Raw genomic sequence first — 288,358 nt, forward strand, 5'->3', positions numbered from 1 at the left:
ACCAAAAATTGTCTAATTCGAACCAAAACTGTTCAAGTCCCTAAGTACTGAATATGTGGACCCCAGTGCCTATAGTTGACCTTCTACCGAAAATATCAGCCAATCCACAAAAAAATCTCAAACGAGTATACCATTTGACTTTGCGAGAGTATAAAATGTTCGGTTACATCCGAACTTAGCCCTTCCTTACTTGTTTTCTTTGATTTTTGTACATTTACTTTTTTTTCTGTTGTCATTTCTTTTTTTACAATTTTTTATATGAATATAATCTTTTTTGCATTTTGCAATTTCTTTGCCAATTACTAATTTACCGTCTTCTTGTGTGATTGCTCTTACTTCATAGTATTTGCAATCATTTATAATTTTTGGATACTTAATATATATAACAATTACATCTTTATTTTGTAATATCTTAAAGTTAAAAATGTCCATTAAATCAGTTAGAGTCAATCGTTCGTGTTCATTTTGTATTATATATTTCTCATCTAAATGTAAAATTGCAGGGTTTAAAATTCCTATTTTTGCCATAGCTATCGTCTGAATCATATTTTGTAGTTCAATTATTAAAAATTGATATTTCCTTTTCATTAAAATTTTTAATTGTTTCTGTTAATTGACTGATCATTTTAAAAATTTCCGAGTTTGTTGTATATTGTTTATTGTTATTTTCAATTAGTTCGTTTAACTTATTATTTATTAACACTAAATCGTTATGATCTGGTGTCCCTGCTATCCACTTCCATAGTGTCCCTAATTCATTTATCCCTCTTTTATATCTTGTATCTTTATTTTGTATTTTGTATTTGTTCTAATAAAGTTTCGATAATTTCAATTTCAGGTTCTGTATCTAAATCATTAATATATGCTACCTCATTTTTATTATTCCCATGTAAATTATTATATCTGTATTTTTTATTACTATAACTTTTGTGTGAATTTATAAGTTCTCTAAACTAAGTTAAATTAGTAATGTGAAAAATGTCGCCATAGTCATTATATAAAGCTACGTCTGCGTCTTCTAATAAGACATAATCTTCTCTTGTATAGTCCACAATGTCCATCATTGTTTGAACAATTAATATTAAAAATATTAAGGGTATTATTTTCTGAAAATATATATTCACGATTTAATATTATCTTTATGTACTATTCTATTTATGTAGTTAATTGTAACCTTATTCCCTAAATATTCTTTTATTACTTCTTTCTTGTATCTAGGCTTCAGCTTATTTCTCTCCCTTATTATTTTTTTTAAGTATATTACATACTCATATATTCTGTCTTTGATTTCATATCTAGCGAAAAGGATATGGGTATTGTTTATTGTTATTTTCAATTATTGTCGTGATTTCTTTATTCACAAAAGCATTTGATGCTAAAGGATACTGATACTGTCTACTCCGAATTGGAGTATTTACCGAGGTTCTTATTTCCGCACGAATATCCGTTCGAAACGGTAAATTCATGTTTATTGAAGAATGTATTTCATTTATTTTATTTTTTTTTTTTCCTCAAATATTCAATTTTTTCTTTATTTATGCCGGCAGTTTCTTCGGCTGGTGCTTCAGATAATTCTTTCTCCAAAGTAATTTTGTTTAAATAATCTTCTTTATTGTCGGTAAGTACATCGACTGGCGTTGTAGAACTTTTTTGTTCCACATAATATTTTTATACTCTCGCAACCTGTTGCTACAGAGTATAATAGTTTTGTTCACCTAACGGTTGTTTGTATCACCTAAAATTAATCGAGTTAGATATAGGGTCATATATATATAAATGATCAGGATGAAGAGACGAGTTGAAATCCGGGTGACTGTCTGTCCGTCCGTCCGTCTGTCCGTCCGTCCGTGCAAGCTCTAACTTGAGTAAAAATTGAGATATCTTTATGAAACTTGGTAGACATGTTTCATGGTACCGTGAGACGGTTGGTATTGCAGATGGGCGTAATCGGACCACTGCCACGCCCACAAAACGCCATTGATCAAAAACAAATAACTTGCCATAACTAAGCTCCGCAATAAGATACAAGACTCTTATTTGGTACACAGGATCACATTAGGGAGGGGCATCTGCAGTTAAAAATTTTTTTTTAAAAGTGGGCGTGGTCCCGCCTCTAATAGGTTTAATGTGCATATCTCCTAAACCGCTAATGCTATAATAACAAAATTCACTGGAAGCAAATGTTTTTAGCACTTCTATTGACGGTGTGAAAATAGTTGAAATCAGGTGTCAACTCCGCCCACTCCCCATATAACGGTACTGTTAAAAACTACTAAAAGCGCGATAAATCAAGCACTAAACACGCCAGAGACATTAAATTTTATCTCTGAGATGGTATAAGATGAGTTTATAGGAACCGCGTTCAAAATTAGACAGTGGGCGTGGCACAGCCCACTTTTAGGTGAAAACCCATATCTTGAGATCTGCTCAACCGCTTTCAACCAAATTCGGTGCATAACGTTCTTTTCATGTTTCTATGTCATATTGCGAAAATGGGCGAAATCGGACTACAACCACGCTTACTTCCCATGTAACACCATTTTCAATTCCATCTGATTCTTTCACATTCCACTATGCAAATCAGGTAAAAATGATTATATCGGCGTAAAACTTTGCGTGAATAATACGTTTAAAGTATGCCACCTTGCGGCCAAAAATTGTCTAAATCGAACCAAAACTGTTCAAACCCCTAAGTACTAAATATGTGGACCCCAGTGCCTATAGTTGACCTTCTACCGAAAATATCAGTCAATCCACAAAGAAATCTCAAACGAGTATACCAATTGACTTTGCGAGAGTATAAAATGTTCGGTTACATCCGAACTTAGCCCTTCCTTACTTGTTTATTTTTAATATAATATATTCATTGTGCTGGTATAAATCTTCAGCTGGCGCTTTAGGAGTTTCTGCTCCCAAAGTAATTATATTTCTTTTATTGTTTTCATCTTTTAAATTTCCTTTAATCTCTTGTTGCTCAGATTCATTTCCTAAGCTAAATATGTCTTCTTCCTTTTCATTATTTATTATCAACTTACTTTTTCAAGTTGATCACTGCATTAATTTCTTTCAGAAATGTGTATCCAATTAAAAGGTCTTCTTCTAAATTTTCGATTTCGTAAAAAATTCGTCTTTTACCAAATAGAATAATTAAATGATAATAATGTATTATCGAAAATCCATTAATTGTTTTTACTCTTTTATTCATATTTAATTCGTTTTTATTCTTATAAATTCCTGATTTTCCTGTTGCTCCCGTATCTACTAGTATTTTAAAGTTTTGGCCATTCACCCTGTCATGAAAGAAAAAATATTTGGCCGAGTTAGTTTCGATCTAAAAAATTATCCTCTTTAATATCCTTTCTGTTTTATTTGGTGATTGATTACTTATTTGTGCGCTGGTCATTTATCTGTAGTATGTATTCTGTACATTACTTGTATTATTTACATTATAATGTGGTCGATTTTGGAATCGAGTACTTGGATCGACATCCATTGGGATAGGTCTTGCCTGAATGTTTTGTTGTAAGGGCCTTTGGTTGTAGCCTCTTTGAAGTTGGTTTTGTGGAAACCGTAAATTATTATTGAAATTTCCGTTATTGATGTTAGTACGTTGTCTGTAATAATTCGGATTTTTCCCGAATTGTGATGCGAAAATTGCTCGCATATTATTCGATTCTAATTCTTTTGCTTTTGCCAACGCCTTTGGCAAATCACTTGGTGGTAGTGAAAAGAATATATTGGCTAAATTTCCATTTAGACCTGTTATAAATATACGCAACGCATCCCGCCTATTTTTTGCGTTTAATTCTTTAGTTACGGCACTATCCGATCCGTAAGTCATTATCGTTTTATTAATTAGTAAAGTTTATTTTTTAGTTTAGTTTGTTTTCCATTAAATTCTGGTAGTGACTTGACCACCTCAAGTGACTTATCACAATTGATATGTGGATCGATCACTTCCTATGGTTGCTCTTGCAATGAGCTCAGGCCACCAAGGGCTACAGCTTGGCGAACTGTAGACGGCCTACAATCTTATTTTAGCTGTGAATATCCAATAAGCAGCCCCTGACCAAAAGCGACAGGAGAGGAGGGTTCGGCTTAAAAGACCAGAAACATCCTACGAATATCCGGTGACGAGGCGAATAGATGCCGCCTCGGTATAAGCATCCACAGCCCCGAAGGGGCTGCCTCGAGAGAATGCCTACCCATGATAGTGATATTCTACCACATTAGCGTCCGGCTGGCTCTGAACACAATATCCCATGCAGACTTGTGTCAACCCTCGCGTGACCTACCGTAAGTGTAGACAACCACGGGCTCTTTGTCAGGGCGACTGTACAACGTGCGGCGATAGCGGCTTGAAGCGGACACCCAATTGAACATGAACACTCAAAACCAAAATCAAAACAATCAAAACGACAACAGACCTACATTTGTCTGAGTCAGTTGGTAAGGCGTCTGTCATTTTTGTCAAAGTTTTGGAAATACATTTTTTATTTTATTTTCTTATATATATATACATATTTTATTTTTTGCCGTTATCCCTTCGGCTCGATTTTTGGAAACTTCCTGTTCCTTGTTTTTAATATATTTCCTATTTTTAATATTTTTTATTTTTGCCGTTATTACTTTCGGCTGGATTTGTGGAATCCCTCTGTTCCTTTTTTTAACAATAATTTTTTGATCCTTTCTAGGAAAAGAAACTCTTTTATTCTGGAGGGTATGGAGTTCAGAATTGCAGAAATGAGTTTATGTTATAAACCGGAGGGTCCCCCTTGCGGTGGTGAATCGCGGTTTTTAAATATTTTGTTATATGGCTGGTCGAGCCTTCATTTATAAAATGCTTTTTTATAAATTTGAGTACATGTAAAATAAAATATTTTATATTACTAGGATTTTTATACAATTTTGTTGTTATAAATTAAATATATCATAAATATAATATATTAAAGTATTAACTTACAACGTTTCGTCCTTTTCTAAGGGTTTGTTGATTGCTGTTTTAACTTCCCATTGTATAGTATCACGTTTTGGGTTTGTCCTTTTTCCTTGTGGTACTGGGGTCCCTTGACGTTTATAAATCCGTTGGTCGTTTTGTTTTTAATCAATTGTGTCCTCCGTTGGCGACGCTTCGGCTTAGCGTGCTATGCCTTATTAGTAAGAATAAATTGATTTCTTACTTCACGCGAAAATATTTTCCACAATTCTTACTCTTCAAACTTTAAAAATCTTTAGTATTAGGACTTTTTGTTTTTTTTGTATTTGAATCGGTTTTTGTGTTTTTTTATTTGTGCACTCGCGTAGCCGTACTTTTTGATTTTCGGGTCTTTTATTCGCGTAGCCGTACTTTTTTTTTGTTTTTTCTTTTCTCCTCTCGAGAGGATACTTGATTGTGAATTTTGTGGTTTCGACACGCGTCACTATGATTGTCCTTTCAGCTAGGGATACTTGTTTTTTCTCCCTTTTTTTGTCAAGGATATCACTAACACATGCCAATCGCGTTGGGCGCCAATTAACTTCCTTCGTTTAAGAAGTGTTAAAAAAATATTGTTTTCCGCAAACGCGCGGAAGAAATGCATTACTTATTTTGCAATGTCATACGCATATTTGTACATACATACTTACATATAGAGCAGTGCGCGCATATGTATTTATTGATAAGTGATAATATATTATTATATTATTGTATATACAATAATATAACATATTGATGTACATATGTCCATACATAAATTATTAATTCTGTAACAATTGAAATAAGAAAATTATGAAAATAGTAAAATATCATTTTTTGCATAATCTTTCACATTTTATCAATGTAGCATTTGTGCAAAAAAATCATATTTTATCAATTTTTCATTATAAAAATCGTTTTTATGGCAAAAAATTATCATGCATGTGTGAAGTGGCATTTGTATTTTTTATTCAAAGTATTTAATTTTTCTCTTTATGTTGGTAGATACGTATTATGTCAGAGAACGTTGTTATAAATTCTCATTTCTGTTGAATAACACCAAATACTACAGAAAATGGTGAACTCCTTGATCTCAATTTTTCATTTGTAAAATTTGATCAAATAGTTCACCTCACACGCAGGAGAAACAAATAACATTTCTCGCTTTTATAACAGCGATGAATTTGTACACATACGCTCTCTTAACATAACCAACCGGCGAATATTGAAGAGAATATTGACTGAGTCACAAAAGTACAGAATTGTGTTTTGCCGTCGGCATTTCACATTCATGCTTTAATTTTTCTTTTCAAATGCAAGTGTAAAAGTAATTATGTACGTAAATATGTACTTCTTTTTCGTTTTGGCCCATTTTACATTTTTATTAAAGCAAGTGTCAATAATTGCGCCAAAATCAAAGAAATGCACGTTTACATATCACATACATACCATAGAGAACTTGTAACAATTTTCTTCTTGTATGTTCTATGTAAATATGTATTGAAAGTGACTAGCTTTCTTTGTTCTGCATAGATGAATTTGTGAAGTGTCGATAATTGCGTCAAAATCAAATACATTATGTATTCATTTACATATGTTTTAAGCTTATATAAAATTGAGAAGTGTCAATAATTCCGCCAAAATCCATAGTTTGTGATTTTGTGCCGTTCGGGTCGGTTTTTTATTTACACGTCCCCTCGTTAATTGTTTTAATAAGTGCATTATTAAAAAATGCCTAAAATTAGGAAGTGTCCCGTTCGCGGGTGTCAAAGTACCAGCGGTGGGGTACTTCGGTTATTTAGTTTCCCAAATGAAAGGGAGCTGGCTGAAAAGTGGAAGGAGAATTTGAAAATTGCTCTTTCTGACCACTTTTCAACCACCTTCTCATTCATTTGTGAGAAACACTTCGTAAAAGAGGCAAGGCTACTTTCTATGTACATATTGCGTCGAAAATTCTCACAAACTGACAGCAATTGTGACGAAGACGACGATATTGACCTGGAATGGAATATGGGCCAAGAAGACGACCTGGGAGATAATTTAAAGCCAGCTGAGCAACTTGCCGTGGAACAAATAGATATTCCAGATGAGCACTTTGCGAATACTGAGAAAACAGCTGAGAGATACAGGTACGTCGATACTATACTGGATATGCCACATACCTTGTGCCAAAAGTCTTGTGTAGATTGAAGTGCCAAAAATGTGTGAGTGTAATGAAGAAGAGTGATAACTCTCTAGAAGAATCATCGGAAGACCTAATACGATTTAAAAATTATAAAAGTCCCGATGATCTAAGGCTGGTCAATCCCGAGGATAGAGTATTTCAAATAAGCCGCCTTCAAAAGAGCTATTACAAAGGGCTCTTTCTGAAGAATGCATGCAGAGTGCGTATAAAAACATTTATAATAACCCAGATTACTGCGAAAACACAGGAAGAATACCCTGGGTGGTTATACAAAAATTCAAAGGGGCTGGCTCAGCAACAAATGGAAGAGCTTCATCAAAAAGTAATCAAGGCGGGATATTTTATAAATAAAGAAAAAACAAGTAAGGAAGGGCTAAGTTCGGATTTAAATGAACATTTTATACTCTCGCAAAGTCAAATAGTATACTCGTTTGAGATTTCTTTGTGGATTGACTGATATTTTCGGTAGAAGGTCAACTATAGGCACTGGGGTCCACATATTTAGTACTTAGGGGCTTAAACAGTTTTGGTTTTTGGTTAGACAAATTTTTGGCCACAAGGTGGCATACTTTAATCGCATTATTCACGCAAAGTTTTATCCCGATACAGTTACTGTTGCCTGATTTGCATAGTGGAAAGTGAAAGAATCAGATGGAATTTAAAATGGTGTTATATGGGAAGTAGGCGTGGTTGTAGTCCGATTTCGCCCATTTTCGCACTATGACATAAAAACATGAAAAGAACGTTGCCACGCCCACTGTCTAATTTTGAACGCGGTTCCTATAAAGTCATCTCATACCATCCCGTCTGTCCGTCCGTCCGTCCCTGCAAGCTCTAACTTGATTAAAAATTGAGATATCTTTATGAAACTTGGTAGACATGTTTCTTGGTACCGTGAGACGGTTGGTATTGCCGATAGGCGTAATCGGACAACTGCCACGCCCACAAAACGCAATTATTCTAAAACAAATAAATTGTCATAACTAAGCTCCACAACAAGATGCAAGACTCTTATTTGGTATACAGGAGCACAATAGGGAGGGGCATCTGCAGTTAAAATTCGTTTTTTTAAAGTGGGCGTGGTCCCGCCCCTAATAGGTTTAATGTGCATATCTCCTAAACCGCTAACGCTATAATAACAAAATCCACTGGAATTCACACTGCGTTTAGAGCCTCTACCTGCAGTGTGAAAATAGTTGAAATCGGGTGGCAACTCCGCCCTTTCCCCATATAACGGTACTGTTAAAGACTACTAAAAGCGCGATAAGTCAAGCACGAAACACGCCAGAGACATTAAATTTTATCTCTGGGATGGTATGAGATGACTTTAGAGGAACCGCGTTCAAATTAGACAGTGGGCGTGGCACCGCCCACTTTTAGGTGAAAACCCATATCTTGAGATCTGCTCAACCGATTTCAACCAAATTCGGTGCATAACGTTCTTTTCATGTTTCTATGTCATAGTGCGAAAATGGGCGAAATCGGACTACAACCTCGCCTATTTCCCATATAACACCATTTTCAATTCCATCTGATTCTGTCACTTTCCACTATGCATATCAAGCAAAAATGATTGTATCGGGGTAAAACTTTGCGTGAATAATGCGTTTGAAGTATGCCACCTTGTGATCAAAAATTGTCTAAATCGATTCAAAACTGTTCAAACCCCTAGGTAATGAATATGTGGACCCCAGTGCCTATAGCTGACTTATTACCGAAAATATCGGTCGACATAGAACAAGGCTGCAAGATCCACAAAGAAATCTAAACGAGTATACCATTTGACTTTGCGATAATATAAAATGTTCGGTTACATCCGAACTTATCCCTTCCTTACTTGTTTTTATTTCAGATACTTCAAAAACTACAATAATAGCGCTTTTTTATTTCTTTCAGGGTAGAATTAAGTTGTAAATAATTAGTTTAATAGTTTGTAGTAGTCTTAGTATTTGTTATTTTTAGTTAGTTATAGTAGTTTATAGTATTAGTATTTATTTAATAATGTACTTTGTAGTTAATACACGGGAGCCAAGCTCTGCAAAAAGCTGGTGAAAGAGATCTAATCTTCAATGATTAGGTTGTGTAAGAATTTGCTGTATGTTGGTAGGCAAATTCTGAAAGTCGTGTTTTATTTTAATTATATACTATTAATAAATGTATATATTTTTCTAATGCACAACATTTTCTTTTTTTTTCATTCCAGATCTTTTATAAATTTACATGTATTAAATTTATGTATATATAAACATGTATTCTTTCTATATTATTTTTAATAAAATTTTAAAAAATATATTGTTGCTCAAAAGTCTATTTTATTTCAATATTAATTTCAGTTGATTTTCCTATAGAAATGTAACTGGCGTAGAAGCGAATTTGCAACAGGACATACATATATTATGTCATTTGCACATTTGTATGTATGTTTGTGAAAGCAAATGTTCTACAAAAGCATATTTCTGCGGTCATAAAAAATTTGTCTATAGAAATATTTAAGCTTGTGTGTTGGTAGAAAATACGAGATGAGGCGAAAAAATAAACGAACGCTCGCCGATTGTCATCGCTGCCCTTGCCGCTCTAGCAGCTTTGCCTACAAATCATTGTAAATATGTACATATGTTTAAATATGAGCATGCATACATTTTGACGCAGATTTTTGCGTGTCACGGAAAAATATTTTAGAATTATAAAATACTATTTTAGAACTATAAAATATTTTAAATTGACAAAAGCTTTGTTGCCACTTTTTTCTGTGTCTTATGGGCTTGCAGGGTTGTGACTTTTCCCTTCTAGAGTGAACATAAAAAAGTTGTTCAATTTATGATTTCTAGCTTTTGCCATCGCCGCGAAAAGACACTTATAGGCAAACGCATGCTCGGGGAGATGTGTAAGGCGTTTGCTTTTATGAATAAAACGCCTTAGCTTATTGCATGTCTGCCAGCGTTCATGAATGAAAATGTTGTTGTTGTGTGATTTACTACAAATTTAGGATTTATTAATTTCGCTGCCATATTTGTTTCTGACGCTACTCATGCTATTTGAGACAATTGTTGTTTTTGTATAACAACGTTTGTATATTTTCTATTGGCTCATATACTTACATTTGTATTCATATATATGTAGATTTGCATTACTTATTTTGCAATGCCATACGCATATTTGTACATACATACTTACATATAGAGCGCACATGTATTAATTGATAAGTGATAATATACTATTATATTATGTAATACAACATATTGATGTGCATATGTACATACATAAATTATTTATTCTGTAACAATTGAAGTTAGAAAATTATGAAAATAGTAAAATATCATTTTTTGCATAACCTTTCACATTTTATCAATGTAGCATTTGTGAAAAAAAATCATATTTTATAAATTTTTCATCATAAAAATCGTTTATATGGCTGTTCATGCGACTTCTAATCCCGCGACATTTTTACAACTAAGCTCACAACCACCGTAAAACATCATACCATACAACATAATACAATGCAACATCATACACCACCTACAACACACCATATCACTCACCAACACAACAATATACAATTAACCAACCACACTATACACCCACACTGCAACCACCGTTTTTTCCACCACCCGAATGATCAAAAAGGACCAGTCAGACCGTGATGGGCACTCTTTTCGATTTCATCCGTGACCTATAAGGTTCTACATTAAAAACGTTCCCGCAGAGTGATTTTCGTCGCATAAAATAAAAGTGAAATTATAAATTGGAAGTGTATTATAAATTATTTAAAACCACAAATATAGGAAAGTGAACTTCTTATATTCTAAAGTATTATCAAAAATATATTATATAATACTAACGTTTAAAAAATTAATTAAAGAGTTTTTCACTAAAAGTAGTGCAATAGTAAAAGTGAGTATAACACCGCACCCAAGGTGAAAAATAAGTGAAGTCAACAAATGGTCCTTCGACCCTCTTTGAAAGGCACCTAAAAAAAAAAAAAGAAAAAACGTAAAAATTAAAGTGAAAAGTACAAAAAAAAGTTCGAAAACGAAAAGTACAAAAGTACTAATATATGTACATATATGCATACCTAAATACATACTAACAGTGGTTTAACAAAATTACTACAACGGGCGCGAAATCAATTGATATACAAAACTAACACAAAAAATCACCAAAAATTAAAAACGGGCGCGATTTAACCAAAACTAAGAGAAGAAATCAACAAAAAGCACGGGAATTAAATCCACCAAGCACGCAGAGAGGAGGACAGTAACGCACAGGAAAAACGCCGGAGACAAGACCAAAATTAAAACAGAGAAAAACGAGAAGAAGCATACACATTCATAAGTATTACTCCCAAAAACCCTTGGCGGAAAAAAAGTGAGTCCATTCCAATTACATTTTAAAATAGAGGCATTTTATGCACATATGTATGTTGATTTACAGTTTTATCGGTATTTCGTTAGAAATAAATAACCGAACAAAATAACTAAAAAAGAAAACAATATCCGGTATCTGCATCAGCTTATTTTGTGTCTCCAAGCACACCGTTATATTCTTTGAGAAAAAAAAAAAATTTTGCAAAGTCAAGTATTCCTACTTGCAATATTTCCAGCGATATCCCTTGGGCTAATCAAGCAACAAGCAGGATCGCCTAGAGCTTTTGGGCTTTAAAACTTTGCCTTTTGCTATTAATCGCAAGTAACATCTTTTCTAACATGCCTACATAATCATATGGTACATACATAAATTAGCTAATTGTAAAAGTTCCAAAAAATATTACTGTTGTTCAAATACCTGCCTGCTTAATTCGTGTCTCCAAACACACCACAAGACAAAATAAAAGTCAAGTTCATCGACTTGCAAACTTTCCAGCGATACCCCTTGGTCCCATAAAGCAACAAGCAGGATCGCTCAGAACATATAAGCAAAAGCAGAGAGAAAAAAAAACAACAATAACATTATCGGCATTTATGTAAGTACACATATTTTCTTTTCTTTTACTCTTCTCATTTCTCTTATATATTCTCTTAAAAAATATACATAAAAATTAATATATTTACAACTATATATACATATAAATAACTTTACAAAAACGCGTTACATGTATGCATGTACATATATGTATATGTACACATGCCAATATAACTAAAAAGTATACGGTCAAAACGGATTAGCATAACCAAACATATGAAAATTAAAATTAACATACATAGGTATGCACATATATATACATTTGTTGTTAAGAACAATTTTATTTTCGCGTTCCTTTTAAACAAATGTATATAGATACATATAATAAAAACGAATATACATACATACAAAATATACAAATTATTCGCGAGTGAAACGAATACCCAGTAAGCAATTTCGGCAATTTATAAGATAATAATAATACGGACATAAATTTTAATAAAATCTAAATTGACTTGTCTGATAAAAAACAAAAAAAAAAAACAAAATTATAACAAACTATTTTACAATCATTTTCAACAAAAAATTTTTTTTACTACAGCTTTGGGCAGCAAACTAAACTTTTTTACTACAACCGTATTATAGCAAATATTTAATACAAAACTATTTTAATAGCTAGCTAATAGCTTTCAATTTAATTCAAAGAGTTAAATGCAATCTGATAAATCAAAAGAGGTTAAGCCACCAACATCTCTATCATTAGAAATTCCAAAAATGGCTGATGATGATAAAGCACAAGGCACACCCGCGGAAGCTACATGCTCAAAGCAGGATGCAAAACAAAAAAGAACCAAAGACAATTCACTGTCAAGGTTCATAACTGAAAGTGACAGTTTTATTAGATACTGCACACGGTTTTCGGCTTCGCCTATTAACGACAATACGACGAATCAGTCTTAAATTTAAAAATTCAAAGCATAGATAATATATGGGCACGCGTTCTGACAGCGTACGATACAATATTAGATACTGACGACGCTGAACTCCCAGAAAACATTAAAGCTTCGGCGTCAGCCAAATATGAAAACTGCCTCGATCAAATAAATACGATACTGAAGTTTTTCATGGAGGTTATGATCAATGGCCGTCCTTCCGGGACATGTTCACTGCCGTGTATATCAACCATCCTAAACTTTCACGAGCACAAAAGCTGTACCATCTCAGGTACAAAACAAAAGGGGAAGCAGGCAGTATTGTTAAGCGTTTCGCTTTGAATGATGAAAATTTTAATCTGGCTTGGGATGCACTGGTCTAAAGATACGAGAACGAAAGAGTATCGGTAGATAACCAAATAACTATTTTAATGAATTTACCAAAAATTCAACAAGAAACCAGCCAAGAATTTCAAAAACTATACTCGACAGTGACTAATTGCTTATCTGTGTTAGAAACACAAAATGTATCCACAGAATCGTGGGACCCTATCCTAGTAAATATTTGCGCAGCGACACTACCTGATGCTGCTTTGCTACGATGGGAGCAATCACTAGTGGTAAGAAAGAAATCGCCAAAATGGCATCAAATGAAAGAATTTTTAACAACTCAGTACAAAATAGCTGAGCGAGTAGAAGGTAGTTAAGCCAAAAGGTCATCAAATTAATGCAAAAAAAATCTATAAAGGAGGACATAATATAATATAAGATCTTTCGAGAAATTTAAAAAAATGTCCGTTTCAGATAGAAACAATCTTGTCCGACAACATAAACTTTGCACCAACAGTCTGTCCAATTCTTACGGGACAAAATACTGTGAAAGCAAATTCAGTTGTGTATAAAATTAACTCCTTCACAACTCAAGTTGAAAATATTTCAAACGAATATTTAAATAATCAACTCAAAAAATTCTGGGAAGTAGAAGAATTACCCCAAATCACAAAACCTTCAGAAGAAGACCTGGCATGCGAAGCCTAATACCAGTCCACAACAACAAGAAACCATCATGGTCAATTCCTGAGCTTGGAAAAAAGCTTGATAGAGAAAAGCGAGCTTAAATCAGCATATGATGACGTGATGGATGAATATCTTGACCTCAATCATATGGAAGAAGCTGTACCATATGAAAAAATATCTAAAGGTAGATATTTATCTTTTTATCTTCCGCATCACGGGGTAATAAGGCCAGATAAAATCACAACAAAAGTACGAGTAGTTTTTAATGCTCCAAAGTTTACGAGCTCAGGCAAATCACTCAATGATGTACTATACACAGGGCCAACATTACAACCTGATCTCATGCTGCTAATACTAAATTGGCGCATGTTTAAATATGTTTTCAATGGAGATGTAGAGTAAATGTATAGGCAAATTTTAGTACATAACGATGGCCAAGATTTCCAGCGGATAGTCTTCCGAAAATCAAGTAATAGTCATATCAGCGACTACAAACTTAAAACAGTCACCTTTGGCATCAATTGTGCACCCTATTTAGCCATTAGGACATTACATGAAGTGGCAAAAACCTGTCAAACAAATTTGCCTTTAGCAACTTCTCTGCTACAAAAACGAACATACGTTGATGATATTCTATCAGGTAGCCACAGTCTCTCATTAGCTTGCGAATCACTAACTCAAGTGATCAAAGCACTAAATTCAGCCGGGTTCCCCCTAAAGAAAATTACATCAAATCACCCGGAGATAATAAAACACATAAATGGGGAAGACTTATTAGATACTAACTTCCTTAAATTTGAAAAGGCCAATACTACAAAAACTCTCGGGATTCAATGGAATGCGATAACAGATCATTTCTCATATACAATTGAAACTTTCGACAAGAAGTCTGGCCAAAGTCTCCTGCTCGCAATATAACAGCTCCTGAAATTCGGAGAATTGAAAACTTTCATATCACTCCTGATGAAGATGATATATTACATCGATTTTCATCATTCCCAAAAGCACTAAGAGTAGTCGCTTACATGTTTAAATTTATCCAAAGACTCAAACAAAAGGTTAAAGGAATAACAAACTATCCTTCCATACAACTAACGCATTCCGACCTGCAACATGCCAAGGTCAGCCTTATTACATGTACACAAACTTGCTATTTCATTCGGGAGAAATCAAAGTTAGTCGAAAGACGACCCCTCGATAAGGGAAGCTCACATCTCGTTTTAAATCCTTTTTTGGACACTAAAGGATTAATCCGGGCACATGGAAAACTAGTGCACTCCAGCCTTGGTTATAACGAACGACATCCCATTATAATTCCCGAGAAATCCCGTTTTACTTATTTATTTCAGCTTTGCCACCTGAACGCTGCAATTTTGCTCTTCCCTTTACCATTACTGGGGTCGATTTTGCTGGACCTTTCCAGATAAAGGCCTCTATGTTAAGGTCTTCCTCATTCAGAAAAGGGTATGTGGCTGTCTTTGTATGTTTCACGACAAAGGCAGTACACTTCGAGCTATGTTCGGATCTGTCTACTGCGGCTTTTCTCGCAGCATTTGCACGCTTTGTCGGACGACGTGGATTTCCATCAAAAATTATGAGCGACAATGGGAAAAACTTTATCGGAGCTCAAAGAGCCACAGAGAAAGAGTTTACCGAAAAAGGCTCCCCAGAAATTGTTAAAAAATATGCACCACAAGGAATCGATTGGCAGTTTATACCCCCTTGTTCTCCCCACATGAGCGGACTCTGGGAATCAGCTGTAAAAAGCTTTAAGTCCCATTTAAAGAAAACGGCAGGTAATCATAAATTCAATTATGAGGAATTTACCACACTACTCGCTTGTATAGAAGCCGTACTAAATTCAAGACCCATCTCACCACTCTCGCAAGATCCCTCTGATTTCACAGCTCTTACACCTGGACATCTCCTCAGAGGAGCTCCACTTCTCGCCATACCTGAGGCAGTAGGAGACTCACTCAACTTAATAGACCGATGGGAAAAAATTAAGATACTTCATCATGAATTCAGCCATAGATGGAAGGAAGATTACCTTAAAGATCTCCATAAGAGCCATCGGTGGAAAACGATCCAGAAGGAACCAAATACGGGCGAATGCGTCATCATCAATGACGAATGCCTTCCTCCAACAGAATGACGACTAGGCCGCATTGAAAAGGTCCATCGGGGGCGAGATGGTCACATAAGAATAGTAGACGTACGAACACAAACTGGTATACTAACTCGACCATTAGTAAAATTGTGTTTTCTTCCGAATACCGAAGAACCGATTACACAAACCCCGCCAAGACAAGCGCATAAATAAAATCAAACCCGACAATTAATTCGTTTAACTCGAAATTCTATCGTTTTATAATCCGTACATGTAAATCTAACACCAACAAACGCGATTAAAAATTAACCACAACATATATAGTTACATATACATATGTATATATATACATATATATATATCTATTTTTCAAACCAAGCAACAAATATCATAATTCAAAATTATGAGCCAAACCATATTTTAATATATTCCTATTCCAATAGAAATGGACGTAGAAGATATCCACAGCGCTCCCAAGACTGTGAGGTCCGTAATTGCTGCGCCTAGAGCATCAGGTCCACCCATCGCAGCACCAAGGATGCAAAGCGCCACGGCTTCGGTGGGTGATATGGTGTGTTGTAGGTGGTGTATGATGTTGCATTGTAATATGTTGTGTTGTATGATGTTGTGCGGTGGTTGTGAGCTTAGTTGTAAAAATGTCGCGGGATTAGAAGTCGCATGAACATCCCGGCCCCCCTAGGCGAATTAATTGCCTAGAAGTCTTTGCAACTGTTGCAGAGTGCTCACTACGGCGTTCAATCCGGTTGATCTTTGCCGCTGGTTACGATGACCATAGGGTGGTGGAGGTGGCCGTGAGCGTGCCCCTCTGGATGGCTTCGGGGATGTACTCTTTGGCGCTGGACGGGATTCCCTTGTTGTCTGTGCCGGTGACTGGTCTGTGGTGTGGACGGATTTGCTCGTCGAGGGAATCGATGAAACAAAGTATGATGCGGTCGTTGGCAATATTGACACGATCCGTCGGTCATACAGTCAAAGGTGGAGTGACTATCTGCCAAGCAAGTCATACAGGATCCGTGGGCTCTGGCGATCTGTTGGCGTTGAGCGGACTTCGTGCTCTTGAAGATAGTGCACCTCTTCAGGACGTGAGGTTGACGACATAGACTGCATCGTGGAGGCAGATGCTCATCAAACTGCTTCTCGTTTGCATCTCTGACTGCTGCTGCAGATGATTGGCTGTGCGAAGCCATGGCGCTTTGCATCCTTGGTGCTGCGATGGGTGGACCAGATGCTCTAGGCGCAGCAATTACGGACCTCACAGTCTTGGGAGCGCTGTGGATATCTTCTACGTCCATTTCTATTGGAATAGGAAGATATTAAAATACGGTTTGGCTCATATTTTGAATTAAGATATTTGTTGCTTGGTTTGAAAAATAGATATATATATATATATACATATGCATATGTAACTATATATGTTGTGGTTAATTTTTAATCGCGTTAATTAGTGTTAGATTTACATGTACGGATTATAAAACGGTAGTATTTCGAGTTAAACGAATTAATTGTCGGTTTTGATTTTATTTATGCGCTTGTCTTGGCGGGATTTGTGTAATCGGTTCTTCCGTGTTCGGAAGAAAACACAATTTTACTAATGGTCGAATGTACACCAGTTTGTGTTCGTACGTCTACTATTCTTATGTGACCATCTCGTCCCCGATGGACCTTTTCAATGGAATGCAGGTCGGAATGCGTTAGTTGTATGGAAGGATCATTTGTTATTCCTTTAACTTTTTGTTTGAGTCTTTGGATAAATTTAAACATGTAAGCGACTACTCTTAGTGCTTTTGGGAATGATGAAAATCGATGTAATATATCATCTTCATCAGGAGTGTTATGAAAGGTTTCAATTCTCCGAATTTCAGGAGCTATTATATTGCGAGCGGGAGACTTTGGCCAGAATTCTTGTGATTCTGTTAACCACGTAGGACCGTTCCACCAGAGTGTAGTGCTGGTGATATGAAGTGGTTTGCAGCCTCTTGTCCCAAGATCCGCTGGATTATCTGCACTTGCAACATGTTGCCATTGTGCTGAGCCAACTAAGTCTAGTATTTGAGATAAACGGTTAGAGACATAAGTCTTCCAGGTATATGGTGGTTTTTCTAGCCATGCTAAAACTATTTCTGAATCTGACCAAAGGTACATTTTGTGATTGGTTAATTTCAGATAGGTTTGGACAATTAAGACTAGTTTTGCTAACAGAAGTGCACCATTCAGTTCGAGCGGTGGCAGGCTTAGTGTCTTCAGGGGAGCAACTTTGGCTTCGGCTACCAAAAGACGTGAAGATATTTTGTTATCATATTCAGTGCGTACGTAAACTGTTGCACAATAGGCCTTTTCAGAGGCATCACAGAAGCCATGTAATTCTACATTATAGTCAGGTGCGAAATTTACCCATCGAGGAATTCGAATTTCCGAGATGGTATGTAGATTGTTTGCAAATTGAACCCACTTTGTTAAACGTATGGGTTTTACTTGCTCATCCCATTCAGTGCCGTCTTGCCACAGTTCTTGAATGAGGATTTTTGCTTGAATCATTATTGGCGAAAGCCATCCTGCGGGGTCGAAAAGTTTTGCCACCAAGGAAAGTATTTGACGTTTGGTTATGGCGGATATTGCAGATATTGACTCAATTGTATATGAGAATTGATCTGTTATCGCTTCCATTGAACCCCGAGAGTTTTTGTACAACTGGCCATTTCAAATTTAAGGAAGTTAGTATCTAATAAGTCTTCCCCTTTTATGTGTTTTATTATCTCCGGGTGATTTGATGTAATTTTCTTTAGGGGGAGCCCGGCTGAATTTAGTGCTTTGATCACTTGAGTTAGTGATTCGCAAGCTAATGCGAGACTGTGGCTACCTGATAGAATATCATCAACGTATGTTCGTTTTTGTAGCACAGAAGTTGCTAAAGGCAAAATTGTTTGACAGGTTTTTGCCACTTCATGTAATGTCCTAATGGCTAAATAGGGTGCACAATTGATGCCAAATGTGACTGTTTTAAGTTTGTAGTCGCTGATATGACTATTACTTGATTTTCGGAAGACTATCCGCTGGAAATCTTGGCCATCGTTATGTACTAAAATTTGCCTATACATTTACTCTACATCTCCATTGAAAACATATTTAAACATGCGCCAATTTAGTATTAGCAGCATGAGATCAGGTTGTAATGTTGGCCCTGTGTATAGTACATCATTGAGTGGTTTGCTTGAGCTCGTACACTTTGAAGCATTAAAAACAACTCGTACTTTTGTTGTGATTTTATCTGGTCTTATTACCCCGTGATGCAGAAGATAAAAAGATAAATATCTACCTTTATATATTTTTTCATATGGTACAGCTTCTTCCATATGATTGAGGTCAAGATATTCATCCATCACGTCATCATATGCTGATTTAAGCTCGCTTTTCTTTATCAAGCTTTTTTCCAAGCTTAGGAATTGCTGGACTGCTGATATTCTCGAGTGGCCTAGAGCTATCGTTTCTAGAAAGGTGGGCTTGAATGGGAGTCGCACAACATAACGACCATGTTCGTTTATTGTTGTTGTGGACTGGTAATAGGCTTCGCATGCCAGGTCTTCTTCTGAAGGTTTTGTGATTTGGGGTAGTTCTTCTACTTCCCAGAATTTTTTGAGTTGATTATTTAAATATTCGTTTGAAATATGTTCAACTTGAGTTGTGAAGGAGTTAATTTTTTCTGTGACTTGGCCACTTAATATCCATCCAAAGATTGTGTTTTGGGCTAACAATTTATTAGATATTTTCTCTATACCTTCAAGAATTGTTTGAGGTATTAAGTCGCTGCCCAATAATATGTCGATTTGTGATGGGGTATGTCAGTTGGGATCTGCTAATTTGGATATGAGCATTTTTCCCACTGTTTTTTATTTACTTCATAGCTTGGAAGCAAATTAGTGAGCTGCGGTAGAACAATGGCTTGTGCATCTATTCGTATATCCGCGTTTGGAGAGACTATGGTGATTGGGCAAACTTTATTTGAATTTTGTATAATTCTTCCGCCCATTCCCGAAATTTGAAAATTAGAATTTTTGACTGGCAATTTTAGCCGATTCTGAGCTTTTGTTGATATAAAGGATCTTTGAGAGCCTTGATCTATTAATGCTCTTAATTTGAATAAATATCCTTTATGTTCTATAGCAATGACCGCTGTGGGTAAAAGAATTTTGCTTTCATTCTCTGAATGAAGCGCTTGAACTTTTGTTGCTTTTGAGCAACATGGGTGTTCCTCTTTATTTTCGGGATTCGGGATTTCGGGATTACCTGATTTGGTTGTCGCGACTAGGCCCGTGGTTTTATGTATATGATTTTGCTTCTTATTTGTAAAATTGGTTATGTGAAGCAATGGTGATGTCGTCGTTGACAGTACACACAACTGAATTTGCTTTCACAGTCTTTTGTCCCGTGAGAATTGGACAGACAGTTGATGCAAAGTTTATGTTGTCGGACAAGATTATTTCTATCTGAAACGGACATTTTTTTAAATTTCTCGCAAGATCTTATATTATGTCCTCCTTTACAGATTTCACATAATGATTGCCAATGGTTTGTTTGATTTGACACGAATGTTTGGTTTCTATTAACGTGTCTATTATATTGTGTGTTATTACTGACTTGGGGTTTAAAAAAGTTTTTATTTGAGTCGTTTTGATGACCTTTTGGCTTAACTACCTTTTTATCTACTCGCTCAGCTATTTCGTACTGAGTTGTTAAAAATTCTTTCATTTGATGCCATTTTGGCGATTTCTTTCTTGCCACTAGTGATTGCTCCCATCGTAGCAAAGCAGCATCAGGTAGTGTCGCTGCGCAAATATTTACTAGGATAGGGTCCCACGATTCTGTGGATACATTTTGTGTTTCTAACACAGATAAGCAATTAGTCACTGTCGAGTATAGTTTTTAAAATTCTTGGCTGGTTTCTTGTTGAATTTTGGGTAAATTCATTAAAATAGTTATTTGGTTATCTACCAATACTCTTTCGTTTTCGTATCTTTCGACCAGTGCATCCCAAGCCAGATTAAAATTTTCGTCATTCAAAGCGAAACGCTTGACAATACTGCCTGCTTCCCCTTTTGTTTTGTACCTGAGATGGTACAGCTTTTGTGCTCGTAAAAGTTTAGGATGGTTGATATACACGGCAGTGAACATGTCCCGGAAGGACGGCCATTGATCATAACCTCCATGAAAAACTTCAGTATCACAAGCTGATACTTTTAAAAATATACCTGTATCTAGGTTTTTTTTTGGATTTGTAACTACTCTCGGAGGAGGAGTAGTGGCTCTACATGGCCTTAATAAATTTATTTGGTCTAATATCATTGCCTTCGTAGTTTCGTACTGATCGAGGCAGTTTCATATTTGGCTGATTCCGAAGCTTTAATGTTTTCTGGGAGATCAGCGTCGTCAGTATCTAATATTGTATCGTACGCTGTCAGAACGCGTGCCCATATATTATCTATGCTTTGAATTTTTAAATTTAGGACTGATTCTGTATTGTCGTTAATAGGCGAAGCCGAAAACCGTGTGCAGTATCTAATAAAACTGTCACTTTCAGTTATGAACTTTGACAGTGAATTGCCTTTGGTTCTTTTTTGTTTTGCACCCAGCTTTGAGCGTGTAGCTTCTGCGGGTGTGCCTTGTGCTTTATCATCATCAGCCATTTTTGGAATTTCTAATGATAGAGGTGTTCGTGGTTTAACCTCTTTTGATTTATCAGATTGCATTTTTAACTCTCTGAATTAAATTGAAAGCTATTAGCTAGCTATTAAAATAGTTTTGTATTAAATATTTGCTATAATACGGTTGTAGTAAAAAAGTTTAGTTTGCTGCCCAAAGCTGTAGTTAAAAAATTTTTTTTTTGTTGAAACTGATTGTAAAATTAGTCTGTTATAATTTTTTTTTTTCGTTTTTTATCGGACAAGTCAATTTAGATTTTATTAAAATGTATGTCCGTATTATTATTATCTTAAAAATTGCCGAAATTGCTTACTGGGTATTCGTTTCACTCGCGAATAATTTGTATATTTTGTATGTATGTATATTCGTTTTTATTATATGTATCTTTATACATTTGTTTAAAAGGAACGCGAAAATAAAATTGTTCTTAACAACAAATGTATATATATGTGCATACCTATGTATGTTAATTTTAATTTTCATATGTTTGGTTATGCTAATCCGTTTTGACCGTATACTTTTTAGTTATATTGGCATGTGTACATATACATATATGTACATGCATACATGTAACGCGTTTTTGTATAGTTATTTATATGTATATATAGTTGTAAATATATTAATTTTTATGTATATTTTTTAAGAGAATATATAAGAGAAATGAGAAGAGCAAAAGAAAAGAAAATATGTGTACATACATAAATGCCGATAATGTTATTGTTGTTTTTTTTTCTCTCTGCCTTTGCTTATATGTTCTGAGCGATCCTGCTTATTGCTTTATTGGACCAAGGGATATCGCTGGAAAGTTTGCAAGTCGATGAACTTGACTTTTATTTTGTCTTGTGGTGTGTTTGGAGACACGAATTAAGCAGGCAGGTATTTGAACAACAGTAATTTTTTGGAACTTTTACAATTAGCTAATTTATGTATGTACCATATGATTATGTAGGCATGTTAGAAAATATGTTACTTGCGATTAATAGCAAAAGGCAAAGTTTTAAAGCCCAAAAAATTTTGTTTTTAAATTATAGGTATATGCACATATGTATGTATGTATTTCTGTAATACATTTGAGTTTTTGATAGCCTTTGCTTATGCGTTATAAGCGACCCTGCTTGTTGCTTTATTAGCCCAAGGGGTACCGCTGAAAATATCGCAAGTAGGAATACTTGACTTTGAAATTTTTTTTTTTTTTTAAGAATATAACGGTGTGTTTGGAGGCACGAAATAAGCTGAGGCAGATACCGTATATTATATATATTTATTTTTTCTTTTTCAGTTATATCGTTCGGTTATTTATTTCCACCGATATACAGATAAAACTGTAACTGACATACATATGTACATATGCGCATAAAATGTCTCTATTTGCAAATTAAATCGGAATGGACTCACTTTTTTTTCCCCCAAGGGTTTATGGGTAGCAATACTTCCTTTCTCTTCTCTTTTTATTATGGGTTTTTTGTTCTTATCTACGGCGTTTATCCTGTGCGTTACAGTCCTCCTCTCTCGTGCTTGTTAGGGTACTCTCCGGTGGCTTATTTAGAGATTTTTTTTTTTGTCTTAAGTAATTGTAAGTTTAGTTGTTTCACTTATGTGGTATTGTATCGCGCCCGCTTTTTATACTCTCGCAACCTGTTGCTGCAGAGTATAATAGTTTTGTTCACCTAACGGTTGTTTGTATCACCTAAAACTAATCGAGTTAGATATAGGGTTATATATATATAAATGATCAGGATGAAGAGACGAGTTGAAATCCGGGTGACTGTCTGTCCGTCCGTCCGTCCGTCCGTGCAAGCTCTAACTTGAGTACAAATTGAGATATCTTTATGAAACTTGGTAGACATGTTTCTTGGTACCGTGAGACGGTTGGTATTGCAGATGGGCGTAATCGGACTACTGCCACGCCCACAAAACGCCATTAATCAAAAACAAATAACTTGCCATAACTAAGCTCCGCAATAAGATACAAGACTGTTATGTGGTACACAGGATCACATTAGGGAGGGGCATCTGCAGTTAAAAAAGTGGGCGTGGTCCAGCCTCTAATAGGTTTAATGTGCATATCTCTTAAGCCGCTAATGCTATAATAACAAAATTCACTAGAAGCAAATGCTTTCAGCACTTCTATTGACGGTGTGAAAATAGTTGAAATCGGGTGGCAACTCCGCCCACTCCCCATATAACGGTACTGTTAAAAACTACTAAAAGCGCGATAAATCAAGCACTAAACACGCCAGAGACATTAAATTTTATCTCTGAGATGGTATAAGATGACTTTATAGGAACCGCGTTCAAAATAAGACAGTGGGCGTGGCACAGCCCACTTTTAGGTGAAAACCCATATCTTGAGATCTGCTCCACCGATGTCAACCAAATTCGGTGCATTACGTTCTTTTCATGTTTCTATGTCATAGTGCGAAAATGGGCGAAATCGGACTACAACCACGCTTACTTCCCATGTAACACCATTTTCAATTCCATCTGATTCTTTCACTTTGCACTATGCAAATCAGGTAACAATGATTATATCGGGGTAAAACTTTGCGTGAAAAATGCAATTAAAGTATGCCACCTTGCGGCCAAAAATTGTCTAAATCGAACCAAAACTGTTCAAACCCCTAAGTACTAAATATGTGGACCCCAGTGCCTATAGTTGACCTTCTACCGAAAATATCAGTCAATCCACAAAGAAATCTCAAACGAGTATACCATTTGACTTTGCGAGAGTATAAAATGTTCGGTTACATCCGAACTTAGCCCTTCCTTACTTGTTATTTTTAGGTTTGTTGTTTTTTTTTTTTGTGGTTTATAGTTTAGTTGGTTTCGCGCCCGTTTGTTGTAATTTAACTTAACCACTTTGTATAGTATGTATATCAGTACTTATGTTTTGAAAAGATTTCACTTTATTATTTCATTTTTTTTTCTTGATAGGTGCCTTTCAAGGAGGCTCGAAGGACCATTACAAAATTATCATGCATATGTGAAGTGGCATTTGTATTTTTTGTTCAAAGTATTTAATATTTCACTTTATGTTGGTAGATACGTATTTTGTCAGAGAACGTTGCATAAATTCTCATTTCTGTTAAATAACAGCAAATACTACAGAAAATGGTGAACTCCTTGATCTCAACTTCTCAGCTCTGTTGGCCGTCCAATCGAGCATCATACAAAATTCAATTTGCACTTTCTCGTTCTTCTAAGTTCTCTGGCTTAACCCGTCAATTGTTGCAGAATTAATAATTTATGTGTGTACATATGTACATCAATATGTTATATTATATATTATCACTTATCAATAAATAAATATGCGCGCACTGCTCTATATGTAAGTATGTATGTACAAATATGCGTATGACATTGCAAAATAAGTAATGCATACGCAAGTCTACATATATACATATATGTTTTTTTTTGGTTTTTTTTTTTTTTTATATAGTAGGGGGAAGTATCGAAAGCCGAAGTGCGGAACTTTAATCCGCTAAACCTAACCTACTCCCAACCCAAATCTCACCCACGGAACCACTGGACAAAGTATTACTTCATGGGAGAGAAGAAGACATTTAAGTCTCCTCTACGGTACGGACTGACTGACTCCTAATCTGTTGTAAGTGGCTCAATCTTGTCATTATCAAAGCTGACGCTTCGCAGACTGCTTTCCATTTAAAGGAGGACTCACACATAAGTGCTGTCAAATTTTCCACCGAGAAACTACCGCCAAGTGTGGTTTTCAGATTTGCTTTTATACTTGAGAACCGAGGGCAATGGTAAAAAACATGTTCAGAGTCTTCTATACACTCTGTACACGTCAGATAGTACGGACTATAGTCATGACGAAATTTGTAAAGGTAGCTTCTAAAGCACCCATGACCACTTAGCATTTGGGTCAGGTGGAAATCCAGGTCCCCATGCTGTCTATCTATCCACGGTCTGATGTCTGGTATCAGTGTGTGAGTCCACCGTCCTTTGGATGAGGTTTGCCATCGTTGCTGCCACAGCGTAATGCTCTTGGTTCTTTCTTCTCTTTTTGTTGCTGTAGAGGGTTCCGATAGCTGGTATAAGCGCGCGAATTCATTTCCCTGGATGTCAATGGGCACCATACTGGCTAATACTTCCGCATCGTCGCTTGATACGGTGCGGGAAGCACTTATCACGAGTATTGCAGAAAGCCTATGCACTGTGATTATTGGTTTAGCATATGATTTTGTGTCTAGCGCCTGGATCCAAATTGGAGCCGCATACAGTATAACTGATCTCATTGCCTTAGCTATTAAAACACGTCGGCTGGAACGCACACAGCCTTTATTTGCCATCATTCTAGATAAAGAATTATAGATTTTATTTGCTTTACCCGTCGTGTTTTCCAAATGCTCTTTAAATTTTAGCCTTGAGTCCAATATTACACCAAGTTACTTCAGCTGTGTCTGTGAAGTTATCTGACATTCTCCTATGGTGAGCGATAGTTTTTCTTCAATTTTCCTGGAGCTAATGAGAAAGACCTCTGTATTCTGCTCAGCCAACTCTAGACTCATGGTTGCGAACCACCGTCGTATACCATTTATGTAATCATTGCATTTGGCCCGGAGGTCGTCTAGATGTTTAGCTACTGCTACCACTATGAGGTCATCCGCATAGGCGATTAGTTTCACGGATTGTTGTTGATGTAGTCTTAGCACCCCGGCGTACATCAGGTTCCAAAGAAGGGGGCCTAAAACCGAGCCTTGTGGTACTCCACTCGAAATAGAGTAGCTCCTGGTACCCTCATCTGTGTCGAATAGTAGCCTTCAGTTCTCAAAATAACTCATAATAATATTTATGAGGTATTGGGGAACGCGTATTTCGTACAGGGCCTTGATGATATTTGCCCATTTCGCAGAATTGAATGCATTCTTCCCATCCAGGGTAATAAGCGCACAATATTCTTTGGTGCCACCTTTCCATCTTTTGCCACTTATTGCACATTTCGCAGTATCAACGACTTCACTTAGTGCGTCAATAGTGGACCTCTTTTTTATAAAGCCATATTGTCTCTCTGATAATCCGCCGTCTTTTTGGATTGCTAACTCCAAGCGGTTTCTTACTATGCTTTCGTACACTTTACCAATCGTGTCGAGCATGCACAGAGGTCGATATGATGAAGGTTCTTCAGGCCGCTTTTTCGGTTTTGGGAGTAGAACCAAACGCTGCACCTTCCACGGGTCGGGAAACATGCCTTGCAGTATACACGCATTGTACATTTTAACGAACAAACTGGGTCTCAGGGTTAGGGCTTCTTTTAGGGCTCTATTTGGTATACCATCTATTCCAGGCGCTTTGGAGTTTTTAATTTTTTTCACAATGACCAGTAGTTCTTCTTGGGTAACTAATAGAGGGGACTCTGTAACATCGTTACGCATAGCATAGGAAATGGTCTCATGTGTTGTAAATAATGCGTCGACGACTTTCCTCATAAATGATGCGTTCTTAGGTTGCTTTTGACATACATATATGACCTCTTTTGCTACGAGTGATTGCTGACTTCAGGAGCTTTTTTTTGGCGTTTAAATGCTTCTCTGAGGCGATTTCCATTCTCGCCTCCCTGGTTACGCCAGAAGCGTTCCACTAGTACAATGGTTTTCGCTTGTTATTGTATCTCGTCCTGCGCATAGTTGCGTCGCATGCTGCAACTAGTTCCTTTTGCACAGCAGATACCCAGTCCCTTTGCCGCACTCCAGACGATCTCGAAAACGTCGGTATCGAACTCCTTTTGTCTCCAATTTCGTTTTCGAGAGGTATTTCTGCTGAAGGGTTCAGTTTCTCGGGAGAACAAAACTTCAGCAATTATGGCCAAGTGGTCACTATTTTTGTACATGTCTGACACCTCCCACTTGATGTGCCTGCTAAGCGCGTCGTTAGCAAACATTAGGTCTATTACGGAACCTTTATTGCCCTGTTGAAAGGTATTTTTCGTGCCACTGTTTATTATTGTAAGGTTCGTTTGACTCAAGAATTCTAGGACAAGACGTCCACGATCTAAAATCTCCCGCTATTATAATCGGGGACTTGCTTCTTGTCATTAGAGACAGCTGCAGGAGAAAGTATTCGAACTCATTTATTGACGCGCTAGGGCGCGCATAGCAACTTACAAGATATATTCCTTGTATGTTCGCCCATGTGAAGCCGTTTTGGGCTTCTCTGGAGCACGATGTGAAGGCTTGTCCTTTGCAAGACCATATTGCTGCCTCGGCACTTATATCTTTAATTCAAGTGCTTTCCGAACGCTGAGTATATTGCACGCTTAGCAGGGCGACATCTATCTATCTTTTAGCAGGTCTTTTAGCTGCAGCACAATGGTTAAGATTTAATTGTAATATCTTCATTTTTCCATTGACTTTTTCATTCCTAGATACTTAGGACAGGCCGTACTCAACACAGAGTGTTTCCCTTTGCAAAGCATATAGCTCGGGGCATTAGTGCATACTTTTGTTACGTGTCCTGAGGTTCCGCAGCGTGTACAGAGGGAAGACCTGTCAATGGGGTTGCGACATTTATGCGCCATATGCCCCACTTCGAAACACCTAAAGCAGCGAGCGATAGATGAAAATAAGCGCTATTTGTGTGCCGCTTCTGGTTTTTCGCATACTTTTATTTCTTTAGATTTTAAGTCCCACACTCCTTTTGTAATGCGTCGCAGATTTCTTCGGGAGTGGTTATCGCGTCTAGGTCCTTGCACATAATGGTAACATGATGTGTTTTTGGTTGTATAACCGCCATCTCAACAATCACTCCTTCTAGGGCACTCTCGAACATGTCGGCTCTTTTGTCTGCTTAGTTTTTTAATTCTATAAGCAGATCTCCTTTGAGGGTTTTTCCTAATGTACCTTACGGTTGAGCCCAATTCTTCAAGGCCGCTATCGCATTTAATTTTTCTTAGAATATCCGCATACGATGCTCCCTCTTTTTTTTTAGAATAATAGCGTCAGGTTTCGATCTGACTCTGTTTTCGATCGGCTTCCTTTTTTTAACTACGTCCACCCATTTTTGCCTGCGGGCTTATCTTCTGAGCTGTCTTTCTGCATTACTTTTGTAACCTCACTATATGAAGTCTGCGCTTTATCATCAGCGTTTTCAGGCTTTTTTGTTGGAGGTAAATATCCTGATATCTCACGTAGTCCTTTTGGCGTGTTTCTATCTTTATGAATAGGGGATACTTGCGACGCTTTCCCTACTATAACTCTTTTCGCTGGATTTTCTCACATATATGTATATGCGTACAAAAAATACAAACATTGTTATACAAAAACAACATTTCTCTCAAATAGCATGAGCAGCGTCAAAAATCAGTATGGTAGCCAAATGCCATGCAATAAGCTAAGTCGTTTCATTCATAAAAGCCTTACACATCTCTCCGAGCATCCGTTTGCCTACAAGCTCCTACATTATAAATTGAACTTTTTTTTTATGTTCACTCTAGAAGGGAAAAGTGACAACCCTGCAAGCCCACAAAACACAGAAAAAAGTGACAAGAGTGGCAACAAAGCTTTTGTAAATTTAAAATATTTTACAATTCTAAAATACTTTTCAGTGACTCGCAAAATTTGCGTCAAAATGTATGCATGCTCATATATAAACATACATATCTACAATGATTTGTGGGCAAAGCTGTTAGAGCGGCAAGGGAAGTGATGACATACGGCGAGCGTTCGTTTATTTTTCAGCACATCTCGGACACAATGCTGTGACGCTTTGTCGTCGCGTCAGTCCTTCGACAGATTGACTCTGTGCCATAAAAGCAAAAAACGTGAGCTTCGATCATTGGTTGACCGTGTCAACGGAGATTTCACATGAAGTAATGAGTGTTCATATCTACATACATATGTTGTTTGGAGACGAATTTACAAATATTTAAATAAAGTTGGAATTAAACTACTTTCAAAAAATAAATAAAACATAAATAAATTTATTCTTCTAAAAGTTAAAATTAAAAATACTAATCAAATTAAAACATTAAAAATAAATAAATTTTTGTAATTACTATATATATTAACAGATTCACTGGCCGTAATCATAAGGGCACAAATACAAAATCTCAATAAAATCAGCCCTTAAGATATAACATCAAATCCTAAAAAATAAGAAATTCTTACAAAATAATTCGTACAATAATTTAAAGTAATAAAAATAAAAGTTACAATAAATAATAAATTTTGAACCATTCAAAATAGACCATTTATAAAACAAATAGGTCTAATATATAATATAATATAATATAATTATTAATTTTAACATTGCAAAACATTAAACGATTGAAATTAATAATTTCCATGTGTACGAATTGTAGAAACTAAAATAGAAAGACCTAAAGCACCCTCACAAACTCTAAAAGTTAAAAATATTATGCTAAAAAATCTTCTATAATCTATTAAATTTAAATAAATAAACAAAAGAAAAAATAAATTCAACACAATATATTCTAATCTCAAAAGCATTGATAATAAATGTTTACGATTAGAGACAAAAACAAAAATTCCTATTAAAAATAAGAAACAAGGTAATCCTCAATATACCGGGTGCGTTCCAAAGTAAACATGACAAAAGTAACAAAGTAAATTTTAGCGGCGCCATCTATATGTCGACTAGTGGCACCGCCCACATTTACACGACCGATTTTAACCTACTTCGGTAGGCAACATTATTTTGATTTCTTATTTTCCAGTGTGAAAATGGGCGAAATCGGCTAACAACCACGCCTACTTCCCATATAACACAATTTTAAATTCCTTCTGATTTTTTCACTTTTCATTATACACATCAAGCACCAATGCATATAACGGATAAAACTTTCCACGAATAATGCCCTTAAAGTGTGCCACCTTATGACCAAAAATTGTCCAAATTGAACCAAACCTGTTCAAGCTACTATGTACCGTACATTTGGACCCCAGTCCCTATTGCGAACATTTTATCAAAAATATCACTCAATCTGTGAGATATGTTATGGAAATTCAAAGAGAATCCCTTTCTGATAATATTATGCCTGTGAAGCAAAATTTAAGTGACTTCGATCAATAATTCCCTTAGTCCCCATATAGCTAATAGAAAAATTTATATGTGAGTTTTCTTATTAAAATTGAGTGACCGTGTTTTTCTAATAACAATGTGTAATAAAATGTGTGCTTAAAATGGATAATATCAGGTCAAAACTTGCTTAGCACCCATATACTTGAAACTAATATTAAATTTCAAACATCCGGTTGACTTTACTCCTTATTTATTTTTAATGGTATCTGAGATACCTTAATGAAATTAAGAGAGCTTCAGTTTCTGTTAATAATATACAAGTATAGTAGTGGAAAAATCGGGTCAATGCATTATACCGTATACATATATCAGTGAATATAAAGTAACCGTAAATAAACAAAGTAAACAGTAAAAAAGTAACAAAATAAACTCTAGTAGCGCCATCTATATGTCGACTAGTGCGTTAGAATCTGCCATCCTTTATCGACTTCCAGTAAAAATTTCATTTATTGCGTTTTGAGCTTCGAACAAAGAGCCAACATTAAATTTTGTTTTAAAATTGGTAAAATCTTTACCGAAACGTTTCAATTGATGAAACAAGTTTATGGCGATGATTGCCTATCCCGTGGCAGAGTGCATGAGTGGTTTCAACGTTTTCAAAGTGATCGTGAGGACATAAATGAGAAATGAGCCGAAACCCAAAAAATCGCGCCTGGAGAAGTCAAAAGTGAAGACAATGCTGATTTGTTTTTATGATTCCGAAGGTATTGTCAAAATGGAATCCACCGGCCAAAACGTTATTGCGGTATTCTACCTTGGAGTTTTGAAGCGTTTGGTGCGCCGTATTCGACGTGTTCGGCCCGAATATCGCGAAGATAGAAGTTGGCGTTTGTTGCACGATAATGCGCCGTCTCATCGATCGACGCTTGTGGCCGATTATTTGACCAAAAACCACATTTTAACAATTAACCACTCCGGGTATTCACCTGATATGGCACCGTGCGACTTCTACCTTTTCGGAAAAATGCATTTGCCGATGAAAGGAAAGCGTTATGCAGACGTGGAGGTAATTCAAAAGGCTTGCACCGGCATATTGGCGGCCATACCGGGCAACGAGCTAAAACACTCGTTCGACATGCTTTTGGACCGTGAAAAAAGCTGTATTAAAGCAGAAGGAGACTATTTTGAATAAAATTAATTGATTTTGCCGATAAAACCATTTGTTCTGTCTTTTTTTTAAAAGTTCTGTTTACTATGGAACGCACCTTGTAATATCATTAACATTAGTTTTAATAGTTTAACAAAAAACTTGGTCTTGTAAACCAAAAATAAGACTTAGTCTTTTAAAACTTCAAGAGAAAAAAAATTACTTTATCATTAATCCGCAAAATTAATATTTTAACTAAACTACCTCCTGAGTTGTATAATACTTTTATTATATTCTTCCACATTAATCTCAAGATTCATTTTCATTCAAATAAATCACCCATTAGCTATTATTAATCCAAACTATTCAAATTTACTGATTAACCGGATTAAATGCAAAAACATTTTGATTTTCGTATATTTTATTTTTTATTAGCCTAGGAGGAATATTAGTATTATTTATTTATGTAACTTCATTGGCTTTAAATGAAATATTTTACCTATCAATAAAATTATGTTCTCTGCGTCCTCTGCGTCGGCAGCTATGCGCGTGTCAATCAACGAGTTTGTGTGGTGGAATTTTTCCACTTCGCTCGTGACGTTGTGATTGTGGAATTGTATCGCCACATATATATGTAAATGTATATATTCTTAATCTGGAGAACCTCTCTATACATATACCCATTTTATCCCCCAATGTGATGCTATTCTAAAATTTCGGTCTTAGATCGCATTATACAACAGGACTTTATGGATAAGTTAAGAATATTTATTTAAAAGTCCCCAAGATAGTAGCTTTGCCGATGACATTGCCTTAACTAAATAACGGAAAGGTGTTTACACACCATCAGAAATATTGCGATCATCACTCTCAATATTTTTCAGAATTGGGCATGGCGAGCTGATCTGGGGTTGACTGCGGAGAAAACTTGTTCGCTAGTTTTCGCTAGGAAGAAAAAATATCTCCGTGAAAGCTCCTATCTATAGATGGGACAGAACTCTCACTTAAGCATAGCACCAAGTACCTTGGTTGTCTTGGACAGCAAACTGCTATAGAAGCACAATATGGAAGAAAGAGTAAGAAGGGCCCGTAATAGCTTTTATTTGCTCCCTCTCTCATGCACTGGTCCTTTTGCATAACAAGAGCTCTAAGAACCATCCCAACATTGGCATTGGAATACGGGCGCCTTAAGGTAAGCACCGATTACATGATCCCACTTTTAAACCGGGAAAGAAGATCCAGAGTACACTTAGAAAAAGATAGTTGGCGTAAAAATATGGTAGATGCACGTAATACTTTAAAAATTTATATGGAGGTGATCGAAAATAGAGGAATAGAGGATGGAGTTGATGCGGAAGTATACTTTCCCGGGTTAGGTATGAGGCAGCCATTTAAACTGCAATATATTTCAAGCAGGACTTTTGCAATTGCCTATACAATGATATAAACAAAAAAGCATGGTAAGTAAGGTTAAAGTGGAATGAAATTATCTACTGGATGGCAATACCTACAAGCGCTCTAAAGAAGGGACTTTAGGAACATTGTTGGACTACTCACTAGTCACAGTCAGATCGAGATAATTGCTGGAATGAAAGAGCAAGACATCAGGGAATCAATGGATAATCTCCTGTGCACTTGTCCTGCATTGGTAAGGCATCGCTTGGAGCGTTTGAGGGCCATTTAAAACTCGCGTCAAGCACTGGCAACCCAACGCATGACTACTCCTCATGGATATAGATGTCACTCCATCTGATATCGCTAAGGACGAAAACTGGTTTATGCGTGGCTTAATAGCCTACCAGACTAACATAACTTTACCTAATGCTTAACTATGTTTTGGTTAAAGAAACTTCTTCACTTAATTTCATTAAAATACCACACTATTTGGTATATATAAAGTCAATTGCAAGGTCGAAAATCCTTATATAGGGTGTGACTTTTAGTGTGCCGCACACTTTTACAGGGTGTAACAATAAGCAATATTATGCACAGTAGCTTTCAATTGCAGCTGAGCGAAAGGGGAACGATCATGCCAATCCTCTTTTAGATCGCCTTCTTCCACTTACAACATTTTCTGTTTCATCATTTGTAATTCTTCTGAGGCCGGGCTAATTGTTATACCCTGAACAAGGTATATTAAGTTTGCCACGAACAGTACAAATGTTGTAACACCCAGAAGGAAACATCGAATACCCTATTAAATATATACAAATAGCCAATAAAGTCTGCGTTCACCCGACACATTCTTTTAAGTGAAGTAAAAACACAATATAAATAGGTAATTCAGTTCAAATTTTCTGCATGTATTTCTTCTTTATATTCTTAAGTTCAAAATGCAAAAACAAAAATGAATATTCCTATTTTAATTTTTGTGATAACGGGATTTTAGTGTAAGAACAAGTAAACATAGGCACCATCAAGTCTGCGTTGCAAATACCGTTACTTCTCATGAATTTGTTCGTTCTTTTTGCGTAGATTCTATTGTGTTTTAATATAATTAGTCGTTTAAAGAGCTCGTGACGCGTTTTAATAATATTTAAAAAAAAATTAAAACCAAAGGAAAAGAAATTAGTCTGTCGGAAAGAAAAATTATTATTAAGTTGTGGAAAGATGGCGAAAGTTTCAGAAAAATTGGGCAAACTATTGGAAGAACGTATTCTTCTGTCCAGCGCGTCGTAAACAATTTAAAAAAGAACCGGAATTTTAACGTCAAAACCGCAATCTGGCCGTCCGAAAATATTAAATATGGTGCAAGTTAACCCTCGAATTACACCACAAAGATTATTAAAAACGTAAATATAACCTTAAAAAAACAATTTGGTCCGAAACTGCTAGAAAAATTTTACGAAAAGCTGGATATTATGGTAGAGTCGCTCGAAAGAAACCATATATTTCACTTTTAAACAGGCAAAAGCGCATTGAATTTGCTCATATTTATATAAATAAGTCGCCGGAATTCTGGAAACAAGTAATATTTTTGGATGAAAGTAAATTTTGCATTTTTGACATTAAAGGTCGACAAATTGTGTGGCGCAAGTCAGGAACTGCCGTTGAAAAGCAAAATCTTGTTGGTACAGTTAAACACGGAGGTGGCGGAATTATGGTGTGGAGTTGCATGACAGCTGGTGGTGTGGGTCAGCTTGAATTTATTGAATCCACAATGGATAAACGGGGTTATTTGAACATTTTAAAAAACAATTTGAAACAAAGTGCAGAGAATCTTGGATTATCTGTGACGTTTTGATTCCAACAAGATAATGACCCGAAGCATACTACGGAAATAGTTAGATATTGGCTCTTGTACAATGCTCCTAGACAACTTAAAACGCCCCCTCAATCACCTGACCTCAATCCTATTGAGCATCTATGGGATCTGTTAAAAAAAAGAATTCGTCAGTATACAATAATGCTTATGTTTTCTTCTCCCGTTATCACAAAAATACAAATAGGAATATACATTTTTGTTTTTGCATTTTGAACTTAAAAATATAAAAAAGAAATAAGTACATGTATAAAATTTGAACTGAATTACCTATGTATTAACATTGGGTTTTTACTTCACTTAAAAAATAATGTCGGATGAACGCAAACTTTATTGGCCATGCGTATATAAATGATCACCATGATGACCTGAGTCGATTTAAACATGTCCGTCTGTCTGCATATGCGAACTAGTACCTCAGTTTTTAAGATATCGATATGAGATTTTGCACTCATCCTCTTCTCCCCACGAAGCTGCTCATTTGTCGGAACCGCCAATATCGGATCAATTACCGATCAAAAATAAATTTGATTAATTATGCTACAATGTTAGCACTCACGAAAGACATGTTATTTCCCTTTTTAAATAAAACGCTCTTTTTAGGTTTAAATTAAAAATGTTTAGTTTTTTTATTAAATGTTATTTTCACAACCTTTGAACTAAAAGTTAATACCACGATTTTAAAACGGGCGGTAGTGGAGATAGCGATTATACGGTGACGTTGCGCAAAAGAGATCGGAATTATTTCGAAAGTTTAAGGTTGATGTGGCGCTCAGGCCCGTAGCCGAAAACGAATGTAAAGATAGTATGTTGTGTTGTCCTGTGTGGTGTCATCTGGTGTGGTGTATTGATGAGTATGTGGTGGGCATTATTAGGGGGCGCCAGTTTTTCCCGAGTAGAGTGGTGTACTTGGAGGAGGGAGTTTAACTCATTTAAACATCCTGGGCCCCCTAGGCGAATATTTAGCCTAGTATTACACGTATAGATAATGAATACATCTGTGCTGTTGAATGTATTTCGGCGTACTGTTGATGCAGTAGCCGAGGGCGCGAATATTACTTAACAAGAACAAGTGGTTTTGCTTGCGATTTGTATTTTGGTATAGACTTGAGATACGCAACTATATTCTGACAATTTTTATACTCTCGCAACCTGTTGCTACAGAGTATAATAGTTTTGTTCACCTAACGGTTGTTTGTATCACCTAAAACTAATCGAGTTAGATATAGGGTTATATATATATAAATGATCAGGATGAAGAGACGAGTTGAAATCCGGGTGACTGTCTGTCCGTCCGTCCGTCCGTCCGTCCGTGCAAGCTCTAACTTGAGTGAAAATTGAGATATCTTTATGAAACTTGGTAGACATGTTTCTTGGTACCGTGAGACGGTTGGTATTGCAGATGGGCGTAATCGGACCACTGCCACGCCCACAAAACGCCATTAATCAAAAACAAATAACTTGCCATAACTAAGCACCGCAATAAGATACAAGACTGTTATTTGGTACACAGGATCACATTAGGGAGGGGCATCTGCACTTAAAACTTTGCTTTAAAAAAGTGGGCGTGGTCCCGCCTCTAATAGGTTTAATGTGCATATCTCCTAAACCGCTAATGCTATAATAACAAAATTCACTAGAAGCAAATTTTTTTAGCACTTCTATTGACGGTGTGAAAATAGTTGAAATCGGGTGGCAACTCCGCCCACTCCCCATATAACGCTACTGTTAAAAACTACTAAAAGCGCGATAAATCAAGCACTAAACACGCCAGAGACATTAAATTTTATCTCTGAGATGGTATAAATTGGCTTTATAGGAACCGCGTTCAAAATTAGTCAGTGGGCGTGGCACAGCCCACTTTTAGGTGAAACCCTATATCTTGAGATCTGCTGAACCGATTTTAACCAAATTCGGTGCATAACGTCCTTTTCATAGTGCGAAAATGGGCGAAATCGGACTACAACCACGCTTACTTCCCATGTAACACCATTTTAAATTCCATGTGATTCTTTCACTTTCCACTATGCAAATCAGGTAACAATGATTATATCGGGGTAAAACTTTGCGTGAATAATGAAATTAAAGGACCTTGCGGCCAAAAATTGTCTAAATCGAACCAAAACTGTTCAAACCCCTAAGTACTAAATATGTGGACCCCAGTGCCTATAGTTGACCTTCTACCGAAAATATCAGTCAATCCACAAAGAAATCTCAAACGAGTATACCATTTGACTTTGCGGGAGTATAAAATGTTCGGTTACATCCGAACTTAGCCCTTCCTTACTTGTTTGGTTTTATAGTTGGCAATACAATAAGTAGTGATTGTATTTACGTTTTTTTTTTTCTTTTATCGATTTTTTATGCGAATTGTTTATGATTTGCCTTTTCTGTATTATCAGCAATTATTTGCAATCTCTTTATTATCGGCTTATGAGGATAGCGACTCCACGCCTGGCTCAGATATGACCAGAATGGGTGCTCCTTTCAAACCTTTGAAGAGGGATCTTGCGAGAGTGAGATTTTCGCTCACTTTTTTGAAGTGAGACTTACAACTTTAACAAGTGTTTCCCATAAACTACCCGTTTGATGAGGCTTAGATAGTTGCGATAGGTGCGACCTGTACTTTTTGTAAGTCTGGGTGCGTCACTGTATCACATTGTAAGTATGATGATCCCTTAACTTTATTTTTGAAGTTTTATACGTTATGAAAATGTTGACAACCATGAGGTACTCTAGTAAGAGAGGTGTCGATTTTTATATGTTATATGTTATGTTAAGTGCGATTTTGGCAAGTAGTAGCGCGCCACATAACTCAAGATTTTTGAAGCAGGATTTTTGTATCATTATTGGCAAGAGCCATCCTGCGGGGTCGAAAAGTTACATATTTGTATTTTTAAACCTGATCTTGTCAGAAGGGACTCTGACTTGGTGTTTTCTGTCAATTCGTGGAGTGTTGGAACATTGGGAATTTAGTGGTAGTCGTATGACGTACCGGCCATTATTTGATCGAGTAGTTGTGGCTTTGTGAAAGTCTTCACAATACTGATCTTTTGGGGTTGTAATTGATATGAGGGGGAGTTCTTCTAACTCCCAAAATTTTTTCAATTGTGAATTGAGGTATTCGTTTGAGATTTCCTCAACTTGAGTTGTCATTGTTGTAACTGGTTCCGTAACTAGACCACTTAGGATCCAACCGAAAATAGTATTTTGTGCCAATAGTGTGCTTGAAATTTTGTCAACACCTTCGAGTATTATCTGTGGTATGAGATCGCTGCCTAATAGAAGGTCTATTTGAGCGGGAGTGTTGCAGTTGGGATCTGCTAGCTTTAGGTGTGAAACCTTTTGCCAATGCTTGCTATTTATGTGATAGCTTGGAAGCATATTTGAAAGTTGCGGTAAGACTATAGCTTCTGCTTGTATGTGCTTATCCGCTTGGGGGGAAATTAGGGTAATGGGGCAGATTTTATTTGAGTTTTGGACTACTCTTCCGCCCATTCCCGTGATTTCAAAATTGGCTAGTTTTGTTGGCAGTTGTAGCCTATTTTGAGCCCTAGACGCTATGAAAGATCGTTAAGGCTCTAAGTTTAAACAGCTCTCCTCGGTGTTCGATGGAGACGACTGCTGTGGGTAGTAATACCCTATTTTGTATTTCGCTGTGTAGCGTTTGAGTGTTTTGTGCCTTTGAGCAGCATGATGTCATTTGTCAATTTTCGGTATTATGGTTTTCGGGATGTGTAGTTGAAACTAAACCCGTGGTTCTTTTAATACTAATATATGCGCTCTTTTGGGGTGAGCTGGGAAATGTGCTGTAGTGAAGCATTGTGTGATGTCTTTTGTGACAATATAAGCAATTGAATTTGCTTTTGCAATTTTTATACTTATGCGCATGTGACAAGCAATTTGTACATAATTTTTTTGATCTCACGAAATAATTTCTTTCTTTAATTTTTAATTTTTTGAATTTCTCGCAACATTTTAGTTTATGCCCTCTCGTGCATAGTTCGCATGACGCATGATTGTTCTGTTTAGATGTGAACGATTGCGTTTTGTACAAGCTTCTGTTTAATTTGCTTTTGCTACTAGCTTGGGGTCTATTGAAGCTTCTTTTTAGGTCGTGTTGTACAATTTTTGTTTTAATTAGCTTTTTGTCTACCCTTTCAGCGATTTCGTACTGGGTAGTAAGAAAGTCTTTCATTTGTTGCCACGTGGGGCATTTCTTTCGTGATGAGAGCGATTGCTCCCATAAAAGCAACGATTTTTTTTGGTAATTCGGCGGTGCATATGTTTACCAGTATAGGGTCCTAGCTGTGGGTGGGAATATTTTGTGTCGATAGAACCGACAAACAATTAGAAACAGTGGATTGTAGTCTAACAAATTCTTCACTTGTTTCTTTTTGAATTTTAGGCAAGTTTATTAGTGTCGTTACTTGTTTATCGACCAATATTCTTTCGTTTTCAATCTTGATTTAAGAGCTTCGCAAGCCAAATTGAAATTGTCGTCATTTAGTGCGAACTGTTTGACTATGACGCCTGCTTGACCTTTTGTTTTGTATCGGAGGTGATACAATTTCTGCGCTTTTGATAATTTTGGATGGTTGATATATACGGCAGTGAACATGTCCCGGAAGGACGGCCATTCTTCATAACCTCCATAAAATATTTCTGTGTCACATGCGGGCACCTCGAGATGGATGCCTGAACTTGCCTCTTGACTTAGAATTTGTGGCAGCTCTACTCTCGGATGTGGAGTAGGTGCAATCGCTTTTATTAGCTTTAATTGATCAGAAATCATAGCTTTTGTTTCTTCGTACTGGTCTAAGCAGTTTTCGTATAGTGCGTAAGCCGATGATTTAAAATCGTGTGGTAGATCTGAATTGTCATAATCTACTATGGCGTCATGAGCCGTTTGGAGACGAGTCCAAAAATTGTCAATATTTGGTTTTGTTATTTCCAATAACGATTCAGAGATGTCTTGAATCGGCGAAGATGAAAATCGAGTGCAGTATCGTGTTAATCTGTCACTCTCAGAAATGAATTTGGCAACCTGTTTTGGGGGTGTAGCTCCTATAGGTGTAGTTTGACTTTTGTCGTCATTAACCATTTTTGTTATGTTATTTATATAATGTTTCAATGAATTATTAATATATAACCTTTTATTTATTTTTTCAGTATAAACTGAATTTACTTTTTGAATATATTGCTTTATTTAATTTAATTGATAAAAATCGCACTTTTAATTCAATAATATTTTTTATGTCCTTATGTTGATGTATTTAGGTACACCCTAATACACGGACTTGTTAGTATATATTTATGTGCTCGTAAAATTGAGAGCTCGTTGAAGAGATCAATACACTTTGTGCATGAGTATGCACGGATTGTTTTCGCGTATGTATGTATATTTTCTAATGCAATTGAGAGCTCGTTGAAGAGATCAATATGCTTTTAGTATTTTTTTTTTCTACGCAATCCTGCTTGATTGTTACAAGGGGTATTGCCGGATAATTGCCTATGAGGACTTTGAAAATATTATAAAATTGTATATACCAATATATGTATACATATGTATGTATGTAAGTATGTTGTTGGTAATATATTTTTTTTGTGTATTGTGTTTTTAATAATTTATTTCTTTTCTATTTATTTCTGAAATAATATGTAATTTTTTCAATAATTTTATAAAATTTCCATATCGAATTGACCCAATGTATATAGGGTATATGTATAAGCATAGGCAGATTGTGTGCCGTATGTATGTATATGGTGAATATGCGTATTATTTTCGCGGTACAAATAAAGCAAGAACAGAGAATTGATAATGAGCAGGTAGTTTACCGTCTGCACTTGGCTATAGGTAAATATTTTAATGTGCAAATCTGTATTTGTCACGTATGTACCATATAGTTTGCAGTTTCTAAATTTCAATTTTTAATATATATGAAATAAATATACAATATATGGTATATATAGCTCTTAGCAATTATATGTATAAAGAATATGTGTATACGAATATATGTACGTAATATGAATGTATATGTATGAAAGCATATATATTTTTGCACAAAGGTATGCATATATGTTTGTATGTTTTGTTTTATTTATTTATTAATTTTTTTGTTGAATTTTGTATATTTAAATATACGATGGTAAGCATATATAAGCAAAAAATGTTATATACAATATATGTATGTAGATACATATATAATTTAAAGTTTATTTAAAGATAAACTGTATTTTCCGAACAAACATATGTATGTGCTCAAATAAATAAAAGTGAAATAAATACGCTCACTTTGCTTCTGTAGGGTATTTTTTGGAGGGTGTATGTGTGTATGTTGCCTTTGTGCCTTTTGCGTTTTGTTCCTATTCCTGTGCTCCAGCTGGCTACCTCCTTGTGCTGTTTGTTTATCCGCGCTTTCTGTTAAAAAAATTCGCGCCCGTTTGTTTTGTTTTTATTTATGTTATTATGTAAACTGTGTTTTTAAGTTTCGCGCCCGTTTATTGCTTTTGTCTTTTGGTTTCGCGCGTGTTTTTGTTTTTTGGGTCACTGCACTGTTAATTATGCACCAAAAGCATATGTATATATATATATTTATACTCTCGCAACCTGTTGCTACAGAGTATAATAGTTTTGTTCACCTAACGGTTGTTAGTATCACCTAAAACTAATCGAGTTAGATATAGGGTTATATATATATAAATGATCAGGATGAAGAGACGAGTTGAAATCCAGGTGACTGTCTGTCCGTCCGTCCGTCCGTGCAAGCTCTAACTTGAGTAAAAATTGAGATATTTTTATGAAACTTGGTAGACATGTTTCTTGGTACCGTGAGACGGTTGGTATTGCAGATGGGCGTAATCGGACCACTGCCACGCCCACAAAACGCCATTAATCAAAAACAAATAACTTGCCATAACTAAGCTCCGCAATAAGATACAAGACTGTTATTTGGTACACAGGAACACATTAGGGAGGGGCATCTGCAGTTAAAATTTTTTTTTGGGCGTGGTCCCGCCTCTAATAGGTTTAATGTGCATATCTCCTAAACCGCTAATGCTATAATAACAAAATTCACTGGAAGCAAATGTTTTTAGAACCTCTACCTACAGTGTGAAAATAGTTGAAATCGGGTGGCAACTCCGCCCACTCCCCATATAACGGTACTGTTAAAGACTAATAAAGGCGCGATAAATCAAGCACTAAACACGCCAGAGACATTAAATTTTATCTCTGGGATGGTATGAGATGACTTTAGAGGAACCGCGTTCAAATTAGACAGTGGGCGTGGCACCGCCCACTTTTAGGTGAAAACCCATATCTTGAGATCTGCTCAACCGATTTCAACCAAATTCGGTGCATAACGTTCTTTTCATGTTTCTATGTCATAGTGCGAAATCGGACTACAACCACGCTTACTTCCCATGTAACACCATTTTCAATTCCATCTGATTCTTTCACTTTCCACTATGCAAATCAGGTAACAATGATTATATCGGGGTAAAACTTTGCGTGAATAATGCAATTAAAGTATGCCACCTTGCGGCCAAAAATTGTCTAAATCGAACCAAAACTGTTCAAACCCCTAAGTACTAAATATGTGGACCCCAGTGCCTATAGTTGACCTTCTGCCGAAAATATCAGTCAATCCACAAAGAAATCTCAAACGAGTATACCATTTGACTTTGCGAGAGTATAAAATGTTCGGTTACATCCGAACTTAGCCCTTCCTTACTTGTTTTATTTTATTTTTTGTTGTTGTGGTCACTGCACCAAAAGCATGTGTATATATATATTTTTTTTTGTTTTTGTTTACTTTGTCACTGCACTTTTTTTTTTTTTTTGTCAATAAATGCACTTTATTTCACTGTTTGTTCAGTTTTTTTTTTTTTTTTTTAATCCAGAGTGCCGCTCACTATGGCTCGAAGGACCATGGTTAATTATGCTACAATGTTAGCACTCACGAAAGACATGTTATTTCCCTTTTTTAATAAAACGCTCTTTTTAGGTTTAAATTAAACATTTTTATTTTTTTTATTAAATGCTATTTTCACAACCTTTGAACTAAAAGTTAATACCACGATTTTAAAATTGGCGGTAGCGGAGATAGCGATTATACGGTGACGTTGCGCAAAAGAGATCGGAATTATTTCGAAAGTTTAAGGTTGATGTGGCGCTCAGGCCCGTAGACGAAAACGAATGTAAAGATAGTATGTTGTGTTGTCCTGTGTGGTGTCATCTGGTGTGGTGTATTGATGAGTATGTGGTGGGCATTATTAGGGGGCGCTAGTTTTTCCCGAGTAGAGTGGTGTACTTGGAGGAGGGAGCTTAACTCATTTAAACAAAATTCTTGTAAAGATTGTTTTGTATTTGTGAACGGTATTAAAGATAAAAATTGCGGCATACATTTTGTGTGGTTTAAAATCATTCTCTAAACTCTTTCACTTAGTTGGTTTTGGGGCAATTGCATTCGTACAGTGTTTCCTTGCATAAATTCCTTGCACATCGTTTTTCTTAACATTGGTAGGTTTTGGACTCAGCGATTTTGATAATTTTGCTACGAGGAATATTTAGCACTTGGTAGCGACGTATTTAAGTTCCGGCAATTTCAAGTCTATATACAGAGCAACACCTGTAATTAGCAGTGTGTTTCGTCCACAATTCCTACATAGTTATATCCTATTTCTTAAGAGTACATTTAGAAGCAGAATCTAAGGCGTAGGGCGCAATATAAATTGGGGTGTCTATCCACATCAGTTAAAATAGAATATAAAGTTATTGAGGTAAGCACCGCGACGTCCTGGATAGCCTCCGATAAGTGTGTGAGAAAGCGGGCTCGTGCTCTATCATCTGCGGTCTTACTTCTGGCCAGGACTTTATGGAGCCTTGCCTCCATTGGAGTAGAGAGGACGGCCTCACAAACCTAAACTCCTTATTATAGGTAGCTTTTGTATTCTACTTTCAATGCAAACGTTTTGATCCAGTGATCTAGCATGGGCCCTACGCTGCGAGGTCAATCCAATCACTAGGTCGTTAATTAGGGTAATGTCAAATACTTCTTTCCCCGTGTGGTGTGCGTTGGCATTGCACCCAAGAATCAAAAAATGAACGTTTTAGTGCAGTATTCGATTTTTGGATGAGGTTTGCTCCTCCTTCGTCTCTGGCCTGCGCGATGAACAAGTTCTTCTATTTACAAACTCTGAAAGACAAAAGTAGTAAATTTGTTCCGCAAGACTACACAAGCTCTTAGTCTCTCTAGAGAAGTCTCGGAATTCCGTCTTGCTGGTGGCTTTGAGTCCTCTAACCTCTCCTCTATAGGCACATGGTTACTGGATATGTACGATGTCCAGATTATCCGATGTAAATGTACTCACGATAACTTTCGAGGCTGACCCAGGTCACTGACGTACTTGTTAAGATCACAAAATGGGCTTAATGAGGAACATGTCAAAGCCCTTACTGCTCCCCTCACTTTCGGCTTCCTAGAGTTGCGTCCCCTCAAGGATCTCTTGTAGGGATGGTATCCATCCTACGCTCCCACTTGTCGGCCATTTGAGCACTCTAACTTCAGCAACAGTGATAATCTGCTCGACCGAATCTTTGCTGGGACGAATAACCACCTTACCGACTTACATATTCTCGCTCCTACCTTTTTTCCCATTGTAGTCTTTTCCTTTAAGGCAAAAATCCAAAACGGTACTTCTCAAGGCGGGGAAGGCTCCGGCCGAAATTACTTCATGGTTTGAAATCATCCAATGCTCGGTGGTACGTACTAGTTTGACTTATTTTCGTCACCGTTTCACTCTTTGTTTTTACATAATTATAAAAGCTGGGGTGGGGACCTTAAATTTGAAGTACTTATCTCACAAACTATAAGTAAAATCTTAAAAATAGTGTAATCAACTACTGAAACGTACTAAAAGTGAGTTTACTCGCTGAAGCATTATTGGATAAGGGATGTAGCACTGCCCACTTTTAGGTGAAATACCACATCTCAGAAAATTTAGTGTATACCTTGACATCTTTACATTGAAATACAACTTTGCACAAATTGTATATTCAAGGTATGGCACCACTGATTTAAATATAGTAATCGAATTATAACTTTTCAAGGCCCCTTATACCGAGTATGAAGACCTCAGTACCTATGGCCATATGTCAGAAATGTCGAGTTAATTCGCTTATAACTTTTTTTTTTTAGAAAATTAAAGCATTTTCAATTGCGATCTCTAACGCGTACCATTTCGGTCAGTTAATGTGTCACGTCGGGCGGGGAAATAATAAAAATGGACTTTTGAAAAAACTGCAAAGTATTTATATGATAGCATAAACACAATACGGGCGACGGCAAATATTCGTCGTACTCGGCGATGCCGTTGGTAATTCGAACAAAAACGGCATCACCATATCAAAGAAAGATTATTTTCAGTAAAAATATTAAGGATTTTCAAAAAAAATTTAAGAAAATGTTTGCGTTGGCAATATTAAGATTGTTTATGTTTAACACTCGGCGAAAATCCGTCCGAATATTCATCGTCGCCCATATTGTGTTTAAGCTATGAATTGTACATTTTTGAAGCGGTGGTCTGACTATTATGGAGATATTGCAAAAGTTTAGTATATAAAGTATACATCTTTACATTGAAATAAAACTTCGCACAAATTGTATATTTAAGGTAAGGCACCAATCATGTAAAAATACAAGGCCCCATATACCGAATATGGGGACCTAATTTTAAACCGTAATTCTAAATTTATAAATTCGCTGTACAGAATTTTCAATCATATTCCATCTTAATTCCAGTTGGTTCCAACAGATGATGCTATTATAAAAATTATGTGTGATAAACATGCGTGTGTGTTATCGCTGTAGTAGATCTTCAATTAAATTCCCTATTAATTCTAGTTTGTCCCAACAGATGGTGCTGAGGTCAAATTCTTTTTGTGCATTTATTCATTCAATGCACTGAACTTTTTTGTACACTGTGGATTGATAATATATGCATCGCAATTTCGTAAATTTTGAACTATTATATTCACATATAAGTTAAGTGCATAGGATTTCGCATATCTTTCGACGTTTAAATTTGAGTGTAATATATTAAGGACCGTTTTTTCAATGTCTGGTTAAGCGCTCAACCAGATATTCATCAGCAAAATGTAAAAAAATGGTTTGCTCAATATCTGGTTAGCAACTATCTGTCAGTTCTGTTAAACTTCACCGAAAGAAGCAGTCTTGGTACTAACCAGAACATGAAATAACAGCTGACAGCTGCAAAATCTATAAGCATAGACGGAGATATTTTTGTCGCTCATTAGCGTTATTTATTAAGCATATTTGCATTCATATATGCATATTACATACAAAACAAGGTAATAACATTTAAATATCCGAACATAAGGTAAATATTCCTTTGCATTGCGTAAAAGCGAGCTGTTACGAAAATTACACAAAGCGTGCGACCAAAGCGCGAGATGCATGGTCCCTTGGTCTTTCCTCGTCGTCCCCTCGCCTTCGAAAACCGGTTTGGGCGGCAAAAAGAGTTCTCGTCTAAGCATGCACATATGTACATGGCCCATGACGTTTACACAATTTTGCGTGTTTACAATGCAAGTTTTGTGAATTGTTTTCCAGACGCATTCACAATAATCGAACTAACTTTAGGTCAGCAAACCACAACTTAGTGAAAACCCTATCATCCAGTTAAGCTATCAGCGGTTAAGAATAATATTAACCAGACATTGAGAAAATGGCCCTAAGTGTGTTTCGCTACTTTGACATTTTAATTATTTTGTACGGGGTCTGTATACGATATGTGAGGTGACGCATTTTAGTAAATATTAATTGAATTATATTCACATATAAGTTACGTACAAAAAATATGAGCGAGGAAGAAATATTAGTAGACGGACCCGGAATTCACAATTAATCCAGAACCGTCGGTTAAATAGATCGGCATTCATATTACCGATATAAAATGTCTGTGAACCGACTTCATGGGTAATGAGGAGCAGCAAATAAACACACGCTGCCAGTACACCCATATCGAGCAGATGGAGAAGCGAGGAATTGTGGGTATTTTAGAACCGTTTTTACTAAATCTCAACCCGTTTATTCAGTTGTCAAAAACAGTTGTTTTGATTGGCGACGTATTTCAACGTCGAAATGCCAGACAATTTCTGCCACATGGTAAATACAAAGATGTTTTGATTGATAGCATATTTCCAGATTTACAAGCTAATTATTTTAATCACGTGTGGCTTCGTGAACGAGCTATTTTAGCTCCAAAAGATATCGATATTGACGCTATAAACTTCACAATACAACAGTCATTGCGCGATCCTGACGAAGCGGCCAACTATTCTGTTAAATTTTTGAAATCGCTGTATTTACCACGAATACCACCACATTGCAATTAAAATATGGCTCACCTATCATTTTGCTTCGGAACTTAAATGTAACTAAGCTATGCAATGGTACAAGAGTAGTCATAAACAAGTAAGGAAGGGATGTAACCGAACATTTTATACTATCGCAAAGTCAAATGGTATACTCGTTTTAGATTTATTTGTGGATCTTGCCGCCTTGTTCTATGTTGACCGATATTTTCGGTAAAAAGTCAGCTATAGGCACTGGGGTCCACATATTCATTACCTAGGCGTGGTTGTAGTCCGATTTCGCCCATTTTCGCACTATGACATAGAAACATGAAAAGAACGTTATGCACCGAATTTGGTTGAAATCGATTGAGCAGATCTCAAGATATGGGATACTTTAAATTGTTCAACGTAAAAACTTGAGTTTGGGGCACTTCCGGACAACTGCGCTGCTACGGGTTTTTTTCTTTTCGAACGGGTGTAGAGAAACAAAAGGAGACCATTCTGGTCTGTACAATCCTTTTTGTTTCTTTGGGTGGTGAAAAAGATGTTGCTGGAAGTGTCGGTGTATAGTGTGGTTGGTTAGTTGTAGAAGTATATGGTTGTGTTGGTGGGTGATATGGTGTGTTGTAGGTGGTGTATGATGTTGCATTGTATTATGTTGTGTTGTATGATGTTGTGCGGTGGTTGGGAGCTTAGTTGTAAAAATATCGCGGGATTAGAAGTCGCATGAACATCCCGGCCCCCCTAGGCGAATTAATTGCCTAGAAGTCTTTGCAACTGTTGCAGAGTGCTCACTACGGCGTTCAATCCGGTTGCCCTTTGCCGCTGGTTGCGATGACCATAGGGTGGTGCAGGTGGCCGTGAGCGTGCCCCTCTGGATGGCTTCGGACGATGTACTCTTTGGCGCTGGGCGGGATTCCCTTGTTGTCTGTGCCGCTGACTGGTCTGCGTTGTGGACGGAGGGAATCGATGGAGCAAAGTATGATGCGGTGGAGTGACTATCTGCCAAGCAAGTCATACAGTGTCCGTGGGCTCTGGCGCTCTGTTGGCGTTGAGCGGGTTTCATGCTCTTGAAGATGGTGCACCACTTCAGGACGTGAGGTCGACGGTCGAGGACGCTCACGAAACTGCTCCTCGTTTGCATCACTGACTGCTGCTGCAGATGATTGGCTGTGCGAAGCCATGGCGCTTTGCATCCTTGGTGCTGCGATGGGTGGACCAGATGCTCTAGGTGCAGCAATTACGGACCTCACAGTCTTGGGAGCGCTGTGGATATCTTCTACGTCCATTTCTATTGGAATAGGAATATATTAATATATGGTTTGGCTCATAATTTTGAATTATGATATTTGTTGCTTGGTTTGAAAAATAGATATATATATATATATATATATATTTATTTATTTATTTATTTATCCCAGGATACAAAGTACATATTACATACAAAGTATGCACCTATAGAAGTGTTACAAAACCCCTGTACATAGGCCTGGTAATATTAGTTTATTATAATTAAGTACTAAATATATTAATAACAAATGTCATTTATAATTGAAAAACAAAAGAAAACATAGTATTTTTAAATATCAGTGTCTACAATCCACTCAGTTATTTTCTTTTTGCTTGCTTTATTTTCAATATTTAACAACTTTAGACTCAGCGGTAACATATTGTAGTATTTAATTGCTATATATTTCGAGTCTTTGTAAGATATATTTTTATTAATCTTTGGTAACTGTAACGGTTTAGCTCTAGCCTTACCTTTATATTCATTAAAAACCTCTCTACCATCAGAATAATGATAACATAGTGACTCAGAAATAAACTTCTTTTTAATACCCAGTACGGGTGTTCTCTCGTTTTTATCACATAAATGATTAATTAATTTATCTTGATTTTTTATTAAAAATTTTGTAACATTCTTATAACTACCTCCCCAGGCAATAATTCCATAGTTGACTATACTATCGAATAATGCGTAATAAATTGTTTTTAGTGCTTTCTTGTTCATTATATTTTTAAACTTTGAGAATATAAATAGATATATAATATGACTTCTTTGATATGAATATCCCATCTCATGTGACTATCAAAATATATACCTAAGTATTTACTATTATTAGTTCTTTTAATGGTCTTATCATAAATTTTTAACTCAAAACTTTCTGGAATACTGTCTTTATATGAACCGAAAGTTATATAATTAGTTTTTCCAACATTTAGAGTTAAGTAATTATTACACATCCAATTCCCTATTAAACTTAACTGCACATTCATTTGTGATTCAGCTTCCGCCCAAGATTTACCTATACATTTAACTATTGTATCATCTGCATAAGCTGCCAAACAGTTTTCAGGTAGTTCCTTAAAGATATCATTTACATATAGAAGAAAAAGCAGTGGTCCCAAGATTGTGCCTTGCGGCACCCCTATTTGAACTTTACATGATTTGCTTTTTACCCCGTTAACTTTAACAACTTGATATCTGTTTTTAAGGTAGTCACGAATTAAATCAACAGCGATTCCTCTGATCCATATCTATATAATTTATCCAGCAATAAAGCATGATCTACTGTATCAAAAGCTTTTGCTAAATCCAGGAAAGCTATCACTGTTGAATTATTTTTATCAATATTAGTGTATATAAAACTGGTAATTGCTACAATTGCATCCTTAGTGCCTTTATATTTTAAGAAGCCATATTGGTTTTTCGCAATAATTTTTGAGTCTGTTATGAAGTTATAAATTCGTTTATGAATAATTTTTTCAAAAACTTTTGCTATATTAGAAATTAAGGATATTGGACGATAGTTATTAGTTTTATATTTATCTCCTGATTTATGGATTGGTAGGATTTCTGCACATTTTAATCCATTTGGCCATATTCCTATAGTCATACAGTTATTAAAGATAAATTCCAATGGTTTACTAATAAATTTACTTATTATTTTTAAGACTTTAGTGTTGATTCCATCAACTCCCCCAGCTTTGTCTTTTAGGTTTCTAATTACTATTTCAATTTCTTGTTCATCAGTTGGCTTAAAGAAAATTGACTTAGCATTATTTTCTATATTATAAACCGTACTGTTATCTGTTTTTTCATTTTATCAGCTAAATCTATACCCACATTACTAAAAAAATTTACAAAAGTATCAGCAATTTCCGCGGAGTTAGTGATCTTCACATCATGTTCGATTAAGTAGTCTATATCTTTAGATGCCTTTACATTTTTGCCTAATTTATGATTTACATAATTCCATAAGTCTTTACTACAATTAGATTTACTATTTATCGAATTACTCTCATAATTACACTTAGCAATTTTTATAACTTTGTCCAGTTTTTTACAGTAAGTATTGTATTTTGTTTTTAGTTCTATATTATCTTTATTTCTTTTCTAATCTATGATTTTTCATCTTAGAATTAGTATCCATGTATATTTTTAAATTGTTAATAAATTCATCCTTAGGGATGTCACGACATCTGTACATTCCAGTTACCTTTAAATTTAAATTATTGTTAATACTTATACATGTAGAGAGAAAATTGCAACGCCCGGTAGTATCTACGGATGTGGAGTGTTTTAGAGCATTTGAGACATATTGTACACTAGCTTTTGCCCGCGACTTCGTCCGCGTGGAATAGTGACTTCCGGCAGATTTTTGGTTCTTCCCATATAGTTCCCGTTCTTGCGAGATTTTCGGAATGGTCGAGTTCCCGCAGAATTTTCAGGATAAAACCTATGTTTTTTTTTCGAGTTCCAAACTATATCTGTACAATTTTTAAAGTAAATTTAATTATTTTAAAGAACTTCTGCATATACTACATTTTTTGTTTTATTATCTTGTGGCAGAAAAACATATTGATTTTCGCCACAACCCGATCTTGAGAACGCGACATACCTATAACTGGCCGTGCGAAAAACAGTCTTGGCGTAAATCGATCCCCACGTGTTTGAATGTTTGCCCCTGTGATTTATTTATTGTGACTGCGAAAGATAATTTAAGCAACTGCTGGACCAGTCAAAACTATTGCAACGATGACGTTATTGCGCAGAAATTTTACTTGAAGTCGGGTCCCGTTGCATAAATTTGGTGGTTTGAGATTTCTTAGTAAAATTATTGGGGCACCTATTTTTAACTTAAGAGAATGTGGGGGAAGGCCGCTTGGGTTCAAGGAATTGAGGAACTCCTGTGGGTAATGAACTACATCTTCTTGATCCATCACGGTATCAATGGATGTGTAGGTTACAATATCTCCTGGGAGTTTACTCAAAATTATATCATTTATTTCGTCAACGCTACTATTTCTTGCCGCCAATATTGCTCTTTGACACATCCATTGATGGTCCTTGTTTTCTATTTGGCTGATGTCAGGGTATACCTTAGTTACTAATTCCTCGATGTTGCCCGCTTTTACTCCTAAATCTCAATCAATTTAAATTTTATTATTAGAATGAGGTATTTTCCCGTCTCCTACAGAAAGTAATTTTGAAGGGAAAGTTATACCACCTTCCCCCAAATGTGCTCTCATATTTGTCGATAATTTTAAAATATTTGCAAATTTCCATAATGGAGAACTTTTAAGGCAAGCCTTCACAATGTCTGCTCTAGTTCCCCTTACTATTACCGGTAAAGTTTGGCGAAAGTCCCCAGCAAACATAACAGTAATCCCACCCATGATTTTATCAGAGCTTCTAAGATCTCTAAGAGTTCTGTCTAGAGCTTCTTCGTGAGCTCTATGTATCATGGTACATTCGTCCCAGATTATTAGACTGACGTCTTGTAAAATTTTCCCCAAAGGGCCATTTTTGCGTATAGAGCACACGCTATCTTTCTCTAAAGACACAGTTAGGGGCAGTTTAAAAGTGGAATGAGCTGTGCGTCCTCCTGCTAATAAGGTTGCAGCAATACCTGACGACGCTACTGCCAAGGCTAGCTTTCCTAGAGACCTTACTTTTGCTAATATAATATAAGATTAGTGATAAACGTCTTGGCGGTCCCACCGGGAGCATCCAAAAAGAAAATTCTTCCTTCATTAAAACGAACACTTTTCATGACACAATTATACGTTGTCACCTGGTCATTAACTAATCTTGGTTCATTTTGTGTGATATACTCATTTAATTCATTTATGTTATATGGTTTTCGCAACGCTACTTCTAACGGGTCCAGAAGCGAATTATTTCTTTTTGCTGCAGGAAGCCCAAAGTCGGTTAGGGATTTATCTGAAATCTCATGAATTTTATCTTCAATTATGATTAGTCCATCATTGTATGTATCATCATTATATGCTAATGTCATATCCTGATTCTCATTACGCATTCTGTTTAATATATCTTCACATAAAGCATCACGAAATTTATTCCATAACTCTAAGGGGTCAGATGGTTGCCAAAATATAAGGATAGTGGTAAATAATTCTCTTAATTTTGCAGCTGGCTCGGATATGATAGCATCGGACATGGTATTTTGCCAATGTTCATCTCCCTCCAGTAAACCTAATTCCTTGCAAGCGCCTTGGTACGTTTGGAAAATAACACCATTCACGGTTCTTAGATGTTGAAATGACATTGGATCGCGAACATATTGCAATAACATTCTTAAATAAAAACATACAGTTTGAGTTGGATGAATGTTATAAACACGGCCTAAAGTTGTGTCTTTTTTTACACCGGGATATCCCTCAACATCTTGCCCGCGTCTTCTTCTAGAAAATGAATTTTTTTGCCAAACGTAATACTGGGGAACTTCGTGATATAAAAGGGTTTTTGCAAAATCGTCGCTTTTGCAGAGATCAAAGAACGCTGTCAGTGTCGATGATGAAGGATTGTTCACACGATCTTGGAGATTTTCATTATTATAAAAATATACTCTTTGTCCATTTTCCAAATGAACGGCTAAATGAACTACTGCCGGAAAACGTTCATGAATAGAAAATTGGAAAATTCTCCAAAACGCCTCCGAGGAACTTATTGTATATAGCGACCATTTAGATATTTTTCTACTTCATCGTTATTACTTTGTAACGAAAATGTGGCTTGATCAGAACCTTTATGAATATACTTACAGATGTATTTAATAGCTTTGACTGATTGACAAAACTCTACGTTAATGTGTGCATTGAAAATTCGTGATAGCAGTGGATTATAGGGAACCACCCAACGATTATCCACGCTCATTTCTGTACCTTTTACACGAATTATAGCTGCGTTTCCACCATTATCTGGAGACCTGCGTCTGTAGGTTGGATAACCGTCATCCCGCGTTTGTGTTTCCGAAATAAAATGCCTAGGGAACTTTTTAGAACAAACGTTTTCTTTCATACATGGTGATGTAGGATTATGAAATCCGCAAGGACCATGTATCATATTTTTTATGACAATATTATGAAGAATCGGATCTTGTTGTATGTCAGGTATTTCAGCCGATATTATTGCATCTATAGAATCTGGTTGAACTTTGTTAGCCAGCCACAATAAAATGTGGGCGTGAGGTAAACCTCTTTTTTGCCATTCTACACTGTAAACAAAGGCTTTCGATGGGCCAAAAATATTTTTCTTCGTTAATAGGTCTATCATTTTCTTGAGTTTTAAATGAAATACCCTAGAAATTAAATCATGTCTATCATAAGAATGTTGATTGGGCAATAACTCACTTTTTATTTCTGGCCATTCGGGGTTACATGTAAATGTAATGAAGAGGTCAGGTCTTCCAAATTTCCTGACATATGTCATGGCATCTTGACTTTTTTTATTCATGAATCTGGGGGATCCTGTAAATGACGACGGCAATAGAACGTGCTGGCCAATATTAGAAGCGTTTATATGTCCATCATTTACGACGGCATCTCTTAAATGAATGTACTCTTCTGCCCTCAATTTTTTTTGATTTTTTTTGATGAAGTCTAGCCTCTCAGAGATCATTTTTGCCGCCATATCAACACAATATTGGTTGAATAATCCTTTGAAATAATGTATACTGTTAAAGTCATTTATTCTCACCATGAATCTAAATGCATAAAACTGCATACATGAAACAGTTTTAGATGTAGCCATAGCATTCTGCTGTGGAATATTAATACAGTATCCGTCGTTTCCAAAGGGAAACAGTAAGGGATATTGAAGTGGGTCATAAGATCTATGAATTTCAGAAACTCGTTGAAGTCGACCATCTCTCGCAGTCAATACAATATCACGGGGACCTTTGTCTTCATCTATCATAAGAACAGCTACTTCATCTACTACCGGCGCATTATACCGACCTCTATGCTCATTAGGAGGTTTTACATCAGCATGAATGATAAGTTTTAAATCATTCGGTGGTCTATTTTCTAGATTATACTTAAAACTTTGAATATACGTATTATGATCATGAAGATATGTTTGGAGAACGTCGATAAGATCGATTTGCAAGTTTGGGTTTAAATTTGAGCGCAAGGATACCTGATCTGCATGGGAAACAAAATATATTTGCAGGAATTCGGGTTGTGCCCCTACAGCTGGAAGTAAGTCACCGATTAAATGATAAACTTGCCCTTGGACTTTAAAAGTGGGCATAAAGTTTCCCTCCCGAATTTCTTTGGCACCAAATGAAGTCATCTGAAATAATGTATTATATTGTCTTGAGTGATTTAAGAAATGATTAGATGATGGATGTGAGCCGGATATCAGTTCCTTTAAAACGGATGTTGGTTCCGGAATTATAGGTACAACACAGTCCAGGAGTTTCAGCTGCCCATTTTTTTGCTTGGCATAAGTTGCATATTTTATCCATTCTACCAATATCAATATCATTTAGCTCAGAATAGTCAACGGTACAATCATAAGCAAAAGCAGCATTTAATAAATTATGTTGTCTGCGAGTTCTATTCCTAGTTGATCGGGCATTTTGCTGTGCTAATCGATGGGAGCGTTCAGCGCTTGATTCCCGATCGCGGTTAGCCAATGTTCGGGCATTCTGTGAGGGCAAACGTTGAGAACGTTCAGCACTCGATTCCCGATCGCGGTTAGCCAATGTTCGGGCATTCTGTGAAGCCAAACGTTGAGAACGATCAGCACTCGATTCCCGTTGCCGGTTCGCCAAAGGTCGGAAATTTTGTGAGTCTAAACGCTGCGAACGTTCAACGCTTGATTCCCTTGCACGGTTTTGTTCAGTAATTGCTCGTTGTGTAGCCAACCTGTGCATATTTTCAACCTCAGTTTCATTGCTGCGCAAAACTCGCAGCCGCTTTGCAGTAGCAGTCTGCCGAGAAAGCTGAGTTCTTTTTCTCGGCATTATAGTGATGAAGAAAAAATGTATCTCGTAATAAAAAAAAAAAACGTAAGAATAAGAAGATTAATAATTACGAACCTAATTACTTTTATTTTTAACGATTATGTCAAAAGAACAACCGTAAAATGAAAATAAGGTAAACTAAGTTTATGCTTAAACTTAACCCTAATCTAATGAGAATAAATAGGTAGACCACACCTATTTACAGGTTTTATCTAAAGCAAAAAAAAATTAGAAACTAAATACGTTAAACTAAACCCTAATCTAATAAGAATAATTAAGTAGGCGACACCTATTTAGGTACCTACAGGTATTATGTACCACAAAAAAAAAAAATATTAGAAACTAAATACTATTTTTGAAACAAACAATACTATACTTATAGAAAACACATACTTATAAATTAATAATCTACATGAAAACAAAAGAGTGTTATTATTGTGTAACTAAATACTATCCTAAAACAAATAAAGTACCTACTATATAGAAAACAACTACAAAATGAAACTGTGTTTAAAAAGTAATATTACGATAATAATTATATCGCATAAACAAATTAGCGCTGTATTCAACCGTTCAGTAGGGAGCCGACCGCGCGAGTGAGCCGCGCGGCATGGTATCTCGTTGAGCTACACCCCCCTCCCGGCTTGCCCGCAAGTACCGCCCCTCTCCCGCCGCGCCGGACAGCGCAGAGAGCGAGTTGGTTTTGTTTCGGAGTTATTTATCATTGTAATCTTTAAAGTTTTTTGTTGAAATTAAGTTATGTCAAAGACAATTTTATTCACAATGAAGTACTCTTAACCAACAACATATTTATTTGAATAAAGATTAATATTATTATGTTGATACAACTTAAACAAATTATTTCGAGTTGTTAATCTTCGAGTGAGTTAATCTTAAAAGATAGACATATACTATCGCGGACTGTTTTTTAGATCATTAAAAGAGCTATTATTCTTTAATACATATTTTTTGTGTATCTTGAACCGTTTTCACGGCGCACGCAACGGAAGGCTTCAAAGATGAAATAATTTCTCCCGTTTTTTACACATTTACCACTATATCTTTGTTCCTATTAGATCAGTAGCCTATAGCCTTCCTCGATAACTGGACTATCCAACACAAAAAGAATTATTTAATTCGAACCAGTAGTTTCGGAGATTGGCGCGTTCAAACAAACAAACAAACTCTTCAACTTTATAATATTAGTATAGATTATTACTCCATCTGCCTTATTTATACTGCTTTGATTATAATGTATGCTATAACCATTTAATGAATATAATTTATGTTCAATTAAATTCCACGTTTCACTACAAACTATAACATGTGGTTTACATATTAGACTTTTTAGCAAAAGTTCCAGTTTTTCAAAATTCGCATTGAGACTTCTGATGTTGATATGAAGTATGATAATGTCACTGACAGCGAACTTCTTGTTTAAATATTCTAGATTATCTACAGAATCCTCAATAATACAATTCAAATCTTGATTACTATTATTCTTCATTTTTGGTGAGAAAATTATGTTATATGTTCTAAGTTGATGCTCTCTTTGGTTCAAGGACTTTACCAAAGTGAGTCGGAATCTGAGGCATTGTAGGATAGTCTGTTGATTTCACAATGTTGTTGATGATGTGTGGGGATGATCAGTGGGGTTGTTTTTATTAAAATGTTTATTGTAATAAACACAGTTTATACATGATTTTATGGTGCTGGTGCATTCTCTAGTGTCATGCTTTCCAGCACAAATTAGACAAGCTGGTTCATTTTTACATTTTTTGCGGCTATGATTGGTCCGGCCACATTGAAAGCACATACTCAAGTCAAAAACATCAAATACACGACAGCTCTTATGGCCAACATAGGTAACTTTATTGGACATCGCACTGCGATAAATGTTAGAAGACACTTCAAGAATTAAGCTACGTTTGTTCTTACTATTAGTAAAGTCAGCTATAATTTTAAAGTCACCATCGAAATAGGCACTGTTTCTATTACAAATATCATCAATTAGTTCTTCCTTGCTCATGTCACTTTCTATATCAAAAATTTTGATTTTGGGAGCATTCATTTTCTCCTGTACCACTTCAAAATCTTCACCTAGTTTTTCAGTCAGTAGGTCATTGGTTCTTGAGACATCTTGCTTGCTTTTACACTTAACTATCACTGCACCCGATTTTGTTGTCATTAAATTTTTTATTTGAGCACTTGTATTAGTAGAAATATTTTTTTTAACTAGTTGCGCATAGTTTTTATCCGTTTCTTTATTCTTGGTCTTAACTACAATCGCTGGAACTTTTTCAAACACTCTTTCTTTCTTATCCTCTTTTAAGATTTCCGCGTACGACTTACATTTGTTTACTTCTGCTTTATTTATTTCCAGTAATTCAGTTAATAATTTGTTTTTAGATTTCAATTCTTGATTTAAATCACGTAGCAATTCAATTTCAACCTTGGCATTCAGGAGCTGTTCATCCTCATTGTTACTCACTGTTTTATTGAGAAAATCTTGTGAGCTTGATGTATGTAACATTACACTGCTGCTCAAACATAACTTAAGATCTTCTTTTTCGTGCTGTTTTATATATGCTATTATTTTTCTTGAGTTTTCATCCAGCGTGGCGCGGTCGGATGAGGTTATGTTTACATCACCATGATCCGGACACACAATCAATCGCTTACCCACGTAAAAACCTTTTTTAAATCTGTTGAAGTCACCTTCGTGATAAACACATTCACATATAATGCAAATTACAATTTTTGGAAGTTTCATATTTGAATGACACTTAAAAGTTTCGTCACACTTATCACCAAGCTGCGCAGCTTCGTCCCTGTTCTTGCTTGCACTTTTGCATTTTGCTGCAGAAATTTTCACCGCACTTTGCTCTATGCCGTCTCTTCCAATCACCCCTTCTTCGTTCTTTTTTGCTGCTTTCATTATTATTCTCCGCTTTTTTGTTTTTGTTTTTCTTGTGCACATCCATCTAGTTGAGTCTATTAATTGCGCTACGTATTGTTTTCAGACCATATTTTTTGTTTTTTATGCTATTTCACACTTTTATTTTCATTAAAATAATTAATTTAAACCGTTTCAATAACGCAGTAAGTTTTCTCTCCAGATTTAAAATTTTTTAGAACAATATTGTTAACACCACAAAAATCACCACATCTGAACACGTGTCCGAGTCGGTCGGTTCACTAATCTGTAATGTATATGTAACTATATATGTTGTGGTTAATTTTTAATCGCGTTTGTTAGTGTTAGATTTGCATGTTCGGATTATAAAACGGTAGTATTTCGAGTTAAACGAATTAATTGTTGCTTTTGATTTTATTTATGCGCTTGTCTTGGCGGAGTTTGTGTAATCGGTTCTTCGGTGTTCGGAAGAAAACACAATTTTACTAATGTTCGGGTTAGTATACCAGTTTGTGTTCGTACGTCTACTATTCTTATGTGACCATCTCGTCCCCGATGGACCTTTTCAATGCGGCCTAGTCGCCGTTCTGTTGGAGGAAGGCATTCATCATGTATGATGACGCATTCGCCCGTATTTGGTTCCTTCTGAATCGTTTTCCACCGATGTCTCTTATGGAGATCTTTAAGGTAATCTTCCTTCCATCTATGGCTGAATTCATGATGAAGTATCTTCATTTTTTCCCTTCGGTCTATTAAATTAAGTGAGTCTCCTTCTGCCTCAGGTATGGCGAGAAGTGGAGCTTCTCTGAGGAAATGTTCAGATGTAAGAGCTGTGAAATCGGAGGGATTTGCGAGAGTGGTGAGATGGGTCTTGAATTTAGTACGGCTTCTATACAAACGAGTAGTGTGGTAAATTCCTCATAATTGAATTTATGATTACCTGCCGTTTTCTTTAAATGGGACATAAAGCTTTTTACAGCTGATTCCCAGATTCCGCCCATGTGGGGAGAACAAGGGGGTATAAACTGCCAATCGATTCCTTGTGGTGCATATTTTTTAACAATTTCTGGGGAGACTTCTTTGGTAAATTTTACAAACTCTTTCTCTGTGGCTCTTTGAGCTCCGATAAAGTTTTTCCCATTGTCGCTCATAATTTTTGATGGAAATCCGCGTCGTCCGACAAAGCGTGCAAATGCTGCGAGAAAAGCCGCAGTAGACAGATCCGAACATAGCTCGAGGTGTACTGCCTTTGTCGTGAAACATACAAAGACAGCCACATACCCTTTTCTGAATGAGGAAGACCTTAACATAGAGGCCTTTATCTGGAAAGGTCCAGCAAAATCGACCCCAGTAATGGTAAAGGGAAGAGCAAAATTGCAGCGTTCAGGTGGCAAAGCTGCCATGATCTGCGTGCGTATTTTGTGCTTGTACAATGTGCATTGTTTACACATAAAAATCGTACTTTTAATTTGTGGCTTTAGGCGCGGTATATAAAATTCTAGTCGGACCATTTGTTGCATCAAGCGATGCTCACCATGTAATGTAAGTTGGTGAAGATGTATTAAAAATAAATAAGTAAAACGGGATTTCTCGGGAATTATAATGGGATGTCGTTCGTTATAACCAAGGCTGGAATGCACTAGTTTTCCATGTGCCCGGATTAATCCTTTAGTGTCCAAAAAAGGATTTAAAACGAGAAGTGAGCTTCCTTTATCGAGGGGTCGTCTTTCGACTAACTTTGATTTCTCCCGAATGAAATAGCGAGTTTGTGTACATGTAATAAAGCTGACCTTGGCATGTTGCAGGTCGGAATGCGTTAGTTGTACAGAAGGATAGTTTGTTATTCCTTTAACCTTTTGTTTGAGTCTTTGGATAAATTTAAACATGTAAGCGACTACTCTTAGTGCTTTTGGGAATGATGAAAATCGATGTAATATATCATCTTCATCAGGAGTGATATGAAAGTTTTCAATTCTCCGAATTTCAGGAGCTGTTATATTGCGAGCAGGAGACTTTGGCCAGACTTCTTGTGATTCTGTTAACCACGTAGGACCGTTCCACCAGAGTGTAGTGCTGGTGAGATGAAGTGGTTTGCAGCCTCTTGTCCCAAGATCCGCTGGATTATCTGCACTTGCAACATGTTGCCATTGTGCTGAGCCAACTAAGTCTAATATTTGAGATATATTGCTACATACATAAGTCTTCCAGGTATATGGTGGTTTTTCTAGCCATGCTAAAACTATTTCTGAATCTGACCAAAGGTACATTTTGTGATTGGTTATTTTCAGATGGGTTTGGACAATTGAGACTAGTTTTGCTAACAAAAGTGCACCATTCAGTTCGAGCCGTCGCAGGCTTGGTGCCTTCAGGGGAGCAACTTTGGCTTTGACTACCAAGAGACGTGAAGATCTTTTGTTATCATATTCAGTGAGTACGTAAACTGTTGCACAATAGGCCTTTTCAGAGGCATCACAAAAGCCATGTAATTCTACATTATAGTCAGGTGCGAAATTTACCCATCGAGGAATTCGAATTTCCGAGATGGTATGTAGATTGTTTGCAAATTGAACCCACTTTGTTAAACGTATGCGTTTTACTTGCTCATCCCATTCAGTGCCGTCTTGCCACAGTTCTTGAATGAGGATTTTTGCTTGAATCATTATAGGCGAAAGCCATCCTGCGGGATCAAAAAGTTTTTCCACCGAGGAAAGTATTTGACGTTTGGTTATGGCGGATATTGCAGATATTGACTCAATTGTATATGAGAATTGATCTGTTATCGCTTCCATTGAATCCCGAGAGTTTTTGTAGTACTGGTCATTTCAAATTTAAGGAAGTTAGTATCTAATAAGTCTTCCCCTTTTATGTGTTTTATTATCTCCGGGTGATTTGATGTAATTTTCTTTAGGGGGAACCCGGCTGAATTTAGTGCTTTGATCACTTGAGTTAGTGATTCGCAAGCTAATGAGAGACTGTGGCTACCATGGCTAATTGATGCCAAAGGTGACTGTTTTAAGTTTGTAGTCGCTGATATGACTATTACTTGATTTTCGGAAGACTATCCGCTGGAAATCTTGGCCATCGTTATGTACTAAAATTTGCCTATACATTTACTCTACATCTCCATTGAAAACATATTTAAACATGCGCCAATTTAGTATTAGCAGCATGAGATCAGGTTGTAATGTTGGCCCTGTGTATAGTACATCATTGAGTGATTTGCCTGAGCTCGTAAACTTTGGAGCATTAAAAACTACTCGTACTTTTGTTGTGATTTTATCTGGTCTTATTACCCTGTGATGCGGAAGATAAAAAGATAAATATCTACCTTTATATATTTTTTCATATGGTACAGCTTCTTCCATATGATTGAGGTCAAGATATTCATCCATCACGTCATCATATGCTGATTTAAGCTCGCTTTTCTTTATCAAGCTTTTTTCCAAGCTTAGGAATTGCTGGACTGCTGATATTCTCGAGTGGCCTAGAGCTATCGTTTCTAGAAAGGTGGGCTTGAATGGGAGTCGCACAACATAACGACCATGTTCGTTTATTGTTGTTGTGGACTGGTAATAGGCTTCGCATGCCAGGTCTTCTTCTGAAGGTTTTGTGATTTGGGGTAGTTCTTCTACTTCCCAGAATTTTTTGAGTTGATTATTTAAATATTCGTTTGAAATATGTTCAACTTGAGTTGTGAAGGAGTTAATTTTTTCTGTGACTTGGCCACTTAATATCCATCCAAAGATTGTGTTTTGGGCTAACAATTTATTAGATATTTTCTCTATACCTTCAAGAATTGTTTGAGGTATTAAGTCGCTGCCCAATAATATGTCGATTTATGATGGGGTATGTCAGTTGGGATCTGCTAATTTGGATATGAGCATTTTTCCCACTGTTTTTTATTTACTTCATAGCTTGGAAGCAAATTAGTGAGCTGCGGTAGAACAATGGCTTGTGCATCTATTCGTATATCCGCGTTTGGAGAGACTATGGTGATTGGGCAAACTTTATTTGAATTTTGTATAATTCTTCCGCCCATTCCCGAAATTTGAAAATTAGAATTTTTGACTGGCAATTTTAGCCGATTCTGAGCTTTTGTTGATATAAAGGATCTTTGATAGCCTTGATCTATTAATTCTCTTAATTTGAATAAATATCCTTTATGTTCTATAGCAATGACCGCTGTGGGTAAAAGAATTTTGCTTTCATTCTCTGAATGAAGCGCTTGAACTTTTGTTGCTTTTGAGCAACATGGGTGTTCCTCTTTATTTTCGGGATTCGGGATTTCGGGATTACCTGATTTGGTTCTCGCGACTAGGCCCATGGTTTTATGTATATGATTTTGCTTCATATTTGTAAAATTGGTTATGTGAAGCAATGAGTGATGTCGTCGTTGACAGTACACACAACTGAATTTGCTTTAACAGTCTTTTGTCCCGTAAGAATTGGACAGACAGTTGATGCAAAGTTTATGTTGTCGGACAAGATTGTTTCTATCTGAAACGGACATTTTTTTTAAATTTCTCGAAAGATCTTATATTATATTATGTCCTCCTTTATAGATTTTTGAGTCATTTTGATGACCTTTTGGCTTAACTACCTTTTTATCTACTCGCTCAGCTATTTTGTACTGAGTTGTTAAAAATTCTTTCATTTGATGCCATTTTGGCGATTTCTTTCTTACCACTAGTGATTGCTCCCATCGTAGCAAAGCAGCATCAGGTAGTGTCGCTGCGCAAATATTATATTTACTAGGATAGGGTCCCACGATTCTGTGGATACATTTTGTGTTTCTAACACAGATAAGCAATTAGTCACTGTCGAGTATAGTTTTTGCAATTCTTGGCTGGTTTCTTGTTGAATTTTTGGTAAATTCATTAACATAGTTATTTAGTTATCTACCAATACTCTTTCGTTTTCGTATCTTTAGACCAGTGCATCCCAAGCCAGATTAAAATTTTCATCATTCAAAGCGAAACGCTTAACAATACTGCCTGCTTCCCCTTTTGTTTTGTACCTGAGATGGTACAGCTTTTGTGCTCGTGAAAGTTTAGGATGGTTGATATACACGGCAGTGAACATGTCCCGGAAGGACGGCCATTGATCATAACCTCCATGAAAAACTTCAGTATCGTATTTATTTGATCGAGGCAGTTTTCATATTTGGCTGACGCCGAAGCTTTAATGTTTTCTGGGAGTTCAGCGTCGTCAGTATCTAATATTGTATCGTACGCTGTCAGAACGCGTGCCTATATATTATCTATGCTTTGAATTTTTAAATTTAGGACTGATTCGTCGTATTGTCGTTAATAGGCGAAGCCGAAAACCGTGTGCAGTATCTAATAAAACTGTCACTTTCAGTTATGAACCTTGACAGTGAATTGTCTTTGGTTCTTTTTTGTTTTGCACCCTGCTTTGAGCGTGTAGCTTCCGCGGGTGTGCCTTGTGCTTTGGAATTTCTAATGATAGAGATGTTAGTGGTTTAACCTCTTTTGATTTATCAGATTGCATTTAACTTTTTGAATTAAATTGAAAGCTATTAGCTAGCTATTAAAATAGTTTTGTATTAAATATTTGCTATAATACGGTTGTAGTAAAAAAGTTTAGATTGCTGCCCAAAGCTGTAGTAAAAAAAATTTTTTTTTTGTTGAAAATGATTGTAAAATAGTCTGTTATAATTTTGTTTTTTTTTTGTTTTTTATCAGACAAGTCAATTTAGATTTTATTAAAATTTATGTCCGTATTATTATTATCTTAAAAATTGCCGAAATTGCTTACTGGGTATTCGTTTCACTCGCGAATAATTTGTATATTTTGTATGTATGTATATTCGTTTTTATTATATGTATCTATATACATTTGTTTAAAAGGAACGCGAAAATAAAATTGTTCTTAACAACAAATGTATATATATGTGCATACCTATGTATGTTAATTTTAATTTTCATATGTTTGGTTATGCTAATCCGTTTTGACCGTATACTTTTTGTTATATTGGCACGTGTACATATACATATATGTACATGCATACATGTAACGCGTTTTTGTAAAGTTTTGATGAGTGCCTATATTTATATATATATATTTGTAAATATATTACTTTTTATGTATATTTTTTATAAAAATATATATGAGAAATGAGAAGAGCAAAACGGTTGGGTTGCGGTATATATGTAGCGCGGGATATATGTCAATGTTTAAGAAAATATGTGTACATACATAAATGCCGATAATGTTATTGTTGTTTTTTTTTTTCCTTTCTGCCTTTGCTTATATGTTCTAAGCGATCCTGCTTGTTGCTTTATTGGCCCAAGAGGTATCGCTGGAAAGTGTGCAAGTCGATGAACTTGACTTATAAAATTTTTTTTGTATTTTTTCTTGTAGTGTGTTTGGAGACACGAATTAAGCAGGCAGGATTTGAACAACAGTAATTTTTTTTTATTTTTTATTTGAACTTTTAGAAATAGTTAATTTATGTATGTACCATATGATTATGTATGCATATATGTATGTTGTTAAAAGGACGTTACTTGCGGTTAATATTTTTCGCGGCAAAGTTTTAAAGCCCAAAAATTTTGTATTTAAGTTATAGGTATTTGCACATATGTTTGTATGTATTTCTGTAATATATATAAGTTTTTGTTAGCCTTTGCTTATGTGTTATAAGCGATCCTGCTTGTTGCTTTATTAGCCCAAGGGGTACCGCTGAAAATATCGCAAATAGGAAGACTTGACTTTGAAAAAAATTTCTTTTTTTTTTAAAGAATATAACGGTGTATTTGGAGGCACGAATAAGCTGAGGCAGGTACCGTATAATATATATATAATTTTTTTTTTCTTTTTCAGTTATATCGTTCGGTTATTTATTTCCACCGAAATACCGATAAAACTGTAAACTAACATACATATGTACATATGCGCATAAAATGTCTCTATTTGCAAATTTAATTGGAGTGGACTCACTTTTTTTCCGCCAAGGGTTTATGGGTAGCAAAACTTTCTTTCTCTTCTCTTTTTATTATGGGTTTTTAGTTCTTGTCTACGGCGTTTTCCTGTGCGTTACAGTCCTCCTCTCTGCGTGCTTGTTAGGGTACACTCCGCTGGCTTATGTAGATTTTTTTGTTTGTGTTAAGTAATTGTAAGTTTGGTTGTTTCACTTATGTGGTATTGTATCGCGACCGCTTTTTATTTTTAGGTCTGTGTTTTTTTTTTTGCTTTATATTTTAGTTGGTTAAGTTAGTTAAGTATATATATAAGTGGGTGATATGGTGTGTTGTAGGTGGTGTATGATGTTGCATTGTATTATGTTGTGTTGTATGATGTTGTGCGGTGGTTGTGAGCTTAGTTGTAAAAATATCGCGGGATTAGAAGTGACATGAACAGTTCTTGTGACTTTATTTGTATGTGTGTTAATTAATGTTGCAGTTAGGCATATAAGGAAAATTGAAATGCTCATCTAAGATTACTTTTATGAACTTTGTTTCCGCCTATTAAAGACGTAGTACCTAAATCTCCTTCGATCGTTTTTCAACAAAAATTTTACTAAATTTATTTCCCAATCTTTTGTTTCTTTTCAAGAAAACCTTCTCTTCACGCTCATAAGTTTTCATTCCTTTATTTTGATTATACCGCTCTAGGGTCTTTTCCTGTGTTTTAACCAATCTTTCGTAGACTTCGAATAGCTTTTCAGGGGAACAGTTATAATAAATATCAATGGGCATGGCATGTGTTGTAGAGTTTATGGTATGGTTGTATTTATGTGTCGCTAAAAGAAGGAGATCTACAGGCTCATTCAGCTATTGCTGTTCTTTACTGCAACGGGCTATCTCCATAAGAGTTGAGTGAAACCCTTCAATTTGCCCGTTGGTTTCACTATGCAGTATTGGGACAAAAAATTGCGTAATTGAAAAATTATCTCTTAAGATGGTTTTTATTAAATTTGATTAAAAAGCTTTTTCATTATCTGAAACAATTAACTTTGTGTTTTGGAATATAAACAGCATGTCGAGTAGTGTATCCTTAATATCTAATGAAAATCGGGACGAAATAGGTTTCTCAATGCAATATTTTGGAAACTTTTCGATGCATGTTAGAAAATGGTGTTTATCTGTTATAGAAATATCGAGATACAAAATTTCACCAGGATAATGGGAATTGGTCTCTTTTCTTTTGCTAAATTGATTTGTTTACGCTGATACTTCTTCTCCAAGCATATTTTACAATTAACAATTACAGATTTTAAAAGATTTTTAATGTGGGGAAATTTGCTTGAAATTCTCTTGCAAGCAACGATGAGCGCGGTTATGCTCAGTGGCAACCATTTCTAGTTGATCGTTTTTGTTTGTTAAATCTATTAACAGTGATTCCGTATATGAAAATTTAACTCCAGGATAAAACGATACTAAAGGATTTTGAATTTTGCTAATGTTTCGAGATCACAATGTATTGCGTTAGTCGTATTTGTGTTTATCACATCTTTTAAACATAATAACAATTTTCTATAGTGTTGAAACTAATTTTGTGGCGGAAAAATTTTTGGAAAAGAATTTGTGTACGTTTGTTTACAGTTGCGCCTTTTGACAAAATCAGCTGGGTTTTGAATTGATTTACTGGGAACTTTATTGTTTTAATTATGTAACTGAGAGTTTGTTCGCTATGTATTGTTTCGCTCAATTCGCTATAATTATTAATGAATTGCCTAGAAACAGCATCAGCCACTATGTTTTCCCTTCCTGGCTTATAATGGAAGGTTGGTGAAAATTCCTCAACAAAGGCACGCCATCTCTTCATTTTAGTATTTGGATTATTTTCGGAAATTGAAAAAATAAGTGGTTGATGATCGGAAAAATGCATATATTATTAATACGATATAGATAGTGACGAAGAGTTTTTAAAGCCCAAACTATAGCTAGTATTTCGCGTTCATTTGTAGCAAAATTTTGTTTTCTAGTTTGTCCCAACAGATGGTGCTGAGGTCAAACTCTTTTTGTGTATGTATTCATTCAATGCATTGAACTTTTTTGTACACTGTGGATTTATAATATATGCATCGCAATTTCGTAAATTTTGAACTATTATATTCACATATAAGTTAAGTGCATAGGATTTCGCATATCTTTCGACGTTTAAATTTGAGTGTATTATATTAAGGACCGTTTTTTCAATGTCTGGTTAAGCGCTCAACCAGATATTTATGAGCAAAATGTTAAAAAATGGTTTTCTCAATATCTGGTTAGCAACTATCTGTCAGTTCTGTTAAACTTCACCGAAAGAAGCAGTCTTGGTACTAACCAGAACATGAAATAACAGCTGACAGCTGTGTAATATCCGAACATAAGGTAAATATTCCTTTGCATTGCGTAAAAGCGAGCTGTTACGAAAATTACACAAAGCGTTCGACCAAAGCGCGAGATGCATGGTCCCTTGGTCTTTCCTCGTCGTCCCCTCGCCTACGAAAACCGGTTTAGGCGGCAAAAAGAGTTCTTGTCTAAACATGCACATACATGGCCCATGACGTTTACACAATTTTGCGTCTGTACAATGCAAGTTTTGTGAATTGTTTTCCAGACGCATTCACAATAATCGAATTATCTTTAGGTTAGCAAACCACAACTTAGTGAAAACCCTATCATCCAGTTAAGCTATCAGCGGTTAAGAATAATATTAACCAGACATTGAGAAAATGGCCCTAAGTGTGATTCGCTACTTTGACATTTTAATTATTTTGTACGGGGTCTGTATACGATATGTGAGGTGACGCATTTTAGTAAATATTAATTGAATTATATTCACATATAAGTTACGTACAAAAAATATGAGCGAGGAAGAAATATTAGTAGACGGACCCGGAATTCACAATTAATCCAGAACCGTCGGTTAAATAGATCGACATTCATATTACCGATATAAAATGTCTGTGAACCGACTTCATGGGTAATGAGGAGCAGCAAATAAACACACGCTGCCAGTACACCCATATCGAGCAGATGGAGAAGCGAGGAATTGTGGGTATTTTAGAACCATTTTTACTGAATTACAACCCGTTTATTCAGTTGTCAAAAACAGTTGTTTTGATTGGCGACGTATTTCAACGTCAAAATGCCAGACAATTTCTGCCACATGGTAAATACAAAGATGTTTTGATTGATAGCATATTTCCAGACTTGCAAGCTAATTATTTTAATCACGCGTGGCTTCGTGAACGAGCTATTTTAGCTGCAAAAGATATCGATATTGACGCTATAAACTTCACAATACAACAGTCATTGTGCGGCAGTGAGATATTGTTTAAATCGATCGACACTGTTGCCGATCCTGACGAAGCAGCCAACTATTCTGTTAAATTTTTGAAATCGCTGTATTTACCACGAATACCACCACATTGCGATTAAAATATGGCTCACCTATCATTTTGCTTCGGAACTTAAATGTAACTAAGCTATGCAATGGTACAAGAGTAGTCATAAACAAGTAAGGAAGGGATGTAACCGAACATTTTATACTATCGCAAAGTCAAATGGTATACTCGTTTTAGATTTATTTGTGGATCTTGCCGCCTTGTTCTATGTTGACCGATATTTTCGGTAAAAAGTCAGCTATAGGCACTGGGGTCCACATATTCATTACCTAGGGGTTTGAACAGTTTTGACTCGATTCAGACAATTTTTGGTCACAAGGTGGCATACTTCAAACGCATTATTCACGCAAGGTTTTACCCCGACAGAATCATTTTTGCTTGATATGCTTAGTGGAAAGTGACAGAATCAGATGAAATTGAAAATGGTGTTATATGGGAAATAGGCGTGGTTGTAGTCCGATTTCGCCCATTTTCGCACTATGACATAGAAATATGAAAAGAACGGTATGCACCGAAGTTGGTTGAAATCGGTTAAGCAGATCTCAAGATATGGGTTTTCACCTAAAAGTGGGCGGTGCCACGCCCACTGTCTAATTTGAACGCGGTTCCTATAAAGTCATCTCATACCATCCCAGAGATAAAATTTAATGTCTCTGGCGTGTTTAGTGCTTGATTTATCGCGCTTTTAGTAGTCTTTAACAGTACCGTTATATTTGGAGTGGGCGGAGTTGCCACCCGATTTCAACTATTTTCACACTGTAGGTAGAGGTTCTAAAAACATTTGCTTCCAGTGAATTTTGTTATTATAGCATTAGCGGTTTAGGAGATATGCACATTAAACCTATGAGGGGCGGAACCACGCCCACTTTAAAAAAACAAATTTTAACTGCCGATGCCCCTCCCTATTTTGATCCTGTGTACCAAATAAGAGTCCTGCATCTTGTTGTGGAGCTTAGTTATGGCAATTTATTTGTTTTGGAATAATGGCGTTTTGTGGGCGTGGCAGACGAACGGACAGACAGTCACTTGGATTTCAACTCGTCTCTTCATCCTGATCATTTATATATATATAACCCTATATCTAACTCGATTAGTTTTAGGTGATACAAGCAACCGTTAGGTGAACAAAACTATTATACTCTCTAGCAACATGTTGCAAGAGTATAAAAAGGAAAATCTTAACAATTTTTGGACACGTTTCCAAGCTTTATATGACACAATTATAAAATCTGACGACTCAGATCTACGGAAAAATTTAAAGTCCTCGGCGTACGCCAAATATAAAAACTGCTAAGACCAGTTTGAAGAAACAAAGGCAAAGATTTTTGGTCAATTAAAACTCATTAAAGCAAATGCACCTACTCCACATCCGAGAGTAGAGTTGCAATAAGTACAAAGTCAAGAGGCAAGTTCAAGCATCCATCTCAAGGTACCCGCATGTATCCCCTTCGATACCAAACAAAAGGTCAAACTGTCGTAATAGTCAAAGAGTTGACACTTAATGGCGACATTTTCAATTTGGCTGGGGAAGCTCTAAAATCTAGATATGAAAATGAAATAACATTGGTTGGTAAGCAAATAACGATGTAATGAACTTGCCAAAAATTCAAAAGGAACAAAGGGAAGAATTTATCAAACTTCAATCCACTGTTTTCAACTGTTTGCCGGTTTATCGACACAAAACATTCCCACAGACAGCTGGAACCATATACTTTTATAAAGTTGCCAATTTCCCAATTTTTATAACGCCTCTATTATCTTCATATGAATGTTTATGGTAAGTGTTTGTAACTTTTTTCAGTGGTACTAAAACGCCAAAATATATTTGAGCTAAAAAGCATCAACTATGCTTCATAAAAAACAATATTTCATAGCAAATAAAACTGAAAAAGGAACAAGTAAGGAAGGGCTAAGTTCGGATGTAACCGAACATTTTATACTCTCGCAAAGTCAAATGGTATACTCGTTTTAGATTTATTTGTGGATCTTGCCGCCTTGTTCTATGTTGACCGATATTTTCGGTAAAAAGTCAGCTATAGGCACTGGGGTCCACATATTCATTACCTAGGGGTTTGAACAGTTTTGACTCGATTCAGACAATTTTTGGTCACAAGGTGGCATACTTCAAACGCATTATTCACGCAAGGTTTTACCCCGACAGAATCATTTTTGCTTGATATGCTTAGTGGAAAGTGACAGAATCAGATGAAATTGAAAATGGTGTTATATGGGAAATAGGCGTGGTTGTAGTCCGATTTCGCCCATTTTCGCACTATGACATAGAAACATGAAAAGAACGTTATGCACCGAATTTGGTTGAAATCGGTTAAGCAGATCTCAAGATATGGGTTTTCACTTAAAAGTGGGCTGTGCCACGCCCACTGTCTAATTTTGAACGCGGTTCCTATAAAGTCATCTTATACCATCTCAGAGATAAAATTTAATGTCTCTGGCGTGTTTAGTGCTTGATTTATCGCGCTTTTAGTAGTTTTTAACAGTACCGTTATATGGGGAGTGGGCGGAGTTGCCACCCGATTTCAACTATTTTCACACCGTCAATAGAAGTGCTAAAAACATTTGCTTCCAGTGAATTTTGTTATTATAGCATTAGCGGTTTAGGAGATATGCACATTAAACCTATTAGAGGCGGGACCACGCCCACTTTTAAAAAAAAGATTTTAACTGCAGATGCCCCTCCCTAATGTGATCCTGTGTACCAAATAACAGTCTTGTATCTTATTGCGGAGCTTAGTTATGGCAAGTTATTTGTTTTTGATTAATGGCGTTTTGTGGGCGTGGCAGTGGTCCGATTACGCCCATCTGCAATACCAACCGTCTCACGGTACCATGAAACATGTCTACCAAGTTTCATAAAGATATCTCAATTTTTACTCAAGTTAGAGCTTGCACGGACGGACGGACAGACGGACAGACGGACGGACAGACGGACGGACGGACAGACAGTCACCCGGATTTCAACTCGTCTCTTCATCCTGATCATTTATATATATATAACCCTATATCTAACTCGATTAATTTTAGGTGATACAAACAACCGTTAGGTGAACAAAACTATTATACTCTGTAGCAACAGGTTGCGAGAGTATAAAAATAATTCTTCATATAGCTGAGGTTAACAAACAACAAAAAATGATTGTAGTATTGTAAGCATGGTATGCTCGATTTACTCGTACATACGTGAGTTTCGTTTTGTGCTAAGCTCTATTTCAATATTTACATTGGTACTTCATGTATATATCGTAAAGAGAAAGAGTCTGGTACAGTTTAATGAAATGCGAATAAAATTGATGTGATTTCGATCTTACAAACCGAATGATTATTTTGAATAATTTTAATTTTTGAACAAATTGATATACAATTTAGTTGGGAGCACACACAACTGATTCAATATTTGCACTCATTTAATGTAATAGAAAAGACGTATCTCAGTGTATAAATAATTTTGATTTATTTCGTAATACTTGTATATCAGTGAAACTGTAATGTAACGAAATTAAATAAATGACTGGGCTTTAGTATAGCATCCCGTGGATTCAGGGATAAAATGGGTATGGGCGGATAGAGGATGTTCTCCAGATTAAGAATATATATGTATATGTACATATAGCCGCAGGAGACTTATAATTCACAATTAAAACTTTATGTAAACAAATTGAAGACGCACAAAAAAGCAACAAATAAATAGGTTGACATACTAACAACGACACTAATTACACAACATATACACATCAGTTAAGTCTTAATTAATTTCATAAGATAAAATACTTACCTTATCTATTAAAAATAGTTTAATTTGTTAACCTGAAGAATTACCAGACCAATTTAAAGTGCGCTCTTGTTTCGAAATATTTCAACAAAGCTCAGATGCGCTTTAAAAATGAACAACTTTTAATTCTATTTTTAGAAAGTACTGTTAGATTTTCAACGAAACCCGGTTTGCAAATAAGAAGATTTGACAATTTAGAAATTTAGAGGCAATTTGGATGCATTCTGAGATGGATTTTTTGATCTTTGGCCCATAGACGGAACCACTGTGCGAAGGTCGCCAATGTAGACAGTAGTGCAACGCGAAGGAACTCTGAACATCCCGGTGTTGGATCGACCCTCGACTAATAATGTCATAAATGATATAACTCTCTTTATAACATAACATAACATATATACAATTCTCGAACTATTTATTTTCTGTATTTGTAGTTTCATCTTTTCTATTTTATTTATTTTTGTTCATTTGCAAAATATGGGTATGGTAACACTTATTATTTGTTTGTATGCAAACGCTTTTTTATTGTGAAAATAAATATGGTTTAAGAAAACTTTAAATACGATACGATAAAATAAACGTGTAAAAACTATTTAGTAATGTGATGAGTTAGTGGATATAATATTGAATAATATAATACATAAAAATTAAGATATCTTTATAAAACTTGATACAAACATTTTTGGTACCGTAAGACTGTTGCTATTGCGGATGGGTGAAATCGGACCACTGCCACGCCCACAAAACAACATTAATCAAAAACGAATAAATTGCCATAACTAAGCTCCACAATAAGATACAAGACTGTTATTTGGTATACAGGATCACATTTGGGGAGGGGCATCTGCAGTTGAAATTTTGTTTAAAAAGTGGGCGTGGTCCCGCCCCCTTATAGGTTTGATGTGCATATCTCCTAAACCGCTCAAGCTATAATAACTAAATTCACTAAGAACAAATTTTTTAAGCACCTCTATCGACCGTGTGAAAATGGTTGACAACCCCGCCTACTAACCATATAACGGTACTGTTAAAAACTACGAAAAGCGCGATAAATCAAGCACTAAACACGGTACATAACATTTTTCTCATATTTCTATGTTACAACCACGCCTATTTTCCATATAACATCATTTTAAATCCATCTGATTTTTTCACTTACCAGTATGCAAATCAAGCAACAATGATTATATCGGCGTAAAACTTGGCGTGAATAATACGTTTAAAATATGCCACCTTGTGACCAAAAATAACCTAAATTAAACCAAAACTGTTCAAGCCCCTAGGTACTGAATATGTGGACTCCAGTGCCTATAGTTGCCTTTTTAGTGAAAATATCGGTCAACATAGGACAAGACGGCAAGATCCACAAAGAAATCTAAACCGAGTATACCAGTTGACTTTGCGAGAGTATAAAATGTTCGGTTACATCCGAACTTGGCCCTTCCTTACTTGTTTTATATTCTGCTCCTTATGCTCATCAAGCTCAGCTTCATTGTTAATGAGTGAATCGATTTCCAAAAGTCGGCATTACGGTTGACACCAGTGGGAGAGGTAAAAATCGGTCAGTGGCTCAATGTTACACCACAGTGTTGTTGCTGTGTAACTCACTCTAACTGCGCTATTGTTGTTGTGGCGGCGCTGAATGATAACTTTATTTCATTAAGCGCAAAGTAAGGCACTCAAAGAGAATTTCGCATATCACCATAACTACCCTCCTTGTTAAGTCCGGAACGTACCTCCTTCGGGAGTCTATTTATCTACTTTTAAGTTCGGAAACTGATGGTATTGGGTAGAATTTAATTATCATAATTGTTTGCAACTTTAGCGGCTTTTTTAGCATGATTGAGCATAATTAACATGGTTTTACAATTTAAATATCTTAACTATATAACAATTCATTTTAAATCTATGTGTAATTCGAATAGCTTAGTACAAAGCGTTTATTACAATTTCTACTTTAGGTTTATATGTGTAAATTTTCGAATGTAATGAAAAATAATTTATAATTTGTGTCAAAGACATTTTAGATTGCTTTACAGTTTGAATACTTAACCTACAATAATACATTTTGGTTTTGGTTTATTTTATATGTAACTCGAATAGCTTAGGACAAAGCGTTTCTTAATTTAGTACAGATTTTATTTATTGTTGTTGTTGTAAATATTTGAAATTGATGAAGAGAAAAAAAAATTATTGATTGTTCTTAGCTACTCATTTTGCTTTTAGTTTTGCTTTTATTCTTTCCGAAATAAAATTTCACTCATATATAATATAATTCATTTAGTTTCTCCCTTTGATTTTATTTTTTTTCGAAATACAATTTCACTTATATAATATATAATATAATATTTGAATTTTTTAATGTTAAATACACTTTATCCCGATTAGATATAGAATCCTACTTTTTTACACTTTAAATTGTTCAACGTTAAAAACTTGAGTTTGGGGCACTTCCGGACAACTGCGCTGCTACGGTTTTTTTTCTTTTCGAACGGGTGTCGAGAAACAAAAGGAGACCATTCTGGTCTGTACAATCCTTTTTGTTTCTTTGGGTGGTGAAAAAGATGTTGCTTGAAGTGTCGGTGTATAGTGTGGTTGGTTAGTTGTACAAGTATATGGTTGTGTTGGTGGGTGATATGGGGTGTTGTAGGTAGTGTATGATGTTGCATTCTATTATGTTGTGCGGTGGTTGTGAGCTTAGTTGTAAAAATATCGCGGGATTAGAAGTCGCATAAACATCCCGGTCCCCCTAGGCGAATTAATTGCCGGAGCCGTCGCGCTTTGCATCCTTGGTGCTGCGATGGGTAGACCAGATGCTCTAGGCGCAGCAATTACGGACTTCGCAGTCTTGGGAGCGCTGTGGATATCTTCTACGTCCATTTCTATTGGAATAGGAATATATTAAAATATGGTTTGGCTCATAATTTTGAATTATGATATTTGTTGCTTGGTTTGAAAAATAGATATATATATATGTATATATATACATATGTATATGTAACTATATATGTTGTGGTTAATTTTTAATCGCGTTTGTTAGTGTTAGATTTACATGTACGGATTATAAAACGGTAGTATTTCGAGTTAAAAGAATTAATTGTCGCTTTTGATTTTATTTATGCGCTTATCTTGGCGGGGTTTGTGTAATCGGTTCTTCGGTGTTCGGAAGAAAACACAATTTTACTAATGGTCGAGTTAGTACACCAGTTTGTGTTCGTACGTCTACTATTCTTATGTGACCATCTCGTCCCCGATGGACCTTTTCAATGCGGCCTAGTCGCCATTCTGTTGGAAGAAGGCATTCATCATGTATGATGACGCATTCGCCTGTATTTGGTTCCTTCTGAATCGTTTTCCACCGATTTCTCTTATGGAGATCTTTAAGGTAATCTTCCTTCCATCTATGGCTGAATTCATGATGAAGTATCTTCATTTTTTCCCTTCGGTCTATTAAATTAAGTGAGTCTCCTTCTGCCTCAGGTATGGCGAGAAGTGGAGCTTCTCTGAGGAAATGTTCAGATGTAAGAGCTGTGAAATCGGAGGGATTTGCGAGACTGGTGAGATGGGCCTTGAATTTAGTACGGCTTCTATACAAACGAGTAGTATGGTAAATTCCTCATATTTGAATTTATGATTACCTGAGGTTTTCTTTAAATGGGACTTAAAGCTTTTTACAGCTGATTCCCAGAGTCCGCCCATGTGGGGAGAACAAGGGGGTATAAACTGCCAATCGATTCCTTGTGGTGCATATTTTTTAACAATTTCTGGGGAGACTTCTTTGGTAAATTTTACAAACTCTTTCTCTGTGGCTCTTTGAGCTCCGATAAAGTTTTTCCCATTGTCGCTCATAATTTTTGATGGAAATCCGCGTCGTCCGACAAAGCGTGCAAATGCTGCGAGAAAAGCCGCACTAGACAGATCCAAACATAGCTCGAGGTGTACTGCCTTTGTCGTGAAACATACAAAGACAGCCACATACCCTTTTCTGAATGAGGAAGTCCTTAACATAGAGGCCTTTATCTGGAAAGGTCCAGCAAAATCGACCCCAGTAATGGTAAAGGGAAGAGCAAAATTGCAGCGTTCAGGTGGCAAAGCTGCCATGATCTGCGTGCGTATTTTGTGCTTGTACAATGTGCATTGTTTACACATAAAAATCGTACTTTTAATTTGTGGCTTTAGGCGCGGTATATAAAATTCTAGTCGGACCATTTGTTGCATCAAGCGATGCTCACCATGTAATGTAAGTTGGTGAAGATGTATTAAAAATAAATAAGTAAAACGGGATTTCTCGGGAATTATAATGGGATGTCGTTCGTTATGACCAAGGCTGGAATGTACTAGTCTTCCATGTGCCCGGATTAATCCTTTAGTGTCCAAAAAAGGATTTAAAACGAGAAGTGAGCTACCCTTATCGAAGGGTCGTCTTTCGACTAACTTTGATTTCTCCCGAATGAAATAGCGAGTTTGTGTATATGTAATAAGGCTGACCTTGGCATGTTGCAGGTCGGAATGCGTTAGTTGTACAGAAGGATAGTTTGTTATTCCTTTAACCTTTTGTTTGAGTCTTTGGATAAATTTAAACACGTAAGCCACTACTCTTAGTGCTTTTGGGAATGATGAAAATCGATGTAATATATCATCTTCATCAGGAGTGATATGAAAGTTTTCAATTCTCCGAATTTCAGGAGCTGTTATATTGCGAGCAGGAGACTTTGGTCAGACTTCTTGTGATTCTGTTAACCACGTAGGACCGTTCCACCAGAGTGTAGTGCTGGTGAGATGAAGTGGTTTGCAGCCTCTTGTCCCAAGATCCGCTGGATTATCTGCACTTGCAACATGTTGCCATTGTGCTGAGCCAACTAAGTCTAATATTTGAGATATATTGCTACATACATAAGTCTTCCAGGTATATGGTGGTTTTTCTAGCCATGCTAAAACTATTTCTGAATCTGACCAAAGGTACATTTTGTGATTGGTTATTTTCAGATGGGTTTGGACAATTGAGACTAGTTTTGCTAACAAAAGTGCACCATTCAGTTCGAGCCGTGACAGGCTTAGTGTCTTCAGGGGAGCAACTTTGGCTTTGGCTACGAAAAGACGTGAAGATCTTTTGTTATCATATTCAGTGCGTACGTAAACTGTTGCACAATAGGCCTTTTCAGAGGCATCACAAAAGCCATGTAATTCTACATTATAGTCAGGTGCGAAATTTACCCATCGAGAAATTCGAATTTCCGAGATGGTATGTAGATTGTTTGCAAATTGAACCCACTTTGTTAAACGTATGCGTTTTACTTGCTCATCCCATTCAGTGCCGTCTTGCCACAGTTCTTGAATGAGGATTTTTGCTTGAATCATTATTGGCGAAAGCCATCCTGCGGGGTCGAAAAGTTTTGCCACCGAGGCGAGTATTTGACGTTTGGTTATGGCGGATATTGCAGATATTGACTCAATTGTATATGAGAATTGATCTGTTATCGCATTCCATTGAATCCCGAGAGTTTTTGTAGTACTGGCCTTTTCAAATTTAAGGAAGTTCGTATCTAATAAGTCTTCCCCTTTTATGTGTTTTATTATCTCAGGCTGATTTGATGTAATTTTCTTTAGGGGGAACCCGGCTGAATTTAGTGCTTTGATCACTTGAGATAGTGCAAAGCTAATGCGAGACTGTTGCTACCTGATAGAATATCATCAACGTATGTTTGTTTTTGTAGCACAGAAGTTCCTAAAGGAAAATTTGTTTGACAGGTTTTTGCCACTTCATGTAATGTCCTAATGGCTAAATAGGGTGCACAATTGATGCCAAAGGTGACTGTTTTAAGTTTGTAGTCGCTGATATGACTATTACTTGATTTTCGGAAGACTATCCGCTGGAAATCTTGGCCATCGTTATGTACTAAAATTTGCCTATACATTTACTCTACATCTCCATTGAAAACATATTTAAACATGCGCCAATTTAGTATTAGCAGCATGAGATCAGGTTGTAATGTTGGCCCTGTGTATAGTACATCATTGAGTGATTTGCCTGAGCTCGTAAACTTTGGAGCATTAAAAACTACTCGTACTTTTGTTGTGATTTTATCTGGTCTTATTACCCCGTGATGCGGAAGATAAAAAGATAAATATCTACCTTTAGATATTTTTTCATATGGTACAGCTTCTTCCATATGATTGAGGTCAAGATATTCATCCATCACGTCATCATATGCTGATTTAAGCTCGCTTTTCTCTATCAAGCTTTTTTCCAAGCTCAGGAATTGACCATGATGGTTTCTTGTTGTTGTGGACTGGTAATAGGCTTCGCATGCCAGGTCTTCTTCTGAAGGTTTTGTGATTTGGGGTAATTCTTCTACTTCCCAGAATTTTTTGAGTTGATTATTTAAATATTCGTTTGAAATATTTTCAACTTGAGTTGTGAAGGAGTTAATTTTATACACAACTGAATTTGCTTTCACAGTATTTTGTCCCGTAAGAATTGGACAGACTGTTGGTGCAAAGTTTATGTTGTCGGACAAGATTGTTTCTATCTGAAACGGACATTTTTTTAAATTTCTCGAAAGATCTTATATTATATTATGTCCTCTTTTATAGATTTTTTTTGCATTAATTTGATGACCTTTTGGCTTAACTACCTTCTACTCGCTCAGCTATTTTGTACTGAGTTGTTAAAAATTCTTTCATTTGATGCCATTTTGGCGATTTCTTTCTTACCACTAGTGATTGCTCCCATCGTAGCAAAGCAGCATCAGGTAGTGTCGCTGCGCAAATATTTACTAGGATAGGGTCCCACGATTCTGTGGATACATTTTGTGTTTCTAACACAGATAAGCAATTAGTCACTGTCGAGTATAGTTTTTAAAATTCTTGGCTGGTTTCTTGTTGAATTTTTGGTAAATTCATTAAAATAGTTATTTGGTTATCTACCGATACTCTTTCGTTCTCGTATCTTTAGACCAGTGCATCCCAAGCCAGATTAAAATTTTCATCATTCAAAGCGAAACGCTTAACAATACTGCCTGCTTCCCCTTTTGTTTTGTACCTGAGATGGTACAGCTTTTGTGCTCGTGAAAGTTTAGGATGGTTGATATACACGGCAGTGAACATGTCCCGGAAGGACGGCCATTGATCATAACCTCCATGAAAAACTTCAGTATCGTATTTATTTGATCGAGGCAGTTTTCATATTTGGCTGACGCCGAAGCTTTAATGTTTTCTGGGAGTTCAGCGTCGTCAGTATCTAATATTGTATCGTACGCTGTCAGAACCCGTGCCCATATATTATCTATGCTTTGAATTTTTAAATTTAGGACTGATTCGTCGTATTGTCGTTAATAGGCGAAGCCGAAAACCGTGTGCAGTATCTAATAAAACTGTCACTTTCAGTTATGAACCTTGACAGTGAATTGTCTTTGGTTCTTTTTTGTTTTGCATCCTGCTTTGAGCGTGTAGCTTCCGCGGGTGTGCCTTGTGCTTTATCATCATCAGCCATTTTTGGAATTTCTAATGATAGAGATGTTGGTGGCTTAACCTCTTTTGATTTATCAGATTGCATTTAACTCTTTGAATTAAATTGAAAGCTATTAAAATAGTTTTGTATTAAATATATGCTATAATACGGTTGTAGTAAAAAAGTTTAGTTTGCTGCCCAAAGCTGTAGTAAAAAAATTTTTTTTTTTTTGTTGAAAATGATTGTAAAATAGTCTGTTATAATTTTTTTTTTTTTTTTTGTTTTTTATCAGACAAGTCAATTTAGATTTTATTAAAATTTATGTCCGTATTATTATTATCTTAAAAATTGCCGAAATTGCTTACTGGGTATTCGTTTCACTCGCGAATAATTTGTATATTTTGTATGTATGTATATTCGTTTTTATTATATGTATCTATATACATTTGTTTAAAAGGAACGCGAAAATAAAATTGTTCTTAACAACAAATGTATATATATGTGCATACCTATGTATGTTAATTTTAATTTTCATATGTTTGGTTATGCTAATCCGTTTTGACCGTATACTTTTTAGTTATATTGGCATGTGTACAGAGAAGGTTCATGGTGTGCCGATTGTCAAAATGTTCCTCTTGACGGAGGGTTACTCGCCAACATTAGTGCATTTCACCACAAACAAATTATAAGCTGATTTCACCAGAATTTTACCCCTGCGGAGAGCAAAATAGCAGAATTGAGCATTTTAAATGTTAAATGAGAAAAATAATGCTAATAAATGAAAAATATATGTGAGAGACAGACAATGAAGGGAAAAGCTAATATATATATATATATGTATTACCATATATGCAAGTGCTTTTGTCTAACTTTTTCTAATATATGTTTTAGTGGGGAAATCCCGCCAAAATGAATGAAAAGGAGGAAGGGTCAACGGAATTTTAGTTTTAAAAGATTTTCGACGCGAGTAGATCAATTCGTACCGTTTTTCCGTTGTGGGTTTACTATTTTTATTAATTGTATAAATTGAAAATGTCAGTGAGAAGGAAGTGTCGCGTTCGCGAGTGTATTGAAGAGTCGGAAAGATTGTTTTCGTTTCCCAAAAACGAGGAGGACCTCCAAAAGTGGGTGGAAAACCGCCCACAATGCATTCGTTTGCATTATACACTTCGAGCGAAGTGCAGTGGGCGTGAGAAAATTGAAGGCACATGCTGTGCCCACCCTCAACCTTGGTAAGTTTTTCTTCTTTTAATAATATAAAATTATATAGAGTAGTTTATATAAATATACATTTGATAACTTTATTAGGATTAGAAAAACTTCAAAACTTTATTTTAATTAGAAACATGTGTATAATTTATAATATATTATTAGTATGGTAGCAATATAATATATTACATCCATACAGTTGTATGTGTATGTAGGCATGTATGTATATTAAGAGTATAATTTTGGTAGCAAATATACTAATGTTTATATACATACATACATATATTAACATGTGTACATATATAAACATTAGTATATTTGCTGATACTTCTAATATAAGTATATACAGTGATGTGCGATGATGGTGAAACAATAATATTTATTATTGGTGTTACATTAACATTTAGTGAAGTATCCATGGTTTTTTAAAACTGCTGTGCAAAGTCTAACGATTGTTTGTATGACATAAAAATAATTGATTAAGATATAGGAAGATATATATACATAAATAATCAGGATGAAGAGACGAGTTGAAATCCGGGTGACTGTCTGTCCGTCTATGTATGGTATACTTTGCGAGAGTATAAAATGTTCGGTTACAGCCGAACTTAACTCTTCCTTACTTGTTAGTTTTACTGATATATTTTAGTTCGAGTCAGCTAAAATTATATAAAATAAATACAATAATAATATATTATAATATTTATATTTTAATGTAATTATACACGTTTATACATACAACATGAACAGGTGTTGAATATAAATTTTTTATACATATAATTAGGTTACGACGAAGCACCTAGGCATTTGTGGACGGGTCCACTGAACCGAAGAAGATGCTGCATTAGCAGCTGCGTTTCAAGGCAGGCGACGCTGTTTGAGTTCCCTAAAAAGGTCGATGTTCGTCAAAGTTGGGCAGAGGCTTGCAACATAGTCGTGTCGCCTTCCGATACCCTATTTATTTGTCGTAACCATTTTGACCCAGAGTACGTCTCTAGATTCAAACTTTTGCCTGGGGCTATTCCATGTTTCAGATTAGAGTCAGAACTAAATCGTAGCTCTTCTAGTAATGACTCTGATTGGGTGTGCCCGCCCGTCACTAACACTTATGAACGTCCTAAGGTAGCTGTAGGAGATAGGGAGGACGATATAACCTTGAGGGAATTCGAAGAATATTCCATTTTAGAAGAAGAAAGATTAGGATTAGGGACACAAAATAACGACGTAGGCTCTGCATTAGACAGCCGCGAACGATTTGCTCGATCCGCACGGTTTTATCAAAATAATGCGCTCAAACTTAATAAAAAGATTGAAGAGTTAGAGGGGGTTATACAACAGTTAGAAACAGAGTATAAAGATCTTAAAGATCGTGCAATAGTTGCGGATGAAACTTCAAGCTCTGATGCTGTAACATTCGCTAGGATGATCGTTACAAAACGCACTTTCTTTAGTGACAATGAAAAGACATTGGCACAAAATATTAACTATATGTCCACCAAATCTTACAGTTTCATGCGTGACGATTTAGGTTTCGCTTTACCAAGCAAGAGCTCTCTTTTGAGATGGCGCCCCATTAGGTATGTTGTCCCTGGCGTCGATGCCAATGTCTTGGGAAATTTAGGCAAAATTGCCAAAAATATGTCCGTTCTAGAACGTAATTGCGTTCTCTTATTTGATGAAATCATCATAAAGTCCGATATAACTTATAATCGAGTTAGAGATATCATTGATGGGTTTGTAGATTACGGGGAAGGCCATCGCGAAATGAAAATAGGTAGTAAATGTTGTTTTTTTATGGTAAAAGGGTTGAGTTCAAGTTGGAAATATGTGTTTTCTTAATATATTTCCAAAGGTGGACTTCTAAGTCAAAATTTATTTGAAATTTTGAATAAAAATATCGCAGCACTGAAGTCGATTGGCCTTAGCGTAAAGGCTTTAGTCTGCGATCAGGGGGGACCAAACTCTTCAATTTTCAATTTAATGCAAATTACTGAAGAAAACCCCTTTTACATGCACGAAGGTTCTAAAGTGTATTGCTTATATGATTATTGCCACCTATTTAAGTCTGCCCGCAATACGTTAATGAAATATGACATTTCAAGTCCCGATGGAATAGTCAGTTTCAATATTATTAAAAAACTATACTCTATCGATCAGAGCAATACACATTTTAAGATTTGTCCAAAACTAACAGAGTCCCACATATATCCCAGCGTCTTTGAAAAAATGTCTGTAAAACGTGCAACTCAAGTTCTGAGTATTTCGGTCGCGGCTGGCATAGAAATGGCCTATAGCCAAAATCTATTCGGCTTTACTTTGTAGTACATAAGCGATTGTGGTACTTAAAAGACTGATACCAAAAAAATAATTTCTATGTATTTTAAAAAAGGTACCGTTTTCCTTTAAAAATTAAGAAAAAAAACACGTGAGATGCAGCAAGACACAGGCAGATAAGAGGGATTGGAGGAGTGATACTTAACCGGGGCTTACTGTATACATAAATCAGAGGAATATTGAATATTTTCTTTAAAAAGTTTCTTGAATTGTAAATCGACAAATATACTATGTTGTCACTTTTATTCTAAAACATTTTAATACTCATATTTGAGGGGTTGTCACTTTTCGCTTCTAGAGGGAATATCAGAAATTTGTTCAATTTATGATTTTTAGCTTTTGCCATCGTCGTGAAAAGACGCTTGTCGGCAAAAGCATGCTCGGGGGGATGTGAGGGTATCTGTTTTTATGAATGAAGCGAGGTTGCTTGTTAAAAGTACGCCTGCGTTCATGAATGAAAATGTTGTTGTTGTGCAATTTACTATAAATTTGGGCTTCGCCTATTTGGTTGACATATTGACTTGTGACGATTGTTGTTTTTGTAAAACAATGTTTGTAGTTTTTGCAGGTGACATATTTACATGTGTACGCATATACATATGTATGTATGTTGGTTTGTGTATGCATTATTTGTTCGGCAATTTTATGTCTACATACATATATGCGTGTACATATATATCAATGCGCGCACATATATTGTATTGATATATGATAAAATTATGATTTGAATTTCTGAATCCGTACATTCAAATGCGCTTGTGCAGATATACATATGATTATATAAAAGATTAATATGATAAAAGATGTACATATGTACATATACATATAGTGTAATAAATTTAATCTCTATTAGGAAAGTATATTATGTAAAAACTAAATAAAATCATTAAATTCCCTATTCTATATATAATATGTTAAAAATTACATAATTTAATTAGAGTCTTATCAGTTTTGCATGCATTCATAAAAATTCGCAAAATGATATTCATATCAATAAATATGATTGCATATAAACGTATAAAAATATAAGCCAAAAGGCTAACATGCAGCTGTAATATCAAAGCAAGTCTCTGAGCATAATTTTCATTGAATTCTCAGCTCTGTTCACTCTCCACTGTTAAAATTTCTCCTTCCGAGGCAGATTTGGTGAAATTCACTAATAAAATCTTGTTAGGTTTTGACAATTCACACGCTGGTCCGCAATTGAACCTTCTCTATGATATACGTTCTCTGATGTGTACATATACATATATGTACATGCATACATGTAACGCGTTTTTGTAAAGTTTTGATGAGTGCCTATATTTATATATATATATTTGTAAATATATTACTTTTTATGTATATTTTTTATGAAAATATATATGAGAAATGAGAAGAGCAAAACGGTTGGGTTGCGGTATATATGTAGCGCGGGATATATGCCAATGTTTAAGAAAATATGTGTACATACATAAATGCCGATAATGTTATTGTTGTTTTTTTTTCCTTTCTGCCTTTGCTTATATGTTCTAAGCGATCCTGCTTGTTGCTTTATTGGCCCAAGAGGTATCGCTGGAAAGTGTGCAAGTCGATAAACTTGACTTATAAAATTTTTTTTGTATTTTTTCTTGTGGTGTGTTTGGAGACACGAATTAAGCAGGCAGGTATTTGAACAACAGTAATTTTTTTTATTTTTTTTTTGAACTTTTAGAAGTAGTTAACTTATGTATGTACCATATGATTATGTATGCATATATGTATGTTGTTAAAAGGATGTTACTTGCGGTTAATATTTTTCGCGGCAAAGTTTTAAAGCCCAAAAATTTTGTATTTAAGTTATAGGTATTTGCACATATGTTTGTATGTATTTCTGTAATATATATAAGTTTTTGTTAGCCTTTGCTTATGTGTTATAAGCGATCCTGCTTGTTGCTTTATTAGCCCAAGGGGTACCGCTGAAAATATCGCAAATAGGAATACTTGACTTTGAAAAAAAATTTTTTTTTTTTTTTTGAAAGAATATAACGGTGTATTTGGAGGCACGAATAAGCTGAGGCAGGTACCGTATAATATATATATAATTTTTTTTTTCTTTTTCAGTTATATCGTTCGGTTATTTATTTCCACCGAAATACCGATAAAACTGTAAACTAACATACATATGTACATATGCGCATAAAATGTCTCTATTTGCAAAATTAATTGGAGTGGACTCACTTTATTTCCGCCAAGGGTTTATGGGTAGTAATACTTTCTTTCTCTTCTCTTTTTATTATGGGTTTTTAGTTCTTGTCTACGACGTTTTTCCTGTGCGTTACAGTCCTCCTCTCTGCGTGCTTATTAGGGTACTCTCCGCTGGCTTATGTAGATTTTTTTTTTTGTGTTAAGTAATTGTAAGTTTGGTTGTTTCACTTATGTGGTATTGTATCGCGACCGCTTTTTATTTTTAGGTCTGTGTTTTTTTTTTTGCTTTATATTTTAGTTGGTTAAGTTAGTTAAGTATATATATAAGTGGGTGATATGGTGTGTTGTAGGTGGTGTATGATGTTGCATTGTATTATGTTGTGTTGTATGATGTTGTGCGGTGGTTGTGAGCTTAGTTGTAAAAATATCGCGGGATTAGAAGTGACATGAACAGTTCTTGTGACTTTTTTTGTATGTGTGTTAATTAATGTTGCAGTTAAGCATATAAGGAAAATTGAAATGCTCATCTAAGATTACTTTTATGAACTTTGTTTCCGCCTATTAAAGACGTAGTACCTAAATCTCCTTCGATCGTTTTTCAACAAAAATTTTACTAAATTTATTTCCCAATCTTTTGTTTCTTTTCAAGAAAACCTTCTCTTCACGCTCATAAGTTTTCATTCCTTTATTTTGATTATACCGCTCTAGGGTCTTTTCCTGTGTTTTAACCAATCTTTCGTAGACTTCGAATAGCTTTTCAGGGGAACAGTTATAATAAATATCAATGGGCCTGGCATGTGTTGTAGAGTTTATGGTATGGTTGTATTTATGTGTCGCTAAAAGAAGGAGATCTACAGGCTCATTCAGCTATTGCTGTTCTTTACTGCAACGGGCTATCTCCATAAGAGTTGAGTGAAACCCTTCAAATTGCCCGTTGGTTTCACTATGCAGTATTGGGACAAAAAATTGCGATATTGAAAAATTATCTCCTAAGATGGTTTTTATTAAATTGGATTGAAAAGCTTTTTCATTATCTGAAACAATTAACTTTGTGTTTTGGAATATTTTGGAAACTTTTCGATGCATGTTAGAAAATGGTGTTTATCTGTTATAGAAATATCGAGATACAAAATTTCACCAGGATAATGGGAATTGGTCTCTTTTCTTTTGCTAAATTGATTTGTTTACGCTGATACTTGTTCTCCAAGCATATTTTACAATTAACAATTACAGATTTTAAAAGATTTTTAATGTGGGGAAAGTAATACCCGCTAGAAATTGGCTTGAAATTCTCTTGCAAGCAACGATGAGCGCGATTATGCTCAGTGGCAACCATTTCTAGTTGATCGTTTTTGTTTGTTAAATCTATTAACAGTGATTCCGTATATAAAAATTTAACTCCAGGATAAAACGATACTAAAGGATTTTGAATTTTGCTAATGTTTCGAGATCACAATGTATTGCGTTAGTCGTATTTGTGTTTATCACATCTTTTAAACATAATAACAATTTTCTATAGCGTTGAAACTAATTGTGTGGTGGAAAAATTTTTGGAAAAGAATTTGTGTACGTTTGTTTACAGTTGCGCCTTTTGACAAAATCAGCTGGGTTTTGAATTGATTTACTGGGAACTTTATTGTTTTAATTATGTAACTGAGAGCTTGTTCGCTATGTATTGTTTCGCTCAATTCGCTATGATTATTAATGAATTGCCTAGAAACAGCATCAGCCACTATGTTTTCCCTTCCTGGCTTATAATGGAAGGTTGGTGAAAACTCCTCAACAAAGGCACGCCATCTCTTCATATTAGTATTTGGATTATTTTCGGAAATTGAGAATATAAGTGGTTGATGATCGGAAAAATGTGTATGTTTTTAATGCCATATAGATAGTGACGAAGAGTTTTTAAAGCCCAAACTATAGCTAGTATTTCGCGTTCATTTGTAGCAAAATTTTGTTGAGTTACGGAAAGAGTACGCGAAATCATTGTTATGGGCCGATTATTTTGGGATAACACTGCACCCAAAGCGTTAGACGAAGCGTTGGTCGTTAATTTAAATGACTGATTATAGTCAAGATATTGTAAAAGGACATCTTCCGATGAAAGGATTTTCTTGATTTTAACAAATGCAGACAAAGCTTCTAGATCTAGAGTGATTTTAATTTTTTTTTTTGTGTTGTATTTGTTCCGACGTGACCATTTTCCCCTCGTAAATATTTAGTTAAAGGCTTAACAATCGCGGTATCATTCTTGACGAACCTACAATAGTAGCCTGCAAGGCCGAGGAAAGAGCGCAAGCCGCGTAACGTCTCTGGTGTTTTGTAATTAATAATATCCCTAATCTTACTAGGCCAAGTCTTTATCCCATTTTGCGAGACTAAAAATCCCAAAAACTCGAGTTTCAGACGACACCCTCATTCCTGACGCTTCTAGTTTTTTTAAATGGTATTGACATGGACTAAATGTGATTCCGCATCGGATGAAAAAATAATGATGTCATCGATATAAAAATTACATGTTTTGCCAATATTTTCTCGTAGAACATCATCTATTGCGCGTTGAAAGATACTTGGCGCATTCTTTAAGCTGAATGGCAAGCGACAACATTCGTATTTGCCATTATTTACATTGAATACTGTCTTTTGCCTATCTCTTTCGTGCATGTTAATTTGATGAAAGCCCGATTTCAAGTCTAGGGTAGTGAAGTAACGTGACTTGCCTGAATTTCCTAGTAGTCACGACATGAATGGGTGAGTTGTATAGAGAGCAGGACTTGCGAATTATTCCATCCTTTAGGAGGGCACCGATTTCATTGTTAATAAATTCAGAAGCAAACATTGGGTAGGGATAGCTTTTGCTATAAAAATGGTTCCTCTATGAGAGTGCGAATAGTACCTTCCACGATTGTATTATAAGGTAAAGCTCAGTTCGGATTCGCGAACGCATTTATGTTATTATTTATCATTTGTCGAAATCGGGTACGGATATTTACGGGAACAAACTTTTCTGCAATTGTTATCAAATTAACTTGATTGCATTTTACCATTCGATGATATAGATATCCTGATTCTATGTCGATACTGTCTGCGTTTATGGAAGTCATACCCGATTATACCATCGAACGAGTTTAAAGTTTTTAGCAAATAAAATGTTGAGGTACAATCAAGAATATTGATTAAACACTTTTTATTAATGGTGTTAATTCCGTTAATTGATTTTAAAATAAATGGGTTTTCTATTAACAGAATTCCCTGTAAGAAAGGAATATCTTTAATGTAATTTTTAGAAGTTGCGGTATCAATTAGTATTTGCAGCTCCTGACCATTTGTTGTTGTTTTTGTTATGAATGATAGGAGCGAATTCAATCTAAAAAATTGATCTCGTCCTTCAAATTACCACCGTCATATTCGAGCTCATTATGGTGCCCATTATTAGCGTACGAAAGGCTTAAATGATCATTATGTCCCTCGTAACTGGACTCCTCATACACCGTAGCCATCGCTTCGGGCATATCATTAACTCGTTGTGTTTTTAACTAGGTCTCTGGAAGGATCCAGATGGTTCGCGAAGACGTTTGGAAGCTATCTTCTGCTGTTGTTGGTTGTTACCATAGGCTGGATTAACTTTGTGACTTTGCATTTAGTTTGGGATTCTGTTTAAATGAGGTAGGGGATGGCGATGAATCGCAGTATTGCGATCGATTTCCATCGGAATCGGGTGTGAATTTGGAGCAGCTAACTGCCTGCGATACGGCATAATTGGCGTAGTTCTAGATGGGTTTATTGAGTTTCCCATGGCAAATGTATGTGCGAAATTATACCGTTTGTTATTTGTTTCCAACTCTTGGTCGTGACGAAAAAAGGACATTACAGGATGGCGACGGAAACCAGAGAAAAAAATACGAAGTGCATATTCTTTTGCTCGTTCGTTAGAAGCTTCAATTATCTCGTTATTTTCTCCATGAGAGAGCAAGAATACCTATTGCCACATAATATTCTCATTATAATAACTAATGGCAAAATTAGCTGCAGAGTGCCATGCTGGATAAGAGGAAGCTTCACCACTAAACTCAGGTAAGGACTTACCTGGTGAGATCGCAGGGTTAATCGAAACTGACAAATAGGGTACTAGATTTGCAAACGTCCAAGAGCCAACGTAATTGTTGCAATTCTGTGAACCAATTCTAGCGTTGTTCCTTCGTTGATTGTTCTAACTATATCTAATAACTGTTCCCTAGTAACAATCATTTTACTTGCAGAGGACGGAAAAGTACAGTGTAAGTACGAGATATTTAATTAAAATTTTTTTTCAACAATTTTAATTTGCTTGTAAATTTGGTACAAGCATATACATACACTTTCACTACATACAAGCACATGTGAACTTAGTTATTAAAAAAGTTCTGAGTTAAATGCGGTAATTTATTCAAAAAATTCTTTTTTAAAAAATGCAAAATTTGTTAATTTTGGTACCCCTTATATCAGGCGCACAAAAAAAATAAATATATGAAATTTCGAAATGTTTTACGTAACGTAATATTTTAACTGTGATACTTATGAGCACATGGGAGCCACCAAAGGAAAATTCTCCATACCATTTTCAGGTTACAAAATTTTCAGAAAATTTTGTGTTTTTAATTAGTGAATTTTAATCAGGATAAAGGATAAATAAATGCAAAAATTTGATTGAAAAAAAGGTTCGAAATTAGTTTAAGGTTGCGCGATTTTTGCCATAATAATCGTATGAGCATATGTTCCAAAAGAATTATCGCGTGTTAAATTTACACAGTAAAAATATTAATTGATTGCGTTTTTATTGATAAAGTTTAATCAAAAATGTGTCCAAAGGACGAGATATGTAAAAATTAGATTGAATTAGAGGTTTGAAATAATTTTAGATTACGCGATTTTCGTCACAATAATCTTAAGAGAACGTTAAGTTTCCACAATTATGTAATAAATAATAATTGATTGATGTTTTTTTTTTTTACTTTTCGAAATTTTAAGGACCAACTTACAAAAATTCTTAATTGAATGTTAAATAAATATCCTCGTTCGTTTTACTTAATTTTATAATACTTCGTCAGTTCGCCAAACACACGTACAGTGTTGACTTGATTGTTGCTCGAATTTTCCTTTGCCCCAAGTTGGGCGCCAGTTAATATTAATTATATTATGATAATACTCCAGCCATAACAGGTTTTTTGCTATGATTGCATTCACTATTGTTGTTGTGGCGGCGCTGAATGATAACTACAAGTATATCTTATTAAGCGCAAAGTAAGCCACTCATAGTAAAAAAAGAATTTCGCATATCACCATAACTTATATGTACATATGTATAACGGGAAGAGACTTATAATTCACAATTACAACTTTATATAAACAAATTGAAGACGCACAAAATGCAACAAATAAATTGGTTGACATAACACCCTAATTTTACAAAATATACACATCGGTTTAGTCTTAATTAGTTTCAAAGGATAAAATAAATACCTTATCTATTAAAGATAATTTAATTTGTTAACCTGAAGAATTACCAGACCAATTTAAAGTGCGCTCTTGATTTGAAATATTTCAACAAAACTCTGATGCGCTTTGAAAATGAACAACTTTTAATTCTATTTTTAGAAAGTACCGTTAGATTTTCAACGAAAACTGGTTTGCAAATAAGAAGATTCGAAAATTTAGAAATTTAGGATCATAGATGATATAACTCTCTTTATACTTACTTTACAATTCTCGAACTATTTGTTTATTGTATTTCCAATTTCATCTTTTCTATTTTATTTATTTTTGTTCATTTGCAAAATATGGGTATGGTAACACTTATTACTTGTATTTGTTTACATGCAAACGCTTTCTTACTACCCGACTTTGAATTTCGCTGTGTAGAGTTTGAGAGTTTTTAATGCCTTTCAGCAACATGTTGCTTCTTGACAATTTTTGAGATTTGCTGTTGCAACTAAACCGATAGCTCTTTTTCATTCGCATTACGTTTGTTTATATTGTTTGGATGTCAACGATTGTCTTATGTAAAAATTTCCCTTTAATTTGTTTTTGCTACTAGCTTGGGATCTATTGAAGCTTCGATTTGGTCGTATTAAAAGTTTATAGTTTTGACTATTTTTTTTCTCTACCCTTTCCGCTATTTCATATTGGGTAGTCAAAGAGACTTTCATTTGTTGCCTCGTTGGTCTCTTCTTTCGTAATGGGAGCGATTGCTCCCATAGAAGTAACGATTTGTTTAGTAATGAGGCGGATATGTTTACCAGTATAAGGTCCCAGCGGTCTGTGTATTATATTAGGTCAAGTAAAAAGTTCGTTCGGTTTTTATTTAAGAGATGGCGTTATTGTCCATAGTACTATTGGGATTGACTCAGTACGTTGTGAGCGCTCGTAAAAGATGGACACCAGCAAAGAGAAAATTCGCTATATATTACCATTTTTCTTCGATCAAGGCGAAAAAGCAGCCAAAGCGGCTGAAAAAATTAATTTAGTTTATGGGCCCGATACTGTAAACGAACGTGTAGCACAAAAATGATTTGCTAGGTTCCGTTCCGGTAATTTCGATGTCAAAGATGCACCACCCGTCGGGAGGTCTGTCGTCGAAAATTGCGATAAAATCATGAAACTAGTGGAAACAGACCGTCACATGAGCACTTATTTAATTATTGAGGAACTAAAGATAAGCCAGAAAACCGTTTGGAACCATTTGCATAACCTTGAATTCAAAAAGAAGCTCGATGTTTGGGTGCCACACGAACTAACGCAAAAAACATGATGGACCGAATTTCCATCTGCGAATCGCTGCTGAATCGCAACAAAATCGACCCGTTTCTGAAGCGGATTGTGACTGGCGATGAAAAATGGGTCACTTACGACAATATCGAGCGCAAACGGTCGTGATCAAAGCTCGGGGAAGCGGCCCAGACGGTGGCCAAGACCGGATTGACGGCCAGGAAGGTTTTACTGCGTGTTTGGTGGGATTCGCAAGAAATCATTTACTACGAGCTGCTCCCCTATGGCCAAACGCTCTATTGAGCCCTCTACTGCCAACAACTAGACCGCTTGAAGGCAGCATTCATCAAGAAGAGGCCATCTATGATCAACCGCGGCCGAATTGTGTTCCATCAGAACAATGCCAGGCCACACACGTCTTTGATAACGCGCCCGAAGCTCCGCGGGCTCGGATGGGGGGTCCTAAGGCATCCACCTTATAGTCCGGACCTGGCACCAAGTGACTACCATATTTTCCTGTCCATGGCAAACGCGCTTAATGGTGAGAAGTTGGAATCAAGAGAGTTTACGAACAAAACGGCGCATATTTGACTTAAATCGTACAAATGTACACAAAAATATCATCTTTTGAAAAATCAATAAAAAACCGAACGAACTTTTTACTTTACCTAATATTATATATTATATATTTTGTGCGGATAGTTCCGACAAACTAAAGTAGTTTAATTAATTACTCACTTGTTTCTTTTTGCATTTTATGCAAGTTTATTAAAATCAATATTTACTTGTCGACAAATATTCTTTCATTTTCGTATCATACTTTTAGAGCTTCGCAAACCAAATTGAAACTGTCGTCATTTAGTGCAACAGTTCGCATTTACTATTACTCCTCTTTGACCTTTAGTTTTGTATCGGAGGTGATACAATTTGCGCTAATTTGCGATAATTTAGGATTGTTGATGTAAACGGTCATAAAAAATGTTTCGGATTTTAATAGCTTTAGTTGATATCATACCTTTTGTATCTTCATACTGGTCTCAACAGTTTTAACCGAGGATTTAAAATTTTCTAGTAGATCTGTCGTGTCCAAACATTTTCGAAATTTTTCTGTTCAATTTCTTACCCCAATTCAGAGTTCAAAAGATACCTATTATTATCTATATAAAATAATATACATACATATATGCACATGCACCACAATACTATGCACACCTACACACACATTTAAGTAGATCATATATATCTTAAAAATACAAGGTACAATTCAAAAGTTCCAGACTTTTTAAACAACGCGGCTTCTAGTGGCGCCATCTGTCTGAAATTGTTATCCCTCAATTGTGTATTCTTCAGTGTTGTCGTATAAAATGTATATAAAAGCTGACTTGTATAACAGCTGAGATATCGCGCTACATGTGACATTACATTTGTAGTGTCGGTCGGAAAATGAGCATCGAACAAAGAGCCAACATTAAGTTTTGTTTTAAACTTGGTAAAACTTTTACCAAAACTCATCAAATGATGAAACAAGTTTATGGCGATGATTGTCTATCCCGTAGCCGTATTCACGAGTGGTTTAAACGTTTTCAAGAGGGACGGGAGGACTTGGAAGACGACGAACGTTCGGGCCGGCCAAAAGATGTTGTGAAAGAAAAAAACACGGAAATTGTGCGTGAATTCATTAAAAAAGAGCCGAAATCATCGCTTAAATATATGAAATCGGAATTATCAATATCCGCAGCGTCGATTTATCGTATTTTGACAGAAAATTTGGGCCTCAGAAAGGTTTGTGCTCGATTTGTCCCGCACACTTTGAAACAACACGAAAAATACCTCAGAATCAGACAGATTTTTTGACCAAAAATCGCATTCATATCATCAACCATTCACCCTATTCGCCTGATATGGCCCCCTGAGATTTTTATTTGTTCAGAAAACTACATTTGGCCATGAAAGGAAACCGCTATGCTGACGTTGATGCCATCCAAAAGGCGACGACCGCCATCCTCAACGCTATACCGACAAATGACCTAAAAAAGTCATTCGATAACCTTCTTGAACGTGCAAAACGTTGTATTCAGGCGGAAGGAGACTATTTTGAAGGCGACCAATAAATTTTTCAAAAAAAACAAATAATATTCGTTTTTTAATAAAAGTCCTGAAACTTTTGAATTGCACCTTGTAGTATATAAGCGATGAAAATTGTAAAATTAAATAAGAATGAAATAGATTTCACTAGATGACGGTGTCTGTCAATTTTAGTCCCCCACCACAGGTAAGATAATATTCATCAGCTCGTTCATTCATTTTAAACTTATTTAAATGAAACGTTAATGTATAATTTTAAACCGAATTCTCTTTTAGTTATTTAGTATTTTGTTTTATTAATTCGGTTTTGTATTTACTTGCAATTAAAATATTTTATTTAAATTTTTTCTTGAAAATATGTTTTGATTTTTTTATTTAAGACGCACTTTTAATTTATTAATATATTTTATGCCCTTATTAAGCGTTATATAGGTGCACCCTAATATTATATAATAACCCAACGATTACCCTCCTCCCGCCCAACCGAGGCGAGGGGCGCAATCCGCATACGTGCGGAATTAGCCGAGTCAGAAAAGGCAAGAGAGTTTTTTAAGTGTTGAGATCTAAAACTGCTCAGCTACAGAAACAAAAATTTCAACAGCTAAGATCTAAAGTTACAATATAATAAATTGTTACATTTTCATTTATTAAGAGAAAACAATAAAGTCTTTTTAATTTTGAAAAGTGAGTCAGATAAGTCAAATGTGCTGGAATGAGAATTAAAATCATGACATCTACGGCGGAATGGCTCGTTTAGTTCAAAATTTGATCTACAGGATTTTAGCAGTAAAGGTCTAAACTGCCTCGAAAGGCGAACCGGGATATTAAATTTAATTTCAGACAGGAGAAAAGATCTGCAAACAGTTCCATTCAAAAGTTTCACTAAGAATGTTATGTCAAGCATTTCCCTACGACTAGAAAGTGTAGGTAGATTAATAAGTTTTAAACGACTAGTGTATGGAGGTAGACTAACCCTAGCATCCCAGCGGAAATGCGCTAAGGCGAAAAGTAAAAATTGTTTTTGAACCGACTCTAACTTGTCAGAATGGATTTGGTAGCTAGGATTCCATACCACAGAGCCATATTCCAATATAGGTCGAACCAAAGTTGTATAAAGTGTTTTAGTAATATACGGATCTCTAAATTCTTTAGACCAACGTTTAACAAAACTGAGGACAGCTTTTGCTTTCAAGACCATGGTATCAATATGAAGACTGAAATTAAGCTTAGGGTCCATATTCACTCCCAAATCAACATAGTTTAAAACTTGCTCTAGAATATGGTGTTTTATTACATAAGAAGAGGGGTGCACAGATCTACGGGAAAAGCACATCGTCTTACATTTATTGAGATTCAATGGCAAATCATTTCTATCACACCATGCAACCAAATTGTTTAAGTCTGTTTGCAACAGACACCTTTCCTCAGTTGAAGTGTATGATTTAAAAAGCTTTACATCGTCAGCGTATAATAAAATTTTTGAGAATTCTATTACTGAAGAGATATCGTTAATAAACAACAAGAACAGAATCGGGCCAAGATGACTACCTTGCGGAACACCAGAAGAAACATTAATTGTATCTGAAGGTGTATCCTCAAATATCACTTGTTGTGTTCTATTATAAAGACAGGAAGATACCCATTGAAGGAATCTTGGCTGAAAGCCCAGCAGATCAAGTTTATGTATGAGAATCGAGATATTTACTTTATCGAAAGCTTTGCTGAAGTCTGTGTATATAACATTCGTATGCTTATGTTCCCTAAAACCCAATGATACATGGTTTACAAATTCAAGTAAGTTTGTTATAGTCGAGTTCCCTTTACGAAATCCATGCTGAGATGAGGAAATTAACGGAGAAATCGAAAATGTTATATGGTCAGTGATGATAGTTTCAAAAAGTTTAGGTATAACTGATAGTTTTGCGATACCTCTATAGTTTTCAATGTTGGATCTAAATCCACTTTTATGCAAAGGGATTATAAATGACTGTTTCCATATTGAAGGAAATATACCGTGTTTAAGAGAGGAATTAAATATCCTTGTCAAAGGCAAGTAAATATATTTGGCACTATTTTTTACGAAGCATGAGGGTATCATGTCTGGGCCCTAACTAAAAGATGGTTTTAACTTATTTAAATTAAAAAGGACGTCTTCTTCAGAAATAACTGGAGCGTTAATTAAAGTATTCGAACACAGCACTTGCTGATAAGAAAAAGTTTTGGAAGAATTATTACAGTAGTTGGACTTGAAAAATTCTGCAAACATATTCGATATAATATCATTGTCACTTGAAATGATAGATTTGTATTTCATTGCGGACGGAAATTTGGAAATCCTGCGTTTGGAGTTGACGAAATCATAAAACGATTTTGGATTATTTACAATATTTTTTTTTACTTTATTTAAGTAATTATTATAACATTTTTTGTTTAGGTCAAAATATTGTCGACGCAATAGAGAATATTTAGAATAGTCGACAAGTGAACCGGTTTTTTTAAAATGTTTAAAGGCTCGAGTTTTTCTGTTTTTCAATTTATATAACTCTTTCGAAAACCACGGACTTATAATTTTGCTTTTATTAACAATTACTATTGGAACATACTTTTCAAATAATTTCATAATAATGTTATTAAAATGAGAGACACTCAATTCAATGCCACCATTATAATTAGGCCATGTTATTGTAGAAAGTAATACATGGACTTGTATGTACAATTGAGAGCTCGTTGACGAGATCAATAGGTACATTGGTATGCACAAATTGTTTGTGCGTATGTATGTTTAAAAGTATATACATACAATTATTATATTTACTTTTAAACACTTGTACACAATCCTATTTATTTTTGGTTTTTGGTTGATAAAGAACAAGAGGTATTGCCAGAAAAAATTTTAAAATATTTAACGCAGGATATTAAATATCCAAACGCAGGATCTCCAGATTCCCGTCCGCGATAAAGTACAAATCTATCATGTCATGTGACAATCACATTATATCCAATATGCTTGCAGAATTTTTGAAGTCAAACTACTGTAATAATTCTCTTCAGACTTTTTTCTATCAGCAGGTGCTGTGCCCGAATACTTTAATTAACTCTTCAACTATTTCTGAAAAAGACGTCCTACTTAACTTAAATAAGTTATGCGATGAGATGCCAGTCTTCTTTTCAGCAACCGTGTAGGGAATGTAATTATAATTGAAAGACGAATAAAGAGTTATAGACAATTAAAGTATTCTATATTTAAGCTAATGCATTATTTTTTATTAAAGTAACAAATATATATTAAATTATAATTATTGATAGCAATCTAAACATTGCAAATATTACATATTTCATATTTATACTACTAATGAAAGATAAAATAAATTAAACACAGACAACGTTTGACCTTGTGAGTTATTCATCGCCAATACAAGTGTCAATCTAATTGGAAATTGAGGGCGTTTAAATTTTATTGGGACATCTATAAGAATCATAGGCATTCGTGTTTTTAATAATTTTTAATAACTAATCTTGTGCCGTTACAAAGCCATGGTTGGTTCAAAATACGAAGCAAAATTACTGGAGATACAATCTTCAGTTGCAAATGATGCGGTGGCATTCCAGGCATTTCCAATAATATCCGGGAAACAGTCGTTGCCAATTTGACAGTATCATATGTCATTTCACAATTTATATCTGTGTTGATTAAATCAAATTCCATTCGATTTGGTAAACTCATACTGCAATGATTTATTAGTAAATTCACAATGCCAATGCAATAATCCTCAATATCAATCAATGCTTTATTTTATATTGCATTACTGAATGATCTAACCGTTGCACATTGTATAATGTCGAGACAATATATCATCAGTCATTGGATATTTGTGATTATCCCAAAACATTTGGGATCGGGCCGGAAAACATATCTTCAGTACTAGACAAATAGCCGAATTTGTCTTGTCTTACAGTGTCTGTGCGAATGCCACAAAAGCATCTGCACGATTAAACAATTAAAAAAAAATTAGTGAGCGTAGTTTTTGGTGGAGTTATAGAACGATCAAGCGCTGTTTCGTTCGTGAAAAACACATGTTAGCTGTTTTCGAGCTGCAAAAGAAATAATTTTAAATTAACTGTGAGAATGAAATTAACTTGACTTGATGAGAATAAAATAAGATAATTATAATTAATAAAATAAAAAAATTTCATCAAAATCGGTCCAGCCGTTTCGGTGGAGTTTGTCAACAAACACCGTGACCTGAAAATTTTATATTAGGACAAGTAAAAGGTTCGTTCTGTTTTTTTTATTGATTTTTCAAAAAAAATTTTGCACATTTGTCCGATTTAAGTCAAATATGCGCCGTTTTATTCGTAAGCTTGTTGCGAACGAGAAGCCAACTACATTATATCCCTCTCGTAGAAGGCTGCGTCCCTATTGGCAAAAAACTCGGAGATCCAATTTTCACAGGCCTCTCTTGAGGCCAACTTCTCACCATTAAGCGCGTTCGCCATGGGCAGGAAAAGATGGTAATCACTTGGTGCCAGATCCGGACTATAAGGTGGGTGCATTAGGACCTCCCATCCGAGCCGACGAAGACGTGTGTGTAGTGGCGTTGTCCTGGTGGAACACAATTCGGCCTCTGTTTATCAAAGATGGCCTCTTCTGGATGAGTGCCGCATTCAAGCGGTCCAGTTGTTGGCAGTAGAGGGCCGAATTGAGCGTTTGGCCATAGGGCAGCAGCTTGTAGTAGATTATTCCTTGACAATCCCACAAACACGCAACAAAACCTTCCTGGCCGTCAATCCGCTCTTGACCACCGTCTGGGCCGTTTCCCCGAGCTTTGATCACGACCGTTTGCGCTCGATGGTGTCGTAAGTGACCCATTTTCCATCGCCAGTTACAATCCGCTTCAGAAACGGGTCGATTTTGTTGCGATTCAGCAGCGATTCGCAGATGGAAATTCGGTCCATCATGTTTTTTTGCGTTAGTTCGTGTGGAACCCAAACATCAAGCTACTTTTTGAATCCAAAGTTATGTAATGGGTTCCAAACGGTTTTCTAGCTTATCTTTAGTTCCGCAGCAATTAAATAAGTGCTCACGTGACGGTCTGTTTCCATTATTTCCATGATTTTATCGCAATTTTCGACGACAGGCCTCCCGACGCGTGGTGCATCTTTGACATCGAAATTACCGGAACGGAACCTAGCAAACCACTTTTGCGCTACACGTTCGTTTACAGTACCGGGCCCATAAACTAAATTAATTTTTTCAACCGCTTTGGCTGCTTTTTCGCCTTGACCGAAGAAAAATTGTAAAATATAGCAAATTTTCTCTTTGCTGGTGTCCATCTTTGACGAGCGCTCACAATCAATCGAAAAACTGTCAAAGACAAGCTTTTAGCGCGAATAAACACGTTTTCAGCGCCGTATAGTATGACATGATGCGACACGTAACACTAGTACTATGGAAAATAACTCTAAGAGATGGATAAAAACCGAACGTTAAATATAATATAAATTAAGCATTCGTTAAAACTTTCAATGGATTTTAATCAATGCCTGCAGTAGTTTAGTGGATATTATTGGAAAACATATTATGTCCTTCATGTTATTGTCATTATTCCTATGTTGTCCCTTGATGTTTGTGTTCCTCCTCCCCGTGCAGTCGCCCTGCATGGAGAATAAGGCCCTTTCTTACGTCTGTGTTCTGGGCCCCATGTCACAGAACCGACAGTTTGTACAAGAGGCCAGAACCATTTATGTAAGTGCTTCTTGATCTGACAATGGCCGGTGTAGAGCGCGACATGTAGCCGAACTTATTTTTTGGGAGATTGATTACGATTTTAAGCCCGCTGAGGTTGTAACCACCAATTACCAACCTAGCATGGCGCATGTCTTGAAGTTGTGGCCAATGTCCCTCCCTGCTTACTCTCTTCTTATTATACAGCAGATCTTTTATTATGGTATGGGGACCAAGCGGAACGTACGGTTCCGGTCCTACCATTATTGTGAAGCAGGCAAGCTCGTCAGCTACGATCTGGTAGGGTGTTAGCCTTACTATACACTTTTCCCACGGTAGTTAAACGTTAAAAGAGCCAGTGGTATTTCATCACTTAGGGCTTTCATCTACTAGGACGAGATTATCTTCCCTCTGTTGTCACTTGATGCATTGATTGATTTGCTGCTTGATTGATTACTATGTGTAGCGGGGTGAGAACCAGCATCACGTCCAGTAAGTCGTTGGAGCTTCAGTAGCTGAAGTCCTGCTGACGTCTGCGATGTTTTTGAAGCCCAGGTTACCGGCTCATATGTAATAATCGGTCTCACGATCTTGGTGTGCATCCACCTGATAATCATTGGGTTGCAGGCCCAAAATTTCCCGGCAAGTCGATTGCACAGCATGATTGCTTTTGTAGTATTGGCTATGGTCAGGTCCACATGCTACTTCCATCGAAGAGGGGAATCCAGCATGAGGCCCAGGTATTTGACAATATTAATCATCTTCAACTCTCTGCCTCACAAAGATAAATTTCTGAGGCCTGGCAGAGACCTTCGTCCCGTGAACGTAACGATGGTGGTTTTCGAGGGGTTGATGTTTAATCCAACCGCACCGCACCACCCCTTTGCCAGACCTAGTCACCTTTGTATGATGTCACAAATAGTGTCTACAAATTTGCTCCTGGCTAAAATCCATCTGCATCCGGTGCAGCCACATTCCTTTTTTCCAGTACTCTTGCCACGCTATCGCGAGACGTATTGTCAAAAACACCTTCGATGTTTAACATCGTCTCACTTCCATCCAACAAACTTTGAATCTCTGAGGTTAACTAATACAGAGCAGGATTAGTTGATTTGCCTGCTCTGTATGCATGCTGATTCGCATGTAGCAAAGCAGCTGTCAGCGCTTTCGATTTTATTTCGTAATCTATGATATTTTCCAAACTCTGTAGTAAGAAGGCCTAAAGAACTTCGCCAATGAATAGTCTTTCCTTCATACTTTGGCTATAAAGATCACCTTTGCAGTGCGCCACGGTTCCGGGATATACGCCAGCGCTAGGCTATCTCTCATTACCTGCCCCCCCCCTATAGCAGAAGTGCTGGAAAGATGTCATCCACCCTGGAAGAATTTCCCGAATTTCGCCATAGCCCACTTGATCGAGTCCGCAGTAAATAGCTGTCTTGCGACACTCCAATCAAAGCGAGATGGCTTGTATTCGATCACCGTTGAAACAGGTCTAATTGTCTCTGAAAAATGCGCAAGCAGAAGTGCCGTAGCTCTTTCTTCTGCACTGGTCGTATATGTCCCGTCACATCTTTTTCACAAAAGTTTCTAAAACATTTCTGTTGCAAACCTTATTTCCTTATTGTAAGAAGTTAGGTTGAATTTATATTGCTCTCAGTTCCTCGTACGTTTGGCCTTGTTGAAGAGCTTTCTTACTCTTTTCCAAAGATCTGAGAGTTTGCTTGACCACCAAGGACAGCACCTCCCTCTTACTTATTGCAACGAAAATGGGTTCACAACCAACATTTTCTGCACTTAAATTACTACTAATGATAGACTTACCTCGTGTGTTGCAGTGCGTACTGCCCCAGTCCATGCGATGGGCGTTTGCGTCGCATCCCAAAATCAGGGGCATCTTGTTTCTCCTGCAAAAGTCCCCTAGGCAATCCTCAGCCTCTGGGGGTGCTGGCAGGAACTCTGAAATACAAAAGAAATCAAGATTATTCCTCAATACTATACAAGTTCTAGGTTGAGACTATTATACAGTTCTCGCTGGAGAACTCCCAGATTACCTTGTTAGCGTCTGTTTTGAGTCCCTAGACCTCCCCTTTATGGGCCCATGGTTCTTGGTTATCCGATATGAACACGCTCGCGGTGACAGCCGAGGCTGACACCGTGTAGTACAGGTTTCCCTGGGTAACTTCCTCGTTGACGACCACTATAGGATCCACTAGGTCATTTAGCCCCTCCAAAAGCTCCTGCGAGGACAAGATACTAAGGCCCTCGTTTTGGTTCTTTATGAGCCCGAGAACAAACTCATACGGCTTTCTTGCATATCTGGAGAGGAACACCGCCAACGGACACGGTATTGCCACCTTTACCCTCCTTAGGTGCAGGGAAGACACTGCCGCATCTGACCCAGTCTCGTGCGAGTTTTTCGGCTACCTTAGGAGTTTTTCCCTCTTGGAGATGCGTCAGGTACTACTTGAGGCTTGCACCGCTCATATCCCCCCTACGAGGGTCGTCGTGTCTACCTGCGTAACCAGCTGGTGCTCCAGATTGCCCTCTGCCTCCCTCTTTTTCTTCTTCTTGTGAGCACCCCCGGTACATGTCCGCTGAGACTGAGGTGAAGTAGATGTCACCTACTGAGCGCCGCTACATGGGGCATGTCATTGCCATCACCTTTGGCATGCTCCTTAAACTGCGCACGCTGCTCACGCGATAGGGAGAACAGAACACCTGCACCGTTGCTATCATTGTAGCTATGTTTTATAGTCGTTTGCCGTGGTTGTGGAGTTGTCGTAGATGATGTTGTTGTTGTGGTCGTTTAGTTTAAATTTTTGCTGTTCATCTTGGTCTTACGACTCTTGGTTCAACGCAGTGAGCCGTTGGGTCAACGATAGTGAAGGGGAATGCAAAGGTCCGCCGCGCCAGAACTCCATGATGCGATAAGGCCTCCGTCACTTCGCAATGCGGCCCGTTGTTGGAAAGGCTTCGTTAGAATACAGTCAAAATAATATCCTGTCTGCAAATCATCCAATGGGCATTGGAGTCGCATAATACCCTGGATTAGGCAGTGGCAGTTCTTGGTTCTGACAACCCGTGTGAGCAGTGCCAGGTGACACCTTTCACATTGGTTGAGAGATACCGAGTGTGCTTTACGACTTAAGCCTCTGCACCATGGCAAGGTGCCTGCCATTGGTAGAGGACACGGCGGGCTTCGTGTAAGAAAGCCTTCAGAGTAAGACCCCTGTGTTTTTTTAATCAAGTATATTATATATATACACATATGTACATTTAAAAAAAAGTAATACTTCAATGTGTATTTCAACCAACTCCGAACCGGTACTAATTTTATTAAAATCAACTGCGCATTCTTTATTTGTGTGAAAATTTTGAGAACCATATGTTATGATTCTTTTGTTATTTGTATGACTATACAATGACATAAACCTGTTAAAGAAATGCCCAATTTTCCTGTTACTTGATATTATTAGCGTAAATTACCGCTATTGCTTGACTGGATCGGGTAGAATTAATGTTTAATTCCAACGACTGGAACGTCCAGATTGAAATTATGCCTTAAATATATATATGGATAAGAAGAGATTGGTTGCCGCCGTTAAAGATCACTAACAAAAAATGTTAAACAATCAAAAATGAGTAAAACACGAAATTTAAATGAATTTAATTAAAAAATTTGTGATGTGATGCTTCACAGTATTAATTTTCAATTGAAAATGATAAAAACTCTTTTATTAATTGAGAGCTAACAAGTATAATTCCCTTTATTAAGTGTTGAAAGTTCAAAAGTCAGCTGTTTAAGGTATATTAAAATCATAAAAAAAAATTAAAATAATCCTTATATTAAACGGTTTATACATATATAATAATTTTTAATCTTTGTTGTGTGTTTTAATTTAAATGCCAAAAAAAAATTTTTTTTTCTCATTTGACCACTGTTGGGTCACCGATTGATAACCACTGCATTATACGGTCATATGTTCCATTTTTTTTTTGCTATTTCTTGTTCTCTACTTATTTGCCTAATAATCAAGGGCAAGCATTAGAAGTCATTCACCTCAATGCAGTTAATAATTGTATTTGCATTGTGTACATACTTACATATTTATTGCTTGCGCTTGCTTTGTACACTTATGCTACCGCTATGTTTTCGTCCACGCAATTATATGAATATTTGTTTGTGCACATTACCATTCCCATTAACCATGTACTAAGCTTAATATGTAAGCACCCTCTTGCAATGCTGCGTTCCCATTTTTTTATATTTCTCTTATGTTAATAACTACATTATATACGAAGGAGCAATAGAGTAAAGTATGTACTTGGGTTATTCTCTTTTTATGAACTGTTTTTATATAACTTACATACTTATGTATATATGCACTAATAGATAACGAAACTATGTACTTAGCGGAAATTATGTATTGAACGGTATTGCAATATTGCTTAGAATATTATTTAAGGAGAAGAATTTTACAAATAAAGTTAGTCTAATAACTGACCACACATAGCATCATTACTCGGCCCTTTGTATTTTATCGCTGTTACAACTTCGCTTAAATATTTCGCTTTTTCGATATTTGCGCGGCTACAAAAAAAGCTTTGTAGCCCTACAACCACAATACAAAATATTAAAAAAAAAATCCAATCCTAGTAATAAATACACATTTAATTATAGTTGCCGACGTTTGTATTTCAGAAAGCAAAAAAACTATATAAAATAAATAAAAGTAAAAATAAGCTTACATTGAATGCGCATATCATAAAATTTAATAAAAGAAAAACTTTTTCACTCATAACTCTTGAGTTGCCTTTAATTATGAATCATCTATGATTCTAAAAATGACAACTGATCATCAACCAATTATTACCAATTTACTGTTTTACTACTATAATATAACAAAGTTAATTCATTCAAACAAATCTGTATAAAAATTAGCTTCTACACGTTTAAAATAATTATCATATATTTGTTTCAATGTCATAGCTGAACTCAGGCCACCAAGGGCTACAGCTTTGCGAACTGTTGACGGCCAAAGTTTTTAGGATAGCAGGGAATACCCAATAAGCAGCCGCTGATCTCCGGAGACTAAATTCCGCCTCGAAATAAGCATTCACAACTCCTAAGGGGCTGCCTCAATTTAACACCTCCTCATGAAAGGAAGGCAACAGAGCGCTACAGCCGAATCCGTTGTACAACAAACCCCAATTGCTAAGCTCAGTCATCCCCAGGGGTCACAGACCGCAGATAGTGCACGGCCTGCAAGACGTAGGTTAGTTGTGAATAACAAATAAGCAGCTCCCAACCAAGATCACAGCACAGACGACAAACTGAGAAAGTAAGCAACAAAGTAGAATTACAGTTTTGACAGTTTTTGGGAATGTTGAGCTAGGGATGACGGCTGTGGCATTCTGTTAGCTCAGAATACAAGATTGACAATTTGTAGGAATAGCTTTTAGGGTAATGTCATAGGCGCACCGCCCCGTTAAGAATATGGCAGGTTTTCAAGTATGTTCAATGCTACGTCGCCATTAGATTGGCAGAGCAGGCTCAATTGATTTGAGTCCTAACTAGTGGTATGGTCACGGCTCTGCAAATGAATTGACATAAGGTGTCGTGTCAACCCTTGTGTGGTTTCCCGGCAATGCACAAATAACTACAGGGACTAAAAATGAAACTGTACTATCGACCGGAGATAGCGGCGTGAAGCTTACAGCGTAAAAAAGGAAAACAACAAACAAGTACAAACGCCGCCGCACAACTTTTTAAGACAGGAGTTTATTCTGAAAATGAGAGCAGTAGAGGATTAGGCGCTCCTTAAGTTTCGCACTACCCTCAAACAGTTAAAGCCACGTTAAGGCAGAAAAATATATGTACAGATATAGAATATATGTACAAATATAGAAATAGTACATCTGAGCTAAGCGAGCTCTTCGAAATCGGTTTGTTGAATCAAATCTGAATGAAGGCAGAAAGCGACACAAGACACGCAAACGCAACTAAATCCTTAGACGCATGCTTCAAACATACTAATGTTTCAACGCCAGTAACAACTCTTCCTTAACGGACTACACCCAACTCAGCAGAGCATGAGCATGAGAAAAATGGGCGAGGACCCGGAAAAAAACGCAGAGCAAACCCCAGACAATACCAGGTGGGCAAAAAAACTACAAGCTTCGGAAGCAAAAATTGGCCAGCAGAACCAAGGACGGCCAGACGAAGTTCTAGGGACCAAGACAAGGTGGAATTTTGATTAATACAGAAAATAAAAACACGCGCCCTGCTCTTCGAATTGAAGAATGGAGAAATTCTAAAATCAGATCTCCCGAAAGCGCTTAATCTACACGGCTTAGTTTCTGTAAGTGAGCTTATGCAGAAAGTCACAATAGAGATTCGAGTCCTCAATTCATTAACCATTGACGTAGAAGTCGCGACCTAGAGCTAGATAAAACGCGTGCGTGCTAGAGAAAGCAGATGAAGAAACCACTGTGAGGACCAGCGCTTCAAATACCCGCAAACAAATATACGCATATGTGATGTTTGCAGCCGGTAGCGTATACAGAGTCCTTAAAAAAAATTGGATGGCTCAGCTACAGATGAAGCTTGTGAAGGAAATGAAAAAATGCTATAAATGATTTTACTTCGGCCACACGATGTTGAAAACCCAGGTACAAGCAGAAATACTGCAAAAACCCATCGAGTCAAAAATATCATAGGCCTGGGTCTCGGGGTCAGAAGTGAAACTGCTTACTAACTTCTACCACTGCTCATATTGGAACTCGCAACCGATGTAGGAATCATTAGCGAGCAATATAAGATAGCACAAGGTTTAACATTCCTGGAAGACATCAGTGGCAATATGGCTAACGGAAAGAAGCAATTTCAAAAAAACAAACAGCGGGAGAGGAAATGGGCTTGTCAGAATAAGCAATGAAAACATTAGCTGTTACCTGACCCCGATCCTATCATATCAAAGGCTTTCAAGAAAAGCTCGAGGCCAGATAAAAGCCTAATAACAGCTAAAAGAAGGGGAACACGTAAATGGAACGCTTCCTAGCTAAACTCAGAAAAGCTTCTTGTGCCATAGTCCAAAATCCACCAGCACTTTAAAGAACAGAAAAGCCCTTTACGCTGATAATGCATGTTATATATTTTATTAAAACACATTTTTAACGTACTTATACATATGTATATATATTTTATTAATAATTACAACAGCTTTCATATTTCAAAAAACTTTTCCCTTATGCATATGTCTATGTCACAAGAATAAGAAAAGGACAAATTAAAATATGCAACGGTAAGAAGAATACAAATGAGAGTACTTAATTTCTAGATGTTATTTGAAAGTTACTGTAGAGAAAAGAAGTTAATGATCAAAAATAAGAGAGAAAAGTTATGTACAAAAGAAAAGCAATGTTTCAAAATATATATGGTGAATTCTCATTATATGTAATTCCTCCATCGTTAGAATTGAAGATACATCTTCAACTCTAATTGTGTTTTCGAATTTCAATTTCCTCTTTGTATTAGAGCTATGAATGTTTTCTAATTAAGAATTAGTTGTCCTTTATGTCCTACAGATTTATAATTTTTTATGTATCCATCAGAACTTTGTTCTTTATAAAATTTTCTCTTTACATTTCTTTTATTTATTCATTTATAATTTTTTTTAATATTTTCTTAATTTTGTAAAAGAATTTCTTTTCTTATAGAATAATATGAATTATTATAATATTATTGTTTAAGATTATTTTCTATTTTTATTTTAAATCACACGATGCACCCTGTGCAAAGTATTTCTCTAGAACTTAGAAGAACGAGAAAGTGCAGGTTCGACAGGGAACATTTGTAAAATTTTATCAAGGAGTTCAACCGGCGAATATTCAAGAGAATATAATATGTATGCCAAACTGGGAATATTGATATGCCATTTGAAATATATTCCTATTTATTGAACTATTATTTATTAATTTTTAAATTATTTTATGTTAATTCATTTTTACTTTATTATGAGAAATATATTAAAATACTTTTAAATTATTACTAATAAAGTATTTTGATATATTTCCTAAAATAATTCATGTACTTGACACCATTATGGAGTCATAAAAGTACAGAATTGTGTTTTGCCGTCGACATTTAAATATGAAAGAAACATATTATATATGTAAATTTGGCTACAAACAACGTATGTATGTAGATATGAACACTCATTACTTCATGTGAAATCTCCGTTGACACGGTCAACCAATGATCGAAGCTCACGTTTTTTGCTTTTATGGCAAAGAGTCAATCTGTCGAAGGACTGACGCGACGACAAAGCGTCACAACATTGTGTTGTTGGTTGAAAATCCGAGATGTGCTTTTTACGACTTAGCTTTTTGCGTGAGTGTCAGCGTTCATGAATGAAAATGTTGTTGTTTTGTGATTTACTACAAATTTAGGATTTTTCAATTTGGCTGCCATATTGATTTCTAACGCTGCTCATGCTATTTGAGAGAATTGTTGTTTTTGTATAACAATGTTTGTATTTTTTTACGCATAGATGTACAATATATATGTAGACTTGCATTACTTACTTTGCAATGTCATACGGATATTTTTTCGTACATGCTTACATATATATACAATTATATATACAATTGAAATTAGAAAATTATGAAAATAGTAAAATATTATTTTTTGCATAACTTTTCACATTTTATCAATGTAGCATTTGTGAAAAAAAATCATATTTTATAAATTTTTCATCATAAAAATCGTTTATATGGCAAAAAATTATCATGCATATGTGAAGTGGCATTTGTATTTTTTGTTCAAAGTATTTAATTTTTCCCGTTGTTATAAATTCTCATTTCTGTTAAATAACAGCAAATACTTCAGAAAATGCTGAACTCCTTGCTCTCAATTTTTCAGCTCTGTTAGCCGTCCAATCGAGCATCATACAAAATTCAATTTGGACCTTCTCGTTCTTCTAAGTTCTCTGATTGTACTATTCCTGTAAGTTCTTTCTTTTCCTTTGGATCGCCGCAATAAACGGACGTGTTTTAAGTTTAGTCCTGCCTATTATTTTACATAATTTTTGGTGCCTCCTGTGAGGACTAAGAACATTGCTAACTTTGAGATTTTTAATTGGTGACTCTCATAAATAAATTATTGTTTAAATGAGCTAAGCCTCAGTACCACCACTCTCTCCGGTAACAACTGGCGCACCCTAATGCAACACACCACACCAGAGAACAATCACAGGTTCTCACCACTCGATGAAAACACACCATAACACGGCACCTGTACATCTAACAAAAGGGACGGGATCATCGCTCTCACATCAACATTCGCTTATCGTCCACAGGGCTGAGCGCCACATCATAACATTCGCAAAATCACATCCGTCTCGTCAACAGGCCTAAGCGAGTTGCTTCCTTTTTTTCGTTGATACGAAACCTCCTGCGCGCAACTGCATTCGATCGACACCGCTCCGGATTCTTCTGCGATACTTCAACGGTCCTGCATGACACGTGTTGGAAGCCGGTTGTTTCATCGCATCCCCAGTCATTTCACCCACCATCGAATCTTCACGAGCGGCTACGCTTAAATTAATTAAATAAGTGTCACCTTCATTGGTTAGTTTAATACAATAAAACTTAACTCGTTTTAACCAAAGAAAAAAAAATACATTTTGTTCGGGAGTTCACACGATTCAAAGTAAGGTGTTTAGAGGTCCAAATATCTCGGTGGGGTTCCCCAGTATTAGATACAAATTATTCATGGTCCTTCGAGCCGGATCGAAAGGCACTATAATTTTACGTCCTAGGAAAAAATTAAAACAGTTTTGTGAAAAAAAAAAACCCAAAAGAGTGCAGTGGAGTTAAAAACAAAAAAAAGTGCAGTGACTCGAAAAATATAATATTATATATTCACACATACATACATGTAGGCAAAGTTACCAAAAATATGTAAAAACTAAAAAAGAGCAAAAGCACTAAAGAAGAGCTTGAACAAAAAGTTTAAATTGTGAAAAGAAATACAAAATATTACAAACCTACCATTATATGTATATATGTATATTATTTAATAAAAACAAGCAAAAACCCACAAAAGCGGGCGCGGAACCTAAAAAAAAAAAAAAAACAATAAACTAAAAGCATACATAAATTGAGCGCGAAACTAAAGCACCATACAACAAAACCTAAACAAATACACATATTCGGGCGCGAACAAATTTATCCACAAAAATACAAACAGCAAAAACTACAGGCATATCAGCTGGACACATTGAAGAGAGAAGCACAGGAATTTTACCATTCGCACATACATATATACAAATAAAACAGAGTGAGCGTATTGATTTCACCTTTTATTTATTATATGTAAATATGTATGCCTACTGACCAAAAGAACTCTTAACAAAAAGCTGTTTTAACCAGAGAACTTAAAACAATGAAAAGGTGCAAATTGAATCTTCTATGATGCTCGATTGGTTGGCTGAAAATTTGAGATCAAAAAGTTCACCACTTTCTGTATAGTTTTGCTGTTATTTAACAGAAATGAGAATTTTTAACAACGTTCTCTGACAAAATACGTATCTACCAATATAAAGAGAAAAATGAAATGAAATGAATGAAAAAAACAAGAAATACAAATGCCACTTCACATATGCATGATTATTTTTTGCCATATAAACGATTTTTATGATGAAAAATTGATAAATTATTATTTTTTTGCACAAATGCTACATTGATAAAATGTGAAAGATTATACAAAAAATGATATTTTACTATTTTCATAATTTTCTTATTTCAATTTTTACAGAATTAATAATTTATGTATGTACATCAATATGTTATATTATATAATATAATAATATAATATCAATTATCAATAAATACATGTGAGCGCACTGCTCTATATGTAAGTATGTATGTACAAATATGCATATGACCGCGCAAAATAAGTAATGCATACACAAATCTACATACATTTAAGCGTACAAATGTAAGTACGTCAGCCAATAGGAAAAATACAAACATTGTTGTACAAAAACAACAATTGTCTCAAATAGCATCAGCACCAGAAATCAATATGGCAGCCAAATTGACAAATCCTAAATTTGTAGTAAATCACACACCAACAACATTTTCATTCATGAACGCTGGCGGACAAGCAATAAGCTAAGTCGTTTCATTCATAAAAGCAAACGCCTTACACATCTCCCCGAGCATGCGTTTGCCTACAAGCGTCTTTTCGCGACGATGGCAAAAGCTAAAAATCATAAATTGTACAAATTTCTGATATTCACTCTAGAAGGGAAAAGTGACAACCCCTCAAATATGAGTATTAAAATATTTTAGAATAAAAGTGACAACATAGTAAATTTGTCGATTTACAATTCAAGAAACTTTTTAAAGAAAATATTCAATACTCCTCTGATTTATGTATACAGTAAACCCCGGTTAAGTATCACTCCTCCAATCCCTCTTATCTGCCGGTGTCTTGCTGCATCTCACTTTTTTTTTCTTAATTTTTTAAAGAAAACGGCATAATATATGTATGTCCTGTTACATATGTTTACACATGCATTTGAAAAGAAAAATTGAAGCATGAATGTGAAATACCGACGGCAAAACACAATTCTGTACTTTTATGACTCCATAATGGTGTCAAGTACAATTGGCTAGATGAGTTACGCCTCCCCCCTCCATACGCGCCACTGAGCGCCAACACACCACATCAACACGATCCACAAGAAGACTCCACCCATTAACACACACCACCCCTGCAGACATCACACCACGCAGATATCACACCACACAGACCACCCACACATACACATCACATCCTACCACAACTCTACCTACCCAACACTCAAAAGGGAGTAACAATAGACCAGAAACCTTCTTTCTCACCAGCGAATCGCCCCGATCAGACGTCCGCAAGTTTCCGCCCGTGTTCCTTTTTTATACGCCGTATTATTTTTCTTTTAAGTGCAAAAAGGTGAGTGTCTAAATCACAAAAAAAAAAAAAGAGGTTCTACATAGATAGAAGTGCAGTGCAGTGGAGTGACATATACACATAGAAAACAAAAAAAAAAAAAACAAGAAGAACAGAAGAAGGTGAGTGAAGTGAAGTGGCACAAGCATATATACATAACAAAAAAAAAAATCAAGAAAAACCAACAACGTGCGGGAAATAATCAAAAAGACAGAACGAGCGCGAATTTCAACAAAAAACAACAAAAATACATACATAAAAATACAGAACGGGCGCGAACTAAATAAATAAAAAAACCGTACCAGCAAACAACAACACCACAAATCACCCACCGCAGCCAAGCAGCAAAGGACTGGGCAACAACGAAAGGCACACGCACAGGCACAGGCACATAGCTAACATATTGTCCCCAAAACCCGTTGGCGGAAGCCCCAAAGTGAGTCGTATCGATTCCATTTAGTATATGTATATATCCTCTTATTGTATGTATGTTGAAATTTATACCTTTGCGGTTTATTTTTTACAAAAATCCGTCTTAATAAAGGCAATAATAAAAAAAAATCGGTTACCAAACTGTTTCTATATTTCGGTTTCTTTTCCGGTAAAAACCAAAATACCGCTAAGATATAAAACAGTTTGGTAAAAAATATATATCCAACGAACTCTTGATTACCTAAATGCTCACCGTTGTGTTCAAATACACAAAAATAGTTCTAAAACTAAATAATTCAAGTATTTACTTGCACCAATTTCCAGCAATACCCCTTATACTTAATCAAGTATAAGCAGGATTGCGTAAAATAAGCAAAGGCAAACCAAAAGCAGAAACAAACAAAAGCGAAAACGTACAAAATAAATTTAAACATACATATACATATTATATTTAATACATATAAATATATACATACATACTATATTAGGAGAAAACCTCCGTTTAAAGCATTAAAATATGTATGAAAATATTCAAACATACATATTATACTAATAATTGCTATACATACATATATTACTAAACATTTACATATATACATACATATATACATAAATTTTACTCGAACAACTGCGGTAAATTATTCTACTTTTCGCGGTCTTTTCGCACTGCGTACATATATTCCGCACAAAAATATACTACGTGATATCCATACATACATATATACATACATTTAAAAGAATACCTGCGGTATATTTTTTCCTTTTCGCGGTCCTTTCGCACTGCGTACATATATACACGCACAGGTATACATAAATACATTAGTACTTCGCTTCAAAGTCCACATTGGCAAATATTCCGCAATACCCCTTGTTCTTTGTTAAACAAAAACAAGTAGGATTGCATATATACATATAACATTCTAAGTCCACATTGGCACATATTCGCAATACCCTTGTTCTTTGACCAACAAAAACAAGCAGGATTGCGCAGCAATATTTAAACATAATATATTACATAAATACATATGTACATAGGTACAAAGTGCATTGATCTCTAAGACGAGCTCTCAATTGCGCATAACGTCAAGTACATATGTATCAGCTGATCCGCTTATAGGTATACCCTATAGGAATTACGGACACATAATACTTACAAATAAAAGTAAAAATAAAAAACATTTGCGTTTAATATTAATCAATTAAATAATATTAAAGGAAAAAAAAGCGATAAAACACGAAATACGCGTAATTAATTCATTTCATAAAATAAAAACTCTTATTATCATAAAAGAGTTAAGTACTCATACGAGTTTAAAAAAGTTATTAATTTGTTAATTAAAAAAAAAAAAAAAAAAACTAAAAACCCTTACTTTCTTAAAAGAGGTTTCAAATATTATACATATATTTCTTACATTGAAAATATGTTATTTTATTTCGGCGCATCTCTTAAATGAGCTCAGACTCGAAAGATTCTAAAACAACTCAGTTGCTGAAAATTCTAAAAATGATTTCTGAAGAAAAGAGTCCATGTACACCTGCAGAAGCTACACGCTCAAAGCAAGGTGCTACAAAACAAAAACGGGTGAAAGATATTTCCTACACCAAATTTATCTCTGAGAGTGACAGTCTAATACGATACTGCACTCGATTTTCATCTTCGCCGATTCAGGATAATTCTGAATCGGTATTAGAAATTAAAAAGGACAATCTTGACAATTTTTGGTCACGTCTCCAAGCTGCATATGACGCAATTGTAGAATCTGACGACTCAGACCTACCAGAAAATTTCAAATCTTCGGCTTACGCAAAATACGAAAACTGCTTAGACCAGTTCGAAGAAACAAAAGCAATGATTTCTGATCAACTAAAATTAATCAAAGCAATTGCACCTACTCCACAGCCAAGAGTAGAGCTGCCACAAATCCAAAGTCATGAAGCAAGTTCAGGCATCCATCTCAAGGTGCCCACATGTGATACAGAAATCTTTCATGGTGGTTATGAACAATGGCCGTCCTTCCGGGACATGTTTACAGCCGTTTACATAAACCACCCAAAATTAACAAATGCGCAAAAATTGTATCACCTCCGATACAAAACAAAAGGTCAAGCAGGCGTCATAGTAAAACAGTTCGCACTAAATGACGATAATTTCAATTTGGCTTGGGAAGCTCTTAAATCAAGATTCGAAAACGAAAGAATATTGGTCGATAAACAAATATCGATATTATTGAACTTGCCAAAAATTCAAAAGGAAACAAGTGAAGAATTTATCAAACTTCAATCCACTGTTTCAAATTGTTTGTCGGTTTTATCGACACAAAATATTCCCACAGACAGCTGGGACCCTATACTGGTAAACATATGCACTGCCGCATTACCAGCAAAATGATTACTTCTATGGGAGCAATCGCTCTCATCACGAAAAAAATGCCCCACGTGGCAACAAGATTTCCTAACTACCCAGTACGAAATCGCAGAAAGGGTAGAGAAAAAAATAGTCAGAACGAAAAGCGTTCAACACGACGTAAATAGAAGCTTTCACAGATCTCAAGCCAGTAGCAACAACAATTTAAATAGAAGCTTCTTCAGAAATCAAACGTTCACATCCGAACAGTACAAACAAACGTCATGTGAACTGTGTACAGGGGGGCATAAGCTCAAATCTTGCGAGAAATTCAAAAAAATGAATACTACCGATCGAAACAATTATGTACGAACAAAAAGGCTTTGTACAAATTGCCTATCACATGCACATACACTTAAAGAGTGCGAAAGCAAATTTAATTGCGTTTATTGTCATAAACGACATCATTCAATGCTGCATTACAACACATTTTCCAGCTCACCCCCAAAAAGCGCAAATATGAAAAGAGCCACGGGTTTAGTTACAACAGCATATCCCGAAGTGCGAAATCCCGATAATTGCCAAGAAGCACCATGCTGCTCAAAGGCATTAAAAACCCAAACGCTACACAGCGAAAATCAAAGTAGAGTACTACTACCCACAGCAGTCGTCTCCTTCGAACATCGAGGAGAACTGTTTAAACTTAGGGCCTTAATAGACCAAGGATCACAACGATCATTCATAGCGTCTAGGGCTCAAAATAGGCTACAACTGCCAACAAAACTAGCCAATTTTGAAATCACGGGAATGGGCGGAAGAGTAGTCCAAAACTCAAATAAGATCTGCCCCATTACCCTAATTTCCCCCCAAGCGGATAAGCACATACAAGCAGAAGCTATAGTCTTACCGCAACTTACAAATATGCTTCCAAGCTATCTCATAAATAGCAAGCATTGGCAAAAGGTTTCACACCTAAAGCTAGCAGATCCCAACTGCAACACTCCCGCTCAAATAGATCTTCTATTAGGCAGCGATCTCATACCACAGATAATACTCGAAGGTATTGAGAAAATTTCAAATACACTTCTGGCACAAAACACTATTTTTGGGTGGATCCTAAGTGGACTAGTTCGGAACCAGTTACCACCATGACCACTCAGGTTGAGGAAATCTCAAACGAATACCTCAATTCACAATTGAAAAAATTTTGGGAGTTAGAAGAACTCCCCCCCATATCAATCACAACCCCTGAAGATCAGTATTGTGAAGACTTTTACAAAGCCACAACTACTAGATCAGATAATGGTCGGTACGTCGTACGACTACCACTAAAGCAACAATTTCCCAACACCATCGCCTTAGGTCACTCTCGCACCTCTGCAATACAGCAGTTTCAAAGTATGGAAAAAAACCTACTTAAAAAAGGCGAATTCAAACCAGTATGTGATGCTGTGTTGGAAGAATATCTCCATTTAGACCACATGGAGGAAGTAAGTCCATGCGAAAAAATCATAAATGGCAAATATTACTCATTTTACTTGCCTCATCACGCAGGAGTAAAGCCAGACAAAAAAACAACTAAAGTAAGAGTTGTTTTTAATGCATCAAGATCTACTAGCTCGGGGAACTCCCTAAATGATATCCTATTTACGGGACCCACGCTCCAACCAGATTTAATGCTACTCATTTTAAATTGGCGTATATTCAAATACGTATTCAACGGAGACGTCGAAAAAATGTATAGACAAATAGTCGTACATAAAGACGATCAGGATTTTCAGCGAATTATTTTCCGAAAATCCCCCAATAGTCCACTCCGTGACTATAAATTAAAAACAGTTACCTTTGGCGTCAACTGTGCTCCTTATTTAGCCATTCGAACATTGCACGAATTGGCAGAAAACACCAAGTCAGAATTTCCTCTGGCAACCCAGGTGTTAAAAACACAAACGTATGTAGACGATATCCTGTCCGGAAGTCACAGTCTTCCACAAGCATACGAGTCACTAGCACAAGTGACACAAGCTCTCAAAACCGCAGGGATTCCGTTAAAAAAGATAACGGCGAACCACCCTAATATCCTAAAGGACATACCTAAAGAAAATCTGTTGGATACTAATTTCCTTAAATTCGAAAAGGAAAGTACAACAAAAACTCTGGGGATCCAATGGAATGCGATATCTGACCAGTTTTCATACACTACAGAGTCAATATCTGCATTATCTGCCATAACAAGCAAGAATTGTGGTTAGATGATACCGACTGGGACGAACAAGTAAAACCACTGCATTTAGAAAAGTGGTCCCAGTTTGCGAGCAATCTACGATATCTCACAGATACAAATCCCACGATGGGTAAATTATGCCCCAGAGCACAAAGTCGAACTACACGGCTTCTGTGACGCTTCTGAAAAGGCATATTGCGCAACTATATATGTTCGCACACAAAGCGACATTGCGACCACAAGCCACCTACTAGTAGCAAAAGCAAAAGTAGCTCCGTTAAAAACAATAAGTCTGCCACGACTTGAACTGTGTGGAGCGCTACTACTAGCCAAACTAGTATCCATGGTGAGAATGCATTTAAACATGGCAAAATACAAACTATATCTGTGGTCCGATTCTGAAATCGTACTCGCCTGGTTAGAAAAACCACCACATGCATGGAAGACGTATATTTCAAACCGAACGTCTCAAATACTTGACCTAGTAGGATCAGCCACTTGGCGACATGTAGCCAGTGCTGACAATCCTGCTGATCTAGGTACAAGAGGATGCAAACCCCTGCATCTTGCCACCACCACCCTCTGGTGGAATGGCCCCCTCTGGTTAACAGAATCTCCCGACTCTTGGCCACAATCGCCCATGCGCAATATTATTGCCCCAGAAAGTCGAAAAATCGATTCTTTTCACACATCAGTGGAGGATACTGACATCCTTGAGCGATTTTCATCGTTCTCCCGAGCCCTCAGAGTAATCGCCTATATGTTAAAGTTCATAGAGCGACTTAAAATTAAAGTTAAGGGAGTTCCCTCAGAGTACCCCCAATGCGATACATTGACGCACCTGGAATTGCAAAAGGCAAAGGTCGCTCTAATCGCATCAACTCAAACGCGCTACTTCAGCCGCGATATAACACTATTAAGAGAATCAAAACCCATTGATAAAAGGAGTTCACTCTTAGTTCTTAACCCATTCCTAGACACGAAAGGTCTGCTTCGTGCGAATGGTCGGCTTGCCAATTCAAACCTCACGTATAATGAACGCCATCCTCTAATCATACCAGAGAAATCTCGACTTGCCACTTTACTCCTCAATTATATCCACTTACTTATGCTCCACGCAGAACATCGCCTAATGCAACATATAGTCCGCCAAGAGTTCTATATTCCCCGACTAAAGCCCCAAATAAAAAAATGCATGTTCATGTGCAAGATCTGCACTCTGCATAAGCAGAAGTTGCGAACGCAGATTATGGCAGCACTTCCACCGGAACGCTGTAACTTCGCTCTGCCTTTCACAGTCACAGGTGCCGATTTTGCTGGGCCTTTTCAAGTAAAGGCGTCCATGCTAAGGTCGCCCACCATAATGAAAGGCTATGTGGCTGTCTTTGTCTGTTTTACGACAAAAGCAGTGCACCTCGAGCTATGTACAAGTCTGACTAAGGAGGCTTTTCTCGCGGCATTTGCTCGCTTCGTCGGCCGACGCGGCTTCCCCTCAAAACTAATGAGCAATAACGGCAAAACCTTCATTGGAACATTGGAAAAACAGTTTGTGGATTTTATTAAACAAGTATGACCTGAAATTGTTCAGAAGTATGTTCCCCAAGGCATTAATTGGCAGTTTATCCCCCACGTTCCTCATATGGGTGGTTTATGGGAATCAGCTGTAAAAAGCTTTAAATCCCATTTCAAAAAAGTAGCTGGAAATTATAAATTCAATTATGAAGAATTCACTACCTTATTAATCCAAATTGAAGCCGTTCTCAATTCACGGCCACTCACCACACTCTCGCAAGATCCCTCCGACTTCACAGCCCTAACTCCAGGAGGAGTTTCTTTTTCTCAAAGGAGCACCCATTCTGGCCATACCTGAGCCAGGCGTGGGGTCGCTATCCCTATTAAATCGATGGGAAAGAATCAAAATTCTTCATCATGATATCAGCCGTCGATGAAAGGAAGAGTACATCAAGGACCTTCATAAAAGGTACCGATGGAAAACTCCAGAAGAGGCACCAAAGCTTGGAGACTGTGTTATCATACACGATGATTGTCTACCCCCCACAGAATGGCGGCTTGGCCGCATAGAAAAATTATATTACGGTTCCGACGGTCATATACGAGTAGTTGATCTCCGTACTCAAAGCGGAACGCTGACAAGACCGCTCGTGAAATTATGTTTTCTGCCAACCGTAGCTAATGACAAAACCGCAAATAACAACCAATCGCCGATATTACCGCGACGCAAATGAATTAGTCGTATAACTAACCAATAAACCCGCAAATGACAAAACCGTTATAAACCAAACATTCTAACCGCAATGATCGATCAAATTGACGATCCATTCCTGCCACACACCGTGGCACATTCGCCATAAATTTACATGCCACAAATGTATAATCATTCCAACTTCTTCATACAGATCAATATGGAAGTAGATATGGCAGCAACACCAACGCCAGCTGTGAGGTCCGCCATCAATGTGCCGCGCCCTGGGGCAACTGCAACACCAAGAACCGCAGTGGCAATCGTCCCTGCAACCGCTCCCCGTAATGGCCCGCGACCACTACCATCTTCATCAGCACCGGCAACGGTACCTCAACACCGCCGATGCCCACTGTGTCGACGCACACACCGGCTGCAACACTGCAGCATTTTCCGAAGCATGCAGCCACCACAACGTCAGCAGGTTGCCTAAGCGCACGGGCACTGCCTCAACTGTTTGTCTACGGTCCACACGACTCCGGAGTGTACGTCGGTTACGCTCTGCCAGCTGTGCCATAGACCGCACCATACTATGCTGCACCGCACCCCAAAGCGGGCCGTCTGGCGACAACTCGCCCCAAGCCGCAGATCGCAGCAGAGCAGCCTTCCGGAGCACCACCGAAGACAGGCAGTTCCACCTCCATCCAGACCGAGGCGACAGGAGGCATCAACGCGGCGTCGGCAGCCCAGGCCAACATACCGCCGCTCCACTGGCCTCAGCAGCGTTGTTGCCACGCTGCAGCAACTACAGCGGTTGATAGGCTAAAATTCGCCTAGGGGGGCCGGGATGGCTAGATGAGTTACGCCTCCCCCCTCCATACGCGCCACTGAGCGCCAACACACCACATCAACACGATCCACAAGAAGACTCCACCCATTAACACACACAAACACACACCACCCCTGCAGACATCACACCACGCAGATATCACACCACACAGACCACCCACACATACACATCACATCCTACCACAACTCTTCACTACCCAACACTCAAAAGGGAGTAACAATAGACCAGAAACCTTCTTTCTCACCAGCGAATCGCCCCGATCAGACGTCCGCAAGTTTCCGCCAGTGTTCTTCTTTAAAGTGCAAAAAGGTGAGTGTCTAACTGAAACGATTAAATAACAATTAATGAATTATTTTAAGAAATATATCAAAATACTTTATTAGTAATAATTTAAAAGTATTTTGATATATTTCTCATAATAAAGTAAAAATGAATTAACATAAAATAATTTAAAAAATAATAAATAATAGTTCAATAAAAGGGAATATATTTCAAATGGCATATCAATATGCCCAGTTTTGCTCACATATTATATTCTCTTCAATATTCGTCGGTTGGTTATGTTAAGAGAGCGTATGTGTACAGATTCACCGCTGTTATAAAAGCGAAAAATGTTATTTGTTTCTCGTGCATCTGTGGTGAACTCCTTGATAAATTCCTACAAATTGTTCGCTGTCGAACCTGCACCTTCTCATTGTTTTAAGTTCTCTGTTTTAACAACATTTAGAACGGTTACCAAACTGTCATACTTTCGGGCTTAATTTATAAGAAAAACCGAAAACAGTTTGGTACAATATATATCCAAATATATATATAACTAAAAATATAAAATTATCGGATGCCCTTATGCTTATCTTTATGTATACAAACACATCCATTCCACAAACACAAAAAACCGAAAAAATATTATTCAAGTATTTACCTACAAATTTGTCCGGCAATACCCCTTATGCTAAATAAAACAGTAAGCAGGATTGCCTAAAATAAGTAAGCAAAGGCACGAACATACTTATGTATAACAAAAATTAAATGACAAAGAAAGGAAAACAAAATAAATACACACATGCATATTTACATATATATTAAGCCAAATTACATATTTACATACATATTAGTGCGTATGGAGAATACCTGCACATTATCAATTCTTTTCTCAGGCCCTCTCTTCGTACTGCGAACATACGAACGAGCGTTTACATAAAATCATACGGCACACAATCTGCCTATGCTTATACATATACCCTATATACATTGGATCAATTCGATATGGAAATTTTATAAAATTATTGAAAAAATTACATATTATTTCAGAAATAAATAGAAAAGAAATAAATTATTAAACACACAATACAAAAAAAAATATATTACCAACAACATATGTACTTACATACATACATATGTATACATATATTGGTATATACAATTTTATAATATTTTCAAAGTCCTCATAGGCAATTATCCGGCAATACCCCTTGTAACAAACAAGCAGGATTGCGTAGCAAAAAAAAAATACTAAAAGCATATTGATTTCTTCAACGAGCTCTCAATTGCATTAGAAAGTATACATACATACGCACAACCAATTGATCTCTTCAACGAGCTCTCAATTTTACGAGCACATAAATATATACTAACAAGTCCGTTTATTAGGGTGTACCTAAATACATCAATATAAGGACCTAAAAAGTATTATTGAATTAAAAGAGCGATTTTTAATAATTAAATAAATTAAAGCAATACATTCAAAATAAAACCACAACAAAATCATATTGCGAGCAAATACAGTTTACACTGAGAAAATTTTAATAAATTTTGACAAATATTTTAACATACAAAAAAAAATGATGAATGTGGATAAAATTCAAATTACACCTGCAGAAGCTACACGCGCAAGACAGGTTTCCACAAAGCAAACAAAAGGCAAAAATATTTGTGCCACCAAATTCATTTCTGAGAGTGACAGATTAACACGATACTGCACTCGATTTTCATCTTCACCGATTCAAGACATCTCTGAATCGTTATTGGAAATAAAAAACAAAATATTGACAATTTTTGGACTCGTCTCCAAACGGCTCATGACGCCATAGTAGATTATGACAATTCAGATCTACCACACGATTTTAAATCATCGGCTTACGCACTATACGAAAATTGCTCAGACCAGTACGAAGAAACAAAAGCTATGATTTCTGATCAATTAAAGCTAATAAAAGCGATTGCACCTACTCCACATCCGAGAGTAGAGCTGCCACAAATTCAAAGTCAAGAGGCAAGTTCGGGCATCCATCTCGAGGTGCCCGCATGTGACACAGAAATATTTTATGGAGGTTATGAAGAATGGCCGTCCTTCCGGGACATGTTCACTGCCGTATATATCAACCATCCAAAATTATCAAAAGCGCAAAAATTGTATCACCTCCGATACAAAACTAAAGGTCAAGCAGGCGCAATAGTAAAACAGTTCGCACTAAATGACGACAATTTTAATTTGGCTTGGGAAGCTCTAAAATCCAGATATGAAAATGAAAGAATATTGGTCGATAACCAAGTAACGACACTATTAAACTTGCCTAAGATTCAAAAAGAAACCAGTGAAGAGTTTATAAGACTACAATCCACTGTTTCAAACTGTTTGTCGGTTTTATCGACACAAAATATTCCCACAGACAGCTGGGACCCTATACAGGTAAACATATGCACTGCCGCATTACCAGAAAAATCGTTACTTTTATGGGAGCAATCGCTCTCATCACGAAAGAAATGCCCCGCGTGGCAACAAATGAAAGACTTTCTAACTACCCAGTACGAAATCGCTGAAAGGGTAGATAAAAAACTAATTAAAACAAAAATTGTTCAAACGACCTAAAAAGAAGCTTCAATAGACCCCAAGCTAGTAGCAAAAATAAATTAAACAGAAGCTTTTACAAAACGCAATCGTTCACATCCGAACAGAATAAGCATACGTCATGCGAACTATGCACAAGAGGGCATAAACTACAATCTTGCGAGATATTTAAAAAATTAAAAATTCACGAAAGAAACAATTTTATAAGAACAAAAAGATTATGTACAAATTGCTTGTCACATACGCATGCTCATAAAAATTGTAAAAGCAAATTCAATTGCATCTACTGTCGAAAAAGACATCACACAATGCTTCACTACAGCACATTTCCCAGCTCACCCCAAAAGAGTGCATATATTAGTATAAAAAGAACCACGGGTTTAGTTTCAACTATCCCGAAAACCACAATACCGAAAATTGTCTAATGACACCATGTTGCTCAAAGGCACAAACCACTCAAACGCTACACAGCGAAATACAAAATAGGGCATTACTACCCACAGCAGTCATCTCCATCGAACACCGAGGAGAACTGTTTAAACTTAGGGCCTTAATAGACCAAGGATCACAACGTTCTTTCATAGCGTCTAGGGCACAAAATAGGCTACAACTGCCAACAAAACAAGCCAACTTTGAAATCACGGGAATGGGCGGAAGAGTAGTCCAAAACTCAAATAATATCTCCCCCATTACCCTAATTTCCCCCCAAGCGGATAAGAGAATTAAAGCAGAAGCTATAGTCTTACCGCAGCTAACAAATATGCTTCCAAGCTATCATACAAATAGCAAGCATTGGTAAAAGGTTTCACACCTGAAGCTAGCAGATCCCAACTGCAATACCCCCGCTCAAATAGATATAATAGTAGGCAGCGACCTTATACCGCAAATAATGCTTGAAGATGTTGAAAAAATTTCAACGACCCTTCTAGCCCAAAATACTATATTCGGTTGGATTCTAAGTGGACTAGTTACTGAACCAGTTTCCACATCAACAACTCAAGTTGACGAAAATTCAAAAGAACACCTTAATTCACAATTAAGGAAATTTGAGGAGTTAGAAAAATGCCCCCTCATATCAATTACAACCCCAAAGGATCAGTATTGTGAAGACTTCCACAAAGCCACAACTACTCGATCAAATAATGGTACCGGCCATTACCGGTCATACGACTACCACTAAACTCCCAATGTTCCAACACTCCACTAGTTGGCAGAAAAAACCAAGTAAGAGTCCCTTCTGACAAGATCAGGTTTAAAAACACAAATATGTAACTTTTCGACCCCGCAGGATGGCTTCTGCCAATAATGATACAAAAATCCTGCTTCAAAAATCTTGAGTTATGTGGCGCGCTACTACTTGCCAAAATCGCACTTAACATAACATATAACAAAACTGTCCAAAGATTGTCAAAAATCGACACCTCTCTTACTATAGTGCCTGATAGTTGACAACATTTTCATAATGTATAAAACTTCAAAAATAAAGTTAAGGGATCACCATATTTACAATGTGATACAGTGACGCACCCAGACTTACAAAAAGCAAAGGTCGCACTTATCGCAACTATCTAAGCGCTCATCAAACGGGTAGTTTATGGGAAACACTTTTAAAAGTTGTAAGTCTCAGTTCAAAAAAGTGAGGGAAACTCACAAATCTCACTCTCGCAAGATCCCTCTTCAAAAGTTTGAAAGAAGCACCCATTCTGGCCATATCTGAGCCAGGCGTGGAGTCGCTATCCTCATAAGTCGATAATAAAGAGATTGCAAATAATTGCTGATAATACAGAAAAGGCAAATCATAAACAGTCGGCATAAAAAATCGATACAAGGAAAAAATCGTAAATACAATCACTCCTTATTGTATTGCCAACTATAAAACCAAAAAAATTGTCAGAATATAGTTGCGTATCTCAAGTCTATACCACAATACAAATCGCAAGCAAAACCACTTGTTCTTGATAAGTTGATTAAAACCAAAATTGCTTCTTACAGCTAATATTCGCGCCTCGGCTACTCCATCAACAGAACGCCGAAATACATTCAACAGCACATACATATGTGTAATACTAGGCAAAATATTCGCCTAGGGGGCCCATAATGTTTAAATGAGCTAAGCCTCAGTACCACCACTCTCTCCGGTAACAACTGGCGCACCCTAATGCAACACACCACACCAGAGAACAATCACAGGTTCTCACCACTCGATGAAAACACACCATAACACGGCACCTGTACATCTAACAAAAGGGACGGGATCATCGCTCTCACATCAACATTCGCTTATCGTCCACAGGGCTGAGCGTCACATCATAACATTCGCAAAATCACATCCGTCTCGTCAACAGGCCTAAGCGAGTTGCTTCCTTTTTTTCGTTGATACGAAACCTCCTGCGCGCAACTGCATTCGATCGACACCGCTCCGGATTCTTCTGCGATACTTCAACGGTCCTGCATGACACGTGTTGGAAGCCGGTTGTTTCATCGCATCCCCAGTCATTTCACCCACCATCGAATCTTCACGAGCGGCTACGCTAATTAAATAAGTGTCACCTAATAAAACTTTACTCGTTTTAACCAAAGAAAAAAAATACATTTTGTTCGGGAGTTCATACGATTTAAAGTGAGGTGTTTATAGGTCCAAATATCTCGGTGGGGTTCCCTAGTATTAGATACAAATTATTCAATTATCTTGACGCTATATTAAAGGATTAACGCGATATTTTGGGATAAAGTTCAGTTTCTGCAGTACCACTGTAAAGCAAAATCGCACTTTACATGTACATAAATTGAAAATGGCAGAAATAAATCTTCACCAGTTTCATGCATCTGCTATTTCTCGCACGTTGGATCAGGTGCGCAAGGCGCACGCATGTGAATTAGATGCATCCAAGGCTAAGCAACTGTTGAATTCGGCGAGATACCATTACGACCGCATGCTTGTAAATCACGAGGCTCTCCTCAGTCTTGCGAAAGACGAAGAGTTGGAAGTAAATTCAGCATGGTATGACGTCACCGAAGAAATGTACAACGTCCTATGTTCCAGTCTTATGCGCTTACGTTCGACGAAAAGTGACGAGTCATACGCTCCCAGGGAGGGCCATATAGACTCGCCGGTCGAGTTAAAGTTGGAGCGTTACATATTCCATCAGTTGATGGCGCGTTACATAATTGGTTGGCATTTAAGGACGCGTTCGAGACTTTAGTGCACAACCGGGAATTGCCCACCGCACAAACTCGGTAAGTTGCGGCAAGCTGTTCCCTGCTCATCAGTGCCGTTAGTTGGTGGTGTTTATTCTGAAGGTTACGAAAAACAGTAGGATGCATTAACTATACCTATCGTCGTATCAAAGCTCAATCCTACAACAAAGCGCGAATGGTGCATGCACTGTTCTCCAACGGAGTTGTCAAGCTTATTGGATTTATTGAAATTCTTGGAGAAAAGGGCCCAAAGTCTGTCAACAGAGCTTGTTCGGGTCGCAGATAGTCCCGACACAGTATCCGGCCGTCCATATCAGCGCTTATCAACCACGCGCACCGTCAAATGCAACCATGCAATGGAAGAATCAAAGTGTCAGTATTGTCAATGCCCTCATAAGGTTACGCGTTGTCCAACCCCTTTGAACTCACCACCAGAGAAACGTTTAAATGTCCTCAGGAAATCAGGCTTATGCTTTAATTGCTTAAGGTCAGGGCATATGTCTAAACAGTGTCCCTCTGGAGGATGTCGCCAATGTGGCCGCAGGCACAAAACCATTTTTTGTCGAGATTCACAGCACTCTACTTCCCTTCCCGCCACGAGGAGAGTAGTAACTGCTACCAGTACTAAGCCGAAGCCCTGTCAACCGTTAGTACCAGCTCAAACCACGTTATGACACCACGACTCTGTAATTGGATGCCATGCTCGGGGTGACCAGATCATACTTCTTGCTACAGCGTGTGCATATGTCTCTGGAGACAACTCGAAGGAACGACTGGCGAGGATTTTATGTGATTGTGGATCACAAGTAAGTTTTATTACAGAACGCTTTGCTAATGCGTTGAATCTCCATAGAAGTAGCTATGACGTAGCGGTCGAGGGTATTGTTGCATTATCCTGTACACGCACCAAGGGCGTCGTGGCAATAACACTCAAGTCAACTGACTTGCTAATTTTCTGTGGCAATTCATGCCTTCGTCATTAAATCTATTACCTCGGTGCTTCCAACAGCACAAATCTTTGGAAATCAGTATAAACACTTGGCTGGTCTACAAATGGCAGACCCGCATTTTGGTACTAAAGGAAGTGTTGATCTTCTGCTAGGAGCTGACGTTTGGGGTCTCATTTTGAAGGGAGATACTATCAAGGGTGATCCTAACGAACCACAGCACAACTTACGAGTTTGGGTTGAGTTATTTTTGGGCCTGTATCAAAATCTTCAGTAAATAAGTCAGGATTGTGCTCATATAGGGCTCAAATTTTGGAAGAGTCTCGTTTGGACGAAATTGTAAGCAGCTTTTGGAAGCTCGACGAGGGGTCTTATACTGACGAGATTATTGATGATGAATGCGAGCGAATATTCTCAATGACGCACACACATCAGAAAGGCGTTAAATGGCGCGCTTACTAATGCCAGCTAATGCATCACCCCTTGGAGACTCTTATGGCAGTGCCTTAAGACAATTTCGTTTGGAGCGTCGACTGGCCTCCGATACATTATTACGTGATAAATATATTGCTTTCATTAAGGAGTATATCGACCTAGGGTACATGGAAGCTTTAGGTACATACAGTGATTCCCGTCGTATATATCACATTCCGCATCATGACTTCCTCACGAGCTGTAGTGACGTTAAAGAAACGGTCACTTTAGTCCAAAATGTATCTATGATTTTGACGGCTGGCTGTTTTAGGCTACGGAAGTGGAACTCAAATAGAGCCGCCGTTCTGGCGAAAATTGGTGAATCAGCTTCTATACATGAATGCTATATTGACGTCCTTATAGCTACGATGTTAGGGTTGCGTTGGAATCCGGTAAGTGAAGAGTTGTTGTTTAAGGTATCACTGAAACACTATGATGAATCGCCAATGAAGCCATGAGTTCTCAGTGACGTAGCCCAACTGTATGACCCCACTGAAATTCTGGCACCAGTCATTATATCGAGCAAAGTTTTTATACAGACTCTTTGGTCTGCGAGTATGTCTTGGGATAAACCACTACCGAAAGGTCTGTGCAATATCTGGTCTAAATTTCGGGATGATTTGTGTACTCTCGCCAAGGTTCGTGTACCATCATTGCTCACCGCACGTACTATGATTGCGCCGCTGAAAGGCGCCACAATCCCTCGACTCGAACTATAGGGAGCTCCCTATTAGCCAAGACGATTGATAATGTTCGCAAAGCGCTTAGTTTGGAGGATGCCTCTGTACACTTACTGACGGTCTCTAGTATTGTCTTGTGCTGGCTATGCATACAGCCAATGTTATTAAAACCATATGTTGCCAACAGGATTCGGCAAATACAAGAATTGACCTTTATAGATTGCTGGCATTATGTACGTTCGAAACGTATCTATCAGTTTTCGTATGTATGGCTACCAAAACTGTGAACACCGGGTTGGTGAATGACTTGTCATCAATGGCGATTATAGACGCTTTCACGCGTTTCGTTAGTCGACGCGGTCTGTGAAGCGACTTATACAGTGATAACGCTACAACTTTTGTAGGAGCCAATCGGGTAATGAGGGAAGATCTAGCTGCTTGACACAATGAACAGAATTAACAATATCTTGCCATATTGAGACAAGTTGGCACTTTAAAACACCTAGTTATCCCATCAAGGTGGATTGTGGGATGCTGCTGTGAAGTTCGCGAAACGACATCTGGTACGGGTAATATGTAACCAGGCGATGTGGTATTCGCAATTACAAACGCTGGCGGCACGAATTGAAGCCTGTTTAAATTCGCGCCCACTTATACCGCTGACTGATGATCCTGAAGACAAATATGCGCTAACACATGGGGACTTTCTCATTGGCGCTCCCCTTATCGCAACGCCAGAACCTACCGTAGCGGAAATTCCTGTTAACCAACTAAAGCACTGGCAGAGGCTACGACGAATACATCAACAGTTCAGACATCGGTGGAGTGAAGAGTATTTGTTGGAGACATTGTCCTTGTCAGACATGAAAACCTTCTCCCAACACATTGGCGATTGGGTCGTATAACAGAGGTTCATCCGGGCAGGGATGGCCTGGTACGCAACGCAACATTGATTACCTCTTATGGAGTGTGCACCCGGGCAGTGCAGAAACTGTGCTTACTCTTACAACCCGACGATTTCGAATCAGTAGCTTCGACCGGGCAGGATGTTTAAGATTTATTTTCTATTATTATTTTATATCACACGATGCACCCTGTGCAAAGTGTTTCTCTATTTTCTATCATTCCGTACTTCAATTATTTGCTTTAACTATTGTACCAGAGAACTTAAAACAACGAGAAGATGCAGGTTCGACAGCGAACAATTTGTAGGATGTTATCAAGGAGTTCACCTCACATGCACAAGAAACAAATAACATTTCTCGTTTTTATAACAGCGGTGAATCTGTAAACATACGCTCTCTTAACATAACTAAACGGCGAATATTGAAGAGAATATAATATGTATGCCAAATTGGGAATATTGATATGTTATTTGAAACATATTCCCTTTTATTGAACTATTATTTATTATTATTTTTAAATTATTTTATGTTAATTCATTCTTACTTTCTTGTGAGTTATTAATAATAATTTAAACATATTTTGATATATTTCTTAAAATAATTCAAGTGTCAAATAGAGTCATAAAAGTACAGAATTGTGTTTTGCCGTCGCCATTTTCATATCATGTGTAAAAATATTTATAAATTTGTCTACAAACAACATATGTATGTAAATATGAACATTCATTACTTCATGTGAAATCTCCGTTGCTTTTATGTCAAAGAGTCAATCTGTCGAAGGACTGACGCGACGACAAAACGTCACAACATTGTGTTGTTGGTAGAAAATCTGAGATGTGCCGAAAAATAAACGAACGCTCGCCGATTGTCATCGCTTCCCTTGCCCCTCTAACAGCTTTGTCAACAAATCATTGTAGGTATGTATGTTTTTATATGAACATACATACATATTGACGAAGATTTTTGCGAGCCACGGAAAAATTTTTTAGAATTGTGAAATATTTTAAATCGACAAAAGCTTTGTTGATACTTTTGTCATTGATTTCTGTGTTTGCAGGGTTGTCACTTTTCCCTTCTAGAGGAAACATCAGAAAGATGTTCAATTTATGATTTCTAGCTAGCCATCGTCGCGAAAAGACGCTTGTGGGCAACCGCATGCTCGGGGAGATGTGTAAGGCGTTTACTTTTATGAATGAAACGACTTAGCTTATTGATTGTGCGCCAGCGATCATGAATGGAAATGTTGTTGGTGTGTGATTTACTACAAATTTAGGATTTGTCAATTTGGCTGCCATATTGATTTCTGGTGCTGATGGTATTTGAGACAATTGTTGTTTTTGTACAACAATGTTTGTATTTTGCCTATTGGCTGACGTACTTACATTTGTACGCTTAAATGTGTGTAGATTTGTGTATGCATTACTTATTTTGCGCGGTCATACGCATATTTGTACATACATACTTACATAAAGAGCAGTGCGCTCACATGTTTTTATTGATAACTGATAATATATTATTACAAGTATATTATATTATATAACATATTGATGTACATATGTACATACATAAATTATTAATTCTGTAACAATTGATATTAGAAAATTATGAAAATAGTAATATATAATTTTTTGCATAATCTTTCACATTTTATCAATGTAGCATTTGTGCAAAAAAATCATATTTTATCAATTTTTCATCATAAAAATCGTTTATATGGCAACAAATAATCATGCATATGTGAAGTAGCATTTGTATTTTTTGTTTTCTCATTCATTTCATTTCATTTTTCTGTTTATGTTGGGAGATACGTAATTTGTCAGAGAACGCTGTTATAAATTCTCACTTCTGTTAAATAACAGCAAATATTATAGAAAATGCTGAACTCCTTGATCTCAAATTTTCAGCCAACCAATCGAGCATCATACAAAATTCTCTTTGCACCTTCTCGTTCATTTAAGTTCTCTGATTGTACTATTCCTGTAAGTTCTTTCTTCTCCTTTGGATCGCCGCAATAAACGGACGTGTTTAGTCCTGCTTTTTATTGAACAATTATATTGCTTTGCTTTTTTAAATTTCTTCTTTAAAAAGGATTTTTTGTTCCATAATAATTTTTTCGGAAGTAGTGTTATGTAATCTTTAGATATCAGCATTGACAGTGTGGTTAGGCTTCACTAAATGAAGATTTCTATTTTATGTTTTTAAATATTATTTTATGTTTACACTTTTGAATTCATTATCGCATATTAACTTAGTGAAATGTCAATTTTCAGATCTATAAAGGGTAATTATGTACTTAATGACCCCCACTTCGGAGGGGGTTGGGGTTGCAGATGGTATGTGAAGGGAGTCTGCGAAATACAATTTCAGTGGATTTAGCCGTCGGCCACCCTTCAAAAAAATTATATGAAGGGTTAAAATTTCTTGAAAACAGCATATTCCCAAATTCCTTTCTGAAAGGAGTTTGACGCGATTGAATTATGAACACCCCGGTTTTTGACCGACCAGGGTTATATTTTTGAAGCGCAGCCGAAGGCCGCCAGAGCGAAAAGGAGTTCGACGATCTCCGATATTCATTCATTCCATAAAAACGCGGCACAAAAGAAATTTTGACTATTACATTTCTTCAGTATATTTTTTTAATTTTTTAAGGGGTGACCGACCTTCGAATTCATAAAAAGGACACTTAATTGTGTCACCCCTTACAACCCCAACCCCCTACGAAGTGGTGGTCATTAAGTACATATTTACCTAAGAGTCAAACCACCACCATTTACTAAAATGACAAAAAAAGCTGTACGTGATGGAAAATTTTTACAATAAAATTTGTAATCAGGACACCTCAAACACCTCCAAAACAATTCTCATCAATACCAGTCTGACCAGTTTTATTTGTATGATAATTAAGAATTTTTTTATAGATTTATTCTTCTGTTTCGATATCTTTTCAATGGTGAGATCATCGAATGAATCTCATAGTTTTATATTCTCCAAACAATTGTAATATTTTATTTTGAAGAATATTATATACCGTCCGTCGTCTAGCTCGGTATATACTCGTATTCCTATTTCCCTTTTGTTAAATGCTTTTTTAAAATGGTTTCTAAATTATTTTCTAAGTCAAAAACGGTTATATAAATCTTTTATCTTTGTGTTTTGTTTCTGTATCATTAGTACTATGGTCTGTTAAAAAAATTTGGGGTTTAAACCTATTTACAACAGTTTCAAAAATTTGTCTATGGCCTTCAGATTGTGAATGACTGGCGTCTAAATGCGTTAATTCTGCTAGGAAAGTCCACTACTAGATTTTCTTTGCACTAATGTAGAACATATTTATATTAAATTCATTTTCAGTGTTTTAGCTCGTTGCCCGATATAGCCGCCAGTATGCCGGTGCAAGCCTTTTGAATGGCCTCCACGTCTGCATGACGCTTTCCTTTCATCGGCAAATGCATATTTTCGAAAAGGTAGAACTCGCACGGTGCCATATCAGGTGAATACGGGGAGTGGTTGATTGTTAATATTTTTGTATGTAATATGTGTGATTTTTGGTCAAATAATCGGCCGCAAGCGTCGAGAGACGGCGCATTATCGTGCAACAATCGCCAACTTCTATCTTCGCGATATTCGGGCCGAACAATAACTTCACTTCCAATCGATGAAATGCCATGAAATTCTTACTAGAAGTCGATAAATGATAGCAGATTCTAACGCACCAGTCGACATATAGATGGCGCCACTAGAGTTTACTTTGTTACTTTTTTATACTCTCGCAACCTGTTGCTACAGAGTATAATAGTTTTGTTCACCTAACAGTTGTTTGTATCACCTAAAACTAATCGAGTTAGATATAGGGTTATATGAATATAAATGATCAGGATGAAGAGACGAGTTGAAATCCGGGTGACTGTCTGTCCGTCCGTGCAAGCTCTAACTTGAGTAAAAATTGAGATATCTTTATTAAACTTGGTAGACATGTTTCTTGGTACCGGGAGACGGTTGGTATTGCTGATGGGCGTAATCGGACCACTCCCACGCCCACCAAACGCCATTATTCAAAAACAAATAAATTGCCATAACTAAGCTCCACAATAAGATACAAGACTGTTATTTGGTACACAGGATCACATTAGGGAGGGCATCTGCAGTTAAATTAACCCTAATAAGTTTAATGTGCATATCTCCTAAGCCGCTAAAGCTATATAAACAAAATTCACTGGAAGAAAATGTTTTTAGAACCTCTACCTACAGTGTAAAAACAGTTGAAATCGGGTTGCAACTCCGCCCCATATAACGGTACTGTTAAAAACTACTAAAAGCGCGATAAATCAAGCACGAAACACGCCAGAGACATTAAATTTTATCTCAGGGGGCGTGGCACCGCCCACTTTTAGGTGAAAACCCATATCTTGGGAATTATTGATCGGATTTGCTTCACAGGCATAATATTATCAGAAAGGGATTCTCTTTGAATTTCCATAATATATCTCACAGATTGAGCGATATTTTTGATAAAATGTTCGCAATAGGGACTGGGGTCCAAATATACGGTACATAGTAGCTTGAACAGTTTTGGTTCAATTTGGACAATTTTTGGTTATAAGATGGCATACTTCAAGGGCATTATTTGTGGAAAGTTGTATCCCGTTATATGCATTGGTGCTTGATGTGTATAGTGAAAAGTGAAAAAATCAGAAGGAATTTAAAATTGTTTTATATGGGAAGTAGGCGTGGTTGTAAGCCGCTTTCGCCCATTTTCGCACTGGAAAATAAGAATATCAAAATAATACTACCGAAGTAGGTTAAAATCGGTCGTGTAAATGTGGGCGGTGCCACGCCTAACGTCCAATTTTGACAGCAGGTCTACTAAACCCGTTTTGTACCATCTAGGGTGTAAGATTTTATGTCTTTGACGCATTTATTTATAGATTTATCGCACGTTATATAGAGAGTGGGCGGTGTTATCATCCGATTTCTACCATTTTTACACTGTCGGAAGGTTAGCAATATTTTTCTTCTTTGAAGTTGGTTGTATAGCGTTAGCGACTTAGGAGAAATGTACATTAAACTTTCAGAGGGCGAGGTCACTCCCACTTTTAAACAAAATGTATACTGCAGATGCCCCAGCCTAATGCCATTCGTTATACTAAACACAGCCTTGTATCTTTTGTGGAGCTTAGTTATGTCTATTTATTGGTTATCGATTAATTCCGTTTTGTGGGCGGGGCAATGGTCGGATCGCACCCATCTACAATACCAACCTATTTTCCTATGGTGCCAAGATATCTAAATTTTTACTCAAGTTACAGATTTCACAGACGAACGGACGGACATTCTTCATTCTGGTCATTTATATAAATATATCCCTTTATTTAACTCGATTAGTTTTAGGTGATAGAAACAACGGTTAGGTGAACAAAACTAATATACTCTGTAGTAATATGTTGCAAGAGTAAAAATCAAAAATCTCCAACCGAAAATTATTAAGTGGTATTGCGGGTATATCTAGAAAATTTAGAAATTCAGTTTGAAATCTTATGCTTTTATTTTCATAAACAACAATTTAGATTGATGTAAACGTCAGATCGCCTGGCAATAATTATTTTTTTTATCTAGACAATAATTTCGCCAACATCTGCATAGGTATATTGCTACCAATATAGCCCATATACTGAGCCAGTTATAACTCAACTAATTATTTTGCATATTAGGGGAAATACTGCCAATTATACTTGTACATAATGCCCAGCAGCTTAATGCTTTGAATATTTGGTTACATTTCGATTCTACCGTTCCCAATATCTAGCATTTGTTCGAGAAATATTTGTGCTGATGGATCATTTTGCAATTGTACTCCCATTCTTATGAGCGATTGAAGTTTTTCGACGGGAAAGTAGAATGAGGAAATGTGTTATTCAAACGGCGCTCTTGTTCTTCCAAAAAACCATTTAGTGCATTCTGGCGGTAGTGCGGTGGCCGAGGTATTATATCACCGCGGAAAAGGTGTGTCGACGAACGGTCGGCATTCCTCTATAACGAAGCGGTAGGATGGCCCAAATCGGATCACCCGCTCAGTCTTCGGGCTCGGGTCAGGTCTTCAGCCGATTCTTCCATCCCGTATGAAATAGAGGAGATGGACTATTGTAATCCTTCTCTACCGACCCACGACTGAATAATGATTAGGCTGGAGAGGACCGAGGAGGTGCTGATACTCCGAAGTCCCTCGCCCCCCTTAGCGATGCAAAAGGGGCCATAAGCTATGTCTTCAAGAGGGTGGTACTCAGAATTCTCAGCATACGAGCCGGTGGTGGCGGATGAGAAGAACGTAAAGACTCAAACTTACTTATTTGCAATAGTAGCAGTTTCGCTACTTTTGAGAACGTAGGTTTATAGAGAAGGTTCAATTGCGGACCACCAGAATTGTCAAAATCCAACAAAGTATGATTAGTGGATTTAACCTCCGCTAGCTCGAAAGAAAAAATATTAATAGTGGTGAGGGAACAGAGTTGAGCCTTGAATGAAAATTATGCTCAGAGATTTGCTTTGATTTTACAGCCGCATGTTAGTCGTTTGGCTTATATTTTTATACGTTTATATGCAATCATATTTATTGATATGGATATCATTTTGGGAATTTTTATGAATGCATTCGAAACTGATAACATTCTAATAAAATTATGCAATTTTCAAATTAATATTTGTAGTCAATACGTAAATAAGACCTACTTTTTGTGTATTTATTATGTTTGATAATATAATATACTTTCATATATATTCGTACATATGTACATGCTACATATATGTATATTATATACATACTATAGACATAATATACTGTCAAAATATACTATAAACTTAATATATTACAAAAATAATTAATATAAATCGTGCCTCTCATGATTTAAAACTTATAACTATATCATGCACATACATACATATGTATGTATGCACACCTTCACGGATTTAAATCACTATATTATCACTTATCAGTAAAAACGTACGCACGCACTGCTCTATATGAACATACATGTGTGCGTGTGACATTGCCACACAAATAAGGCATACACAAACTTTATTTTCTTGTTTTATGGATACGCCAAAGGTGGGTGTAAATCTTCCAAAGATATTGATGGCCCGTACCATCAATTATGCCCGATTCACATAAAGTGTACAGCGCATATGTGCCAAATCATCCCCTTGCTCTCAGACCTGTGTTTTCCTACGGAACTACCGTTAGGCTTTCCTTCGCAGGGCAGGTATACAATATTGCTCCTTTATTTGTATTCCCTTATGTGGACGTCTTAATTTTGTCTTGCAGTATCTCAGGACTGCGCTCTCGGTCTTTCAGCAATTTCATCTTCGCAGGCCTTGTGCATAATATCCGTTACTATGCCGTATACTAAATCACAGGCAATTTGGGAAGACTATGACTTATGACTCACAACATCAGTGGAACGTATCTCTAGTTTCTCGAAGATTATTCGCCTTTCATTTCGGAAACTGAGACATTTTACCCGTTTCAATGTAATTTTCACAGTACATGCAATACGATGTTTCAACGTGTTTGAATTTATAAAGTTAAGCTCTGAAGCATCCGTGGCCAATTAAAACTGTGTGAAGTAATAATTCACCACGCCGTGTTCGCGCATAATCCAGTCTTGAGTACTGGGTATCAAGGAATGGGTCCACCTTCCCTTACTTGACACATTTCACCTTTTCTGCCATTTATTGAGGCACTTCTCGTTGATTTTTCGAAGTTCTTGAGCATGCTGGTTGGAGGTTTTGCCGTGTCAAATGTCACGTACCAATGAACAACGCAATGCTGTCATGTCTATGGGTAGTCTACCTGAAATAAATCTTATTGCATCATCTGATACAGTTCTAAACGCACAGCACGTTCTTAGTGATGCTAGACTGGGTGTTGAAACCAATCCTCTCATATAAGAACTATATTTGATTGCTGGTAGTCAAATTGGCACCGCATAAAAAACTTGTCAGTAGCTTTATCTTTTAATGTCTAGGGCCCCGCGCATTATCCTAGCGATTATAGACACAGACCGTGCCGCTTTGATATGAGGGGCGATTAGGTGCTGTTTGAATGAGACTCTATGGTCCAGGATTTCCAAGTATTTGAGGTGAGGGCTCGATTTTATGGTGTTCCCATTAATTCTGATCTCAATGGTTCCAACTTTCTTTCGATTACTCAACAACGCCACCTCAGTTTCTCTAGCAAATTTTTAACGTGGCATACTGCAGCTTCACTGCAATTGTTCTTCGCTTCTTTTAGGGTTTTCGCCACCACTACGACCGCGATGTCGACCGCATATTCTACTATGTTTACTGTGTTGTACCAGACAGGACCAAGAATTGACCTCTTTAGCCAGAACGCTGTCTTCGAAATAGCTTGCCACAATTCGACAAAGATAATCCGGGACCTTTTGCTCTTATAATTATCAGTTTCAGTTCCTCATAAGACCCCTTTCGGAATTTCCTGCATGTTTATTTCAAATAATGGCACTTACATGGGTTCACATCTTGGAAACAGGGCACGAACTACCTCTTCTTCTTGATCTTCCCAGTTTCTGCATCACTAACATGGGTTGGTGGTCACTATGGGTATATATATTGGAGACTTGCCATGATGTCTGTGAAACTATCGATGAGCTTACAAAGGTGATGTCAATGTAAGACGATGCCCTGCATTCAATAAAAGTTGGCTTGCGTCTGTTGTTAAGAAGAGCAAAGTCAAGATTTTGCGAATGATGATAGTAGGGCTACACCTTTCGCATTTGTAATTGTACTTCCCAATTCGACCGCCCATGCATAAAAATTGCCAGCTACCACAGTATATAAACATGTATGTATATTTATGATAGTTTGTATGCAGCGGTCTTGTATCCGCTTGGTATTTTCAGATGTTATCCAAACTTTTAATTAATTACCAAATCCAAAACTTTTAAATAACAACTACATATATAAATAACTAGCTTTTGCCCGCGACTTCGTCCGCGTGGAATAGTGACTTCCGGCATATTTTTGGTTCTTCCCACATAGTTCCCGTTCTTGCGAGATTTTCGGAATGGTCGAGTTCCCGCAGAATTTTCAGGATAAAACCTATGTTTTTTTTTCGAGTTCCAAACTATATCTGTACAATTTTTAAAGTAAATTTAATTATTTTAAAGAACTTCTGCATATACTACATTTTTTGTTTTATTATCTTGTGGCAGAAAAACATATTGATTTTCGCCACAACCCGATCTTGAGAACGCGACATACCTATAACTGGCCGTGCGAAAAACAGTCTTGGCGTAAATCGATCCCCACGTGTTTGAATGTTTGCCCCTGTGATTTATTTATTGTGACTGCGAAAGATAATTTAAGCGGAAATTGTATTCTTTTAAAATTGAAAGGTAAGTCGTTGGGTATCATTTGGATGCGGGGTATGAGGACTGTTTGACCAACTGCTGGACCAGTCAAAACTATTGCAACGATGACGTTATTGCGCAGAAATTTTACTTGAAGTCGGGTCCCGTTGCATAAATTTGGTGGTTTGAGATTTCTTAGTAAAATTATTGGGGCACCTATTTTTAACTTAAGAGAATGTGGGGGAAGGCCGCTTGGGTTCAAGGAATCGAGGAACTCCTGTGGGTAATGAACTACATCTTCTTGACCCATCACAGTATCAATGGATGTGTAGGTTACAATATCTCCTGGGAGTTTACTCAAAATTATATCATTTATTTCGTCAACGCTACTATTTCTTGCCGCCAATATTGCTCTTTGACACATCCATTGATGGTCCTTGTTTTCTATTTGGCTGATGTCAGGGTAGTTACTAATTCCTCGATGTTGCCCACTTTTACTCCTAAATCTCAATCAATTTCAATTTTATTATTAGAATGAGGTATTTTCCCGTCTCCTACAGAAAGTAATTTTGAAGGGAAAGTTATACCGCCTTCCCCCAAATGTGCTCTCATATTTGTCGATAATTTTAAAATATTTGCAAATTTCCATAATGGAGAACTTTTAAGGCAAGCCTTCACAATGTCTGCTCTAGCTCCCCTTACTATTACCGGTAAAGTTTGGCGAAAGTCCCCAGCAAACATAACAGTAATCCCACCCATGATTTTATCAGAGCTTCTAAGATCTCTAAGAGTTCTGTCTAGAGCTTCTACGTGAGCTCTATGTATCATGGTACATTCGTCCCAGATTATTAGACTGACGTCTTGTAAAATTTTCCCCAAAGGGCCATTTTTGCGTATAGAGCACACGCTATCTTTCTCTAAAGACACAGTTAGGGGCAGTTTAAAAGTGGAATGAGCTGTGCGTCCACCTGCTAATAAGGTTGCAGCAATACCTGACGACGCTACTGCCAAGGCTAGCTTTCCTAGAGACCTTACTTTTGCTAATATAATATAAGATTAGTGATAAACGTCTTGGCGGTCCCACCGGGAGCATCCAAAAAGAAAATTCTTCCTTCATTAAAACGAACACTTTTCATGACACAATTATACGTTGTCACCTGGTCATTAACTAATCTTGGTTCATTTTGTGTGATATACTCATTTAATTCATTTATGTTATATGGTTTTCGCAACGCTACTTCTAACGGGTCCAGAAGCGAATTATTTCTTTTTGCTGCAGGAAGCCCAAAGTCGGTTAGGGATTTATCTGAAATCTCATGAATTTTATCTTCAATTATGATTAGTCCATCATTGTATGTATCATCATTATATGCTAATGTCATATCCTGATTCTCATTACGCATTCTGTTTAATATATCTTCACATAAAGCATCACGAAATTTATTCCATAACTCTAAGGGGTCAGATGGTTGCCAAAATATAAGGGTAGTGGTAAATAATTCTCTTAATTTTGCAGCTGGCTCGGATATGATAGCATCGGACATGGTATTTTGCCAATGTTCATCTCCCTCCAGTAAACCTAATTCCTTGCAAGCGCCTTGGTACGTTTGGAAAATAACACCATTCACGGTTCTTAGATGTTGAAATGACATTGGATCGCGAACATATTGCAATAACATTCTTAAATAAAAACATACAGTTTGAGTTGGATGAATGTTATAAACACGGCCTAAAGTTGTGTCTTTTTTTACACCGGGATATCCCTCAACATCTTGCCCGCGTCTTCTTCTAGAAAATGAATTTTTTTGCCAAACGTAATACTGGGGAACTTCGTGATATAAAAGGGTTTTTGCAAAATCGTCGCTTTTGCAGAGATCAAAGAACGCTGTCAGTGTCGATGATGAAGGATTGTTCACACGATCTTGGAGATTTTCATTATTATAAAAATATACTCTTTGTCCATTTTCCAAATGAACGGCTAAATGAACTACTGCCGGAAAACGTTCATGAATAGAAAATTGGAAAATTCTCCAAAACGCCTCCGAGGAACTTATTGTATATAGCGACCATTTAGATATTTTTCTACTTCATCGTTATTACTTTGTAACGAAAATGTGGCTTGATCAGAACCTTTATGAATATACTTACAGATGTATTTAATAGCTTTGACTGATTGACAAAACTCTACGTTAATGTGTGCATTGAAAATTCGTGATAGCAGTGGATTATAGGGAACCACCCAACGATTATCCACGCTCATTTCTGTACCTTTTACACGAATTATAGCTGCGTTTCCACCATTATCTGGAGACCTGCGTCTGTAGGTTGGATAACCGTCATCCCGCGTTTGTGTTTCCGAAATAAAATGCCTAGGGAACTTTTTAGAACAAACGTTTTCTTTCATACATGGTGATGTAGGATTATGAAATCCGCAAGGACCATGTATCATATTTTTTATGACAATATTATGAAGAATCGGATCTTGTTGTATGTCAGGTATTTCAGCCGATATTATTGTATCTATAGAATCTGGTTGAACTTTGTTAGCCAGCCACAATAAAATGTGGGCGTGAGGTAAACCTCTTTTTTGCCATTCTACACTGTAAACAAAGGCTTTCGATGGGCCAAAAATATTTTTCTTCGTTAATAGGTCTATCATTTTCTTGAGTTTTAAATGAAATACCCTAGAAATTAAATCATGTCTATCATAAGAATGTTGATTGGGCAATAACTCACTTTGTATTTCTTGCCATTCGGGGTTACATGTAAATGTAATGAAGAGGTCAGGTCTTCCAAATTTCCTGACATATGTCATGGCATCTTGACTTTTTTCATTCATGAATCTGGAGGATCCTGTAAATGACGACGGCAATATAACGTGCTGGCCAATATTAGAAGCGTTTATATGTCCATCATTTACGACGGCATCTCTTAAATGAATGTACTCTTCTGCTCTCAATTTTTTTTGATTTCTTTTGATGAAGTCTAGCCTCTCAGAGATCATTTTTGCCGCCATATCTACACAATATTGGTTGAATAATCCTTTGAAATAATGTATACTGTTAAAGTAATTTATTTTCACCATGAATCTAAATGCATAAAACTGCATACATGAAACAGTTTTAGATGTAGCCGTAGTATTCTGCTGTGGAATCTTAATACAGTATCCGTCGTTTCCAAAGGGAAACAGTAAGGGATATTGAAGCGGGTCATAAGATCTATGAATTTCAGAAACTCGTTGAAGTCGACCATCTCTCGCAGTCAATACAATATCACGGGACCTTTGTCTTCATCTATCATAAGAACAGCTACTTCATCTACTACCGGCGCATTATACCGACCTCTATGGACATTAGGAGGTTTTACATCAGCATGAAAGATAAGTTTTAAATCATTCGGTGGTCTATTTTCTAGATTATACTTAAAACTTTGAATATACGTATTATGATCATGAAGATATGTTTGGAGAACGTCGATAAGATCGATTTGCAAGCTTGGGTTTAAATTTGAGCGCAAGGATACCTGATCTGCATGGGAAACAAAATATATTTGCAGGAATTCGGGTTGTGCCCCTACAGCTGGAAGTAAGTCACCGATTAAATGATAAACTTGCCCTTCGACTTTAAAAGTGGGCATAAAGTTTCCCTCACGAATTTCTTTGGCACCAAATGAAGTCATCTGAAATAATGTATTGTATTGTCTTGAGTGATTTAAGAAATGCTTAGATGATGGATGTGAGCCTGATATCAGTTCCTTTAAAACGGATGTTGGTTCCGGAATTATAGGTACTTATTCATTATATTCAATATATTTTTAAAACTTGAATGTTCGTATGGAAATATGTATGTATATTTCAATATGCGTATAAACTGTCGGCTTTTTTCTATTAACGCACGCCACGGTGTACATGAATAAGCCCTATAAGAAACTGCTGATGGGTTCACCACTACACTCACATTTATTAATTGACTGACAGTCAATATTCATGAACTGGAGAAACACGTACAGCAGAATTTTTGAGGGGAGCGAGCATGGCAACAAGTGAAAATTTCTTTTCATAATTTATTATTTAATTATAAAACTAATTTTAATTAAAAATTTTGAATTTATTAAAGAAATAAAAATTATATTACCTACTGCGCAAAAGAATTTTTCACTTGTGATATATTTACAGTCATAACTGACAATTTTCAGCTTTGATGGATTTATGGTCAGCAATGAGGCATGAGAGCGAGCAGTATAGATATATAGTGAATCAGTTCCGAATACCCATGTACCAAAGAGAGATACATACTCACACACATACGATTGTTTCATCAGTTTTTGCACAAAGCTCTTAAGAAAATGATAGTAACTTAGTTCTGCGCGCTGACAAAAATTTTTTCAGTTGTGACTGTCATATTACCGGTCAGATGACTGTCACTGTTCTTATAGGGAGGGTTGGTTTAGCACCTTCCCATACAAGTATGTATGTGATGTACATACTTGTATTATTGGCCGATGATGGTCGTCTACGTTTTTTTGTTACCCTCGCGAATGTTTGATTTTTTGCGAAAGACATATTGAGAGACATACATATGTACATGTGTGTAAATATATGCAAATATATTTGAACATGCGAATAAAGGAAGGCCATTTCAGCAATATTCACATATAAATATATGAACATTTGAAGTAAGTAGCTGTTTGAGTTCACAGATTAGACAAAATTGCTCGAATATCGTCTGTGGTGCTCCTTGTATAGCACACTTACTTATTGCAATGTGAAATATTTTGCCTAAATTCAAATCCTATCAGATATTTTTATATACTCTTATTTTATTTTTATAACCCTTGTTTATTAAATGATATTTTAATTCGAATTTCATTATTATTTCCCTCATTATTTACATTTTCTTTTCATAAGTCCATTATTATCCATTTTATTACTTTAATTTTTGTTTATGCGCATACCAAAGAACATCTGTGCATATGTATGTACTTGTATATACATTTTGCTTATAGAGAGTGTAATTCGTTGCGTCGGCTGGTAGGATGGTGAAATTTTATTTTCGAACTTGCGCGTTTTCGATGTTCCCTCATCGTAATTTACATTTTAGTACAGCTAACATTTGCGCCTTCTCTATTCATTAACATTCTCTGCATATATGTATGTTTGTACTATAAATCAAATACAAATGTATTATTTTCAGATAAGATGCAAATGTTATTGATTCATTACAAATTTTTGTAAAATTCTGAAATAAAATGTTATTGCATATAAGAAAAAGGCTTTAGTTTAGCATCCCACGATTTCAGGGGGTATGGTTGGATAGAGGAGATTCTCCAGATCACGAATACATATAATTATTGCCGCCGGAAACTAATATTTTTTGAAATATTTGCATTTTAAGTAGAAAATTTCACAAATTTTATTTAACAATTTCTGGATTTATGGTTAATTTTTCTTTTATATTATGCACTTATTATACACTAACACTCCACTTCAATGTTTCTACATATTTATTTTATATTAAATATTTAAGTATTTGCCATAAATAAGCAATTCATTTTTACACAATTTTCGTTATATGAACAATTACAAATGGGTTCCATGATGACAGCTAACAAGTGTTGCCATATCTATTATATATATATATTTATATTTTGAAAGCGAATTAAAATGAACAATAAAAGAGGATTATACCCCAAATACATGAACTATAATTTTGTTCATTCCCTTCTATTGATAAATTATGGTATTGGATCGACCAGGGTTAATTTTTTTGAAGCGCGGTCGAAGGCCGTCAGAGCAGAAAGAGTTTGACGCGATTGAATTATGAAAACCCCGGTGTTGGACCGACCAGGGTTAATTTTTTTAAAACGCGGCCGAAGGGCGTCAGAGCAGAAAGGAGTTTGACGCGATTGAATTATGAAAATCCAGGTGTTGGACCGACCAGGGGTATTTTTTTGAAGCGCGGCCGAAGGCCGTCAGAGCAGAAAGGAGTTTGACGCGATTGAATTATATGCAAAAAAGAAATCTAAACAAAAAAAAAGTAATGTTAAAGAGGGTGTAACACTATTTTTAAACTTCAATTTTTATTAAGGTTTATTATAATAACAGTGAAGAGTTTGAAAGTTTGATATATGAATACATATGACGTACAAATATAGCAAATCAGCGTCATGATCCATTTGTGAAAATCTCCTCTATTAACCCTGAAATCGTGGGATGCTAAACTATAGTTTTCCCAAGAAAAATTATAATGCCAAATTACGAAATTGTTTATTTAAATAATAACAATTTACTCCATCTTGATTAAGTGCAACATTAGTGTTTAAAAAAGCTTGGCTCGGCTGCAAAGCTAATAAAAGAGAAAAATATAACAAACAACCTGGAAATATTACATAATAAGATTGTTCAAGATTTAAGTACATTAGAATGCAGTCCTGTACACAATTAGCAAGGACACAAATCAATTCCAGTCAGCTGATTGCTGAATGCTGAATGATCAGCATAATTGTGTCCTCCTTTTAGCATTGAATTCTTAGACTAGTCACTTCACTCTAGCGTAGGGAATGTAAATGGGAACTATCCTTATGTATATGTAAATATGTATCATATGGCGTGATGCTATATCCCGTTCATCAAAATGTATATTTAAGAAGGAATTGAATAAAGAAGCGGCCTATTCCGTGACAGACGTGTGTAAGATCCAGACGACTTCTCTTTTTTATTTGGTGGAAATTGATGCAAATATTATACATCTTTTTGGTGCCTCCTGTGAGGAACTATTCGATCCTGATTCAAAGTAAGATTGATAAGTATGGCAAGCCTGAATCTACGTACTTCAGCGCAAGCCGCGATTGTGCGCATTGGAAAACTGACAGAAGCAGCTACTTACGATCCGGACAGCATTGAGTGCGATGTGATTCGCGGACAGTTGGATAAACATTTCGAGAGGTTCATGGAGTATCATACTGACTTGGTTTCCTCAGCACAAGCCAGTGATTTGACCACGCATGACGAATTCCTGGCTGCAACGGAATTGCTGTACACACAAATATGTATTCGACTACGCCGGATATGTGGCGCAAGTGCAGGTGATAATCGTGTAACGAATCAATTGGACATGCGATTAGATCCAATTAAGATTCCTGTGTTCAATGGTGGTCCAGCGAATTGGCTGCCTTTTAAGGATTTGTTTGAGGCACTGGTTCATAATCGTACAGATCTGGATTCTAGTTACAAATTGAGTAAGTTACGCCAACATGTAAATGCAGACAGCGTACCATTGGTTGGCGGATTATATACAGGCGGCTACGAAGACATGTGGCAGGAATTGAAACGGCGTTTTGATAATCCACGTTTGTTGGTTGAATCTCACGTGCAGCGTATCCTGGATTTGCCCAACCAACCCGTCGAATCCCAGAAGTGCTTGCTCCGACTAGTCGACACCGTGCAAAATGTGATGCGAGCCCTAAGTGTTATGGGCTTTCCGGTAAGTCATTGGGACGCCCTATTGGTACCACTTCTGCTGCCCAAATTGCCTACCACCACTAGGTATGAATGGGGGATGAGTCTTCAGACGAACAACATACCAATGGCTCAGGACTTTTTACTATTTATTGAGAAGCGGGCCAACAATTTGATTCAAGGAACTACGAACGGTACAACAACTATTCATCAGAGACCAGCCCGTCCCGTTAAAGCTCATGTGGCAGCGGTAAATTCATCTGAGCCGTTGCATTCCAGGAAAGTTGGAACGGTTGTTTGCCAACTTTGTTCTAACGGGCACCGAATATATAAATGCCAACGGTTCATCAATCTTTCAATACCCGAACGGTGGAATACAGTTAAGCGGCTCTCATTATGTTTCAATTGTCTTGGGGCTGATCATGGATCGCGCGATTGTACATCGCGTGATTGTTTTAGATGCCATCATCGCCATCATACTATGCTTTGCAAAGACAACGTTGCGAACAATTCACCGACTATGGTGGAAGACATTAACAGTCAAACTCCCGATCGGAATATATCCAGTGGAGCACCTTCCACACAGGTGCCACAGGTATATCGACGACAACAGTGACATTTGAGGAAGGTCCGGTCATTTCTCGTAAATGGTGACCGGACCATTTTATTAGCGACTGCGAAGGTCATCATTATTGACCACAACGGAAGACAATTCGCATGTCGCGCTTTATGCGACCTGGGCTCTCAGGTGAGTCTTATTACCGATTCTACTACAAAACGTATGTGTCTTCGTAGGCATCCAGGAGAGATACGAATTGAAGGCATTGGTTCTAACGCTGCAGTCTATAGTAAGGGCCATATAACGGTTCAGATGCAGGCTGCCTTTGACAACAGCAGTAACTTCAAACTTGAGGCTTTTGTCGTGCCGAAAATAACCTCAGTAACGCCAGATACTAAAATAAACGCAGAAGCCTGGAGCCATTTGAAGGATTTGCCGCTAGCCGACCCAACATTTGGCACTCCGGGTCAGGTGGATTTACTACTTGGTACTGACGTACTGACGGATATCTTCCAAGAGGGTTTAATACAGGGGTCTCCAGAGCAACCTTGCGCTTTAAACACCCGTCTTGGCTGGGTAGTATTCGGACCAGTCACAAGTTCCGCTGACACCACATCACACACATCTCTTACTGCGAAATGCGTCAACGAACAACGGCTGGACAAGTTACTTAGGAGCTTCTGGGAACTCGAAGAACCCACATTAACATCCGAAGTCCAAGTTGATGACTGCGAGAAGATCTTCAACGACACAGTCACCCGCACTTCAGACGGTAGATACCAGGTGCAAATTTTATTTCGGCCAGATGCTCCTGCACTTGGCGAATCTCATCAATCGGCAGTTCGACAGTTTTTACAACTCGAGCGGCGTCTGATGAACGACCCATGTCTTCGTGAGCAGTACATCACATTTATGCGAGAATATATTGCTCTCGATCATATGGAGGTTAGCAGAGAAACCTTCATTGGAAAAGAAACTGGTTACTTCATACCTCATCATGCTGTAACCACAAAATTTCGCGTGGTTTTCAACGCTTCCGCGAAGACTTCTAATGGGACATCCTTAAACGATACACAGTTTTCTGGACCTCAGTTACACGCAAATATTGTCGACATTCTTAACCGTTTTCGCAAATTCAACGTAGCAATTACTGCAGACGTTAAGAAAATGTTCCGACAAATATTGATAGACACACGACATCGTAAATGGCAACGAATACTTTGGCGTGAATCACCAGATGAACCTCTTCAAGTATATGAATTGAAGACGGTAACTTATGGAATGGCTTGTAGCCCATTCAACGCAATACGCGCACTGCGTCAATGTGCGAATGACAATTATAAGGTCATCTATGACCCAAGCCGGGCTGCCGCAGCGCGTCATAGCATACTTTATAATTTCTACGTTGATGACTATTTGGATAGCGTCGACAGCGACGAACTTGCCGTTACCCGAGCTCAAGACGTAGCAACGGTTTTGAAACAAGGACAATTAATATTGGGAAAGTGGAATTCCAACTCTACACATGTATTATCTACAATAACCGGTACAACAGTTTCCGCATCGGAACTGGAGTTAGACAACTCAACGACAAAGGTATTGGGTCTTTACTGGGATCCAGTGAGTGACGAACTCTTCTTCAAGGTAAGCATGATTGACGACACCTCCATGCATACTAAACGAAGGGTTTTGAGTGACGTGGCGAAATTATACGATCCAACTGGCGTATTAGCACCTGTAGTCGTGTTGGCCAAACTATTCATACAGGACTTATGGAAAGCTGGTCTACCATGGGATGCCGAACTCCCAGCAGAGCTGCTCAATACATGGTTGATATTTCGGAATAGCTTACAAGATATTTCACGGCTTCGTATTCCTCGTTGGCTGGGAATACGAGTGGGCTCATTAGTGCATTTACACGGCTTTTGCGATGCTAGTAGTAATGCATACGCAGCAGTCGTATATGTTCAAACCATCGATAACAACGGAACGTCACGCACCGTTCTTGTTTCAACGAAGTCGAAGATAGCACCAATTAAGGATGTGACTATACCGCGCCTCAAACTATGTGGTGCTCATCTTCTAACCAAGACGCTGAATAACGTATGTAAGGCTCTAGATTTACAGGACGCCCCATGTACGTATTGGAGCGATTCTACTATTGTATTATGCTGGATCCGCAAAACGCCATCCACGTTCAAGCAATAAGTATCGAATCTTACATCCTTACATCCAAGCCAACTCAGACATTAATGCTTGGAAACACATTCGCTCGGAATCGAATCCAGCCGATTGTGCACGCAGGGGTCTATCTCCTGCTCTCTTAGCAGAGCATCACCTTTGGTGGACGGGACCGACGTGCATACACCGAGGTGTGGGCTGTACAATGAGCCTACCCGTTTTGACGGAAGAGGAAGAGCAACTCTCCATAGCTGAATCTCGTCCGGTCTCCATCTTCGTTTCTAGAGCTTATTACCAGTGGATTATGACATCCACGAACGACAAGCGGATACCTCTCGTAGAGAAATTTAGCAAATTGAGTCGTTTACTCAACACCACTGTTTGGTTAAGGCGATGGTTACCGAAATATCGTGGTTACAGGAACGATATAGTTTCTCTCGAAGAGCAGCGATGGGCGTTACTTCTGCACGTTCGACAAGCACAAGGTAATCATTTTTAACACGAAACTAAATCGCTTGCATTGCATTCCAGGATTGTGGGTCGTAGTCAAATCATAGCACTCAATCCATTGCTGGATGCTGACGGCATACTGAGAGTAGGTGGTCGACTCACCAACACCGACTTAGATGAAGCTCATCGACATCCAATTATAATTCCACGTGGGACCTTGGCTTACTTGCTAGTCTCTGATGCGCATACACGTTGCCTACATGGTGGTATACAACAAATGCTGCAGTTTCTTAGACAACGTTTCTGGCTTATAGGGGCACGAGCTCAAGTAAAGTCTTTCATTTGGACATGCACTACATGTCGTAGGCATCTTCAAATTCTACAACGCCAGCAAATGGCTTCGCTTCCAAAAGAACGAGTATTAGTGGCACCACCATTTTCTCGTAGCGGATTGGATTACTGCGGGCCATTCCATGTCCGTGTGGGAATGCATCGTGCTACCCCGACTACAAAAACATACGCTGCCATATTTGTTTGTATGGCTTCACGAGAGGTACATATTGAGCTGGAAGAGGACTTGAGTACACAGGCATTTATAGATGTTTACGATCGCTTCATTAGTCGGAGAGGTATATGCACCACTTTATACAGTGATAATGGAACACAATTCGTAGGCGCGAATCGTCAAATGCAGGAGGACTTAAGAAATTGGGTAGCGACATATGCTCAACAACATTTGGCAGCTGAAGGTACCTGTTGGAAGTTCATAACCCCTTCCGCACCTCATCATGGAGGTCTATGGGAGGCGGCACTTCGTTCGGCTAAAAAGCATCTACTGCTGGTCATGGGCAGCCAGACGCTGCGTTACACTGAGTTGTCCACTCTCTTGACTCGCATTGAAGCGTGTCTGAGTTCGAGACCACTGATAGCTCTCTATGATGATCCAGAAGGTGGGATAGCTCTAACTCCGGGGGACTTCCTGATCGGGCGTCCACTTAATTGCCGCCCAGATCCCCCATTACCTGAAGCTCCAGAAAATCGTCTTCGATATTGGCAACGACTTCAGAAAATGCTGGAGCACTTTTGGCGTCGCTGGCAATCCGAATACCTACAAACTCTCCAAACTCGGAATAAATGGACTAGAGCGGATCCCAATGTGCAGCGTGGTGACATCGTTCTTATACGTGGTGAAAATTTACCACCATCGGTTTGGCGTATGGGACGTGTTATTGACGTTCACCCGGGCAGTGATGGCCTGGTACGTACCGTGACGATAGAGTACAATGCAAACCAGAGATCATCGGATGGAATTCCTATTAAACAGCGGTGTCAGCGACCGGTGCAAAAATTATGCCGCCTAACAGGTCCCGCAGAAGAATTACTGAACCGCGAGGGTTCAGCCGGGCAGGATGTTCAAGATTTAAGTACATTAGAATGCAGTCCTGTACACAATTAGCAAGGACACAAACCAATGCCAGTCAGCTGATTGCTGAATGCTGAATGATCAGCATAATTGTGTCCTCCCTTTAGCATTGAATTCTTAGACTAGTCACTTCACTCTAGCGTAGGGAATGTAAATGGGAACTATCCTTATGTATATGTAAATATGTATCATATGTCGTGATGCTATATCCCGTTCATCAAAATGTATATTTAAGAAGGAATTGAATAAAGAAGCGGCCTATTCCGTGACAGACGTGTGTAAGATCCAGACGACTTCTCTTTTTTATTTGGTGGACATTGATGCAAATATTATACAAAGATAAAACTGAAAGTGGAACAAAAAAGAATAAAAAAAATTTTAATAGAATAAAATGCAAAACAATAAAAATGCGTTATTATTTTTGTATTTAATTAATTTATTTCTTACCCGAAAGTAAGTTGTTCATTACTCAAAGGGTTCAGACTTGCAACTCAGTTAATTTTTTTTCATTTCTCATCGCGCTTCCGATGTCGTTCCATATTTAGTTCTTGAGTTATAAACCATTTTGAGTTTTTGTACAGAAACACAGTAACTAAATTCCCTAAAAGTTTATTTTTATGAGCATAACACTCATCGGACTGATTAAACCACTGGGGAAAGACTCTTTCGGTTTTTTGTTGTATAGCGGACAATATCAACCAACGAACATTAGAAAAATAAGCATATTCGTTGAAGAGCTTGACGTACCACATCTTCTGCAGTCGACACACTTCGAAGACCCTGTCACTAGTATTGACCAGCCTTAAATCGCTGTTATATTTATAGTTTTTTGCTCTGATTAGGACCGCTCTGTGTCCTTGTCATTGCCTTTGTGCAATTCTGCCTTAACATCTTCATAGATATTAATCGACCTACTATGTATTGAATTTCATCGGCAGTCGAATGGGTATTGAAACCCTCACTGAAAAATGTTCAAGGAATATATATTTCAATTCCTTTTGATCCCTAAATGATTCATGGGACAACATAATTATACTCCTAATTGTTTTACGGAAACCATCAAATACATTTAATGTGGGTACTATTTGGAAAGTTGGTCGACTGTATGTGATCATGCAGACCTTGGACCTTCCCTGAATCATTTTTCAAAAGCGGAAATTTTAAAGGATCTTTTGATGCAAAATTTTTGCAGTCTAAATCATCGAAGAGATCGTTCATTCCCTTGACAAATAACTGCGTAGGTTTTACACATTTTTTTAAATATTCCATCAGTAGTTGAAATATTATATTTTATCAACGTATTGCGGACGGACTAAAATATTTGGCAATAGTCATATAAGCAATACACTTTAGAACCTTCGTACATGTAAAAGGGGTTTTCTTCACTTATTCCTACTGATTTGAAAATTGAAGAATTTGATCCCCCTTAATCGCAGACTAAAGCCTTTATGTCAAGACCAATCGACTTCAGTGCTGCGATATAATTATTCAAAATTTCTAATAAATTTTTAAAATCTACAAACCCATCAATAATATCTCTAACTCTATTATAAGTTAGGTCAGACCTTATGATGATTTCATCAAATAGCAGAACACAATTACGTTCTAAAACGGACATATTTTTGGTGATTTTTCCTAAATTTCCCATGATATTGGAATCGTGACCAGGGAAACATACCTAATGGGGTGCCATTTTAAAACAGAGCTCTTGTTTGGTAAAGCGAAACCTAAATTGTCACGTATGAAACTATAGGATTTGGTGTACATGTAGTTAATATTTTGTGCCAAAGTCTATTCATTTTAAAGAGAGTAGCGGAGGCAAAAGTTTAATTCTACTGATGTACTGTGTGTCGAAATGGTTGCGAAAAACAAATAGGGTATCGGAAGGCGATACGACTATGCAATTCGAATGTATATTCAATACCTATATGTATGTATAAATATTATAATTAAGTACAGAAAATATACATATATATATAGAATATGTATGTACATACACAAACATGCAGCATTATATGTATGTATATAGATTATATAATATTATATTAGAAATATCCTTAAAAGGTTTTCACCCACTTTTTAAAATCTGCCTCCTCCTTCGGGAAAGAAAGTAATCTTTCCGTGGTGGTTCACACTTCCGAACGCGACACTTCCTTTTATTCTTTTTGTTTTGTTGTTGCATTTTATTAATGCGTAATAAATATACGGAATTGAACCGATCGGGACGAAATTCTTTTAGAACTAAAATTCTGTTGACAATTTCCTCTTTAACTTTTATTTTGGCCCAATTTTTCCACTAAAACCTATAATTATTAACTACAATTAGAAAAAAATCGAATTACTTGCATATAATATACAATACTTTCATATAATACGCACAATATTTGATTCTTTTTCCAACGACAACACATAATCACCTTTAACGTTCGTTTTGGCGCGATTTTCCCCCTAAAACATACATCAGAAAAAGTTATAAAAAATCTAACTAAAAAATCTAATATACAATTTAATATTCAAATTTCGAGCCAATAAGCACCTGCATATATTGTAAGTAAATACATATGGGTATGTAAGCTTTCCTCTTCATTGGCTCGCTCTTATTTATATATTAGCATTATTTTTATCTTTTAACACTAAGAAAGCTTAATTCTACTATTTTCGAACTCTGGTGAAATACGCTAATAATTTTTTGTGGTGAGATCTTGTCATCGATGCTGAGTACATCTCCGAAAAGCGAAACAATTTGACAATCGGCACACCACGAACTTTCTCTATAAATCTACGTTCCTTGCTGCTAAGAGAAATTGTTTTTGAGCAGCTTCTTGAACCCCGACAAAGATTACCTCTTATCACCAGACGCAGTTGATAAGCGCGTCGAGGTCTTTGTCGTTGTCTGTCTGTAGGAAGAAACTCTGAAAAGTCAGAAGTATAAGTTCGAGTTAAAGAAAGCTAAGAAAGCCTCGTGGAGATCCTTCTGTAGAAGTATAGAAGACTGTCATGAGTCCTATAGATTTAGGAGCCTACAGATAGAGGACTGAAGAACTGTTTCTGTACCCAGCAACATGTCGATTTTCTTTGGCATATAAAATTCATCATCAGCGAGCGCTATATTGTGTGGAATATTCCATGTTGAAATATTGATTTCAGGATCTGGTTTATAAGCAATCTGCGATGTAATACAAAAAGTCAATGAAAGTTCGAAGCCAGTGACTTGCGACTTGATGGTTTTGAATTTAATATTTGTTGACGATGAACCCATGCTTTTAATCTGTATGTTTTGCTTATTTCTTGGCAGAAGCAACTTTTGCGAAAAATTATCTGTGATAAAATTTACCTGTGAACAGGAATCTAGCAGTGCGGTACCCAACCTGTAGCTCCCCGATGCATCACGAACGAAAATTTTTGCTGCTGCAAGGATGACGTTATCCAACGATGAATTATTCGTGTGTGTATGCGTGACTGCCTCTAGTTTTGTAAATACCTGAGTAGGTGTTTGTTGGCCTGTAGTAGAACCGCGGTGGAGTAAACTGTGGTGTTGTCTTTCACCTGTGTGATAATGGACAATTGGCTACACGATGTCCCTTTGATAGGCAATTGATGCAAAGTCCAATTTTCTTTGCATGTTCGAAACGTTGAGTTATGTTTAGTGACTTAAAGCGATCGCAATTAAAAACCTGATGGTTGTTACTGGAACAGAAAGTACAAGTTATGTTGGAGCAGGAAAATTTATAGCCTCGTGGTTGATTCCTTGATTTCGAAGTGGAATATTTATTTTCACCTTGAGTTGACGAAGTACTAACATGATGCGTGTTGTCCAGTGATTCCAGGTATTGGCAGGCCTTTCCAAAACTGTGGTGCAATCCTCCCATGACGGCAGCGTTCTAAAATCTAGCAACTCCTTCCACTTTTTGTTGGTCTGTTTGTCAGACTTCTTCAAAATTAAATGAATAAGTATTGCGTGCGATATTTGGCTGTCGGTACCTAGCTATGTCAAAGAACCATAAAGCTGAATGCCATTTGGTTTCATAACAGCTGGTAAATCAAATAAAGAATTTATTCCTTCCAAAAAAATTAGTTTGGTTGTCATACCGGACCTTCAACCGTTCTAACGTCTTAGGATAGTTTTCATTTGTCACTTGAAACGCATTTACAGTTTCTTAGCCTTGACATCGGAGACAATTTCGCAAATGGTTGAATTTTTCAATGTTAACAGAAGTAGCTACAGCGACGTCCCGCTCCTCACGGTCTATCCACTATCAGCTTTTCTTGGATACCCAGTTGAGGACGATTTTTACCAAAATGTTCCGAAATCTATAGGACTCATGACAGTCTTCTATACTTCTACAGAAGGATCTCCACGAGGCTTTCTTAGCTTTCTTTAACTCGAACTTTTATATAGCCACTCCTGCCTTATACAGCGTCCAGTAGTCACTAGAGCCACCTATATGAACTTTGTTGTAAAGTCTTCTGCTAGAAAATCTGACTTTTCAGAGTTTCTTCTTACAGACAGACAACGACAAAGACCTCGACGCGCTTATCAACTGCGTCTGGTGATAAGAGGTAATCTTTGTCGGGGTTCAAGAAGCTACTCCAAAACAATTTTCCTTAGCAGCAAGGAACGTAGATTTATAGAGAAAGTTCGTGGTGTGCCGATTGTCAAATTGTTTCGCTTTTCGGAGATGTACTCAGCATCGATGACAAAATCTCACCACAAAAAATTATTAGCGTATTTCACCAGAGTTCGAAAATAGCAGAATTAAGCTTTCTTAGTGTTAAAAGATAAAAATAATGCTAATATTATATATAAATAAGAGCGAGCCAATGAAGAGAAAATCTTACATACCCATATGTATTTACTTACAATATATGCAGGTGCTTATTGGTTCAAAATTTGAATATTAAATTGTATATTAGATTTTTTAGTTAGATTTTTTATAACTTTTTCTGATGTATGTTTTAGTGGGAAAATCGCGCCAAAACGAACGTTAAAGGTGATTATGTTTTTTAGTTGGAAAAAGAATCAAATATTGTGCGTATTATATGAAAGTATTGTATATTATATGCAAGTAATTCGATTTTTTTCTAATTGTAGTTAATAATTATATGTTTTAGTGGAAAAATTGGGCCAAAATAAAAGTTAAAGAGGAAATTGTCAACAGAATTTTAGTTCTAAAAGAATTTCGTCCCGATCGGTTCAATTCCGTATATTTATTACGCATTAATAAAATGCAACAACAAAACAAAAAGAATAAAAGGAAGTGTCGCGTTCGGAAGTGTGAACCACCACGGAAAGATTACTTTCTTTCCCGAAGGAGGAGGCAGATTTTAAAAAGTGGGTGAAAACCTTTTAAGGATATTTCTAATATAATATTATATAATCTATATACATACATATAATGCTGCATGTTTGTGTATGTACATACATATTCTATATATATATGTATATTTTCTGTACTTAATTATAATATTTATACATACATATAGGTATTGAATATACATTCGAATTGCATAGTCGTATCGCCTTCCGATACCCTATTTGTTTTTCGCAACCATTTCGACACACAGTACATCAGTAGAATTAAACTTTTGCCTCCGCTACTCTCTTTAAAATGAATAGACTTTGGCACAAAATATTAACTACATGTACACCAAATCCTATAGTTTCATACGTGACAATTTAGGTTTCGCTTTACCAAACAAGAGCTCTGTTTTAAAATGGCACCCCATTAGGTATGTTTCCCTGGTCACGATTCCAATATCATGGGAAATTTAGGAAAAATCACCAAAAATATGTCCGTTTTAGAACGTAATTGTGTTCTGCTATTTGATGAAATCATCATAAGGTCTGACCTAACTTATAATAGAGTTAGAGATATTATTGATGGGTTTGTAGATTTTAAAAATTTATTAGAAATTTTGAATAATTATATCGCAGCACTGAAGTCGATTGGTCTTGACATAAAGGCTTTAGTCTGCGATTAAGGGGGATCAAATTCTTCAATTTTCAAATCAGTAGGAATAAGTGAAGAAAACCCCTTTTACATGTACGAAGGTTCTAAAGTGTATTGCTTATATGACTATTGCCAAATATTTTAGTCCGTCCGCAATACGTTGATAAAATATAATATTTCAACTACTGATGGAATATTTAAAAAAATGTGTAAAACCTACGCAGTTATTTGTCAAGGGAATGAACGATCTCTTCGATGATTTAGACTGCAAAAATTTTGCATCAAAAGATCCTTTAAAATTTCCGCTTTTAAAAAATGATTCAGGGAAGGTCCAAGGTCATGATCACATACAGTCTACCAACTTTCCAAATAGTACCCGCATTAAATGTATTGATGGTTTGATTAATACAATTAGGAGTATAATTATGTTGTCCAATGAATCATTTAGGGATCAAAAGGAATTGAAATATATATTCCTTGAAAATTGAATCAGGATGCGTTGGAGAATTTTTTCAATGAGGGTTTCAATACCCATTCGACTGCCGATGAAATTCAATACATAGTAGGTCGATTAATATCTATAAAGATGTTAAGGCAGAATTGCACAAAGGCAATGACAAGGACACAGAGCGGTCCTAATCAGAGCAAAAAACTATAAATATAACAGCGATTTAAGGCTGGTCAATACTAGTGACAGGGTCTTCGAAGTGTGTCGACTGCAGAAGATGTGGTACGTCAAGCTCTTCAACGAATATGCTTATTTTGGTTTATAACTCAAGAACTAAATATGGAACGACATCGGAAGCGCGATGAGAAATGAAAAGAAATTAACTGAGTTGCAAGTCTGAACCCTTTGAGTAATGAACAACTTACTTTCGGGTAAGAAATAAATTAATTAAATACAAAAGTAATAACGCATTTTTATTGTTTTGCATTTTATTCTATTACAATTTTTTTTATTCTTTTTTGTTCCACTTTCAGTTTTATCTTATTATGTAATATTTCTAGGTTGTTTGTTATATTTATCTCTTTTATTAGCTTTGCAGCCGAGTCAAGCTTTTTTAAACACTAATGTTGCACTTAATCAAGATGGAGTAAATTTTTATTATTTAAATAAACAATTTCGTAATTCGACATTATAATTTTTCTTGGGAAAACTATAGTTTAGCATCCCACGATTTCAGGGTTAATAGAGGAGATTTTCACAAATCGATCATGACGCTGATTTGCTATATTTGTACGTCATATGTATTCATATATCAAACTTTCAAAATCTTCACTATTATTATAATTATCCTTAATAAAAATTGAAGTTTAAAAATAGTGTTATACTCTCTTTACCATTACTTTTTTTTGTTTAGATTTCTTATTTGCATATAATTCAATCGCGTCAAACTCCTTCCTGCTCTGACGGCCTTCGGCCGCGCATCAAAAAAAATAACCCTGGTCGGTCCAACACCTGGGTGTTCATAATTTAATCGCGTCAAACTCCTTTCTGAACTGGGGGCCTTCGGCCGCGCTTCAAAAATAATAACCCTGGTCGGTCCAATACCATAATTTATCAATAGAAGGGAATGAACAAAATTATAGTTCATGTATCTGGGGTATAATCCTCTTTTATTGTTCATTTTAATTCGCTTTCAAAATATAAATATATATATATATATAATAGATATGGCAACACTTGTTAGCTGTCGACATGGAACCCAGTTGTAATTGTTCATATAACGAAAATTGTGTAAAAATTAAATGCTTATTTATGAAACGTTGAAGTGAAGTGTTAGTGTATAATAAGTGCATAATATAAAAGAAAAGTTAACCATAAATCGAGAAATTGTTAAATAAAATTTGTGAAATTTTCTACTTAAAATTCAAATATTTCAAAAAATATTAGTTTCCGGCGGCAATAATTATATGTATTCGTGATCTGGAGAATCTCCTCTATCCAACCATACCCCCTGAAATCGTGGGATGCTAACCTAAGCCTTTTTGTTATATATAATAACATATTATTTCAGAATTTTACAAAAATTTGTAATGAATCAATAACATTTGCATCTTATCTGAAAATAATACATTTGTATTTGATTTATAGTACAAACATACATATATGCAGAGAATGTTAATGAATAGAGAAGGCGCAAATGTTAGCTGTACTAAAATGTAAATTACAATGAGGGAACATCGAAAACGCGCAAGTTCGAAAATAAAATTTCACCCCCCTACCAGCCGAAGCAAAGAATTACACTCTCTATAAGCAAAATGTATATACAAGTACATACATATGCACAGATGTTCTTTGGTATGCGCATAAACAAAAATTAAAGTAATAAAATGGAGAATAATGGACTTATGAAAAGAAAATGTAAATAATGAGGGAAATAATAATGAAATTCGAATTAAAATATCATTTTATAAACAAGGGTTATAAAAATAAAATAAGAGTATATAAAAATATCTGATAGGATTTGAACTTAGGCAAAATATTTCACATTTCAATAAGTAAGTGTGCTATACAAGGAGCACCACAGACGATATTCGAGCAATTTTGTCTAATCTGTGAACTCAAACAGCTATTGCTGTTTACTTACTTCAAATGTTCATATATTTATATGTGAATATTGCTGAAATGGCCTTCCTTTATTCGCATGTTCAAATATACTTGCATATATTTACACATATGTACATATGTATGTCTCTCATTATGTCTTTCGCAAAAAATCAAACATTCGCGCAAGTAATAAAAAAAACGTAGACGACCATCATCGGCCAATAATACAAGTATGTACATCACATACATACTTGTATGGGAAGGTGCTAAACCAACCCTCCCTACAAGAACAGTGACAGTCATCTGACCGGTAATATGACAGTCACAACTGAAAAATTTTTTGTCAGCGCGCAGAACAAAGTTACTATCATTTTCTTAAGAGCCTTGTGCAAAAACTGATAAAACAATCGTATGTGTGTGAGTATGTATCTCTCTTTGGTACATGGGTATTCGGAACTGATTCACTATATATCTATACTGCTCGCTCTCATGCCTCATTGCTGACCATAAATCGATCAAAGCTGAAAACTGCCAGTTATGACTGTAAATCTATCACAAGTTAAAATTAGTTGTATAATTAAATAATAAATTATGAAAAGAAATTTTCACTTGTTGCCATGCTTGCTCCCCTCAAAAGCTATGCTGTACGTGTTGCACCAGTTCATGAATATTGACTGTCAGTCAATTAATAAATGTGAGTGTAGTGGTGAACCCATCAGCAGTTTCTTATAGGGCTTATTCATGTACACCGTGGCATGAGTTAATGGAAAAAAGCCGACAGTTCATATGCATACGTATGTACACATGCGTGTACAAAAGCATATTGAAATATACATACATATTTCCATACGAACATTCAAGTTTTAAAAATATATTGAATATTTAAAAAGTTACTTGACTCGCGAGGTTTTTATTATTATTTATATAAGTTTTGGATTTGGTAATTAATTAAAAGTTTGGATAACATCTGAAAATACCAAGCGGATACAAGACCGCTGCATACAAACTATCATAAATATACATATGTATATGTTTATATACAAGCATGCATACATATCGTCGGAGATTTTTGCGAGGCAAGGAAAAATATTTTAGAATTGTAAAATGCTTCAAATCGACAAAAGCTTTGTTGCCACTTTTGTCACACATCAGAAAGTTGTTCAATTTATGATTTTTAGCTTTTTTCATCGTCGCGAAAAGACATTTGTAGGTAAAGGCATGCTCGGTGAGATGTGGTGGTGTCTGCTTTTATGAATGAATCAACTTTGCTTGTTGAAAGTGCGATTGCGTTCATGAATGAAAATGTTGTTGTTGTGGGTTTTATTTGGCTACCGTATTGATTTGTGATGCTATGTCAGACTATTGTTGTTTTTGTAAAACAATGCTTATAGTTTTAGGAGGTGACATATTTACATGTGTGCGCACATAAGTAAGTTTGCGACACCTTTGGTCAAAAGGGGCGATATTGGAGGAAATATATCAGCTTTCTACCAACTTGGTGAACAAATATGAAACTTGGTAGCCATGCTTGAGAATGGGAAAAGACGATCTATCCACCAAGCCGTGAGGACGGATAACCGCATTATACGAACTAGCTGCATCTGAACGAGCCAAACCAAAAGAATGTGAGCTGAGGAAAAACATGTCACAAACCTCGCCATGGTTCAAGATTGCGATGCAGGCCAAGAGAAAACTCGAGAACGACAAAGAAACCTCGAACAGCAAGAGGCGACCCAATCTTGTTAAAAATTCAATAGCACAAACGGAGAACAACAGAACAACCTGCAAAATTAAAGGAATCGCTGCACCAGAAGTTCAAGAACCTGAACTGGGTACTGGTCAGCAACAAAAGTAAAACCAAGAACGTAAGAATACAGCACCAAAGACCCCAAAAGGGAAGGCGAAGCGCTCCGAAGCTTTGGTGATTTCAAAAATAAGCGGCGCATATATGCGGATATGCTAAAAAAAATGAAATCGGACACCAGACTACAATACCTCGGCGACAGCTTTAACAAGGCAAGGAGAACAGTGAAGGGTGAACTGTTGCTTAAACTTAAAGCTAAACCGTAAGAGTGTTCTAATAAACTTAGAGAGCGCACTTTAGAGGTCCTAAAAGATATGGCAGTAGTCAGAGTCCTATGACATGCGGTCACCCTAGATATCACAGATTTGGGCGAGAATAGAAAGCAGTGCCATTAAATCTGTGCGTCGTCCGAAAGACAAGTAGCACTTATTAGTCTTCCTCTAACAGTTTCGAATAAACTAAAAGAAAATAAGGATAGACTGGGTCAATTGTAGGATCAGAGAAGTCCCATATTGGACATACATGGCACTTCTTTCCGATAAGAAGAGAAGAGTTACACCGCAAAAGGTTTTAGTAAAGTCCTTCTGTGTGTGAACCTGAACCACTACTCAGCAGCCCAAGCATTACTGTCAAAAAGTTTATCAGACCTCAACAGAGGCGTACTACTACTCAGTGAACAATTCAAAACCCTTAAGTAGTGACAGTAACTGGACTGAAGACAAATTTTCAAAATCACTGATATTGACTTACAGCAATCTACCATTTGAAGAAACTCCCAAAAGTAAAGATAATAGCTTTGTATATGCAAAGATAAAATTACATACAGGGCGTCGTCTTACATTGACATCACTTCTTCTTAAGTTAAAAATAGGTGCCCCAATAATTTTACTAAGAAATCTCAAACCACCAAATTTATGCAACGGGACCCGACTTCAAGTAAAATTTCTGCGCAATAACGTCATCGTTGCAATAGTTTTGACTGGTCCAGCAGTTGGTCAAACAGTCCTCATACCCCGCATCCAAATGATACCCAACGACTTACCTTTCAATTTTAAAAGAATACAATTTCCGCTTAAATTATCTTTCGCAGTCACAATAAATAAATCACAGGGGCAAACATTCAAACACGTGGGGATCGATTTACGCCAAGACTATTTTTCGCACGGCCAGTTATAGGTATGTCGCGTTCTCAAGATCGGGTTGTGGCGAAAATCAATATGTTTTTCTGCCACAAGATAATAAAACAAAAAATGTAGTATATGCAGAAGTTCTTTAAAATAATTAAATTTACTTTAAAAATTGTACAGATATAGTTTGGAACTCGAAAAAAAAACATAGGTTTTATCCTGAAAATTCTGCGGGAACTCGACCATTCCGAAAATCTCGCAAGAACGGGAACTATGTGGGAAGAACCAAAAATATGCCGGAAGTCACTATTCCACGCGGACGAAGTCGCGGGCAAAAGCTAGTTATTTATATATGTAGTTGTTATTTAAAAGTTTTGGATTTGGTAATTAATTAAAAGTTTGGATAACATCTGAAAATACCAAGCGGATACAAGACCGCTGCATACAAACTATCATAAATATACATACATGTTTATATACTGTGGTAGCTGGCAATTTTTATGCATGGGCGGTCGAATTGGGAAGTACAATTACAAATGCGAAAGGTGTAGCCCTACTATCATCATTCGCAAAATCTTGACTTTGCTCTTCTTAACAACAGACGCAAGCCAACTTTTATTGAATGCAGGGCATCGTCTTACATTGACATCACCTTTGTAAGCTCATCGATAGTTTCACAGACATCATGGCAAGTCTCCAATATATATACCCATAGTGACCACCAACCCATGTTAGTGATGCAGAAACTTCGAAGATCAAGAAGAAGAGGTAGTTCGTACCCTGTTTCCAAGATGTGAACCCATGTAAGTGCCATTATTTGAAATAAACATGCAGGAAATTCCGAAAGGGGTCTCATGAGGAACTGAAACTGATAATTATAAGAGCAAAAGGTCCCGGATTACCTTTGTCGAATTGTGGCAAGCTATTTGGAAGAAGTTCTGGCTGCAGAGGTCAGTTCTTGGTCCTGTCTGGTACAACACAGTAAACATAGTAGAATACGCGGTCGACATCGCGGTCGTAGTGGTGGCGAAAACCCTAAAGGAAGCGAAGAACAATTGCAGTGAAACTGCAGTATGCCACGTTAAAAATTTGCTAGAGAAACTGAGGTGGCGTTGTTGAGTAATCGAAAGAAAGTTGGAACCATTGAGATCAGAATTAATGGGAACACCATATAATCGAGCCCTCACCTCAAATACTTGGAAATCCTGGACCATAGAGTCTCATTCAAACAGCACCTAATCGCCCCCCATATCACAGCGGCACGGTCTGTGTCTACAATCACTAGGATAATGCGCGGGGCCCTAGACATTAAAAGATAAAGCTACTGACAAGTTTTTTATGCGGCGCCAATTTGACTACCAGCAATCAAATATAGTTCTTATATGAGATAATTGGTTTCAACACCCAGACTAGCATCACTAAGAACGTGCTGTGCGTTTAGAACTGCATCAGATGATGCAATAAGATTTATTTCAGGTAGACTACCCATAGACATGACAGCATTGCGTTGTTCATTGGTACGTGACATTTGACACGGCAAAACCTCCAACCAGCATGCTCAAGAACTCCGAAAAATCAACGAGAAGTGCCTCAATCAATGGCAGAAAAGGTGGAATGTGTCAAGTAAGGGAAGGTGGACCCATTCCTTGATACCCAGTATTCAAGACTGGATTATGCGCGAACACGGCGTGGTGAATTATTACTTCACACAGTTTTTAATTGGCCACGGATGCTTCAGAGCATAACTTTATAAATTCAAACACGTTGAAACATCGTATTGCATGTACTGTGAAAATTACATTGAAACGGGTAAAATGTCTCAGTTTCCGAAATGAAAGGCGAATAATCTTCGAGAAACTAGAGATACGTTCCACTGATGTTGTGAGTCATAAGTCATAGTCTTCCCAAATTGCCTGTGATTTAGTATACGGCATAGTAACGGATATTATGCACAAGGCCTGCGAAGATGAAATTGCTGAAAGACCGAGAGCGCAGTCCCGAGATACTGCAAAACAAAATGAAGACGTTCCCATAAGGGAATACAAATAAAGGAGCAATATTGTATACCTGCCCTGCGAAGGAAAGCCTAAGGGTAGTTCCGTAGGAAAACACAGGTCTGAGCGCAAGGGGGTGATTTGGCACATATGCGCTGTACACTTTATGTGAATCGGGCATAATTGATGGTACGGGCCATCAATATCTTTGGAAGATTTACACCCACCTTTGGCGTATCCATAAAACAAGAAAAAAGTTTGTGTATGCCTTATTTGTGTGGCAATGTCACACGCACACATGTATGTTCATATAGAGCAGTGCGTGCATACGTTTTTACTGATAAGTGATAATATAGTGATTTAAAGGCGCGAAGATGTGCATACATACATATGCATGTATGTGCATGATATAAGCGTATATAAGTTTTAAATCATGAGAGGCACGATTTATTTTAATTATTTTTGTAATATAATAAGTTTATAGTATATTCTGACAGTATATTATTCTATAGTATGTATATAGTATACATATAGCATGTACATATGTACGAATATATATGAAAGTATGTTATATTATCAAACATAATTAATACTTAAAAAGTACAAACGTAAACGTATAAAAATATAAGCCAAACGACTAAGGAGGGCGAGGGACTTCGGAGTATCAGCGCCTCCTCGGTCCTCTCCAGCCTAATCACTATTCAGTCGTGGGTCGGTAGAGAAGGATTACAATAGTCCATCTCCTCTGTTTCATACGGGATGGAAGAATCGGCTGAAGACCTGACCCGAGCCCGAAGACTCAGCGCGTGATCCGCTTTGGGCCATCCTACCGCTTCGTTATAGAGGAATGCCGACCGTTCGACGACACACCTTTTCCGTGTGTGCAAACCGCGATTTTCACTTTCATTAAACCCCGTGCATACAGCAGCTGCTATTCTCTTCTACTCCTCGCTGGAGATCACTCCATCTTCCTTATTGAGGTCGTACACGGTTAGCTCCACGGACCTGCAAATTTAGCGAAATATCAAAATCCAAAATCAGGGCTGCCTACCGACGGTCCGCCTTAAGTTTTTTAACTGCGTGACTTCTCAGAGAAGCATAGGTTCCTCTACTAACGCTGACGATTCCGGACACCTCTGCATACTCAGGTGATATAATACCTCGGCCACCGCACTACCGCCAGAATGCACTAAATGGTTTTTTGGAAGAACAAGAGCGCCGTTTGAATAACACATTTCCTCATTCTACTTTCCCGTCGAAAAACTTCAATCGCTCATAAGAATGGGAGTACAATTGCAAAATGATCCATCAGCACAAATATTTCTCGAACAAATGCTAGATATTGGGAACGGTAGAATTGAAATGTAACCAAATATTCAAAGCATTAAGCTGCTGGGCATTATGTACAAGTATAATTGGCAGTATTTCCATTAATATACAAAATAATTACTTGAACTACAACTGGCTCAGTATATGGGCTATATTGGTAGCAATATACCTATGTAGATGTTGGCGAAATTATTGTCTAGATAAAAAAAAATAATTATTGCCAGGCGATCTGACGTTTACATCAATCTAAATTGTTGTTTATGAAAATAAAAGCATAAGATTTCAAACTGAATTTCTAAATTTTCTAGATATACCCGCAATACCACTTAATAATTTTCGGTTGGAGATTTTTGATTTTTTCTCTTGCAACATATTACTACAGAGTATATTAGTTTTGTTCACCTAACCGTTGTTTCTATCACCTAAAACTAATCGAGTTAAATAAAGGGATATATTTATATAAATGACCAGAATGAAGAATGTCCGTCCGTTCGTCTGTGAAATCTGTAACTTGAGTAAAAATTTAGATATCTTGGCACCATAGGAAAATAGGTTGGTATTGTAGATGGGTGCAATCCGACCATTGCCCCGCCCACAAAACGGAATTAATCGATAACCAATAAATAGACATAACTAAGCTCCACAAAAGATACAAGGCTGTGTTTAGTATAACGAATAGCATTAGGGTGGGACATCTGCAGTATACATTTTGTTTAAAAGTGGGCGTGACCTCGCCCTCTGAAAGTTTAATGTACATTTCTCCTAAGTCCCTAAAGCTATACAGCCAACTTCCAAGAAGAAAAATACTGCTAACCTTCCGACAGTGTAAAAATGGTAGAAATTGGATGATAACACCGCCCACTCTCTATATAACGTGCGATAAGTCTGCCCGAATATCGCGAAGATGGAAGTTGGCGTTTGTTGCACGATAATGCGCCGTCTCATCGCTCGACGCTTGCGGCCGATTATTTGACCAAAAATCACATTTTAACAATCAACCACTCCCCGTATTCAACTGATATGGCACCGTGCGGCTTCTACCTTTTCAGAAAAATGCATTTGCCGATGATTTGCCCATTCAAAAGGCTTGCACCGGCATACTGGCGGCCATACCGGACAACGAGCTAAAACACTCGTCCGACATGCTTTTGGACCGTAAAAAAAGCTGTATTAAAGCAGAAGGAGACTATTTTGAATAAAATTAATTGATTTTGCCGATAAAACCATTTGTTCTGTATTTTTTTTTTAAGTCCTGTTTACTTTGGAATGCACCTTGTATAACAATTTCCGTTATTCTTACAAAACTAATGATGTTAATGGTTTAGCGATGAGCATGAATGGAGTCTTAATCTCACATCCCTAATGTCATTAATTCCGATCTTCTGATTGACGTTTTGCAAATCAAACATTAAATTTAGCTTCTACGGTTAAGTTTATGTTAAGTATATCTCATTTGAGGATGATTAAAATATTATTTTCGCTGACGGGAAATGAAATATACTTGCAAAACTAATTGAGTCTATGACCTATAATTAACTTAATAAAATACCAAATCTTATTGTAATTTATTCGCGATTTCGTCGAATAATGAATGTTTAATTTTTTCGCAACAGTTTTTAATATGAAGTTCTGCCAACACCCAGCTGTGATCATTGCAAGTTGCAAGAATATGAAATGTTCGGTTACACCCGAACATAGCTCTTCCTTACTTGTTCTGATAGACTTCAGCTCGAGACAGATGAACCAAAAGTATTGTGCACCGAATAGTGCTGAATTAAATTAAAATGCAAATTATTATAATTAAATAAAATTTATGCATATTATTGTTAAAAATTTAAAATGATCTACCCTACCCTATCAACTAACAACTTTGTATATTACTTACTTGTTACAAAATTATTAAAATAAAAAATTTTAACGTGGGTTTAAGCTTAACATCACATCAAAGAAAATTTAAATCAAAGATTTCAAATTTTAAAATAATGTTCAAATTTTATTGCCGAATAAAATTTGTATTCTATTGAACACTTTACTATTATATATATAATTTATTTATACCTTAGCCACAGCAAGGCGTGGCTGGTCTTTTAGTATCTACATATGTTTATAGAAATTACGTGTCACGTTATTTGTCCGGGATAAACTACTAAACTACCAGAGAACTGCATGATTGCTTAATTTTTATACTCAAATTATACTTGCTTCAAAAGCGATGGCGGGTGTCATAAAGCTAGCTTGGGCTGCTGTTAGCTGCTAATATTCAATAAGCAGTCCGCGACCAAAGCAGCAGAGTTGAAGGGTTTAACCTGAACAACTATATCTGACCGACGAAGTTCCTGGGATGGGGTAAATTGGCACCGCCCATAAATAAGTGCCAAACTAACAAAGCCCCGGAAGCGTCTGACTCAGATCGAGCGGCTTACTGGGCAGCATCTATCACCAAGTTAGGAACGGCTGAACTAACCACCTTCCAGTAGGTATAGAATGGTACAGGTAGGATATCGTTCAAATAATTAAAAGTTACGGTGCAGGATGCAAAAAGCCCAGTGCCGGCGGTTTTGGGGGTTTGTAAGCAAGCTCCTTGCCAACGATACTCAACGACTGCAATGATGCGATGGTTGGCCATTGCATCAGATACAGCTACAAGTATGGACAAATGCGCAGAAATAGCTCCATTTAGGCGAGCATCAAAATTAACTCGATCGGCAGTAGAAAAATACATACGAGCACGGTCTTCTCCACCCGCGGCACAATAAGAAACCCGGACACTTCTCGGAAATAAATCATATACGTCAATCGGGAGAAAACATAAAGCAGCTAATAAATAGGATAGTCTCCCACAACGCTCTATAAATAACCCTATTGAAAATAGGCGAAGAAATAGGCGAAGAAATAGGCTAAAATGGCAACGGCGAAGCTTGGTACAGTAAAGCACAAAACCAAAAAATAATAAGAAAGCGAGGAAAGAAAACATTAAGTCACCGCAACCGGATGCTCTAGTTATAAAAACTGGAGACATGTCCTAAATGGACCGCTGCCAACTGCTTGGAGAAAACGTGTCGAGGATAAGAAAGACTGCCAAAAGAGAGATGTTGCTCGAGCTAAGAAGAGTACAAACAGAGACTACTCATGAATACCGGGATGAAATAGATAGAGTATTAAAAGATCAGGCGCAGATTAGAATACTGAGCTAACTGTTGAAATTCGCAATTAGGATAAAATCACAACGAAGGATGATATTTTCAAAGCCATCCCTCGCAAATGAAAGAGCTAAATCGCAGTAGGGATGGTAACAGCGCGCGAAAAGTCGACTTCGATTTTTGAGTCGACTTGGTATTTTATGACTCTTAAAGTCGATTAATCATTGCTAAAAGTCGACTTTTTTAAAAATTAAACAAATATTTTCGTCAGTTATGTTATACTATGCTTATTTAAAACGGTTACCAAGGATACCAACGATAATGTTTATTTTTGTCCAATCAGAAAGAGGTTAGTTTAACGATAAAGTATAATAAAATATAAAAGAGTCGGTACATGAAAACAATACAAACTGTACTACCATCCAATGTTATAACTGTTAACAGAAAAGTCGAAGTCATCGAGTGAAAATCGATTTTAATCGACTTGAAGCATTCAAACTCGATTCTAAAAAGTCGATTGTTTTAAGTTAAAGATCGATTCTTGGCCAAAGTCAGAGTCGAATTTCCTATACCTAAATAGCAGGCGGGCAAAAGGCGGGAATACAAGGTGCAATTCAAAAGTTTCAGGACTTTTATTAAAAAACGAATATTTGTTTTTTTTATGAAAAATTTATTGGTCGCCTTCAAAATAGTCTCCTTCCACCTGAATACAACGTTTTGCACGTTCAAGAAGGTTATCGAATGACTTTTTTAGGTCAGCATAGCGGTTTCTTTTCATGGCCAAATGTAGTTTTCCGAACAAATAAAAATCGCAGGGTGCCATATCAGGCGAATAGGGTGAATGGTTGATGATATGAATGCAATTTTTGGTCAAAAAATCTGTCTGATTTTGACTTTTTACCGTAAATATCGGCCATTGTGTAAGATATATATTAAAATTGAAATTCATGTAATAGAATAAATAAATGAAACTATCGATAATAGTATGTCTTTGTTTCAAAAATGAGTTGAATCGAATCAATAGTTCTTGTAGCCCCATATATCTAATATAAATATTTTTGAACTTCCGCGTGACTTTATACCGCATATGTGAGTTATATCAATGAAAATTAAATGGACAGTTTTTCTTAAAAATAATGTATATCGCTGCATATGAATGAAATTGGTCTAGACTTTGTATAAACCTTATAACCCTAATATACTGATTTCCGCTCCTCTGGTACAACAGCAACCTCATATACCCCACATATTAAATCTAACCCGTTTGGTTCAGTCAAATAGTTTCTTTTTATAAAAATTAACATTTCGGAGAAAAAAATTGTATTGACACAAAATAAATCTATGATCAATAACAAAAGTTAATAAGATACCAAATAATAATCGAGTAATGAATGTTGGATTCTTTCGCAACATTTTTATACTTTCGCAACATGTTGCAACAGAGTATAGTTTTGTTCACCAAAGAGTTGTTTGCATCACCTAAAGTGATAGATATAGATTTCTATGTACATATATTTCTTCTAATATTTGGTGATAATCAGTGGTTAGGTATATTTTCTCAGCCATCATGTTGAACTTATTATAAAATATACCAGACAACAATGCTAAAAAAGTTTCTTAGAGTGCTGGACTTTGTATAGAGCAAAAAAATCTTTCTAGAAAAAATTGTATGAAATAAATACTAGTAATGTAGTATCAAAAGGGCTTAAGACCCTTTTTATGTGGTTATAGATAAACTGCGACCAACCGGTTTACATGCTACTGTCTATTATTTCAGTTTTGCGACACATTTTAATATGAAGGTCATGAGGTGAACTGAACTCAAGAAAATTACATTTTTACCTAGCGCCGTTCGCAGCTTAATTTAGCCTTCATGGGTAGACCCTTCAAAATAGGTACCATAGATCCCCCTGTTTTAGAAAGCGTTTAACAAAAGTAATTTACAGATGGGTTTTCCGAGAACTTAATTTCAATACAATGAAATAAACTACTAATTTCTAAAACATAAATATAACTAAATATTATGTATTATTATGTTAGTGAATAGCTAAGTAATATATAGGTATACAAAAGTACGTAAGCTGTACCAACATGTTGCAGGAGTATAATAAATATCAGTACACTGTGTTTGTAGTTTCAGTTTCACTAGATGTCTTTACCAGCAAAGTGCTTTATTCAAACAAATTTCAGTGTATTAGTTACAAAGTATTATTATATACAGTGACGAGCAAAACGGTATTATATACAGTGGCGAGCAAACACATGGTGCATGTGCACCAGTATACCATAGTACCTATACACGAAACAGGAAAGGAGTCATAGCAAGGACTTACAAGGAATTACAGTGAAAGAGAGCAGCACCTAGGATCCAACTTTTAACACCCAGACGGACTGAATTATATAAGTATTATCTATAAGTATTTTATATATTAATCCATTTATTATTAATTAATTATGCTTAGATTAAGTAGAAAATCTATATTACTAAGTCGTCTTCAGAATAGAAGATGTATGAGAGTTCTTCGTGCAAACTCTTTATATAGATATAGTGAGCAGTCACAAAATACTGTAAGTCACACTAATCGTAGATTAGATTCCGATGTACGTCTGTCCGAACAAATTATCAATACAAATCAACATAGAACCAGGCGGGAAAATCTCGAGGTACGGTCTTTTGAACAAAATTTAAATACTGTTCAACATAGAACAAGGCGGCAAGATCCGCACATTCGCTCCGAAGAGCAAATAAGAAATACTCGAGGTCATAGGTCTCGGCGTGAAGACCCCGAGGTTCGATCTGTTGAGCAAATTGCAAATACTGTTCAACATAGAACAAGGTGGCAAGATCCCCAAATTCGCTCTGAAGAGCAAATAAGAGATACTCGAGGTCATAGATCTCGGCGTGAAGACCCCGAGGTTCGATCTGTTGAGCAAGTTGCAAATACTGTTCAACATAAAACAAGGCGGCAAGATCCCCAAATACGCTCTGAAGAGCAAATAAGAGATACTCGAGGTCATAGGTCTCGGCGTGAAGACCCCGAGCTTCGATCTGTTGAGCAAGTTGCAAATACTGTTCAACATAAAACAAGGCGGCAAGATCCACAAATTCGCTCTGAAGGGCAAATAAGAAATACCCAAGGTCATAGATCTCGTCGAGAAAATCCTGAGGTACGTTATGATGAACAAAGTAGGAACACTAGGGATCATAGAAAACTTCGCGCAAGAAATCCTGAGTATTGGAATTTAGAGCGCATTCGTGATCAAATGCAAAGGGAACATGCAAGAAGAAATCTTGAAATAAGGAGAGAGGAGCGTGATAGAGAAACACAACGTCGACAGCTTAGTAGGAGGGGTTGAGGGAAGAAATTTTGAATCAGAGACGTCTTAGGCAAGGTCAAGTTCGCCTTCGTAGAGATAACCGACTCAATAGACAAATTGGAAACCAAAGGCAGTCCCAACGAATCCGATTAACGAGAGATAATAATGTTATAGAAACTGATAATAGTGGCAATTTAACAGATTTCCAAAACATTTATTTCCAAAATATAAATAAGGGCCCTACTGAAATATGTATTTGCTGCGGCGGCTTATGGTTTTCACACCAAGTTCGCAAATTAAATTTTGAAACTATTGCGCAAGGTCACCCGAATGCTGCATCCGCCTTCTTTTTAATGCAAAAATTTCCTTCAGAAGATGGAAATTACAATTTTTGTGCTACTTGCAAAAATGCGATTGTTAAAAGAACGTTCCAAAAATATGTTTAGCTAACGGTCTAGACTTTCCTGAAATACCGGATTGTTTGAAAGGTTTAACCCCAATTGAAGAACGTCTCATATTGCGTAGATTGCCTTTTATGACAATCCGTCCGTTAGGATATCAAGGTCAGAGTTTGCTCAAAGGTGCTGTTGTTAATATACCAATTTCTGTTAACAATATTGTGACATCTCTACCAAGGTCCTTTGATGAGGCTCATGTTATACAAATTCACTTAAGAAGGCTTTGGAATACAATCATGATTACATGATCGATACCATACGCCCCGCAAAGATTATGGAAGCGTTGCAGTTCTTAGTGAATACCCCTCTGTATCGTGAGCACAATATACATATTAATGAAAACTGGGTTTCCGACCGATTGGTTCAATCTTTTCATGCGGCACAAACTTCTCATGATAATCCCTCAGGTAATAATATTCCCACGGGTCTTTTACCTTCAGAGCTAAATCCAGGCGGTCAAGAAACTCTTTTGGACAATATGCCTGTAACCGTTTAGTTATAGCGCCAGGTGAAGGACAAAGACCAATTGACATAATTCAAGATAATAATTCAGAAGAGTTGTCATTTGAAACAATATACGTTGGGCAGAAGCGTACATGCTCTGAAACGTATAGCAAGATAATACGTTCTGAAATTCGCCGTTTTGACAGAAGAGCGTGTACCATTCCAAAGTTGTTCTATGATTACAAAAAATTAGAACTGCTACAAATTAAAAATAGTACATCCATTTGCCTTAGAAAGTTTTCAGGTCGCAACCGAGTTATAGCCCAAAATCTATTAAATGAAAACTTTGTTCAAAACTTGATTCAACACGATGATAGTTACAAGGTTTTGAAAAGCGTTAGATCCTCACCTGCGCACTGGGAGCTGAGCAATCGCTATGATTCGCCAATTTGGGCTTCCAACCTTCTTTATAACTTTATCGGCTGCAGAATCTCAGTGGGTTGAGCTTTTGGTCATCCTCTCTAAAACTGTTGATTCTAAAGATATTTCGGAAGAGGAAGCCAACAGTTTAACAACCCAAGAAAGATATCGCTTAATTCGGTCAGAAACGGTTGCTTGTGCTAGATATTTTGACTACCGCTATCGACAAATTCTTTTTAAAGATAATGCCGGCATTTTTGGAGAGCATTTTGTTACAAATTTCTACTGAAGAGTGGAGTTTCAACAGAGAGGTTCCCCGCATGTGCATGGCATGTATTGGCTTAATAATGCTCCCAGCATCAACCTTCAAGATCCTCAGACATTCTCTGATGTCATTAGTTTTATTGACAATTATATTTCTACCGATGGTTCGATCAGCCACTTAGAAAATTATTTGGGTTATCAAAAGCATAACCACAGTCGGTCTTGTAATAGGGAAATAAGAGGACAACAGTTTTGTCGTTTTGGTATACCATATCCACCAATGCCTTCAACACAAATACTGTTACCTCTTTCAGAAACAAGTCAAAATTCAGAAAGACACAAGGAAAACTTTTTCAAAATTCAAAACCTTTTGAATTCAAATATGACTAAAGAAGACATTTCTAATTTAAACGATTTTGAACACTTCCTGTCTGATAGTAGAATAAATATGTCTTTTGATGACTATTTGTTAGCCCTTAGGTCAAGTTTAACAAAACCCAAAATTTTTCTAAAAAGAAAATTACAGGATCGTTGTATAAACGCTTATAATCCTCTGATTTTGGAACTCCATAGAGCAAATGTGGATATCCAATATATACTGAATGCATATGCTTGCTGTTCATATATAATTAATTATATTAACAAGTTTAACAGGAGAATTTCTAGGCTCTTAAATGAAGCTATATCAGAGGTAAATGCTGGAAATTATACTATTAAGCAAAAACTTAAACATATAGGTCACAAATTTATATCAGGTACAGAAATATCTGCACAAGAAGCAGTATATTGCTGCATTGGGCTCCATCTTTCGGAAGCAAGTAATGCAGAAATATTTATAAATACCTCTCGACCTGAGGAACGTGTTCGAATGGTAAAACCTGGAGCGGAACTTCAGAACCTTCCTTCAGTTGCGACTGAAATATTCGTAGCAGGTATTTTAGACCGTTATGTTCAAAAATCCGATCAGTTAGAAACTCTTTGTTTAGCTGATTTTGCGCCTAGGTATAAATATTTTAAATCTAGTAGAAGAGCACAAGATAGTGATCATAAAGAAGAAGAGAGGGAAAACGATAATTTACCAGAAAGCGGGGTTATCATGCCTCTTAAAGACGGTAGCGGTTTTGTGAAAAAACGTACCAAACCTTGTATTATTCGGTATAGAAGGTTTAACCCAGATTTGGCCAGAGTTGAGTATTTCCGCGAAATGTTACTGCTTTAGTATCCTTGGTGGAATGAACAGCAAGATCTCATTGAAAACGATAATGAGCAGACTTGCATAACACATGGTATTATAATTGAGGAAAATCAAAGAAAATATGATGTTTTTGAGCAAAGAGAACTTGAAAATGTTCTATAAAGTCTTTATAATGAAATAGACTTGGACGAAGGTGCTCAAAATGAACTACATATAGTGGAAAATGAGTTCAGAGTATTGGCACTTCCAGAAATAAACCCAAATATAAATTTTCTGGACTTGCATGGCAAAGATTCAACAGATAATGGCACTGAATCTGATTGCAATATTAGACTTATTAAACTACCCCCTTTAATTCCAGTTGAGGAATTATTTTCTTTAGTTCAAAGTCTAAATACTAAGCAAAGAACCTATTTGACACATTTGATGCACCACCTAAAAACAAATCTCCCATTTTATGAGTTTATTGGCGGCGGTGCAGGTGTAGGAAAGAGTCGTTTGATATCTGCCATATATCAAGCTCTTAACCATCGTTACAATTCTACACCTGGATCCAATCCAAGTTCCTTAAAAGTTCTTCTTTGCGCACCTACGGGTAAAGCAGCATTCGGAATAGGTGGAATGACCCTTCATTCAATATTCTCTTTACCTGTTAATCAGTTGAATGGAGAGTTGAGGCCACTTAGCAATGACACAGTTAATTCATTGTATTCCAGACTTATCGATTTAAAATTAATCATAATTGAGGAAATATCGATGGTTGGTGCTCGTATGTTAAGCTCTGTTGATGCGAGATTAAAACAAATTTTCAAAACAGACAGCCCCTTCGGTGGTATACCGATCATAGTGCTTGGTGATTTGAAGCAACTCTTACCTGTTGGAGATAGGTGGATATTCTCTCCTAATCCCAATATAGCACTTTAGTTGGTTCCCCTTTGTGGGAGTTATTTAAATACTTTTAATTAACAGAGATAATGAGACAACGGGAGGATCAGGCCTTTGCAATTGCATTAAATCATATGGCATCTGGTACTATGACAAATGAGGACATATCACTCATTGAAACTCGAGTAGTTAATTTCGAAGAAGTTCCCGATGATGCCATACATTTATTTTGGTCCAATGAAGAGACAAATAATTTCAATGCCCTTAAGCTCAGTCGAATCCCAACAGAAGCTATCCTTTCAACTGCAAAAGACTCAGTTAAAGGAATTGGTATAAATGAAAATGATGATATTTTGGAAAGAGTTAATCTTTTCAAAACTTCTGAAACGCAGGGACTGCCCTATGCATTGACACTAAAAACCTCCGCCAAATATATGATTACAGTGAACACAAACACGTGTGATGGCTTGGTTAATGGGGCAGCTGGGCAACTTATGCAAATTGATTTCCATTGTTCTTTTCCAACAATTCTGTGGATTAACTTTTTGGAACCTTCTGTTGGTTTGATAGCACGATCAAAAAAGCCTCATCCTCTAGAAAGTTCTTGGACACCAATTGAAAAAGTTCTAAAATCGTTTCAATATAAAAGAAATGAACAAATTTCAATTGAAAGAAATTAGTTTCCAGTTGTTCCGGTTGAGGGAATAACTATTCATAAAAGTCAGGGTGCCACATATAATAAAGTTGTAGTTCATACTCGACCCAGAATGCCAAGAGCTTCAATATATGTCGCTTGTAGTCGAGCTACTTCTGCAGAAGGTCTATTCATCATAGGAAATTTTATTCCTCCTAACAAATTTTCTGAATCGGATCCCGTATTTATGGAACTGAGGGAATTGAACACAAATATGGCTTTGACAACAAGTTTCAATTTTATGATTTCCCGAACATCAGGACATCAAATTTTATTCCATAATGTTCAGAGTCTTCACGCTCACATTAATGATATAAAAAGCGTCTGTTTGATGCTATCTTCAGATATTTTATGTTTTGTAGAAACTTGGAGTTATCCTTGCGAAAGTTTTGATATACCAGGATTTACTCCAATTAACGAGCTGAGGATAGATAGCACGGAAACAAGCGAAGGAATAAACGGGGCATTATAATATATGCAAAGCATAGTATTGCTAGCTCTATAGAATCAAAGGCTGTAAAGAAAATTTATTCAGGCCGCAAAGTTTTAGAAGCGGTTTTGTTTAAATATTTCAGTATTAATATTCTGGTTCTATACAGAAATTCAGCTTATTCTGTCAGACATTTAATTGTAGAATTTCAGGAAGTCCTTTCTTCTGAGTTATGCACTCAAAATGTGCTAATTGTTGGAGATTTTAACATTTGTTTAATGTCTACAGGGACTGCAATAAGAAATCTGCTCCAAAGAAAAAAACCTTAGTTCCCGGCTTGGTGCAGAATATTCAACTACACCTGCCGGTACACAAATTGATTGGGCATTTCCAAACATGGATCCTTCCCGTGTAAATGCAATTACTTTTGAGACAGTATACAACTACCATGACAGTATTTGTGTCTCTATTTCGAACTAAAGTTTTCAGACTTAGTGCAATAGTTCTTCATTTTTTTTTTTCCAAATATAATCGAATTGGAATGGTATAGGAATTTTGACAGTAGTTTTTAAGACAATTTTAAGAAAAATATGTAAATAATCTAATTAAGAAAATTTAAATTATATATATAATTTGTTATTATATAAATATATGATAGAAATTAAATAGTATAAGGAAAAAAGAAATATAATTTGGATATATGTATAAGAATCTCTACAAAAATTTATGTTTAATATTTTAAATATTATATACAAATTAATATAATAATATTATATCATTTTTAAAGTTGTTAATATTTATTATTTTTAAGCTAAACATGTATAATAATATCGATATAATAAATAAAAAATGTTATTCATTGTTCAAAAACGATTTCTTGTCATACTTCTCAATACAGTTGTAATGCATTCTATATAAAATCAATTATAAGCGTATACAAAAAGCACAAGAACGATTTCTCATAATTTGAGTAAATTTAGTTTACAAATTGCTCTAATTATTTTCACTGTGAGTAAAAAGTAAATAACTAAGGCAACAGTTTCTACTTTTAATTATTAAAATATATAAAGAAGTCCCAAACGAATATACCATTTAACTTTGCGAGAGTATAAAATGTTCGGTTACATCCGAACTTAGCCCTTCTTTACTTGTTTTTTTTTTTATTTTTGGGTTTCGCGCCGCGTTTAGAGTTTTTGGGTTTTGGTTTCGCGCCCGTTTGTTTTTGTGTTTAAGTATTTGATTTTATGTTTTTGTTTTTTGGCACATTAAATGTATTTTGCCACTTTTCCACTTTTGTCTTATATATGAACGTGTATGTGTCCGAACATATGATGGGTCACTGAACTCTCGACTTCACTTTTTGCATATGTATGTATATATGTATATATATATGTATATATATATGTCCATATATTTTCTTTATATACACATATAACATATATACCTATATATTTATATATTTCTATATATTACTGCACTTTCTGGATTTGGTTTTTGTTTTTTTTTTTCCAATAACTGTCACATCACCTTTTTTTTTTGTTCACTTTTTGGCACCGCACTTTTGTCACTGCACCCGTTTTTTTAATTTTTTTTTTCACTGTTTGTTAAATTTTTTTTTCACATTATTTGTTGTTCACGTTACAATTTTTTGTTCGCGTTATTTTAAGGAAATATTATATTAAAGATTCAGAAACTTAACATTCCTTGCTCATAATGTAAACAAACAAATAAATTTGTGCATTGTCAATGAAAACCCATTGAAACACACGACTTTGATTCCACAATCCACGAATTGTGTTTTGAAGATGTTTTTAATGTCAGTCCGAACTTATTATTAGCAGAAGGCAAATCGAAAATATAACATAAGATGAAACAAAAGTAACTACAAGCGATAATACTACAAAATACGTGTCCTTACCAACCTAATCCGAAGTAAAAATCTCTATTTTATCTAGAACTTTTTTCATTGCTTCATTTCATTCAATCTTTACTGAGAAAACATATATTACTGTTAAAAATCAAAATACACCTGCAGTGAAGCCACACGCTCAAAACAAGCAAAGTTACAAAGTAAAAAAGGCAAAGAGTTTTTAGCCGCTAAATTTATTTCAAAAGGTGACAGTTTAGTATGATACTGCACTAGAATTTTCTGTTCACTAATTCAGAACAACGCTAAAAAAAAGGAAAGGGTGCGTGGAGTCTCTACGCGGGTAAAAAGAGAAACTTCGTGATAGCACATTGGAAACATGAACTGAGGGAAATCAATGTTATTATAACACAATATTTTTGGCAAATACAATTTTTTTTTCGACAAACAATTTTTTTCAATTTAATTCGCACTTTCGGCGGTCGCTGTAATAATTTTAATATTATTAACAGGTGGATTAGGATAGCTAAAACAAGATATGAAATATTTAATTTCTATTTTATAAATTTTTCCCCTTTATTCCTTCCATTAATCATTTCTAAAGAGAATTTATCTTTTAAGAATTGTAGTGATGGTGTAGCTTCTGGAAGTGAATAATTTACATTAAAATCACTCGCAAGAATTACCTGCTGTTCACTATATTCTACGAGTTCTCCAATAGCATCGTCCGGAGCATGTAAATCCAAATTCGATAATGGCAACAAAACTTTTCCGATGAATAATTAGATATTCCTCATTGAAGCATGTGGTAATAAACAAACAGCTATTAAAATTAATTCTTACCAATGTTTTCGTTGGGGTTGATTAGGCACTCTACTGCACATAAATCCCCAATTTTTACGGATGTTGATAACGTGACATCAGCGACACTTGAGTAAAGAGCTTTTATTCGCAAATAAGGAGTAAAAACGTAATATCTGTTCTTTTCATTACGATAGATGGCAACACCTGAATTTCGAATTTCATTACATTGAAGTCTCACAACAAATTCAAAATTTGGGTCTTGTATAAGAGGTTCTTCATCGCTTATAAAGCTTTCATATAACATAAAAATATTCGTGTTTTGGAAGACTCGATCGGTAAAGTCATTGACATGTGCACAAAAACTTTGACAATTAAATACTATTATCGAAATGTCTTTTTTCGAGTTAAAAAATCCGAATACTTGCTTTGCGAAGGGCTTTGCTTTCGAAACGTTTCTTCTACAGGAATCAACATTCATAGAAGGCTCAGAACTTGTAGACAGATTACTAGTTAACGTATTTGATAATTATTTTCCCATATATGCTCCATGAGTGCTCTGTAGTCACGATAATATTGAGCTGTTTTCCCTCTTGATCCTCAGCAACCTGGGGATCGCTACCTTATCTCTCTTATTTTATTAAAATTATTGTTATCATCGTGGAGCATGAAAATATGTTTTCCGCGAAATTGTAAATTTAAACACGTATCAAACAATTCCCGAATCAACAGTAACGTACCTTCACATAACCTCGACTCCACTGCGTTAATTATATTCAACGACGACAAGCGAGAGGCAGCTTAGACAGCACACAAAGACGACGGCACGACTCGACAGCGGAATTTTCAAGACGGCAGCGAAAGTTCAAATAGCTGATGGAAACAATTTTGTTGTTGCCGTACTAAAACCTTTCACGTCAATAAAATTTAAATATTTTGTTCGAAATAAAATTTTTTGCGCGTATTGCTTTAAATTGTTAATTGTTATTACAAATGATATATCAGTGCTATTTTATGGTTGGTAAAAAAAATGATAGATTTGCTATAATAATTTTACATTTCAGATATTAATGGCAGCTGCGCACTGGCTTCGGCAAAATTAGAAATGGTTTTATTTTAGCGACAGTGAAAACTACAAGCCTGCTGCCGTGAAGTCTTGCTTTTGTCTAAAAAACGGATATCCCACTAAAAACTATTTCTAATTTATGACATTGCCATATGTTTCAATTAGGGGTGAATCAATATGAATTTTACGTTTGTTAATACTTTTAGGTTTTTCTTGAAATATTGTTTACTTTTATATAAAATTTGGTATACCGCACTAATTTTTTTACTTAAAGAAATCCGCCAACTTCTTCCAAAACAACACAAATTGTATTTATAAGTCGGGATGGCGCGAACACCATTCTCGGCTACCAAAAATTACACCCACGAGTTATAGCTTAAACACAATACGGGCGACGAGGAATATTCGTCGTACTCGGCGACGCCGTCGGACGGATTTTCGCCGAGTGTTGCCGCCGTGTAAAACACAATACGGACGATTTTCGTCGCAGTGTATATTCAGCACTCTAAAATATCACAATAAATGACGAAACCAAAACGTCAATGGCTATGTATAAGAACAAAATATAATGTTCTGTAATGAAACCGAAATATTTTTGCCAATGCATTATGTTTTGGAACGCATTAAACCGGTAGTCGATGCGCAGTTCAGAAAAATCGCACATCACAAATAAAGTTGATGCTTTTTGACATTTTCATATCCACCGATGGCGGATTGAGATTGTAAAGCATGTTATTAGTTGTTTTATTAATTTATACTAAATTTGCATTAAATTCAGAGATTATGGCAAATAATGTATGTACTTATGATGGCAAGAATATAATATATTTTACTATAATATTTAATGATTTTGTGTTTGTATTTTCGATGGAACGGAAGAAATTATTTATAATTAAATTATTTGGTTTTAATTTTGACATATCTTTATATGCTCGCAAAAAAAAACAGTAAACTTTGCAGTAAAAATGCTCTCTAACGTCAAATTATACAACACACTGTTTTGCAATGTTGTTTGACGTTGCATACCGACGATGTGTAAATACTGTAGTCATACTGTATCGATATTTTGCAGTAATACGTTTTCGAAGTCAGCCATTGTTACTAACCAAATTCAATTGAATCATTCAATGTTATATTACAAGACTTTTCGCAGTTCACCCCAAAGAACTTTATTATAAAAAGAACTACAAGTAAACACAGCGGAGAGCTTCCAAGCTTAGAGCCTCAATAAACCAAGGATCACAACGATCATAGCTATTACATAAATACTAAGCACTCGCAAAAGGTTTAATATCTAAAGTACAACACCCCCGTTCAAATAGGTATTATATTAACCAGCGGCTTAAGTTCGCTACAAGTTATTTTTAAAAATCTTAAAAAAATTACGTTAACAACTTAAGTTGAGGAGATTTGAAACAACTACCCTAATTCATAATTAAGGAAGTATAAGAACGTTCAAAATCAGTAACGATAATAGTGCGTTCAAGGTCAGTATTTCTGCTCTGCTATCGGAGTGAATTAAACTGCACTCCGAAGCAGAGCATCTATTTCTACCATATTTGTAGCCACTATAGTGGTTTGGTTGCTTGAAGCCTAAGCTTCCGCCAATAATCTCCCCCTCCAACCATCGCACCGAGCTTCAACCTATTGGTGAAAAAGCGTATATACATATATACTTTATGAGTATGTACGCGAAGAAGAAAGATCCTGATGAAAGTTCTGCGGAGCAGTGGTTCATGTTATCAGCGATTCAGTCGAATCTTGCAAATTATTTGTTTTTTATATGACAAAAGAAATATAACCCAACCGCATTTAAATTGCAATTAGACATTCATGGCAAAACAAATCCAATAAGTAACAATAAAAAAGTATGAAAATAATGGAAGTATTGTATTTTTCACAGTAATACAAGTCTTTTTCGGTCAATTGGTCAATGTGGAATGAGCGACTGTACTAGAAAACACCAATTTCCTGTGCCGAAAATTATTTGTGAAAAATTATGTGACCGATAAAGAAAAAGCGTGCGATGGCGATTCCGGTTTCTATGCAATTCGATTCTTTATTGCAGTTCATATATCACTTAGCCTAAATCTTAAGCTAACGGCGTAAAATAATTGTAACGTAAGTATGTATTAACAAAAAAGGGGTAAGTATAATTCATTTCGATAAATTATGGTAAAAGATTAAGGTTTAAATATAATTATACAATAAGTGTGTCAAAGAGTGCGGACGTGTATTTAATTCGCTCCGTGAATGTTTAAACAAAACCGATCAAATAAATAAAAACACAAACAAGTGATACAAAAAACAAATAACAGTTGTCACAAAGTGTAAACTAAAACAAAACATTATTCAAATAATAATAAAAATAAACATAAACATATAATAAGTGAACAAAAAGAAAACAAACAAGCCCAGGGAATCCTATTCAGAGCTGTCAAACGAGCAGTGGACTTTGATCTTTTTAAATTGTAAAATACCCCTATAAAAGCTTTTATATAAAAGATTGTGTAAGCACGGACACAAACCAGTAGATCTTTTATTAAGGTAAAGCCTAAAAGCCTGCTATTAAAATTTATGAATACAAATAAATATGTAATATCACAAGAGTGGCTAGAAAGAGTTCTGTGTAGGATAAATTATATTTTACTATGTGACATGAGTCTCAATAATAAAACAGCAACTAAATCAAATGAGTACATACACATCCAGCAAAACCAAGTACTGTTCCAAGAGGATCAACAACGCACCCAAAATGAACAGCAGTTGTTTAATCAATGGATGAAGATGAGCTGGCTAAAGAAACAGAATGGATTAGAGAAAAACATAAAAATAAAAAACGAAAAATAAATACAACACTCTCACCAAACACTTTAACGAAAAATATGCAAACTCCCAAAAAAACTAAAAAAGAACCATTACCACCGCCTATTGTTGTAAATGGAATCAAATCGTATGAAACCTTATACTGCTTGATGAAAGAACATATTATATAAATGAAAGTTCCTTTCAAATGAAATTAATCAACGACTCAACAGTCAAAATGAGTTGTAGAGAGTCAAAGGATTATAAAGAAGCAATTAAGCTACTTGAAGAAAATCATTTAGATTTTTATTTATATGAAAATAAACAAAAAAAACAGTAAGGGTAATGGCTAAAAACCTGCACCACTCAAGTAATCCTAGCGTTGTTGGATCATTTTTATCTGAAAAAGGGTTTAAAATTATCTCTGCTATCAATAAATTGTCATGGAAAGAAAAAAGCCATTGAATATGTTTATGTTGACATTTAGCAACGAAGAAAACATAGAAAAAATAATGAAAATAAGTCATATACTTGGGTGTAAAGTGGAAATCCAACCAATGAAAGCAAATAAACTGATCCCCCAACGCAAAAAATGCCAGGCCTTTGGTCACACGCAAAATTATTGCTGCAAAGGGCCAAGATGTGTTAAATGTGCAGGCAATCATCTTACAGTAAAGTGTGACAAACCTCACAACCAAAGAGTAAAATGTGTCAATTGTGGAGAGCCACATCCAGCGAATTACAGGGGATGCGGTGTAGCCAGAGAGCTGCAAAAAATCAAAAATAAAAAGATTGATAATCCCAATTTGAACAAACATATCCCAAAAAATATTGTAAAAGATGCACCAGAAATAAATAAAACTGCCAGCGTTCAAAATAAAATGTACAACGTTCAAAAAAAACCAACCTATGCCTCTGTAGCTGCATCATGCAATATTTGAGGGCAGTACTAAAAAGACTGCACCTAATCAAAAGAAAAGGTATTGATGGCTAAAACAATTAAAATTATGTCATGGAATGCAAATGGGTTGCTCAACCATCACCAAGAAGTACAGGCAATCCTGGACATAAATAAACTAGACGTGTGCCTGATATCAGAAACGCACTTTACTAAACAATCTTTCATTAGATTTAAAGGATATAAAGTCTACCACACTATACATCCAGAAAATGCAGCAAGGGGAGGAAGTGAAAATGAAAATCTCAACCATAATGAGGAAATGAAACTGGAAGCGGAAGATATACAAGCAATGGCAATAAACATTACAACAAAGAATGGTAAAATTACGGTAGTTAGCTTGTACAGCCCCCCGAAACACAATATTAAGTGTGATAGATATGAAGAGTTCTTCAAAAACATAGGAAAACGATTCATCATTGATGGTGATTTTAATGCTAAACACACGCACTGGGGATCGAGGCTCATCACAACTAAAGGGAGTTATTAAAAGCGGTTCAAAAATATGGGTGTGAAACCTTATCAACGGGCAAACCCACATACTGGCCTACAGACCCAAACAAGGTTCCTGATCTTATTGATTTCTTTATCATAAAAGATGTTTCAAGCAATTGTTCTAACTTTAAGTGAAAACATTATAATGAAGCCAGCTAACCCATATCTGACTAACAAATGGACTGATTGGGAAAGCTTTAGAATTTTACTTGACCAAAGAATTGAGTTAGCAGTTCCATTACAATCTGAAGAACAGTTAGATCTGGATGTAGAAAAACTGACCAATGATATCCAGTATTCAGCGTGGCAAAATACATCTGAAGTTTGTTTAAGACCAAAAGGTAACAATTATCCCAAAGAAATATTGGAACTAATTTTTGAAAAAAGAAAAGCGAGGAAAAAATGGCAACAATCCAGAGCCCCACTAGATAAAACTAGACTGAATAACTTAACGTCTCAATTGAGAAATGAAATTAAACAATTTAAGAACGATACCATGAGTGCGTTTCTATGTGAAGTTACAAATGGCTCAAGTACTGAATATTCACTTTGGAAATCTACCAAAAGACTGAAAAGGCCAATTATGCAAACCCCTCCAATTAAAAACATTGATGGTAGCTGGGCTAGAAATAACTATCAGAAAGCATCCAGATTTGCTGAACACCTTGAAACTATTTTTCATCCCAACACGATGGATGACACTACACTGTTACCAAACATTATTGCACAAGAAAAGATGGAAATACCACGGGTCACTCTAGCTGAAATCAAAAAAGAAATTAAAAATACCATGAACCCTAAAAAAGCTCCTGGTTTCGACCTGATCACCGGCCTTTTATTGAAAAGATTAAAACCAATAATTGATGAGAAAAATCTTATTCCAAATCATCAATTTGGTTTTCGGTATCAACACTCTACGATTGATCAGGTTCATCGAATAACTGATACAATTGAAAAAACATTAGAAAAAAAAAGTGTGCTCAGCAATATTCCTTGATGTAGCACAAGCTTTCGATAAAGTTTGGCATGCAGGATTGAACTATAAACTTAAAATGTTTCTTCCAACACAATTCTCGAAAATTCTGAAATCATATATATATATCAGAACGCTATTTCAGAATCAAACAAGAGGACGCTTTTTCTGCCCTAAAAAACATCCAAGCGGGAGTTCCGCAAGGTAGTGTATTGGGACCAGTTCTTTATCTCTTATATACTAGTGACCTACCAACATTTAACGAAAATATTGTTGCTATATTTGCTGATGATACTGCAATTTTAGCCGTTGGCGACAATAATATTGAGTCAACAGAAAAATTACAAAAAGCCATTGCAGAAGTACAACGCTGGACAACTACTTGGCGCATTAAGCTAAATGAAACCAAATCAGTGCATATAGATTTCACCAATAAACGTATACAGCACAAACCAATATATATGAACCAAAAAATAGTTCCGTATGAGAATACAGCAAAATATCTTGGTATGACCCTTGATACTAAACTTAGGTGGAAATCACATGTTAAAAAAAAACAAGAAGAATTAAAACTTAAGTATAGAAAAATGTACTGGCTATTAGGCAGATATTCTGCCTTGTCAATATACAACAAGCTACTCTTGTATCAACAAGTCCTTAAACCGATCTGGACTTATGGTATTCAACTCTGGGGTTGTACCAGTCAAAGCAACAGATTAATTATCCAAAGATTTCAAAACAAAGTACTTCGTGGTATTGTTAACTGTTGACACCGTCATCAAAAAGTATGCTCAAAGTCATGCACAACGACTTCAACAACATATCAACATTGAGGCTCTTCAGCTCCTTGATAATGATGGCCTTACCAGAAGATTGAAGCGAGTAAAACCTTTCGAACTTGTGTAACAAAAAAAAAAACAAATGAACTATAAAATAAAATAATCATTGTTCAGGTCTCACTAAAATAGTGACTATAATACATACATATGTATAAATTTAACATCTGAAATGAATATCATAGGATAAGCATTTTGTAATTTTAAAACCGTATAAATTTAAGTCAGAAACAAATAGTTTATTAGTATTAATTTACTAGATTGCTATAAAATAAATTCCACAAAGGGGTGTTTTTACAAAAAAAAAAAAAAAAAAAAAAAAAGATTAAGGTGAGTATTTCAACTAGTACTATTAGGGTAAGTATTTTATATATAAGCTATAAACTTTATAATTTCAATTCAAATCTATAATATTAGAATGTATAACAACAGGTGAAGCAAATAAAAGCGTTATAATTGGCAAAAATTTTTCAGCCGCTAAATTTATTTCGAAAGGTGGCAGTTTAATAATATACTGCACTAAATTTTTCTATTTACTAATTCAAGACAACGCTAAGAAAAATACAAGTAACCCATTTACTAAACTGGAATCCACTGATGTATTTGATTGTCGGCTCTGTCGACACAAAATATTTCCCCGATCGAAATTGCAGAAAGGACGGACAAAAGAGTATTAAGAACTAAAAGTATTCAATATGACCTAAATCGAAGTTTTAATAGAGCTCAAGCCGATATCAACAACAATTTAAGTTAAGCTTTTACAAAACGCAATTCTTCATTAAATTATTCTACAGGGTGGCTCACGAATCGTGCTACAAATCCAAACCGTAATTACTTTTTTTTTTAAATTAATGCACTACATTTTTTTTATCGTATAGCAAATTTAATTTTATTTTATATAATTCATTATTTTTAAATTGCGTGTGCAGTTGCTCCAGAAAACTTAAAACAACGAGAAGGTGCAAATTGAATTTTGTATGATGCTCGATTGATTGGCTGAAAAATTGAGATCAAGGAGTTCACCATTTTCTGTAGTATTTGCTGTTATTTAACAGAAATGAGAATTTCTAACAACGTTCTCTGACAAATTAAGCATCCCCAATATAAAGAGAAAAATGAAATGAAATGAATGAGAAAACAAAAAATACAAATGCCACTTCACATATATATGATTATTTTTTTCCATATAAACGATTTTTATGATGAAAAATTGATAAAAAATGATTTTTTTCACAAATGCTACATTGATAAAATGTGAAAGATTATGCAAAAAATGATATTTTACTATTTTCATAATTTTCTAATTTCAGTTGTCACAGAATTAATAATTTATGTACGTACATATGTATATCAATATGTTATATAATATAATATAATAATATATTATCACTTATCAATAAATACATGTGCGCGCACTGCTCTATATGTAAGTATGTGTGTACAAATATGCGTATGACATTGCAAATAAGTAATGCATACCCAAATCTACATACATTTAAGCGTAAGTATGTACGTAAGCCAATGGGCAAAATACCAACATTGTTGTACAAAAACAACAATTGTCTCAAATACCATCAGCACCAGAAATCAATATGGCAGCCAAATTGACAAATCCTAAATTTGTAGTAAATCACACACCAAGAACATTTTCATTCATGAACGCTGGCTCTCAAGCAATAAGCTAAGTCGTTTCATTCATACAAGCAAACGCCTTACACATCTCCCCGAGCATGCGCTTGCCAACAAGCGTCTTTTCACGATGATGCCAAAAGCTAGAAATCATAAATTGAAAAACTTTTTTAGAAGGGAAAAGTCACAACCCTGCAAACCCATAAAACACAGAAAAAAGGGACAAAAGTGGCAACAAAGCTTTTGTCGACTTAAAATATTTTACAATTCTAAAATATTTTTCCGTGACTCGCAAAATTTGCGTCAAAATGTATGCATGCTCATATATAAACATACATATCTAGAATGATTTGTGGGCAAAGCTGTTAGAGCGGCAAGGGAAGCGGTGACAATCGGCGAGCGTTCGTTTATTTTGCAGCACATCTCGGATTTTCTACCAACAACACAATGTTGTGACGCTTTGTCGTCGCGTCAGTCCTTCGACAGATTGACTCTTTGACATAAAAGCAAAAAACGTGAGCTTCCATCATTGGTTGACCGTGTCAACGGAGATTTCACATGAAGTAATGAGTGTTCATATCTACATACATATGTTGTTTGTAGACAAATTTACAAATATTTTTCTTTCATATTTCTTTACATGTACACATGATATGAAAATGCCGACGGCAAAACACAATTCTGTACTTTTATGACTCCATAATGATTTATTTTAAGAAATATATCAATTTATGTGTTAAATTAAATATTAATAACTCACAATAAAGTAAAAATTAATTAACATAAAATAATTTAGAAATAATAATAAATAATAGTTCAATAAAAGGGAATATGTTTCAAATGGCATATCAATATTCCCAGTTTTGCATACATATAGTATTATATTCTCTTCAATATTTGCCGGTTGGTTATGTTAAGAGAGCGTATGTGTACAGATTCACCGCTGTTATAAAAGCGAGAAATGTTATTTGTTTCTTGTGCATGTGAGATGAACTCCTTGATAAAATCCTACAAATTGTTCGCTGTCGAACCTGCACCTTCTCGCTGTTTTAAGTTCTCTAGTTTGATTCCAGCAAGATGGAGTTCTCTGATCAAACGCTATTGAAAAGGATACGTCTTCAGCTCAGTCTTGCGTAAAAAAAACTAATTCAACATCTTTTAATAACGGTGAACATATACAGTTACTGTTACACCATTTTCTTCAAAGAAGTATGGCCCGACAATACGTTCCGTCCGATTATTTCTGGATTTGAATCATTCCATATACGTCAATTTTGCTTGTTTACATTTCCGTTTAGATCAAAACGGGTCTCATTAGACATAAATAGCCAATTTATAAAGTTATTGTCCTCTTCGACCATTTCAATCGTTTTTTAGCAAAATTCCTGGCAAATAGGCAAATCTACAGGTTTCAACCGGCTTGTTCTTTGAATTTTGTACGGAAACAGTTTTAAGTCATCATGAGTTATCCTTTGTAATGATTGTCTGCTAACTCCAAGTTGCGCCGATTAGCTGTGAGTCGAAACTCTTGTATTTGCCTGAATTGCCGGCCAAACAGGCGCAATTGTTTCTTGAACACGAACATACGGATCTCGATGGTACGGTCTTCTTAGAATACTTCATATTTTCCAATCTTATAATGGCCCATCTACTCACAGAGAAAAAAAAGGGATTACAGTTTGTTTTTGTAGTACGATTCAAACGAGGAGTTCAAAAAATAAATATCATATCAATCATCAAGTAACAATACGAAACATATGAACAAAATTAAAAAATTAAAATACGTTATGCGAACTGTGTACAGAGGGGGCTAAATTCAAGTATTGCGTCGAGTTTTAAAAATTAAATCAGTACCATTGAAATAAACAATTTTTTTTGTAGAAATTGCTTGCCCACTCGCATACTCTTAAAGATTACATCATTCAATTCTTCGTAACAACAATTTTCCAGCTCATCCCAAAGCAGCGTTGATGTTAGAAGAACTTTGGGTGCCCAGAATACAAAAAACCGAAAATTGTCAAGAGGCAGGAGTAGTTTTTTGTCGGGAGATCTCTATTAACTTAACATTCACGCTACCAGATCACTTTAGTGGCTACAATTATGGTATCAGTAGATGCTCTGCTTCAAAGTTCATTTTAATTCATTGACATTTTCATTCACTACGGTAGCAGAGCGGCAATATTGGCCGTGAGCTCGCTAATAGAGAGTTCAAGGTTAGTTAAGGAGTAGCTGACCTCACTAACAATAGCATCAAACTACTTTATTAGCATATTGGCTTAGGTGTATGGTGAAAAAGGAATCGCTGTAAGCTGAAAAGCTGATGAGCTCACGATAAATGACAACCAATCGACTATAAACGATCTTCTTGTACACTCTCAGCTACAGCCGCTATATTTTCTTCACTGCGGGCTGGACGTGGTCTATTCAGTCGTATATTATTCAATTATAAATGCTAGATCTCAAGATTGGTGATGGTGTAGCGAATAGTACGCTCAGTAGGCCGATTACGTTCACCATAATTTAAACGAAGCGCGCGATATACGTTCTTTACTGAACGTGAATTTTCGTAATAAAGTTGAACGCTTTGTAGACGTTTTTTAAGCGTATGTCTTTCCATAATGAAACGCCAAATAATACTGAACAAAAAAACATGATAGCTTAACACGACTCACAGTGAAAAAGAGGCTATTGAAAAAAGTAACTCTACTTGTATCACCTGCTATGTAAGTTTAATGAAATTAAAACTTACCTTAAAGAGCAGCACAAAATATTACGAAAGATTTGTTTATTTTTGCCGTGTTTCTTCCCGTCCACATTATGGCTCAATTGGCATTGTATGACTCATATTTTTTAAATTGCGTGTGACACAAAAGTTTCTTAATAGTAGAAATAAGAATGAAGAGTGTTTGCACTAACTTAATATTATTTACGCTTACAAAAATTTCGCGATTTTTTCTTCCAATGCCTTCAAGCTTGCTTCCAATCTTTCAATGGCAAAAATCAGCTATAGACGCCCTTATTAACTCCTGACGAATGAAATTTTGTGTCAAGACCTATTGTTCTGTCAGAGCTTCCATTATGGCCTTGTTGTGTGCAAATTGAGTTTCTGAAACAAAAACTAGTTGTATTAATAATAAGATTTACTTACGATTCATTTTTTTTAATATATCTCAATATTTCACGAACTTTCACTGCACTGCACGCAAGCATTTTCAAATTTGGTTGGTGGAGATGAGCTAGAACAGTTGTTCTTAAAGACACTCGAACACCGATACATTGAACCGTCTTTGAGTTGTGTTTTAAAGCAACTGGTTCTAAACCAAATTCGAAATGATTGGTGCAGAAATATATTTTTTGGACTGGTTCTTTATATTAATGCATAGGTGTTAACTGGTTTTGATCTGCAAAACAAACAATGGGACTGTCGGTAGTTTAATTTTCGTCTTATCATCAATAGTTTATTTTGACTATCGATGGTTTATGCCTTAACTAGATTTACCAACAATTTTCATAAAATTTCAAAATTTCACAAAATATAGCTACATAACGACATAGTCTGGTAATTCCAGATGTGAAGTCTAATTTTGGATGACATGGTAGCGTAAAATCATCTTTTGATTTAAATTCGTTAGTACTGAAAATTTTTCAAATAATATTCAAATTATTATATTGAACTATTTTTTATACTTTAATAAGGTGTTGGGTGTGTTAGAAAGAATGTCGCGGAAATATTTACAAATAGTTAAGTATTTCTACCTCAAATATACTACCTCACTTACTTATACGTGCAGCCGTAATTCAGAATTTTCGTAGCCACGGTTTTCCAGTATATTAATAAGAATTAAAAACTGTGGAAAAACAACAATTGCAAAGAAAGAATTCTACAATACATTTTATTTAATACTTATGATATTGGAGAACAAAGTTATGAAAATGAAACATACAGTCTGTTGCGGTCAAATTTCACAATATATTATATGTACATACACCCAAAGACTAATGCCTACAGTGCATATAAACGAATATCATTTGATTAATTATGCTATAATGTTAGCACTCACCAATGACATTATTTCTTCCATTTTGTCCACAAAACGCTTTTTTTTAAGGTTTAAAATAAAATGTTCTTTACTTATTTTTATTAAATGTTAATTTTCACAAACTTTTTATTGGTTTAACACTTTTTTTGATAAAGATTAATACCACGGTTTTAAGTCCAGAAAGTGTTGACGGTTGGTAGCGGAGGTTTTTTACGGACGGTTTTTTACGATGACGTTGCGCAAAGAGATCGGAATTATTTCGAATGTTTAAGGTTGATGTGGCGCTTAGGCCCGTAGACGAAAACGAATGATATATAGCGAATGAGAAATGGTATGTTGTGTTGTCCTGTGTGGTGTCATCTGGTGTGGGGTGAAATTCCTTGAGTGTTCACAGGTGTGGTGTGTTTCATTAAGGCGTGTCAGTTTTTCCCGAGTAGAGTGTTGCACTTGGAGGAGGGAGTTTAAACTCATTTAAACATCCTGGGCCCCCTAGGCGAATATTTTGCCTAGTATTACACGTAAATGCTTATATTACATGTATTTCAGAGTACTGCTGGTTGAGTAGTCGAGAGCGCGGCATACATGGTGATAAAGTTATATCCATATTTACCTGTATGGGCAGAAGGCATATTCGGTATGCATTTTGCTGTGCGTGCAAAAGATATGTAACTTAATTTTGCGGGTTTTGAGGTTGTATGTGCTTGTCATACTTATTGTATTACGGTTGTTTCTTTTATAATTTTATTATCTGTATTGTTTGTTTAAAATTTCTTTACCATCGGTTTATTACGGTTAGCGACTCCACGCCTGGCTCAGATATGGCCAGAATGGGTGCTCCTTTGAAACCTTTGAAGAGAGATCTTGCGAGAGTGAGATTTGTGATTTTCGCTCACTTTTTTGAAGTGAGATTTACAACTTTTACAAGTGTTTCCCATAAACTACCCGTATGAAGAGCTCTTAGATAGATGCGATAAGTGCGACCTTTGCTTTTTGTAAGTCTGGATGCTTCACTGTATCACATTGCAAGTATGGTGATTCCTTAACTTTAATTTTGAATTGTATTTGATTATGAAAATTTAGACAACTATGAGGCACTATAGTAAGAGAAGTGTCGATTTTTGGATATTCTATGACAATTACTCGTATGTTGCGGACGATATTATGTATGGAAGTGGGCGATTGTGGCCAAGAATCGGTAGATTCTGATATCGTTAAGATTGTTTGAGGATTGAGACCATTTTTCTAAGTGAAGAAGAATTAGGATTTTCACTTGTATCATAATTGGCGAAAGCCATCCTGCGGGGTCAAAAATGTTATTGCGGATAATGCGGATATTAATTCAGTAGGATATGAAAGCTGATCAGATATCGCATTCCATTGGATCCCCTGTATTTTTATGTTGTACTGCCCTTTTCAAATTTAAGGAAATTAGTGTACAACAAATTTTCTTTTCGAATACTTAGTAATAAATCTCGATGATTTGGTTGAATTATAGATATTTGTGTTTTTAACACTGGGGTTGTCAGAACAAACTCTCACATGGTTTTTTGTGCCAATTTGTAGAGTGTTGGAAGTTTGTGGCTTTGGTGGTAGTCGTACGACGTACCGGCCATTATTTGATCGAGTAGTTTTGGCTTTGTAGAAGTCTTTACAATACTGATCTTTTGGGGTTGTAATTGATATGAGGGGGCGTTTTTCTAACTCCCGAAGTTTCCTTAATTGTGAATGAAGGTATTCTTTAGAGTATTCGTCAAATTGAGTTGTTGTTGTGGAAACTGGTTCTGTAACTAGGATCCACTTAGGATCCAACCGAAAATAGTATTTTGTGCCAATAGTTTGTTTGAAATTTTCTCAACACCCTCGAGTATTATCTGAGGTATGAGATCGCTGCCTAATAGAATGTCTATTTGAGCGGGGGTGTTGCAGTTGGGATCTGCTAGCTTTAGGTGTGTAACCTTTTGCCAATGCTTGCTATTTATATGATAGCTTGGAAGCATATTTGTTAGTTGCGGTAAGACTATAGCTTCTGCTTTAATTCTCTTATCCGCTTTGGGGGAAATTAGTTAGTTTGCACTAACTTAATATTATTTACGCTTACAAAAATTTCGCGATTTTTTCTCCAATGCCTTCAAGCTTGCTTCCAATCTTTCAATGGCAAAAATCAGCTATAGACGCCCTTATTAACTCCTGACGAATGAAATTTTGTGTCAAGACCTATTGTTCTGTCAGAGCTTCCACTATGGCCTTGTTGTCTGCAAATTGAGTTTCTGAAACAAAAACTAGTTGTATTAATAATAAGATTTACTTACGATTCATTTTTTTTTAATATATCTCAATATTTCACGAACTTTCACTGCACTGCACGCAAGCATTTTCAAATTTGGTTGGTGGAGATGAGCTAGAACAGTTGTTCTTAAAGACACTCGAACACCGATACATTGAACCGTCTTTGAGTTGTGTTTTAAAGCAACTGGTTCTAAACCAAATTCGAAATGATTGGTGCAGAAATATATTTTTTGGACTGGTTCTTTATATTAATGCATAGGTGTTAACTGGTTTTGATCTGCAAAACAAACAATGGGACTGTCGGTAGTTTAATTTTCGTCTTATCATCAATAGTTTATTTTGACTATCGATGGTTTATGCCTTAACTAGATTTACCAACAATTTTCATAAAATTTCAAAATTTCACATAATATAGCTACATAACGACATAGTCTGGTAATTCCAGATGTGAAGTCTAATTTTGGATGACATGGTAGCGTAAAATCATCTTTTCATTTTAATTCGTTAGTACTGAAAATTTTTCAAATAATATTCAAATTATTATATTGAACTATTTTTTATACTTTTATAAGGTGTTGGGTGTGTTAGAAAGAATGTCGCGGAAATATTTACAAATAGTTAAGTATTTCTACCTCAAATATACTACCTCACTTAGTTATACGTGCAGCCGTAATTCAGAATTTTCGTAGCCACGGTTTTCCAGTATATTAATAAGAATTAAAAACTGTGGAAAAACAACAATTGCAAAGAAAGAATTCTACAATACATTTTATTTAATACTTATGATATTGGAGAACAAAGTTATGAAAATGAAACATACAGTCTGTTGCGGTCAAATTTCACAATATATTATATGTACATACACCCAAAGACTAATGCCTACAGTGCATATAAACGAATATCATTTGATTAATTATGCTATAATGTTAGCACTCACCAATGACATTATTTCTTCCATTTTGTCCACAAAACGCTTTTTTTTAAGGTTTAAAATAAAATGTTCTTTACTTATTTTTATTAAATGTTAATTTTCACAACCTTTTAATTGGTTTAACACTTTTTTTGATAAAGATTAATACCACGGTTTTAAGTCCAGAAAGTGTTGACGGTTGGTAGCGGAGGTTTTTTACGGACGGTTTTTTACGATGACGTTGCGCAAAGAGATCGGAATTATTTCGAATGTTTAAGGTTGATGTGGCGCTTAGGCCCGTAGACGAAAACGAATGATATATAGCGAATGAGAAATGGTATGTTGTGTTGTCCTGTGTGGTGTCATCTGGTGTGGGGTGAAATTCCTTGAGTGTTCACAGGTGTGGTGTGTTTCATTAAGGCGTGTCAGTTTTTCCCGAGTAGAGTGTTGCACTTGGAGGAGGGAGTTTAAACTCATTTAAACATCCTGGGCCCCCTAGGCGAATATTTTGCCTAGTATTACACGTAAATGCTTATATTACATGTATTTCAGAGTACTGCTGGTTGAGTAGTCGAGAGCGCGGCATACATGGTGATAAAGTTATATCCATATTTACCTGTATGGGCAGAAGGCATATTCGGTATGCATTTTGCTGTGCGTGCAAAAGATATGTAACTTAATTTTGCGGGTTTTGAGGTTGTATGTGCTTTTCATACTTATTGTATTACGGTTGTTTCTTTTATAATTTTATTATCTGTATTGTTTGTTTAAAATTTCTTTACCATCGGTTTATTACGGTTAGCGACTCCACGCCTGGCTCAGATATGGCCAGAATGGGTGCTCCTTTGAAACCTTTGAAGAGAGATCTTGCGAGAGTGAGATTTGTGATTTTCGCTCACTTTTTTGAAGTGAGATTTACAACTTTTACAAGTGTTTCCCATAAACTACCCGTATGAAGAGCTCTTAGATAGATGCGATAAGTGCGACCTTTGCTTTTTGTAAGTCTGGATGCTTCACTGTATCACATTGCAAGTATGGTGATTCCTTAACTTTAATTTTGAATTGTATTTGATTATGAAAATTTAGACAACTATGAGGCACTATAGTAAGAGAAGTGTCGATTTTTGGATATTCTATGACAATTACTCGTATGTTGCGGACGATATTATGTATGGGCGATTGTGGCCAAGAATCGGTAGATTCTGATATCGTTAAGATTGTTTGAGGATTGAGACCATTTTTCTAAGTGAAGAAGAGTTAGGATTTTCGCTTGTATCATAATTGGCGAAAGCCATCCTGCGGGGTCAAAAATGTTATTGCGGATAATGCGGATATTAATTCAGTAGGATATGAAAGCTGATCAGATATCGCATTCCATTGGATCCCCTGTATTTTTATGTTGTACTGCCCTTTTCAAATTTAAGGAAATTAGTGTACAACAAATTTTCTTTTCGAATACTTAGTAATAAATCTCGATGATTTGGTTGAATTATAGATATTTGTGTTTTTAACACTGGGGTTGTCAGAACAAACTCTCACATGGTTTTTTGTGCCAATTTGTAGAGTGTTGGAAGTTTGTGGCTTTGGTGGTAGTCGTACGACGTACCGGCCATTATTTGATCGAGTAGTTTTGGCTTTGTAGAAGTCTTTACAATACTGATCTTTTGGGGTTGTAATTGATATGAGGGGGCGTTTTTCTAACTCCCGAAGTTTCCTTAATTGTGAATGAAGGTATTCTTTAGAGTATTCGTCAAATTGAGTTGTTGTTGTGGAAACTGGTTCTGTAACTAGGATCCACTTAGGATCCAACCGAAAATAGTATTTTGTGCCAATAGTTTGTTTGAAATTTTCTCAACACCCTCGAGTATTATCTGAGGTATGAGATCGCTGCCTAATAGAATGTCTATTTGAGCGGGGGTGTTGCAGTTGGGATCTGCTAGCTTTAGGTGTGTAACCTTTTGCCAATGCTTGCTATTTATATGATAGCTTGGAAGCATATTTGTTAGTTGCGGTAAGACTATAGCTTCTGCTTTAATTCTCTTATCCGCTTTGGGGGAAATTAGTTAGTTTGCACTAACTTAATATTATTTACGCTTACAAAAATTTCGCGATTTTTTCTCCAATGCCTTCAAGCTTGCTTCCAATCTTTCAATGGCAAAAATCAGCTATAGACGCCCTTATTAACTCCTGACGAATGAAATTTTGTGTCAAGACCTATTGTTCTGTCAGAGCTTCCATTATGGCCTTGTTGTGTGCAAATTGAGTTTCTGAAACTAGTTGTATTAATAATAAGATTTACTTACGATTCATTTTTTTTAATATATCTCAATATTTCACGAACTTTCACTGCACTGCACGCAAGCATTTTCAAATTTGGTTGGTGGAGATGAGCTAGAACAGTTGTTCTTAAAGACACTCGAACACCGATACATTGAACCGTCTTTGAGTTGTGTTTTAAAGCAACTGGTTCTAAACCAAATTCGAAATGATTGGTGCAGAAATATATTTTTTGGACTGGTTCTTTATATTAATGCATAGGTGTTAACTGGTTTTGATCTGCAAAACAAACAATGGGACTGTCGGTAGTTTAATTTTCGTCTTATCATCAATAGTTTATTTTGACTATCGATGGTTTATGCCTTAACTAGATTTACCAACAATTTTCATAAAATTTCAAAATTTCACATAATATAGCTACATAACGACATAGTCTGGTAATTCCAGATGTGAAGTGTAATTTTGGATGACATGGTAGCGTAAAATCATCTTTTCATTTTAATTCGTTAGTACTGAAAATTTTTCAAATAATATTCAAATTATTATATTGAACTATTTTTTATACTTTAATAAGGTGTTGGGTGTGTTTTGAAGAATGTCGCGGAAATATTTACAAAGAGTTAAGTATTTCTACCTCAAATATACTACCTCACTTAGTTATACGTGCAGCCGTAATTCAGAATTTTCGTAGCCACGGTTTTCCAGTATATTAATAAGAATTAAAAACTGTGGAAAAACAACAATTGCAAAGAAAGAATTCTACAATACATTTTATTTAATACTTATGATATTGGAGAACAAAGTTATGAAAATGAAACATACAGTCTGTTGCGGTCAAATTTCACAATATATTATATGTACATACACCCAAAGACTAATGCCTACAGTGCATATAAACGAATATCATTTGATTAATTATGCTATAATGTTAGCACTCACCAATGACATTATGTCTTCCATTTTTTCCACAAAACGCTTTTTTTTAAGGTTTAAATTAAAATGTTCTTTACTTTTTTTATTAAATGTTAATTTTCACAAACTTTTTATTGGTTTAACACTTTTTTTGATAAAGATTAATACCACGGTTTTAAGTCCAGAAAGTGTTGACGGTTGGTAGCGGAGATAACGATTTTTTACGATGACGTTGCGCAAAGAGATCGGAATTATTTCGAATGTTTAAGGTTGATGTGGCGCTCAGGCCCGTAGACGAAAACGAATGATATATAGCGAATGAGAAATGGTATGTTGTGTTGTCCTGTGTGGTGTCATCTGGTGTGGGGTGAAATTCCTTGAGTGTTCACAGGTGTGGTGTGTTTCATTAAGGCGTGTCAGTTTTTCCCGAGTAGAGTGTTGCACTTGGAGGAGGGAGTTTAAACTCATTTAAACATCCTGGGCCCCCTAGGCGAATATTTTGCCTAGTATTACACGTAAATGCTTATATTACATGTATTTCAGCGTACTGCTGGTTGAGTAGCCGAGAGCGCGGCATACATGGTGATAAAGTTATATCCATATTTACCTGTATGGGCAGAAGGCATATTCGGTATGCATTTTGCTGTGCGTGCAAAAGATATGTAACTTAATTTTGCGGGTTTTGAGGTTGTATGTGCTTTTCATACTAATTGTATTACGGTTGTTTCATTTATAATTTTATTATCTGTATTGTTTGTTTAAAATTTCTTTACCATCGGTTTATTACGGTTAGCGACTCCACGCCTGGCTCAGATATGGCCAGAATGGGTGCTCCTTTGAAACCTTTGAAGAGAGATCTTGCGAGAGTGAGATTTGTGATTTTCGCTCACTTTTTTGAAGTGAGATTTACAACTTTTACAAGTGTTTCCCATAAACTACCCGTATGATGAGCTCTTAGATAGATGCGATAAGTGCGACCTTTGCTTTTTGTAAGTCTGGGTGCTTCACTGTATCACATTGCAAGTATGGTGATTCCTTAACTTTAATTTTGAATTGTATTTGATTATGAAAATTTAGGCAACTATGAGGCACTATAGTAAGAGAAGTGTCGATTTGTGGATATTCTATGACAATTACTCGTATGTTGCGGACGATATTATGTATGGAAGTGGGCGATTGTGGCCAAGTATCGGTAGATTCTGATATCGTTAAGATTGTTTGAGGATTGAGACCATTTTTCTAAGTGAAGAAGAATTAGGATTTTCGCTTGTATCATAATTGGCGAAAGCCATCCTGCGGGGTCAAAAATGTTATTGCGGATAATGCGGATATTGATTCAGTAGGATATGAAAGCTGATCAGATATCGCATTCCATTGGATCCCCTGTATTTTTATGTTGTACTGCCCTTTTCAAATTTAATGAAATTAGTGTACAACAAATTTTCTTTTCGAATACTTAGTAATAAATCTCGATGATTTGGTTGAATTATAGATATATGTGTTTTTAACACTGGGGTTGTCAGAACAAATTCTCACATGGTTTTTTGTGCCAATTTGTAGAGTGTTGGAAGTTTGTGGCTTTGGTGGTAGTCGTACGACGTACCGGCCATTATTTGATCAAGTAGTTTTGGCTTTGTAGAAGTCTTTACAATACTGATCTTTTGGGGTTGTAATTGATATGAGGGGGCGTTTTTCTAACTCCCGAAGTTTCCTTAATTGTGAATGAAGGTATTCTTTAGAGTATTCGTCAAATTGAGTTGTTGTTGTGGAAACTGGTTCTGTAACTAGGATCCACTTAGGATCCAACCGAAAATAGTATTTTGTGCCAATAGTTTGTTTGAAATTTTCTCAACACCCTCGAGTATTATCTGAGGTATGAGATCGCTGCCTAATAGAATGTCTATTTGAGCGGGGGTGTTGCAGTTGGGATCTGCTAGCTTTAGGTGTGAAACCTTTTGCCAATGCTTGCTATTTATATGATAGCTTGGAAGCATATTTGTTAGTTGCGGTAAGACTATAGCTTCTGCTTTAATTCTCTTATCCGCTTTGGGGGAAATTAGTTAGTTTGCACTAACTTAATATTATTTACGCTTACAAAAATTTCGCGATTTTTTCTTCCAATGCCTTCAAGCTTGCTTCCAATCTTTCAATGGCAAAAATCAGCTATAGACGCCCTTATTAACTCCTGACGAATGAAATTTTGTGTCAAGACCTATTGTTCTGTCAGAGCTTCCACTATGGCCTTGTTGTCTGCAAATTGAGTTTCTGAAACAAAAACTAGTTGTATTAATAATAAGATTTACTTACGATTCATTTTTTTTTAATATATCTCAATATTTCACGAACTTTCACTGCACTGCACGCAAGCATTTTCAAATTTGGTTGGTGGAGATGAGCTAGAACAGTTGTTCTTAAAGACACTCGAACACCGATACATTGAACCGTCTTTGAGTTGTGTTTTAAAGCAACTGGTTCTAAACCAAATTCGAAATGATTGGTGCAGAAATATATTTTTTGGACTGGTTCTTTATATTAATGCATAGGTGTTAACTGGTTTTGATCTGCAAAACAAACAATGGGACTGTCGGTAGTTTAATTTTCGTCTTATCATCAATAGTTTATTTTGACTATCGATGGTTTATGCCTTAACTAGATTTACCAACAATTTTCATAAAATTTCAAAATTTCACATAATATAGCTACATAACGACATAGTCTGGTAATTCCAGATGTGAAGTCTAATTTTGGATGACATGGTAGCGTAAAATCATCTTTTCATTTTAATTCGTTAGTACTGAAAATTTTTCAAATAATATTCAAATTATTATATTGAACTATTTTTTATACTTTAATAAGGTGTTGGGTGTGTTTTGAAGAATGTCGCGGAAATATTTACAAAGAGTTAAGTATTTCTACCTCAAATATACTACCTCACTTAGTTATACGTGCAGCCGTAATTCAGAATTTTCGTAGCCACGGTTTTCCAGTATATTAATAAGAATTAAAAACTGTGGAAAAACAACAATTGCAAAGAAAGAATTCTACAATACATTTTATTTAATACGTATGATATTGGAGAACAAAGTTATGAAAATGAAACATACAGTCTGTTGCGGTCAAATTTCACAATATATTATATGTACATACACCCAAAGACTAATGCCTACAGTGCATATAAACGAATATCATTTGATTAATTATGCTATAATGTTAGCACTCACCAATGACATTATGTCTTCCATTTTTTCCACAAAACGCTTTTTTTTAAGGTTTAAATTAAAATGTTCTTTACTTTTTTTTATTAAATGTTAATTTTCACAAACTTTTTATTGGTTTAACTCTTTTTTTGATAAAGATTAATACCACGGTTTTAAGTCCAGAAAGTGTTGACGGTTGGTAGCGGAGATAACGATTTTTTACGATGACGTTGCGCAAAGAGATCGGAATTATTTCGAATGTTTAAGGTTGATGTGGCGCTTAGGCCCGTAGACGAAAACGAATGATATATAGCGAATGAGAAATGGTATGTTGTGTTGTCCTGTGTGGTGTCATCTGGTGTGGGGTGAAATTCCTTGAGTGTTCACAGGTGTGGTGTTGCACTTGGAGGAGGGAGTTTAAACTCATTTAAACATCCTGGGCCCCCTAGGCGAATATTTTGCCTAGTATTACACGTAAATGCTTATATTACATGTATTTCAGAGTACTGCTGGTTGAGTAGCCGAGAGCGCGGCATACATGGTGATAAAGTTATATCCATATTTACCTGTATGGGCAGAAGGCATATTCGGTATGCATTTTGCTGTGCGTGCAAAAGATATGTAACTTAATTTTGCGGGTTTTGAGGTTGTATGTGCTTTTCATACTTATTGTATTACGGTTGTTTCTTTTATAATTTTATTATCTGTATTGTTTGTTTAAAATTTCTTTACCATCGGTTTATTACGGTTAGCGACTCCACGCCTGGCTCAGATATGGCCAGAATGGGTGCTCCTTTGAAACCTTTGAAGAGAGATCTTGCGAGAGTGAGATTTGTGATTTTCGCTCACTTTTTTGAAGTGAGATTTACAACTTTTACAAGTGTTTCCCATAAACTACCCGTATGAAGAGCTCTTAGATAGATGCGATAAGTGCGACCTTTGCTTTTTGTAAGTCTGGATGCTTCACTGTATCACATTGCAAGTATGGTGATTCCTTAACTTTAATTTTGAATTGTATTTGATTATGAAAATTTAGGCAACTATGAGGCACTATAGTAAGAGAACTGTCGATTTTTGGATATTCTATGACAATTACTCGTATGTTGCGGACGATATTATGTATGGAAGTGGGCGATTGTGGCCAAGAATCGGTAGATTCTGATATCGTTAAGATTGTTTGAGGATTGAGACCATTTTTCTAAGTGAAGAAGAATTAGGATTTTCGCTTGTATCATAATTGGCGAAAGCCATCCTGCGGGGTCAAAAATGTTATTGCGGATAATGCAGATATTAATTCAGTAGGATATGAAAGCTGATCAGATATCGCATTCCATTGGATCCCCTGTATTTTTATGTTGTACTGCCCTTTTCAAATTTAAGGAAATTAGTGTACAACAAATTTTCTTTTCGAATACTTAGTAATAAATCTCGATGATTTGGTTGAATTATAGATATTTGTGTTTTTAACACTGGGGTTGTCAGAACAAACTCTCACATGGTTTTTTGTGCCAATTTGTAGAGTGTTGGAAGTTTGTGGCTTTGGTGGTAGTCGTACGACGTACCGGCCATTATTTGATCGAGTAGTTTTGGCTTTGTAGAAGTCTTTACAATACTGATCTTTTGGGGTTGTAATTGATATGAGGGGGCGTTTTTCTAACTCCCGAAGTTTCCTTAATTGTGAATGAAGGTATTCTTTAGAGTATTCGTCAAATTGAGTTGTTGTTGTGGAAACTGGTTCTGTAACTAGGATCCACTTAGGATCCAACCGAAAATAGTATTTTGTGCCAATAGTTTGTTTGAAATTTTCTCAACACCCTCGAGTATTATCTGAGGTATGAGATCGCTGCCTAATAGAATGTCTATTTGAGCGGGGGTGTTGCAGTTGGGATCTGCTAGCTTTAGGTGTGAAACCTTTTGCCAATGTTTGCTATTTATATGATAGCTTGGAAGCATATTTGTTAGTTGCGGTAAGACTATAGCTTCTGCTTTAATTCTCTTATCCGCTTTGGGGGAAATTAGTTAGTTTGCACTAACTTAATATTATTTACGCTTACAAAAATTTCGCGATTTTTTCTTCCAATGCCTTCAAGCTTGCTTCCAATCTTTCAATGGCAAAAATCAGCTATAGACGCCCTTATTAACTCCTGACGAATGAAATTTTGTGTCAAGACCTATTGTTCTGTCAGAGCTTCCATTATGGCCTTGTTGTGTGCAAATTGAGTTTCTGAAACTAGTTGTATTAATAATAAGATTTACTTACGATTCATTTTTTTTAATATATCTCAATATTTCACGAACTTTCACTGCACTGCACGCAAGCATTTTCAAATTTGGTTGGTGGAGATGAGCTAGAACAGTTGTTCTTAAAGACACTCGAACACCGATACATTGAACCGTCTTTGAGTTGTGTTTTAAAGCAACTGGTTCTAAACCAAATTCGAAATGATTGGTGCAGAAATATATTTTTTGGACTGGTTCTTTATATTAATGCATAGGTGTTAACTGGTTTTGATCTGCAAAACAAACAATGGGACTGTCGGTAGTTTAATTTTCGTCTTATCATCAATAGTTTATTTTGACTATCGATGGTTTATGCCTTAACTAGATTTACCAACAATTTTCATAAAATTTCAAAATTTCACATAATATAGCTACATAACGACATAGTCTGGTAATTCCAGATGTGAAGTCTAATTTTGGATGACATGGTAGCGTAAAATCATCTTTTCATTTTAATTCGTTAGTACTGAAAATTTTTCAAATAATATTCAAATTATTATATTGAACTATTTTTTATACTTTAATAAGGTGTTGGGTGTGTTTTGAAGAATGTCGCGGAAATATTTACAAAGAGTTAAGTATTTCTACCTCAAATATACTACCTCACTTAGTTATACGTGCAGCCGTAATTCAGAATTTTCGTAGCCACGGTTTTCCAGTATATTAATAAGAATTAAAAACTGTGGAAAAACAACAATTGCAAAGAAAGAATTCTACAATACATTTTATTTAATACTTATGATATTGGAGAACAAAGTTATGAAAATGAAACATACAGTCTGTTGCGGTCAAATTTCACAATATATTATATGTACATACACCCAAAGACTAATGCCTACAGTGCATATAAACGAATATCATTTGATTAATTATGCTATAATGTTAGCACTCACCAATGACATTATTTCTTCCATTTTTTCCACAAAACGCTTTTTTTTAAGGTTTAAATTAAAATGTTCTTTACTTTTTTTTATTAAATGTTAATTTTCACAAACTTTTTATTGGTTTAACACTTTTTTTGATAAAGATTAATACCACGGTTTTAAGTCCAGAAAGTGTTGACGGTTGGTAGCGGAGATAACGATTTTTTACGATGACGTTGCGCAAAGAGATCGGAATTATTTCGAATGTTTAAGGTTGATGTGGCGCTTAGGCCCGTAGACGAAAACGAATGATGTATAGCGAATGAGAAATGGTATGTTGTGTTGTCCTGTGTGGTGTCATCTGGTGTGGGGTGAAATTCCGTGAGTGTTCACAGGTGTGGTGTGTTTCATTAAGGCGTGTCAGTTTTTCCCGAGTAGAGTGTTGCACTTGGAGGAGGGAGTTTAAACTCATTTAAACATCCTGGGCCCCCTAGGCGAATATTTTGCCTAGTATTACACGTAAATGCTTATATTACTTTATTTCAGAGTACTGCTGGTTGAGTAGCCGAGAGCGCGGCATACATGGTGATAAAGTTATATCCATATTTACCTGTATGGGCAGAAGGCATATTCGGTATGCATTTTGCTGTGCGTGCAAAAGATATGTAACTTAATTTTGCGGGTTTTGAGGTTGTATGTGCTTTTCATACTTATTGTATTACGGTTGTTTCTTTTATAATTTTATTATCTGTATTGTTTGTTTAAAATTTCTTTACCATCGGTTTATTACGGTTAGCGACTCCACGCCTGGCTTAGATATGGCCAGAATGGGTGCTCCTTTGAAACCTTTGAAGAGAGATCTTGCGAGAGTGAGATTTGTGATTTTCGCTCACTTTTTTGAAGTGAGATTTACAACTTTTACAAGTGTTTCCCATAAACTACCCGTATGAAGAGCTCTTAGATAGATGCGATAAGTGCGACCTTTGCTTTTTGTAAGTCTGGATGCTTCACTGTATCACATTGCAAGTATGGTGATTCCTTAACTTTAATTTTGAATTGTATTTGATTATGAAAATTTAGGCAACTATGAGGCACTATAGTAAGAGAACTGTCGATTTTTGGATATTCTATGACAATTACTCGTATGTTGCGGACGATATTATGTATGGAAGTGGGCGATTGTGGCCAAGAATCGGTAGATTCTGATATCGTTAAGATTGTTTGAGGATTGAGACCATTTTTCTAAGTGAAGAAGAATTAGGATTTTCGCTTGTATCATAATTGGCGAAAGCCATCCTGCGGGGTCAAAAATGTTATTGCGGATAATGCGGATATTAATTCAGTAGGATATGAAAGCTGATCAGATATCGCATTCCATTGGATCCCCTGTATTTTTATGTTGTACTGCCCTTTTCAAATTTAAGGAAATTAGTGTACAACAAATTTTCTTTTCGAATACTTAGTAATAAATCTCGATGATTTGGTTGAATTATAGATATTTGTGTTTTTAACACTGGGGTTGTCAGAACAAACTCTCACATGGTTTTTTGTGCCAATTTGTAGAGTGTTGGAAGTTTGTGGCTTTGGTGGTAGTCGTACGACGTACCGGCCATTATTTGATCGAGTAGTTTTGGCTTTGTAGAAGTCTTTACAATACTGATCTTTTGGGGTTGTAATTGATATGAGGGGGCGTTTTTCTAACTCCCGAAGTTTCCTTAATTGTGAATGAAGGTATTCTTTAGAGTATTCGTCAAATTGAGTTGTTGTTGTGGAAACTGGTTCTGTAACTAGGATCCACTTAGGATCCAACCGAAAATAGTATTTTGTGCCAATAGTTTGTTTGAAATTTTCTCAACACCCTCGAGTATTATCTGAGGTATGAGATCGCTGCCTAATAGAATGTCTATTTGAGCGGGGGTGTTGCAGTTGGGATCTGCTAGCTTTAGGTGTGTAACCTTTTGCCAATGCTTGCTATTTATATGATAGCTTGGAAGCATATTTGTTAGTTGCGGTAAGACTATAGCTTCTGCTTTAATTCTCTTATCCGCTTTGGGGGAAATTAGTTAGTTTGCACTAACTTAATATTATTTACGCTTACAAAAATTTCGCGATTTTTTCTCCAATGCCTTCAAGCTTGCTTCCAATCTTTCAATGGCAAAAATCAGCTATAGACGCCCTTATTAACTCCTGACGAATGAAATTTTGTGTCAAGACCTATTGTTCTGTCAGAGCTTCCATTATGGCCTTGTTGTGTGCAAATTGAGTTTCTGAAACTAGTTGTATTAATAATAAGATTTACTTACGATTCATTTTTTTTAATATATCTCAATATTTCACGAACTTTCACTGCACTGCACGCAAGCATTTTCAAATTTGGTTGGTGGAGATGAGCTAGAACAGTTGTTCTTAAAGACACTCGAACACCGATACATTGAACCGTCTTTGAGTTGTGTTTTAAAGCAACTGGTTCTAAACCAAATTCGAAATGATTGGTGCAGAAATATATTTTTTGGACTGGTTCTTTATATTAATGCATAGGTGTTAACTGGTTTTGATCTGCAAAACAAACAATGGGACTGTCGGTAGTTTAATTTTCGTCTTATCATCAATAGTTTATTTTGACTATCGATGGTTTATGCCTTAACTAGATTTACCAACAATTTTCATAAAATTTCAAAATTTCACATAATATAGCTACATAACGACATAGTCTGGTAATTCCAGATGTGAAGTGTAATTTTGGATGACATGGTAGCGTAAAATCATCTTTTCATTTTAATTCGTTAGTACTGAAAATTTTTCAAATAATATTCAAATTATTATATTGAACTATTTTTTATACTTTAATAAGGTGTTGGGTGTGTTTTGAAGAATGTCGCGGAAATATTTACAAAGAGTTAAGTATTTCTACCTCAAATATACTACCTCACTTAGTTATACGTGCAGCCGTAATTCAGAATTTTCGTAGCCACGGTTTTCCAGTATATTAATAAGAATTAAAAACTGTGGAAAAACAACAATTGCAAAGAAAGAATTCTACAATACATTTTATTTAATACTTATGATATTGGAGAACAAAGTTATGAAAATGAAACATACAGTCTGTTGCGGTCAAATTTCACAATATATTATATGTACATACACCCAAAGACTAATGCCTACAGTGCATATAAACGAATATCATTTGATTAATTATGCTATAATGTTAGCACTCACCAATGACATTATGTCTTCCATTTTTTCCACAAAACGCTTTTTTTTAAGGTTTAAATTAAAATGTTCTTTACTTTTTTTATTAAATGTTAATTTTCACAAACTTTTTATTGGTTTAACACTTTTTTTGATAAAGATTAATACCACGGTTTTAAGTCCAGAAAGTGTTGACGGTTGGTAGCGGAGATAACGATTTTTTACGATGACGTTGCGCAAAGAGATCGGAATTATTTCGAATGTTTAAGGTTGATGTGGCGCTCAGGCCCGTAGACGAAAACGAATGATATATAGCGAATGAGAAATGGTATGTTGTGTTGTCCTGTGTGGTGTCATCTGGTGTGGGGTGAAATTCCTTGAGTGTTCACAGGTGTGGTGTGTTTCATTAAGGCGTGTCAGTTTTTCCCGAGTAGAGTGTTGCACTTGGAGGAGGGAGTTTAAACTCATTTAAACATCCTGGGCCCCCTAGGCGAATATTTTGCCTAGTATTACACGTAAATGCTTATATTACATGTATTTCAGCGTACTGCTGGTTGAGTAGCCGAGAGCGCGGCATACATGGTGATAAAGTTATATCCATATTTACCTGTATGGGCAGAAGGCATATTCGGTATGCATTTTGCTGTGCGTGCAAAAGATATGTAACTTAATTTTGCGGGTTTTGAGGTTGTATGTGCTTTTCATACTAATTGTATTACGGTTGTTTCATTTATAATTTTATTATCTGTATTGTTTGTTTAAAATTTCTTTACCATCGGTTTATTACGGTTAGCGACTCCACGCCTGGCTCAGATATGGCCAGAATGGGTGCTCCTTTGAAACCTTTGAAGAGAGATCTTGCGAGAGTGAGATTTGTGATTTTCGCTCACTTTTTTGAAGTGAGATTTACAACTTTTACAAGTGTTTCCCATAAACTACCCGTATGATGAGCTCTTAGATAGATGCGATAAGTGCGACCTTTGCTTTTTGTAAGTCTGGGTGCTTCACTGTATCACATTGCAAGTATGGTGATTCCTTAACTTTAATTTTGAATTGTATTTGATTATGAAAATTTAGGCAACTATGAGGCACTATAGTAAGAGAAGTGTCGATTTGTGGATATTCTATGACAATTACTCGTATGTTGCGGACGATATTATGTATGGAAGTGGGCGATTGTGGCCAAGTATCGGTAGATTCTGATATCGTTAAGATTGTTTGAGGATTGAGACCATTTTTCTAAGTGAAGAAGAATTAGGATTTTCGCTTGTATCATAATTGGCGAAAGCCATCCTGCGGGGTCAAAAATGTTATTGCGGATAATGCGGATATTGATTCAGTAGGATATGAAAGCTGATCAGATATCGCATTCCATTGGATCCCCTGTATTTTTATGTTGTACTGCCCTTTTCAAATTTAATGAAATTAGTGTACAACAAATTTTCTTTTCGAATACTTAGTAATAAATCTCGATGATTTGGTTGAATTATAGATATATGTGTTTTTAACACTGGGGTTGTCAGAACAAATTCTCACATGGTTTTTTGTGCCAATTTGTAGAGTGTTGGAAGTTTGTGGCTTTGGTGGTAGTCGTACGACGTACCGGCCATTATTTGATCAAGTAGTTTTGGCTTTGTAGAAGTCTTTACAATACTGATCTTTTGGGGTTGTAATTGATATGAGGGGGCGTTTTTCTAACTCCCGAAGTTTCCTTAATTGTGAATGAAGGTATTCTTTAGAGTATTCGTCAAATTGAGTTGTTGTTGTGGAAACTGGTTCTGTAACTAGGATCCACTTAGGATCCAACCGAAAATAGTATTTTGTGCCAATAGTTTGTTTGAAATTTTCTCAACACCCTCGAGTATTATCTGAGGTATGAGATCGCTGCCTAATAGAATGTCTATTTGAGCGGGGGTGTTGCAGTTGGGATCTGCTAGCTTTAGGTGTGAAACCTTTTGCCAATGCTTGCTATTTATATGATAGCTTGGAAGCATATTTGTTAGTTGCGGTAAGACTATAGCTTCTGCTTTAATTCTCTTATCCGCTTTGGGGGAAATTAGTTAGTTTGCACTAACTTAATATTATTTACGCTTACAAAAATTTCGCGATTTTTTCTTCCAATGCCTTCAAGCTTGCTTCCAATCTTTCAATGGCAAAAATCAGCTATAGACGCCCTTATTAACTCCTGACGAATGAAATTTTGTGTCAAGACCTATTGTTCTGTCAGAGCTTCCACTATGGCCTTGTTGTCTGCAAATTGAGTTTCTGAAACAAAAACTAGTTGTATTAATAATAAGATTTACTTACGATTCATTTTTTTTTAATATATCTCAATATTTCACGAACTTTCACTGCACTGCACGCAAGCATTTTCAAATTTGGTTGGTGGAGATGAGCTAGAACAGTTGTTCTTAAAGACACTCGAACACCGATACATTGAACCGTCTTTGAGTTGTGTTTTAAAGCAACTGGTTCTAAACCAAATTCGAAATGATTGGTGCAGAAATATATTTTTTGGACTGGTTCTTTATATTAATGCATAGGTGTTAACTGGTTTTGATCTGCAAAACAAACAATGGGACTGTCGGTAGTTTAATTTTCGTCTTATCATCAATAGTTTATTTTGACTATCGATGGTTTATGCCTTAACTAGATTTACCAACAATTTTCATAAAATTTCAAAATTTCACATAATATAGCTACATAACGACATAGTCTGGTAATTCCAGATGTGAAGTCTAATTTTGGATGACATGGTAGCGTAAAATCATCTTTTCATTTTAATTCGTTAGTACTGAAAATTTTTCAAATAATATTCAAATTATTATATTGAACTATTTTTTATACTTTAATAAGGTGTTGGGTGTGTTTTGAAGAATGTCGCGGAAATATTTACAAAGAGTTAAGTATTTCTACCTCAAATATACTACCTCACTTAGTTATACGTGCAGCCGTAATTCAGAATTTTCGTAGCCACGGTTTTCCAGTATATTAATAAGAATTAAAAACTGTGGAAAAACAACAATTGCAAAGAAAGAATTCTACAATACATTTTATTTAATACGTATGATATTGGAGAACAAAGTTATGAAAATGAAACATACAGTCTGTTGCGGTCAAATTTCACAATATATTATATGTACATACACCCAAAGACTAATGCCTACAGTGCATATAAACGAATATCATTTGATTAATTATGCTATAATGTTAGCACTCACCAATGACATTATGTCTTCCATTTTTTCCACAAAACGCTTTTTTTTTAAAGTTTAAATTAAAATGTTCTTTACTTTTTTTTATTAAATGTTAATTTTCACAAACTTTTTATTGGTTTAACTCTTTTTTTGATAAAGATTAATACCACGGTTTTAAGTCCAGAAAGTGTTGACGGTTGGTAGCGGAGATAACGATTTTTTACGATGACGTTGCGCAAAGAGATCGGAATTATTTCGAATGTTTAAGGTTGATGTGGCGCTTAGGCCCGTAGACGAAAACGAATGATATATAGCGAATGAGAAATGGTATGTTGTGTTGTCCTGTGTGGTGTCATCTGGTGTGGGGTGAAATTCCTTGAGTGTTCACAGGTGTGGTGTTGCACTTGGAGGAGGGAGTTTAAACTCATTTAAACATCCTGGGCCCCCTAGGCGAATATTTTGCCTAGTATTACACGTAAATGCTTATATTACATGTATTTCAGAGTACTGCTGGTTGAGTAGCCGAGAGCGCGGCATACATGGTGATAAAGTTATATCCATATTTACCTGTATGGGCAGAAGGCATATTCGGTATGCATTTTGCTGTGCGTGCAAAAGATATGTAACTTAATTTTGCGGGTTTTGAGGTTGTATGTGCTTTTCATACTTATTGTATTACGGTTGTTTCTTTTATAATTTTATTATCTGTATTGTTTGTTTAAAATTTCTTTACCATCGGTTTATTACGGTTAGCGACTCCACGCCTGGCTCAGATATGGCCAGAATGGGTGCTCCTTTGAAACCTTTGAAGAGAGATCTTGCGAGAGTGAGATTTGTGATTTTCGCTCACTTTTTTGAAGTGAGATTTACAACTTTTACAAGTGTTTCCCATAAACTACCCGTATGAAGAGCTCTTAGATAGATGCGATAAGTGCGACCTTTGCTTTTTGTAAGTCTGGATGCTTCACTGTATCACATTGCAAGTATGGTGATTCCTTAACTTTAATTTTGAATTGTATTTGATTATGAAAATTTAGGCAACTATGAGGCACTATAGTAAGAGAACTGTCGATTTTTGGATATTCTATGACAATTACTCGTATGTTGCGGACGATATTATGTATGGAAGTGGGCGATTGTGGCCAAGAATCGGTAGATTCTGATATCGTTAAGATTGTTTGAGGATTGAGACCATTTTTCTAAGTGAAGAAGAATTAGGATTTTCGCTTGTATCATAATTGGCGAAAGCCATCCTGCGGGGTCAAAAATGTTATTGCGGATAATGCAGATATTAATTCAGTAGGATATGAAAGCTGATCAGATATCGCATTCCATTGGATCCCCTGTATTTTTATGTTGTACTGCCCTTTTCAAATTTAAGGAAATTAGTGTACAACAAATTTTCTTTTCGAATACTTAGTAATAAATCTCGATGATTTGGTTGAATTATAGATATTTGTGTTTTTAACACTGGGGTTGTCAGAACAAACTCTCACATGGTTTTTTGTGCCAATTTGTAGAGTGTTGGAAGTTTGTGGCTTTGGTGGTAGTCGTACGACGTACCGGCCATTATTTGATCGAGTAGTTTTGGCTTTGTAGAAGTCTTTACAATACTGATCTTTTGGGGTTGTAATTGATATGAGGGGGCGTTTTTCTAACTCCCGAAGTTTCCTTAATTGTGAATGAAGGTATTCTTTAGAGTATTCGTCAAATTGAGTTGTTTTTGTGGAAACTGGTTCTGTAACTAGGATCCACTTAGGATCCAACCGAAAATAGTATTTTGTGCCAATAGTTTGTTTGAAATTTTCTCAACACCCTCGAGTATTATCTGAGGTATGAGATCGCTGCCTAATAGAATGTCTATTTGAGCGGGGGTGTTGCAGTTGGGATCTGCTAGCTTTAGGTGTGAAACCTTTTGCCAATGTTTGCTATTTATATGATAGCTTGGAAGCATATTTGTTAGTTGCGGTAAGACTATAGCTTCTGCTTTAATTCTCTTATCCGCTTTGGGGGAAATTAGTTAGTTTGCACTAACTTAATATTATTTACGCTTACAAAAATTTCGCGATTTTTTCTTCCAATGCCTTCAAGCTTGCTTCCAATCTTTCAATGGCAAAAATCAGCTATAGACGCCCTTATTAACTCCTGACGAATGAAATTTTGTGTCAAGACCTATTGTTCTGTCAGAGCTTCCATTATGGCCTTGTTGTGTGCAAATTGAGTTTCTGAAACTAGTTGTATTAATAATAAGATTTACTTACGATTCATTTTTTTTAATATATCTCAATATTTCACGAACTTTCACTGCACTGCACGCAAGCATTTTCAAATTTGGTTGGTGGAGATGAGCTAGAACAGTTGTTCTTAAAGACACTCGAACACCGATACATTGAACCGTCTTTGAGTTGTGTTTTAAAGCAACTGGTTCTAAACCAAATTCGAAATGATTGGTGCAGAAATATATTTTTTGGACTGGTTCTTTATATTAATGCATAGGTGTTAACTGGTTTTGATCTGCAAAACAAACAATGGGACTGTCGGTAGTTTAATTTTCGTCTTATCATCAATAGTTTATTTTGACTATCGATGGTTTATGCCTTAACTAGATTTACCAACAATTTTCATAAAATTTCAAAATTTCACATAATATAGCTACATAACGACATAGTCTGGTAATTCCAGATGTGAAGTCTAATTTTGGATGACATGGTAGCGTAAAATCATCTTTTCATTTTAATTCGTTAGTACTGAAAATTTTTCAAATAATATTCAAATTATTATATTGAACTATTTTTTATACTTTAATAAGGTGTTGGGTGTGTTTTGAAGAATGTCGCGGAAATATTTACAAAGAGTTAAGTATTTCTACCTCAAATATACTACCTCACTTAGTTATACGTGCAGCCGTAATTCAGAATTTTCGTAGCCACGGTTTTCCAGTATATTAATAAGAATTAAAAACTGTGGAAAAACAACAATTGCAAAGAAAGAATTCTACAATACATTTTATTTAATACGTATGATATTGGAGAACAAAGTTATGAAAATGAAACATACAGTCTGTTGCGGTCAAATTTCACAATATATTATATGTACATACACCCAAAGACTAATGCCTACAGTGCATATAAACGAATATCATTTGATTAATTATGCTATAATGTTAGCACTCACCAATGACATTATTTCTTCCATTTTTTCCACAAAACGCTTTTTTTTAAGGTTTAAATTAAAATGTTCTTTACTTTTTTTTATTAAATGTTAATTTTCACAAACTTTTTATTGGTTTAACACTTTTTTTGATAAAGATTAATACCACGGTTTTAAGTCCAGAAAGTGTTGACGGTTGGTAGCGGAGATAACGATTTTTTACGATGACGTTGCGCAAAGAGATCGGAATTATTTCGAATGTTTAAGGTTGATGTGGCGCTTAGGCCCGTAGACGAAAACGAATGATGTATAGCGAATGAGAAATGGTATGTTGTGTTGTCCTGTGTGGTGTCATCTGGTGTGGGGTGAAATTCCGTGAGTGTTCACAGGTGTGGTGTGTTTCATTAAGGCGTGTCAGTTTTTCCCGAGTAGAGTGTTGCACTTGGAGGAGGGAGTTTAAACTCATTTAAACATCCTGGGCCCCCTAGGCGAATATTTTGCCTAGTATTACACGTAAATGCTTATATTACATGTATTTCAGAGTACTGCTGGTTGAGTAGCCGAGAGCGCGGCATACATGGTGATAAAGTTATATCCATATTTACCTGTATGGGCAGAAGGCATATTCGGTATGCATTTTGCTGTGCGTGCAAAAGATATGTAACTTAATTTTGCGGGTTTTGAGGTTGTATGTGCTTTTCATACTTATTGTATTACGGTTGTTTCTTTTATAATTTTATTATCTGTATTGTTTGTTTAAAATTTCTTTACCATCGGTTTATTACGGTTAGCGACTCCACGCCTGGCTCAGATATGGCCAGAATGGGTGCTCCTTTGAAACCTTTGAAGAGAGATCTTGCGAGAGTGAGATTTGTGATTTTCGCTCACTTTTTTGAAGTGAGATTTACAACTTTTACAAGTGTTTCCCATAAACTACCCGTATGAAGAGCTCTTAGATAGATGCGATAAGTGCGACCTTTGCTTTTTGTAAGTCTGGATGCTTCACTGTATCACATTGCAAGTATGGTGATTCCTTAACTTTAATTTTGAATTGTATTTGATTATGAAAATTTAGGCAACTATGAGGCACTATAGTAAGAGAACTGTCGATTTTTGGATATTCTATGACAATTACTCGTATGTTGCGGACGATATTATGTATGGAAGTGGGCGATTGTGGCCAAGAATCGGTAGATTCTGATATCGTTAAGATTGTTTGAGGATTGAGACCATTTTTCTAAGTGAAGAAGAATTAGGATTTTCGCTTGTATCATAATTGGCGAAAGCCATCCTGCGGGGTCAAAAATGTTATTGCGGATAATGCAGATATTAATTCAGTAGGATATGAAAGCTGATCAGATATCGCATTCCATTGGATCCCCTGTATTTTTATGTTGTACTGCCCTTTTCAAATTTAAGGAAATTAGTGTACAACAAATTTTCTTTTCGAATACTTAGTAATAAATCTCGATGATTTGGTTGAATTATAGATATTTGTGTTTTTAACACTGGGGTTGTCAGAACAAACTCTCACATGGTTTTTTGTGCCAATTTGTAGAGTGTTGGAAGTTTGTGGCTTTGGTGGTAGTCGTACGACGTACCGGCCATTATTTGATCGAGTAGTTTTGGCTTTGTAGAAGTCTTTACAATACTGATCTTTTGGGGTTGTAATTGATATGAGGGGGCGTTTTTCTAACTCCCGAAGTTTCCTTAATTGTGAATGAAGGTATTCTTTAGAGTATTCGTCAAATTGAGTTGTTGTTGTGGAAACTGGTTCTGTAACTAGGATCCACTTAGGATCCAACCGAAAATAGTATTTTGTGCCAATAGTTTGTTTGAAATTTTCTCAACACCCTCGAGTATTATCTGAGGTATGAGATCGCTGCCTAATAGAATGTCTATTTGAGCGGGGGTGTTGCAGTTGGGATCTGCTAGCTTTAGGTGTGAAACCTTTTGCCAATGCTTGCTATTTATATGATAGCTTGGAAGCATATTTGTTAGTTGCGGTAAGACTATAGCTTCTGCTTTAATTCTCTTATCCGCTTTGGGGGAAATTAGTTAGTTTGCACTAACTTAATATTATTTACGCTTACAAAAATTTCGCGATTTTTTCTTCCAATGCCTTCAAGCTTGCTTCCAATCTTTCAATGGCAAAAATCAGCTATAGACGCCCTTATTAACTCCTGACGAATGAAATTTTGTGTCAAGACCTATTGTTCTGTCAGAGCTTCCATTATGGCCTTGTTGTGTGCAAATTGAGTTTCTGAAACAAAAACTAGTTGTATTAATAATAAGATTTACTTACGATTCATTTTTTTCAATATATCTCAATATTTCACGAACTTTCACTGCACTGCACGCAAGCATTTTCAAATTTGGTTGGTGGAGATGAGCTAGAACAGTTGTTCTTAAAGACACTCGAACACCGATACATTGAACCGTCTTTGAGTTGTGTTTTAAAGCAACTGGTTCTAAACCAAATTCGAAATGATTGGTGCAGAAATATATTTTTTGGACTGGTTCTTTATATTAATGCATAGGTGTTAACTGGTTTTGATCTGCAAAACAAACAATGGGACTGTCGGTAGTTTAATTTTCGTCTTATCATCAATAGTTTATTTTGACTATCGATGGTTTATGCCTTAACTAGATTTACCAACAATTTTCATAAAATTTCAAAATTTCACATAATATAGCTACATAACGACATAGTCTGGTAATTCCAGATGTGAAGTCTAATTTTGGATGACATGGTAGCGTAAAATCATCTTTTCATTTTAATTCGTTAGTACTGAAAATTTTTCAAATAATATTCAAATTATTATATTGAACTATTTTTTATACTTTAATAAGGTGTTGGGTGTGTTTTGAAGAATGTCGCGGAAATATTTACAAAGAGTTAAGTATTTCTACCTCAAATATACTACCTCACTTAGTTATACGTGCAGCCGTAATTCAGAATTTTCGTAGCCACGGTTTTCCAGTATATTAATAAGAATTAAAAACTGTGGAAAAACAACAATTGCAAAGAAAGAATTCTACAATACATTTTATTTAATACTTATGATATTGGAGAACAAAGTTATGAAAATGAAACATACAGTCTGTTGCGGTCAAATTTCACAATATATTATATGTACATACACCCAAAGACTAATGCCTACAGTGCATATAAACGAATATCATTTGATTAATTATGCTATAATGTTAGCACTCACCAATGACATTATTTCTTCCATTTTTTCCACAAAACGCTTTTTTTTAAGGTTTAAATTAAAATGTTCTTTACTTTTTTTATTAAATGTTAATTTTCACAAACTTTTTATTGGTTTAACACTTTTTTTGATAAAGATTAATACCACGGTTTTAAGTCCAGAAAGTGTTGACGGTTGGTAGCGGAGATAACGATTTTTTACGATGACGTTGCGCAAAGAGATCGGAATTATTTCGAATGTTTAAGGTTGATGTGGCGCTCAGGCCCGTAGACGAAAACGAATGATATATAGCGAATGAGAAATGGTATGTTGTGTTGTCCTGTGTGGTGTCATCTGGTGTGGGGTGAAATTCCTTGAGTGTTCACAGGTGTGGTGTGTTTCATTAAGGCGTGTCAGTTTTTCCCGAGTAGAGTGTTGCACTTGGAGGAGGGAGTTTAAACTCATTTAAACATCCTGGGCCCCCTAGGCGAATATTTTGCCTAGTATTACACGTAAATGCTTATATTACATGTATTTCAGCGTACTGCTGGTTGAGTAGCCGAGAGCGCGGCCTACATGGTGATAAAGTTATATCCATATTTACCTGTATGGGCAGAAGGCATATTCGGTATGCATTTTGCTGTGCGTGCAAAAGATATGTAACTTAATTTTGCGGGTTTTGAGGTTGTATGTGCTTTTCATACTAATTGTATTACGGTTGTTTCTTTTATAATTTTATTATCTGTATTGTTTGTTTAAAATTTCTTTACCATCGGTTTATTACGGTTAGCGACTCCACGCCTGGCTCAGATATGGCCAGAATGGGTGCTCTTTTGAAACCTTTGAAGAGAGATCTTGCGAGAGTGAGATTTGTGATTTTCGCTCACTTTTTTGAAGTGAGATTTACAACTTTTACAAGTGTTTCCCATAAACTACCCGTATGATGAGCTCTTAGATAGATGCGATAAGTGCGACCTTTGCTTTTTGTAAGTCTGGGTGCTTCACTGTATCACATTGCAAGTATGGTGATTCCTTAACTTTAATTTTGAATTGTATTTGATTATGAAAATTTAGGCAACTATGAGGCACTATAGTAAGAGAAGTGTCGATTTGTGGATATTCTATGACAATTACTCGTATGTTGCGGACGATATTATGTATGGAAGTGGGCGATTGTGGCCAAGTATCGGTAGATTCTGATATCGTTAAGATTGTTTGAGGATTGAGACCATTTTTCTAAGTGAAGAAGAATTAGGATTTTCGCTTGTATCATAATTGGCGAAAGCCATCCTGCGGGGTCAAAAATGTTATTGCGGATAATGCGGATATTGATTCAGTAGGATATGAAAGCTGATCAGATATCGCATTCCATTGGATCCCCTGTATTTTTATGTTGTACTGCCCTTTTCAAATTTAATGAAATTAGTGTACAACAAATTTTCTTTTCGAATACTTAGTAATAAATCTCGATGATTTGGTTGAATTATAGATATTTGTGTTTTTAACACTGGGGTTGTCAGAACAAATTCTCACATGGTTTTTTGTGCCAATTTGTAGAGTGTTGGAAGTTTGTGGCTTTGGTGGTAGTCGTACGACGTACCGGCCATTATTTGATCGAGTAGTTTTGGCTTTGTAGAAGTCTTTACAATACTGATCTTTTGGGGTTGTAATTGATATGAGGGGGCGTTTTTCTAACTCCCGAAGTTTCCTTAATTGTGAATGAAGGTATTCTTTAGAGTATTCGTCAAATTGAGTTGTTGTTGTGGAAACTGGTTCTGTAACTAGTCCACTTAGGATCCAACCGAAAATAGTATTTTGTGCCAATAGTTTGTTTAAAATTTTCTCAACACCCTCGAGTATTATCTGAGGTATGAGATCGCTGCCTAATAGAATGTCTATTTGAGCGGGGGTGTTGCAGTTGGGATCTGCTAGCTTTAGGTGTGAAACCTTTTGCCAATGCTTGCTATTTATATGATAGCTTGGAAGCATATTTGTTAGTTGCGGTAAGACTATAGCTTCTGCTTTAATTCTCTTATCCGCTTTGGGGGAAATTAGGGTAATGGGGCAGATTTTATTTGAGTCTTGGACTACTTTTCCGCCCATTCCCGTGATTTCAAAGTTGGCTTGTTTTGTTGGCAGTTGTAGCCTATTTTGTGCCCTAGACGCTATGAAAGATCGTTGTGATCCTTGGTCTATTAAGGCCCTAAGTTTAAACAGCTCTCCTTGGTGTTCGATGGAGATGACTGCTGTGGGTAGTAATATGCTGTTTTGTATTTCGCTGTGTAGCGTTTGAGTTTTTAATGCCTTTGAGCAACTTGGTGTCTTTTGGTAATTTTCGGCATTTTGGTTTTTGGGAGTTTTGGTTACCACTCAACCTGTGATTCTTTTGGTATAAGCGCCTCAGACGGTTTAAAACCGTAATCAATCTCCCGAGGAACAAATTTCGGATTCTGGTCGCGTTCTACACCGGACATTGCAGGCTTAACAAGCATTTATTTAACATGGGCTTGGTCTCCTCTGCAAACTGCCGGTTCTGCGACATGGAGTCGGAAACCCCAGAACACCCACTAATGGACTGCACAGCAGTCTGCAGACGTAGAGTCAAGGCCCTGGGATCCATGTTTCCAAACAGGGATCTCATCGCCTCATTGGCACCTAGCAGTATATTGGAGTTCATCAATATGCTAGGGCTAGATGAGTCGCTGTGACTTAGGGGAGGGCACAATAGACCATAGGTCACGGTGCATACCTCAATCATTATCTAAGCGCTTCTTTGGGGTGGTATGGGTAATTTGCTGTAATGAAGCATTGAGTTGTGTCTTTTGTGACAATATAAGCAATTGAATTTGCTTTTGCAATTTTTATATGTATGCGCATGTGACAAGCAATTTGTACATCATTTTTTTGATCTCACGAAATAGTTTCTTTCTATAATTTTTAATTTTTTGAATTTCTCGCAAGATTGTAGTTTATGCCCTCTCGTGCATAGTTCGCATGACGTATGATTGTTCTGTTCAGATGTCAACGATTGCGTTTTGTACAAGCTTCTATTTAATATGTTTTTGCTACTAGCTTGGGGTCTATTGAAGCTTTTTTTAGGTCGTGTTGTACAATTTTTGTTTTAATTAGCTTTCTTGTCTACCCTTTCAGCGATTTCGTACTGGGTAGTAAGAAAGTCTTTCATTTGCGCCACGTGGGGCATTGCTTCGTGATGAGAGCGATTGCTCCCATAGAAGTAATGATTTTTCTGGTAATGCGGCAGTGCATATGTTTACCAGTATAGGGTCCCAGCTGTCTTTGGGAATATTCTGTGTCGATAAAATCAGATTCTACGATTGCGTCATATGCAGCTTGGAGACGTGTCCAAAAATTGTCAAGATTGTCTTTTTTAATTTCTAATACCGATTCAGAATTGTCCTGAATCGGCGAAGATGTAAATGGAGTGCAGTATCGTATTAGACTATCACTCTCTGCAATGAATTTGGTATATGAAATGTCTTTTATCTTTGTTTGTTTTGTAGCACCTTGCTTTGAGCGTGTATCTTCTGCAGATGTACATGGACTCTTTTCGTCCGAAATCATTTTTGGTACTTTTAGATGTTGAATTGCTTTAGAGTCCTTAGAATCTGCGTTCATTTAAAAAGATGAAAGTAAAATTAAAAATTTTAATTTTTTGTTTGTTTAGATATATTTTATCTATTTTTTCACTCAGTGTACACTGATGATATTGGATAAATGAAGAGATTACCTTTTAGATAAATAGTATTTTTTTTTTGTTGTATCCGGACTTCGCCAATAACAAACGCGTATTTCGTTTTTCTTATTATCGGGTTTTATTTAGTTCCGCGTTTTGTTTTTCTCTCTTTGTATTTTATAATTTATTGTTACGTACTCGCTTGTATGTATTTTAATTGTGTATATTACCGCTTTTTAAAAATGAGGTTATTAACCTTTGTACATAAGCGTGCACGTTATGTGCGTATTTATGTGCATATGTAACATGCTTAGAAGTTTTGTTTGCAATCCTGCTTGTTTGTGTTTTAACAAGAACAAGGGGTATTGCCAGAAAAGTGAACTTTGTCTTTATTTTTTCGTTTGTTAAACCGATTGTTCTTGTGCCCTTGTTTTTTGTTGTAATAAATTTTAATTCTGTCTAAAAATTTAATAATTCCTACTTATGTACCGCAACGCTTAGTGTTCGGAAATTTTGTTATTATTACGTATAAAGTCTTTTATTATTAGCAATAGTTTTAACTAAAATAATTTTAAATATTGTACCCAATGTGTGTAGGGTATACAGACATAGGCAAATTTTAAGCCGTGTGTATGTATGTATATGCTTGTTAGGTTGGCTAGAGGAATGACGCGGGAAAAGAAAATAAATAATGTGCAGGTACACACTTTTTAGTTCGTATCGTTCGTGTATATTATATGTTAAAAATTATTCTCTTCGTAACTTTGTTATTTACGTATATATAAACGTATATTAAATGTAATATATGTAGTATATAGATTTGTAAGTACTTGGCAAGTAATCGTACAGATATGTATGTATGTTTTTCTTTCTTTTTTTTATACTCTCGCAACCTGTTGCTACAGAGTATAATAGTTTTGTTCACCTAACGGTTGTTTGTATCACCTAAAACTAATCGAGTTAGATATAGGGTTATGTATATATAAATAATCAGGATGAAGAGACGAGTTGAAATCCGGGTGACTGTCTGTCCGTCCGTGCAAGCTCCAACTTGAGTAAAAATTGAGATATCTTTATGAAACTTGGTAGACATGTTTCTTGGTACCGTGAGACGGTTGGTATTGCAGATGGGCGTAATCGGACCACTACCACGCCCACAAAACGCCATTAATCAAAAACAAATAACTTGCCATAACTAAGCTCCGCAATAAGATATAAGACTGTTATTTGGTACACGGGATCACACTAGGGAGGGGCATCTGCAGTTAAAACTTTTTTTTTACAAGTGGGCGTGGTCCCGCCTCTAATAGGTTTAATGTGCATATCTCCTAAGCCGCTAATGCTATAATAACAAAATTCACTAGAAGCAAATGTTTTTAGCACTTCTATTGACGGTGTGAAAATAGTTGAAATCAGGTGGCAACTCCGCCCACTCCTCATATAACGGTACTGTTAAAAACTACTAAAAGCGCGATAAATCAAGCACTAAACACGCCAGAGACATTTAATTTTATCTCTGAGATGGTATAAATTGGCTTTATAGGAACCGCGTTTAAAATTAGTCAGTAGGCGTGGCACCGCCCACTTTTAGGTAAAAACCCATATCTTGAGATCTGCTCAACCGATTTCAACCAAATTCGGTGCGTTCTTTTCATGTTTCTATATCATAGTGCGAAAATGGGCAAAATCGGACTACAACCACGCTTACTTCCCATGTAACACCATTTTCAATTCCATCTGATTCTTTCACTTTCCACTATGCAAATCAGGTAACAATGATTATATCGGGGTAAAACTTTGCGTGAATAATGCAATTAAAGTATGCCACCTTGCGGCCAAAAATTGTCTAAATCGAACCAAAACTGTTCAAACCCCTAAGTACTAAATATATGGACCCCATTGCCTATAGTTGACCTTCTACCGAAAATATCAGTCAATCCACAAAGAAATCTCAAACGAGTATACCATTTGACTTTGCGAGAGTATAAAATGTTCGGTTACATCCGAACTTAGCCCTTCCTTACTTGTTTTCGTTTGAATTTTATTTATTTTTCCAATATAAGCCTTGCTTACTTATTTTGCGCAATCCTGCTTATGATTTATTAAACATAAGGGGTATTGCCGGAAAAAATGGTCAAGTACTTGAAAAAAAATTTTTTTTTTTGTGTTTATTAAATTTGTGTGTTTGGATACACAAAGGTAAGCATGTATAGGCTTTGGTTTCTTTAAAATAAACATGTTTTATATATACATATATACATATACATATATATATATATATATATATTGTATATATGGATGTATACATATAATGCACCAAACTGTATTCGGTTTTCTCGAAATTAACCGTACGTTAAAACAGTTTGGCCGTAACCGCTATGTTTGAATATAACCCGATTTTATTACTTTCAACATACATATATGCCAATAAATTATAAATAAGTAAAAGGAATCGATACGACTCACTTTGTACCGCCTCAAGGGTATTTTGGGGGTTTTAGATGTGTGTATATTTGTGCCAATGCCGAAAAGTCCGTTCCTTCTCTCCACTGTCCGAGCTTGCTGTTGTTGTTTTCCTTTGTCCCGTAGGTATGTTCCTTAGTTTGTTGTATAAGATTTGTGTGTTTTTATTTTTTATTTCGCGCCCGGTTATTATATAATTATGTTGGTATGTATTATATTTAATGTTTAGTAATCGCGCCCGTTTAATTTGTGTTATTGTGTATACTGTGTTTTTAAGTTTCGCGCCCGTTTATTGCTTTTGTCTTTTGGTTTCGCGCCCGATTGTGTTGTTTTTTATTTGTTTAAGATGTTTAGCAAATTTTGCACTGTACATTTATGTATTTGTTATTTTCACCGCACTTATTTTCCTCTTTACACATGCGTTAGCATATAATGGTAGGTTTGTGTGTTCCCAATTGTTACTTACTGTCACCTTATTTTTTCGTTCTATTTAAGTTTTCTCACCATATGTGTGTATTTTTTTTTCCGTTTGTGTATATACAAGTATTAACGTTTTTGTCACTTACACGTAGCACTTTTTTTCACTTAAGCTATATATAGTTATATATAATTATTTATATATATATATATTTTTTTTAATCCATAGTGCCGCTCACTATGGCTCGAAGGACCATGATTAATTATGCTATAATGTTAGCACTCACCAATGACATTATTTCTTCCATTTTTTCCACAAAACGCTTTTTTTTAAGGTTTAAATTAAAATGTTCTTTACTTTTTTTATTAAATGTTAATTTTCACAAATTTTTTATTGGTTTAACACTTTTTTTGATAAAGATTAATACAACGGTTTTAAGCCCAGAAAGTGTTGACGGTTGGTAGCGGAGATAACGATTTTTTACGATGACGTTCGCAAAGAGATCGGAATTATTTCGAATGTTTAAGGTTGATGTGGCGCTCAGGCCCGTAGACGAAAACGAATGATATATAGCGAATGAGAAATGGTATGTTGTGTTGTCCTGTGTGGTGTCATCTGGTGTGGGGTGAAATTCCTTGAGTGTTCACAGGTGTGGTGTGTTTCATTAAGGCGTGTCAGTTTTTCCCGAGTAGTTTGGTGCACTTGGAGGAGGGAGTTTAAACTCATTTAAACATCATTAATTAATATTTGTTTTTTCCATTATTGTTTATGTGTTTTATAAATAAATCCAAAGAGTATTTCATAAAAATGAAGTGTACAAAGCAGGGATGAAGGGATGTCCAACTAATTCCAATGTGATAGCACCTCAAACTTAGCGTTTTTTAACATTTTCCATTGTAGCCAGATCGGACAAAATAATAATTTTTGGGTATTTCAATTTAAATAATTTTTTGTGATTTTGTAATATAATAAAACAACTGATTTTTAAACTTCCAATACTTAATAAAGTGAATAAATGTATTAGCTCACAATTAATAAATAAGTTTTATCATTTTCTATTCAAAATTAATACTACGAAGCATCACAAAAGATTTCATCAGATACATTTTAATTTCGCGTTTTCTTTAATTTTCATTGTTTTCAAATTTTTGTTAGGTATTTTCAACAGCGGCAGCAAATTTCTCTGTTCACATATTTTTTTGGTAAGATATCAATCTGCCCGTCTCTCTTTTTTCAGTTGCTAAACGTCAAAACCTCCTGAACTTTGACAGTTGGTCGATTTCAGGAGGTTTTGAAGTTAAGCAGTTCCTCTCTCATTTCCAGAGACAGATGAGTTGAACATTTCTTTATCTCTGGTACAAAGCCAAGGCCTCTTAATTTAAATATATACTTTTTTTTTTCTCACACTCCCTCCTGTTCGGATTCAAATTAGGTTTGGTCCATTTTTACCCAATTTGGTCCTTAAACAAAAAGTCAAACGGCAATCGTGCCCGTGGGGTCAACGTAGAAATCAGTTGTTCTCTTTTCTTCACATTTGAGCAATGATGCTCAATTTGTGTACATGGTTTTGCACACATATAGCTTTCAACAATAATTCTTCATAATGTAAAAGATCAAAACTAAAACCCAACGATTAAAAATAGCAATACCCTACATCGTTTAATAACCTGGTATAGTCCTTCCCAACTACACGTTAATTTTGGAGACAGTCCTTTCCAAATTTTAAATTTAATGGGGAATGTTGATTAACATTCGAAAGAACGGCCACGTCTCAGATGGTCCATCCGTTGAGTCCAATTTTCGATAACTCGTTTGAGCATTTCGACTGGTATCTGGCGAATGACACCTGTGATATTTTTCTCCAAGGCTTGAATCGAAGTTGGATTGTCCACATAGACTTTAGACTTTACATATCAGAACGGCGTTCTTCTTGTACACTCTCAGCTAAGGCCGCTATATTTTCTTCACTGCGGGCTGGACGTATTCTATTCGGTCAACTATTAATCAATAAAAAATGCTGCGTCCAAGGTTGGTGATGGTGTAGCAAATAGTACGCTTAGTAGGCCAATTATGTTCACCATAAGTTGAACGAAGCGCAAGTTAAGGAAGATAACATTCCTTATCATACTCACGAACCCAAATACATCAACAAATCCTTATCAGCTGTAAACATAAAATGAGACATATACACATAATAATGTATTGTAATTATCAGTAACAGGTAAGAACTTATCCAAATATATTTATCAGCTTCAAATAAGAACACAACAGAACAACATGAATGTTCTGTCGATAGTACAAATAGTTGTAAGCAAACATAATGTCTTTTAGTCTTAGTATTGCCATCAAACGTAAAGGTGGATATATTGAACTCAATAAATAAATAAAAATAATAAACCCAATAATATTATTATTTAACTGGGGGCTCAACCAGGATAGCAAATCAACTTGCTTTCCAGCCAGTCTTTGAACTATAAGACTTAAAAAACCAAAATCCACGGTCTTAAAGAAAGACACATCAGGTTCCTGAAAAATTGGAACAAAAACAGAATTCTGAGGAACCACTAAAAACTGGAGCACATCAAGAACTTCCGGAAGAAAAAAAGGGCAAGAATCCACTGCAGCTGTAGAAAATCAGAATCAGTTACGATGACATCAGAAATGGCACGACTACGCGCACACATCGACGTACTAACTCAAACTTTGCAGCAGCAAAGCATTGAGATGCAGAATCGACTATCAGCGATTGAATCAAGCCAATCGTTTAAAGGAGTATCGATGGTCGATCAACACGAAGCAATACGCTTGCACATAAACGATCCCATGGAAATTGACCTAGAATTATTCAAAGCACTTCCACGGTTCGATGGAAACAAATATCAATATAGATCCTGGAGATCGCAAGTATGGACCTTTATGGATGGTATAAAAGGATTCACCAACCACCCTAGATACTACAGTGCACTTGGTATAGTACGCACAAAAATAACAGGAGCAGCAGCAGATATTCTTACAAACCACAACACGAAGATGAATTTTTATTCCATAATAAATAGATTGGATTACACGCTTGCGGACCAAAGGCCACTATACGTCCATTTAGAGGAAATGAAAAAGATCGTACAAGGAAGGAAAACCTTAGCCGAATTCCACAGTGAAGTGAGCAAAGCGCTTAATTTGGCATTATCAAAAATTAAGATGTCCGAAAACCAAAACAGTGGTCCTATGAAAGACTATGCAAACAAGGAAGCAGTAAGAACCTTCATCCTAGGGTTAAATAGTAAATATTCAAGTTAGACATTGTATAGTCATAACCCTAAAGATTTGGAAACAGCTTACGCAGTAGCTAGTACTATTTGCCACGAAAATGTGAATCGCCAATTCGATATACATTCTAACCTGCCAAGGAGGAACGAGCAACAACGATTCCATCAACCTGATGATAAAAGGAAATATAATCCTCGCTTCAACGAAGGCCAGGTTTATTCACATAGACATCAATACAGACCAAACGTCAGAGTACAGAGGAATTATCAACCGCAACAACAACTTGCACCAGAACCAATGGAAGTGGACAGTTCGCAGCAGTATCAGAGGCCAACATATTCCTTCAATCAACCAAGGAATCCGCCTCACCAACAAAATCCATTCAAAAGAGATAGGAACGTCTCGTCACAAAACTTCCATTAACAAAAAATGCAACGCATCAATCAAACCGCACAAGCAGACTACGATGGATATTTTGAGACACGGAGTACTTTTTTAGGCGAGTAAACGGGCTGCCTTGTATCAAAACAAAATGTGGACTAACCGGCACACCCGTTACAATTTTAGTGGACACAGGATCAACTAATAATTATATTAGCAACAAATGTAAAATCGGTAAGTCAATACAAATTATTCCTTTTAAAACAAAAACTTTACATGGCTTTTCAGTCATTAATTCAAAAAAAGTGATTGGGACATATGGATATGATTTCGTATATTATGAAATAGATAAGCTAAATGAATTCGATATGATATTAGGAGAACAGGGACTTAGAACTCTTAAAGCAGAAGTGAATTTATTCTATTATAGTTTAAAGTACCAGAAGGAAGTGATCCATAACGTAGAACAAAAAATTAATTTTACTATCAATAACCCTCAATACGAAGAAGACATTAGAAAACTAATGCTAAAAAACGTTCAAATAAGTAAAACTCTTCCTTTCACTACAACTATTCAGGCGACAATTAGGACCCAGACAGAGGAACCAATATGGACAAAACAATATCCATATCCCATTGCGGATAACGACTTTGTGACTAAAGAAATTAGCGAGTTATTAAAAAATGGAATTATTAAACCAAGTAAAAGCCCATATAGTTCACCCATATGGACTGTTCCAAAAAAAGGCACTGACGAACAAGGTAAGTAGGAGATGGTAGTTGATTTCCAAAAAATTAATGCTTAGACAAACTCAAATAGATATCCAATACCTGATGTTGAAATCAGGTGGCAACTCCGCCCATTCCCCATATAACGGTACTGTTAAAAACTACTAAAAGCGCGATAAATCAAGCACTAAACACGCCAGAGACATTAAATTTTATCTCTGAGATGGTATAAATTCGCTTTATAGGAACCGCGTTCAAAATTAGTCAGTAGGCGTGGGACCGCCCACTTTTAGGTGAAAACCCATATCTTGAGATCTGCTCAACCGATTTCAACCAAATTCGGTGCGTTCTTTTCATGTTTCTATATCATAGTGCGAAAATGGGCAAAATCGGAAGACAACCACGCTTACTTCCCATGTAACACCATTTTCAATTCCATCTGATTCTTTCAGTTTCCACTATGCAAATCAGGTAACAATGATTATATCGGGGTAAAACTTTGCGTGAATAATGCAATTAAAGTATGCCACCTTGCGGCCAAAAATTGTCTAAATCGAACCAAAACTGTTCAAACCCCTAAGTACTAAATATATGGACCCCATTGCCTATAGTTGACCTTCTACCGAAAATATCAGTCAATCCACAAAGAAATCTCAAACGAGTATACCATTTGACTTTGCGAGAGTATAAAATGTTCGGTTACATCCGAACTTAGCCCTTCCTTACTTGTTTTCGTTTGAATTTTATTTATTTTTCCAATATAAGCCTTGCTTACTTATTTTGCGCAATCCTGCTTATGATTTATTAAACATAAGGGGTATTGCCGGAAAAAATGGTCAAGTACTTGAAAAAAAATTTTTTTTTTTGTGTTTATTAAATTTGTGTGTTTGGATACACAAAGGTAAGCATGTATAGGCTTTGGTTTCTTTAAAATAAACATGTTTTATATATACATATATACATATACATATATATATATATATATATATTGTATATATGGATGTATACATATAATGCACCAAACTGTATTCGGTTTTCTCGAAATTAACCGTACGTTAAAACAGTTTGGCCGTAACCGCTATGTTTGAATATAACCCGATTTTATTACTTTCAACATACATATATGCCAATAAATTATAAATAAGTAAAAGGAATAGATACGACTCACTTTGTACCGCCTCAAGGGTATTTTGGGGGTTTTAGATGTGTGTATATTTGTGCCAATGCCGAAAAGTCCGTTCCTTCTCTCCACTGTCCGAGCTTGCTGTTGTTGTTTTCCTTTGTCCCGTAGGTATGTTCCTTAGTTTGTTGTATAAGATTTGTGTGTTTTTATTTTTTATTTCGCGCCCGGTTATTATATAATTATGTTGGTATGTATTATATTTAATGTTTAGTAGTCGCGCCCGTTTAATTTGTGTTATTGTGTATACTGTGTTTTTAAGTTTCGCGCCCGTTTATTGCTTTTGTCTTTTGGTTTCGCGCCCGATTGTGTTGTTTTTTATTTGTTTAAGATGTTTAGCAAATTTTGCACTGTATATTTATGTATTTGTTATTTTCACCGCACTTATTTTCCTCTTTACACATGCGTTAGCATATAATGGTAGGTTTGTGTGTTCCCAATTGTTACTTACTGTCACCTTATTTTTTCGTTCTATTTAAGTTTTCTCACCATATGTGTGTATTTTTTTTTCCGTTTGTGTATATACAAGTATTAACGTTTTTGTCACTTACACGTAGCACTTTTTTTCACTTAAGCTATATATAGTTATATATAATTATTTATATATATATATATATTTTTTTTAATCCATAGTGCCGCTCACTATGGCTCGAAGGACCATGATTAATTATGCTATAATGTTAGCACTCACCAATGACATTATTTCTTCCATTTTTTCCACAAAACGCTTTTTTTTAAGGTTTAAATTAAAATGTTCTTTACTTTTTTTATTAAATGTTAATTTTCACAAATTTTTTATTGGTTTAACACTTTTTTTGATAAAGATTAATACAACGGTTTTAAGCCCAGAAAGTGTTGACGGTTGGTAGCGGAGATAACGATTTTTTACGATGACGTTCGCAAAGAGATCGGAATTATTTCGAATGTTTAAGGTTGATGTGGCGCTCAGGCCCGTAGACGAAAACGAATGATATATAGCGAATGAGAAATGGTATGTTGTGTTGTCCTGTGTGGTGTCATCTGGTGTGGGGTGAAATTCCTTGAGTGTTCACAGGTGTGGTGTGTTTCATTAAGGCGTGTCAGTTTTTCCCGAGTAGTTTGGTGCACTTGGAGGAGGGAGTTTAAACTCATTTAAACATCATTAATTAATATTTGTTTTTTCCATTATTGTTTATGTGTTTTATAAATAAATCCAAAGAGTATTTCATAAAAATGAAGTATACAAAGCAGGGATGAAGGGATGTTCAACTTATTCCAATGTGATAGCACCTCAAACTTAGCGTTTTTTAAAATTTTCCATTGTAGCCAGATCGGACAAAATAATAATTTTTGGGTATTTCAATTTAAATAATTTTTTGTGATTTTGTAATATAATAAAACAACTGATTTTTGAACTTCCAATACTTAATAAAGTGAATAAATGTATTAGCTCACAATTAATAAATAAGTTTTATCATTTTCTATTCAAAATTAATACTACGAAGCATCACAAAAGATTTCATCAGATACATTTTAATTTCGCGTTTTCTTTAATTTTCATTGTTTTCAAATTTTTGTTAGGTATTTTCAACAGCGGCAACAAATTTCTCTGTTTACATATTTTTTTGGTAAGATATCAATCTGCCCGTTTCTCTTTTTTTCCACTATACGTCCTTTTAGAGGAAATGAAATAGATTGTACAAGGAAGGAAAACCTTAGCCGAATTCCACAGTGAAGTGAGCAAAGCGCTTAATTTGGCATTATCAAAAATTAAGATGTCCGGAAACCAAAACAGTGGTTCTATGAAAGACTATGCAAACAAGGAAGCAGTAAGAACCTTCATCCTAGGGTTAAATAGCAAATATACAAGTTAGACATTGTATAGTCATAACCCTAAAGATTTGGAAACAGCTTACGCAGTAGCTAGTACTATTTGCCACGAAAATGTGAATCGCCAATTCGAGATACATTCTAACCTGCCAAGGAGGAACGAGCAACAACGATTCCATCAACCTGATGATAAAAGGAAATATAATCCTCGCTTCAACGAAGGCCAGGTTTATTCACATAGACATCAATACAGACCAAACGTCAGAGTACAGAGGAATTATCAACCGCAACAACAACTTGCACCAGAACCAATGGAAGTGGACAGTTCGCAGCAGTATCAGAGGCCAACATATTCCTTCAATCAACCAAGGAATCCGCCTCACCAACAAAATCCATTCAAAAGAGATAGGAACGTCTCGTCACAAAACTTCCATCAACAAAAAATGCAACGCATCAATCAAACCGCACAAGCAGACTACGATGGATATTTTGAGACACGGAGTACTTTTTTAGGCGAGTAAACGGGTTGCCTTGTATCAAAACAAAATGTGGATTAACCGGCACACCCGTTACAATTTTAGTGGACACAGGATCAACTAATAATTATATTAGCAACAAATGTAAAATCGGTAAGTCAATACAAATTATTCCTTTTAAAACAAAAACTTTACATGGCTTTTCAGTCATTAATTCAAAAAAAGTGATTGGGACATATGGATATGATTTAGTATATTATGAAATAGATAAGCTAAATGAATTCGATATGATATTAGGAGAACAGGGACTTAGAACTCTTAAAGCAGAAGTGAATTTATTCGATTATAGTTTAAAGTACCAGAAGGAAGTGATCCATAACGTAGAACAAAAAATTAATTTTACTATCAATAACCCTCAATACGAAGAAGACATTAGAAAACTAATGCTAAAAAACGTTCAAATAAGTAAAACTCTTCCTTTCACTACAACTATTCAGGCGACAATTAGGACCCAGACAGAGGAACCAATATGGACAAAACAATATCCATATCCCATTGCGGATAACGACTTTGTGACTAAAGAAATTAGCGAGTTATTAAAAAATGGAATTATTAAACCAAGTAAAAGCCCATATAGTTCACCCATATGGACTGTTCCAAAAAAAGGCACTGACGAACAAGGTAAGTAGGAGAATGGTAGTTGATTTCCAAAAAATTAATGCTCAGACAATCACAAATAGATATCCAATACCTGATGTAAATATGACTATCCAAAATTTAGGAAAAGCAAGAGTATTTTCAACTATAGATTTAGAATCAGGATTCCATCAAATTTTAATAAAGGAATCCGATAGAGAAAATACCGCTTTTGCAGTCAATGGAGCAAAGTATGAACGCTTAAAGAACTAAGGTCATTTTTAGGATTAGCTAGTTATTATAGAAAATTTATTAGGAATTTTGCATCTATCACTAAACCCTTAACTATTCATTTAAGAGGAGATCAAGGAATGATAAGAAAAAATCAGAGCTCCAAAGTAGACATAAAATTAGGCGAGGCAGCACTGGATGCACTGCAAAAAATAAAAATAGCACTTAAAGAACAAACAGAACTCTTTCAACCAGATTTCTCGAAACCATTTGATTTAACTACATGCAATAATTTTGCTATTGGGGCAGTCCTATCTCAAAATAAACAACCAATTGCTTTTATTTCAAGAGCATTAAATGATACTGAACAGAATTATAGCACAAATGAAAAAGAACTATTAGCCATAGTTTGGTCACTTCAAAAGTTACGAAACTATCTATATGGGGTAGCAAATTTAATTATTTACACAGACCATCAGTCCCTCATATATTCAATATCAGACAAGAATCCGAATTCGAAATTAAAAAGTTGGAAAAATTTAATTGAAGAATATGGAGCAAAACTTGTTTATAAACCAGGACACCAAAATGTTGTAGCAGACGCTTTATCAAGACAACAAATAAATGCGACTACTGATTGTTCTCAACGTTCGGCAGAAAGTTCACCTGTAGAACATTTCAAAAGGGAACACATCCATGGAATTCATTTAAAAATCAAATTGTACCTATTTATGATCCAGTCAACGTAGGCGTATCAACGAAAACAATTTTTCCAAATAGAGTACGTCATACAATATACTACAAAGACAAGAATTACTTAATTGAAAAATTAAAAGAAGTTGCAAGACCAACTGTCACGAACGCTTTCAAAATAGACGAGGAAATATTATTTCATGTCAAAGACGACATTATTGCTAATTTTCCAACTTGCACATTTGTAATATCACCAAATCTATTGATAGATGTTATAAACATAGACGAACAAAAGGAACTAGTAGTAAAGACACACAGACGTGCTCACCGCAAATATAAAAAATAACACACAAGAAATTTTACTTACACATTTTTGGCCCAACGTGAAGGAAATGTGTTGAACAGAAACAATAAAATGTGAAATTTGTTTACAACACAATTATGAAAGACACCCAAACAAACAACCTATAGGAAAATCTCCAATTCCAACAAAAGTAGGGGAATACATACAGATGGATATATTTCACATGAACAACAAAATATACATCAGCTCTATTGATAAGTACTCAAAATATTGTTACTTCCGAAAACTAGAAAACAAACTAAATTGTCATGAGTACATAGAGGAAATATTATCTCAAGTGTACCCCAACGCCAAACATCTTATGACTGATAATGAAAATGTGTTCGTAGGCAACGTAACGAAGGCAGTGTATAACAGACTTCAGATTACACATGCATTGACTCCAATACACCATTCAACAACGAACGGTCAAGTTGAACGAGTTCACAGTACGCTAATCAAAATTTCGACAAGTTTAGCTAGCGAAAACAAAACAGCTCCTGGCGAAGAATTGTTTAACGCGGTACGACAGTACAATAAAACTATCCATTCAACTACATGATACAAGCCGGAAGACGAATTTTTCAATCGGGACAAGTATCCGGAAATAGAAGATATTTTACTCAAAAATCAAGGAAGAGTATCAAATCATCACAATAAAGGTAAAAAGACAATCACATATAAGTCAGGAGATATAATTTATTCCCGAACGCCAATAAATATAATAAACATATAGTAAAAGAAGATCGCGGTGCAACCATTCTAACTGACAGAGGAAAAATTATCCATAAGGACAGCATTCGAAGACAGGCTACAGCATGTACAGCGGAATTATAATATTATTTACAATTTACTCCTCTTTTGCAGATTTAGTGACTGACCTCAGTAATAGAAAATTTGTTTTGACTTACCATGTAGCCAATTTAACGACTATACTTACACCGTACGAAAATATAATGATGAACAGGTATAATGCAAATCCGAATGAAGAAGAGGCTATTCTTGTCAGTAAAATCGAGGCTTTAAAATCACAATTAATACCCACAAACTATAAGGCACGACGTTCACTAAATTTTTTAGGCTCAATTATAAAATTCGTCACAGGAACACCAGACCATGACGATTTAATAGAAATAAAAACAGGCTTAAATTACTTAATTGAAAACAATAACAAACAAAGGAAGATTAACTCTCAGTTTGAAAAATTATTAGAAAAATTAGATCCGAAATCTGTTGTAGAAGAATTTATAATCAGAGAAGTTTACATAGAGTTAGAGACAATTACAAATACAATTAATTTTGCTAGAAATTGAAATTTTTACTCTGAAACTTTAAACTTGAACAATATTCACGAATTGATTTCAAATTAAATTGTTGATGTTCCTGTCATAAATAGATTAGAATATTCGGATATCCACGTAAGTATGTACAGGAATGCGATAATCACAATATATAAATACCCCATCGTAAATAATAAATGTAAATTATACAATTTAATTCCGTTAGCCTACAAACATGGAAAATTACAAATTGAAAGAAAAATAGCAAAATGTGAAAATAAATTTATAAGAGTATCTAAGTGTAAAAATAATGTAGGAATAAATATTTGTAAACAAGAATTGCAAGATAATTGTACCATCCCCCTACTAAATAAGGACAAAGCATATTGTAATATTGTTTAAGAAAACAATGTGCCATTATTATTAGATCACGAAAATATTATAATTGACGGAAACCATATATGGAACGGCCAAAATATTACAGGCACAAAATTAATTCAGTTTAATATTAGCACTACTTTAGATAATAAGACATATTTTAACCATGACCAAGAAATCAAAACGAACAAATCAAAATTATGAAAATACTAAAATCCAAATCGAATTATAAATTTTCTAATATACAAGAAATGTACAAATACCTAATTCCTGTTGAGGAACGCCCTTTACAATTTTTAAGCTATGCTATTCTTTTAGTAATAATATTAGCATTATTTATATACCTAGGTATATATACGCCGAGTTTTGGAGCAGGTATATGAAATGGAAGTACAGCGACTCCAAACACAGCGCCTTTGAAATGCGGACATTTCATAACAGAGGGGAGAGTTAAGGAAGATAACATTCCTTATCATACTCACGAACTCAACTACATCAACAAATCCTTATCAGCTGTAAACATAAAAACATGTCTCATGACATATACACATATAATGTATTGTAATTATCAGTAACAGATAAGAACTTATCCAAATATATTTATCAGCTTAAAGTAAGTACACAACAGAACAACATTAATGTTCTGTTGATAGTACAAATAGTTGTAAGCAAACCTAATGTCTTTTAGTCTTAGTACCGTAAAGGTGGATACATTGAACTCAATAAATAAATAAAAATATTAAACCCAATATTATTATTATTTAACTCTCGCGATATACGTTCTTTACTGAACTTGAATTTTCGTAATAAAGTTGAACGATTTGTAAACGTTTTTAAGCGTAAGTCTTTCCATTATGAAATGGCAAATAATACTGAACAAAAATGCTTATTACGACTCACGCGTGATCTGTCAAAAAGAGGCTATTGAAATGAGCAACTCTACTTGTATCACCAGTTATGTAGGTTTAATGAAATTAAAACTTAATTAGAAAAGTAGCTTTTAATATTACGTAAGATTTAAGTCTTTTTTTGAATTGTTTCCCGTCCACATTATGACTCCATTGGCATTGTACTCATAATATTTTTTAACTTGCGTGTTACACAAAAGTCTCTTAATAGTAGAAATTAAAAATAAATAGAAATGAACAGTGTTTGCACTATCTTATTATTTTTTATGCTTACAAAAATTTCGCGATTTTTTCTTCCGATGCCTTCAAGCTTGCTTCCAATATTTCAATGGCAAAAATCAGCTATAGACGCCCGTATTAACTCCTGACGAATGAAATCTTGTGTCAAGACTTACTGTTCTGTCAAAACTTCTATTATGGCCGTGTTGTGGGCAAATTGAGTTTTTGAAACAAAAACTAGTTGTATTAATAATAAGATTTACTTACAATTCATTTTTTTAATATATGTATCTCACTGCACTGCATACAAGCATTTTCAAATTTGGTTTGTGGAGATGAGTTAGAAGAGCTGTTTTAAAATCACTCTAGAACCGATACCTTGAACCGTCTTTGAGTTGTACAATATTCTAAAGCAACTGGTTCTCAACCAAATTCGAAATGATTGGTGCAGAAATATATTTTTTGGACTGGTTCTTAATATTAATGCAAAGGTTTTAACTGGTTTTGAGCTACAAAACAAACGATGGGACTAACGATGTTTTAATTTTCGTCTTATTATCAATAGTTTTTTTTGACTATCGATGGTTTATGCCTTAACTAGATTTACCAACAATTTTCATAAAATTTCAAAATTTCACATAATATAGCTACATAACGACATAGTCTGGTAATTCCCGATGTGAAGTCTAATTTTGGATGACATGGTAGCGTAAAATCATCTTTTCATTTAAATTCGTTAGTACTGAAAATTTTTCAAATAATATTCAAATTATGAAATTGAACTATTTTTTATACTTCATTAAGGTGTTGGGTGTGTTAGAAAGAATGTCGCGGAAATATTTAGTTAAGTTTTTCTACCTCAAATATACTACCTCACTTAGTTATACGTGCAGCCGTAATTCAGAGTTTTCGTAGCCACGGTTTTCCAGTATATTAATAAGAATTAAGAACTGTGGAAAAACAACAATTGCAAAGAAAGAATTCTACATTTTATTTAATACTTATGATATTGGAGAACAAAGTTATATTTCAAATTTCACAAAATATTATATGTACATACACCCAAAGACTAATGCCTACAGTGCATATAAACGAATATCATTTATTAATATTTGTTTTTTCCATTATCGTTCATGCTGTTTTATAAATAAATCCAAAAATTATTTCATAAAAATTAAGTGTACAAAGCAGGGATGAAAGGATGTCCAACTTATTCCAATGTGATAGCACCTCAAATTTAGCGTTTTTATACAATTTTCCATTGTAGTCAGATCGGACAAAATAATAATTTTTGGGTATTTAAATATAAATAATTTTTTGTGATTTTGTAATAAAATAAAACAACTGTAGGGATGTAGAGCAGGTTCGCCTCCGCGTGGTGCATCCTGGGTAACGCCAAATGACGTGCGGCCTTTACGGCCTTTTTCTTGAACTCCTGATCTGACCTTTGCTCGACCTGGACATAGCTTGGACAATTAGTTGGATTCGGTTGAGGATGAAGATCCTCCAAATTAACCTCCAGCACTCAAAGGCGGCCTCCGCCGATCTAGTGCTTCGTCTAGGAAGGGACGAAGCCGACGTTGTCCTTATCCAGGAACCGTGGCTGAGTAGCTATGGGATATCTGGACTAAGGACAAAAAGCCATAAGCTCCTGGCGGCAAGCAGCACAGGTAGAACCAGAGCCTGCCTGTTGGTCAGAAATGAACTTAACGTTTTTCTTTTACCTAATTTCAGCAACGAGGACGTCGTCACCGCTAGGCTGGAGGACAGTGCTAGGGAAGTCTGGCTCGTCTCAGCCTACATGCCGCACGACGACGAGGTGGAACCACCTCCGAACTTGCTGAGGATGGCTCTGGCAGAGGCCAGACGCAAAGGAGCCGCGGTTATTATAGGTTCGGATGCCAACTCAAGGCACACCATCTGGGGAAGCTCGGACACAAACGCAAGAGGTGAGTCACTTTTTGATTTTATTTGTGATGTAGACCTTTCTATCTGTAATAGGGGAAACTGCCCTACTTTTATGACAGCTAGCAGGGCGGAAGTCCTTGACGTCACGCTTGCCTCTAGGGAAATTGCTCCCTTGATCTCGAAATGGAGAGTTCTAGACGACCACTCCTTTTCTGATCATAAATATATTGGGTTCAGCTTGGACGCCTCGCGCCCGAAGCATAGAACCTACAGAAACTTCAGGAATACCTATTGGGTCCTGTATTGCAGGAAGCTTCGATCAGCTCTTCCAACCGCGCCTGGCAGGGATTCGATCCTATCTGCGGACGCGATTGAGGAGCTCGTCGAGGTTTTCAGCTCTGTTAGCAGATCTACTCTTGAAAGCTCCTGTCCTCTGAAAACTCAGAAAAGTAAAGGGAAACCCCCTTGGTGGACTTCGGAGCTAACGGAGATCAGATCTTCGAGTAGAAGACTCTTCAGCAAAGCCCGTAAAAGTGGCTCTGGCGACGACTGGGCGTTGGACAGGGCCGGATTGGCCATTTACAAGTCCGACTTGAAGAAAGCCAAGAGGGCTTCGTGGAAAGCCTTCTGCGGCAGTGTAGAGGGCTGTCACGAGTCCTCAAGGTTTAGACGCATTCTTGCAAAAAATCCTACTCCGGTGGGGCATCATACCGGCGCAACTACAGCGAACGGTTAAGATGTCATGTAGCTGGCTGGCCCCTATCTACGCGAACTGTGTTAGATTGGGCCACGTCCCGAAAGCCTGGAGACAGGTTAAGGTTGCATTCATTCCGAAGGCCGGTAAAAGCTCTCATGTCGGTGCAAAAGATTTCAGACCCATCAGCCTATCCTCGTTTCTGTTGAAAACGCTGGAGAGACTTATGGATCTGTACATTAGGTGCAGAATACCGAGGGGTAAACTGTTACGGGCGCAGCATGCCTATATCAAGGGCAGGTCGGTCGACCCTGCTTTGCATAATGTAGTGTCGTGGCTGGAGACAGCGCTGATGCACAAGGAATTTGCAGTGGGCACCTTTCTCGACATCGAGGGGGCCTTCAATAACGTGTGGCCAGAGGCAGTGGTTAAAGCCCTCGAAAAGTTTGAGGTGGAATCGAACCTCAAACACCTCATTTTCAGTCTTCTTTGCGACAGAACTGTCGTAGCGGAATGGGGTAGTGCCAAGTCAACCAGAAAGGTCAATAGGGGAACTCCGCAGGGTGGAGTACTCTCACCACTGCTCTGGATCTTGGTGGTAAACGACCTACTTATAGAACTCGAGGAGCAAGGCTGTCGGGTGATAGCCTATGCTGATGATGTGGTTCTTATGGTTAAAGGTAAATTCCTGAATACCGTCTATGAGCTCACCGAAGGGTACCTAAACGTGGTATCCAACTGGGCAAACAGAAGCGGCCTAGCCGTCAACCCAAGTAAAACCGAAATGGTTTTATTCACTAGGAGGTATAAGATTCCAAATGTGCCTCTCCCCTCCTTCGGGGGTTCACGTCTTCAACCTGTTGATAAGGTTAAATACCTAGGGCTCATCCTTGATAGAAAGCTTTCTTGGAGGCCGAACATCGAGGAGAGAGTCAAGAAGGCATCGGTCGCCTTATACTGCTGCAGGGGAGCTATAGGGAAAAGGTGGGGACTCTCACCAAAGGTGGTGTTCTGGCTCTACGAAACCGTAGTCAAGCCAATACTGGTCTATGGTGTGTTCGTCTGGTGGAAGGCGCTCGAAAAGACTACCTTGGCTAAAAAGCTTGAGCGAGTTCAAAGAGCGGCGCTCATCGGAATCTCCGGTGCACTGCGAACCACACCAACGATAGCTCTCAACGCTATATTAAATATAGCACCCGTGGACATTGCCGGTAGGTGCGTTGCTGCGAGGTGTGCTATTAGGCTCAGAGAAGCTGGGCTTGTGAAGAGGTCCGAACAAGGACACGCCGCAATTCTCTCCTCCTTCACCTGCATTCCTGAAAATTTGGATCACTGCGTCACAGCGGCCACTCGAGGCGGCTTTTTCTCTGCTCATATCCCGACTAGGGAGATGCGGAGGGGAAGAAGCCGCTGGAGAAGAGGCGCGGTGAGTTTTTGCACGGATGGGTCGAAGCTAGGAGGGAAAGTTGGAGGGGGGGTTTTCTGTAAAGAGCTCTCCGTCAATCTTTGCTTCAGGCTACCGGACCACTGTAGCGTTTTTCAGGCGAAAGTGGCCGCGATCAAGGTGGCGGTAGAAGTACTGTTACGTAGTGTAGCTTCGTTTAGAGAGGTGAGCATTCACTCCGACAGCAGAGCGGCAATACAAGCCCTGAGTGCGCGAACCGTGCATTCAAAGCTAGTCAAGGAGTGTCTGTCCTCGCTAGAATTAGCATCAGGCTACTTCAATATCAGGCTCGTTTGGGTGCCTGGTCACAGCGGAATCGCTGGGAATTGCAAGGTCGATGAGCTGGCCAGGGGGGGTACCCTTGCCCCGCTCACATCGGAATGGGATCGAGTTGGTTCTCCACTAACGTCTTGCATTCTCGCTCTGGACCAATGGACCTCGCAGGAGCTCAGCAGACGCTGGTCGGCGACCAGCTCCTGCGCGATCCTTCTGGCCGAGAGTGGAGCGCAGGAGGTCGGGGGATCTTCTCGCCTTGAACAAAGTTCACCTCGCCGCCATGGTAGGAGTTCTCACTGGGCACTGTCCAATGGGAACTCATGCGGTGCGGCTCAGAATACTACCTGATGGAAGTTGTCAAAGCTGTATGGAGGAGGGTGAAGTGGAAACATCCCGGCACTTTCTCCTTAATTGTCCGGCTTTTGCTAGGTTGAGATTGAAACATCTCGGCAATCACACTTTTGGCGGACCAGAAGATCTGGCCGAAACAGATATTGGCCGTCTCAACAACTTTGTCATAGGCACAAAGCGCTTTGTCGACATGGGTCTATTGATCCGGCTCATAGGAGTTTTGGGTACCACAACGGACCGGCGTTTAAGCTGTCCAAGTGTGATCCTTCTTAGGATCGACCCTCTAACCTAACCTAACCTAACCAGATCGGACAAAATAATAATTTTTGGGTATTTAAATTTAAATAATTTTTTGTGATTTTGTAATAAAATAAAACAACTGATTTTTGAACTTCCAATACTTAATAAAGTGAATAAATGTATTAGCTCCCAATCAATAAATAAATTTTATCATTTTCTATTCAAAACTCATCACAAAAGATTTCATCACATACATTTCAATTTCGCGTTTTCCAATCTTTGTTAGAGATCTTCAACAGCGGCAACAAATTTCTCTGTTCACATATTTTTTTGGTAAGATATCAATCTGTCCGTCTCCCTTTCTCAGGTTGCTAAACGTCAAAACCTCCTGAAGTCGATCAACTGTCAAAGTTCAGGAGATTTCGACTTTTAGCAATCGCGCTCTCATTTCCAGTGACAGATGAGTTGCACATTTCTTTATCTCTGGTACAAAGCCAAGGCCTCTTAATTTAAATATATTTAATTTTTTTTTTTGCTCACACTTTCTCTTGTTCGGAATTGAATTAGGTTTGGTCCATTTTTACCCAATTTGGTCCTTAAACAAAAAGTCAAACGGCAATCGTGCCCGAAGGGACAACGTAGAAATCAGTTGTTCTCTTTTGTTCACATTTGAGCAATGTTGCTCAATTTGTGTACATGGTTTTGCACACATCTAGCTTTTCAACAATAATTCTTCATAATGTAAAAGATCAAAACTAAAATCCAACGATTAAAAATAGCGATACACTACATCGTTTAATAACCTGGTATAGTCCTTCCCAACTACACGTTAATTTTGGAGACAGTCCTACCCAATTTTAGATTTAATGGGGAATGTTGATTAACATTCGAAAGAACGGCCACGTCTCAGATGGTTCATCCGTTGAGTCCAATTTTCGATAACTCGTTTGAGCATTTCGACTGGTATCTGGCGAATGACACCCGTGATGTTTTGCTCCAAGGCTTGAATCGAAGTTGAATTGTCCGCATAGACTTTAGACTTTACATATTAACACAGGAAAAAGCCTAACGGTGTGATATCACACAATCTTTGTCACCAATCGACCGGGCCAAAATGTGAAATTACCTGCTCACCAAAGTGTTCTCTCAATAAATCCATTGATTGATGTGATGTGTGGGAAATAGTGCTGTCTTGTTGAAACTAAATGTCGCTGAGATCACGAGCTTCCATCTCAGGCATCAAATAGTCGGTTATCATGGCACGATAGCGGTCGGAATTGACGGTTACGCTCTCACCCGCATCATTTTTGATGAAATATGGACCGATGATTCCACCGGCATACAAACCAAAACAAATTTGGCTCGAAAACGTCGGATCTTCTTGGAACTTTTCAAGAGCCCACAGAGCGAAGCAATGTCGCGTGGATAGGTCGAGCGGCTTCAGTTCTTGCACAAGCTGTATTTTGACACTTTCAATATAAGATCTCGACGTAAAATGCGCCAAGTCGTTTCATCCGTCAGTTCGAGTTGCTGCTAACGGCGTTCTTCTTGTACACTCTCAGCTACGGCCGCTATATTTTCTTCACTGCGGGCTGGACGTAGTCTGTTCGGTCAATTATTAACCAGTAATAAATGCTGGGTCTCAAGATTGGTGATGGTGTAGCGAATAGTACGCTCAGTAGGCCGATTACGTTCACAATAAGTTGAACGAAGCGCGCGATATACGTTCTTTACTGAACGTGAATTTTCGTAATAAAGTTGAACGCTTTGTAGACGTTTTTTAAGCGTATGTCTTTCCATAATGAAACGCCAAATAAAACTGAACAAAAAAAACATGATAGCTTAACACGACTCACGCGTGATCTGTCAAAAAGAGGCTATTGCAAAAAGTAACTCTACTTGTATCACCCGTTATGTGGGTTTAATTAAATTAAAACAGCACAAAATATTACGAAAGATATGTTTATTTTTGCCGTGTTTCGTCCACATTATGGCTCAATTGGCATTGTATGACTCATATTTTTTAAATTGCGTGTGACACAAAATTCTCTTAATAGTAGAAATAAGAATGAAGAGTGTTTGCACTATCTTAATATTATTTACGCTTACAAATATTTCGCGATTTTTTCTTCCAATTCCTTCAAGCTTGCTTCCAATCTTTTAATACAAAAATCAGCTATAGACGCCCCTATTAACTCCTGACGAATGAAATTTTGTGTCAAGACCTATTGTTCTGTCAGAGCTTCCATTATGGCCTTGTTGTGTGCAAATTGAGTTTCTGAAACAAAAACTAGTTGTATTAATAATAAGATTTACTTACAATTCATTTTTTTTATATATCTCACTGAACTGCATATAAGCATTTTCCAATTTGGTTTGTGGAGATGAGCTAGAGCAGCTGTTCTTAAAGACACTCGAGTACCGATACATTGAACCGTCTTTGAGTTGTATTCTAAAGCAACTGGTTCTAAACCAAATTCGAAATGATTGGTGCAGAAATATATATTTTGTACTGGTTCTTAATATTAACGCAGAGGTGCTAACTTGTTTTGAGCTGCACAACAGACAATGGGACTATCTATAGTTTAATTTTCGTCTTATCATCAATAGTTTATTTTGACTATCGATGGATTATGCCTTAACTAGATTTACCAACAATTTTCATAAAATATCAAAATTTCACATAATATTGTGACGGATTTCTCGATAAATCTTCTAACTATAACTCAATCTTGAGCTCGATCACTGGATTGTTAAATTTAAGTCCCAATTTAATGCTATACACTTATCTTTATTTTCAAGTCCAACAACTTAACACTTATTGCTCGATATTCGAACTTACAACTTATTGCTTATAGCTTAATTGCTCTTTACACGGCAACACTCTAATTAGAACTGTGTCTGCTGCACAATACGGCAGCCCTTATATAGTAATTTTTTAGCAAAAGTTCGCTACTAGAACTTCTGGCAACTACGAATTCGCTGTCTAGTTGCTTCTGGCAGTTTATCGTCAATTCTGATTTGTTCTGGTACTCGTGTTCGCCACACTGCCCTCTACCAAAGTCTGATCGTCCCGATTATACATATTTGATATACCAAACGCTGCAAGCCGTTCCAGATGAACCACCTTAATTTTATTCCTTGGTCTTCCAATGATCTGTATGCGATACACTACATCATTAAGTCGTTTAATAACCTGGTATGGTCCTTCCCAATTACACTGTAATTAGGGAGATAGCCCTTTCTTTCATTGTGAGTTATATAACAATACCCAATCGTCTTCAATAAAACTAACCTTTTCTTTCGTTGTGGGTTATATAACAATCGCCTTCAATAAAACCCTCAGAGTTTATTGCCTTGTCGTATTGAGTTGTTGAAAGTTTATTGCTTTCATCTTATCGCTCATAATTTTGGTGCGCTGTCTCACCATAGCATGTATATTGCTAATCTCGTCTTCTAGGATGCTATTGAACTCCTTAGTATTCCTGCCTCCGTTGGCGTTAATTCCAAATTTTAAATCAATCGGTAGTCGAAGATTATTACCAAAAATTACCCTTGCTGGAGTCTACCCTGTTGTTTCATGCACAGCAGACCGATAAGCCATCAGGAACAAGGATATATGGGTATCCCAATCTTTTTGATAGTTGTCCACAACTTTCCTCAAATGTTCTTCCAAAGTTCGATTGAATCGTTGTACCATGCCATCGGCCTGCGGATGTAGTGCAGTTGTACAGGTTTTGAGGATACCCAGCTTCTGGCATATCTCCTGTAGTAGAGCTGATTCTAAATTTCTCCCTTGGTCAGAATGGAATTCTATTGGAACACCATATCTCGATACCCAATTGTTGATGAATACATCCGCTACTGTTCCTGCCGCTTGGTTAGGAATTGCGTATACCTTTGGCCAATTGCTGAAATATTCCATGACTACCAAAACATATCTGTTTCCTAATTTACTGATAGGAAATGGACCAGCTACATCCATGGCCACTCGTTCAAACGGCGCACCTGAATTGTACTGCTTCATCTGACCATGACTTCTGGACCGCGGCCCTTTAGCAGGAATGCACTCGACACAATTGGCGATCCACTCCGTAACTGATTGACGACAACCAACCCAATAAAATCTTTGTTTTAATTTCTCCAAGGTTTTATTGATCCCCATGTGTCCTCCACTTGGACCGTTGTGCAGCTCGTTGAGAACTTCAGGAATTCTTATTTTTAGAACAATCATCAGAGCTCGTGAACTTTGCCCATTTTCGCTTTCCCATACGCGATGCAAGCAGCCAGACACTAACTTCAAACTATTCCATTGTGCCCAATAAGCCTTTGCGACTGGGCTTTCTGCAGCTATTTCTTCTCTCGTTGGACGTTTATTCATCTCCAATCCATGTTATACACTTTTCAAATCTGGATCCTCTTGCTGACATTTCCGTAGCTCCTCCGGATTCCAGTCTGATGTTATAGTCATTAATCGGACATCTATAACGTCTTCTTTGGCCTCAGCTTTTGAGCAATGTCTACATTCCAGATTACAGGAACGGCGGGACATGGCATCAGCATTGCTATGAGTACCACCTTTGCGATTTTCTATAGAGAAGTCGTAACTTTGGAGTCTCTCAATCCACCGTGCCAACTGTCCTTCTGGGTTCCTGAATTGTAGAAGCCATTTTAATGCTGCATGATCTGTCCTCACCCGAAATCGCTGGCCATAAAGGTACTTATGAAAATGTTTGATGCACTTCACCAACGCCAGTAAATCCCTCCGAGTAACACAATAATTTCTCTCTGGCTTGCTTATGGTCTGGCTGTAATACGCAACCACTTTCTCATGCCCATCAATGACTTGTGATAGAACGCCTTCTACTGCAAATCCACTAGCATCCGTATCCAAAATAAACGTTGATCCTGGGACCGGGTATGCCAACATTGGCGCAGTACTTATCCGTTTCTTCAGAGTTTGGAAAGCCACTTCCTGTTCTTTATTCCATTCAAAAACTCTGTTCTTTTTCGTGAGTTCATGGAGGCTACTAGCTACGCTGGCAAAAATTTGGAACGAATCGTCTATAATAAGTACATAGTCCAAGGAAACTCCGCAATTCATGTAAATTTTTAGGAGTGGGCCAATCTCTTACTGCCTCGATCTTTTCATTAGCTGTGCAAATGCCCTCCGCTGTCACTTTGTGTCCTAAGTAGCTTACTTCCTTTTTGAAAAGGGAACACTTCTTTGGACTATCTATCCGTTGGAAAACCTCTTCCAAGTTCTTAAGGTGTTCATCGAAGCTTTTACCCAACACGATGATATCGTCGAGGTATACCAAACAAGTCTTCCAGTGTAATCCTTTTAATAAATCGTCCATAAGTCTCTCAAAGGTAGCAGGAGCGTTACATAGTCCAAAGGGCATTCCGGTAAATTGCCATAGACCATCTCCAACTCTGAAAGCCGTCTTTTCTTTGTCTTCTTCGTTTACCTCCACTTGCCAATAACCACTTTTTAAATCAAGTGTTGAGAACCATTTTGTGCCTGATAATGAGTCAAGTGTGTCATCGATTCTAGGTAGTGGATAACTGTCTTTCTTCGTTTAATTATTCAACCTTCTATAGTCCACACAAAATCTCATGTTGCCATCTTTCTTCTTCACAAGTACTACAGGTGAGCTCCACGGACTCTCTGATGGTTCGATTACGCCGCTTTCGCTCATTTCACGTATGGTCTGGCTTACAACTTCATGTTTTGCTAAAGGAATGCTCCGAGGAGCCTGGCGGATTGGTCTTGCATCACCTGTGTTAATGAAATGTTTAATAAATATGGATGAGTATCTGAGAAGAAGTTGTTTAGCCGCAGTTTGATAGTTTGCCTCAAGTTCCTCGGTCTATGTATTAATTTCGCTTGATATATCGTTTTCGTCCATGGAATCTTCCACAAGACCTATTTCGCAATTTATCACGGCCTCAATCTCTTGACACTGCCCTAATACAGCTCTTTTGGAGAGTTCGATTGGTGACTTGCACTCATTAAGTACTCTTACTGGAACACGTTTATCTTGTCTTGTCATAGCCAGGGTTTTGCCTATGAGTAAGTTTGGTGTAGATTCTTTTGTGGCCTCAATAATCCACCACTTGTTTGACCCATAGTCTCCATTTATTTCTGCTCAAATAACTGCTTCTGATGTTGGTGGAATCTGCTGGCTCTCTGTTGTTATCACTCGTCTAACGTTGCACTTATTATCGTAACCGAACATAAGTGGCACTTCCATATTTCTATAGGACATAATCCTGTTTTTCACGTTAATTTTGATTCCTTGATTCGCTAGAAAGTCTACTCCAATATCTGCCACTATAAAATTGTGTAATACGGCTACCTTTCCAATTACGATCTCGCACGTTACCTTTCCGAGAATTAGGGTATCTTCTCCAGTTGCAGTACGCAACTTTGCCCCAGCTAACGGTCTCACTTCTTTCTCAACCAGATCAGATCGAATTATGGAATGTGATGCGCCCGTATCCACAGTCAGTATGCGCCTTTTACCGTCTACACATCCACTAACGGAAACGTTACTCGTATTCCTGCTTATTTTTGAAATAGAGATTACAGGCCTTTTGCTTGCGGGAGCCAGCCCGTGCCCTTTTCGGCTGGCTCGCTTTAGTTTAACGATTGGTTTGATTTGACATTTGCTTGATCTTCCTCAGCTTTGCGTTTACGTCCAACTTTATTATTGGGCTGGTTACAGTTGCGTGCAATATGGCCCCTTTTTCCGCAGTTGAAGCATTTAAGCACACCATCATTTTTCTTATGCGCTTCCGTAGATTTTTCCAGTGCTTTTTGCATGTTGTACATTTTTTCAAGTAATTGGTTCACCCAAGTGTGTTCCTCTATTTCTACTTTGTTTTTTGCTTTAAATGTTTTATTGCAAAGCAGAGATGCAGTTTCCTGTGTCAGAGCATACGAAACGGTTTCTGCAAACGTCAATTTTGGACATGCTAATGCAGCGAATCGTGTAGTGTTATCTCGTATTCCATTGACGAAAGTCTGAATTTTCGTGTCCTCGATGTATTCCATGGATTTATGTGCATGAGCTAAGTGAGCCAACCTCTCAATCTCTTTAGAAATCTCCTGCAGAGTCTCATTGGCTTTCTGGCAGCGATTTCGCAACTCGATTTGAAAGATCTGCTTCCTGTGCTCACTACCATACCGTCTTTCTAATGCACCTATCAACGTTTCATAACTACTCGCCTCGCAGTTTGTAATGGTCTGTAATATCTCCGCTGCAGATCCTTTTAATGCAACGAACAATGCAGTTACTTTATCTTCAGCGTTCCAATTATTTGAAGACGCCGTCTTTTCGAATTGAAGCTTAAAAACGTGGAACGGAACAGTGCCATCAAAGGATGGAGGTTCTACCTTGGCAGAAGCTGACGACATAATTGGCCGATTTAATTGTAGCTCACGGAGACGATCTCTCAATTCATCCACTTCAGTTTTAATTTTATCCCGCTCTTCCGAAATCTGTGAGGACACTTCTGCTATTTGGGAGGTCACCTGCGATGATATACGTGCATCTTGCGCTGCGAACTGCTCTTCCAACTGTGAGGACACCTGTGCTGATAAACGTGCATCTTGCGCTGCGAACTGCTCTTTCAACCGCGTTTCTAACGAGTCCAATTGGGATTGTTGCGTCAACATTTGGGATGACACCTCTGCTGTTTGTTGGGTTATACGTGCATCCTGCTCTTTAAGTTGTGTCGATATTTCTGTTGATATTTGAGACATACGTGTATTCTGCTCAAATTTCTCGATAAATCGTCTAACTATAACTCACTCTTGAGCTCGATCACTGGATTGTTAAATCAAAGTCCCAATTTAATGCTATACACTTATCTTTATTTTCAAGTCCAACAACTTAACACTTATTGCTCGCTATTCGAACTTACAACTTATTGCTTATAGCTTATTTGCTCTTTACACGGCAACGCTCCAATTAGAACTGTGTCTGCTGCACAATACGGCAATCCTTATATAGTAAATTTTTAACAAAAGTTCGCTACTAGAACTTCTGGCAACTACGAATTCGCTGTCTAGTTACTTCTGGCAGTTTATCGTCAATTCTGATTTGTTCTGGTACTCGTGTTCGCCACAATATTGCTACATAACGACATAGTCTGGTAATTCCAGATGTGAATTTTAATTTCGGATAATATGGTAGCGTTAAAATCATCTTTTCATTTAAATTCGTTAGTACTGAAAATTTTTCAAATAATATTCAAATTATTAAATTGAACTATTTTTTATACTTTAATAAGGTGCTGGGTGTGTTAGAAAGAATGTCGCGGAAATATTTACAATTAGTTAAGAATTTCTACCTCAAATATACTACCTCACTTAGTTATACGTGCAGCCGCAATTCAGAATTTTCGTAGCCACGGTTTTCCAGTATATTAATAAGAATTAAGAACTGTGGAAAAACAACAATTGCAAAGAAAGAATTCTACATTTTATTTAATACTTATGATATTGGAGAACAAAGTTATATTTCAAATTTCACAATATATTATATGTACATACACCCAAAGACTAATGCCTACAGTGCATATAAACGAATATCATTAATTAATAATTGTTTTTTCCATTATTGTTCATGTTGTTTTATAAATAAGTCCAAAGAGTATTTCATAAAAATGAAGTGTACAAAGCAGGGATGAAGGGATGTCCAGCTTATTCTAATGTGATAGCACCTCTAACTTAGCGTTTTTATAAAATTTTCCATTGTAGTCAGATCGGACAATTTATAATTTTTGGGTATTTTTAAATTTAAATAATATTTTGTGATTTTTTAATAAAATAAAACAACTGATTTTTGAACTTCCAATACTTAATAAAGTGAATAAATGTATTAGCACCCAATTAATAAATAAGTTTCATCATTTTCTATTCAAAATTCATCACAAAAGATTTCATCACATACATTTCAATTTCGCGTTTTCTTTAATTTTCATTGTTTTCCAATTTTTGTTAGAGATCTTCAACAGCGGCAACAATTTTCTCTGTTGACATATTTTTTTGGTAAGATATCAATCTGTCCGTCTCCCTTTCTCAGGTTACTAAACGTCAAAACCTCCTGAACTCGATCAACTGCCAAAGTTCAGGTTTCGACGTTTAGCAATTGCTTTCTCCTTTCCAGTGACACATGAGTTGGACATTTCTTTATCTCTGGTACAAAGCCAAGGCCTCTTAATTTAAATATATATTTTTTTTTTCTCACACTCCCTCCTGTTCGGATTCAAATTAGGTTTGGTCCATTTTTACCCAATTTGGTCCTTAAACAAAAAGTCAAACGGCAATCGTGCCCGTGGGGTCAACGTAGAAATCAGTTTTTCTCTTTTGTTCACATTTGAGAAATGTTGCTCAATTTGTGTACATGGTTTTGCACACATCTAGCTTTTCAACAATAATTCTTCATAATGTAGAAGATCAAAACTAAAACCCAGCGAATAAAAATAGCGATACACTACATCGTTTAATAACCTGGTATAGTCCTTCCCAACTACACGTTAATTTTGGATACAGTCCTTCCCAATTTTAAATTTTATGGGGAATGCTGATTAACATTCAAAAGAACGGCCACGTCTCAGATGGTCCATCCGTTGAGTCCAATTTTCGATAACTCGTTTGAGCATTTCGACTGGTATCTGGCGAATGACACCCGTGATGTTTTGCTCCAAGGCTTGAATCGAAGTTGGATTGTCCGCATAGACTAGAATTAAGAATTTACATATTAGCACAGAAAAGAGTCTAACGGTGTAATATTACACGATCTTGGTGGCCAATCGACCGTCCCAAAACATGAAACTATCTGCTCACCAAAGTGTTCTCTCACTAAATCCATTCATTGATGTGATGTCTTGTTGAAACCAAATGTCATTCAATTTCAGGCATCAAATAGTCGGTTATCATTTTTGATGAAATATGGACCGATGATTCCACCGGCCCACAAACCACATCAAACCGTTGTTATTTCTGGATGAGACGACAGCTCTTCAGGTTGCTCTTTATCCCAATTGCGGCAATTTTGCTTGCTTACATACCCATTGAGCCAGAAATGGGCCTCATCGTTCAACAAAATTTGGCTGGAAAACGTCGGATCTTCTTGAAACTTTTCTAGAGCCCACAGAGCGAAGCGATGTCGCTTGGAAATTTCGAGCGGCTTCAGTTCTTGCACAAGCAGTATTTTGACGCATTCAATTTAAGATTTCGACGTAAAATGCGCCAAGTCGTTCCATGCGTCAGTCCGAGTCATCGGTCATCTTGTACACTCTCAGCTACGGCCGCTATATTTTCTTTATTGTGAGCTGGACGTGGTCTATTCGGTCGAATATTATCCAATAATAAATGCTGGGTCTCAAGATTGGTGATGGTGTAGCGAATAGTACGCTCAGTAGGTCGTTTACGTTCACCATAAGTTGAACGAAGCGCGCGAAATACATTCTTTACAGGACGTGAATTTTCATAATAAAGTTGAATGATTTGTAGACGTCGTTCGGGTCATTGTATAAATCTACAAGTTACCAATCCTATGATTTTCACTAATACACACACGCAAAAATATCCCACTTGGTACGGGTTGCCTCGAAAATTCTACTACTAAAACGCCCAAATGACAGAAATCTGCTATAGTGTGTTACCGTGTTATGTTTTAAAATTTATTGTTTTTTATTCCATATTCAAAATTACTAAAGATAAAGTTTACATAGTATTATTTACATTATTATTTATTGTATTGAAATATTATTAAATGTTTCCAATTTTATATTTTTTAGCTTATATATTTATGTTTTTGTGAGTGAAAATTCTTTGTCTGTTGAATATTTAAATTCCTAGTTTACCGGTTTAGTCCTGGTGAACCGAACACCCAAAAAAGATCGGTAACGCTCCTATATTGCAACCTCAGAGGTAGTGAGGAAAAGCAATAAATATATAATAATCTTTTGTTTCGAAAATATTCTTGAAAGTTTTCATTATTATTTCCATTAGAAATACATGTTCATAAACAAATTGTTAAACTACATCCTTTTATTTAAAACTCTGTGTCAAAAAAAGGCATATTCGATCAGGTGATCACGGCTGTTTCACACACATAGAAAAACAGCTGATTCTTTGGCTACTTGTAGGCTTATACAATGGTTCGGGCGTCTTTCCATAATGAAATGCTAAATAATATTGAACAAAAAAAACGACTCACACGTGATCTGTCAAAATAAGGTTATTGAAAAAAGGCTCTACTTGGAACACCCGTTTTAAAATATGTTGATTTTGAAAAATGAAATGTGCAGCGGCAAGCTTCAATAACCCTTATGAAAATATACCATTAAAACTTGCCAAAAAGTGGGTAATTTATTGTAGGCGAAATGAATTTCGCTTTCATAATAATAATAAACTCAGACTCTTTTCACTATAATTTTATTTAAACGTAGAATAAAACAAGTAAGGAAGGGCTAAATTCGGATGTAACCGAACATTTTATACTCTCGCAAAGTCAAATGGTATACTCGTTTGAGATTTCTTTGTGGATTGACTGATATTTTCGGTAGAAGGTCAACTATAGGCACTGGGCACAGTTTTTGATGACAAGGACAAGGCATACTTTAAATTTACGCAAGGTTTTACCCCGATATAATCATTGTTGCTTGATATGCATAGTGGAAAGTGAAAGAATCAGATGGAATTGAAAATGGTGTTATATGGGAAGTAGGCGTGGTTGTAGTCCGGTTTCGCCCATTTTCGCACTATGACATAGAAATATGAAAAGAATGTTATGCACCGAATTTGGTTGAAATCGGTTAAGGAGATCTCAAGATACGGGTTTTCACCTAAAAGTGGGCGGTGCCACGCCCACTGTCTAATTTGAACGCGATTGCTATAAAGTCATCTCATACCATCCCAGAGATAAAATTTAATGTCTCTGGCGTGTTTAGTGCTTGCTTTATCGCGCTTTTAGTATTTTTTAACAGTACCGTTATATGGGGAGTGGGCGGAGTTGGCACCCGATTTCAACTATTTTCATACTGTAGGCAGAGGTTCTAAAAATATTTGTTCCAGTGAATTTTGTTATTATGGCTTTAGCGGTTTAGGAGATATGCACATTAAACCTATTAGAGGCGGGACCACGAACACTTAAACAAATTTTTTAACTGCGGACATCTCTCTAATGTGATCCTGGGTCCCAAATAACAGTCTTGTATCTTATTGCGGAGCTTAGTTATGGCAATTTATTTGTTTTTGATTAATGGCGTTTTGTGGGCGTGGCAGTGTTCCGATTACGCCTATCTGCAATACCAACCGTCTCACGGTACCAAGAAAAATGCCTAACAAGTTTCATAAAGATATCTCAAATTTTACTCAAATTAGAGCTTGCACGGACGGACGGACAGACAGTCACCCGGATTTCAACTCGTCTCTTCATCCTGATCATTTATATATACATAACCCTATATCTAACTCGATTAGTTTAAGGTGATACAAACAACCGTTAGGTGAAAAAAACTATTATACTCTGAGGCAACAGGTTGCGAGAGTATCAAAATAGAACTTTGCAAGAGAAGAAAAAATGCAGGTACACTTGAGATTTTGTCTCAGTAATTAGCAATGAAAAGTAGCAGTACATGAAAATACTGTCTAAAATACCAGAATTATCGACATTGTATTTCCAGAGAACGTATAAGGTTCATGCAGAGAACTTAAATGAACGAGAAGGTGCAGGTTCGACAGCGACCAATTTGTAGGAATTTATCAAGGAGTTCACCAGACATGCACGAGAAACAAATAACATTTCTCGCTTTTATAACAGCGGTGAATCTGTAAACATACTCCCTCTTAACATAACCAAACGGCGAATATTGAAGAGAATATAATGTGTATGCCAAACTGGGAATATTGATATGCTATTTGAAACATATTCCGGGTGGGCTTTAGTTTAGCATCCCACGATTTCAGGGTTAAGAGGGGTATGGTTGGATAGAGGAGATTCTCCAGATCACGAATTATTTGCCGCCGGAAACTTATAGTTTTCGAGATATTTGCATTTTAAGTTGAAAATTTCACAAATTTTATTTTAAAATTTCTCGATTTATGGTTAACTTTTCTTTCATATTATGCACTTCTTATACACTAACACTTTACTACAATGTTTCTACATATTTATTTTATGTTAATTATTTAAATATTTGCTTTAATTAAGCATTTTATTTTTACACAATTTTGGTTATATGCACAATAACAAATGGGTTCCATGTTGACAGTTAACAAGTGCTGCCATATCTATTATATATATATATAGATATATTTATATTTTGAAAGCGAATAAAAATGAATAATAAAAGAGGATTATACCCCAAATACATGAACAATTTATAATTTTGTTAATTCTCTTCTATTGATAAATTATGGTGTTGGATCGACCAGGGTTATTTTTTTGAAGCGCAGCCGAAGGCCGCCAATGCGGAAAGAAGTTTCACGCGATTGAATTTTAAACACTTCGGTGTTGGGCCGACCAGGGTAATATTTTTGAAGCGCGGCCGAAGGCCGCCAATGCGGAAAGAAGTTTCACGCGATTGAATTTTGAACACCCCGGTGTTGGACCGACCAGGGTAATTTTTTTGAAGAACGGCCGAAGGCCGTCAATGCGGAAAGAAGTTTCACGCGATTGAATTTTGAACACCCCGGTGTTGGACCGACCAGGGTTATTTATTTGAAGCGCGGCCGAAGGCCGCCAGTGCGGAAAGAAGTTTCACGCGATTGAATTTTGAACACCCCGGTGTTGGACCGACCAGGGTTATTTTTTTGAAGCGTGGCCGAAGGCCGCTAGTGCAAACAGGAAATCTAAATACAAAAAATTAATGTTAAAGAGGGTATATCACTCTCTTTAAACTTCAATTTCTATAACGGAATTTTCTACAACTAAACAAGGTACCGTTTCTTTTTTTGTCCGTTTTGCCATTATTTTCATATTCAAATTTAATTGGTGAATATTGTGCATATAAATCATTCCGCAAGTGTTTATATTTTTTACATAACTTTTTAAATTGTGATAATTTTTGAGAAAATGAGTGGAAATACATCAGGTATGTTATTAGAAATTTAAAATTATAACAAATATTACTTAAGACTTTTAAATAGATTGTAACGAACCGTCAACCAGCCGTGGTGCGGTAAAAAAAACAAACGTTCTCAAAGTGTCCGAAATTAAGGAAATGTGGAATTTCCCTAAAATAATTCAAAATTTCGACACAACTGAGAAATGTATATCGTTTGCAGAGGAGGAGGGTTTAATTTTAAAAAGCAAACTATGTCGTACGCATAGGATACCTATGTTGGTATCCTTATCAAATAGGAGCACGGTTGGCATATTCCGATGCCGGAAAGGTGCCTGCCGTAAACGGACTGCGGTGTCGAGGTCGAGTGGGACATGGTTTGAAAACGCAAAAATACCACAGCCTCAGATTTTTTATGTAATGTTTGCATTTGCATCGCACTGGTCCCATTCGCAAGTTCGAAAGAACAGTTTTATTAAGGAGCCAATTTTATCCAGCGCTACCATATGTGATTGGTACAATTACTGCCGCGAAGCGGTAGTTTTATACCAGGTTGATCACCAGGTAGCGGTAGGTAAAATTGGCGGCCCTGGTAAAATTGTTCAAATAGACGAGAGCAAATTCGGGAAACGAAAATATAACAAAGGTAATAATAAATACATTATTATTTAGTATTAATTATTTAATTATTTAATTTTTTTTTTTTTAGGACGGAGAGTGGAAGGCCACTGGGTTTTAGGGATGGTAGAGGATGGGAGTGACGACCTTCGGCTGGAAGTGTGTCCCGATAATGTGAGGTCTGCTGAAGTGCTCATACCCTTAATTCAGAGACACGTTTTACAAGGTAGCATCATATGTACTGATTGTTGGAAGGCGTACGACTGCCTGTCCAGTCACGGGTATGAGCACCGACGCGTTAACCATAGCGATCCAGAAAATCCGTTTGTTGCCGAAGATGGAACACACACGCATAGGATAGAATCCCAGTGGCGCGTTATCAAACGGTTTATTTTAAAAGACAATTATAATAACAGTGAAGATTTCTCGAATTTGATTTATGAATACGTATAGCGTAAAAATGTTGCAAATCAGCATCACGATCCATTCGTGAAACTATTAGATGCAATAAAACATACCTTTAAGCCATAAAACCTTTTTTTTTTTATTAATATGGAAAATTTAGTTCATATTATTTTGTAGAAGGTAATTGGGTTTTTTATTTATTTTGATTGCTGTCATTCGTTTGGATATGGCAACACTTATTATCTGACAACATGGAACCCATTTGTTATTGTGCATATAACCAAAATTGTGTAAAAATAAAATGCTTAATTAAAGCAAATATTTAAATAATTAACATTAAAAAAATATGTAGAAACATTGTAGTGAAGTGTTAGTGTATAAAAAGTGCATATCATAAAAGAAAAGTTAACCATAAATCGAGAAATTTTAAAATAAAATTTGTGAAATTTTTAACTTAAAATGCAAATATCTCGAAAACTATAAGTTTCCGGCGGCAATAATTATATATATTCGTGATCTAGAGAATCTCCTCTATCCAACCATACCCCTCTTAACCCTGAAATCGTGTGATGCTATACTAAAGTTTTCCCCATATTCCCTTTTATTGAACTATTATTTATTATTATTTTTAAGTTATTTTATGTTCATTCATTTTTACTTTATTGTGAGTAATTAATAATAATTTAAAAATATTAGAAATTAAATAGAATTGTGTTTTGCCGTCGGCATTTCACATTCATGCTTCAATTTTTCTTTTCAAATGCATGTGTAAAAGGAATTATGTACGTAATATGTACGTATTATGTCGTTTGCACATTTGTATGTATTTGTATGTATATATGTACACTCAATTCTTCATGTGAAATCTCCGTTGACATATTTTTTGCTTTTATGTCAAAGAGTCTATCTGTCGAAGGACTGACGCGACGACAAAGCGTCACAACATTGTGTTATTGGTAGAAAATCCGAGATGTGCCGAAAAATAAACGAACGCTCGCCGATTGTCATCATTTCCCTTGCCGCTCTGACAGCTTTGCCTACAAATCATTGTAGGTATGTATGTATTTATATGAACATGCATACATATTGACGAAGATTTTTGCGAGCCGCGGAAAAATATTTTAGAATTGTGAAATATTTTAAATCGACAAAAGCCTTGTTGCCACTTTTGTCATTGATTTCTGTGTTTGCAGGGTTGTCACTTTTCTCTTATAGAGGGAACATCAGAAAGATGTTCAATTTATGATTTTTAGCTTTTGCCATCGTCGCGAAAAGACGCTTGTAGACAAACGCATGCTCGGGGAGATGTGTAAGGCGTTTGCTTTTATGAATGAAACGACTTAGCTTAGCTTAGGTATATATATAGATATATTTATATTTTGAAAGCGAATAAAAATGAATAATAAAAGAGGATTATACCCCAAATACCGACCAGGTGCAAACAGGAAATCTAAATACAAAAAATTAATGTTAAAGAGGGTATATCACTCTCTTTAAACTTCAATTTCTATAACGGAATTTTCTATAACTAAACAAGGTACCGTTTCTTTTTTTGTCCGTTTCGCCATTATTTTCATATTCAAATTTAATTGGTGAATATTGTGCATATAAATCATTCCGCAAGTGTTTATATTTTTTACATAATTTTTTAAATTGTGATAATTTTTGAGAAAATGAGTGGAAATACATCAGGTATGTTATTAGAAATTTAAAATTATAACAAATATTACTTAAGACTTTTAAATAGATTGTAACGAACCGTCAACCAGCCGTGGTGCGGTAAAAAAAACAAACGTTCTCAAAGTGTCCGAAATTAAAGAAATGTGGAATTTCCCTAAAATAATTCAAAATTTCGACACAACTGAGAAATGTATATCGTTTGCAGAGGAGGAGGGTTTAATTTTAAAAAGCAAACTATGTCGTACGCATAGGATACCTATGTTGGTATCCTTATCAGATAGGAGCACGGTTGGCATATTCCGATGCCGGAAAGGTGCCTGCCGTAAACGGACTGCGGTGTCGAGGTCGAGTGGGACATGGTTTGAAAACGCAAAAATACCACTGCCTCAGATTTTTTATGTAATGTTTGCATTTGCATCGCACTGGTCCCATTCGCAAGTTCGAAAGAACAGTTTTATTAAGGAGCCAATTTTATCCAGCGCTACCATATGTGATTGGTACAATTACTGCCGCGAAGCGGTAGTTTTATACCAGGTTGATCACCAGGTAGCGGTAGGTAAAATTGGCGGCCCTGGTAAAATTGTTCAAATAGACGAGAGCAAATTCGGGAAACGAAAATATAACAAAGGTAATAATAAATACATTATTATTTAGTATTAATTATTTAATTATTTAATTTTTTTTTTTTTTAGGACGGAGAGTGGAAGGCCACAGGGTTTTAGGGATGGTAGAGGATGGGCGTGACGACCTTCGGCTGGAAGTGTGTCCCGATAATGTGAGGTCTGCTAAAGTGCTCATACCCTTAATTCAGAGACACGTTTTACAAGGTACCATCATATGTACTGATTGTTGGAAGGCGTACGACTGCCTGTCCAGTCACGGGTATGAGCACCGACGCGTTAACCATAGCGATCCAGAAAATCCGTTTGTTGCCGAAGATGGAACACACACGCATAGGATAGAATCCCAGTGGCGCGTTATCAAACGGTTTATTTTAAAAGACAATTATAATAACAGTGAAGATTTCTCGAATTTGATTTATGAATACGTATCGCGTAAAAATGTTGCAAATCAGCATCACGATCCATTCGTGAAACTATTAGATGCAATAAAACATACCTTTAAGCCATAAAACCTTTTTTTTTTATTAATATGGAAAATTTAGTTCATATTATTTTGTAGAAGGTAATTGGGTTTTTTATTTATTTTGATTGCTGTCATTCGTTTGGATATGGCAACACTTATTATCTGACAACATGGAACCCATTTGTTATTGTGCATATAACCAAAATTGTGTAAAAATAAAATGCTTAATTAAAGCAAATATTTAAATAATTAACATTAAAAAAATATGTAGAAACATTGTAGTGAAGTGTTAGTGTATAAAAAGTGCATAATATAAAAGAAAAGTTAACCATAAATCGAGAAATTTTAAAATAAAATTTGTGAAATTTTCAACTTAAAATGCAAATATCTCGAAAACTATAAGTTTCCGGCGGCAATAATTATATATATTCGTGATCTGGAGAATCTCCTCTATCCATAACTAACCATACCCCTCTTAACCCTGAAATCGTGTGATGCTATACTAAAGTTTTCCCCATATTCCCTTTTATTGAACTATTATTTATTATTATTTTTAAGTTATTTTATGTTCATTCATTTTTACTTTATTGTGAGTAATTAATAATAATTTAAAAATATTAGAAATTAAATAGAATTGTGTGTTGCCGTCGGCATTTCACATTCATGCTTCAATTTTTCTTTTCAAATGCATGTGTAAAAGTAATTATGTACGTAATATGTACGTATTATGTCGTTTGCACATTTGTATGTATTTGTATGTATATATGTACACTCAATTCTTCATGTGAAATCTCCGTTGACATATTTTTTGCTTTTATGTCAAAGAGTCTATCTGTCGAAGGACTGACGCGACGACAAAGCGTCACAACATTGTGTTATTGGTAGAAAATCCGAGATGTGCCGAAAAATAAACGAACGCTCGCCGATTGTCATCATTTCCCTTGCCGCTCTGACAGCTTTGCCTACAAATCATTGTAGGTATGTATGTATTTATATGAACATGCATACATATTGACGAAGATTTTTGCGAGCCGCGGAAAAATATTTTAGAATTGTGAAATATTTTAAAGCGACAAAAGCCTTGTTGCCACTTTTGTCATTGATTTCTGTGTTTGCAGGGTTGTCACTTTTCTCTTATAGAGGGAACATCAGAAAGATGTTCAATTTATGATTTTTAGCTTTTGCCATCGTCGCGAAAAGACGCTTGTAGACAAACGCATGCTCGGGGAGATGTGTAAGGCGTTTGCTTTTATGAATGAAACGACTTAGCTTAGCTTAGGTATATATATAGATATATTTATATTTTGAAAGCGAATAAAAATGAATAATAAAAGAGGATTATACCCCAAATACCGACCAGGTGCAAACAGGAAATCTAAATACAAAAAATTAATGTTAAAGAGGGTATATCACTCTCTTTAAACTTCAATTTCTATAACGGAATTTTCTATAACTAAACAAGGTACCGTTTCTTTTTTTGTCCGTTTCGCCATTATTTTCATATTCAAATTTAATTGGTGAATATTGTGCATATAAATCATTCCGCAAGTGTTTATATTTTTTACATAATTTTTTAAATTGTGATAATTTTTGAGAAAATGAGTGGAAATACATCAGGTATGTTATTAGAAATTTAAAATTATAACAAATATTACTTAAGACTTTTAAATAGATTGTAACGAACCGTCAACCAGCCGTGGTGCGGTAAAAAAAACAAACGTTCTCAAAGTGTCCGAAATTAAAGAAATGTGGAATTTCCCTAAAATAATTCAAAATTTCGACACAACTGAGAAATGTATATCGTTTGCAGAGGAGGAGGGTTTAATTTTAAAAAGCAAACTATGTCGTACGCATAGGATACCTATGTTGGTATCCTTATCAGATAGGAGCACGGTTGGCATATTCCGATGCCGGAAAGGTGCCTGCCGTAAACGGACTGCGGTGTCGAGGTCGAGTGGGACATGGTTTGAAAACGCAAAAATACCACTGCCTCAGATTTTTTATGTAATGTTTGCATTTGCATCGCACTGGTCCCATTCGCAAGTTCGAAAGAACAGTTTTATTAAGGAGCCAATTTTATCCAGCGCTACCATATGTGATTGGTACAATTACTGCCGCGAAGCGGTAGTTTTATACCAGGTTGATCACCAGGTAGCGGTAGGTAAAATTGGCGGCCCTGGTAAAATTGTTCAAATAGACGAGAGCAAATTCGGGAAACGAAAATATAACAAAGGTAATAATAAATACATTATTATTTAGTATTAATTATTTAATTATTTAATTTTTTTTTTTTTTAGGACGGAGAGTGGAAGGCCACAGGGTTTTAGGGATGGTAGAGGATGGGCGTGACGACCTTCGGCTGGAAGTGTGTCCCGATAATGTGAGGTCTGCTAAAGTGCTCATACCCTTAATTCAGAGACACGTTTTACAAGGTACCATCATATGTACTGATTGTTGGAAGGCGTACGACTGCCTGTCCAGTCACGGGTATGAGCACCGACGCGTTAACCATAGCGATCCAGAAAATCCGTTTGTTGCCGAAGATGGAACACACACGCATAGGATAGAATCCCAGTGGCGCGTTATCAAACGGTTTATTTTAAAAGACAATTATAATAACAGTGAAGATTTCTCGAATTTGATTTATGAATACGTATCGCGTAAAAATGTTGCAAATCAGCATCACGATCCATTCGTGAAACTATTAGATGCAATAAAACATACCTTTAAGCCATAAAACCTTTTTTTTTTTATTAATATGGAAAATTTAGTTCATATTATTTTGTAGAAGGTAATTGGGTTTTTTATTTATTTTGATTGCTGTCATTCGTTTGGATATGGCAACACTTATTATCTGACAACATGGAACCCATTTGTTATTGTGCATATAACCAAAATTGTGTAAAAATAAAATACTTAATTAAAGCAAATATTTAAATAATTAACATTAAAAAAATATGTAGAAACATTGTAGTGAAGTGTTAGTGTATAAAAAGTGCATAATATAAAAGAAAAGTTAACCATAAATCGAGAAATTTTAAAATAAAATTTGTGAAATTTTCAACTTAAAATGCAAATATCTCGAAAACTATAAGTTTCCGGCGGCAATAATTATATATATTCGTGATCTGGAGAATCTCCTCTATCCAACCATACCCCTCTTAACCCTGAAATCGTGTGATGCTATACTAAAGTTTTCCCCATATTCCCTTTTATTGAACTATTATTTATTATTATTTTTAAGTTATTTTATGTTCATTCATTTTTACTTTATTGTGAGTAATTAATAATAATTTAAAAATATTAGAAATTAAATAGAATTGTGTGTTGCCGTCGGCATTTCACATTCATGCTTCAATTTTTCTTTTCAAATGCATGTGTAAAAGTAATTATGTACGTAATATGTACGTATTATGTCGTTTGCACATTTGTATGTATTTGTATGTATATATGTACACTCAATTCTTCATGTGAAATCTCCGTTGACATATTTTTTGCTTTTATGTCAAAGAGTCTATCTGTCGAAGGACTGACGCGACGACAAAGCGTCACAACAATGTGTTATTGGTAGAAAATCCGAGATGTGCCGAAAAATAAACGAACGCTCGCCGATTGTCATCATTTCCCTTGCCGCTATAACAGCTTTGCCTACAAATCATTGTAGGTATGTATGTATTTATATGAACATGCATACATATTGACGAAGATTTTTGCGAACCGCGGAAAAATATTTTAGAATTGTGAAATATTTTAAATCGACAAAAGCTTTGTTGCCACTTTTGTCATTGATTTCTGTGTTTGCAGGGTTGTCACTTTTCTCTTATAGAGGGAACATCAGAAAGATGTTCAATTTATGATTTTTAGCTTTTGCCATCGTCGCGAAAAGACGCTTGTAGACAAACGCATGCTCGGGGAGATGTGTAAGGCGTTTGCTTTTATGAATGAAACGACTTAGCTTATTGATTGTGCGCCAGCGTTCATGAATGAAAATGTTGTTGGTGTGTGATTTACTACAAATTTAGGATTTGTCAATTTGGCTGCCATATTGATTTCTGGTGCTGATGCTATTTGAGACAATTGTTGTTTTTGTACAACAATGTTTGTATTTTGCCTATTGGCTGACGTACTTACATTTGTACGCTTAAAGGTATGTAGATTTGTATGCATTACTTATTTTGCGCGGTCGTACGCATATTTGTACATACATACTAACATATAGAGCAGTGCGCTCACATGTTTTCATTGATAATTGGTAATATATTATTACAAGTATATTATATATTATAACATATTGATGTACATACATATGTACATACATAAATTATTAATTCTGTAACAACTGAAATTAGAAAATTATGAAAATAGTAAAATACATTTCTTGCATAATCTTTCACATTTTATCAATGTAGCATTTGTGCGGAAAAATCATATTTTATCAATTTTTCATCATAAAAATCGTTTATATGGCAAAAAATAATCATGCATATGTGAAGTGGCATTTGTATTTTTTGTTTTCTCATTCATTTCGCTTCATTTTTCTCTTTATGTTGGGAGATACGTAATTTATCAGAGAACGTTGTTATAAAATCTCATTTCTGTTAAATAACAGCAAATATTACAGAAAATGGTGAACTCCTTGATCTCGATTTTTCAGCCAACCAATCGAGCATCATACAAAATTCAATTTGCACCTTCTCGTTGTTTTAAGTTCTCTGGTTCATGGTATGCCGATTGTCAAAATGTTCCTCTTGACGGAGGGTTACTCGCCAACATTAGTGCATTTCACCACAAACAAATTATAAGCTGATTTCACCAGAATTTTACCCCTGCGGAGCGCAAAATAGCAGAATTGAGCATTTTGAATGTTAAATGAGAAAAATAATGCTAAATTGTATGTTAAGAAATGTACGCTTACAGATTCGTATTTTTACAATGCGCAAACGAATTTACATATAATTTTAAGATATTCTGCATATACAGGGCGGCTCACGAATCGTGCTACAAAAATAAACCGTAATAAGTTTCTTTTTAATCAATGCATTACATTAAGTTTTTTTGTATTGTATAGAAAATCTTATTTTATTTTATACAATTAATTATTCCTCCATGCTCAGTCACGCATATGCGACACCTAATTAGAAAATTACGCGGGCTAGAGGGTTCGTCGGGATTGCCTCAAATATCTATCTAATGGACTGCTGCAGCTCAGTCAGATTTCTGGGTTAGATTTTGTACTCCTCTTGCTTGACATAACCCCATCAGAAAAGACCAAGCGAAACAAATATGAAAGTACCCATTATAATTGTTAATTTGTCTATATGCAACGTATGTATGTAAATATTTATACCCATTGTTTCATGGGAAATCAGAACCATACACACTCTTACAAACATACATCGCATATGGCAAGTGCAAAATCAACCCTTATTCATATACAACGTGGCATGCGTAAATGGAAACAAAGTCAACAAGTCATTTGCATATATACGGGTAGATGTGTTTACAAAAAATTCAAATATTTACATACGCACTTACGTACATTTTTTGACAAATACAGTCAATCCCGGTTATGTGCCAAAACCAAAGTTGCAGATTTTTTGTGCTTTGTAGTACATAAGCGATTGTGGTACTTAAGCGAGTGGTACCAAAAAAATTATTTCTATGTATTTAAAAAAAAATTACCGTTTTCCTTAAAAAAATTAAGAAAAAAAAACGTGTGATGCAGCAAGCCACAGGCAGATAAGAGGGATTGGAGGAGTGATATTTAACCGGGGTTTACTGTTTACATAAATCAGAGGAATATTGAATATTTTCTTTAAAAAGTTTCTTCAATTGTAAATCGACAAATATACTATGTTGTCACTTTTATTCTAAAATATTTTAATACTCATATTTGCGGAGTTGTCACTTTTCCCTTCTAGAGGGAATATCAGAAATTTGTTCAATTTATGATTTTTAGCTTTTGCCATCGTCGTGAAAAGACGCTTGTAGGTAAAAACATGCTCGGGGGGATGTGAGGGTATCTGTTTTTATGAATGAAGCGAGGTTGCTTGTCGAAAGTAGAACAACGAAAAGAACAATGTTTGTAGTTTTTGCAGGTGACATATTTACATGTGTACGGATATTCATATGTATGTAGGTTGGTTTGTGTATGCATTATTTGTTGGCAATGTTATATACACATACATATGTTGACATATATATATTGACATATAAATCAATGTGCGGACGTATAGCAGAGAATGTTTATATATGAATATTTATATATTTATTAACATTCTCTGCATATAGTGTATTGATAAGTGATAAATTATGATTTGAATTTCTGAATGCGTACATTCAAATGCGCATGTTCAGATAAATGTACATATGGCTATATAATATTAATATGATAAAAGATATAAAATTATATAGGAATGCATATTATGTAAAAACTATATAATATTATTAAATGCCCAAATTGACTATAAATATTATTTCGAAATTCCACAATTTAATAGATAGAATAGATTATCAGTTTTGCATGCATTCATAAAAATTCGCAAAGTGATATTCATATCAATAAATATGATTGCATATAAACGTATAAAATTATAAGCCAAAAGGCTAACATGCAGCTGTAATATCAAAGCAAGTCTCTGAGTATAATTTTCATTGAATTCTCAGCTCTGTTCACTCGCTACTTTAAAATGTCTCCTTCCGAGCCAGATTTGGTGAAATTCACTAATAAAATCTTGTTAGGTTTTGACAATTCACACGCTGGTCCGCAATTGAACCTTCTCTATAATATATGTTCTCTGGTATTTCGCGTTTTTGGTAGTAAAAAAATTGGACGACAATGGATTAGGTAGGAAGAGAGGTAGAGTGTCTGCCTGACGACGTACCTATGCCTTTCGGAGACCCACTGTGATAACGCCGGGAGTAATATCCCCTCACTCTTAGGTCTTCTCTCTGAACTACCCGTTGCTTCTGATGAAGTCAAGTAAACTACACACTTCAAATAAACTTAATTTATTTGTTTTTATTGAAAAAATGTTAGTCAAATTAATTGAATAATGTTGGCTAAAAATATTAGAGCCATTTTTAAATAAATATATTGATCTATTAATAATATATTTGCCAATTAAGTGCATGGTTAAAATGAAGAAGTAGTTTATTTTATTGTACACAAATATATACATACATACCTATATTAATTAGAGTTCTGATCAAGACTATAAAAAGTATTTGAGTTCTGATGCATTTCTATGCAAATATAGTGAAACTTTGTCAGTGATTTATTTGAATCATATATAAATTTGATGTGGAGATATACATAATATAAATCAAATCTTATATTATACATATAGCCAATAAAGTCTGCGTTCACCCGACACATTTTTTAAGTGAAGTAAAACACAATGTTAACAGGTAAATCAGTTAAAATTTGCGGCATATCTTTAAGCTATTTAATTAACTTATTAATAGACAAAGTGAAAATTCAAACTATGAATGGAAGGGAAGAAATAACTATTGTAACAGAATTTGATATGAAAGGTAATAATAATTTATATAATCAAAAAAGCAAAACTTATCATTGTCATACAAGTGATAATAATTCATTTAAACAATAAAGTAAAATTTATCATTGTACTTACATATATCACAAAAATACTTACTGTGCCGCTGTTTTCTCTGATAAGATATGGTTGCTTAATTGCACCTTACATTTTTCTGTGGTGAATATTTATTAATTTCCGACAGTAAAAAAAGGCATAAATATATATCGTAATTATTCTATAATTTGCCAATAATAGCCGCTCCTTTAAGAACATATATTAAAATAAACTGATTTTATTTTGAAAACATATTAAAGTTTTACATATAACCAATATTTTTTGGACAACTTTTTCATAAATTAAATGAAAATAGCAAGATGCAACCATTTTCTGGTTAAAAGTCGGCCATCTTGGCTGTCAATAGAAATTCAACCCCTAGGCGGACTTGACGTGTCTCCATGGACCCCTCTCAGCTGGGGCTTTGTTTACATCAATCAGCTGATTATTTTTCTACTCCCCCTTTACGATGCTTGCCTCAACAAAACTTGTGAGCAAATGAAACAGCTCTGTCGAACCACAAAAATGACAGTTTATTGCTATGGCATAAAATGTATTTAGACATTAATTGCTAAACATTAGCAATTTGCTGTCTCCATTAGTACTATTGTTGGCAATTCAGATTTTAGACATTTTTAATTGCCCGTCAAGATGCCCCGTTAGCTTTAAATTAAATATCGAGTAATACTTTTCTAGTATAGAGAGTCCAAGTACTTTCCGTCAGGCTATTTGTGCATCGGTTTTTTAATGTCTAGAAAAACGGTTAACATGGGCTCAAATATTGCCAATTGTCAAAAATTACAAAAAGAACTTGAAGAGGCAAAGGGTCATTTGGATTTGCTTAACGATAATATTCGAATGATTGTGGGTCGGCCCAGAGATTTGGGGTAAAGTTATAAGAAAGTAATTGTGATCAATTTTAATATGTTCTAAATATTCTAAATTAGAAATGATATAAACATTGACAGTAGCAAGGATGAAGGGTGTCAGAAATATGGAAATGAAAGGAAGACCAGAAGAACTAGCGACATTAAGTCGGTATTTAACCGATTATCAGTGCCAAATGATGGTTTAAGACCTAGGCTAAGTTCACGCGTTATAAAGGAATTGCCAACTAGACAAGAAGTGTTAAAAGCCCAAGGATCCGACTTAGAATCAAGAGCAAGAAATCGGAGAATGTTTGGATCTCTTTTAGGCACATTGCACAAGTTTTGCCTAGAGGAATCTCGTTTAAAATTGAAAGAGGACAAAAAGGCCCAAGTAGAAAAAAAGTTAGAACAACAACAATTACTAGAACGAGAGGCATTAAGGAAAGAACGAGATTTACTTTTAATGGAGCAGCAAAAAAAACAGACAAAAATTACAACTTTGGAGTTAAAAATTAATCGTTTGAAAGATTTTACTGCTTTTGAAAAATCATTAAATAGCTTTAAATCTTGTATTAAAACAAAAACGATGCCTTCTATTTATTATAGGCCATACAAATATTGCAAAAAAACTGAATTACTTTTGAATAATAGTCGGGAATCATTGCAGGCTGAAATAAGATATAGAAAAATAATGCTCGACAATGAGCTGAAAGAGTTTGATCTCCTGAATGTCAGTGATGATAAGATTATCAGAGGAACTGCATTCAGTCAACAGACCACAAAGTTGAATAAACCATGTGGAATTCAAGGTAAGCTTTTTGGTTCCATACATCTAGGAGCGAATGGAATTCCAATCAAAATTTATAATAATATTTCAATTACTTTGTTTTTGCAGGTGAAATGGAATTCAAAGAAAATAAGTCTAGGAACTCGAACGAACCAACATTAATTAGCAGTATAATTGTTGTTAAAAACAATAAATAGCTGTTTACATATTTGATAGTAAATGAATATCGACAAATACGAACTTGTTTTAGCGGCAGAAAACATTCCTGAAGTAATTTCGAGGAATGGTGACGAGTTGAAAGTCCTTGGCCGAATAAAAATCCGGGTCCGTTGCGGTTACTTACACCCGACTCGTGGGAACGGACTCATTTACATTGATAGGGGGACTTGGCTGATACCGACAAACTATGAAAAATATTATTATAAATAAATATTAATTTATAAAAAACTTAAGAAAAATTAATATTTCACTTTTGACACTGATTTTTAAAGCAGTGGCAAGTGAAGTATATGATTTTGCCGAAGGATAGTGCAAATATAATCAATTATAAAAGTAATGCTAAATGTAGCTATCAAAACTATGAATATATAGGGCGTATTCTAAGCGTGTTAAGCAATTTTAAAATATATTAAAACTATGTAATAACAAGTAAGGAAGGGCTAAGTTCGGATGTAACCGAACATTTTATACTCTCGCAAAGTCAAATAGTATACTCGTTTGAGATTTCTTTGTAGATTGGCTAATATTTTCGGTAGAAGGTCAACTATAGGCACTGGGGTCCACATATTTAGTACTTAAGGGCTTAAACAGTTTTGGTTCGATTTAGACAATTTTTGGCCACAAGGTGGCATACTTTAATCGCATTATTCACGCAAAGTTTTATCCCGATACAGTCATTGTTGCCTGATTTGCATAGTGGAAAGTGAAATAATCAGATGGAATTTAAAATGGTGTTATATGGAAAGTAGGCGTGGTTGTAGTCCGATTTCGCCCATTTTTGCACTGTGACATAGAAACATGAAAAGAACGTTACGCACCAATTTGGTTGAAATCGGTTAAGCAGATCTCAAGATATGGGTTTTCACCTAAAAGTGGGCTGTGCCACGCCCACTGTCTAATTTTGAACGCGGTTCCTATAAAGTCATCTCATACCATCCCAGAGATAAAATTTAATGACTCTGGCGTGTTTAGTGCTTGATTTATCGCGCTTTTAGTAGTTTTTAACAGTACCGTTATATGGGGAGTGGGCGGAGTTGCCACCCGATTTCAACTATTTTCACACCGTCAATAGAAGTGCTAAAAATATTTGCTTACAGTGAATTTTGTTATTATAGCATTAGCGGTTTAGGAGATATGCACATTAAACCTATTAGAGGCGGGACCACGCCCACTTTTTTAAAAAAAATTTTAACTGCAGATGCCCCTCCCTAATGTGATCCTGTGTACCAAATAACAGTCTTGTATCTTATTGCGGAGCTTAGTTATGGCAAGTTATTTGTTTTTGATTAATGGCGTTTTGTGGGCGTGGCAGTGGTCCGATTACGCCCATCTGCAATACCAACCGTCTCACGGTACCATGAAACATGTCTACCAAGTTTCATAAAGATATCTCAATTTTTACTCAAGTTAGAGCTTGCACGGACGGACGGACAGACGGACGGACGGACAGACAGTCACCCGGATTTCAACTCGTCTCTTCATCCTGATCATTTATATATATATAACCCTATATCTAACTCGATTAGTTTTAGGTGATACAAACAACCGTTAGGTGAACAAAACTATTATACTCTGTAGCAACAGGTTGCGAGAGTATAAAAACGAAAGAAACACTAGAATAATGAGAGTGTATTTGGGATGGGTCTTTGAAAATCATACACTGATTTCGGGATTAAAATGCATATGAGCTAAGATTTAACGATCTCCAGAATTCTCGATAAATCGTCTACATTGGAACTCTCTAGAGTTCGATTACTGGATTGTTAAATAAAAGTTTAATGGCTAAACACTTATCTTTATTTCTTAACCAAACAACTTAACTCTTTCCTACTCATTACCCGAATTCACAACAACCGACATATTGTCGGTTTGATTTTGTTCAATCATTCGTGTTCGTCAAACTGCCCACCACAAAAGTACGATCGTTCCGATTATACATATTTGCGGTACCAAACACAAAGCTTTTAAGTCTCTCATCTCGTCTTCTAAGCTGGTGTTAACTTCCGTAGCCGTCCTTTCCTTATTGAAGTTAATTCCCTCCGTTTTCCAGATACCCAGTTTGGTACATCTCTTGACTTCAAGCTGACTCGCGATTCCATTCTTTATCAGAACGTAATTCCATTGTAACACCGAATCTCGTTGATGAATACGTCCACTACTGGTTCAGCCTTTTGATTAAGAATTGCGTACACTTCTGGCCATTCATATTTGGCACTTCTGAATGATTGATGAAAACCAATAGAATAAAATCGTGGCTTTAACTTCTCCAAGGTTGTCGTGAATCTTAAGTGCCCTCCACTTGGACCGTTATGCAGCTCTTTGAGAACTTCAGGAATTCTAACCTTTGGAACAACCATTACTGCTCGAGAGCTTTGTCCATTTTCGCTTTTCCATACTCGATGCAAGCAGCCCCACATCAACTTTAAACTGCTCTGCTTTGTCCAATATGATTTTGCGACCGGCCTTCCTGTAGTTATTTCTCCCCTCGATGTGAATTTGTTCAATTTCACTTCATGCATTACAACTTGCAATTCTGGATCTTCTTGCAAAGAGTAATCCGCTTTAGCTCTAATTTTATCCTGGCCTTCCATCTGTGCTAGTATACACTCTTCGTGTTCTCCCGATTGTAAGAACCCTCGTACTGGTTCACACGCTTCCTCCACTTCCAACAGTGAGGACACCTGCGCTGTCATACGCACGTCCAGCTCTTTCGCTGCTGACAGTTGTGCTGACAAGCGCTCCCATAACGATTCCAAAGCAGCATAAATAACCTCTACTAAACATTGAGTCACTTCCTTTTCTGGTATTTTTATTGTCTCTTCCTCTAATTCCAATTGAAAGGCATATTCCTCAACATTGATATTTTTTGCTTCCATGGCTCTTCGTTACAGTGACTCTACTTTGAACTTAACTCCCTTTGTTGCCCAGCCACGTTTTTCCAGCTCCTTTTTCAGTTGTGGAATCTTCAGATCCCTAATCTTGGCCATTTTCAAACAATTCTCCCTTTGGGAGCTTTTTTGACAATCCCATTTCTGACACTAATTGTAACGGGTTTCTCGATATTTCTTTCTACCTTCTAACTCACTCTTGAGTTCGATCACTGGATTGTAAAATAAAAGTCCCAATTTGATGGCTATACACTTATATTTTTTCCTAACTCCAACAACTTAATGCTTTACTACTCATTATCCGAATTTACAACTTCTCACTTATATTGCTGGAATTGGTGACCGACGTGCCTTCGTTTCGTACTTAGCGACCGTAACAAAACGAAATTTGTCAAATATTATATCCATTGTTGTTGAAGCGGCAGAATTCTGCTGACTTGACAGTCCTTGGTCGGATAAAAAGCAGGGTCAGTTCTGGTTACGTAGACCCGACTGTAGTCAAAACGGTTGCTGTTTTGGTCCAATTCTTTCTCTTGTTCCACCACTTTGTGTAATGGTCCATTTTGTATGCAGTGCTTTAGGAAATTTACTTTATCGTATAAATGAACAGGTTTTCTCGTTATCGTTACAATCATACATGAGCATCGGGGGAACATTTGGACCGGAAAATAAGAAAAAGGAGCATAACCAGTAAAAATTCTCTGAAGGACATTTTACCAGAGGAGTGGTCCGAAATTTCCCCCGAAGTAGTGTCCAACATAGTGGAATCAATGCCAAGGAGGTTGGAAGCAGTTATCCATGCAAAGGAAGACAAACAAAGTATTAACTTTGAATTTTTTTAATTTTTCTTAAACTGTACACTTTGTTTTGACGCGTGAAACGTAACGCATTATCAGCTGCGATTTGCTAAAGAAACGTAATAAAAATTATCCATTCTTAAAACGAATGATAACTGGCGATGAAAAATGGGTTATTTACAACAATATCGAGCGGAAAAGATCGTGGAGTAGGCCAGGTGAACCAGCTCAAACAACATCAAAAGCTGGTATTCATCAAAAGAAGGTTTTGTTATCAGTTTGGTGGGATTATGAATTGTCTACTTTGAACTCTTAACACCCAACCGAACGATCAATTCTGTTGTCTACATTGAACAACTAACGAAATTAAACAATGCAGTTGAAGAAAAGCGGCCCGAATTGATAAATCGAAAAGGTGTTGTATTCTATCATGACAATTTTCGGCAAACATTATTAAAGCTTGGTTTTGTCACATCCACCATACAATCCTGACCTTGCATCATCGGATTACTTTTTGTTGCGATCTTTACAAAACTCCTTGAATGGTAAAAAATTCCATAATAATGATGATGTCAAATCGTACCTGATTCAGTGTTTTGCTAATAAAAACCAGTAGTTTTATGAACGTGGGATTATGATGCTGCCTGAAAGATGGCAAAAGGTCATTGATCAAAATGGGCAATACATTACAGAATAAAGTTATTTAGTTCCATAAAAAAATTGTCTTTGATTTAAAAAAAAAATCCGCAATTGCCAACCAATAGTTTACAAATTACACTGCCAACAGCTGTCCTACTTGAAAAACAAACATAAAAATGCCAGAATCATTATCGTTGGTGATTACAATTTACCAAGCAGTACTCCACGCACTGATTGTGAAAACTTGTTATTTACCGGCTTAGCATCTGTGGGCTGTACACAACGCAATAACGTCCTCAATGAGCAGCATTTTAAATTCTATTTGCTTCTTTTACTTTCCACTATGCATATCAAGCAACAATGATTATATCGGGGTAAAACTTTGCGTGAATAATACGTTTAAAGTATGCCATCTTGTGACCAAAAATTGTCTAAATCGAACCAAAACTGTTCAAGCCCCTAAGTACTAAATATGTGGACCCCAGTGCCTATAGTTGACCTTCTACCGAAAATATCAGTCAATCCACAAAGAAATCTCAAACGAGTATACTATTTGACTTTGCAAGAGTGTAAAATGTTCTGTTACATCCGAACTTAGGCCTTCCTTACTTGTTTTACATTTAATTTTATTTTCATTTTTAACACTCCTAATGCTCTATTAATAATGTGCTTAATATTATGCTAACACGGGTTTTTATCCCGTCTTTTGCTTATTTTTTCATTACCTACATACATAAGTAAGCATATACGTATATACTTATGCGGGCGTAGGTATGAAAATATGTATTTTTGTGTGCATGTATATATGTACCGACTTACAAATTGCAAAGCAAAAAGTGAGAACATAAAAAATGCAATTATGTTCAAATCATAGAAAACCGTAACATATGTATGTATATGAATGTAAGAATTTGTGTACATATGCATAAGCGGTGCTCTCACAGAGGTGAATAGCCTAATTCATGGTCACGGTCATCCGATTTTGCACAGTGTCACACTTCTGACCAAACATGCTCTCCCCATTGAAATGCTTGCATTTCAATCGGAAATAGGTAATGGTGCAACTTTATAGACTGCTCTCCATATAATCCCTTTTGTAGTTTTGATGTCCACAAACCTCACTTTGCCATCTGAACCAGGAGCGATATCGATAATTCTGCCATGGGACCATTGTTGTGGAGGCAAGTTAGTTTCATAGATGATGACCATTTGACCAATTTCGATATGGTCTGCGGCTTCAACCACTTGGAGCGTTGTTGTAGGATAAGAATATAGTAGTGTGCCCATAGGTCCCAGAAACGCTGCTTCAAATACGTCACCCGTTGCCATTGCGTTAAGGAAAATACAGTGTTGATATTAATGGCTTTGTCTGGCATCGAAAGTAATGACGTTCCGATCAAAAGAGGTTCAGCGGGCGAGAGTTTAAGATAGCTTCAACTTCAACCACAACGGTCTGCAGTTCTTCAAATGTCACGTGTGCATTTGACATGTTTTTTATCAAAATGGATTTCATCGATTTTACTGCCGCCTCCCTTAAACCTCCAAAATGCGGAGCCCGAGGCGGAATAAAACGAAACTCGAAACCAGTGTTGGTGCTATAATTAGTGATGTCATCAGTAACCGCTTTATTGAAGAACTGTTGATGAAAACCCTTCAATTTGGCTTGAGCACCGACGAAATTTGTGGCGTTGTCGCAGTAAATGCGTTGAGGTATTCCGCGTCTTCCTACAAAACGTTTTAGACAAAGTATAAAATTATTAGTAGACAAATCGGATACTAATTCTGCATGTATGGCTTTAGATGCAAAGCATTATTGCTATGTATGTTTTGTATGGAGCTCTTCCACGAAGACGATGGGTCGTACTGAAAGGGCCACAAAAGTCGACGTCGCTAACTAGAAATGGGCGTTGCATTTGCAAGCGATTAGCAGGGAGATCCCCCATGATTTAATTCATTAGTTTAAGTTTGTAATGGAAACAAAGCACGCAATTTCGAACAATTTTTCTTACGATTTCGCGGGCATTTATAACCCATACTCGCTGACGCAACAGACTTAATAAAACCTTTGTGCCAGCATGTAAATGCTTTCGGTAAAGATACTCTATGTACAATGATGTAAATCTGACGAATTTTTCATTTGAAACTCTGGGCCAGAGAACCAAATTGTCCCTACAAGATTTTGAGCAATGTCTGCAGGATTATGCGTACTTGGTACATGTTTCTAGTTAATGCCAGATGAAAGTTTTTGAATTTCAGAGACTCGATTGGCAGAAAGCAATTTAAGGTGGCCGCATGAGTGTTGAGCCACTTCAGCACTATTTCTGAGTCAGTCCAAAAATAAATGTTGGTGCTGAATGTCAATAACTTCTCGTTAGTTTTTTGCCAAGTCCTACTCAGTACCAGTGCTGCACATAGCTCCAAACGAGGAAGCGATTGTGCTTTAATAGGCGCTACTTTAGATTTCGCAATAAGTAATGTTGTTTTGTAGGTGTGATTTATCGAAGAACGTACATAAATGCAACACCCATACACGCGTGTTGATGCGTCAGCAAAACCATGAAATTCACAATCAGAATTGGATGTTGTTTGTACATAGCGGGAAACTTCGATTTTATTAATGAAGTTTAAATCGGCTTTTATCTGCAACCAAATGTTATGTAGATCGGGTGGTAGTGTTTCAGCCCAATCTAATCGGCGAATCCAAATTTCTTGCATTAATATTTTGCCACGTATGATCACGGGGCTCAATAAACCGAGGATATCAAATATTTTGGAGATAATAGATAAGACAGATCGCTTAGTGACTGACTGCATATCTGGTAACTTATAGCGATAACAAAGGGTGTCAGCTAAAGGTTTCCACGACGTACCTAGAGCTTTGGTAATGTTTTCTTCAGTTGTTTTAATTCTGACTTCCTCATAAGATGCGTCAGATAATTGTGTAGAATTCGAGTGCCATTTAGTAAGAGAAAGAACTTCTTCTTCTTCCATGAGAACAAAGAACTTCTAAATTTCAACTTTTAATTTTTATAAATTGTCTATGCTTTCTGCACCAGTTAACAAATCGTCAACATAAAAGCTTTCACGAATAGCAGACGATGCAAGGGGAAAGGCATCTTTATTGACGTCAGCAATATGAAATAAACTGCGAATCGCGAGGAATGGTGCAGAAGCCAAACCATAAGTTACAGTTTTGAGTTGAAACAACTGCAATGGCTCATAGGGTTCGTTTCTCCATAAAATTAGTTGATATCGTTGATCTTGAGAGCGAGAAATCTCTTCCTGGCATTGTGAAAAGACTTGCCTAATATTGTAGGCGAAACCTTAAATGGTAACCGAACTTGTACACGTCCATCACCTTTCACTTGAACGTTTTGAATGAAATGTTGTTCGCAGAATCATTCCTCTTCGGACAATGTTGATGTCTTTTAAGTGAAATTTTCAATTTTCCAAAATCGTTGAAGAATAGAATCGATGTTAGATGGATTTGAATTTAGTGTGATATTACAAATGAATCCACCCTAATTTGCTGTTTTGAAGGCGTGGTGTGCCTTTTCCATGAGAGATTGTGCTTTCTTGAAGGTTTTCAAATAATATTTCTGCATTAAGCAATAAATCTATACGTTACGGTTTGTAGAAGTAAGGATCCGCAAGCTGAAGGTTTGCAGGAATATCCCATTTAGAAGTTTTCATAAAACTACTTGGTATTTGTGTCGTGATCTGTTTAGTTATAGCAAATTGCGATATACAAGTAAAATCTCCGATTTGAGATTTGATTTTCGCATTTATTGTTTATTGCATACTTTGAATTAGAACGAATATCTGAAATACCTGAAATTTCCTGATGTGAGAAAAACCTTTTAAGCTGCAACCGCTTTGCTGTTTCCTCGGTTATGAAATTGAATTCGGAACATGAATCCAATAATGCACGAGCTGGCTGCATCACTCCAAATTTGTCCTGTATGTAAATTAAGGCTGTTGGTATTATCGCTCTTTTGCCTGTGCATGCGATAAGTGAAACTGATGGATTGGTTGGTGAATGATGCGATGGACTCGACGAAGTAAACGGCACAGGTGTTTGGTCTTTCTCTTTAGGTTCTAACTTTTGTACAAATGGATAATTTGTAGCTCCAACGGTGGAGAAATGTAGATGAGAGTGGTGCGATTGATGACATATACGGCAACGAGATTTCGATGGGCATTTAGATAATGTATGTCCTTTGCGTAGGCAATTGATGCAATTGCTTGTTTGCTTCACCCAATCAAAATGTATTTTAGCTGATAACTGTAGAAATGAAGGACAATTGTTAAGGCTATGTTCTGCATTATTGCAATGTATACAATTTGACATCGCGTTAATGAATGAATTTGCATTTTTCTTACCTACTAGCTTACAATCTTGCTGTGTTACCTTTGAGTTTTCCCCGTTTGAACATGTTTCTAAATACTGACAGTGCCGATTTAACCACTTGTAGCAATCATCCCATGATGGCAAGCAGTCAAACTCTTGCTTTTGATTGTGTGCCGATTTTGAATCATAATCAATTTTAGTTAAGGCGATATGAATTAGCACTGAATTCATTATATCGCCTTCTGAGCCCGACGAGAGTAACGAACCTCGCAGCGCTGCAACATTGTCAATGATATTACGTAGACTTACTGCGTCAGATCTTTTCATAAATGGATTATTGAAAAGCGATATAATGTGATCTTGAAAAATCATTACGTTGTTGTCGTATCGTTCTTTCAGCCGTTGTAAAGCCTTCAGGTAATTTTCTTCGGTTACCTGAAAGGGTTTGATTACGCTAAGACAGTTCAAAAGATAATTAAATTTGTCCACCTTTGGCATTGTTGGGTCATCGTGCACTATGTTGCAAAAGGTACGGAAAAAGCGTTTATATTCCACATATTTGCGGTCAAATTTTGGCAATTTGAGTGACGGCAATCGATTATGATGACTAGCATTTCCAAATGCCGTTGCGTTGAATATGCTAGTGTTCAACTCAGAAACGCGGTTTCTGGGGTTGATTAACGAAAGTATTTCAGATTTTGTTGTTTCTTCAACTTCTGCTCTTGATTTGTCTGACGGAGAAAGAGCTTCAATATTGTTCTGAACGTCGCAAATATGTTGAAAGTAGGAATCAACATGCGTATCACTGTCGACTTTTTCACAAGCAGTTCGTTGCTTTATACTATGTAGGTTGCGAAGAATCGTTGAAAGTGTTTGAATTAGCGAGGACAAAGGTGATTGTTCCTCATCAGCCATGTTAGGCATATTGGCTTTACTGTTATTAGGCATTTGAAGGTAAAAAATAAAATATATACGAGTACCTGAGCTATGAAGAATATGATGATGTTGATGTAGCAAAAGCAGATCTGCAATCCGATGAAACTGTACTGCAAAAAGTCCAGCCCAAAAAGAGATTAATGTCCAATTAACAATTTAATTTAATTTTATATTTCATTTCATTTTTACTCTTAACACTCCTAACGCTTTAATAATAATGTGCTTAATACTTGTTTTATGCTAGCACGGGTTTTTATCCCGTTTTGTGCTTATTTTCTCATTACCTACGTACATATGTAAGCATATGCGTATATACTTATGCGGGCGTAGGTATGAAAATATTTATTTTTGTGTGTATGTATATATGTACCGACTTACAAATTGCAAAGCAAAAAGTGAGAACATAAAAAATGCAATTATGTACAAATCATAGAAAACCGTAACATATGTATAAGATTGTAAGAATTTGTGTGCATATGCATAAGCGGTGCTCTCACAGAGGTGAATAGCCTAATTCATAGTCACGGTCATCCGATTTTGCACAGTGTCATACTTCTGACCAAACACATCATATTCAAACAAGCTGAATTGCCCTCACTTGCATTCAAAAAGATAGACTACGCGAATCTCAACGCATTTTTCTTAACGACTGACATGTCGGAATTATATGCTCACGACTCATTAGAAGAAAAAATTAGTTATTTTTACGAAACAGTACATACCCATATTGGTTTTCCAATGAGCTAATCCAGAAATTAAACTAAAAAAGACAGCACACTCAGTTTTTGGAAGAAAAGAAAATTCAGTGATCTCAGAAGTTATAAAAACTATCTAAACAAATTTGAGCAATTAGTCCATTCAGATTCGAAAGAGTTTTGGAAGTTCGTTAGTAACAAGAAAAGAAGCAACAACAGCGAATTCCCATCTAGTCCAGTGTGAAATACTCGATCTGCTAACACCGGTGAAGAAGCTAGTAACTTGTTTTCTGCTTTTTTAAAGAGCGTTTATTCTATTCCTATGATTCAACTTCCTGGGATGATTCAAGCTATCAATCAGCATACACAAGACAACCAGCATGTATTGCTGGACCGGACGGTATTCCGAACATATCCCAATTCTTCCCCAATTGACTTAATTCTTCTCCGAGATTATTACGACTAAACAACATGGATTTGTTGGTGAAAGGTCTACTACTTCTAACTTGCTTACTTATGTCAGTTATATCCTGAATGCAATGAGTAATGGATATAAGGTGCATGCTGTCTACACTGATTTTAGGAAGGCTTTTGATAGAGTCAATCACGACATCCTACTACAGCTCATATCTAGTCGACAGAAGACTCCAAGTCAGAATTGGTAGTCATCTCTCATCCAAAAACGATGTCAAAACAGAAGTACCACAGGGATCACACCTGGGTCCCATCCTGTTGAACATATTTATCAACGACATCGGTGTCAATCTTAGCTCAGAATACCGTCTCTATGCCGACGACCTGAAGATATACAGAAGAATCGTTAACAACTCAGTTTCTCATGCTCTCCAAAAGGATTTGGACCAGCACTCTACTTGGTGTATCAATAACAAATTGGATTTAAACAGTGTGCCGCTATATGTTTCTCACGTTCACATACTAATACTTCGACTGCCTATAAGCTAGTTAATAATAAAGTCGCTGAAGTTGAAGACATCAAGGACCTGGGAATTATTATGGACCACAAATTTACTAAACACACTGATAAAATTACCCAACAGGCTCACAAGATGTTGGGTTTCATAACCAGGACCTGTAGTGACTTCTCCAATCCTCGCACGCTGATTCATCTTTATTACTCGCTTGTTCAACCAATATTGGAATATGGTTTAGTTATTTGATCTCCATATACTGAACTCCTGATTAATCGTACTGAGAAGGTCCAAAGAAAAATGTGCAAGACTTTAACATATCGATATGCCCAAACATCACATGGTTGCTCACCAGAAGAGTTCTGCCGCTACTTTAAAATTAATAGCCTTAGTTCTCGACGTGCGGGCTTAGCATTTTTCCTTAAAATAGCCAACGGCATCATCGATGCGTCTGACATCCATAATAATATAATAATTTGAATTTGCTCCAGCGAACCTGCATTTAAGACGCAAACGTTTACTCAAAACAATACAATCAGCTAAAAACTATGTAGTGTACGGCCCTCACAATCGCATTGCTACTCTCGTCAACTCTCTACATAACGACATAAATTTCTATGGTGGATCACACAGCAACTTCATCACCGCACTAAAGAGCAAGCTGCTTGACTACCATTAGCAGCATTAACCAATCTAGGAAACCAGCTGTCAATCACCCAAAGTGTAAAATCTTACAAACCTGCTTGTGTATCTATGTATGTACTATCCCTCTTGTATTACAATACTTATAAAATTTAAATTTTTCTTTGTATATTGCCGATAGGCCTTTATTTAATAAATAATAATAATAATATATATATATTGATATAAGTTTAATGTGTGTAATGTACATTACATTATAGGAAACACGACTACCTTTGAACTTGTAGGCAACTAGCTCTTTTAAGGAAAGTACCAGATCTAGCTTAATACCTGAGCAATGCTTTCAAATGTTCGCTTTTACACGGAGATGTCATTAACGGTGGAAATAATCGTCCAGCGCATTACTTTGCAAACTCTATTTTGACTGGTTCCATAGTGGACAGTTGTTAGATAGTTCCATTTCGATGGATTCTGCTGTAGTTTTTTCTAACACATCTTTAGTGTTGTTCCTGGTACCTGGTGGATGACACGCGTGATGTTTGCAGAAACAAAGCAAGAGGATATTCGCTGACAGATTTGAAATGTAAGTTAAGAAATTAATTTATATAATTGTTACGATTTAATCGTTATCGTTATTTATATAGAGGAAAACATAGGAATAAAACACAAAATGTCATAATTATTGAGTTTATGAAAAAAATCGAGATATTTTAAGATGTTTTACAAAACGTAATAAACGTAATTTAACATCCAAATGCGCATTAATTCATTCAGTAGTGTGATATAAATCTGTAAAGTAAGAATGTATACAAACATAGAAGTAAATGCAAGCCAAATTAATATGCGACTCCCCTGGTGCATCAAGTGGATTACTCTGTCAAAAGATTCCAAATTTGCTAATTTGCAAGTTTAGTCACAATAGTGAACGGCTGATTTGAATATTGGCTTTGTTCGAAAACAAGATAATCCAATCATATTCTGTGACACCATTGAAAATCAGAATTGGTTTGCAATTCTGACAAATGCACAAATCTGACTTGGATTCCACAACACCCCTGAATCAGGTGTGGAAATGATTTACTACTGTTATACTGGTCGTTTTGTTCCCCGGCTTGCGAATGTATTGTGACATTGGTACTGATGTTGTCTTCTTCCATTGAGGGACCCTGTTTGGTATTGCTATGAGTTGTGTTATTAGATATTGCATTGCTTTTGCCGGTATTTATGTCTATTCTGCTCAAAACGTCGGCTACTTTATTTTGTTTTCCCATGACATAACTTAAATTAAAGTCATATGCTATTTTAGAAGCCATCTCTGGAGTCTCGGATTTATGTCTTTGTCATTGTATTTGGACTTAAGCCAAACCAGCGGTTGATGATCTGTTTCCAGTCAGATTTTTGTTATAAACGAGAGGTCTAAAGTAATTTACTGCCCAAATTATTGCTAGGAGTTCTTTTTCTACTAGCGAAACTGACTGGACTAAGGCAGCTCCTATAGCTGATTACTTGCGTCGGTGGAGATTTTAAACTTTTTATGGAAATCTTTTTTCGAAAACTTTATTTATGCTTGTTACATGCTCTTCTATAGAAATGCTAGATATTAGGATATCGTCTAGGTATACGACGCATATTAAATTTCTTAATATCTAATTCATTAATCGTTTAAAGATTGGCGGGATATTCTTTAATCCGAAAGGCATCCTTTTGAATTCATAATGCGCAAATGGTGTGGAAAACGCTGTTTTCTTCCGGTCATTTTCATTTATTAAGATTTGGTGAAATCCTTTTGCTAAGTCGAGTGTCGTGAATTTTTAAGAATACTTTCTATTTTTGGCATTGGAAATGTATCGTCTACTGTAACTTTATTCAGTTTCCTGTAATTAATAACGATGCGCCACTTTTTTGCGCTTAATTATCTAATTTTTTGGGCACAATCCCCAAGTCTGTGATTATACCGTGATCAAGCATTTCGGCGATTTGCTTTTTTATTTCCTGTTTCTGTATTTGGGGATACCTGTTATAGTATTTTGAAATATATGGGTTTATCGGTTGTTGTAACGATTTCGTCTTGTATTGTGTGAGCATGGGATAGTTTTTCCCCTTCCTGAAAAAATAAATCGCTTTTTTTCAATATGATACTTTTGAGGTATTCTGCGTCCTCGGGATTCGTATCCTCTTTAATTAATTTTTTACAAAGTTTTTCGTCGGCAATAATTGTTTCAAGTGCATGTACTTCGTTGATATTAAATGGGCATGTACCAACGAATTTCATTCGTATGTTATTGAGTCTGAGGTATTTGCCCTCGAGTTTTATATGTGCCTTTAAGGTTGTAAGGATATTGTTACATACTATCCCTGAAAAATCTCAAGCCTTTTTGAGATGAAATAAAATGTAGGGATGCGCAACTTAAATAAAAAGTGCCAATTGCCTGTGCCTAAACGAAAAGAAAATCTCCGGTTAAGTTAAAAGACGTGCGTTCGCGAGTGTGGTTTTATTACAATAGCATTCTTTATTTAAGTATATTATAATTTAGCTAAAAGCTTAACCCAACGGCTTAAACTAGTGGTAAGTATGTATTACAAGTAGAAAAGGGGTCAGTATAAGTATACATATTTCAACAGTTTCGTTAATTCATTGTAAAAGATTATTGTAATAGATAATGTGTTCTGTATTATTATAAGAATAGTATAGTAAAGGTAAATATTTTTATAGCATAAAACATTTATAATTAATTTCAACATTATTCAATTATTCTTTATTTTTTTTAAGTTTATTTTTAACAAATCTTTTATTTTAGATACGAAAGATGCTTGACGCAACACCGGCCACCTTGACAGAATCATGATCCTTCAATATTGATGGGTAGCAGGGCGAGCTTGTGGATAGGGCGCTTAATTGTGCCTGCCTTGGTTGCCACGTCTGCCACTCGTACCTTGAAATTTTGCCCGTCTACGGTTCCGACGACTCGTCCTAGTACCCAATGCTGCGGTGGTATGTTGTCTTCGTGAACGAGATCGTCGGGCTGAAGGTTCCGCTTCGGATACAACCATTTGTTGCGCTCCTGAAGGCTCGTAATGTACATTTTGAACCATTGTCGCCAAAACTGTTGCTTGAGACAGCAAAGAAGTTGCCATCTCTCGCAGCAACGTATTGTGTCCGTTGCCACCACCGGTCGGTGCCGACGAAGTTGGTTGCTTTGTCGCTGTATATTGTTTGGGGCATCCCTCGGCGACCAATGAACCTTTTCAGGGCGAAAATAAAGGAGTTAGTCGATAAGTCAGAAACTAATTCTAAATGTACTGCCTTTGAAGTGAAGCAAAAGAAAACTGCGATATACGTTTTCACGGGTGGTCGACCGCGTATTTTTAATGTAGTATATATTGGAGCACAAAAATCTACGCCACATATGAGAAAGGGTCGTAGCGCTCGAAGTCTTTCGACTGGCAAATTTCCCATTATTTGGGTTTGCCACTTCGGCTTGTAATAAAAACAGTGTGTACAGTTTCTTATGGTTCTACTGCATGCTTCTCTGGCATTAATCAGCCATATGCGTTCTCGAAGAAGCGCAACCAACGCATTTACCCCAGCGTGGGGATTTCGAAAGTGCAGGAACCGTAAACAAGTGTTAACGAAATGCGAATTTTTATTCAGTAATAAGGGGAATTTGGCATCGTATGGGAGGGGTGCATTTAAAAGGCGACCTCCTACTCGGATTAATTTGAATGAAAGCGACATATCCGAGTACTCATGCAAAAACGGATTGAGTTTTTGCAAGTTTGCGGGTAGCGTGGTGCCTTTAGTCAGTTTTTGGATTTCATTCGCAAATTCTGAATGTTGGACCACCTGAACAATTTTCAAAAAACTCAAGTGTAATTCATCTGATGTCAGATAACTTCTAATGGGACTAATAGTCCAAGAGGATCGAAAAGGCGAGCAGAGACAATAGGTTTCGCTTAGTGGCTCGCAGATGATTAAAATTGGCATCTAAAACAAATCGAAACAAGTCCTCTTTCGGCAACAAATGAAATCCTAGTGTTTTAATTGAGTTTTTGTCATTGAAGCTTAATGACTTTTCAGTGCAGTCCCTGTCGAAAAATTTAAGGTGGTTCGAAAACCACTTCGTTAAGGTGAATCCGGCCGAGTTTAATATTTTAATTACCTCCCTTCTCATAAGATCTAGAGACTCAAAATTTTCAGATCCTGTTAATAAATCATCAACATAAAAGTCTCTTTTTATGGCCAATGAACCGAGTGGATACTTAGTTGTATTAGCATCGCTGAGCATTTGTAAACACCGTGTTGCGAGAAATGGTGCAGGCGCAGTGCCGTAAGTGACGGTGTTAAGTCGAAAAATCTGAATTTGCTCTGAGGGATGCTCTCTCCACACAATAAGCTGACAGTTTCTATCTTCTTCATGCATAATTATTTGGCGGTACATTTTTGTATGTCTGCCGTTAAAGCGTACTTATGTAAGCGAAAACTAAGAAGAGTTGAGTATAATTTTTCTTGGATGGTTGGACCTACCATCAAAAGTTCATTTAATGAAATTTGAGAAGAGGTACGACTCGACGCATCAAAGACAACTCGTAATTTTGTTGTTGTGCTCTCTGTCCGCAAAACGCACTGATGCGGAATGAAATAGTGCGGCCCACTCGGAATCTTATTATTTGTTGGGCTCATGTGACCCAGTGCTTTATACTCATTCATGAAGTCCAGATACATTTTACGAAGTTCTGGATCTTTCAATGTTCTTCTCTCCAGGGCCTGAAACCGTCGAACTGCGGTTTCATAGGAGTGGCCGAGTAACTTACGGTCAGCTTTAAAGGGCATTCTGACTTGAAGCCTTCCTGAAGGTAATACTTGAGTTGTATTAACGAAAAACGTTTCACACTCTTTTTGTTCTGGTGTGAATTTGCTGTCATTTGTTTCTGAAGGAAGTTCCTGCAGAGCCCAAAACTTTTGGACTACTGAATTTATTGACTTTAAGTCTTCTTCAGCTTGGCATAATGTGCTATTTGCTTCCGGAGGAGGACTTACACTGCTAACGTATTTGCCAGACACAATCCATCCCAATAGAGTTTTCAGTAGCGTTGGTTGATTAGGACCACTTTTAATTTGGCCAACAACTAGCAGATCGAAAAAGGTTTCTGCTCCCAATAACATATCAATCTTTTGGGATTTTTGGAATTCTGGATCCGCCAATTTAATATTGTGCGGAATTTTCCAGCCATTAACATTGATGGTATGGTCTGGATGATTTGCCGAAATACATCGCATAATCCAGCATTCCGCCGAAAATTCGAAACTAACCGGGACTTAACAAATGCGCTTAATTTTGCCCCGACCTTGGTGTTGAAATTTCCAATTCCTATAATATTTAACGTCCTGTTTTGACGTCGAATCCGCAATTTTTGGGCCAAATTCTCCGTCATAAAGTTGACTTGTGATCCTGAATCCAACAACGCTCTAGCGGGCAGGTATTCTCCACAGCTGGTTCTCACAAGAATAACTGCTGTTGCCAACATTACACGATCTAGTACGCTTGTTGTATGCATGCATGTGTAGTTGTTGTTGGTTGCGGAGGAGGTGCAACAGCAAGTGAAACGGGATACTGGTGCAGTAACGTATGGTGGGATCGATTGCACACGCGACATCGATCCGCCCTGCACTTGGAGACCGTATGTCCCTTACGCAAACAATTTATGCATAAGGGTACCGATTTGACAAACTCAAATCTCTGTTGCACAGAGAGAGTTTTGAAAGTGGGACAGGCGGTTAAATAATGGTCCTTTGATTTGCACTGCTGACAAGCCGGCTGCTTTGTATTTGCAGCAACTAGAGCTGACTTCGTACTGTCCATTTGGGATTGCTTAATGTGACTTGCGCTAGCTGCGACTATGGGTCACGTCTTCGAACATGATGCTCCTTCTGCTGATAGGTGCTGGTACCGTCTGTTCAAAGTATCTTCACAATCCTTCCACAATGGGAGCTTGTCGTAATCCGAATGTTCTTCCCACTTGGATCGGGTAATAGAGTCAACCTTTGTCATGACTATATGTATGATTATCGCATTTTTTATATGTTTCTCATCGCCCAACGATAGCAATGAGTCATAACCAGCTGACCCTTCATCGGTCAACGCGCGCAATGAAGGTGCTGATGGCTTCGGGATAGTTGGCAGCTCAAAAAGTTTTGAAATTGTATTGAAAAATATCAAACATTTATTATCGTATACTTTTTTGAGACTTGCCAATGCCTTCGGATAATTTTCACCCGACATTTGAAATGCCTTTACCGTTCCCAAAGCTTCTCCAGATAGACAATTAACCAAATGGTTAAATTTTTCAATATCTGGGATATTTGGATCATTATGAACCAAACTCTCAAACAAACTCATGAAATTTTTAAATTCCGAATATTCACCCTTGAATTTCGGCAGATTAATTTTTGGGAGCCTTGAGCTGTGAGATGTTTCGGCAATAGACGTTCTATTTTTTGCTAAAATTGTTTTAATTATTGACTTGGTTTCAACAATTATGTCCTCCAACTCCCCTCGGGCCATGTCGTCTTCATCAATTTCTTCAATCTTAGATTGGCATTTCATCAATTTTTCACTATGTGAATTTAATATGTCGAGACGACATTCCAATTCGATTGGATCTAGAGACACAGTCTTCTCGAGAAGGCCCGTTTTTATGCGCAAAATGCTACTTTTCGCCACCTTCCTTTGACGCTTTAAGGATTTTAAGTCGATCAACTCCTTACTTGGAGAGAGGTTGGCGATAGTTGGCTTTGGCTTGCTCATTTTGGCTTTTTTGAATTAAAATTCACGGAAAACGATATAGGTAAGTTGGCACAGAAATAAATCTGCAATATTAGGAATCGATTGACGAAATCGAAAAAAAAATATCGATTCCCAATTGTACGAAAAGTCAAACCAAAGATATGCAAAATTAGCAATAGCACAATTAAAAAAAATTTTTTTTTGGAAAGCGAGAATTTTTT

At 36.2% G+C, this 288,358-nt stretch overlaps 3 protein-coding genes, 9 long non-coding RNA genes and 1 pseudogene across 19 annotated transcripts; 4 read left to right on the forward strand and 9 right to left on the reverse strand.

Moving 5' to 3' along the window:
• Nucleotides 1–75,202: 75,202 nt before the first annotated feature.
• On the reverse strand, nt 75,203–195,864 carry LOC118680048 (uncharacterized). Of its 8 annotated transcripts, XR_011397920.1 has the most exons (7): nt 195,591–195,864; nt 192,398–194,925; nt 191,555–191,724; nt 191,368–191,494; nt 179,742–179,847; nt 110,310–110,470; nt 109,963–110,245 (listed from the first exon to the last, which is right to left on the reverse strand). It is a non-coding gene; the product is annotated as an uncharacterized lncRNA (long non-coding RNA). The 8 variants fall into 8 exon arrangements; XR_011397923.1 differs by lacking the exons at nt 109,963–110,245; nt 110,310–110,470; nt 179,742–179,847 and adding exons at nt 75,203–75,819; nt 80,897–81,100; XR_011397921.1 differs by lacking the exons at nt 109,963–110,245; nt 110,310–110,470; nt 179,742–179,847 and adding exons at nt 98,273–99,017; nt 102,475–102,609 and having other exon boundaries at nt 195,591–195,863.
• LOC138858145 (uncharacterized) lies at nt 125,793–126,204 on the reverse strand. The gene is made up of 2 exons (XR_011397370.1): nt 126,115–126,204; nt 125,793–126,075 (listed from the first exon to the last, which is right to left on the reverse strand). It is a non-coding gene; the product is annotated as an uncharacterized lncRNA (long non-coding RNA).
• Nucleotides 195,865–198,440: 2,576 nt separating the features above from the next.
• Nucleotides 198,441–199,091, reverse strand: LOC138858908 (uncharacterized). The gene is made up of 2 exons (XR_011397927.1): nt 198,780–199,091; nt 198,441–198,643 (listed from the first exon to the last, which is right to left on the reverse strand). It is a non-coding gene; the product is annotated as an uncharacterized lncRNA (long non-coding RNA).
• Nucleotides 199,092–199,107: 16 nt separating this feature from the next.
• Nucleotides 199,108–202,280, reverse strand: LOC138858907 (uncharacterized). The gene is made up of 2 exons (XR_011397926.1): nt 201,974–202,280; nt 199,108–201,308 (listed from the first exon to the last, which is right to left on the reverse strand). It is a non-coding gene; the product is annotated as an uncharacterized lncRNA (long non-coding RNA).
• A 2,503-nt stretch (nt 202,281–204,783) lies between these two features.
• Nucleotides 204,784–205,388, reverse strand: LOC138858909 (uncharacterized). Its single transcript, XR_011397928.1, has 2 exons — nt 205,123–205,388; nt 204,784–204,986 (listed from the first exon to the last, which is right to left on the reverse strand). It is a non-coding gene; the product is annotated as an uncharacterized lncRNA (long non-coding RNA).
• Nucleotides 205,389–207,969: 2,581 nt separating this feature from the next.
• On the reverse strand, nt 207,970–208,615 carry LOC138858912 (uncharacterized). The gene is made up of 2 exons (XR_011397931.1): nt 208,309–208,615; nt 207,970–208,172 (listed from the first exon to the last, which is right to left on the reverse strand). It is a non-coding gene; the product is annotated as an uncharacterized lncRNA (long non-coding RNA).
• Nucleotides 208,616–208,636: 21 nt separating this feature from the next.
• On the reverse strand, nt 208,637–211,809 carry LOC138858911 (uncharacterized). The gene is made up of 2 exons (XR_011397930.1): nt 211,503–211,809; nt 208,637–210,837 (listed from the first exon to the last, which is right to left on the reverse strand). It is a non-coding gene; the product is annotated as an uncharacterized lncRNA (long non-coding RNA).
• A 2,504-nt stretch (nt 211,810–214,313) lies between these two features.
• LOC138858910 (uncharacterized) lies at nt 214,314–214,873 on the reverse strand. The gene is made up of 2 exons (XR_011397929.1): nt 214,653–214,873; nt 214,314–214,516 (listed from the first exon to the last, which is right to left on the reverse strand). It is a non-coding gene; the product is annotated as an uncharacterized lncRNA (long non-coding RNA).
• Nucleotides 214,874–217,507: 2,634 nt separating this feature from the next.
• Nucleotides 217,508–218,112, reverse strand: LOC118681039 (uncharacterized). Its single transcript, XR_004976661.2, has 2 exons — nt 217,847–218,112; nt 217,508–217,710 (listed from the first exon to the last, which is right to left on the reverse strand). It is a non-coding gene; the product is annotated as an uncharacterized lncRNA (long non-coding RNA).
• A 38,508-nt stretch (nt 218,113–256,620) lies between these two features.
• LOC118681038 (uncharacterized) lies at nt 256,621–257,232 on the forward strand (annotated as a pseudogene).
• A 1,695-nt stretch (nt 257,233–258,927) lies between these two features.
• Nucleotides 258,928–260,051, forward strand: LOC138858190 (uncharacterized). The gene is made up of 2 exons (XM_070112740.1): nt 258,928–259,547; nt 259,612–260,051. The coding sequence occupies exons 1-2, from the start codon at nt 259,061–259,063 to the stop codon at nt 260,049–260,051; spliced, it is 927 nt and encodes a 308-aa protein (XP_069968841.1). The 5' UTR covers nt 258,928–259,060.
• Nucleotides 260,052–261,618: 1,567 nt separating this feature from the next.
• Nucleotides 261,619–262,742, forward strand: LOC118681041 (uncharacterized). Its single transcript, XM_070112774.1, has 2 exons — nt 261,619–262,238; nt 262,303–262,742. The coding sequence occupies exons 1-2, from the start codon at nt 261,752–261,754 to the stop codon at nt 262,740–262,742; spliced, it is 927 nt and encodes a 308-aa protein (XP_069968875.1). The 5' UTR covers nt 261,619–261,751.
• Nucleotides 262,743–268,267: 5,525 nt separating this feature from the next.
• Pnn (desmosome associated protein-like protein pinnin) lies at nt 268,268–269,812 on the forward strand. Its single transcript, XM_014245845.3, has 3 exons — nt 268,268–268,487; nt 268,548–269,278; nt 269,365–269,812. Exons 1-3 carry the CDS (start codon nt 268,348–268,350, stop codon nt 269,451–269,453), a joined length of 960 nt encoding a protein of 319 aa, XP_014101320.2. The 5' UTR covers nt 268,268–268,347; the 3' UTR covers nt 269,454–269,812.
• Nucleotides 269,813–288,358: the final 18,546 nt, after the last annotated feature.

Source organism: Bactrocera oleae, chromosome 2 (genome assembly GCF_042242935.1).
Source record: "Bactrocera oleae isolate idBacOlea1 chromosome 2, idBacOlea1, whole genome shotgun sequence".
NCBI lineage: Eukaryota > Metazoa > Arthropoda > Insecta > Diptera > Tephritidae > Bactrocera > Bactrocera oleae.

Coding starts and splice junctions, on each gene's coding strand:
- LOC118681041 (XM_070112774.1), top strand. CDS start 261,752: ATGTGGAATTTCCCTAAAATAATTCAAAATTTCGACACAACTGAGAAA. Junction 262,239..262,302: donor GAAACGAAAATATAACAAAG/GTAATAATAAAT, acceptor TTTTTTTTTTAG/GACGGAGAGTGGAAGGCCAC.
- LOC138858190 (XM_070112740.1), top strand. CDS start 259,061: ATGTGGAATTTCCCTAAAATAATTCAAAATTTCGACACAACTGAGAAA. Junction 259,548..259,611: donor GAAACGAAAATATAACAAAG/GTAATAATAAAT, acceptor TTTTTTTTTTAG/GACGGAGAGTGGAAGGCCAC.
- Pnn (XM_014245845.3), top strand. CDS start 268,348: ATGTCTAGAAAAACGGTTAACATGGGCTCAAATATTGCCAATTGTCAA. Junction 268,488..268,547: donor GGTCGGCCCAGAGATTTGGG/GTAAAGTTATAA, acceptor ATTCTAAATTAG/AAATGATATAAACATTGACA. Junction 269,279..269,364: donor TAAACCATGTGGAATTCAAG/GTAAGCTTTTTG, acceptor TTGTTTTTGCAG/GTGAAATGGAATTCAAAGAA.